This window comes from Dendrobates tinctorius, unplaced genomic scaffold, assembly GCF_039654945.1.
Source record: "Dendrobates tinctorius isolate UK_male_01 unplaced genomic scaffold, ASM3965494v1 ptg000544l, whole genome shotgun sequence".
Taxonomy (NCBI): domain Eukaryota; kingdom Metazoa; phylum Chordata; class Amphibia; order Anura; family Dendrobatidae; genus Dendrobates; species Dendrobates tinctorius.
In genome coordinates, this window is record NW_027362202.1 from 130,322 (window position 1) to 375,000 (window position 244,679).

Below are 244,679 nucleotides of genomic sequence, written 5' to 3' on the forward strand. Positions count from 1 at the left end.
GATATAACAGTGGGATTCCCTGACTGCTGTGGCCTTGCAACGACACCTCAACATTTGCTGCTGTGCTAACCGGTGGGCTTACAGTGGGGGAAACAATGTAGCGTTGCTGACTACCTTCTTTGTGATCAGTTGCACATGTGGTACTTGAGGTTTGGTGTTGTGTCCACGCTTGCAAGTGCATGCTGGTTAAATGTCTAAGCATGCAACTGGTATTCAAATTTTTCAGATTTTTCCCTCGGCTAAAGGTCTTTGCGCACTTCTTACAGATAACCTTGGCCTGATCATGAGGATTTTGTTCAAAAAAGTGCCACACTGCACTCTTCCTACTTTGGCAGACATTTTGCAGCCTAGCACGCTGTGATATTTTGACCCTCTGGACAAGCTGTCCAGCAACTCTTTTGATTTTTGGAACCTGTCTTTGGAGTGCTCCGGGCCTGCCAGATAACAGCTGTTGCGATGTCGATGTCTGCTGTGGATGCTCCTCCTCCTCATCTGAGCTATTGGAAGCAGCACCCTCTTCCCCCAATGGATGCCAATCTGGGTCAACAACTGGGTCATCCATCACCTCCTCTTCAATGTCATGTGCACCTTCCTCTGTGTCACCGTGTATGGTGGTATAGTGTGCGGGAAGGTGCACCTGAGTCTCATCAGGGTCAGAATCTGGCTCTGTACACTGCGAGGACAATGTAGTGCTCTGAGTGAATGTACCAGCAGAATCATCTATCAGTGGCTGTGCATCAGTGCACTCCATGTCAGATTCATCTTGGCCTGGGTAATTCACCATTTCACTTGATAATCCAGGCATGGTATGTGAAAACAGCTCCATGGAGTAATCAGTAGTATGGCCTGCGTCATCCTTCAATCTTGGTTGGGGTGAAGGACACAAGGAAAGGTGTGGTTCATAAACATGAGCCTCCAATGACGACTCAGTGCTTTTTTTTTTTACAGCTTCAGAAGAGGAGGCGATAGAGCTGGAGGCTGAGTCAGCAATGTAAGACAAAACTTTTTCCTGAAGCTCTGGCTTTAATAGCGGTTTGCCAACTCCTAGAAAACTAAGCCTTCGAGGCCTTGTGGAGCCAGACGATGACGCAGGCTCAACACCTCCTGCATTTGGTCCTATTTTGCTTTTGCCACTACCATCAGATCCACCACCAACACCATCATTACCAGCTGCCAACCCCCGCCCAATTCCACGGCCTCTTCCACCAGCTTTCCTCATTTTTGGTAGAAATGTAGTCAAAATCCAACAAACTATATAGTAATGTAAAACAAGGTACAAGGTGTCTATAGGACAAGGGAGATTTTGAATTTCTGCACACACTTGTGGACACTGGACACTTTTGGATTGTGTGAGGCCCACTGAATATCACAGCGCTATGTCCGGTGTACGTAAAATTGTCAAGCTCCGTGTTTTTTAAGTATACGGACTGACACACGCTGTCTCTCTATAGTTTTGAATGTGATCAAACATCAAATATATTTAACTGTTTGAAAGCTAGACAAAACTAGAAGGTGCAGGTCTGTAAGAACGGAACATGTCCTCGACTTATTCTTACAGAGTGACACACAGATAGCTTCACTGTGGCTGTGATAACAGCCGTAACACGGTACTGTGTGAGGAGTGTGCACCGCTGTATGGTGTGAAAAAATGCACGCTCAGTACCTCACCAGGACAAAAAAAAAAATTGGGATTGCTTTTAAAAAAGCAGTTTGCAGAGCAGTGGGTAAACAGCAATGCAGCCATTTGGAAGCCTGCCTTAGAAGGCAGCCTAACTACCAACACCGCTGATCCAGCAAAATATAGCCTCCCCTTGCACTGCACACACAGTGACTGGTGTGTTGTACAGGCAAAATCGCTAGCAGCAGAAGCAGTTTTTGGTGTCTTCTTCCCTGCCTAACGCTCTCCCTACAAAATCATCATCAGCAGCAGCTCTCCCTATTCTGAGATCAGCATGAGTAACATGGCAGTCGGCGTGCATGACCTTTTATACCCCCCCTGTGACGCCCACCAAAGCAAGCCAATCACTTGCATGCCCTTCTGAAAGATGGTGGTGACCCCTGCCTATGTCATCACGTTGCCCACAGTGTCCGTGGATCCGGATTGGCTGAAAAAGAGCCAAAACAAACTTTTGAAACGTGACTTCGGCGCTTAAGTCGCCGACCTCGTGGCCGACCTCATCCTAGGGTCGGGTTTCATTTCATGAAACCCGACTTTGCCAAAAGTCGGCGACTTTTGAAATTTTTCGACCCGTTTCACTCAACTCTAACTGTGAGGTCTTATATAGACAGGTGTGTGCCTTTACAAAATCAAGTCCTATCAGTTTAATTAAATACAGCTGGACTTCAATGAAGGAGTAGAACAATCTCAAGGAGGATCACAAGGAAATGGACAGCATGTGACTTAAATACGAGTGTCTGAGCAAAGGGTCTGAATACTTATGGCCATGTGATATTTCAGTTTTTCTTTTTTAATAAATGTGCAAAAATTTCTACATTTCTTGCTTTTTTTTTCAGTCAAGATGGGGTGCAGAGTGTACATTAATGAGAAAAAAATGAACCTTTTTGAATTTACCAAGTGGCTGCAATGAAACAAAGACTGAAAATTTTAAAGGGGTCTGAATACTTTCTATACCCACTGTATAGTGAATGTTTTGCAACTATAATATATTTCCTGCTATAAGAGCAGTTCAGATATCAAGTACAATGTACATTTTTCCATGAGTTAAAATATATAGAAACCTTTGAAACTTTTTTTAACGTTTGGGTTATAAATCAGCTTTGTGATATGAGTTGATTAGAAGTCTTTGCAATGAAGGGCTTCATGCTTCATTTTCCATAGCTGGCTGCAGAATGAGGTAGCTGAGAAATTATCAGTAAGTTCATTCTGTTTGTAGAGTTTATAACTCTTATATTCCAAAATGCCTCTGTACTGTCAAGAAGAGGTCCAAGAAATTTTATTCCTGGCGATCCTAATTCCTCATTTTTGACATAGCGCATCTACTACTATAGGAAGATCCCTGGGATTCAATCTCAGAGAACAAAGTTATACTAATATAATTTAATGCCGCGCTGAACTTGCCAGCTGCCCTCTTGGGCAGATCTCAAGTTGCCTGTACGTTTGGAATTCACGCTGGGCCGCCTGCTCCTGTTCCCACCTTTCCCGGCCCTTTTACATGCCTCAAGCAATGCACCAAAAGCTCTGCTAAGGAGTCTGACTTCTGGCCGGCAGGATGTACGGTGGAGGCAGATTTAGCCAACTATGCCTTGGGCCTCTGGTGTCATCATTGCAGTCAGAGCACCTGGCCATTTTTACTACCGTCGCTCAGCCTTTGCAGTAAATGGGGGGCCCAAAGAGCACTACTAAAATACATTTTAAGAAGAAACATTAAGTATGCTGAATGGGAGTGGACTTATCAGTGTCAGTAGGTGGATCTTAATAATTGGGAAGACACTTTCTACTTCCAAGATTAGTCTCGTTGGAGAGGAGCATTGGATGTGGTAATAATCATAAAATATGACTGACGCTTTACTGACCTATTGATAATGTGCCTTGTGCTGTAATAATTATGTGACGTGCGCTGTGAGACGTTTCTGATGTGTAATGCACGCGCTGAGATGTGCACACCGTGAGACGTGTGTGCTGTGTAATGTTTTCTGCATGACACGCGCACTGTTGGAAGTGTGAATTGTGCACTGAGAGCTGTGTGCATGCGAGATGTATCCCCCGTACTTGTGTGCACTATGCTTGTGTGCCGTGTGTGCTGTGATTTTCAGAATTTTCAGAAGCATGTACAGTGTTGTTCTTTTGTCTGATCTGTTGTTAAAGGGAAGGTGGTCCATACACTAACTGTGCACAGGGGCCCTTTGATCTCAGTGCCGCCCCTAATTCAGTCACTCTGTATACAATATGCATATTTGTAGGGGATTGAAGTGGAATATCCCTTTAATGCCACCTCCCTTTAAGAGGTTCTAATATTAATATATTGTAAATGTTGTGTAGATATGATTATGCCACGGTACAGCTACACTATTGTGTATTACCGCCGTTCTCATTGGTACTGCCACATTATATGTGTTACCATGCTGTATAAATTATATTGTATTATGTTTTTGCATATTGATGTATAGGTTTAGGGTAAGCCAGTGCTTCCTTCGGGTTCAATAGTGGAGGGCACTATTAGTATAGAGTTCATAGAAATGAGTAAGTGTAGTTCTGTTGCGGGCCACTAGATGGGGTATACTAGTGGGCCTAGTTAGGTACAGCTGATAGGAAGTTCACATAGGGGTTAACTGTAGGAGGAGCTGCCAAGGGTTAAGTAAGTGTAGGCTATAGGAATAAGTCAGAATGGGGAGGACGCCCGACGAGTCCACAAGGGCTCTAAGCCCAGGACGCCATAGCAGCTATGCAACGTTGTTGGAAGAAGAAAAGCACGGTCACAGTTAAACGGGTGCTGGGTAAGACCGGAGATCCCGGGGAAATTTCAGTTTATGACAGCAGCAGGAATGGAAAGGAATACGTGGTCCAAAAGTTGTGCAGGGCGCAGAATGTTCACCATGTGGCAGATCTTTAATAGGGCTGAAGCTTGCAAATCCGGGACGAAACGGATGAATGGGATCCCCTATGTCTTGAGGTCCTAAAGAAGTGATGCTGCGGTACCGCCAAGGGCACTACTACCCCGTAATGCACGTGAGGATTTCAAGAAAGGGAAAGTGCAGGAGGAATGCTGTGTGGACTGTAATGTAACTGATCTGTCCAGGACCGTTGAAGAGAAAAGTAAAATCGTTGAGTTGGCTTCTGAACCCAAATCTGTGTTCGTTATTTCAACCCTAAGCATTGAATCCAAGTGTACAGGAGCTGGGTCGCACCACAGTGGAATCCCTGTCCGTGGACCAGCACCCCAAACAGGTACACCGGCAGAAGCTGAAAGTTTTCCTGTGGGAGGAGGCCAGGACACCAGGGGCCCGATGTCCTCGGCTACGAGTCTGACTACCATACTGGCCGTCTCTTACATTTTCACAATCCCTAATGTTAAAGGGGTTTTCTCAGATGCAAGTGGTAAATTTCTGAGAAAATTTTCCTCTTATGTGACTGCAGATTGATGATGCCTGACTGTGTGCATTATGCACACTGTCAGGATTTTCCTCAGTTGCCAGAGCTAGTGAGTGGTCATCGTGATCTGCTCATTTGCAGTCACATGCTTAGGTTCTCATCTGCTACTTCCAATAGAACAGAGAGACAGAACGTTGAGAGAAGCGGATGAGAACCTAGTCAGTACATCACAACCGACTCCCTCTGCAATTGAGGGGATTCTTGACAGTGGGAATAATGCACACAGTTGGGGTTCACCAATCTACAGTATCTGAAGAACTTTACCTCAAACCAGGAAAATGCTTTTAATCCTGTTTTATATGATACAGCCTATATTAATCTAAAACCCACAGGACAGGACCAACATGTGGGATGTAATATGGATAGTTTCTAGCTCAGTGTAGGAGTGTTGTGTTGCAATGGTAGAATGAATATAAATTTCCATTTCTTGCCATGAGTCACTCATAGTAACATGCTGTCTATAATTTGTATCACAGTGTTTATAGTGCATGGAGGTACTTAATATTGGGCTGGGGCTACACGGCCAAAGGTCACATTGTACTGCTGGTAGAAGTGGAAGAGAAAAGCCATTAGGATTTCTTACAATCTAAGTCAGGGGTCACAAACTCGGCTGGGTATATGGGCCGCATATAGAAAAAAATGTAATTTGGGGGGCCGCTGTCATGATCCATGCTGGATCAGGACTGATATAAAGCACAGGTAACCTTTTTTTTTTCCTAAGCTGTGCTTAGGTTTGGTTTTTGCTCCCGGTGGTGGTGAGCGTCATTGCACTCTTGTTTCTTTAGTTAAGTGCACATGATTATAATGCAGGTGTGTTTGCTGGCTCTGCTATAAAAGAGTCACAGGTGTTGCAATCAGAGTTGGTGATAGTGTTCATTTCAACCATCCTTGGTGGAGGAAGGAGCTAGAGAGAGGTCCTGGCAACTCAGTCAGAGCCCTGGTGTGAAAGGAGTCATAGGGGATTTCCTGGTAGCTCTGACAGAGCTTGGTGACAGCGATTCAGGAGGAGTGCTGCATGTTGGTGGTGGACTCTGTTGCCAGGAGAAAGTGCAACAGAGTAAAGCTAAGTTGTGTTTCCCCGTTTGTGTTTTCTTCTTAGTGTTTATTAGTACAGCGGTGGGGCCAGTGCCTGCGCCACCCAGCTCCCTAGCAAGAGATAGGCGTAGGGTGTGCTAGGGCGATAGGTTCCTGATCAGCGCCCGATGCGGATCCGGCATAGGGAATGTTAGGAGCGTTAGGGACACTGACTCAGGGGAGTGCAGGAGGTCTCCACGTCCCCTTTCCCTATCGCAGGGCCCACCGTTGCAACTGTTTCCCTATCCCTTGTCTTGTTGTTTTAGTTACCGGCCTGCGGGCCGTGTCACACAGGACAGTATCACGTGCCACGTCCTGTTGTTTTAGTTACCGGCCTGCGAGCCGTGTCACACAGGACGGGTCCACGTGACATTATCACCAACCATAACTTTTTTTTTTTGCTGAGCCATGGACCCAGTTCAGACCTTTGCCCAAATGCTGCAGACCCTTACTGATGAGATTAGGAGGCTGTGCGGTGAGTTGGTGCAGCAACTGCAGCAGTTGGTGGGCTTTGGGGGCTTGGTTCAGAGACAGGCTCAGCCAGAACCCAAGATATCCCTCCCTGACAGATTTTCTGGAGGGAGAGATCAATTCTTGGTGTTTCAACAAGCCTATAAATTGTATTTCAGGCTGCGCCCTTGTTCATCAGGGATTGAAGAGCAATGGGTGGGAATCATTATATCCCTTCTTAAAGGGGATCCCCAATCCTGGGTCTTCTCCCTACCGGACGATTCTCCATCTTTAGAGTCCGTGGATGAGTTCTTTGTGGCTTTGGCGCTTGTGTATGGGGATCCTGATGGCGTCGCCCTGGCGGAATCTCGAATCTGTAGGTGTAAACAGGGAGCCCGGGTCGCTGAGGAGTACTCCTCAGAGTTTAGGAGATGGGCCACTAATACTCAGTGGAATGACCCTGCACTTAGGAATCAATTTGTGCAGGGTTTGTCTCCAAAGTTGCAGGATACTCTGGTGCAGTACGCCGCTCCCAGGTACCTGGAGGCCACCATGTCCCTTGCCATCCGGGTGGATAGATGCCTTAGGGAAAGACATATACAAAAAGTACCCCCTGATGTCCTCACTGTTAGGAGTGGCGGAAGGCACTAAAAAAAAAAAAAATAATTAAAGTGTCTTCGCCACTCGGGGTCCACCGTGCGGCAGGTGATATGACCGCTGCTGGAGAGGCAGAGAACTGTAGTGCTAATGTGCACGGGGTTAACTGCACCCAGAGTGCACTGAAGCAGACTCTGTTAAAGACACAGAGCTGCAAACTTAAAGCACAAATACCCCTGAGTCTGTATAGCGTCACCGACTTCAGCGATGTGGACACGGTATTAAAGGTCACAGAAATAGCCTTAAACCCCAGGACTATCCCTTCTAGACCTACCGTAAAAAATGAGGTACGAGGTGTCGCAACTGTTAGGAGTGGCGGAAGGCACTAAAAAAAAAAAATAATTAAAGTGTCTTCGCCACTCGGGGTCCACCGTGCGGCAGGTGATATGACCGCTGCTGGAGAGGCAGAGCACTGTAGTGCTAATGTGCACGGGGTTAACTGCACCCAGAGTGCACTGAAGCAGACTCTGTTAAAGACACAGAACTGCAAACTTAAAGCAAAAATACCGCTGAGTCTGTATAGCGTCACCGACTTCAGCGATGTGGACACGGTATTAAAGGTCACAGAAATAGCATTAAACCCCAGGACTATCCCCTCTAGACCTACCGTAAAAATGAGGTACGAGGTGTCGCAACTGCGAACACCCAGGAGGCTGCAAAGACGCTGGCGCAATGCAGGACGCTTAGCTGCTGCAAAAGGTATGGCTGGTGCGCGCTGGCGCTAGCGCTGCTACTGGAGGCTGCCCAATCACTCACACAATCGTAATATCAGAGGGAAGGGGTTTCATAATAAGTCATCCACCAGTCCAAGCATCCAATACCAAACATACAGCAGCAGTATGAAAATACTAGCGCATGGCATAGCGGCCATGCGCACTTTTTATAGCGTACGGGACCTGCCAGAAATCTCCAGAGCCCTGAGCCGAGCCAATGGAATCAGGAGCAGGACCTGAGCACATGACTCCTGAACTCCAATGGGAGCTCGTCCCATGGGCATGCTCAGAAGTTGGAAAAAAGGACTTAGCCTCTGGAGACAAATGTGAGAATCTGGATTCCCGCATAGGCAGCATAGAACCCAGATTCCTAACACTCACTAGGGAGGAGGACCCACCAGTGCGGACGGAGGAACCCAGACAGCCCGGTGTTGTTGATACAAAAAAGGGGGTGTCTGCGGCTCGTCGTGGTGGGGGGCATGCTTTAACTGTGGAAAGCCTGGCCATTTTATGAGAGCCTGCCCAGTTCATGCCAAGTCTCCTGATGAACCCATGCAAGTAGGAGGAGCTAGTTTGTTTTCGGAGCTGCCTACGGTTCGGGGAGTGGTGTCGGCATGTTTGTACTGTGGGCAGACTGGTCATGTCCTGAAGGCTTGCCCATTGTGCGCCAAATTATCTGTGCCATCTGAGAATCCGCATTCCCCTGGTCGCTTGGAGGGAGGCAACCAGGGAGTATACATTTCCTCCATTTTGCCCTCCCAAAGTACCATGTCAGCAGAGGTCTTGGCTGGCGGTGTACTGGAGGTAAAAGATTGGCGGGCGAGGGAAGTAGCCAGCTGGGGGCAGTCGTGTGAGGGCTGTTGCCTAGGGACTACGGTCTCTGCCGTCTCTCTTCAATGAACCCCTTCCTCTCCAGTGAGGGCAGCAGATGTGCTGCAGGAGAGTAGGGGCAAGTCTCAACCCTCACCATTGGCCAACCCTGGGAGGCGCAGACCTCGTGGTGGAAGGGGTTGGAGGGTGGTGTACCCCTTGGTGAGGTGCGGGGGTGTGAGTGTGGTGACACAGGGGGACACCTCTGTTGTCAATCCCAGAAAGAGTTCTCCAAGTGGTGACAAACGAACGAGTGGCAATAAACGTTCAGGTCCGGACCTGTGTGTGAACGAGCGTGTATGGGTGGCCACTAGAGTTGAGCGACTTTTGTTTTTTTATGGTCGAGTTTCGTTTCGTGAAACCCGACTTTTCCAAAAGTCAGGTCGAGCAAGATCGGCCGATTATAGGGAAAAGTCGGGGTCGTCCCGAAACACGAAACCCAATGTAAGTCAATGGGGAATAAAAGTCGGCAGTGAGAGGAGGACAGGAAACACACCTACAGTGCTCATTTGAATGCCAAAAGCATCAATTCTTCTTACTTAAGCTGGTCAACCTTAATTAACTTCATAATACAAGTTACGCACTGAAAAATGGGGGTTATTTGGCTAAAGTTGTGGGGGGGTAGGGCTGGCTCCAGGTTTTCATGTGCCCTGGGCGAAAGAGCGCCCCTTTAACACATAATACCACAACTCATCATGCTCCGATACGGCAGAGAAATAGCGGTATAGTACAATGAAAAATACTTCACTTTTTACATCTCATGACGAGGCCCATCTATTTCTCCATACAGAATCATTGGTCCCATATAATGTTTGAAACAGTATATGATGAGCTCCACATAATGCTACAGTATATGTTGGTCCCCATGGATGAAGCTCCACTGTCTTATGGGCCCAAATAATGCTCCAAACATAATGGGCCCCATTTCTAATGCTCTAGTGTATAATGGGCCCTGTAAATGCTGCTCCAGTGTCTGATGTCCACCTTTGGAATGTTCCAGTGTATGGTGGGCCCCATCTATCATTCTCCAGAGTATAGTGCTCCCCAAAAATTGCTGTCCCAACATTGAAAACAATGAAATAAGTCTCCTCGCTAGGGAATCCCTGTACTAGTCTGGACTCCTCGTCGTCCCCATCTTCCATCTCACTGCACAGTATTTCAACCTTGCAAGTGCTGTGATCCTGAGCAAGCAGGGGGGCCCACTCGTTGGCGACGGCACTGGCACAGGGCCCCTGATAGTACGGTGGTGTGTCTGATGGCGGGTGGGCCGAACCTGCACTTTCATCTGCAGCTTCCTCTTTGTCACCGTGTAAGATGGAACTGTATATGGGAAGGGTAACCTGAGTTTCATCAGGGTCAGATTCAGGTCGTGTAGCGTGCGAGGGGAATGTAGTGGTCTGGGTCAATGTACCAGCAGATTCATCGAGCAGTGGCTGGGCATCAGTGCACTTGTGTCGCCCCCAGGAGTACGGTCGCCACAGTGGCATTACCTTCCTCCTAGGGAGTGTGATGTCATGCTTGGGAGCAACGAAGGATCTCTCTAGCAGGTTAACTGATTGGGCGGCGTTGTTCCCACGAGTCATGACCCTCCAAACAGCGTTCATGAAGGCAAAGTGTTTGTTTTACGTGGGCAGTATGGTTACAAAGCTGAACCTTAAAGGAATGTCCAGAAGGGCACCACCAGGAGTGGAGCCTACGGCGTAATTTAACTCAACACGGGCAACCTCAACCATGCCAGCTACAGAACAGATGCACACATTGCAAGCTTAATTCCGTTAACGAATGAGACTCCGTCATGCCCCGCGGTCCGAGTCCGGCTTACTAGAGGGACACGTGAGGCTCTGGCACATGAGATTGGCCAATAACTGGTGTGTCATGCCCTTACATGTCAGTGGCTGCATGTGCGCTACACTGAAAAGGCCAGCGTTTGTCGCTAACAGGTGCAGATAACCCGCTGAACAACGTTAGTGATGGGGATCACTGATTACAATTATTACTCGCGAACTATGATTTCCCAGTAAGTGCAGGTCAACCGCAGTTCCGGAATTAGGCCTAACCGTCATTCCTGAAAAAAATGAAAAACTTACGTGTGCAAACCACAGGTGCTGAAGCTTGCTTAACAGCTCGCCAGCCGTTCTCACGCCCAGTATGGGTTACACGTGATTGCACAAAGGTGAGAAAGGGTACCGTATCCCCGGATAACATGTATGGATAGCGTACAGATTCAAAAGATATGTCTATACATCAGGAGGCAGGCTCAGACGGTGTAAGGCCCAGTATGGCTTGCAAGTGATTGCACAAAGGTGAGAAAGGGTACCGTATCCCCGGATAACATGTATGGATAGTGTACACATTCAAAAGATATGTCTATACATCAGGAGGCAGGCTCAGACGGTGTTAGGCCCAGTATGGCTTGCACGTGATTGCACAAAGGTGAGAAAGGGTACCGTATCCCCGGATAACATGTATGGATAGCGTACACATTCAAAAGATATGTCTATACATCAGGAGGCAGGCAGTATGGATTTGACGGCCCAGACTACACAGCGGAGGAGCGGGGAGAGGTAAACATTGCAAATGCTGGGGCCCTGCCCAAGCAAGGGGGGCCCACTCGTGGGCGTCGGTACTGGCACTGGGCCCCTCATAGTACGGCGGTGTATCTGACGGCGGGTGTGCACCACCACCGTCAGAGACACTTGATTGCACTATGAGGGACCCTGTGCCAGTGCCTGCGCCCAAGAGTCGGCCTACCCACCTGTCCAGGGCAACGGCACTCGCACGGTGTCGTGCGCTAGGTGGTGACCCCGGCCATGGGGGGGGGAGGCAGCACAGTTAGGGAGTTTTAGAAAGTGGCATATGTTGATGTTGGACATTCAGCTGATGCAAAAGGCGAAATAGGTCAAGTCCCAGGAAGAGGTGGACCAAAGCAAGCCATTTTTCTGTCACCCTATGTATCATCAGGGGAAGGTGGGACAAAATCCTTGGAAACCCATGCATGGTTCATTTTAATGAAGGTTAGATCATCCACATTTTGGGTTGACAGACGGGTCCTTTTTTCTGTCAGGATTGATCCAGCAGCACTGAAGACTCTTTCCGATAGCACACTTGCAGCTGGGCACGCGAGCTCCTGTAAGGCATATTGTGCCAATTCAGGCCAGGTGTCCAGTTTAGCAGCCCAATAGTCAAAGGGGAATGACCTGTGTGGGAGAACATCGATATGGGAGGAAAAGTAGTTTGTAACCATAGTTGACAACTGCTGTCTCCTGTCACTTTCCATCGATGCTGTATTACCAGTTGTGTGAGCGGTACTTGAAAAATCAGTCCACAACATTGTCATGAAACCCCTGTCTCCAACACCACTTCTGCTGTGTGCACCATGAACACCTCTGCCAAGCTGCCCCCGGCCCGTACGGCTCGTGTGAGAACCATCACCGCTGCTGTGTGCTGGGAATGCCTCAAGCAACCGATTTACCAGAGTTGCTTGTTTATTAGCCAATATTAGGTCAAGGTTCTCCTGTGGCATGATGTTTTGTAATTTGCCTTTATAGTGTGGATCCAGGATGCTGGCCAACCAGTAGTCGTCATCGTTCATCATTTTGGCAATGCGGGGGTCCCTTTTTAGGATCCGCAAGGCATAATCTGACATGTGGGCCAATGTTCCCGGTGTCAATGATGCACTGCGAGTGCTGGTTGGAGGAGCACTTTCTGGCAAGTCCACATCCCTCCAGTCACGCACAAACCCTGTACCAGACCTTGCCACGCCAACATTTTCACTTGCCCCACGAGATGCATCCTCCTCCCCAAAGTAATCATCCCCATCATCATCCTCCTCCTCTTCTTCCTCCAACTCGTCCAGGAGAGGTCCCTGAGCAGACAATGGCTGAATGTCATCAAGGATTCCCTCCACCTCTTCCTCCTCGTCAACATTGGCTGCAGACGCCTGCTCCTTAAGGTGCGTCAAAGTTTGCATGAGCAGACGCATAAGTGGGATGCTCATGCTTAGGATGGCGTCGTCTGCGCTTACCAGCCGTGTGCATTCCTCAAAACACTGAAGGACTTTACAGAGGTCTTTCAGCTTCGACCACTGCACACCTGTCAACTCCATGTCTGCTCTCAAAGTGCCAGGCCGTGTATCCTCCCACAAATGCATTATGGCCTGCCTCTGCTCGCACAGCCGCTCCACATGTGCAGGTTGGAGTTCCACCTTGTTGCAATGTCGATAATGAGGCGGTGGTTGGGAAGGAGGAGCAATCGCTTCTGCATACGAACGGAGTGTACAGGCGACCGGCGGATGTGCGCGCAGTCTTCGCACCTTCTGGAGCAGGGCTGTTAACTCCGGATAATTTTTGAGGAAGCACTGCACCACCAGGTTCAAGGTGTGAGCCAAGCAAGGTATGTGGCTGAGTTTTGAAAGGGCTATGGCTGCCACAAAATTACGGCCGTTATCACTAACTACCTTGCCTGCCTCAAGATGTACACTGCCCAGCCATGACTCAGTTTGTCGCTGAAAGTACTCGGCCAGCACCTCGGCGGTGTGTCTGTCGCCCAAACACATCATCTGCAACACAGCCTGCTGACGCTTTCCACTAGCTGCTCGATAGGGGGACACCTCGTGTGCAACAGTGGCAGCTGCAGATGGAGTGCTCGTACGACTGCGCTCTGTGGACGAGCTTTCGCTTCTGGAGGAGGAGGAGGAGGGTCGAACGCCTACAGACAACTGTTTCCTATACCGTGGGCTAGGCAGCACTATCCCACCACCGCTGTCCCCTGTGGACCCTGCATCCACCACATTAACCCAGTGCGCAGTGATGGACACGTAACGGCCCTGGCCATGCCGACTGGACCATGCATCAGTTGTGAGGTGCACCTTTCCACTCACTGACTGCTTGAGTGCATGGACAATGCGGTCTTTCACATGATGGTGGAGGGCTGGGATGGCTTTGCGAGAGAAGAAGTGGCGACTGGGTAGGTCATAGCGTGGTACTGCATAGGCCATGAGTTCGCGGAAAGCTGCGCTTTCCACCAACCGATAGGGCATCATCTCAAACGAGATTAGTTTGGCAATGTGGGCGTTCAAACCCAGTGTACGCGGATGAGAGACTGAGTACTTTCTTGACCTACTCATAGTGTCTGGGAGGGTGAGCTGGACTTGAGAGCTGCATATGGTGGAAGTAGCGGTGGACAGGGCGGACTGAGAGAGGGTTGATGATGGTGATGGAGTTGGTGTTCTTTCTGATGGCCTAGATTCAGTATTTCGTTGATATAACAGTGGGATTCCCTGACTGCTGTGGCCTTGCAACGACACCTCAACATTTGCTGCTGTGCTAACCGGTGGGCTTACAGTGGGGGAAACAATGTAGCGTTGCTGACTACCTTCTTTGTGATCAGTTGCACATGTGGCACTTGAGGTTTGGTGTTGTGTCCATGCTTGCAAGTGCATGCTGGTTAAATGTCTAAGCATGCAACTGGTATACAAATTTTTCAGATTTTTCCCTCGGCTAAAGGTCTTTGCGCACTTCTTACAGATAACCTTGGCCTGATCATGAGGATTTTGTTCAAAAAAGTGCCACACTGCACTCTTCCTACTTTGGCAGACATTTTGCGGCCTAGCACGCTGTGATGTTTTGACCCTCTGGACAAGCTGTCCAGAAACTCTTTTGATTTTTGGAACCTGTCTTTGGAGTGCTCGGGGCCTGCCAGATAACAGCTGTTGTGATGTTGATGTCTGCTGTGGATGCTCCTCATCTGAGCTATTGGAAGCAGCACCCACTTCCCCCAATGGATGCCAATCTGGGTCAACAACTGGGTCATCCATCACCTCCTCTTCAATGTCATGTGCACCTTCCTCTGTGTCACCGTGTATGGTGGTATAGTGTGTGGGAAGGGGCACCTGAGTCTCATCAGGGTCAGAATCTGGCTCTGTACACTGCGAGGACAATGTAGTGCTCTGAGTGAATGTACCAGCAGAATCATCTATCAGTGGCTGTGCATCAGTGCACTCCATGTCAGATTCATCTTGGCCTGGGTAATTCACCATTTCACTTGATAATCCAGGCATGGTATGTGAAAACAGCTCCATGGAGTAATCAGTAGTATGGCCTGCGTCATCCTTCAATCTTGGTTGTGGTGAAGGACACAAGGAAAGGTGTGGTTCATGAACATGAGCCTCCAATGACGACTCAGTGCTTTTACTTTTTACAACTTCAGAAGAGGAGGCGATAGAGCTGGAGGCTGAGTCAGCAATGTAAGACAAAACTTTTTCCTGATGCTCTGGCGTTAAAAGCGGTTTGCCAACTCCTAGAAAACTAAGCCTTCGAAGCCTTATGGAGCCAGACGATGACGCAGGCTCAACACCTCCTGCATTCGGTCCTATTTTGCTTTTGCCACTACCATCAGATCCACCACCAACACCATCATTACCAGCTGCCAACCCCCGCCCAATTCCACGGCCTCTTCCACCAGCCTTCCTTATTTTTGGTAGAAATGTAGACAAATTCCTACAAACTATATAGTAATGTAAAACAAGGTACAAGGTGTCTATAGGACAGGGGAGATTTAGATTTTCTGCAGACACTTGTGGACACTGGACACTTGGATTGTGTGAGGCCCACTGAATATCACAGCGCTATGTCACAGGCTCGATGCAGCAGGTGTGAAAAAAGTGACTACAGGATAAGGGAGATTTTGAATTTCTGCAGACACTGGACACTTTTGGATTGTGTGAGGCCCAATGAATATCAGAGCGCTATGTCACAGGCTCGATGCAGCAGGTGTGAAAAATGTGACTAAAGGATAAGGGAGATTTTGAATTTCTGCAGACACTTGTGGACACTGGACACTTGGATTGTGTGTGGCCCACTGAATATCACAGTGCTATGTCACAGGCTCGATGGCACAGGTGTGAAAAAGGTGACTACAGGATAAGGGAGATTTTGAATTTCTGGGAGATTTTGAATTTCTGCAGACACTTGTGGACACTGGACACTTGGATTGTGTGAGGCCCACTGAATATCACAGCGCTATGTCACAGGCTCGATGGCACAGGTGTGAAAAAAGTGACTACAGGATAAGGGAGATTTTGAATTTCTGCAGACACTTGTGGACACTGGACACTTGGATTGTGTGAGGCCCACTGAATATCACAGCGCTATGTCACAGGCTCGATGGCACAGGTGTGAAAAAAGTGACTACAGGATAAGGGAGATTTTGAATTTCTGCAGACACTTGTGGACACTGGACACTTTTGGATTGTGTGAGGCCTAATGAATATCAGAGCGCTATGTCACAGGCTCGATTCAGCAGGTGTGAAAAAAGTGACTACAGGATAAGGGAGATTTTGAATTTCTGCAGACACTTGTGGACACTGGTCACTTGGATTGTGTGAGGCCCACTGAATATCACAGTGCTATGTCACAGGCTCGATGGCACAGGTGTGAAAAAAGTGACTAAAGGATAAGGGAGATTTTGAATTTCTGCAGACACTTGTGGACACTGGACACTTGGATTGTGTGAGGCCCACTGAATATCACAGCGCTATGTCACAGGCTCGATGGCACAGGTGTGAAAAAAGTGACTACAGGATAAGGGAGATTTTAAATTTCTGCAGACACTTGTGGACACTGGACACTTGGATTGTGTGAGGCCCACTGAATATCACAGCACTATGTCACAGGCTCGATGGCACAGGTGTGAAAAAAGTGACTACAGGATAAGGGAGATTTTGAATTTCTGGGAGATTTTGAATTTCTGCAGACACTTGTGGACACTGGACACTTGGATTGTCTGAGGCCCACTGAATATCATAGCGCTATGTCACAGGCTCGATGGCACAGGTGTGAAAAAAGTGACTACAGGATAAGGGAGATTTTGAATTTCTGGGAGATTTTGAATTTCTGCAGACACTTGTGGACACTGGACACTTGGATGGTGTGAGGCCCACTGAATATCACAGTGCTATGTCACAGGCTCGATGGCACAGGTGTGAAAAAAGTGACTACAGGATAAGGGAGATTTTGAATTTCTGCAGACACTTGTGGACACTGGACACTTTTGGATTGTGTGAGGCCCAATGAATATCAGAGCGCTATGTCACTGGCTCGATGCAGCAGGTGTGAAAAAAGTGACTACAGGATAAGGGAGATTTTGAATTTCTGCAGACACTGGACACTTTTGGATTGTGTGAGGCCCAATGAATATCAGAGCGCTATGTCACAGGCTCGATGCAGCAGGTGTGAAAAAAGTGACTACAGGATAAGGGAGATTTTGAATTTCTGCAGACACTTGTGGACACTGGACACTTTTGGATTGTGTGAGGCCCACTGAATATCAGAGCGCTATGTCACAGGCTCGATGGCACAGGTGTGAAAAAAGTGAATTGTAGAATTGGGCAGAATAGGAATCTCCCTAGAGTGTAGGTCTGTAAGAACGGAACAAGTCCTCCACTTATCCTTCCACAGTGACACACAGATAGCTTCACTGTGGCTGTGATAACAGCCGTTACATGGTACTGTGTGAGGAGCGTACACCGCTGTATGGTGTGAATAAATGCACGCTCAGTACCTTAGCAGGACATAAAAAAAATTGGGATTGCTTTTAAAAAAGCAGTTTGCAGAGCTGTGGGGAAACAGCAATGCAGCTGTCAGGAAGCCTTAGAAGGCAGCCTAACAACCAACACCGCTGATCCACCACAATATAGGCTCCCCTTGCACTGCACACACAGTGACTGGTATGTTGCACAGGCAAAATCGCTAGCAGCAGAAGCAGTTTTTTGTCTTCTTCCCTGCTTAATGCTCTCCCTACAGAATCAGCAACCTCTCCCTATGCTAAGATCAGCAGAAGTAAGATGGCGGTCGGCGTGCACGCCCTTTTATAACCCCTGTGACGCCCACCAAAGCAAGCCAATCACTTGCATGCCCTTCTGAAAGATGGTGGCGACCCCTGCCTATGTCATCACGTTGCCCACAGTGTCCGTGGATCCTGATTGGCTGAAAAAGAGCGCTAAACAAACTTTTGAAACGCGACTTTGGCGCGTAAGTCGCCGACCTCGTGGCCGACCTCATCCTAGGGTCGGGTTTCGTTTCATGAAACCCGACTTTGCCAAAAGTCGGCGACTTTTGAAATTGTTCGACCCGTTTCGCTCAACTCTAGTGGCCACCAAAAAACATCCAGTGGAAGTGTGTTGTGGAGTGTTACCAGCTCATACCAAACATACACATACACAACCCGTTCCCCAGGTCAGAGCTTCGGAGATGTGTGTTGCCTCCAGAACATACGTTGCCAATACCAGCGGGCTCGTTTCTCATCAACCTGACATGCAGGTAGTTGCTGGGGTGAACTCTGGGTCTGGGTGTCCCCGCTGTAGGTCGTTCCCTGATGGGGAGCAGTCTTGAGGGTCCAGAGACCCCTCATTAAGGGGAGGGTACTGTCATGATCCATGCAGGATCAGGACTGATATAAAGCATAGGTAACCTTTTTTTTTCCTAAGCTGTGCTTAGGTTTGACTTTTGCCCCGGTGGTGGTGAGCGTCATTGCACTCTTGTTTCTTTAGTTAAGTGCACATGATTATAATGCAGGTGTGATTGCTGGCTCTGCTATAAAAGAGTCACAGGTGTTGCAATCAGAGTTGGTGATAGTGTTCATTTCAACCATCCTTGGTGGAGGAAGGATCTAGAGAGAGGTCCTGGCAGCTCAGTCAGAGCCCTGGTGTGAAAAGAGTCATAGGGGATTTCCTGGTAGCTCTGACAGAGCTTGGTGGCAGCGATTCAGGAGGAGAGCTGCATGCTGGTGGTAGACTCTGTTGCCAAGAGCAAGTGCAACAGAGTAAAGCTAAGTTGTGTTTCCCCGTTTGTGATTTCTCCTTAGTGTGTATTAGTACAGTGGTGGGGCCAATGCCTGCGCCACCCAGCTCCCTAGCAAGGGATAGGTGTAGGGTGTGCTAGGGCGACAGGTTCCTGATCGGCGCCCGGTGAGGAACTGGCATAGGGAACGTTAGGAGCGTTAGGGACACTGACTCAGGGGAGTGCAGGAGGTCTCCACGTCCCCTTTCCCTATCGCAGGGCCCACCGTTGTAACTGTTTCCCTATCCCTTGTCTTGTTGTTTTAGTTACCGGCCTGCGAGCCATGTCACACAGGACTGGTCCACGTGACAGCCGCATTCATTGAAGGACAAAGTGACATTTTTACTCCAACAGCACTTTATTTCAGTTCAATGTCTGCCCTTGGATAATACTAATGCAAGCCTAATATATATACTAATAGATCACAGACTGAATATGAGTCAACAGTGTGATGCAGCAGCAAAAAAGGCAAATGCAATTCTAGGATGTATTAACAGAAGCATACAGTCTAGATCACGTGAAGTCATTATTTCCCTCTACTCCTCTTTGGTCAGACCTCATCTGGAATATTGTGTCCAGTTTTGGGCACCACATTTTAAAAAAGACATCAACAAACTGGAGCAAGTTCAGAAAAGAGCGACCAGAATGGTGACTGGTCTGCAAACCCTGTCTTATGAGGAAAGGTTGCAGGATTTGGGAATGTTTAGTTTGCAAAAGAGAAGACTGAGAGGAGACTTAATAGCTGTCTACAAATATCTAAAGGGCTGTCACATTGTAGAAGGATCAACTTTATTCTCATTTGCACAAGGAAAGACTAGAAGCAATGGGATGAAACTGAATGGGAAGAGACATAGATTAGATATTAGAAAAAACTTTTTGACAGTTAGAGTGATCAATGAGTGGAACAGGCTGCCACGAGAAGTGGTGAGTTCTCCTTCAATGGAAGTCTTCAAACAGAGGCTGGACAGACATCTGACTGGGATGATTTAGCGAATCCTGCTTTGAGCAGGGGGTTGGACCAGAAGGCCCAGGAGGTCCCTTCCAACTCTACGATTCTATGATTCTATGATTCTATGATTCTAAGCCGACGGCCAATCAGAGGCCAGCAGCTGACTTCGGCATGCTGGCACATGACAGCAGAGGTGTATCCAGTTTTCTGGCACCCGGGGCAAGGACTCAGTTCGGCGAAACCCCCCCACCCAAGAACATATGGGATGTGTACACTTAGTCACGTGTTGACGAGCTGCTCTTCCTAATTTAACGTTCAGTGAAAAACAGAAACCGGAAGAGAGGCCATGTGATGACTGCTGGAACCTGCAGAACTGAATCTTTACAGTGAGAATATTACTCGCTATTAGGACTGTGACATGCTAAAGGCCTTCATTTTATAATTAAAAGGGTTCGTCCAGGTTGGAGATGAAAGTCGTCAGTAGCTATAGGTGACTGGAGCTTCTAAATTCTCACAGCGCACGCACTGCACACTTTTAGGATTCTCCCTTGCACAAGTATGTGATTTCTATACTTCTGGCCACATCCCATCTAGACGAGTCCGGCTTCGCTCAATTCATTTTCAGTCGGCACTTGACTATATGTAAGCAAATTGCCTGCACAAGAGAATCCTGACAGCGTGCAGTGCGCACTGTGAGAATTCTGAAGTCTGTAGTCACGTAGAATGACTGCAGACTCAGCACAAACTTGGACAACCCCTTTAATGCTCCTAAGAAATAAAAATATGAGAATTAGTCGGTATCACAAAAAAAAATTTTACATTCAGGTACCTTATAGATGATGTTGTCTCTGGAGTTGTTCTCTTTCCTTTCTTCTTCATGTTGTCCAGATGCCATGATGAGTTTTCTCATCCACAGCTGTCTCTGCAGACTTCCATCTTCTCCGATCTCCTGCAGCACATCCTCTCACAAAGCCCCTGAATAAATAATTGGCCGGTACACTAAATACCCCCATCACAGTAAATCTTCCCCAGGTCGGCTCCAGTAAGTCTCCCACACACAGTAAACATCCCCCCAGGCAGTAAATACCCTCCATGCAGTAAATACCTCCCCCCACAGTAAGGGTATGTGCACACGGAGCGGATTCTGGTGCGGTTCCGCAGTGCATTTGACCCTGCGGATCCGCAGCAGATTCTCCTGTGGTGTACAGTACCATTACATTCAATGTAAAATCAAAAACGCTGTGCACATACTGCGGATAAATCCGCGCTGAAGCGCAGCGTATTGAAATCCGCAGCATGTCAATTCTTTGTGCGGATTCCGCAGCATTTTTACACCTACTCCGTTATAGGAATCCGCAGGTGTAAAAACGCAGGTGAAATTCTCACAAAATCTGCAGAAAAGCTGCAGGAAATCTGCTCTAAATGTGCAGGTAAAACGCAGGTCATTTTACCTGCAGATTTAGCAAAATGTGTGCGGAAAAATCCGCAGCAGAATCCACAGCATGTGCACATACCCTAAATGCTTCACACAGAGTAAATTCTTCCCCCACACACAGTAAATACCTCCCCCAAACACAAACACAGCAAATACCTCACCCACACAGTAAATACCTCCCCCACACAATAAATACACCCACACAGTAATTACACCCACACAGTAAATACCTCACCCGCATAGTAAATACCTCATCCACACAACAAATACACCCACACAATAAATACCTTACCTACACATTAAATTCCACACCACACAATAAATACACCCACACAGTAAATTCCACACCCACACAGTAAATACCTCACCCACACAGTAAATACCTCACCCACACATTACACCCACACAGTAAATTCCACACCCACACAGTAAATACCTCACCCACACATTACACCCACACAGTAAATACCTCACCCACACAGTAAATTCCACACCCACACAGTAAATACCTCACCCATTAAATACCTCACCCACACAGTAAATACCTCATCCACACAATAAATACACCCACACAGTAAATTCCACACCCACACAATAAATACACCCACACAGTAAATTCCACACCCACACAACTAATACACCCACACAGTAAATTCCACACCCACACAATAAATACCTCCCCCACACAATAAATACACCCACACAGTAATTACACCCACACAGTAAATACCTCACCCACACAGTAAATACCTCATCCACACAACAAATACACCCACACAATAAATACCTTACCTACACATTAAATTCCACACCACACAATAAATACACCCACACAGTAAATTCCACACCCACACAGTAAATACCTCACCCACACAGTAAATACCTCACCCACACATTACACCCACACAGTAAATTCCACACCCACACAGTAAATACCTCACCCACACATTACACCCACACAGTAAATACCTCACCCACACAGTAAATTCCACACCCACACAGTAAATACCTCACCCATTAAATACCTCACCCACACAGTAAATACCTCATCCACACAATAAATACACCCACACAGTAAATTCCACACCCACACAATAAATACACCCACACAGTAAATTCCACACCACACCCACACAACTAATACACCCACACAGTAAATTCCACACCCACACAATAAATACCTCACCCACACAGTAAATACCACACCCACACAGTAAATACCTCACCCAGTGATTACACCCACACAGTAAATACCTCACCCACACAGTAAATACACCCACACATTAAATACCTCACCCATACAGTAAATACCTCCCTCCCATGACAGTAAATGCCCTCACACACACAATAAATATACCCCACACCCACAGTAATCACGCCCACACAGTAAATGCCACACACAGTAATCACACCCACCCCCTAATTTTACGTGTCTTCAGCTCTACTAACATGGAGTACTTACAACCAATGTGCGCCGGCAAGTGACGTCGGCAGTAGAGATGAGCGACTCTGCCTTTTTCGGGTCGAGTCGGGTTTCATGAAACCCGAATTTCGCAAAAGTCGGGTCGAACGCAATCAGCCGATTACCGTGAAAAGTCGAAGGCTGACTGAAACACGAAACTCAATGCAAGTTAATGGGGAAGAAAAGTCGGCAGTGAGTGGAGGACAGGAAACACACCTACAGTGCCCATTTTAATGCCAAAAACATCAATTCTTATTACTTAAGCTTGTCAACCTGAATTTACTTTATAATAATAGTTAGGCAATGAAAACTGGGTGTTATTTGGCTAAAGTTGTGGGGGGGTAGGGCTGGCTCCAGATTTTCGTGGGCCCAGGGCCAAAGAGTGTCACTGGGCTTCTTTAACACATGCCACAATTCATGATCCTCTGATATGGCATAGAAATAGCATTATAGTACAATGAAAAATACTTCACTTCTTACATCACATGACTGATATCCATTTTAAATTCTCCAATAGCTCCAAAAACGGACAGTATATTACTCCATACAGTATTATGGCCACCGCATAGTGCGCCATACAGAGTAATGAGGCCCATATATTTCTCCATACAGAATCATTGGTCCCATATAATGATCGATACAGTATATGATGAGCTCCACATAATGCTACAGTATGTGTTGGTCCCCATGGATGAAGCTCCACTGTGTTATGGGCCCAAATAATGCTCCATATATAATGGGCCCCATTTCTAATGCTCCAGTGTATAATGGGCCCTGTAAATGCTGCTCCAGTGTCTGATGTCCCCCATTTGGAAAGCTCCAGCATATGATGGGCCTCACGGATGATGCTCTAGTGTACGATTGGTCCAAATAATGCTCCATATATAATCTGCCCAATTTACAATGCTCCATTGTATGATGGGCCCCATGGATGATGCTCCAGTGTCTTATGGGCCCAAATAATGCTCCACATATAATGGGCCCCATTTCTAATGCTCCAGTGTATGGTGGGCCCCATATATCATTCTCCAGAGTATAGTGCTCCCCAAAAATTGCTCCCCACCTTTAAAACAATTAAATAAGTCTCCTCGCTAGGGAATCCCAGTACTCTGGACTCCTCGTCATCCCCATCTTCCTTCTCTCTGCACTTGGACTGTTTAGGCAGAGGGCGTACAGACATGATGTCATCGTGCTCTCTGACCAGAATGTCACTGTCAGGAAACGCGGAAGACGTCTTGGCGGTGGAGCAGGGAGAGGTAAGTATTTCAACTTTGCAAGTGCTGTGATCCTGAGCAAGCAGGGGGGGCCCACTCGTTGGCGACGGCACTGGCACAGGGCCCCTCATAGTACGGTGGTGTGTTTGACGGCGGTGTGTCTCCCCTCCCACCAGCAAAGACACTTTTGCGTACTATGAGGGGCCCTGTGCCAGTGCCGTCGCCCATGAGTATGCCCCCCCCACCTGCTCAAGGAACCTGCACTTTCATCTGCACCTTCCTCTTTGTCACCGTGTATGGTGGTATAGTATGCGAGAAGGGGCACCTGAGTTTCATCAGGGTCAGATTCTGGTTCAGTACACTGCGAGGACAATGTAGTGCTCTGAGTGAATGTACCAGCAGAAAAATCTAGCAGTGGCTGTGCATCAGTGCACTCCATGTCAGATTCATCTTGGACTGGGGAATTCACGATTTGACTTGATAACCCAGGCATGGTATGTGAAAAGAGCTCCATGGAGTAATCTGTAGTGTGGCCTGCTGCATCCTTTACTTTTGGTAGGGGTGAAGGACACAAGGAAAGGTGTTGTTCCTGACCAGGAGCCTCCACTGACGACTCAGTGCTTTTATTTTTTGAAACTTCAGAAGAGGAGGCTGTGTCAGCAATGTAAGCCAAAACTTGTTCCTGAAGCTCTGACTTTAAAAGCGGTTTACCTACTCCCATAAAAGGGAGCCTTCGAGGCCTTGTGGAGCCAGACGATGACGCAGGCTCAACACCTCCTGCCTTAGGTGCTATTGTGCTTTTGCCACTACCAGCAGATGCACCACCACCACCATCAGTACCAGCTGGCAACCCCCGCCCACTTCCACGGCCTCTTCCACCATACTTCCTCATTTTTGGAAAAATGTGCCCAAAATACCACCAGCTATATGGTAATGTAAAACAAGGTACAAGGTGTATATAGTATTGGGGAGAATTTGAATCTCCCTAGAGATTTTAGGAGGCTGACAATGACGCTCTCAGTCCAAGTATGGCAGCAGGCAGCCTAATAAGCAGGACTGCTGCACACAAAAGTGTGGAAAAATGAACGCTTGGTAACTGTGCTGTGCAGAAAAGAGGAAGAAAAGTATTTCTGCTTTTAAAAAAGAAGTTTGCACAGCAGTGTGCAAACAGCAATGCAGCTATCAGGGAGCCTTATAAGGCAGCCTAATAACCAACAGAGCTGATGCACAAAAATATATCCTCCCCTGGTCACTGCACACAAACTGATGTGTTGTACAGTGAAAATCGCTACCAGAAGAAGCAGTTTTTTTTTTCTTCTTCCCTGCCTAATGCTCTCCCTTATTCAGAATCAGCAGCAGCAACCTCTCCCTATGCTAAGATCGGCAGAAGTAAGATGGCGGTCGGCGTGCACGCCCTTTTATAGCCCCTGTGACGCCACACAAAGCAAGCCAATCACTTGCATGCCCTTCTCAAAGATGGTGGTGACCGCTGCCCATGTCATCGCGTTGCCCACAGTGTGCGTCTTCCATCATTGGCTGAAAAAGGGCGCTGTAAGCATCATTTGAACACAACTTTGGCGCTCTCTGGTCGCCGACCTCACGCTATGGTCGGGTTTCATTTCATGAAACCAGACTTTAGCGAACGTCGGCGACTTATGAATTTGACCGACCCGTTTCACTCAACTCTAGTCGTCAGCGTGAACACATGACCTGATCACGTTGCTGTTGTCATCTGAAAGATGCGAGTACAATTGAATACTGGTTGCCGGCTGTCAGCTTGAGAGCTGGCACAGAGAACTGCCGACTCCCAGTCCAGGGGGCGGCAGTTCATTCGATATCAAACGCTGTTGTCGGTGGCCTCCTGGACCAGGCAGGGATAGCCATGGGGTCTACAGTGCCTGCATGAAGCAGCCTCAGGGGCCACATGGGGACCGTGTGTTTGAGACCCTTGATCTAAGTTATAGCATCACTTCTATTATAGTACAATGGAGCAGCAGCAGAACGTGATATTTGGATGTGCTCCAAGGACAAAGTGGTCATGTAGTCTGTGTAAGTGCTAGTGGCTTGCATCTACTTAAAAATACACAGTGTTTTTCACAGTATTTTATTCATGGCCTTTTTACAGTGTTTTTTGCTCTGTCAAATATGCTGCAGTCTGTAAATGGATTTTCCAGATTTAAAATGCAAGGTTGTGAGTGCATTGGCAAAAACAAATACGCCTATATTCATCCACCTTCACTCCAGCGCCGACTCTCCACATCTGCAGTAGTTTTTGTTGGCAGGCTCAATATTCACATAGTGATAACTACTGTGCATGTGAACTTCTGTATTACTGAGATCAGTGGTCTTGTGTGGTCTACAGGCTCCCATACAAAAATTGACCAAACCTGTCAATTTTGGCAGGATTGGCCAAAAGTTTAAAGTTTATGGGACCTCCCAAATCTCAAATGAAATTTGATAGAGAGATGAATCCGGCCTGTTGAATTTCTAATGGCCATTTTTTTTTCATTGGGAGAAGCTGTAACGGATGAGGAGGCCGTAGATTAGATGAGAAAAATGGGGATCCTGGCTAGGTGTGTGCATTATTACCTTAGCGATACACCTCTGCAGACCGCATGCTCCTGCTTGACATAGGTACTGATGAAGTAATGAAAAGATGAAAAAGCAGCACAAACAAAATAAGAAAAAAGTGGGTGCGTGCTTCCAGGCATATACCAAACCTTCAAACTATCCATCAAAAATTGAAAGCAGCACGCCTTGGAAAATTCAGCATGATGATGTTTATTCAGCCCATCAGGCTTTGTGCCCATACAGTGCGACGTTTCGGTCCAGGAAGGGTGCGGACCTTTCTCAAGCACTGATGAAGTAGAGATGAATGAGGGAGACAAGAGTGCATAAATAAACTTTTCTTCTCATATATATGAAACGTATGCATTTTAGATAACAGGTATGACACTTTAAGAATACATCTTCTGCACAATGCAGAGGCAAGAACTTAATGGTTACATGTGGCAGCACATTTCTTCCATTACATGTTAGGGTACCGTTACACTTAGCGATGCACCAGCGATCCCGACAACGATATGGATCGCTGGTGCATCGCTAAGTGGTCGCTAGTGAGCTGCCACACAGGCAGATCTCACCAGCGACATCACAGGGGTCGGGGGTCGCTACTTACCTGTCAGACGAGGCGATCCTGACGTCCTCCCGCCCGCGTCCACACGTCGCTCGTCGGCGCCACGGGAGGCCCAGCAGGAAGCTAACGACGAGAAATGATCCAGGACCTTCTCGCGCGACCAGCGATGAGCAGCGGGGGAGCCGGTCGGAGGTAAGTATCAGACACAGCGATATCGCTAGCGATATCGCTGTAACGTCACAAAATCGGTGACGTTACAGCGATATTGCTAGCAATATCGCTATATGTAACGGAGGCTTTATAGTCAACAAACAAATCACAATGAGAACATCCATCTTCCCTTGAGTAGGCTGCACGCTCTGGGGTTTGTAACTGCAATCATTCTCAATTATAAGTTGATCTGGGCCATACACCCTACAGCTATATGCAAATATCTGTAAACCATTATCACAGTTATAATGGAGAGTCGAATGTAAAACACAGGCAGCTCCTGTACATCTACTGTGCTCCACCATAACTGGGATGTACAATTTTGGTAGTTTACTTTAAAGGGGTTCTTTGGTTAAAACAAGTTATCACCAATCCATGGGCTCTATAGGATAGGTGATCGCTTAGGTTCATCCATTAGAAACTGCACCGGATAGTTCAGCAGGGACACCTAGCAGCTTCAGACTGGGGGTAGCAGAGCACCCTTCGTGGAACCCTGCTTCGTAACACGAGATGTGCTGGGAGGTGGGTGGAGTTAGTATAAAAAGAATGGGAAAGATAGAATTACAGGTCAGTCTCCCAGAGGGGAGTCGAGGTCAGTCCCTTAGGGGGCCGTCGGAGAGAGTTAGGACAGGCTGACAGAAGGTCAGTCGGGACGGAAGCCACTCAGACAGGAGTGAGGGTCCCTGGAAGAAAGAAGGAGAGAGAGACGTAGAACTGTAACCTGCATTTCCATAAGAGAGAGAAAGACAAGTACGGAACAAAGTGGAAGGAGAACAGAGAGGAGGAGTGGGTTGGATAGGAACCCTGCCTATAGGTTCTCAGCGCACGGCCGGGGCCCGGTCCCCGAGGTTGTATGGACACTTATGGTTCTGCAGCAGACACCGGTGGAGGAGTTGGCTGTAAATGCACTACTCCCATCCAAGACTTGGGACACAACAGCGAAACGGATAGAGAGCCGGGATTCAGGAGAAGGGAGTCCCCGAAGCAGGCTACAGCTGTCTGTCATACAAGTGAGAGAGTTGTTAGGAACATCTGACAGGAGGAACTTCAGAGAACTACGGTGCTAGAGCTCTTCACACCAATAGGCGCTATAGAGGAGTCGTTCAGCAAAGGCACATGTTGGAGGGGTGCTGGCGGGGAGAGCCCTATCTTGCCTGGAGGTTGGCTGGGCCTCTGTCCCGGAGGACACGGTACCGAAGCGGGCACTTGTGTGCACTACGAACTGTGAGTAAAGCTTTGAAACTGCAAGCCCTGGTGTCCTCCATTCATTCCCGCATCAGCACCGCTACATTGGGGTATCAACATCTACACCATTCTGTGCCCCTACTCCTGCATCACACCTATACACTGCCCTGGGACTACAGCTCCACCTGTGGGGAGCTACACCATCTTAGTTGCATCACACCATCAGTCCCAGTGGATCTGCAAGCAGCGTTGGCTTACCATCTTACTTGCCAAATACCACGGGTGGCGTCACGAACTTTATATTACATCCAAACACCACCACCATTGATATTGGGGCCCAGGGCCACCGACCGGGTCACCGCTGCTGTGACACATCATCCCCCTGACACCGGCCCGGTAGGGAGTACCCCACAGCCCTGGGTGAAGCCAGCGGGCGCGACCCATCTCCTCTATAGCGCCTTTAAGTGTGAAGTACTCCTAGTACTGAGTTACACTGGAGTGCCTCCTGACAGACGTTCCCAAGAACTCTACTTGTACGGCAGACAGCTGTAGCCTGCTTCGGGGACTCCTTACTCCTGAGTCCCGGCTCTCTATCCAAGTTGCTGTTGTGCCCCCAAGTTTTAGATGGGAGTAGTGCATTTACAGCCCACTACTCCACTGGTGTCTGCTGCAGAACCATTAGTGTCCGTACAACCTCGGGGACCGGGCCCCGGCCTTGCGCTTAGAACTTCTAGGCAGGGTTCTTCCTCTAACCCACATCCTCTGTGTTCCCTTTTACTCCTACGTTCCGTACTTGTCTTTCTTTCTTATGGAAGATCAGGTTTCAGTTCAATGTCTTTCTCTTTCTTTCCTTTCCCGTGCCAGCAGATCCAGGTCACTGAGGTCTGCTGCACCACCTCCTTCCTCGATCCCTCTCTCAGGGATCTTTTTTCCTCACTCCTTTCTGAGTGGCTTCCTCTCTCAGACTGACCTCCTGACTGACTGACTGAAATTCTAAACATTCCCGCTCTTTTATGTATTCTCAACTCCACCCGCCTCCCAGCACGTTTCGTGTTCCAAGCAGATAGCCACCATAGGTGCTCTGCTACACTCCAAGCCGCAATGTGACTTTGCTTAACTACTCTGTTGTGTGGGGTGCGAGTGTTGGAGCGTGGTCAGGAGCCTCCAACTTACCTGGATGGTGGGGAACCACATCACAACTGCACCACACCATCAGTCCCAGAGGATCTGCATGCAGCGTCGGCTTAACATCTCCCTTGCTGAACACCACAGGTGGCGTCACGAATCATCAATAGACTTTAATCCCCTTTTACAATGGAGCCCCAGAGCCATGGACCGGGTCACAGCTGCCGTGACATCTCCCATTGAAGCCCACGGGCCTGGCTCCAAGTACCCCACGGCCCTGGCGGGCGCTCCACTCGTCTCCACAGCAGGAAGCCCAGCAGGAAGCTGACGACAAGAAATGGTTCAGGATGTTCTCGAGCGATCAGCGACAGACAGCGGGGGAGCCGGTCTGAGGTATCACACATAGCGATATCGCTAGCAATATCGCTGCTGCATCACAAAACCAGTGACGTTTTAGCGATATTGCTAGCGATATCGCTCAGTGTGACCGGGCCTTTACACAGTGAAATCACTATATAAGGCCAGAGAAACATGACTAAGATAGAAGACGAAATTGTGTACCTATACTTATACGTGTAGTGTTGTAATACCTGCATAAGTGGAGATGCCCATGCAGCGTTGTGAATTTTCCAGGAGTGCTGTGTCTTTGTGCGAGCGGACCAGGTGAAGACCACCCCATATACAGGAAGTGTTAGGGGCAGGCCCAAGGGAGATGGAACCACAACGGCCGGAGCCAAAGGGGCGACTTAGGGCAAGATAGGAGAGATAAGGTAGAAGGCTGAGGTGAGGACGGAGTGTAGATCAGAGCCAGAAGGTACCAAAAGGAGAGGGCTACGGGAGGCTAGACAGACCGGGAGAGCGAGGGCTGGCAGGAACCTGATGCTGAACGAGAGGAAGGACACAATGAGAATGGAGGGCACAGGACTGGCAGACCAGACACGGCAGGGTCACAGGGCTGACAGACAAGGCAGAGATGCTGGACAGGCACGGCAGAGACACAGGGCTGACTGATAATGGCAGGGATGCCGGACAGACAGACAGGGCAAAGACACAGGACAGACTGGCAAAGGCTGAGATGCCAGATGGACAGACAGGGCAGCGGCACAGGGCAGCGGCACAGGGCAGGCTGGCAATGGCAGAGATGCCGGGGGGGGCCGGCAGAGCAGGGACACAGGACAGGCTGACAATGACTGGGATGCCCGGGCAGACAGACAGGGCAGAGAGACAGGGCAGGCTGGCAATGGCAGAGATAAGGGACCTGAGGGCAAGGAGTGACGCTGAGCAAAGAATGCCAGTGCCACCACGAAGACAACAGGCATCTTACCTGCGGAGATGCCAGACAGAAATACCCAGTGGGCGCCGCCATGATGGGGCAGGACCACCGAATCACGGCCCCCCCAGGATGCCCAGCGGCGGGGAAAGTGCAAGCGCGCATGCGCGAAGCACCAACGTGCCGTGACCCCCAGAAGGCAGACGGGGAGCGTCAAGGGATCGGGTCGGGGATGCGCCAGGGGGTGGAGCCAGACTGGTAAGAGCCTGCGGCTGTGACAAATAACACATATTACCATCATACAGCAACCAAATAATACCACATACAAGGAAACATACTGCCACACCATAACTAGATGACATATTCCAACACATAGTGACCCAATAATACCAAATAGAAGGGACAAATAGTGCCACACCATGAGCAGACCACAAATTACTACCACAGTTACCGAATACTACAATACTGATCATGAATACAAACCACAAAACTAACAACACTGTTATTATCACCAGTGACATTATACACAAGAGCTCTGTATATAGCATCAGTGTACAGGTAATACAGTGATCACCAGTGGCATTATACAGAGGAGCTCTGTATATAATGTATAGTGTACAGATAATGCAGTGATCACCAGTGACATTATACACAGGAGTGCTGTATATAGTGTCAGTGTAAAGGTAATACAGTGATCATCAGTGATATTATACACAGGAGCTCTGTACACAGTATATAGTGTATACTGTGCATGTACATGTAAAATACTGACACACCAGTGACATCTGTAGCTCAAGTCCTTCATCTTCTCTTTTCTTCTTTGTCCAGCACAGACCACCATCAATTCTTCCATCCAGGACTTGTTTCTGCAAAAAATAACATAGTCATCAATAGCTGATCATTTCCAGAGCACATTACCCACTTTTTCCCTGACTTCTACACTATGTCAGATGAAGAAAGAAAGCGACGTAGTACCTCCCTGCACAGTAATAGGACCTCCCTTTTGTTCCCTCCATGGAAAACAGTTTCCTAAAATGTAAATTATATTACAGTAGTAATAATGTCCCTAATTGGACCCTAAAGAAATTATGTTTCCCACTTGTGTCACAGGTTTGTCAGGTCTTTGCGTCTAGCTCAAGCACCTTCTTTATTTTTTGCATCTCTGTTATGGAGCGATATCCTTTTCCTTATAGGACCCATTAGTTACCTCCACCTTCTGCTGCTAATCACACACCTGTGCTGAAGGTTTAAATACATTCAATTGCTGCAGCATGGTGCGGGTGTTAGCTCATACTTGCCTCAGTCTTGTTGGAAATCCTTGGAGGGTTGCTGGTGTGACATTGCGGTGGTCTTTTCAAGCTAAATGTTTTCCCACATCCGTCTACCCTCTCTGTCTTTAGTTTTAGTGGGAACTGACTATTGTCTTCAGCGGGCACGTCACATCGACGCACGGGGACGCATCCGCATACAACGCATGTCCCTGCATTCACAATTTTAAATATAGGTACTCAAGACGCATGCGGATCTTAAGGAAAGACTAATGTGAAGCCGGCCTAAGGGACCTTTTTAAATGCTTAAGAAGCCTTTGCAGGTGTTCTTTGTTAATTATTCTAATTTACTGAGATAATGACTTTTGGATTTTCATTGGCTGAAAGCCACAAACATTAAGGGTATGTGCACACGTAGTGAAATCTGCTGCGTTTCTGCAGCGGTTTTGGCTCTGCAGAAACGCAGCAGATTCTGCTGCATTGTACAGTACCTTTATTTCCAATGGAAAAAAAAAAGCTGTGCACATGCTGCGTTTTTTTCCGCGCGGTTTTCAAAACGCAGCATGTCAATTGTTTGGTGCAGAAACGCTGCAGTTTTACACCTCATCTTTTACACCTCATCAGTTTTACACCTCACTTTTACACCTCACCCCTTCATCCATTATGAGGTGTAAAACCGCAGGGCAAAACCGCAGGCAAAACCGCAGATAAACCGCAGGACTTTGTCCTGCGGATTTACCTGCGGTTTTCTCTACAAAATCCGCAGAGCCAAAAAACTATGTGTGCACATACCCTAACAGAAATAAACACTTGAAATAGATCACTGTTTGTACTATATATACTGTATATAGAGTTTCACTTTTTGCATTGAAGAGCTGAAATAAATTAACTTTTTGATGATATTCTAATTTAGTGAGAAGCACTTGTATATATCCATCCTGCCCCCCCTTTCCTGGTATGCATGGTCCCCTCGCTCCCGTTTCCTGGTATGCATGGTCCTCTCACCCCCCTTTACTGGTATGCATGGTCCTCTCACCCCCCCATCCTGATACACCCTATCCTGGTATGCATGGTCCCCTCACCCCCCTATCCTGGCATGCATGGTCTTCTCACCCCACCATCCTGGTATGCATGGTCCCCGTACCCCCCTATCCTGGTATGCATGGTCCCCTCACCACCCTATCCTGGTATGCATGGTCCCCTCGCCTCCCTATCCTGGTATGCATGGTCCTCTCATCTTGCCATTGTGGTATGCATGGTCCACGTACCCCCCTATCCTGGTATGCATGAACCCCTCACTCCCCTTTCCTGGTATGCATGGTCCTCTCACCCCCCTATCCTGGTATGCATGGTCCTCTCGCCCCCCCCCCTATCCTGGTATGCATGGTCCTCTCGCCCCCCCCTATCCTGGTATGCATGGTCCTCTCACCCCCCTTTCCTGATACACCCTATCCTGGTATGCATGGTCCCCTCACCCCCCTATCCTGGTATGCATGGTCCTCTCACCCCACCATCCTGGTATGCATGGTCCCCGTACCCCCCTATCCTGGTATGCATGGTCCTCTCATCTTGCCATTGTGGTATGCATGGTCCACGTACCCCCCTATCCTGGTATGCATGAACCCCTCACCCCCCTTTCCTGGTATGCATGGTCCTCTCACCCCCCTATCCTGGTATGCATGGTCCTCTCGCCCCCCCCCCTATCCTGGTATGCATGGTCCTCTCGCCCCCCCTATCCTGGTATGCATGGTCCTCTCACCCCCCCATCCTGATACACCCTATCCTGGTATGCATGGTCCCCTCACCCCCCTATCCTGGTATGCATGGTCCTCTCACCCCACCATCCTGGTATGCATGGTCCCCGTACCCCCCTATCCTGGTATGCATGGTCCCCTCACCACCCTATCCTGGTATGCATGGTCCCCTCGCCTCCCTATCCTGGTATGCATGGTCCTCTCATCTTGCCATTGTGGTATGCATGGTCCACGTACCCCCCTATCCTGGTATGCATGAACCCCTCACCCCCCTTTCCTGGTATGCATGGTCCTCTCACCCCCCTATCCTGGTATGCATGGTCCTCTCGCCCCCCCCTATCCTGGTATGCATGGTCCTCTCGCCCCCCCCTATCCTGGTATGCATGGTCCTCTCACCCCCCTTTCCTGGTATGTATGGTCCTCTAGCCCCCCTATCCTGGTATGTATGGTCCTCTCACCCCCCTATCCTGGTATGCATGGTACCCCTCATCTCCTAATCCTGGTATGAATGGTCCCCTCACCTCCCAATCCTGGTACACATGGTCCCCTCACCCCCCAATCCTAGAATGCATGGTCCTTTCGCCCAATATCCTGTTATGTATGGTCCTCTCACCCCCCCTATCCTGGTATGCATGGTCCCCCTCACCCCCCCCATCCTGGTATGCATGGTCCCCCTCACACCCCCTATCCTGGTATGCATGGTCCCCTCACCCCTATCCTGGTATGCATGGTCCCCCTCACCCCCCCTTTCCTGGTATGCATGGTCCCCTCACCCCCCCACTCTTTCCTGTTATGCATGGTCCCCTCATCCCCCTTTCATGGTATGCATGGTCCTTTCACCCCCTCTCCTGGTATGCATGGTTCCCTCGCCCCCCTTTCCTGGTATGCACGGTCCCCCTCACCCCTATTAACAGCACACATGCAAAAAAAATTATACTCACCTTTCTTCCCTGTGTCCAGCGCTGTCACATTCTGCTGGAGGTTGGGGGAGGAGTGCGGCGCTGGGGTACGCGCATGCCCATACCGCGCGGTCCGGCACCATATTGCTGAAGACACACTACAAATGTGTCTTCAGTAAAATGGCGCCGGATAGCGCTATGCGCATGCGCGATACGTGCACTCCAGCCCCGTTCTCCGGCTGAAGAGAAGCGCCGAGGCAATGCTCCTCCCAGTCAGGTAAGTATGCAAGTATGGCACCGAAAATCGCGGTATGCAGTGTGTACGGTACTGCCATCTCCGGCGCCATACACACTCCTCACCGCTTGATGCCTCATTCTGTCTTGAGCCAGACTGCGCAGGCGCATCACACTTGCGCAGTCCATAAAGGCAGAGTGACGCTCCCACTGTTATATTATAGATTATTTATATACTAGCTGAAGAGCCCAGCGTTGCCTGGGCATAGTAACCAAGTGTGGTTAGTTATAACAAATTATAATGATTATATTGCACATAAAAACATTTCACATCATATAGTCAACACTACAGATTTGCAACACAAATTAACTAAACAATTACCTAAGTATTAATAGTATTTTATTTTCAACTCATTCAAGAGCCTTTTAATAAACAACATTTTTGGTTTTTGGTTTTTCCTTTCGGTGCAAAGATGAACAGATTTTTGGCAGTTCCAACTCTTGAACAGATCACGTAAATTTGAACATGAGAAAAGCATAGAGATTGCAAATCGATCCCTACTACTTTCAAGGACTGTCCCTGAGCATTGTTAATGGACATTGCAAATAGCAGTTGAACTGGAAACTGGAGGCGTTTAAAATCAAAAAAACAAATCAGATGGAATGAGTGGAATTCTTGGAATGAAAACGTTCTCTCCTTTGGCACATCCTGTTTCTGAGCTGTGTATCTAACCCTATCCTGTGTGATAATGTCTGCTGAGCTGTGTACCTAATCCTCTCCTGTGTGATACTTTCTGCTGAACTGTGTATCTAATCCTATCGTGTGTTACTGACTACTCAGCCATGTATCTAATCCTATCCTGTGTGATACTGACTGCTGAGCAGTGTATCTAATCCTATCCTGTGTGATACCGTATGCTGAGCTGTATATCTAACCCTATCCTGTGTGATACTGACTGCTGAGCTGTGCATCTAATCCTATCCTGTGTGATACCATCTGCTGAGCCCTGTATCTAACCCTATCCTGTGTGATACTGACTGCTGAGCCGTGTATCTAATCCTATCATGTGTGTTACTGACTGCTGAGCTGTTTATCTAATCCTATCCTGTGTGATACTGACTGCTGAGCCGTGCATCTAATCCTATTCTGTGTGATACTGTCTGCTGAGCCATGTATCTAATACTATTCTGTGTGATACTGTGTGCTGAGCTGTGTATCTAATCCTATCCTGTGTGATACTGTCTGCTGAGCTGTGTATCTAATCCTATCCTGTGTGATAATGACTGCTGAACTGTGTATCTAATCCTATCCTGTGTGATACTAACTGCTGAGCTATGTGTCTAATCCTCTCCTGTGTGATACTGGACTGCTGAGCCATGTATCTAATCCTATCCTGTGTGATACTAGGTTCCCCCTGCGGTCTGTGTCAGAGGGTGGTCTGTGTTGGAACGGTAATAAATTGCGTTATTTCCAGCTTTACAGAAGGACGATAACGCCATAGAAATGATAAGAATAATAGGCCTCAGTTACCACAACTGTCTAAAAAGAAAACTGTTGCTGATAGCAACCAATCACAGCTCAGCTTTCATCTTTTAAACAGCTCTGGGACAGTGTGGCGAGTTTTGAGTGGCAACTTTTGTGTTTCGACTTTTATGTGGCGAGGTTGGTGTATGTGTGGTGAAATGTGTGCTGAGGGTGATATATGTGTTGAAGCACGTGGTAGTGTGTGGCGCATTTTGTGTGTGTTCATATCTCCATGTGTGGTGAGTATCCCATGTCAGGGCCCCACCTTAGCAACTGTACGGTATATACTCTTTGGCGCCATCGCTCTCATTCTTTAAGTCCCCCTTGTTCACATCTGGCAGCTGTCAATTTGCCTCCAACACTTTTCACTTTTTCCCCATTATTTAGATAGGGGCAAAATTGTTTGGTGAATTGGAACGCGCAGGGTTAAAATTTCGCCTAACAACCTAGCCTATGACGCTCTCGGGGTCCAGACGTGTGTAGCTGGACCCCGAGCTGTAGCTGCGACGGTGCAGATGCCAATCCCAGACATACACACATACATTCAAACATACACACACACACATTGAGCTTTATACGTATATTAGATACACACACACACATTTAATACACGTGCACATATACACATATCTATATATACACACATACAGTACTTAAAGATATATACACACACACTATATTTATACATACACACATTATATTTATATATACACACACGCACACACATTTAATACACATGCACATATTTATATATACACATACAGTACTTAAATATATACACACACACTATATTTATATATACACACACACATACATTATATTTATATATACACACATTTATATATATATATACACACACACTATATTTATATATACACACACACATATTTATATATACACACACATACATTATATTTATATATACACACACATTTATATATATATACACGCACTGCTCAAAAAATAAAGGGGATAACTTAAACAACAGAATATAACTCCAAGTAAATCAAACTTCTTTGAAATCAAACTGTCCACTTAGGAAGCAACACTGATTGACAATCAATTTTGCATGCTGTTGTGCATGCTGTGAGCACAACCCCCCATCTGTGGACATCGGGCACTCAGACCATCCTCATGGAGTCGGTTTCTAACCGTTTGTGCAGACACATGCACATTTGTGGCCTGCTGGAGGTCATTTTGCAGGGCTCTGGCAGTGCTCCTCCTGTTCCTCCTTGCACAAAGGCTGAGGTAGCGGTCCTTGCTGCTGGGTTGTTGCCCTCCTACGGCCCCCTCCACATCTACTCGTGTAGTGGCCTGTCTCCTGGTAGCGCATCCAGCCTCTGGATACTACACTGATAGACACAGCAAACCTTCTTGCCACAACTCGCATTGATGTGCCATCCTGGATGAGCTGCACTACCTGAGCCATTTGAGTGGGTTGTAGAGTCCGTCTCATGCTACCACGAGTGTGAAAGCACAACCAACATTTAAAAGTGACCAAACCATTAGCCAAAAAGCATTGGTACTGAGATGTGGTCTATGGTCCCCACCTGCAGAACCACTCCTTTATCGAGGGTGTCTTGATAATTGCCAATAATTTCCATCTGTTGTCTATTCCATTTGCAAAACAGCATGTGAAATTGATTGTCAATCAGTGTTGCTTCCTAATTTTTTTGAGCAGTGTATATATGTGTATATATACACATACACACAAACATCCTGGCTCCTCCATATATGCATCCTGGCTGCTTGTCCTGCCTCCCCATATATCCATCCTGGCCCCTGCACCATGCCAGAGGGAGGTTGGGGGAGATTCCTCTTACCTGCCTGCGCTCCCGGCAGTGTCCTCCTTCTCTGCATTTCCGGCAAACACATGTTAAAATTGCCACCAACCTAGCAGAGGCCGGCGGCTGAAGGTACGTGTCCGTCATATGCAGCACATATAGGGCCGGCGTTAGCGGCAGGCATACCAGACAGCTGCCTAGGGCCCCCGCTCCCCCAGGGGCCCTCAGCCAGTTGCATGCCACCAGTGCCAACTCCCCCCACCCGCACTGACTGCCCCCCCACCAGCGCAGACGCATTCAACTATACAGGCGTCTATGATGCCGGTACAGTTCAAAGCAATGATGGAGGAGAGAGCGTCAGCTGACGCTACCTCTCCCATCAGTCCCCTCTGCCTCTGACACTGTGGGTGCGAGATGACGTCACTTCATCACGTACCCACTGAGGGCCGGGCAGACTGCAGCCGCTGAGACCAGAGCAGAGTCGGGAGCAGTGCGGGGCACGAGGAGAGGTGAGGATTGTGTTTTTGTTTTTTTTTAAATATATCATTGAGTACTGGACTATGGGGACATTCTCGCATTCTCGGGGGGTGGGGGCTACATTATTTTCTATTGAGGGGTGGGCTGTATTATATTCTATGGGGGGTACATTATATTCTATGTTGAGGTGGGCTGTAATATATTCTATGGGGGGCTACATTATATTTTATGGGGGGCTGTATTAAATTTATTATATTCTATGAGGGGTGATTGCATCATACTCTATGAGGGGGCTACATTATACTATATGAGGGGGCTATGAACACTAAATGCCACTAAAGGAATAAACAACTGGCACAGAGAATGTAGAATACAAAATGTAAACAATGTTATTCATATTAGAATTCATATACCATACAGTCACATATAGATGCCTCAAATTATCAAAAAAGCCGCTGGATACATGGACAAAATGAACCACTACAGTATTAAAGTAAAACCAAATAATGGTGCTGCGCTATGGTATACAATGCCTGCATAACTATAAGTGAAACCGCTACGGACCAGATTAAAATAAGTGCCCCAACTGACACATTACTCCTACATTTAGTACCTGGACCAAACAGAAGCGGATCACATTCATTGGTAATTCAGGATAAACCATAACAACCGCTACCCAAAGCAAAATAGTGATACCTGTATGTAATGTCCACACTATCACCGCGGTCTACCCCGACGCGCGTTTCACCTCTTCTTCCTCTGGGGGCATGACCACAGGGAGGCTCGGAGTCCCTATAAATCCCCGATGACCAATCAAAAGGGCCATAAGAAACCACTGCTAACTAGCGGGAAATGTGTAGACAGAAAGCCGCACACCCATTGGTTGACTACATGTGTGTGGGCAGTAGGCGTGGAGTACAGCGGCGCATCCGGCGCCGAGACCGCACCTCACAGAGCCACCCACTTCCAGACAATGGGCCGCTGACAACCGGGCGGAAGTTCAGCGACTCCATTTTGGAGCCGGGAGCAGGAAGCTCAGGGCGATCAAGGCAGCGCATGCGCACAAAACACCTGCCATAAAAGGGTCCAAACGGAAAAGTGTCCAAAATACAAAGTGCATATCCAGAGTCACACAAAAAAAGTGTACAGTGGTTAAAGACAATCCCGGCAGCACATGCGCGTATATAACTGCCATGAAAGAAGTGTTTGAATACTAAGGTGTCTAAAGTGCTACGTGCATAGCTAAGCAGCATTAATCTAATTAAATAGACACAAACTTTGTGAAAATAAAATCCTATTATAAACAATTATTTTTGGACAGTGAAGATATGTAAATAGCATAACACACATACCAACTGTGAATGCAACAACAAATACATAAAGATAACCATAAAATAGTGACATTGTATCAGATAAATCAATACAATATATGTATGACAGGAGGAAATTGGTAGTAAAATACAATAAAATACACCTACAACGCCATTAACAAAGGTGCTGACCCAAGCCCAAGCTAATAACCCCATCAGGCCAATAGGCCGCAATCATGTATCAAAAATGACCAATAGGCTATAATACACAAATCCTGTTACACCCAGAAATAATGTAAAACATACTGAAACAATTCCAATCTGAATCACACAATTATTCTTGACTCTTCAACTTTTCGAAGACTATTGCCAGACGTGGCCCTTCATAGGACATCATCATCCAGAAATACAACGTCGCTACGGAACATCCAGAAAAGATGAAACACCGGAAAGAAACAGGGACTTTCCTATATGGAAAATAATAATACATATATGAATACAAAATATAAACAATACAGATAAAATCAAACCCCCCTAAAACTCCCTCAGGACAAAGAGAAAATGTACTAAATTAAAGAAAGGCCCCAAACCCAAAGCTTTCATTAAGCCCCTGTGGTGCGAGTGTACCCAACCGGTAAATCCACCTACTCTCTATTTGTGCCAGTTTTTTACCAATATTGCCACCTCTAACCCCCAGTGTCACCAAATCAATACCTTTGATCCTCAAACCATTAGGGTTACACTGGTGGTATCTCCTAAAATGCTTGGGTAGTGTCTTTAACGTCGACTCTTCTTCAGCAGTCTTGGCATTAATGATATCACGATAATGCTCACATGTACGAATTTTTAGTTCACGTGTCGTTAACCCAATGTAGATCATATTACAGGGACAGGTTGCATGGTAAATCACACCACGGGATGCACAAGTTACTGTATATGTTTCCTGATGTTATAGATCCTAGTATTGTCAGAGTTGCAAAACGTTTTAGTCTTAATGTGATTAAGACAGGCCTTGCATAGGCCACAAGGATAGAAACCAAGATCAATATTATCTCTAGGAGTCTTATCTCCTGATGGATTATACAGACTATGCACTAGCAAGTCACGTAGGTTTTTCGATCTTCTGGCCACAATAAGGGGTTTTTCTGGTAAAATCCTTTTCAAAACAGGATCAGTATGGAGAACTTTCCAATGTCTCTGGAAAATACCTTTAAATTGGTACCATTTATTGTGATATGGAGTGATCATACGAACCTGATTAGTTTTCTCCATGGTGCGTACACACGTATCTTTTGTGTATAAGAGGTCATTCCTAGATTTATCCTGGGCTCTCTGATAACCTCTACGTATGCTTCTTCTACTATAACCTCTTTCATAAAACCTCTGTGTCAGTTCAGCTGCTTGGACCTCAAAGTCTTCTGTCTTTGTGCATATTCTTTTAGCACGTAAAAATTGTCCTATGGGGATCCCTCTAAGAGTTGCTGGAGGATGCGACGATGTTGCATGTAGAAAAGAGTTGGTTGACGTGGATTTCCAAAACAAATCCGTAGACAAGACACCTCTCTCGTCGGCCTTGATTAAAAGATTCAAAAATTCAATGGTCCTACCTATCTTAAAAGTGAGTTTAATGTTAAGATCGATATCATTTAGGGATTCCATAAATCTAGATAATTCAAGCATGGATCCCTCCCAGGTGAACCAAATGTCATCAATGTATCTCATCCAGCCTGCAACTAGGCCGGAATGAGATACAGGATCAGTAACAAAAATCTTTCGTTCCCAAAGGCCGAGAAACAAATTGGCATATGAGGGGGCGCAACACGCCCCCATTGCTGTGCCTTGACATTGCCGATATACAACATTCTTAAAAATGAAAATGTTGTGAGTAAGTGCATACTCAAACAACTGTAGTACCAATAATACGAGATCCTTGTCCAAACTGGTTGCATTCAAATACCATGATGCAGCTTCCAATCCATCCTCATGACGTATCGAGGTATATAGGGCCTCCACGTCAGCCGTCACCATGATGGCACCATCAATCAATGAAATGCCATCAAGTCTACGTAACGCAGAATTTGTATCCATGATATAAGACGGTAAGTCCTTCACCAGGGGTTTAAGATAATAATCAACCACCATGGTAACCACTTCACATAGGCCCCCATTGCCCGACACTATGGGCCTACCAGGTGGGTCCAACGCATTTTTGTGTATTTTTGGAACCAAATATAGGGCAGGGAGTCGGGGATGCAGCTCCTTAACGTAATCCAACATTTTTTTCGGAATCACACCCCTAGTGAAGGCCTCCTCCAATATTCCAATTAATTTCTTGTGAAACAATTGCAATGGACTCATTGATGGTTTCTCGTAACAATCTCTATTATTCAATAGTTTGAATGCCTGCTTTTCATACATTTCAGTAGGCCAAATTACCAGGTTCCCCCCTTTATCTGATGGTTTAAAAACAACATCAGTAAGTTTTTGTTAGCTGATAATAGCCTCATGTTCTAACCTGCTGCAGTTGGTAACACCATACCCACTATGGCAAAGTTGTTCAATTTCCTCAGTTACCAGTCTGGTGAACACATCAACAGCAGGGCAAATACTTAATGGAGGAAATTTTTTTGATTTATTGAAAAGAGAAAGGGGGAAACTCTGGCTCACCGGCATAGGCCGCTGAGACCAGAGCAGAGTCGGGAGCAGTGCGGGGCACGAGGAGAGGTGAGGATTGTGTTTTTGTTTTTTTTTTAAATATATCATTGAGTACTGGACTATGGAGACATTCTCGGGGGGTGGGGGCTACATTATTTTCTATTGAGGGGTGGGCTGTATTATATTCTATGGGGGGTACATTATATTCTATGTTGAGGTGGGCTGTAATATATTCTATGGGGGGCTACATTATATTTTATGGGAGGCTGTATTAAATTTATTATATTCTATGAGGGGTGATTGCATCATACTCTAAGAGGGGGCAGCATCATATTCTATGGGGGCTGCATTATACTCTATGAGGGGGATACCATATATTCTATGGAGGAGCTGCATTATACTATATGAAGGGGGCTGCATTATATTCTATGGGGGGTTACATTATATTGTATGGCGGGGCTGCATTATACTCAGGGGGCTTTATTATATTCTGTGGAGTGGCTGCATTATACTCTGTTGGGTGGCAGCATTATACTGTACAATATGTGGGCTACATTATACTGTATCGAGGACTATGGGGAATGCATTATACTATATGAAGAACTATGGGGTGCATTATAATATGGGAAGTGAATTGTACTACATGGATGACTATGGCGGTGCATTATACTATATGGAGCACTATGAGGAGTGTACTATACTATATGGAGGAATGAGCAGTGTATTATAATATATGGAAGACTATGAGGAGTGTATAAAAATACATAGAGCACTATGAGGCATGTATTATATGTATTATACTATATGGAAGACTGAGCAGTGTATTTTAATATGTGGAAGACTATGAGGAGTGTTTTATACTATACAGATGACTATGGGTAGTGTATAATACTATATGGAGGACTATAGGGAGTGTATTATACTATATGGAGGACTAAGGGAAGTGTATTATACTTTATGGAGGACTGTGGTGCACATTAGACTATGTGGAGGATTATGGATTATATGTGCATTATACTAAACAAGCAAAATGCTGCATATCATCGAGTGATTCGATTGTTTATGCCGGAACAAAAATCATTGTTCTCAGCAGTACATCTCCGGTATATATAAACTGTATATATGCTGCTGATAACATGATACTGTTCCCATTGTGGCGCCCCCAGGAGTATGGTCGCCACATTGGCATTGCCTTCCTCCAGGGACGGTGATGTCATGCTTGGAAGCAATGAAGGGTCTCTCTAACAGTTAATCATTTACATGCAACACGTTCTCACTCCAGGACTCCAGGCCAGCAGAGGGAGCTCTGAACCAGGATTGGGGGAGGAGTGCTCTCTGAGGGCCAGGAAGGGAAATCAGGAGTTAGTGTGAGGAGGGCAGCGAGTGTAGACGTGTGGAGAGAAGCTGGAAGTTGAGCTGATGACAGAGAGCTCCCTCCCAGTGATAGCGCATGATCTGGAACCTGGTCTCCACGGTTGTATGGATACTGAAGGTCCTGCAACAGAAACCAGAGGAGTAGGAAGCTGTAAATGCTCTATTCCCACCTAAGACTCGGAGGCACAACAGCGACCGGTGAGCCAAGAGAGATAGAGGGCTACAGCTGTCTGCCATACGAGGTAGTTCTAAGAGAAGATAAGAAGGAGGAACTTCAGTGTAACACTGTACTGCATATACAGTGGGGCAAAAAAGTATTTAGTCAGTCAGCAATAGTGCAAGTTCCACCACTTAAAAAGATGAGAGGCGTCTGTAATTTACATCATAGGTAGACCTCAACTATGGGAGACAAACTGAGAAAAATAAATCCAGAAAATCACATTGTCTGTTTTTTTTTCCTTTTATTTGCATATTATGGTGGAAAATAAGTATTTGGTCAGAAACAAGCAATCAAGATTTCTGGCTCTCACAGACCTGTAACTTCTTCTTTAAGAGTCTCCTCTTTCCTCCACTCATTACCTGTAGTAATGGCACCTGTTTAAACTTGTTATCAGTATAAAAAGACACCTGTGCACACCCTCAAACAGTCTGACTCCAAACTCCACTATGGTGAAGACCAAAGAGCTGTCAAAGAAACCAGAAACAAAATTGTAGCCCTGCACCAGGCTGGGAAGACTGAATCTGCAATAGCCAACCAGTTTGGAGTGAAGAAATCAACTGTGGGAGCAATAATTATGGTCCTGAGGCATGAGAACCAAGCCCTCCTGGGCCAAAACGGAGCGATCACTATAACTTTCGCTCTGTCTCTCCTGATTTTCCTCACCACTAGAGGTAATAGCAATAGGGGAGGGAAGGCATAGGATAGCCCGAAATCCCACTTTATCAGCAAGGAGTCTACCGCCAGGGGGTCTTCTCTGGGATTTAGTGAGCAAAACTGCCTTACTTTCCTGTTTTCTTTGGTGGCGAAGAGATCTATCTCTGGCAGTCCCCACTTCTGTACAATCAGGTCAAAGATAGAGTTTTTTAGGGACCATTCTCCTTGCCTTAAGAGATTGCGGCTCAGAAAATCTGCCGTGGTGTTTTCTTTCCCCTTTATATGTAGAGCTGTTAATGATAGGAAATGCTGCTCTGCTAGCTGGAACAGCCGTTCTGCTACATTCATCAGGGATTTGGAACGGGTCCCGCCTTGGTGGTTGATATACGCTACGGTGACCAGATTGTCGGAGAACACTCGCACATGATCTAAGTAGGGAACTACTAAAATGTCTGATTCACGTAGATGGGCCATAACTTCCGCTACTACTTTAGTAAACACACGGGGAGCGACTGCTACCCCAAAGGGGAGGGCCGCATACTGGAAATGTTGAACTGACCCATCTAACTGCACTGCCACTCTGAGAAAACTCTGATGATCGGCATGAATGGGTATATGGTAGTAGGCATCTTTCAAATCTAACACCACCATGAAGCAGTTTTGAAACAGTAATTTTATTGTTGAATTAATTGTTTCCATCTTAAATGGACGTGTGACCAGGAATTCATTGAGGGATTTAAGATTTATTATGGTCCTAAAGGAACTGTCTGGCTTGCGGACCAGGAACAAAGGGGAGTAGAAACCTTTCCCCCTTTCTTCCTCTGGAACTTTAGTTAGGACCTTTTTATGGCAAAGATCCCGAACTTCAGCTTCCAGGGCAGACTGTTCTGATGAGGATGACCTAAGAGGAGTGACCTTAAAACGATCTTGGGGAACCCGGGAGAATTCTAGTCGTAGGCCCGCAGTTACCACCCCCAGTATCCAGTTGCTATTAGAGATTAATGCCCAGGCCGGGTAGAAGGCAGCTAGTCTCCCCCCTACCGGAGCAACTAGTCATTGGGGCGGCTTTTTAGTGTCCCGTGCTGGACCTTCCTGGCGCCCCCCTCCTCCAAACATGAATCCAGTACCTCTCCTTCTTTTGTCGTCCCATCTGCCCTGATCCCTGGACGGCCTCCTACGGAAATATCCTTTCCTGGTAAAGGGGCGTCTAAAAGAGGGGTTCGGCAGGCTGGGGAACTTCTTTTTATCGTCCCCGGCCTTCTCTAAAGGTTCATCCAGGACGGGCCCAAACAGGTATTCGCCCTCACAAGGAATGGAACAGAGTCGAGATCTGGCCTGGATGTCTCCTGGCCAGCATTTTAACCAGAGAGCCCTTCGAGCTGCGTTGGATAAACCTGCGGTCCTAGCCGCCATCCTCGCAGAATCTGCTGACGCATCAGCCAGAAAAGCAGCAGCACTTTGGATAACTGGTAAGGCTTTTCGAATGTATGCTCTTGAGGTTCCATCCTTCAATTGGGAATCCAGCTGATCCAGCCAGACCATCAAGGATCTGGCCGTACATGTGGCCGCTACCGCTGGTCTCAATGCACCCGCTGACATCTCCCATGTTCCTTTCAGAAAAGAATCCGCTTTTTTATCTAGCGGGTCTTTTAAGGAGGCCATGTCATCGAAAGGTATGGAGGACTTTTTGGAGGCTTTGGCCACTGCCGCGTCCAGCTTAGGGGCCTTGTCCCATTTGGTTACCACTGGGTCATCAAACGGGTACCTTCGTTTGAAGGCAGGTGGCAAAGAACCTCTTTTTTCAGGCTTTTTCCATTCTCTATTTATTAGGTTCTGGACTTTATCATTCAACGGGAAGGATCTGCGCTTTCTGGGATCTAGGCCTCCGAACATCACGTCCTGTGCCGAAAGTTCCGGTTTTGTGTCTGCTACCCCCATAGTGGACCTTACTGCTTTAACTAACTTATCCATCTGGTCTAAGGGAAAGCAGAAACGGCTCAAGTCTTCCTCTGAAGATGATGAAGTGGAGGCCGGGGAATCTGAGGAGATATCGATTCCAGGTGCGGCCGAGGACTCTGAACCAGAGAGGTTAACATCTCTTCCCTTAGAGGAGTCTTTTTTAGATAGGGCCTTCATTTCTGTCCTGATTATCTCCCTCAGGCTTGTGGTGAAGTCCGGTGTTTCTTCCGCCACCTGTATGGACGGGGAAGAGTGTAAGGGCCTGTCAATCTACCCCTAGGGTACCCCTATCCAACCCCTACCGTTTGTTGCACGCATGGCTGACACAACTTTTTAGGGTGGCCGTCTGGCAAAGGGCAATTACAGAGGGCACATTCCCTGTGCTTCTGCTTCCCCGTAGCTTTCCTTGCCGGGTCACGGAGGGAGGCAGGAGGGTCCTTTAGCCTGGAGGAACTTCTGTGGCTTTGTTCGCCCGTCCGTTTCTTCTTCTGCTGGCCACTCGCCTGTGAATTCACTGTGGCCTGTTTCTCTGGGTGCTCCTGCGCCTTGTCCTGCTGCTCTGTGGGGGCTTCTGTCGAATCCATTGCTGGGCCTTCAGAAGCACCCCAGCAGCGTCACCTCCTGTCTTTTAATGCCTCCCACAGTGTCCGGGTCAGCAGGGCTCTGGCGCGGCACCTCCCCCCGGGTCCTCCCCCCGCGACTCCCCCCCCACATGCTCCGACCCCCCCCTCCCCGGGTACCGCGCGCTGCCCCAGACTGCCGAGCACCGGCGGCGCATCCCGGAAAGCCGGCCGGCACCCGACTTCCGGTTTCGGCGTTCCCGGCCCCGCCCCTTCTGCTGCGTCACTTCCGCCGCGCGATCAAGACCGCGGGAGCGCGCGGAAAGGAGCCGGCACGGCGCCCCCGGCTCCGGAATGCCTGCCGCCCTCACATTCGCCGACCTGCGCCCGCCGCACAGGCGCGACCGCCAGCCCCCGGAGAGAGAGAGAGAGAGAGAGGAGCAAGCGGAGACCGGGTGGATGCAACAGGAGGGGTCCCAGGGGTCATACATACCTTGTGCCGGCCCTATGGAGACGGCTGTCCACCGGACCCTCTGCTCCGCCTGCTCCAACCACTGTCGTGGTGACCTACCCGGCCCCACCGTGGCACATCCAGGGACCCGAGCTTGACCGAGGTAGGAGACCCCCCCGCTACCTGGGTCGGTCAGCCGGCCTGGGAATCCCTCGACGACTCCATGATGGACCATCTGTAGGAAGTCCCGTCCTATAGGAACAGGAAACCAACTGATGCGTGGGAGAGGTGCCGCCCTTTTGTATCTGTAGGTTTCCTGTTCCTGAAGGGCGGATCCCCTCTCTCAGGTGGTGCTGTCATGGACGACCGAATAAACAGCATTTACCACCCCCAATGGATCTCTGTGAGTTCAACTATATGCCATTCGGGCTCTGCACCACCCCAGGAACATTTCAACGGCTGATGGAGTGCTGCCTGGGACACATGAACTTTGAGACAGTCCTGTTGTACCTTGATGATGTCATTGTTTTCTCCAAGACTTATGAAGACCATCTGGAACACCTGGCTGAGGTGTTTGAAGCCTTGTCCAACTTTGGCCTGAAGGTGAAGCCTTCCAAATGCCACCTCCTGAAGCCCAAGGTACAGTACCTCGGACATGTGGTGAGAGCAGAAGGTGTGGCACCAGATCCGGACAAAGTCACAGTCATCCGGGACTGGCCGAAGCCCGGTAACCTCCATGAAGTACGCCAATTTCTTGGATTGGTAGGCTACTACCGAAGATTCATCAAAGGCTTCACTGAGATAGCCACCCCTATGCAAAACCTTCTGGTGGGACAGTCCAAGAAAGCCAAACAGAAGAGTTCCACATTTGAATGGAATGAAGAACTGGAGAGATCCTTCACTCGACTGAAGATGGCTCTTACAGGAGATGAAGTTCTGGCTTACCCAGATTATGACAAACCCTTTGTGTTGTATACTGATGCCAGCAACGTGGGACTGGGAGCAGTACTGTCACAGGTACAGAATGGCAAAGAAAGAGTGATCTCCTACGCCAGCAGGAAGCTGCGTCCCACTGAAAGGAACTCCGACAACTACAGTTCCTTCAAGCTGGAGTTCCTGGCCATAGTCTGGGCTGTGACGGAGAGATTCAAGCATTACCTAGCCTCAGCCAAGTTTACCATCTTCATGGACAACAACCCGTTGACTCACTTGGAAACTGCAAAACTAGGTGCACTGGAGCAGCAATGGATGGCTCGGCTGTCTAACTATGAATTCACCATCAAGTACCGAGCAAGGCACAAGAATGCCAATGCTGATGCGCTGTCCAGAATGCCTAATCTGCCAGATGCAGGAGAAGACCCTGAGGCTCTGGAAGAAATAGAGCTACCTCCCTTCCACCGGCCAATTGCGGTGCAACGTGCTCAAGGAGTGAGAAACAGACGGTCTGGCTTGAAAGAGGTCACCCTAAATCCATTGCCCCATCATGACTGGGCAGAAACTCAGGATAATGACCCCGCAGTCCGCCTGGTGAAGGAGCTACCGTCACAAGCTGACTCACGCCCAGAGTCGGATGCTCCTGAAGAAACCCAGCAGTTGTGGAAGGAAAGAGGTCGGCTGTTCATCTATGAAGGAAAGCTATGTCGGAGGAGTATCAATGCCCGCAATCATGAGCTGGTCTGGCAGGTGGTAGTCCCAAAGAGAGAGGCATCAATAGTCTTGGAAGCATACCACAATGGAGCTGGACACTTCGGATGGAAGAAGTTGGAAGCATTGCTCTGGGAGAGATTCTACTGGGCTGGTATGAGGAAAGCCATTGAAAAGTGGTGCCAGTAGTGTGGACAATGTAACCTGCGCAGAAAGGATCGAAACAGCCAGAGAGCTCCTCTGCAGCCAATAGTAACCAAACAGCCACTCGAGTTGGTCACCCTGGACCATGTGAAGCTGGTCCCAAGCCGGTCAGGCTACGTCTATGCTCTTATCATTGTGGACCACTGCTCAAGATTCCTGGTAGTTGTGCCTGTCAAAGATCAAACAGCCAGGACAGCAGCCAGAGCATTCCAACAACACTTCTGTAGACCACATGGATATCCCGAAAGAGTGCTTACAGATCAAGGTCCAGCTTTTGAGGCAGAAGTGTTCCAGGAGTTCTGTAACTTGTACGGTTGTAAGAAGATCCGAACAACACCATACCATCCACAGACCAATGGCATGTGTGAAAAGATGAACCAGGTGGTGATCGATCTACTGAAAACCTTGCCTTTGGAGGAGAGGAATCTGTGGCCAGAAAAGTTGCCAGATCTTGTAGACCTCTACAATCACATCCCTGTGAATTCCACCAATTGTACTCCAGCCTACCTAAAGAGAGCGAGGCCTGGCAAGTTGCCTATTGATTTGGACATGGGAGTCATTACACCTGAGGTGACAGCCCCAGATGCTGACTGGGATACAGAAAGACAACAGCAGTACCGTAGAGTACAAGAGTGTGTGGAGAAGAGTCTAGCTCAAGCAAGACAAAAACAAGAAAGGCACTACAATCAGCATGCACCTGCAGTTCCCTTGTCACCAGGAGAACAAGTCCTAAAGAGGAAAAGAAGACTGCAGAAATTGGATGACCAATGGGAAGCTGAACCCTACACCATTCTACCCTCAAACTTTGACAATACCAAGGTGTGCCTTATTAGTAAAGATGGAGGAGGAACCTCAGCAGCAATATCAAGGGATCATCTGAAACTGTGCCCTGACCAGTTAAAAGAAAGAATGGAAGAACAAAATAACATCCAACCCATAGAAGAAGAAGAAGAAAAGGTCAGCACTATACTTGGAGAATTCCCTGCAATTTGGACTAAAGTAAATGATGCCATAGTGGTGCCAGTGTTGACATTTCCCCAACTGATAGTACAAGAAGAAGTGACTCATGAGAACTCTGAAAATCAGGAAGTTCAGGTAGTAGATGCCATACCCGCAGTGGAGCCGGAGAATCCTCGCCCTGCCAGTGGTGAATCTGTCATACCCATGGTGAGTCTAAGAGTTCGCAGACAGCTACTAGCTAGTTTACCTACAGTGAGCAGAAGTGGACCTAGAAAATTAGTATCCCTGTGCTATGTAGAAACATCAGTATTGTAGCCAGTTCCACACCAGTGGTTAGTACCAGACAACCAGTGAGGTCCCCAATCACACCAGTATTACGTAGATCTACCCGTACCATCCAAGGTATACCACCTATTAGATTCCGCATATAAATGAGTTAAAGTAATGTTAACCTGTACATGTATATATGTAACTGTTTAAGTTGTGTGCCTACAGATAATCTGTAAGAGTTTCCTTAGAATTTTCCAGTTTTGTTTTTATGGACATTTTGACCACAGGACTGTGTGTGGTCACTAACCTTGTAAATAGTTCACCATTTGCCCAGGAATGGACCATGGACGTTGATGCTTGGACTTATCATCACAGGACTATTTTTGGAGCTTTTGGGTTTTGTATTTTTCGTAAATCTTGTAACCTTCATAATTGTCATTTGTTATATGTTTTCTGTTGTTTTTCATCAGCCCAGGAGTGCTGACTTGCACTAGGGGGGAATGTGGCACCCCCAGGAGTATGGTCGCCACAATGGCATTGCCTTCCTCCAGGGAGGGTGATGTCATGCTTGGAAGCAATGAAGGATCTCTCTACCAGTTAATCATTTACATGCAACACGTTCCCATTCCAGGCCAGCAGAGGGAGCCCTGAACCAGGATTGGGGGAGGAGTGCTCTCTGAGGGCCAGGAAGGGAAATCAGGAGTTAGTGTGAGGAGGGCAACAAGTGTAGACAGAAGCTGGAGGTTGAGCTGAGGACAGAGAGCTCCCTCCCAGTGTGTTAGGCGTCGGGTTCCTGCCACTGCACAGCAGGAATCCAGAGCCTTGCACCCAGCGGTCTCCCATTCTTCTTCAGCCGCAGTGGAACCTGCTCAGCAGATTCGTCGGCCCTGGTGCTCTGCCCAGGCCAACTCCGTGGGTTTGCTTGCTGCTGCCACCTCTGGCACAGCTATGACAATGCATGCTGCTCAGCAGCGAGATTCTCCAGGGACTAAGTCCTCATGTCGGGCCACTGAGCATGCCCGTGGAGTGATCTCCCATTGGAGATCGAGGGTCACGTGCTCAGGTCCTGCTCGTGTTCTGATTGGCCCATCCGAGAAGCCAGGAAGGTCCCGGACGCCCGTGGCTATAAAAGGTTTGCATGGCCGCTCGCCCATGCACTAGGATAAACTGTATTTACAGACTATGTGGAGTGAGTGATGTAAGCACGTTTGAATGTCTCTGGTGAATGACTCATTAAGAAACCCCTACCATTGGTACGCATGTGTTGTGCAGCCTAGCCTGCTAGCGCCCAGGCTTAAGCGTAGGTAGGTCTGAGGTTGAGTCAGGCATCAGGCCTCACCAGGGACTCAGCTCGCCTCAGAGCACGTGCACCATAGCCGGCGTCTATAGCGGCGCTCGCGGCAGCGACGCCGCACATTCAGTGGGCCTAGAAGGACTCTAACCCCGTGTCCTTGGGGTAGAGTTCTGTGGCCGTACACTGTGCGCTCTTTTAGCCGAGCTCTGTGAGCACAAACAGGCTCCGGCGTTTATGTTCAGCGGTAGTGCGGCTCTGTGAAGCAACAGAGTCCGCCCCTGTACACACCGGGTGACGTTAACCCGCATGTGTTCTTATAGTATACCGCCATATAGCATCCGCCATTACTGAGCAGCAGGTTGCCACCCCTGCACGGTGGACCCCGGGCTGCGAACGCACCTTATTACCATCTTTATTATTTGGTGTGTTCCGCCAGCCCTAACATTATCCTAGCACCAGGGTCTGGCTAGTAATGGCGGACGAACAGCAACTGCTGCAGTACATCCGGCAGCTGCAGGGCAAGTTGGCGGCTCTCGAGCGTTCAGCCTCAGCTGCGGATGTTACTGCGGTCGCTGTTAAGGCAGCCACAGAGGCTGTCTCCCATGTGACCACGCCATCCCTGCCCCGACTTTGTCCCGCCTCCCGCTGCCCGAGAAGTTCTCGGGTGATAGTGCTTCTTGTAGGGGTTTCGTAAGCCAGTGCTCTATACAGCTGGAGCTGCTGGCCGCACGATTCCCCTCTGAGCGGGCTAAAGTGGGATTTATTATTTCCCTCTTGTCGGGCAGGGCTTTGGAGTGGGCCACACCGCTGTGGGAGCGCGGTGATCATGTGGTGCAGAGTGTCTTGCGGTTCTTGGACACTCTGAAGCAGGTCTTCCTGGGACCACGAGTCACCCATGACACCGCGCTCCGGCTGCTGGCATTGTCACAGGGCTCGTCCATGGTCAGCCACTTTGCCATCCAGTTCCGGACGCTGGCCTCTGAGTTAGAGTGGCCAGATAAGGTCCTCATTCCGGCATTCTGGAGAGGTTTGGCTTGCCATGTGAAGGACGCTCTGGCAACCAGGGAGATTCCCGCTACACTGGAGGAGCTTATCACTGTCTCCACCCATATAGATCTTCGCTTTGCCGAGCGAAGGTTGGAGCGGGACCAGTGTAGGCAGAGGTTTAGGTTGGCACCTAGTTTTGCTAAACCTCTGGAATCTTCCGATCGGGCGTCCGAGCATCAGGGGGCTTCCCGTGAGGCCCTGGAGGAGTCCTTGGACAGATGGGCCGCAGCCCCCGGATAGGGGCAAGCAGCGGCGATGCGGGGTGGCGGCTGGCAGGCCACCTGAGCAGCCAGCAACTGCAACGGAGGACCCGCGGCGAGCAACGGCCCGGCCCTTGCCGCAGACTGGAGCGGGACAGTAGTGGCTGCCGATGGCACAGAACTAGCCGCAGCCTCGGTCTGAAGTGAGGCGGCAGCGGCTGCTGGTGTCCGCGGGCAGGCCGCAGCCTCGGGCAGGAGCGAGGCGGCAACGGCCACGAGTGACTGCTGGCAGGCCTCGGCCGTGGGCTGGAGTGAGGCGGCAACAGCCACAAGTGACCGTGGGCAGGCCGGAGCGAGGCAGCAGCGGCCGCTGGTCAACGCGGGGCAGCGGTTCTCGGATGGTCGTCTCGGCGCCATTCCACTGCTGTCCAGGGGGAGTATCTCTCCTGTCTCTGGCCTCCTTCCTGGCTCTGGTGAGTTGCTTTGGCTCTCAGTCGCTCCCACGGTCTCCTGCTCCTTGTATCTCATTCACTCACAGTGTCTCGCGTGCCCCGCCCCTTTTATATTGGCTCCTCCTTAAGCCCACCTGTCAGTTTCCACGGTCCATCCCTGAACTCTTTCCCCAGGAAACAGTTTCCCCCGGAACCCAGGTGACGGTCCCCTTGGTTTCCGACCCGGACACTCGGCGGGGACCCTCTCTCCCACACAACTTCCATATTGACACCCCCTGCTTCAGTCTGAGTCCCACAAGTTTTGCCTCCAGTCCAGCAAGCGTATAGCTTGGAGGTCATTATACCACCAACCCTCCCACTCCACAAATTCAAAATCCAGTGCATTTGTTTTCTGACCCCCCCCTTCATTTCATCTGCAGCGCCCTCAGTGTGTCATCTTCCCCAACCATGGCATCAGTTTCCGACACCAGTAACTTTGTGGAAGCAGGGTCCCTGGTCCAGATTAATCACTGTTATGGGCACGGTAACCGCACCGCTGACTCTTCATCTCCATCAATTTTCTTTAGTTCCGTTCGATCCATTAAGTCCCGTAACAGACGCAGCACACATTCATCAGGCTGTTTCACACCTTCCAGAAGGGACTACCAATCTAGATCTTCTCACTGGCGTTCTCCATCATCTACGGAAGAGTCCTCCGGTGTCTCGGCGAGTCAGCATATACGGTCTCGTCATCGGGCTAAACGTCATCCGAGATCACTAGCAGTCTCTTCAACCCATTCTCGTCTTGAAGCTGTCGTCGATCCTGCTCAGGAGGTTTCTGTTCCTTTTGGTTCAACAAGGTAGCGCTGAGTCCCAATATTTGAGTTCTTGAAGTGGGGGTGCAAGGGTAGTAGCAGTGCCCATTTCTAACAGAAAAATCTTGGTTACCCTTCTTCAGTTGGCTAGAAGCTCCTTATTCAAAGGGATCCCCTCTGGCCAGTATACACAAGGATGTGTTCTTTGGCGGGATTACCCCGCTTGAAGCTCAGTTAGACACAACACTGAATTCATCAGGAGGCGGTGTTACTGTTTGAGATTGACTGCCTGAACACTGGGTGTATGTCACGCTGTCATGTGCATGACAGCGCGGCAAACACCTCTTCTGTTCGGTGGTGGAATTATCCCCATTGTCTAGTTCCCATCATACGACACCTGCTGTCACTAATAACCACGAGAGCAGGAGCGGCTGATGGATGCATTTATTAGCCGGCTCCTGCGCTGTAAATAATTAAAAAAAAAAAAAATGGCGTGGGTTCCCCTGCATTTTTTGATAACCAGTCAAGAAAAACTCACAGCTGTGGGCTACGTCCTTCAGCTTTCAGCTTCAATAAGGCTGGTTGTCAAAAATAGCAGCCCACAGCTGCCCAAAAAGGCACATCTATCTATTTGCCTGGCTCTTCCCAGTTGCACTGTAGCGGTGGCAATTGGGGTTAATATTTTTGGGGTTGATGTCACCTTTGCATTGTCAGGTGACATCAAGCCCACAGATTAGTAATGGAGAGGCGTCTATAAGACACCCATCCATTACTAATAATATAGTTGTATGGTAAATAAAGAGAATGCCTGAATAAAGTATTTTATTAGAAATAAAACAAAACACACTTTTCCATATTTATTTAAAAACAACAAACAGTTTATACTCGCCTAATTCCACCGAATCCCTCGTCTTCTGTAAGAAAACAATAAAAAAAAAATCACAATATCCCTCACCTATCCATCGTTCTGTCTCATGCTGTAATCCATGACTGGAGGAAAAAGTTTTCAACCTGGACGGTGCCAAAATGTGACCGTCCAGGCTGAGAAACACTGGTGAAAGAGCTGCTGCGAGTGTACCCTCAGTGATGGGCGGTGATATCATCGAGGTTAACACCGGTCACTGAGGCTGCATTCCCAGCTAGGCTGAACTGCTGTGACTTTGGTGAGATCCCCGCTAACACCCGTGCTACAGGGCATGTGGGAAGAGCCGGGCAAAGCACCAGAATTGGCGCCTCTAATAGATGTGCCTTTTCTGGGCAGCTGCGGGCTGCTATTTTTAGGCTGGGGGGCCAATATCCATGGCCCCTTACCAACCTGAGAATACCAGCCCCCAGCTGTCTGCTTTAGCAAGGCTGGTTGTCAAAAAATGCGAGGACTCTACGCCTTTTTTTTTTTTTGTTTAAATAACACTGGTCAACAGCATTTTTGGTGCCAAAGATATTTCATCGAATTTAGGGTATTTTTGGGGTGCTGATTCTGAATATGTCATCAGTTTTGCCAGATTGGCTCAAGTTTTTGAGATTTTTGGTATCTTATTTATAGCACTTGTTGGTAAATGCGACGCATCATCTCATTAATTTCTTTGGATTAGTACTTGAACTGAGCAGTTCTCAATATAGGTTTGTGTTAATTAGTGTTCTAAAAGTTTGTTCATAGCTTGATTTTTGCACTAACTTTATGTTGTTGTCTGTTTTCCAGTGAAAAGCATGAACTCATCAAGAAGAAGTTGTCTTAACGATCCAGACTCATTCTGTTACATTTGTGGTGAATACACACTGCCAAAACATAGAAGAAACATAACAGACTTCGTAAAAAAAGTGTATTTTGCCTATTTTGGGGTTATGCTTGGGGACCAAGACAAGTTTTGGGCACCACACATAGTGTGCAAAGCATGTATCGAATTATTACGAAAATGGAGCAAAGGACAAAGAAAAAGCTTCAAATTTGGTGTTCCAATGGTGTGGAGAGAGCCAAAAAATCATCATGATGACTGTTATTTATGGTAAACACAGGTACAGGCACATCTTCACAATGAGGGACAGGCCTTCTTGCAGATTCCATGTTACTCCCATTTTCGTTTCTTATGCTTATTGAATCCTTGCACTTGCACTGCACAGAAATAACAGTCATCATGATGATTTTTTGGCTCTCTCCACACCATTGGAACACCAAATTTGAAGCTTTTTCTTTGTCCTTTGCTCCATTTTCGTAATAATTCGATACATGCTTTGCACACTATGTGTGGTGCCCAAAACTTGTCTTGGTCCCCAAGCCTAACCCCAAAATAGGCAAAATACACTTTTTTTACGAAGTGTGTTATGTTTCTTCTATGTTTTGGCAGTGTATATTCACCACAAATGTAACAGAATGAGTCTGGATCGTTAAGACAACTTCTTCATGATGAGTTCATGCTTTTCACTGGAAAACAGACAACAACATAAAGTTAGTGCAAAAATCAAGCTATGAACAAACTTTTAGAACACTAATTAACACAAAACTATATTGAGAACTGCTCAGTTCAAGTACTAATCCAAAGAAATTAATGAGATGATGCGTCGCATTTACCAACAAGTGCTATAAATAAGATACCAAAAATCTCAAAAACTTGAGCCAATCTGGCAAAACTGATGACATATTCAGAATCAGCACCCCAAAAATACCCCAAATTCATTAAAATATTTTGGACACCAGAAAAAAAAATTTTTTTCGTTGACCTGTGTAATTAAAAAATACGGAGTGGGGACCCCTCTCTTCTTGATAACCAGCCTTGTTGAAGCTGACAGATGTGGGTTGCAACCCCTAGCTGTGAGTTATGTCTGTCTGGTTATCACAAATACAGGGGAACTCACGCCGTTTTTTTTTAAATTTATTTACAGCGCAGGAGTCGGCTAATGAATACACCCATCAGCTGCTCCTGCTGTCTGTAATTAGCAGATGAGAGCTGTAGTCTGATCCGCTGACCGGAAGTCAACTTTATACCTCTGATCTCAACTGAGCGCTCATGCTGTGTTTTGACGTGGGAATTGCGGCTCTCTGACTGACAGGGATGATTTCACCATCGATCAGAAGCGGTATTTGCCGCGCTGTCATGCACATGACAGCATTGCAAACATTGAATGTTTGGCCTCCCCATTCAAGTGAATGGGGTCCGTGTACTGTTCTGGTACAAAAAGTTTGGGTAACTGTTCGACCGGACCCAAACATCCAGGTGTCTGCCCATCTTTACTCGGATGTCTCGTTTCATATGTTTCAAGGGTGGCTTTGTCATCGCCCGCTTGAAGGGGACAATTCCCGGCTCGTGATTCCAGACGGCGTGCACCTCACCGACATCGGCTTGGACGTTTTCCTGTCCGACCTCCAGTATGGTATTGAGCAGGCTTTGTTAATGGGTGGGGTCAGAGCGCAGTTTAGTTACTACACCCCTCCTTGGTGGTCTTTTTGGAATTCTTACATTTTTTTTCCCTGTAAGAAGGACTGATGAGCGCCAGGAGTCTGGCTGTTAGCAAATGATTTGCATTAATACATGTTATACCAGGCCAAGATGTGCCTTACGTTTTATACTGTATACCTCTCATACTGTGATCGACCTCCATCCATTAAATGGATAATAATTTAAAGGTTATTGATGTGTGCTTTTTATTTATCTATGGGAATGTTATTTGTTTTGGTATGTTCAGGTCATCTCAGTCTGCAAGGTTCAGCAAATTTTGCCTTGTCACGCTCTGCACCACTCCCTCAACCACTCTACCCCTGAGGGTGGTTTGCACTTTAATGGCCAATTTTTACAATTCTGACCACTGTCCCTTTATGAGGTAAGAACTCTGGAACGCTTCAATGGATCCCATTGATTCTGAGACTGTTTTCTCGTGACATATTGTACTTCATGATAGTGGTAAACTTTCTTTGATATGACTTGTTTTATTTGTGCAAAAAATGGAAATTTGGCGCAAATTTAAAAAAATTTGCAGTTTTTCAACTTTGAATTTTCATGCCCTTATCTCTGTGATTTATGTCACACAAAATAATTAACATTTGCTACATGTCTACTTTACATCAGCACAATTTTGGAACCAACTTTATTTTGTTAGGAAGTTTAAGGGTTAAAAGTTGAACAGCGATTTTTCTTTTTTTTTTTTTTTTTTTTTGGGACCACATCACATTTGAAGTAACTTTGAGGGGGTCTAAATGATAGAACATTCCCAAAAGTGGCACCATTATAAAAACTGCACCCCTCAAGGTGTTCAAAACCACATTCAATAATTTTTTTAACCCTTCAGGTGCTTCACAGGAATTTTTGGAATGTTTTTTAAAAAAATTAACATTTAACTTTTTCACAAAAAATTTACTTCAGATCCAATTTTTTTATTTTCCCAAGGGTAACAGGAGAAATTGGACTCCAAAAGCTGCTGTGCAAATTGTCCTGAGTATGCCGATACCTCATATGTGTGGGTAAATCACTATTTGGGGGCATGGCAGAGCTCGGAAGGGAAGGAGTGCCATTTGACTTTTTAAATGCAAAATTGGCTGGAATTGAGATCGGACGCCATGTCGTGTTTGGAGAGCCCCTGATGTGCCTAAATAGTGGGAACCACCCACAAGTTACCCCATTTTGGAAACTAGGCCCCCCAAGGAACATATAGATGTGTGGTGAGCACTTTGAACCCCCAAGTGCTTCACAGACGTTTATAACATAGAGCGGTTATACTCGCCTAACGCCTATTCCACCAAAACCCTCTTTCTCCTGTAATAAAACAAAAATATTGTTTTTTATTTTGTTGCAGGAGAACGAGGGCTTTGGTGGAATAGGCGTTAGGTGAGTATAACTGTGTTGGTTAGGTGACTGGGTATGCGACAGAGCAGGAAGAGACACCAGGCCGATAAATAATACAACGAGATTTACTGGAACAGGGGCAACACAAATGGAGGTAATTCTGCAGCATCCGTAATGAGTCCACAATTAATCCACAATGAATTTACACAAAAGAGAGCAGATTCAGGGGTGCCACGTGGTAACCCGACACCAGGGAAATATCAAAGTAGTCCTTGGATGAGTTCAATGGATCGAGCAGATGAGCGATACAACACAGTCCTACGTGGCAGTGGAGTGCCCGCCAGGGCCGGGGGGTACTCGGTACTGGACCGGTTCTTAAGGGGATGTGTCACAGCAGCAGTTATCCGGTCTGTGGCCCTGGGCGTCCAATTAAAATGATAAAAGGGGAAAACTGTATAAACTTTAAGATATAGTATGTGACACCACCTGTGGTATTCGGCAAGTGATGACAGATGCTGCTTAAAGAGACTGCTGGGGCTGATGGTGATGCAGCAGAGTTGGTACAGTTCTCCACAGGTAGAGCTAAGTCCCAGGGCACTTATGATGTGAAAGATAGTGGTGATGGTTGTAGTGCACAGTGGAGGGTGCCGTAAATAACTCTGAGGACACAGCAGGGTGCAGTTTTCACACTTTTACTCACGGTTTGTGGTGCAGGCCAGGGCACTGATTACAGATGGTAATAGAGATCCGGGCAGCCTGGAAGCAATTCAGGATCCCCTGAGCCAGAATGGGGTTAGAGGCCTTCACACTGCGCTGGTCTCTGAGGTACTTGCTGCCTAAAGCTAAGCTCAGTCCTCTGTTTCATTGTCAATAGTACTTGCCCGTATGGCAGGCAGCTTGAGCCTATTACAGGAGTCGCTCCTTGTTGGCAGCTCCGGGCTCTGGGATACTGCTGTGCCTTCAGGTATATGATGGGGCCAGGAGGCCTGCAGTCACCTGCCCTCCGGATTTGTCTGTTGGGACTGTTCTACCCCTGCAGCCATGGACTCCGGCATCCGATATTAAGCACTCTGCCTGGGGTGAGCTTGACCACAGCTCCACTCCCAAGGTTTTTCCTAAACTTCTCTCCTTTCCTCTCTCTTTACTCTGCTCTTGTCTGGGGATGAGCTCCACAGACTCTCACAGACTGACTAACCCCGCCTCCAGGCCAGAACTTACAGGGAAGCTTTCCTGAAACCAGGTGTTAGAGCTCCCCCTTCTGGTCTGAAGTCAGGAAAAGTGTTGGATGCTGGTGTTACCTGGTAAGGGGAACCCTCCTTGCTTCCAGGCATGACATTACCCCCCCCCCCCGTGAGGGAGGCAATGCCACTGTGGCTACCAGACTCCTGGGGTGCCACAGCAGCTTCTAACAATACACACGGTCACTAGGATCTTTCCTCAGCATAAGATCCCAGTCCTTCACAGGTCACAACCAACAACATCAAAACACTATATAGTGTCCTTAAAGTAATATATAGGCACTTCTACCACAATAATACACACTCAAGGGCAACAAGATGTAACTGATAAACAAAAAAGATATTATGTAATAAAATCACACAATTTTATTAGATGCAAAAAAGTTAAAAATACTACATAACATTACATACATATCATACCCCAAGGGGGAATAGTACACACAAATAACAATATCTCTATTATAGTACACCAAATTAGTCAAAAAAAGAATGTACATTAGATAACACAATATATTCTGGAATACCAATGTAGTACCCCCACACCCTTGCTGGAGCCCAGCTACTACATTATCATCGCTAAAAAATTCAACTATCAAGAGTTCACAATACTAGGTTGTAAGGTGTCAGTGCTTTAATGACCTGCAGAAGGTCTATTTTTCAGTACCTACAAACACAATTGCTACCCAAAGATAATAGCAGTATATCTCATAATGACCCAAGCCAGAGTATATTGCAAAGGTGCCAATGTCTAAATGACCTACAAAGGTCTATTACTCTATACCTATAACAACAATAACTGCCAAAAGTTAGTAGTGGTGTAGCTCATAATTACCTTAGCCAAAGTATGGAGGTGATCGTGGTCCTGTGCAGAGACCCCCGTGCCCCGACGCGCGTTTCGCCCTCTTGCTTCTGTCTGCTACTCACTGACTAACCCTGCCTCCAGGTCAGAACTTACAGGGAAGCTTTCCTGAAACCAGGTGTTAGAGCTCCCCCTTCTGGTCTGAAGTCAGGAAAAGTGTTGGATGCTGGTATTACCTAGTAAGAGGAACCCTCCATGCTTCTAGGCATGACATTACCCCCCTGTGAGGCTACCGGACTCCTGGGGTGCCACAGCAGCTTCTTACAATACACACGGTCACCAGGATCTTTCCTCAGCATAAGATCCCAGTCCTTCGCTGGTCACCACCAAAAACATTAGAGTCAGTCCTCAAATCCAGCATGGTGGTGAGACATCACAATTCTATGTGGCAAATTATCTCCAAGCTCCATACAAGGCACAGGACCTGGCTGCAGCTGCAGATCCTTGCCCTTCAAGGCACACAGCATCAACTAACTGAACATGTGGCTTATTGTCCTACCACTCTTGGGATCAGTCCCCCTTGAACAAAGCACCAAGGATTAAGAATGTTCCAGAAATCCTGTCTGCAGTCTGTCTACAAGTTTGTGTATTAGAGATGCCCCCTGCAGAGGGGAACAAAGACAAGCATGCCCCCACCAGATACAGGGCAAGGAATGCTAATGTAAGACTGATTACAGTATGGTCCATGTGTACAGGCTGGGGATGACTCTCTGTTACAGGTTATTTTTAAATAAGAATGGAAAAATGTGTTTTTTTTATTTCTAATGAAAGACTTTATTCTGGTTGTGTCTTTATTTATCATACAACTATAGAAGTAGTAATGGATAGGTGTCTTATAGATGCTTCTCCATTACTAAGCCGTGGGCTTGATGTCACCTGACAATAAAAAGGTGACATCAACCATACAAATATGAACCCCACTTGCCACCGCTACAGGGCAAATTGGAAGAGCCGGGCAAAGCACCAGAAATGGCGCATCTAACAGATGTGCCTTTTCTGTGCAGCTGCGGGTTGATATTTTTAGGCTGAGGGGTCAATATCCATGGACCCTTACCTGCCTGAGAATACCAGTCCCCTGCTGGGAGCTTTAGCAAGGCTGGTTGTCAAAAATGGTGGGAGCCCATGCAGTTTTAGTCATTTATTTATAGCGCAGGCTGATGAATACCCCTATCAGCAGCACCTGATGTCACTGTTATTAGCAGCAGCAGGGGTAGGATAATGGGAGTAAAAGTCCCATCAGCCGCTGCCTGCTGTCTCTTTCATTACTTAAATATAACTCCTCACTATTCGGTCGTCCATGACAGCACCACGTGAGAGAGGGGATCTGCCCTTCAGGAACAGGAAACCTACAGATACAAAAGGGCGGCACCTCTCCCACGCATCAGTTGGTTTCCTGTTCCTAGAGGACGGGACTTCCTTCAGATGGTCAGTCATGGAGTCGTCAAGGGATTCCCAGGCCGGCTAACCGACCCAGGTAGTGGGGGGATCTCCTACCTCGGTCAGTTCGAGGTCCCTGGAAGCGCCACGGTGGGGCTGGGTAGGTCGGCACGGCAGTGGTTGGAGCAGGTGGAGTAGAGGGTCCAGTGGACAGCCGCCTCCAAAGTACCAGCACCAGGAGGCATGTATGCCCCGGGCCCCTCCTGGTGCGTTCCCCCCGGGGTCCGGTCTCTCTTCTGTCCGGGCCGGCGGTTGCGCCCGGTCGGCGGGCGCAGGTCAGCGCACGTGGGGCTGCAGGCATGCCTGAGCTGGGGGCGCCGTGCCGGCTCCTTTCCACGCGCTCCCGCGGTCTCAGACGAGCGGCGGAAGTGATGCAGCGGAAGGGGTGGGGCCGGGAACGCCGAAACCGGACCTCGGGTGCCGGCTGGCTTTCCGGTGTGCGCGGCTGTCCGGGGTGGCGCGCGGTGCCCGGGGCGGGGGGGGGTGCCGCGCCAGAACCCTGCTGAATCGGACACTGGGAGGCCTTAAAAGGCAGGAGGTGACGCTGCTGGGGTGCTTCTGAAGGCCCAGCAATGGATACGACAGAAGTCCCCATAGAGCAGCAGGACGAGGTGCAGGAGCGCCCACAGAAGCAGGCCACGGTAAAGCCTCATGCCAGCAGAAGAAAAACGAACGAGCGAACAGAGAGGTCGCCACCCGGGAAGCTGAGGGCGCATTCCACCAGAGCCATGGCGACCTCGTGGGCCGAGAGATCAGAAGTCTCCATTGACCAGATATGTAAAGCGGCTACTTGGTCCTCTCCGAGCACCTTTTATAGTCATTATAGGCTAGACTTGGGTGCTTCCACAGACCTCTCTTTTGGTATAAGGGTGCTGCAGGCTGTAGTCCCTCCCTAAATAGTTATTACTCTCTGTAATTCTCTCAGGTGGTGCTGTCATGGACGACCGAATAAAGTCTTAGTTACTCACCGGTTAACGGTATTTTTCGGAGTCCATGACAGCACCCATATATTCCCTCCCTTTAGTTTAAATTTGGGTGTGCACTTCTTCCTCTTACAGTATATGTACACGGGTAATTTAAAAAGTCGTGTAAAGTATTGTATATAAATTATGCTATTAACCATTGTGGTCCTCTTGTGCTCTGTAATCCAACTGATGCGTGGGAGAGGTGCCGCCCTTTTGTATCTGTAGGTTTCCTGTTCCTGAAGGACGGATCCCCTCTCTCAGGTGGTGCTGTCATGGACTCCGAAAAATACCATTAACCGGTGAGTAACTAAAACTTTCTCCCCTGCTCGCGCCTATCGCCAGCAGAGCAGGGGAGAATGATGAGAGCCGTGTTCAGCACCCAGTGCTGGGGAACAGCGCTTACTGTAATACGTCTTCCCTGGCGTCCGTCTGTGTGGTACTGATATGACACGCATGCCACATGTGTGCTACAAGTACCGCATTTTTCTGACCATAAGACGCACTTTTTCCCCCCAAAATTGGAAAAGTGGGGGGTGCGTCTTATGGTCGCAATATACTCACTCCTGTGCTGGTGGCGTGTGCGGCGGGGCTCTGTAGTGTGGTGGTGGTGGCGGGTTGTGCTCCGCTGCAGGGGCAGAGGCTCTCTGTGCTCCTTGGGGGGGCCCCGCTGGTATTTCCTCACAGCCCGGGATCTCGGGAGAAGAGATCTGAATCTGAGCATGCGCCGTCCCCGGACCAGTGGCCATCTTCCCGGCGTCCATGTTCCCAGAGGCCACCGCAACATGGCAGCAACGGATGTGCAGGGGCCTCCGGGCTTTGAGGAAATGCTGGCAGAGCCGGCGCTCCTGCACCAGAGCACAGTGCCCCAGCACAGCCCACCTGCCCCAGCACAGACCAGCTCACCCCACCTGCCCCAGCACAGCCCATCTGCCCCAGCACAGCACACCTGCCCAGCACAGCCCACCTCACCTGCCCCAGCCCACCCCATCTGCCCCAGCACAGCCCACCTGCCCCAGCACAGCACAGCCAACCCCACCTGCCCCAGCACAGCCCACCCCACTTGCCCCAGCCCAGCCCACCCCACCTGTCCCAGCACAGACCTTTTGCCCAGCACAGCCCACCCCACCTGCCCCAGCACAACACACCAGCTCCATCACAGCACAGCCAACTCCACCTGCCCCAGCACAGCTGCACCAGCACAGCACACCTACACCTGCCCCAGCACAGCACACCCCACCTGCCCCAGCACAGACCTTTTGCCCCAACACAGCACACCTGCCCCAGCACAGACCACCTGCCCCAGCACAGCCCACCCCACCTGCCCCAGCACAGACCTTTTGCCCCAGCACAGCACACCTGCCCCAGCACAACCAACCTGTTGTGCCCCTGCTTCACCGGAGCATTGGAACGCTCGAAGACTACGAAAGATCTTCAGCGGCTGGGCCCAGCGGCTGCTACACCGAAGAACCATCGTCGGGACGCCGAGGGACGTCGAGCCGGTTAAGTGACACTATATAGTTAAGGACCCGTAGTCTGCCATACCGCGGCCCTATAGTGACCGGCTTTGCCGGACTTAGTTGTGTTCTTTGTTTTCCGTGTTGGCTTGTATTGAGTCCCCTGCGTGGACAATTCCTGTTATTTTGGTCAGTTGCTTAGACTATACCTGCGGATAGTTACCTGTAAACCTATAAAAGTTGTTACCAAAAGTACAAAACCGTCTCGACACGGCATCCTGTGTACCTGCTAGTACCACATATGGCGTAGTCGGCAGGATGCAGTCTCCGAGCACGGACAACGAGGGCCACTGGCCCAGCATTTCTTTGGGGGCTATGCCAAGCAATCTACCCTGGTTCGCCAGCAGCAGTGCTATGCTGTAGGGCTGGACGGAGCGAATGCGTGGGTTATTTAGGATGCATCCGCTTACCCCTGACCTAGAGGCAGAAGTGGCCCTGATGGCGTTGGACGGGGAAGCCCGGGATTCCGTAATGTTGAGGCCCCGGGGGCAGCGAAACACCTTCGTCAGGGTGTTACAGATCTTAGAAGAGACCTATGGGGACCCGACCGATGTGGGGTAACCCGGATGTTTACTCGCATGCAGAAAGAGGTGGAAACAGTGACCCAGTATATGAATGCTTTGCAGGAACTGTTTCTAGCCATTGAAAGGATGGATGGAGTCGGCGTGAGGACCGTGGACGTAACATTACGTGACCTTTTAGTGACCGGGTTACGAGACACCATGACGAGACAGGCTTTGCGAGAGCGGGTGCGAGTGGACCCACATCTGACCTTTTCAGAGATTGTGAAGGAGGCAGGTGTTTGGGAACAGGAGCAAGAGGTGATGGTCCCTGTGGGGATGGCACGGCGTATCGAAGTATCCGTAAGCACCCTGGGTGAACCCCACTGGGTACAAGAGGTGAAGCAAGAGATACAGAGTATTAAAGGCGAATTGGCCGAAGCCAAGAAAGAGGCCACAAGAAGTCGGCCAGGGCCGGGTAAAGGAGGCATGAACCATCGCAGCCCTCACCCAAGTCGGTCCCCACGACCATTCGCCTGTTACAATTGTGGGGAATTGGGACACTCCGCCTGAGTGCCCACGTTCCAGGAGAAACCCGCCCCGCTGGCCAAGAAGGGCAGAGGACCCTGAGCGGTGGAGACGCCACCCGGAGCCTACCACACGGGGTGGTGGAAGTCACGAAGACCTGGTCGCGCGGTGTCCAGTGGTATGGGCAGAGGTCGAAGGCCGTGCTGTACGATGCCTAGTAGATATGGGATCGCAAGTAACGACCTTGCCAGAGACTTATTTTCGGCAGCATTTTCCCGAAGCAGTGAGACCTCAGTGGGGGTCCGTGATAAAGTTGGTAGCCGCCAACCAGCTACCAGTTCCTGTCGTTGGAGTAGCCTGGATGCAGATTTCGATAAGCGGCAAAGCACTTGGCCGCCGGGGAGTGGTCCTGACCTAGGGAGACACAAACAGCAGCAGTTGAAACGCGTTGATCCTCCTCACTGGTGTGCTTGGTGTTTGCTATAAGAAATTTTTAAAGAACCAACATATTTTTAAGTTGTCCAATAAAGCTTTGTAAATTGCAGCCGCCTCCGTCTCCAGCTGGATCACTTTTCTTTTTTCTCTTCCTCTTGATCCGGTTACTCTGGGTATGAACATCCTACGAGAGTTCGGCAACCTCCTCCTCAATGAGCCCACACAAGAGACTCAACTGCTGGGGTTCTCGCAAGGCCCAAGGGCAGGTCTTCGAGCAGTTGGTGCGGGAGGCGCGAGTGCTCCAGGAGTGCCAGGAGGGTGAGGCGCTGGGCAAAGTCATCGTGCCGGCGGCTCCCCCGCTCGTGCTTCCTCCAGGGCAGACTGTGATGGCCCTGCCGATCCATGCCCCGATGCCACTGGAGGGCGTGGAGGTGCAGGTGGAACCATGCTACTCAGAGCGCCTGCACCCTGGCATACTGGTAGCCTGCTCCCTGGCCACCGTGCGGGAAGGGACCGTCCTGGTGCGTTGTGTCAACCTGGAAGACCAAGAAATCACCTTGAAGCCCCAGGCCGAAATGGCCAAACTAGTAAGGCCTTTGAGGAGATGCTGCCGGACCCCGCGGTCCAGTTGAAGGTGCAGCCCGAAGATCCTTTGGCAGTAACGATACAGACCCTACAGACTGCTGTATCCTCGACCCAGGAGAAAGGTCAAGCCATCCTGGAACGTGGGCCGAACTTTCCTGCCTAGCACCAGCCCAACTTCTCCAGGTAGAGACACTTCTCAGACAATATTAGAGTGTCTTCGCCAGTCATGAGGAAGACTTTGGATGTACCACGGCCATCACGCATGGGATCCCGACGGCAGGAGTGGCCCCCATCCGGGAGCGATATCGGCAAATTCCACCGTAGCTATACCAGGAAGTGAAAACCCTATTAGCTCAAATGTTTCGGAAGGGGGTCATATGAGAAAGCCAGATGATGCTCTCAGTCCAAGTATGGACGCAGGCAGCCTAATAAGCAGGACTGCTGCACACACAAAAGGGTGGAAAAATGAACGCTTGGTAACTGTGCAGAAAAGCCGAATTACTTACCAGTAATGCTCTTTTAATGAGTCCACGACAGCACCCACTGGAGGTATCGGAGCCGCCCCATTTGGAACAGGAAACCCTTCAGGAAAATCAAAGGGGCGGTCCGTCTTTCCTCCTCAGTTTTGCATTTCAGAGTACCAGGAGGACCGCCAAGGATTAGGCAATGTCTTTGCATCACTAAACTTCGCTTATTCATTTTTAGCAGATATACTTTATTATCGATATCTTTAGCAGGGAGGGAAGTGAGCGGGTGCTGTCGTGGACTCATTAAAAGAGCAGCATTACCGGTAAGTAATCCGGCTTTTTACCCTTCGCCACGACAGCACCCACTGGAGAGATTCCAGAGACCATCACCTGGGTGGGACCACCGTGCCAAGGACAGAACTGCCAAAGTTTAGGTCAGAAGTAGATGAAAGGTCAAGTCTATAGTGATTATAGAAGGTAGAAGGTGTTGACCAAATTGCTGCCTTACTTATGGTTTCAATTGGAACGTCTCCCCTCTCGGCCCAGGAGGTTGCCATTGCTCTAGTGGAATGTGCTCTGATGCTCTCTGGAAGATCTTCATTTTTCGTGGAGTAGGCTAAGCGAATAGCATCCCTGATCCATCGAGAAATGGTGCTCTTCATGACTCCGTACCCTTTTTTACATCCCTGAAAAGATATGAACAGAGCCCTACACTGCCTCCAGCTCCTGGACCTCTCAATATACTTTAGGACAGTTCTTCTAACATCCAAAGTGTGGAATTTCCGCTCCTCTGGAGTGGAGGGATCTTCAAAGAAGGTTGGGAGAAGTATCTCTTGAGATCTATGGAATTTTGTTGATACCTTAGGCAGGTATGAGGGGTCTGGTTTTAATATCAACATATCTTGGTATACCTGAAAAAAGGGTGGATCTATGGATAGGGCCTGGATATCACCCATTCTCCTAGCAGATGTCAGTGCTACTAAGAGGGCCGTCCTGAGTGACAAGTATTTGAGGGATATCGTGTCTATTGGCTCAAAGGGTTCTTCTGTCAGGGCGTCTAAGACCAGATTTAAGTCCCATGCAAGGATTGTAGGTATGTGAACTGGAGCTATCCGTTCGCAATCTGTAATAAATCGTGAAATCCACTTATTTCCTGCTATATTATGGCCGTACAGTGCCCCTAATGCGGACACCTGGACTTTGTGTGTTTAGTGCCAGGCCCAAGTCCTTCCCTCTCTTTAGAAATTCTAAGATAGGAACTATCGGGTATGAGGCGCTGTATGAAACTGCAGGAATTTTTTCAATATTCTTGTATAAATCTGGGTAGTGGACTGCTTCCTGCTCTGTAGGAGTGTAGCAATTAGTGTTTCAGAAAACCCTCTTGATCTTAGTAGCTGCCTTTCAAATTCCACGCCGTCAAGTGTAAGCTGTCCTCTTGGGGGGTGGAAAAAAGGGCCTTGGGAGAGTAGGTTGGGAATCGAAGGGAGGACCCAAGGATCTGTCACAGACATAATTCGCAGCCATGAGAACCACAGTCTCTTGGGCCAGAATGGTGCTATCAAAATAATTCTCTCCTTGTCCTCTCTGATCTTCCGAATGATCTGTGGCAGGAGAATTATCGGAGGGAAGGCATATGCCAGGTTGAACTTCCATGAGGCCTGGAGGGCATACAGTAAGTCTGGGTGATCTGACGGAGACAGGGAAGCAAACACCTTTATCGGTCTGTTCTCTTTTGTGGCAAAGAGGTCCACCTGAGGTTGCCCCCATAAAACTACTATGTCCTTGAAGACTCGGCGATTGAGGCACCACTCCCCTTGCCGAAGTGTGTGTCGGCTTAAGAAATCTGCCTCTTGGTTGTTCTCTCCCCTGATATGAAGTGCCAAGAGGGACAACAAATAACTTTCGTCTATGTTTAAGATTCTTGCCGCAGAAGACATCAGAGTCTCTGATCGAGTACCTCCCTGTCTGTTTATGTAGGCCACTGTAGTGGTGTTGTCCGACAAGTTCCTGACATGTTTCTGTTGGAGCTGCGGAAGTAAATGGTGTAGAGCATAATATACCGGCATCAGTTCTTTCAAATTTGACGAGTATCCCCATTCATCTCTATCCCACCTTCCTTGACAAAAGCTACTCCCCATATGGGCTCCCCAGCCATGGGGGCTAGCATCGGTGGTTAGGATACATGATGGTACTATAACACATGGGACTCCTGAGGATAGATGGTTATCATCTAGCCACCATTCTAGAGAAGTCAAGACCTCCTGTGATAAGGTTACCTTGCTCTCGAGATGCCCACCATGTCGCCTGTCCTCTCGGAGGATCTGATGCTGAAGTGTGCAGATATGATAATGGGCCCACCGGACTGCCGGGGCACAAGAACTGAGCGACCCCAATAGCGACATTGCCCCTCTCAGAGACATACGTGGTCTACTTATGGCTGCCTCTCTCTCTTTTGTGAGTGCAACCTTTACCTGAGGTAGTAGACATCTCTGGGTTGTGGAGTCTAACTGGGACCCTAAGAACATGTGAAGGGAATGCGGAACGAGTCTGGACATTGATGATCCAGCCTAGAGCCTGCAAAGATGAGATCGCGTCAGCGACACCTCTGGTACACTGGGTGACCGAGTTCCCGACAATTAGGAAGTCATCTAGGTAAGGCACGATTAGAGTGTCTTTTTGAGGAAGATAGGCCATCACCTCTGCCATCACCTTGGTGAAGATTCTTGGTGCTGTAGAGAGGCCGAAAATGATGGATCTTGCCTTCGAATACCGCCGCGACCCTTAGGTACTTTTGGTATCTATCATGAATAGGAAGATGATAGTAAGCATCCCTCAAATCAATCCCCGCCATTACACAGTTTGGAAAGAGAAGCTTTATGGTGGATCTGATTGATTCCATCTTAAACATTTTTTATAAACGTAGTAAGCTTCCTTAAATTTATAATTGTCCCAAACTTACCATCTGGTTTGGAAATTAAAAATAAAGGAGAGTAGAATCCTCTACCTTCCTGTCCCTCTGGGACCTCTACTAAAACCCCTTTGGATAGTAGGCTCCGAATTTCTTCTTTGAGGGCCTTTTGTTGAACTATAGAGTTTAGGCAGGTTATGATAAAGAAATAAGGGATTTGAAGGAATTCTATTTTCATTCCTTCTTTAATAATGCTTAGAATCCATGGGCTCTAAGTTATTTGTTCCCATTTTGAATAAAAAAATTTTAATCTACCCCTTACTGGTGGGTCTAATTCTTTAATATTTATTTTCCTTCTGGAATGTTGAACCCCTGAACATGCTATCCTTTTGCTTTTCCTCCTTTGTGGGCCATCTATTTGATCTATCCGCTTGTCTCCTCCTTCCAAACGGTCGCCTTTTAAAGGTTCTCCTGTAGAAAGGGATAGAAGAATCAGGGAAGGCCTTCTTCCTTTCTTTTGCTTTGGCGAGTGTCATCTAGGGCTTTCCCAAAGAGAAACTCACCCTCGCACGGGGTTGCGCAAATCTTAGATTTTGATTGCGCGTCCCCCTTCCAGCTCTTCATCCACAGTGCCCGCCTGGCGTTGTTTACAAGAGCCGCCGATCTCGCTGCCAGCCGCAGAGTGTCTGCCGATGCATCGGCCATGAAGGCTGCTGCCCCTCTGATTAATAGAATAGCGGCCCGCAGTTTTTCTCTTGACACTTTCTGCTCGATTTGTTGATCCAATTGGTCCAACCATACGAGCATAGATCTGGCGGTGCATGTGCTGGCTACTGCTGGCTTAAAAATTCCCGTGGTAGACTTCCAAGACCTTTTCAATAACGACTCCGCCTTACGTTCTAGCGGGTCTGCCAACAAGCCTGCGTCCTCTACCGGAATAGTAGACTGTTTCGAGGTAGAGGCTACAACGGCACTTTGGTCCATTTTAATAGCTTGTCATTGCTAAATGGATATTTTCTCTTTGAGTCCGATGGGAGAAAACTTCTTTGATCATGTTTTTCCCTCTCTCTCTTTATTAGGGCCTTAATTGCCGGTATTACTGGGAACGCTCTCCTTTTCTTTTCTGCCAACCCCGCAAACATTATTTCTTGTGCAGCTTGGGCACCCCTTGCTTCCTCACACCCCATAGTGTTCCTCATGGATTTGACCAGGTTATCCACACTATCCAGGGGAAAACATGACCGTCCGTCCATGTCTGATGATGACGAGGATGTGAGTGAGGAATCGGAGATTAACCCCTGTTCTTCCTCTGACTCTGAGCTGAGGGTCACCTGTTTTTTGCTCCTAGTCTCTGAGGGAGTACTGGCACGGGTGATAGCCTGTATTTCCTCCCTAATTATAGCTCGAATGTCCTTTGATGACACTGCCGACCCTTGCCTAGTCTCTCTGGTGCACTGTTTACAGAGCTTTTTGGGGTAGGAGTCAGGGAGAGGTTCAGCGCATAAAGCGCATTCTTTATGCTTGGATTTTTGTTTTTTCTTTGCATGGAGAGGGGAGACATGGCAAAAGGAGAGAGGGGGGGTGGAGAGGTCAGCTTATTAGGCAGAGTATATACATTGCACACTCACCCAGTGAAGCTTTATATTACCGGATCAGATGGCTGAGATCCCGTCCTAGGTCTTGACTCTCCCACCTCGCTCCTGCGGGCGGTGTCTGTCCTGGTGGTGTGGTCCCTGGAGGAGCTGCCCCCCGCAGAGTCTCCTGCTGGAGCGTGCACTTCTGTTGGGGACGAGATGGTTCCTGCCACTCAGCTGCGGCGCTTGTTTAAATAGATTGCTCCCGCTTTTTTTTTTTTTTCTTCTGCCCCCGGAAGTCGCTCCTCCCCGGGTTCCCGCACATGCGCCGTCGCGCTCCTCAGACATCCTGCCCCGGAAGTTCACTCATTACTTCCGGGGCTCAGGAGCCTCTGCGCCGGCAGGCTACCGCGCCACAGCTCCTGTATGCGGCCCGCGCTTCTCCCCACGCTGCAGCCACAGCTGCTCTCTCTTTTTTTTTCCTCTGTGCCACTGGCGCACTTACTGCTCCCTGCAGCGGCGGCTCCTGCGTTTGGTGCCCCTGGCACGCTCCTAGGTGAGATAGGGCGGCCCCTCCCGGACCCGGTCATCACCTCTCAGCCATCAGATGAGGGGGGAGCCGTCTAACGGGGTCTCCCCCGACGCTGCTTCCATATCGCAGCCCCTGTCGTTCTCATGGACACTGCACAGGCGGCGTGCAAATCCAGGTACGTCTTCCTGAAGGATTAGTCAGTGGCGTAGCGTGGGGGGGGCGGGGGGGCGGTCCGCCCCAGGCGGCACGTGTGTGGGGGCGGCGCGGCAGCAGAAGCAATTCCTCTCCTCTGTGGGAGAAGCGCGGAGCCTGGACTCACTGACTGTACATTTCGGCCTGCGGGGCTGTGCAGTGAGGGGGTAATGTAATGCAGCCTCTTCCCACCCTTCCTCCATCCTTCTCCTCCGCCTATCGGGAGTCTCTGTACCCCTGCTACCTAGCAGCTTCTCCCTCCTCTCCGCCTGGACCCTCAGTGAGCAGCGCTGCGCTGGGCAGAGGCAGTGCTGACGTCAGCCCCGCTGCACTGGAGGACTGTCATGGTGGGATGGTCGCGACTGCCAGGAATGTGATGCACACAAGGAGCCATGTTAGGAAGAGCCAAGCAGTGAGCTGGTGAGTGCGGGGCTGGGGTAAGGTGGTCTGCGGCTGCCCCCGGCGGCCCTGTGTGCAGGCAGCTGTCATCCTCATCACAGGCTGCGCTGGGTGTGTGTCTGCCTCCATTGTGTGCAGTTATGTGCCACCAACACCGCTGCCTGTGTCTCACCATGTGCAGCAGCGAAAGGATCTGTGCATGCAGCCACACTGTGTGTGTGTGTGTATGTACACGTGTGTGTGTGTGTACACCTGTGTGTGTGTGTGTGTGTGTGTACACGTGTGTGTGTGTGTGTACACGTGTGTGTGTACACGTGTGTGTGTACACGTGTGTGTGTGTGTGTACACGTGTGTGTGTGTGTCTGTGTGTGTATGTATACACCTGTGTGTGTGTGTGTACACCTGTTTGTGTGTATCCACCTATGTGTGTGTATGTACACCTATGTGTGTGTGTGTACACCTGTTTGTGTGTATGTACACCTATGTGTGTGTGTGTACACCTGTGTGTGTGTATCCACCTATGTGTGTGTATGTATACACCTGTGTGTGTGTGTACGCCTGTGTGTGTATCCACCTATGTGTGTGTACACCTGTGTTTGTGTATGCCTGTGTGTGTGTGTCTGTGTGTGTGTATACACCTGTGTGTGTGTGTGTCTGTGTGTGTGTATATACACCTATGTGTGTCTGTACGCCTGTGTGTGTGTCTGTGTCTGTGTGTGTGTGTGTGTGTATACACCTGTGTGTGTGTACGCCTGTGTGTGTGTGTCTGTGTATATACACCTATGTGTGTGTGTATGCCTGTGTGTGTGTGTCTGTGTGTGTGTGTATACACCTGTGTGTGTGTACGCCTGTGTGTGTGTGTCTGTGTATATACACATATGTGTGTGTGTATGCCTGTGTTTGTGTATGCCTGTGTGTGTGTATACACCTGTGTGTGTATATACACCTATGAGTGTGTGTATGCCTGTGTTTGTGTATGCCTGTGTGTGTGTGTATACATGTGTGTGTGTGTATATACACCTATGTGTGTGTGTATGCCTGTGTGTGTGTGTCTGTGTGTGTGTATACACCTGTGTGTGTACACTCTGCGCATGTGTCAGCACAGCAGCAGCTCTGCTTTCCTAGGTTTTCTGTCCCGTCCTGGCACCGTAGCAGCTGCAGAGGCTCCGCCCTATTGATGCTCCCGGGAGGAGGAAAGAATATGGCGGTGCTGCTGCCCCGGCTGGGAGCGAGAGGAAAAGGGTAGGACAGTACTGCACGGGGTGAGGTGGGATACTGGGGAGCATGGTATGGGGGCGATTTGTGGGAGAGGCTGCTGGGTGCACCGCGGCCATTACCGGAGAATGCACCACCAACATCTGTACGGGAGAAGCCACAGACAGCTGTCACATGCCACATAGACATCACACCACAGGTGTCCTAATACAATAATCATCCCCCATATAAGTGTTCTCGTACATCCCCCCATATATACGTGTCCTCGTACATCCCCCTATACGTGTCCTCGTACATCCCCCCCATATATACGTGTCCTCGTACATCCCCCATATCCATATATACGTGTCCTCGTACATCTCCCCCTATACGTGTCCTCGTACATCCCCCCATATACGTGTCCTCGTACATCTCCTCCCCATATATTTTCTGTTTTTTTCTGTCACATTATTAAAAATTATTATTAAAAAAAGCCATTAGGTCTTCATCCAGCATCATCAAGCTAATACATACATATATATATATATATAGAGAGAGAACTGCAAGAAGATTAAAGTCTAGAAATGTAGAAATAATAACAGCAGAGTTAGTAGCAGACTAAAAATTAGATCTTTGAGTGTAGTGTGGGCTCTCCTGATGCTTCCGGATTATCATCGACCAAAGGGGCGGCAAATTTTTCGACCGCCCCGGGCGCCACAAACAGTTGCTACGCCACTGGGATTAGTCCTGAGGTTCCCTGGGAACAGGAAACCAAAACAGAGGAGGAAAGGCGGACCGCCCCTTTTATCTTCCTGTAGGGTTTCCTGTTCCAAATCGGGCGGATCCGATACCTCCAGTGGGTACTGTTGTGGCGAAGGGTAAAAAGATAAGTATTTTTGCTTTTAAAAAAAGCAGTTTGCACAGCAGTGTGCAAACAGCAATGCAGCCATCAGGGAGCCTTATAAGGCAGCCTAATAACCAACAGAGCTGATGCACAAAAATAGAGCCTCCCCTGTCACTGCACACAAAGTGTTGTGTTGTAAGTGGAAATCGCTAACAGCAGAAGCAGTTTTTTGGTTCTTCTTCCCTGCCTAACGCTCTCCCTTATTCTGAATTAGCAGCAGCAACCTCTCCCTAATGCTAAGATCGGCAGAAGTAAGATGGCGGTCGGCGTGCACGCCCTTTTATAGCCCCTGTGACGCCACACAAAGCCAGCCAATCACTTGCATGCCCTTCTCAAAGATGGTGGTGACCGATGCCTATGTCATCGCGTTGCCTACAGTGTGCGTCCTCCATCATTGGCTGAAAAAGGGTGCTGGAAGCATCTTTTGAAACGCGACTTTGGCTGAAAAAGGGTGCTGGAAGCATCTTTTGAAACGCGACTTTGGCGCTCTGGTCGCCCATCTCGTGGCCGACCTCACTCTATGGTCGTTTTTTTTTTTTCATGAAACCCGATTTCAGCGAAAGTCGCTGACTTTAGGATATGACCGACCCGTTTCGCTCAACTCTAATGACACTATATGGTTAAGGACCCGTAGTCTGCCATACCGCAGCCCTATAGTGACCTGCTTTGCCGGACTTAGTCGTGTTCTTAGTTTTCCGTGTTGGCTTGTATTAAGTCCCTGTGAGGACAATTCCTGTTATTTTGGTCGGTTGCTTAGACTATCCCTGCGGATAGTTACCTATAAAAGTTGTTACCAAAAACACAAAGCCGTATCGCATCTCGACACTGCATCCTGCGTACCTGCTAGTACCACAGCTGCATCAGGGGACTATGAGACAAGCTGCAACAGGGGTTTGTGTAACATTAGCAGCTTCCTCAGCTGAGGAAGAGCTGCAGCTTGCTTTATCACCCATGACTAGATTGATAGGCTAGGAATGAAATATGGGAGGGGAATGGTGCACTGTATGCAGGCTCTGAAATGCTTTAACAGCGTGCAGCAGCATCAGAAAATGAGCGTTGGTGGGTGGGCGTGGCTAATCATGTGTAAGGAGTGGGAATAGTGGAGCAAAATGGCAACCATGCAAGACTTATTATGAGCACAACTGGCAGCAGCCGAAGCAGGTGATCTCTGGCGGGAGGTAAAGCATCAGGCTCACCAAGGATGCAGGTGAGCCACGCGTTACCCACCCGTCTAATCATGTCTCAAACAGCTTCAGCTAGGCTGTCAGTCATGTGCCAGTGAGCAAAAACCCTGCTGTAAGTAAAAAGCAAAAGTGCATTTAAATGACACAGGGTTAGCATAAAACCCAATCCCACAATCGACAAGATGACCCTGATCGCGACAGTCCTACGCTAATATTAAAAACCTTACCATGTGTCAGAGTTGACCTGTGTGTGTCAATAAGGGCAGACAAAAAGACCTGGTCCCGACCAGTGGACCCCAGTCTATGGAAGCCTTTAAATGTAATTTCCAGCTCAGGAGGGCGGCCACACCCCGGCTTGCACAGAATGCAAAAATACAAAGAAAAAGCACAAAAATTGAGCTTGGTTTAAGTTGGTATACATGCAGCACGTAAACGCATGTTCACATTGGCCATAAAGCATGCAACCCTATTTTTCCTCGATGTGGGGGTGAGGAGGCGTTATAGTATGTTGGTTGGTGGGGGTTTGTGTGGCAGGGCAGTTTTTTTGTCTCAGTCCAGCCCTGTATAATGCATTCCCAAATAATTTCCAAAATGCCTTTTGGCTGTCACGAACACTTGTTTTCCGAGGCCAATTCCTCATTTTCCAAGTAATCTCCATAACATCACACCTGCAAACTACAAAGGAAAAACAATTAAAGAGGGATAATCGTGGAGCGCCCACCAGGGCCGTGGGGTTACTCTGTACCGGTCCGGTTCTTAAGGGGATGTGTCACGGCAGCAGTAACCCGGTCCGTTGCCCTGGGCGCCCAATGAAAAATGATGATTAAGGGGAAATATAGTTTATAAGAGATTATTTGTTGCACCACCTGTGATACTCAGCCAAGGGTGGCCAGCGCTGCTTAAAGAGACCGCTGGGGCTGATGGTGATGCAGCACAGTTGACAGCTCTCCACAGGTAGAGCTTAGTCCCAAGGCAATTATACGTGTTAGAGGTGATGGTGGTTGTGGTGCAAGGCAGGTGACGCTGTAAATAAGTCAGAGCATACAGTAGAGTGCAGTCTTCACGCTTTTACTCTCAGTTCTTCCAGTACAGTCCCCAGCCGGGGTGCTGTGTCCTTTGGGTTGGTGGTCCAGCCAGCTCTCAGGTAATTTGGGGTACACAGTGTCAGAACCCCTTCATATATTTCTTCCCTGGCTGTCTCACTGCGCTGGCTCCCTCCTCTTCTGCGCTACATCTTCACACATAGTGTCCCTGGCCCCGGATCTTGTCGGACAACATGCTCTAAGTCCCCTTGATCCTATCCGGCTGCCTTTTCAGCGAATGTGTTGGATGTGACTGCAGCACGTGCAGATACTGCAACCCTCCGGTTAGCTAGCTGAGTCCTTAGCTTCTCCACTAGTCTGGGGCCGGTCCCCTACTGCGACCTGGTCCCTCCACCAGACTATGGTCGGCGTGGGTGCGGGCCCCATGGGTGTATTCCTCACATCCGTGCCCCTAAGACCCCTTTCTCTCTTTCACTGAAGCTTATCTTTCTGTTCTCCCATTTTTCCTTTCTCTCCTTCTACTGTCTTCTGGTCTAGGGATGAGCTCCTCACTGCTCAAGTCCCCAGCTCCAACTGACTCACCCTTTCACTGTCACTTTCTTCAGCTCTCCCTTCCTGCTTTCTCCACCCACACCCTCTGCCTAGTCCCTCCCTTGCATGTAGAGGTCTGATGTTGGATGCAAGTTTCTGGGTTCTAGGTAGTGCTTCCCTCCTTACCTGAGAGCGGAATACCACACCTCTGGCTGAGGTGCAATACCTCTGTAGCGAGTGAACCCTCAGGGGCACCACAATGGCATTAAAGACTTGCCACAAACCATGTCTCCAGAAACTAGATATGTCTGATATGGTTAGAAGAAGAAAACAGTATCTGAAAGCTCATGTTTTATAGAAGAGCAAGCCAGCATCTTTTGAGGCAGTAGGGACCACCAGCACCAAGGTATATGCATATGACATCTTTTCAGCCCAATTTCGAGGGGGAATTGAGGACAGAGGAGACCCATGACCTGCAGAGAGAGTGTGTGGCGAGTCAGGAGCGTATAAGGAGACTTGCACGGGAGAGAGAGAGAGAGAGGCATCCCAACAGAGTGCTGAGAGAGAGGACCAGCACCGCGAGCAGCAATAGTCAGCACAGCAACAATAAGGGTCTGTTTCAGTAAGGACCCGGGAAGCATCGCCGAGCATGCAGAGCGAGAGTTTGTTGGGAAAGGCTCCCAGCCACAGAGCACAAATCCAGGACTGGCACAGTAAAGACTAGCAGGCGTGCAGGGAGATGTACGCCGTGCAGAGCATTACATTGCGGCTATGCAGATGACGGCAGCTGCTCAGAGGCACAAACGCCGATTGGAAAGTTGCAGAGAGCTTCACTCTTCAGCTCAAAAGTTAGATGGACTAGGGGCTCAGCAGGCAAAACTGGTGACTGCCCTCTGCCGCCAGAAGTGAGACCGTGTTTTGGGTGAAGATGCCTGAAGATGCTGCACTGGCCTCCGCCGGTATCTCATCACCTGTTAGACCTCCAGAGAGTAACGGACAGCGGCGCTATGATATGTAAAACTTCCTGTAGGGAGATAACAGGGAAAAAGGGGAAAAGACTGTATAGTTGAATAGCAGTTATATTGTTTACCCTGCATCCCCTTTTTCCCTGTTATCTCCCTACAGGAAGTTTTACTGTTAATTAAATAGTTAACCCCTACTCTGCGCCTCTGTCACTGCATCCAAGTACCTGCTTTACATAGTCATCAAAACTCTTCCTGTAGGCGTTTTAGGCTCCCAATAATAGGTTCCTACTACTGTCATTTTCAATCACTTGGTGGGATTCACCTGCAAGCACTCAGCTAGATGCCAACTTCAACTGTATTCCCTCTAGTGTGTTTTTTTTTGTTTTAAAACACATGCGCTACATGAGTGGGTATAAAAGAGGGGGGTTGGTCATGCTATATGTGAGGGCAGGGAAAAAACAAAAATGGAGCTTGGTTTGAGTTGATACACATGCATGTTGACATTGGCCATAAAACATAAAACCTGCAAAAGACAAAGTGAGCAAAAGCCCTGCTGTAACTAAATAAGTAAAAGCAAAAGTGCAGCTAAATAATAAACAATTACTTACCGGTAATGCTCTTTTAATGAGTCCACGACAGCACCCACTGGAGGTAGCGGGATCTGCCCCAAAGGAACAGGAAACCTAGAGAGACATAAAAGGGGGCGGTCCGCCTCTCCTCAGTTGTATTTCAGAGTATCAGGAGGACCGCCAATAGTTAGGCAAAGTTATTGCACTTTAAGTTTAACCTATTTACTTCATATTTAGGGAATACACTATTAATACATGGTGTATCTATCGCTATTATCTTTATAGGGAGGGTAGTGAGCGGGTGCTGTCGTGGACTCATTAAAAGAGCATTACCGGTAAGTAATTCGTCTTTTTACCCTTCACCACGACAGCACCCACTGGAGAGATTCCAGAGACCATCACCTGGGTGGGACCACCGTGCCAAGGACAGTCCTGCCAAAGCTTAGGTCGGACAGCTTGATGAGAGGTCACGTCTATAGTGATTATAGAAAGTAGAAGGGGTTGACCAAATTGCCGCCTTACACATAGCTTCGATTGGAACATCTCCCCTCTCGGCCCAAGATATATTGACTGTATAGTTGAATAGCAGTTATATTGTTTACCCTGCATCCCCTTTTTCCCTGTTATCTCCCTACAGGAAGTTTACTGCTAATTAAGTAAATAGTTAACCCTTACTCTGCACCTCTGTCACTGCATCCAAGTACCTGCTTTACATAGTCAAAACTCTTCCTGTAGGAGTTTTAGGCTCCCAATAATAGGTTCCTACTACTGTAATTTTCTATCACTTGGTGGTATTCACCTGCAAGCACTCAACTAGATATCAACTTCAACTGTATTCCCTCTAGTGTGTGTTTTTTATTTTAAAGCACACGCGCTACATGAGTGGGTATAAAAGAGGGGGGGTTGGTCATGCTATATGTGAGGGCAGGAAAAAAAAAAAATTGAACTTGGTTTGAGTTGATACACATGTATTGTGAGTTCATTTTCCGATCCACCAGTTGTGAGTTCTCCTTCCAGGCTCCCTCTGGTGGTAACTGGAGGTAGTGAGGCTGATTTAATCAGTAGAAATCTGCCACCTGATAATGAGGATGACGATTGGACCTCAGGAATCTCAGACTGGATTTAAGACAGCCGACACCCTAGTCTGGTGCTGGTGATTCCTTCTGTCAGGTCTTGGTTTTCAGCTCTGTTCCAGTCATCTAAAGCTAAGTTTTTTCTGCTAATGTTCACACTTGATTTTGTTGGTCTATTCAGTTTTTTGTGTGGTCAGCCAGTCCCGGCTGGGGCTGCGCTAAATTTCCAACCTTATTTATCTGTATTTGCCAATTTGCTTTTTATCCCTTATTAGATTGAAATATTCTGAGACAGAGCAAAAAGGCCAGAGTGCTGATATAGTGGGAGAAATCTAGTGACTTCAGGGTTAAATTTTGCTATCAGAAGTGTTGGACTTTATTTTTGTAGGGTTTTTTGCAGATTGCAGACAGTGTCTTTCCTTTCCTATCCTTTCTAGTTAGTTTGGGCCCCATCGTTTGCTCAGCCTATTTTCCTGCCTGTGTTTGTGCTTTCATCTTGTTTCACTGTCAATAATGTGTGGGGGCTGTCTTTCCTTTGGGGTCTGCTCTGGGGCAGTTAGTTTTCCCCTTTTCTTGCTTTAGGCTTATTTAGTCCTCCGGCTGTGATGAAGCGTCTAGGACCATCGTAGGTATGCTCCACGGCTGCTGCTAGTTGTGTGGTTAGGATCAGGGATCTGTAATCTGCATAGTTACCAACCTCTTTGGTTTTCTGTGACTTAGCTTGTTTTGTTTTTTTTTTCTCCTCGGTGACCCATTCATAACAGAATCACCAGCCATACCGCAGATTCTAGGGTACTCAAAAGCAGGAAGGAGTTGTTAAAGAAAAAAAAAAAATGTGTCAGGTTTTTTTTTATTTATTTTTTCCTCTTTTTTTTCTGGGGCCGTAGGAGGATTTTTTTTTTCCTAATGGAGATTAAGCAATTGTCTGATCGTGTGGAGCAACTTGCTGCTGAAGTGCAGGGAATTTTCACCTACCTCATTCAGTCACATGCTGCTGAACCTAAGATCCCTACTCCTGATGTGTTTTTTGGGGATCGGTCTAAATTTCTGAATTTTAAGAATAATTGTAAATTTTTGGTGCTGCATAATTTGCATGATACTATTGTTCTGGGTTTTCCCTGGTTGCAAACTCAATCCAGTTTTGGATTGGAAGTCTGGGTCTGTGGTGAGTTGGGGTTGTCAGTGTGTTCTTAGGGACGCGCCTGTTTTCTCCACCTCTCCTCAGTCTCATGATATTCCTGATTATCTAGCCGATTTTTCTGATGTATTTAGTGAGAGCAAGTCTGCGTCTTTGCCTCCTCATAGGAGTTATGACTGTGCAATTGAGTTGATGCCTGGGTGTAAATTTCCCAAGGGTCGGCTTTTCAACTTATCAGTACCCGAGCATGATGCTATGCGGTCCTATATTAAGGAGTCATTGGAGAAGGGTCATATTAGACCATTCTCGTCACCTTTTGAGGCCTGGTTTTTTTTTGTGGCCAAGAAAGATGGTTCATTAAGACCGTGTATTGATTATCATTCCCTTAACAAGATGACTGTTAAATATCCGTTACCTCTGATGTCTGATTTATTCTCCAGAGTTGAGTGCCTGCTGGTTTACTAAGCTTGACCTCAGGGGGGCGTATAATCTTATTCGCATCAAGCACGGGGATGAATGGAAGATGGCGTTTAATACTCCGGAGGGACATTTTGAGTACCTGGTCATGCCTTTTGGGCTCACTAATGCCCCTTCTGTCTTCCAGTCCTTTATGAATATTTTCCGTGACTTTGTGGATAAGTTTTTAATCATCTATCTGGATGATATTTTGATCTTTTCTAGTGATTGGGATTCTCATGTGGAACACGTCCGGACTGTGTTTCGGATTTTGAGGGAGAATTCCCTGTTTGTTAAGGGATCGAAATGCCTCATTGGTGTACAGAGGATTTCATTTTTGGGATTTATCTTGTCTCCAAATATTGAAATGGACCCGGCCAAGTTACAGGCCATTTTTGATTGGGTTCAGCCTATTTCTTTGAAGGCCCACCAGAAGTTTTTGGGTTTTGCCAATTTCTATCGTAAATTTATTGATAATTTTTCTGGTATTGTCAAACCACTGACTGATCTGACCAAGAAGGGCGCTGATGTGCTGAATTGGTCTCCTGAGACTGTCTCAGCATTTCAGGAGCTTACGCAGAGATTTATTTCAGCTCCAGTTTTACGGCAACCTGATGTCTCACTTCCATTTCAGGTGGAGGCAGATGCTTCTGAGATTGGTGCAGGAGCCGTTTTGTCCCCAAAAGACCCTGCGACTTCTAAGATGAATCCCTGTGCCTTCTTTTCTCGAAAGTTCTCCCCATCTGAACGTATCTATGACGTGGGGAATAGGGAATTGTTGGCCATGAAATGGGCATTTGAGTAGTGGAGACATTGGTTGGAGGGAGCTACACATCAAGTTGTGGTCCTCACCAATCACAAAAATTTGATTTATCTGGAGTCGGCCAAACGCTTGAATCCTAGACAGGCTAGATGGGCCTTGTTTTTCATGCGTTTTAATTTTGTGGTCTCTTTTCTTCCGGGCACTAAGAATGTTAAGGCAGACGCCCTTTCCAGGAGTTTCTTTGCCGATTCTCTTAATGTGACCGAGCCTACTGCCATCCTAGGTCAGAGGGTAGTTCTTTCTGCCATTTCACCCGATTTGAGATGCGCCCTGGAGGAATTTCAGGAGGATAAACCGGAGCGCTGCCCTATGGAAAAATTGTATGTTCCTGACCAGTGGAGAAAGAGTGATGTCTGAAATTCATTGCTCCGCATTGGCTGGTCATCCAAGTATTTTTGATACCAGAGATTTGGTGAGTCGGTCTTTTTGGTGGCCTGCCTTATCTCGTGACGTTAGGAATTTTGTACAGTCCTATGGGACTTGTTCTCGGTCTAAACCCTGTTCTCGTTCTAGTGGGTTGCTGATGCCCCTGCCGGTGCCCAAGAGGCCATGGACCCATATCTCAATGGATTTTATTTCTGATCTTCCTGTCTCTCAGAGAATGACTGTTATCTGGGTGATTTGTGATAGATTTTCGAAGATGGTCCATCTTGTACCACTCCCAAAATTGCCATCTTCCGCTGAGTTGGTGCGCTTGTTTTTACAACAGGTGGTTCGGTTACATGGGATTCCTGAGAACATTGTGTCCGACAGAGGAGTCCAGTTTGTTTCCAGATTCTGGAAAGCCTTTTGTTCCAATCTGGGAATTCAGTTATCCTTCTCCTCCGCGTTTCATCCCTAGACCAATGGACAGACAGAGAACAAAGCAGACCTTGGAGTCTTATTTAAGATGTTTTATATCTGCTGATCAGGATGATTGGGTCTCATTTTTGCCCTTTGCCTAATTCGCACTGAACAATAGAGATAGTTCTGCCACTTTGATGTCACCCTTTTTCTGTAATTTTGGGTTTCATCCTCGATTCTCTTCAGGGCAAGTGGAATCTTCGTCTTGCCCAGGTGTGGACACTGTGGTTGAGAGAATGCAGCAGATATGGGACCAAGTGGTGGATAAGTGGTCACTCTCTGGAAAAGGCCCAGCGATTTTCTAACCGGCATAGGACCATTGGTCCCCGGTTTAAAGTGGGTGATATGGTTTGGTTGTCGTCTAAGAATATTCCTATGAAGGTTGCATCTCCAAAATTTAAGCCAAGATTTATTGGACCTTATAAGATTTTGGAGATTCTTAATCCTGTTTCTTTTCGATTGGCTCTTCCAGTTACGTTCAAGATCCATAACGTATTTCACAAGTCTCTGTTGAAGAGGTTTGTTGAGCCAGTGGTTCCTATGGCAGCACCTCCTGACCCTGTGTTGGTTGAAGGCAATATGGAATATGAGGTAGAGAAAATATTGGATTCTCGCTTGGTTAGACGGAGACTCCAGTACTTGGTCAAATGGAAGGGTTATGGCCAGGAGGATAATTCTTGGGTCTCTGCCTCTGATATTCATGCCAATAGATTGGTTCGTGCTCTTCACCGGGCCGATCCTGATCAGCCTGGTGGCGTGGATGAGGGTTCGGTGACCCCTCCTCAAGGGGGGGGGTACTGTTGTGAGCTCATTTTCTGGTCCACCAGCTGTGAGTTCTCCTTCCAGGCTCCCTCTGGTGGTAACTGGAGGTAGTGAGGCTGATTTAATCAGTAGAAATCTGCCACTTGATAATGAGGATGACGATTGGACCTCAGGAATCTCAGACTGGATTTAAGACCGCCGACGCACTAGTTTGGTGCTGGTGATTCCTTCTGGCTTGTCAGGTCTTGGTTTTCAGCTTTGTTCCAGTCATCTAAAGCTAAGTTTTTTCTGCTAATGTTCACACTTGATTTTGTTGGTCTATTCAGTTTTTTGTGTGGTCAGCCAGTCCCAGCTGGGGCTGTGCTAAATTTCCACTCTTATTTATCTGTATTTGCCAATTTGCTTTTTGTCCCATATTAGATTGGCCTCTTTTTGCTCTCTCTCAGAATATTTTAGAGTGCTGATATAGTGGGAGAAGTCTAGTGACTTCAGGGTTAAATTTTGCTATCAGAAGTGTTCAACTTTATTTTTGTAGGTTTTTTTTGCAGATTGCAGACAGTGTCTTTCCTTTCCTATCCTTTCTAGTTAGTTTGGGCCCCATCGTTTGCTCAGCCTATTTTCCTGCCTGTGTTTGTGCTTTCATCTTGTTTCACCGTCAATACATGGGTGGGGGCTGTCTTTCCTTTGGGGTCTGCTCTGGGGCAGTTAGTTTTCCCCTTTCTTGCTTCAGGCTTATTTAGTCCTCCGGCTGTGATGAAGCATCTAGGACCATCGTAGGTATGCTCCATGGCTGCTGCTAGGTGTGTGGTTAGGATCAAGGATCTGCAATCTGCATAGTTACGAACTTCTCTGGTTTTCTGTGACTTAGTTTGTTTTGTTTTTTTTCTCCTCGGTGACCCATTCATAACACACATGCATGTTGACATTGACCATAAAACCTGCAAAAGACAAAGTGAGCAAAAACCCTGCTGTAACTAAATAAGTAAAAGCAAAAGTGCATCTAAATAATAAGCTGGATTACTTACCGGTAATGCTCTTTTAATGAGTCCACGACAGCACCCACTGGAGGTAGCGGGATCCGCCCCAAAGGAACAGGAAACCTACAGAGACATAAAAAGGGGGCGGTCCGCCTCGCCTCAGTTTTGGTTTCCTGTTCCCAGGGGAACCTCAGGAAGAATCCTTCAGAAGACATACCTGGGCAGAGTTACATACATACAGAGTTTTTAGTAACACTGTTCGGGATAGTCCTACACTGTCTAATATTAAAAACCTTGCCTTGTGTCAAAGTTGACCTCAATGTGTGAACAAGGGCAGGCAAAAGAACTGGGTCCCAAACAGTAGACACCAGTCTGGGGAAGCCTTATATACAATTTCCAGCTCAGGAGAGGGAGGCCACACCCCAGCTTGCACAGAATGCAAAAATACAGAGGAAAAAAAAAAAAAAATTGAGCTTGGTTTGAGTTGATACACATGCAGCATATAAATGCATGTTGACATTTGCAGGTTTTATGGCCAAAGACAAAGTGAGCAAAAACCCTGCTGTAACTAAATAAATAAAAACAAAGGTGCATCTAAATAACAGTTTTTAGTAATACTGTTTTTGATCAAGAGTAGCATGAAAGCTATCCCACCATGACACGGTAACATGTTAAACCTGATATAAAGACTGTATAGTTGAATAGCAGTTATATTGTTTACCCTGCATCCCCTTTTTCCCTGTTATCTCCCTACAGGAAGTTTTACTGTTAAGTAAATAGTTAACCCCTACTCTGCACCTCTGTCACTGCATCCAAGTACCTGCTTTACACAGTCGTCAAAACTCCTCCTGTAGGAGTTTTAGGCTCCCAATAATAGAAAATTACGGTAGTAGGAACCCATCACTTGGCGGTATTCACCTGCAAGCACTCAGCTAGATATCAACTTCAACTGTATTCCCTCTAGTGTGTTTTTTTTTTTAGTTTTAAAACACACGCGCTGCATGAGTGGGTATAAAAGGGGGGGGGGGGGTCGGTCATGCTATATGTGAGGGCAGGGGCAGACTGACAGCTTTAGGCCCTTGCGCAAGAATTGTGTATGGGCCCCCCTCCTTTTATAGTATACAATTTTATGATATATTACGTATTTTACACACCTCTATTATATAGTCTCCTCATAATGTATATTGCCATCCCTTATTACACAGTGCCTTCTCTCGTGTACAGCCCCGTCGCCTACATATCGGATGTAAAGGACGGTGCTATATATAACGAGAATGCTATGCAATAATGAGACAGTGCTGTACATAAACAGAGGACACTACATAAAACATGACCACCCCATACATAACTAGAGAGGATGGTACGCAATAAGGGAGACCCTCTCAGTAATAATATCCCCCATTCTGGGCCCCTTCCTGGGATAATGTCTCCCAACCTGACCTTAGTATAATGTGTCCCATCCTAGTATAATGAGCCCCTATCTGGTACATACGCCCCTTATCCTTGGTCACAACCTTATGTATATGTCCCCAACCATCTGTAATATACTCCATCCTACGTGGTCCTTTTTGTAATGCATCAATAACAAACTATACTACCTACCTTCCCCCACACCGTGCAAGATCCTCTTCTATTCCCGGTGTGGGAGCCAGCAGCTTGACTTCGGCATCCCCTCAGTGGCACATGAGATCACTGCTGTGCACCTCCAGTCATGCCATCAACCACCTGCCTCCGATTGGCCAGTGTCATGTATTGCAGCGCAAGGTGGTGACCGATTCCCTTCGCTGCAATACATTTTAGCTTAAAAAGGAATCTGTCACCAGCTTTGGCTAATATGAGTGACGGTCACTACTTTGAGGCGTAGGAGGTCCCCAGATGGAGCACTCCTCTCTGACAACTGCAGCACCCGACTTGGCTCTGCATGACCCTGTTCTGCATGGCTCTGCTCTACACAGCCCTCTACAGGCAATAGGCTCTCTCAGCGGCCTGTCGCAGTGCCGGTACTCTGAGGGAAGGGGGAAGCAGAGCGCGCTGCTCTCCGCTCACGCAAAACTGTCCTGCAGTGCATGCTTTCTGCTCTTATACCTCTGCTGCACATGCTTTTCCCTACTCACTCTCCGCCCTCCTTTTTCAGCAGGAAGCTCCATCTCACTAATGCTTCCCTCATGCAGCAGGGGAAGGTCCACCTCTCAGGCTTCCCCCTGGAAGCAGAGGATGCAGCCCTTTCAGTTCCAGACCCGGTATTCAGGTATCCGCAGTCCGGTCTATTGTTAATTCCAAAAAGAGGGAAAAATACGAAGCATTTAAAGGAAACCAGGATGGATGAACACAGAACTTAAACACATGCTATAAAAAGGAAGAAAGAAATGTTTATCAAATGGAAAGAGGGAGGCATTTCTAATGAAGAATATAATGCTGTCTGCAGAACACAAATCAGATTAGCTAAAGCTGACAATGAATTAAGGCTTTCAAGAGACATCAAAAGCAATAAAAAAGGATTTTGGGGATATGTCAAAAGTTAAAGAAAAGTCAAAGATCCTATAGGATTTTTACAGGATGAAAATGATGACATGGTAAGAAAGGATGTTGAGAAGGCCAAACTTTTAAATTCCTATTTTGCATCTGTTTTCTCTCAGAAAGGAACTGTAACATCAGCCGATCTTCACTGTCCTATTAAAGGAATAGAAGAATCCAGGATATCTATAAACAGAAATATAGTAAGGAAACACTTAGCTAAGGCTAGTTTCACATTAGCGCTTACGGCCGCAGCATCGGGCTGCGCACGGCCGCCGCTAAGCCCCGCCCCCTATCTTTAGCACTGGGGACGCAGGCCATGCGCAATATGCATTTGGCGGCGCATGCATCCTTCTGACGCTGCGCGGCGCGCACCAAATTGCAACCTGTTGCGTTTGGCGCTTGTCGGCGCAGCGTCAAAAGGACGCATGCGCCGCCAAAAGCATACTGCGCACGGCCTGCATCCCCAGTGCTAAAGATAGGGGACGCAGGACGCATGCAGCGTCATGCGTCCGTAGGCAGAGCTACCAGCGGAGGCGCAGCAGGGGGCGGGGTTTAGCGGCAGCCGTGCGCAGCCCGACGCTGCGGCCGTAAACGCTAATGTGAAACTAACCTAACATAAATGAATTAAAGTCTCCAGATCCAAATGAATTAAACCCTAGAGTACTGAAGGAAATAGCAGAAGAACGTTTTGAACCACTCTCCATAACCTTTGAAAATTCTTGGAGAACAGAAGTCAGAGAAAACTGAAGAGCTGCAAATGTTCCCATCTTCAAAAAAAAAAAAAAAAAATGGGGAAGGTGGACCCAGGGAACTGTAGGACGGTGAGTGACTTCTATACCAGGAGAGAACTTTGAACAAATTATTAAACATGCATGTACGTACCTTGATAAAAATGAAGTGATTAACCAGAGTCAGCCTGGGTTTATAACTAATAAGTTATGTCAGACTAACTTAATTTCCTTCTATGGCAGAACCACTGACTGAGTGGATCAGGGAAATGCTGTAGATATAATATATCTTTACTTCAGCATAGCATTTGACAAAGTATCTCACACCATCCTTATTGAAAAAATAAGTATGGAATGGACAAGGCAACTATTAGGTGAACTCATAACTGGCTTAGTGATCTGACTCAAAGGGTGGTCGTAAATGGCTGCATATCCAGTTGGAAGAAGGTCTCAAGTGGGGTACCACAGGGTTCTGTCCTGGGCCCTGTATTGTTCAACATCTTTATCAATGATTTAGATGAAGGAATTGAGGGTACACTGATTACGTTTGCTGATGACACAAAGCTAGGAGGGATAGCCAATACTAGAGAAGAGAGAGGGAGGATTCAAAAAGATATGAATAAACTGGGGAAAGTGGGCAGCAACTAACAGAATGGTTTTTAATGGAAAATTGCAAAGTACTACATCTGGGCAATAAAAATGAAAAAAAGCATGTACAGAATGAGAGGAATAGGGCTAAGCTACAGCACATGTGAAAAACACTTGGGTATACTAATAGATCACAGACTAAACATGAGTCAGTGTGATGCAGCAGCAAAAAAGGCAAATACAATTCTGGGATGTATTAACAGAAACATACAGTCTAGATCATGTGAAGTCATTATCCCCCTATACTCCTCTTTGGTCAGACCTCATCTAGAATACCGTGTCCTGTTTTGGGCACAAAAAAAAAAAAAAAAAAAAAAAAAAAAAAACACACCCCACACACACCACATCAAACTTGAGCAAGTTCAGAGAAAAGTGACCAGAATGGTGACCGGTCTGCCAACCATGTCCTATGAGGAACGGTTACAGGATTTGGGAAGGTTTAGCTTGGGAAAAAAAAAAAAAAAAAAAAAAAACAAGACTGAGATGGGGACTTAATAGCTGTCTACAAATCTCAAAGGGCTGTCACATTGTAGAAGGAGCATCTTTATTCTCATTTGCACAAGCAAAGACTAGAAGCAATGGGATGAAACTGAATGGGAGGAGAGAGATTAGATATTAGACAACTTTTTGACAGTTAGGGTGATCAATGAGTGGAACAGGCTGCCACGAGAGGTGGCAAGTTCTCCTTCCATGGAAGTCTTCAAACAGAGGCTGGACAGACATCTGTCTGGGATGAATTAGCGAATCCTGCTTTGAGCAGGGGGTTGGACCAGATGGCCCAGGAGGTCCCACCCAACTCTACCATTCTATGAATCTATGATAAGTTTGGAAATATTGCACTGGAATTTATCAAAATCTGAATCTCCTGAAAGATTAAAGACCAGTAAATACCCCAAACATGGAGTCCATTTAAAAGCATAAGAATATTTCAATGTATTGAATCTGTTTGCCAAAAAGTTATGTAAAAACAAAGAGTCAAAAGTGGCAGCAAATAAATGTTTATTTAGTTAAATTTCACTCTCGCCCCTCACAAAGCAGCAGCACAGATTCAGCAGACGTGTTTGCCTCGTCCAACAGCTGGAAAATCTTCTTCCGAGTCTATGGGAAAAACAAAAATGTATATCAGTTTTTGTAGACTAGAGCATGCAAAATAAAAAAAAATACCACTTAGGTGGGAATTCATTAAGAGCCCGGTTTCATACACCAGTGTTAATAACGTTAGTGCATCTTTGGGCACCACAAACTGAAGTCTTCACCAAGCACAAGCTAAAAAAATAGATTATTACCAGCTTCTGAAGTAAATTATAGGGAATTGTTCAGGGCTATGCAATTATCTGCAATTTTTATGCCAGAAAACTAATGTAAATACCTTGATGTGCTCCCTACATCGTATGTACCCGAGGGAACATTCTGGAGACAACGTCACTGTGCACAATGAGCAACAGCTTTGAGTTACTGTTACTATTCCATATTGAGGTTCAAAATTCTTTGCTGATCAATTTCAAAACACTTAATGCAGCAGGACTTAATGCTTGAACACATTAGAAGCTGTAGAAGTCTGTATGCATTGAGCTCCCGTAGCGTCAGGGCAGGCTCGCAAACCACCAGAAAGTTTAATAATTGCATCGTGTCTTTCTGGTAGATGCTCCACTGATAATTTTTATGAAGTCATCTCGGATTGAAGGATACATTTTAATCACTCTGCTTCAAATTCCTACATCAGACAGTGAAGCATTTCAAACAAAGCAGTATATAAAAAAAAAAAAAAAAATGCAAGGCTGAAAGAAACTAGTACCAACTAATCTGCACAAAGGATAGCGCGCTAAAAGAAGTAGTACGTGTTTTGTTACCAACTGAAAATGTATTATATCAATACCAAACAGGTAAAAACTGACCCACACCAGGTCAAGCATATAATGCAGTCAGATACAGCCAGGTTATGTATATATACACACACATCCATCTATGGTAGTGCAAGACAATTCACTTAATGTCTATAGTACCAAAAGGCTGCAATTCCTACTGTGTTTGACAAAGTATTTATAAAGTAGTGATGAGCGAGTATACTCGTTGCTCGGGTGACCTCCGAGTATTTTGGCGTGCTCGGAGATTTAGTTTGTCGAAGTAGCTGCATGATTTGTGGCTGCTAGACAGCCTGAATACATGTGGAGATTCCCTAACAAACAGGCATTCCTCACATGTACTCAGGCTGTCTAGCAGCCACAAATCATGCAGCTGTGTTGACACAAACTAAATCACCGAGCACACCAAAATACTCACAGGACACCCGAGCATGCTCGGGAAAGCCCGAACAACGACGCTACTCGCTCATCACTATTTATAAGCACTGCTTTAAGAGGCAATGGTACATTCTCTGTGTATAGACTGTATAACCTGTTTGGCATGAATCATGCATAGATGGTGTCCAAGTAACTGGATTTGCTCATGAGTAGCACAAGTCCAAAACATGTAAATAAGTCTGTGGTAACCAGTCGTTTTGTTGCCACTGAGCGTAAAATACTTGAACCAATATGTAGGTCTGATTAGTACCTCAAAGTGCAATATAGTGGTCCGCGCCACATAACCTCGGTAGGCAGAAAAGTCCAGGAATCAGTCGCAACAAACTAAATTCAGGGAGTCTTCACCCGAAGTAGTGAAGAGCTGTGCGCGAGAGCAGTCGGCGTGCAATGTCAACATGTTGCTCGTGTACGGAGACTTGGAGGGGCCATACTATCCTTTATTTACCAAGTTGTGCTCTATGTGAACTAATCACACCACCAATGGTGTGTATTGCCTCTTGCAGCTTTTAACATTTTCCATTGAAGTTTGGACAAGCACCGGTATCCATATTTTCTCTGTTGTCCAGTTTATGCGGCTCTGATCTCCTTGCTTAAGGAAAGCGTCATTAACAAGCAGACAGCACTTCATTGAGACTGCATAAAACTACGGTTCTCAAAATGGTAATTAATGAAGGAACACGTAACCAGATCGGCCCATCAGCCTCATTCAAAATAACCAGCTCTCCCATGTCTAGAGTTCTTCCAACTAGAGGAGGCTTATTGGCAAGTCTGGTCACTCGGCCCCCTATTTAAGATTCCTCACACAGCTATGCGCTCGTTCAGTCGTTTTAAAAACTTGCATGGCATTGAATAGAGAAAGTCGAACATGTGCAGCCACCTCTCCGGTCATTAATCTAATGACAGCTTCCCTTTAAGCTGGGTTGTTTTATTTTAGGGGCTACAATGCATATTTATTGTTCCGTATCTTCTTGGTGCAACGTGGAGCGGGCAGTAGCCACGGGCTAGGTACTGGACTTCTGTGACTGCCCAGGGCACTACTTGAAAGAGTGGGTCCTGCCTGGGTGTTGGTGCTGTGAGGGCTTTGCACCCGTGCAGGCTCTCTGTAGCCGATTGTGTTGGCCAGCGAGGAACATAGGCTCCAGAGTTCAGTAATTTAGACCAGGGTTCCCCCAACTCCAGTCCTCAAGGCCCACCAACAGATCATGTTTTCAGGATTTCCTTAGGGTCCTGTCACACAATCTCGCTAGTGAGATCGCTGATTTTGTGGGGGGGGGGGGGGGAGGGTAATCAGTGACCGGCCCACCTGACGGTTATCGCTGATTGTGCTCGAGCGGCCTGGGCCGTTTTTTGATCGCTGGTCTCCCGCTGCCTAGCATGCATCGCTGCGTGTGGCAGCGAGAAACCAGCGATCAGCGACGCTGGTTTCTAATGTAAACGTCGGGTATCCAAGAGCCGCGCTGCTCCTGTATATCCGACGTTTACATTAGAAACCAGAGTCGCTGGTCCTGATCGCTGGAGGGGCTGTCTATGTGACAGCTCACCAGTGATCAGCCTAACGATGTCCCAGCGATCCCATCATGTCGGATCGTTGGTGGGATCGCTGGGACATGGTTTAGTTTAACGGGGGCTTTAGTATTGCTCAGGTGATAATTGCTTCACCTGTGCAATATAAAGGGAATCCTGTAAACATGATCTGTTGGTGGGCCTTGAGGACTGGAGTTGGGGAAACCTGATTTAGACTCCCGTTCAAAATCTCAGTCTTTACTGAACAGTAGCTTGGATAGGGTTATGGGTACAGTGTCTTATGAACATTTCCTTCACAGTGAAAATCATTTTCACACAGTGTTCTACGGTAATCAATTCCAGGGCCTGTGAAGGTTTCACCCTACTTCACAGCCTAGCTTATCACTACAGCCCTGATCTGCAAGTCTCTCTACCTGCTCAATGGTCCCACGTACTATTTCTTCCACTACTGGTGCCCTGGATCTGGCTCAGGACCACCCACTAGTCCCACAAACTTAAACCTGTTTGGGTCAGTTAATTTTGGCATTTAGCAAGCTTAGGATTTATGATAAGTCGTCCTGTCCAGAGACCCCCTTAGAGGTGGGAGGACGTTGTCTCGTCTTCAGTCACTTGCAGGTCGCACTACTCCCTAGTCTCCTTTTCTTAGTTCACCCAACAGCACTGCTCAGTCATTTCCTACTCAAACTTGTCGCCATCTGCATAACTACAGGAAGCAATCACTTCCCCCAACACCAATCCTCTCCCACTATGGGTTAGTCCCAAACATTAACTCCAGTCACTATCTATGCTACTTGCCTTAACCTAAGCCTTATCCTATACACTACCAACATGACACATTACATTAAAAAAAAAAAAAAATAAAAATAATGATGACACAATATGTGCAAAAGACACATTACACTATACAGACACACTGGAATTGGCGTCTTCAGGGGTATGAACCCGACAGCCCAGTCGACACCCCCTATATTGGTATACTATATGTATGTAGCTTGATTGGGTTGTATATTGCGCAAATTTTTAATTAGCTTTTGAGTCATCTGAACTATTCCACTAAGCCATTTTCTATGAATCCACACATTATTGCATCTGAATTTTTATAAGCCAAATGCTACACTAATGGGCAATAATTCACAAAAAAAATAATGGGATCCAGTAGTGCCTCAAAATTATGCCCAAACAAATTTGGTGGAAGAAAATGATAGTTTTAATTACCTGACTTTTAAATTCATCATCCTCGATTTCTCGGAGGTTAATGAGAACATTGAAATAAGCTCCAAAGACTCCAGCCTCTAAAGCTTTAGCTGCCACCTAATTAAAGAGAATAAATCCAGTCACAGATGTACCAAAATAAAAGATGAAAATGCAATAAAAAATTAAAAGCACAAAAAAACAAACAAAAAAAAAAAACAACGTGTGGAATATTCTAATAACGTCTCCTCTTCTTGACACAAGAACTAAGGTTTTTATCAGCATTAGCCCAATGCATTGTATGATACTTACACAAAAGTGGAAACTACTACATTTCATGTCAGTACCTGCAAGTCAGATATACATGATATATTGCCGCATTTTGACAGCTCCAACAGTGGCTTCCACAAGGTGCTTATTTTCTCAGCAAGACTTAGGGGCACACCAACGGCCTCCTTAAGGCCATTCTGAAGAGCCTGGAAACGTCTGGAGAAAAAGAATGGATGAGCTTGAGGCCTTTGTTAAATATCCATATTAAAACTCACAGGCACGGAAGCCGGATATGAATAGCTGAAGTACATATAAAACGTTGTTGGCTAGAAAAATCTCTCTCCTACACTAGCCTTATCCCCCCCAATGGCTTTTATTTTATGGTTTACCACTATCCAAATGAAATGCTTAGCTACTTACCAGTAGCGGTGTTTTTCAGGAGCACACGACAGCACCACGAGAGAGGGGGATCCACCCTTCGGGGACAGGAAACCTATAGGCACAAAAAGGGCAGCCCTCTCCCCCGCTTCAGTTGGATTACAGAGCATAAGAGGACCTCCCTGGTTAGTAGCAATATAATATATATATATATATATTTTACACAAACGATGATTAAATACTTTTTACACCCGTGACTAAGATCTAACTTCCGAGGGAAAAATAGGTATTAGACCTACCGCTAATGATGTTTCCAGGAGTCCATCCTGACAGCACCATGGAGGATGTCCTCCTCCTCCTCCTTACAGGGACAGGAAAAGCACACGAGAGGTTAAAAGGTCATGTCCCACCCCCTTTCCCTCAGTGATTTAACAAGTACCACAAGGTGGATGATGCTAGTAACAGTTTAATGAAACAATCATATTACAGCATATGACGACATATAATACAACGTAGTATAACATAACAGGGAGGGAACTACCCGTGCTGTCAGGATGGACTCCTGGAAACATCATTACCGGTAGGTCTAATACCTATTTTCCAGGACGTCCACCTGACAGCACCATGGAGAGTACCAAAGCACCTCCTCAGGGTGGGATTACCGCCTGGAGAACTTTTCTCCCAAATGCGGTCTGCTGACCAGCTAACACATCAAGCTTGTAGTGCTTGCAGAATGTATTAAGGTTGGCCCAGGTTGCTGCTCTACAGATCTGATCAACCGAGGCCCCCACCCGTTCCGCCCATGAGGCCGATACCGCCCTCGTAGAGTGGGCCTTTATGGAATCTGGCAGGCTGGCGCCTTCGGCTTGGTAGGCGTCAGAGATTACTGAGGTAATCCAGCACGCGATGGAGGCCTTAGAGGCCTTTTTCCCCCCTTTATTTTTGCCTCCAAAAAGAATGAACAGGTTTGGGTCGATGCGCCAGCTATTGGTGGCCTCTAGATAGTCTAGAACTGCGCGCCTCACATCCAGCGAGTGAAGACGCCGTTCCTTTTTATTACGGGGATTGTCACAGAACGATGGTAACACTATCTCTTGGTTTAGATTCTTTGCGGAGGCTACCTTTGGGGTAAATGCCGGGTCTAACCTTAGGATTATACGGTCATCTCTTATCTGAAGATATGGGTCCTTAGTGGACAGGGCCTGGATCGCCCCTATTCTTTTGGCCGTGGTAATGGCTACTAAGGCGGCCGTTTTACGAGTGAGAACAGGGATGGTTATTTTCTCGCTGAGGGCGTAGGGTTCCGTACAGAGAAACCTGAGTACCAGGCCCAGGTCCCAAGGCGGGGTGAGCTGCCTAATCGTGGGGCGCAGGCGCTGCGTGGCTCTTATAAATCTGATTATCCAGGGATGTGAGGCTAGCCGGTAGTCGAAGAAGGCGCTCAAGGCTGAAATCTGTACTTTGAGTGCTGTGCTTAAAGCCTTTATTAAAACCTGCCTGCAAAAAATTTAGTATACTAGGGAGGTCGGGGGTGCCCGCCCCGAGATCGGACCTGCCACCTTCCAGACAGAATCTTTTCCATATCTTTTGGTAGATTGCAGATGTCACTGGTTTCCTACTGGCCTGTAGGGTGGATATGACCTGATCCGACAATCCCTTTGCCTTCAGGATGTCCCTCTCAGGATCCAAGCCGATAGGTGGAGTCTTGCTGGGTTTGGGTGGTAGATCGGGCCCTGGTGGATGATGTCCTTCCGCAGGGGTAGCTCGACTGGGTTTCCTACTGCCATGGCCCCTAGAAGAGGGAACCAGCTTCTCTTTGGCCAGTATGGAACGATCAACATCACTCTTGCGTGGTCCTCGCGTATCTTCCTGAGCACTGCCGGTATGAGAGCCAGTGGTGGGAATGCATAAGCGAGGGATTCTCCCCAAGTCTGGCTCAGGGCATCTACACCTTCCGGGTGGTCCGTCGGATTCAGGGAATAGAATCTGGGGACCTTCGAGTTCTTTCGGCTTGCGAAAAGATCTATACTGGGGGTCCCCCAACCCTGACAGAGATGGTCGAAGATCTCTTCGTTCAGTTCCCACTCTGTCGGGTGGATCCGTTGTCTGCTCAAGTAATCTGCTACTTCGTTCTGAGATCCTTCTAGGTGTACTGCGGTCACAGATCGGACTGTTCGCTCCGCCCACGCGAATATCTTTCCCGCTAGGGCCTGTAGTGGTTGATGTCTGGGCCCTCCCTGGTGCTTCAGGAATGCCACTGTCATATTGTCGGATAGTATGCGGACGTGACGATTCTTTACTACCGACTGGTTTCTTCACAACGCTTCCCAGACCGCGAAGAGCTCTCTGAAGTTGGAGGATCTGGTCCTGATGTCTACTGGCCATCTCCCCTGGAAGATCTTCTCTTCTATGTGGGCTCCCCAACCCCACGCGCTGGCGTCTGTGGCGACTACCACATATGGAGAGGGTGTCCATAGTACGCCCACCTGAAGGTTTCTGGACTATGTCCACCACCGAAGGGATTCCCTTACTCTTTCTGGCAGCCTTAAGGGTCTGTCTAGCAATGCCTGACTTCTGTCCCACCTCGCGAGGATCTCTTTCTGTAATGATCTCGAGTGGAATTGGGCCCATCGGACACACTGGATGCAGGCCGTCATGAGGCCCAAGACCTCCATTGCCTCTCTTATGGAGCATTGACGCCTCAACAGGTCTCTGGTTCTGGCTTGAATGGTCCTCTGCTTCTGCTCGGGTAGCCAAGATATTCTGTCGGCTGAGTCTAGAAGGACTCCAAGAAATACTTTCCTGGTCTCTGGCCTGAGGTCCGACTTCTCCCAATTGATCACCCAGCCAAGGAACTCCATTACGGTAATTGCTCAGTTTGTGTCGCGAATGAGCTCTTCTTTGGATCTTGCCACCAGTAGGAAGTCGTCTAGATATGGAATGATCACGATACCCTGATCTCTCAGGTAGGCCACCACTTCTAACACCAGCTTTGTAAAGATTCTGGGAGCTGAGGCCAACCCAAATGGAAGACACTGGAACTGGAAGTGGCAGGTCCAGGCCGGTAAACTAACCGCGAACCTTAGTAGCCTCTGAGATGAGGGATGGATAGGGACCTGGTAGTAAGCCTTTTTTAGGTCTAGGGTACACATGACGGCGTCCCTGTCTATTAAGAGGATTGCGGAACGGATCGATTCCATCCGAAATCTCTTGTACCTGACCCAGGCATTTAGCGGTTTCAGGTTTATGATGGTACGAGCCTCGCCCGATGGCTTTGTGATCGAAAACAGGGAAGAGTAGTGCCCTCTTCCTCTTTCTGTCGGGGGAACTGGTACTATGACCTTTGAGTCTACCATGTCCTGTAGATCTTTCCACATTGCGGAGTTCTCCAGGACAACAGTGGGGGCAATATATCTCTGGGGGGGGGGGGGAGGAGAATAAAGCTCTATGCTGTAGCCTTCCGCGATGGTTCTGAGGACCCATTGATTGTGGGCGACTCGGGACCAGTTTGTTGCGAAGTGGCGAAGTCTCCCCCCAATACCTATGGCGTCATTGCCTCCTTGATCTAGATGTTGACGTGAATGGGGGACCCTTGTTCCTCCGACCTTGGCTGAAGGAGCTCCTATTGGACCTTGCCCGACCCCTGAATTCAGTCTGTCTCCTAGAAAAGGAGCCTCTCCGAAACCCTTATTTTTATCGGACACCAGCTCTAGAATGTTATCTAAGGCTGGCCCGAATACCCTCAGGCCCGAGAAAGGGATGGAGCATAGCTTAGTTTTAGAAGCGTTGTCCCCCGACCAGGATTTAAGCCAGACTGCTCTTCGGGCCGCATTAGAGAGGGAGCCGTTTCTGGCTGCAAACCTTACTGATTCGGCCGACGTATCCGATAGGAACGCCGTGGCCGATTTCATGAGAGGAAGAGACGCTAGGATCTCTGATCTAGGGGTCCTGTTGGTTAGGCGTTCCTCCAACTGCCCCATCCACAAAAACATAGACCTGGCCACCGAGGTGGCTGCTATGTTGGCTCTAATAAGAGCCGCCGACGTCTCCCATGCTCTCTTTAACAAGACGTCCGCCTTCCTATCCATCGGGTCTTGAAGACCTGATGAGTCCTCGAATGGGATGGCCGTTTTTTTGGTAACCTTGGCGACTGGGACATTTTAGGGACTTCCCATGCCCGGGTTTCCTCGGGATCAAAAGGCAGTCTATTTTTAAAGTCTCGGGAGAGTATCAACCGACGTTCTGCCTCCTTCCACTCCTCCTGGACCATCGTTTTGATGTGTTCACTTACGGGGAACACCACCTGTTTCCTGGCCACTAGTCCTCCAAACATCAAGTCCTGTCTGGACTGTGGTTTAGGGACTTCTATTTGCATAGTGTTCCTGACTGCCTGGACCAACTCGTCCGTGTCCTCCAGTCTGAACAGGTACTTCCTGCTCTGATCCTGTCTGTCCCCCAGTATCTCGCCTTCTTCCTCCTGATCTGAGTCCCGGAAGTCAGACTCCTCACTAGGGCTTGCTTCCAACTCTGGGTCTGCCTCCCACCTTGGACGTTTGCGACTCGGCCCTGGGCTGGGGGACTGACGACGTGCGCAGCTGGCTGTAGAGACCCGGACTTCCTCCCTTATCAGCGATCTCATTTCGGCAAGGAGGGATGGCTGTTCCTCGCCTATGACCCTTGAGGTACAGGGTCCGCATAGGGTCTTGTTATAGGTGTCTGGCAGCTTTACCCTGCATACGGGGCAGCGGACTGATTTGGAGGGGGCCTTTGCCGGGTCCTCCACCCCCAAGGGGGATTCTGCCGGGGTTACCTTCTCCTAATACAGAAGGGGCTCTACTTAGATCTGAGTTGTGGGGATGGATGGGGGAGGGTGGTCTGCGCTATGCGCACTTAACACTCCACCTGCTGGAGCGTTTCCTTCCATCCTGGCGCAGTCTGTAGAGCGCTATGGATCTCCGAAGTGTGCGCTGTGGCAGTAGCGCGCTCTGTGGACCTCAGGAGCACGCGCTGAGATTCAAGGCCGGCGTGTGACGTCACCGGATGTGATGCGCGACCTCTCGCGATAGGCCGCCCACTTCCTGCCCGGGCTGACCGCGCGGCTTCTGCCTGCTATGGCGGCCTGTTGGAGCAGTCGCTCCCCTCCCGGCGCCGACATCTTGTCGGCCGCCTGGCCTGCCGCCGCGGGGAGCTGACCCCCGCCTGCTGCAGCAGTCTGCTGTGTCTTTCTGCCACGGGGGCCCGGCCTTCGCCTGATATGGCGGACTGCTGGAGGCCTCGCTCCTGCCTCCCAGGGCCGCCCGCACCATCCTGTCGTCGGTGCCCGTTCGGCCAGCCGCCTACGGGGAGCCGACCATCGCCTCTATGGTGGTCCGTCCTGGAGCCTCCCATAGGGAGGAACGGCTCCCTCCAGGAGCGTCGTCCTGCTCCTGGCCTTTGGGGCAGAGGGACTCCCCCCTCGGAGAGTTTCGGCCCCGGGACCTCTTGACAGGGGAAGGCTTGGACTGGCCGTACGATCCCCTGAACCCCTCCAGTAAGTCTCTCGTGTGTCCCTCCATGCAGGGACAGGAAAAACACTGAGGGAAAGGGGGTGGGACATGACCTTTTAACCTCTCGTGTACTTTTCCTGTCCCTGTAAGGAGGAGGAGGACGTCCTCCATGGTGCTGTCAGGTGGACGTCCTGGAAAATATGTTTTCCTCTTGTGACAGCAGAAAGCCGCAATGACTGAGACCAGGTCGGAGGCAGACTGCTGCAACTCTATCCTGCCTGGAAGGACATTTCAAATAGCTACTGGATCCTTAGCGTCATTAAACCGGGGCTTAAATTTGAGTTCCGAGAAACGACTATCGATCGATTTTGTTCGGACTCCTGTTCGTTCTTCCCTTGTGGAACAACGGGCGTTAGAGTCCGGGAACTTCAGCAGAAGGGTGTCCTGGTGAAAGTTCCAGAGGTTCAGAGAGGTAAAGGTTTTTACTCCCCCCTCTTCTTGGTCAAGAAACCTGATGGTTCCTTCCATACCATCATAAACCTTAAAGGCCTCAATAAATTTATTTTCATACGCACCTTCAAAATGGAATCTGTTAAATCTGCCATAAAGTTACTATTTAACAGATGCTTCATGGTGGTGATAGACCTTAAAGACGCCTATTATCATGTCCCGATACATACAGATCATCAGCGTTTCCTAAGAGTAGCAGTTTCGTTGGGGGGGGGGGGGGGACTTTAAACATCTTCCAATTCAGAGTACTCCCCTTCGGGGTGGCGGTCGCACCATGAGTTTTCACTAAGATAATGGTGAAGGTTATGGCCCATTTACACGAACAGGATATTCTCATGATCCCCCATTTAGATGACCTGTTGATTGTGGGAGACTCAGAGCTAGGCCCTGTGCGGATACTGCCGCGGATCTGCAGCAGAACTGCAGGTGATGTACAGTACCATTAAACACTATGGAAAAAAAGAAAACCCGCTGTGCACATGCTGCGGATTTTTCCGCACGATTTTCGTGCGGAAAAAAGCAACATGTGACTTTGGTGCGGTTTTCCACCTACTCCACTATAGGAATCTGCAGGTGGAAAACCGCACGAAAACCGCAAAAAAACAGGAAGAAATCCGCAGGAGAAATGCAGGTCATTTGACCTGCGGATTTCGTGAATTCTGCACAAAAAAAATGCATGCACAGAATACGCACCGTGTGCACATAGCCTTACATTGCACCGCACAATTACAGAAAGTAGTAGCCAGCCTCCAACACTTGGGATGGATCATTAATTTAAAAAAAATCATGATTGAAACCCATGGAGACGCAGCAGTTCCTTGGTCCGCTAATAGATTCCAGGTTGCAAGAGTGTCGCTTACCGGAAACAAAGGTGGGCAGTATTCAGCGGCAAACACTCAGGGCAATACAGAACCCTTCGGTCACTCTAAGGGGTGCAATGTCATTATTGGGCTCACTCACTTCATGTATACCAGCGGTTCTTTGGGCCTAATACCACACCAGGTCCCTGCAGTGGGATGTATTACACAATACTTGCCAGTTAGGTCACTTAGAGGAAATTTTACTCTGTCCCAAGAGGCGATTCATTCCCTAAGGTGGTGGACTCACAGACCAAACCTGTGTAGAGGGGTCCCTTGGATAAATCAGATCTCCCGAATCATATCCACAGATGCTAGCCCCAGGGGTTGGGGGGCATATATGGGGAGATGTGGATCCAAGGGGTATGGTCACCATAGGAGCAGGACTACACATCTAATATAAAGGAGTTGTTAGCAGTAGAATGGGCCTTAAGTGGCTTCCTTATGTCCCTACAGGGCCGGCATGCCAGGGTTCTCTCAGACAATCAGGTAACTGTGGCTTACGTTAGTCATTAAGGGGGAACGTGCTCCAGGGCTTTAATGGAGGTGGCAAATCATATCTTTCAGATAGCCGAAGTTCTTCTGCTATCCCTTACAGCCCTCCATCTAAAAGGGGAAAAAACAATATTACAACCGACTTCTTAAGCCGCAACAGACTCAGGTAAGGAGAGTGGGTTCTAAACAGGGCCGTCTTCGAACAGATCGTGCACATGTGGGGGTCTCCAGAAATAGACCTGTTCGCCAACAGGAAAGACAGGCAATTGCATCAGTTTTGTTTGCTGGACCCCAGAGAAGACCCGCTTGCAGTAGACTCTCTCCTAATCCCGTGGAACTTTGGTCTGGCTTACGCCTCCCCCCCCCCACCCACTGAATTTAATTCCAATAGTGCTAAGGAAGATCCGGGAAGACAAGGCACTCACGATCCTGATAGTCCCATTCTGGCCCAGGAGGCCATGGTTTAAATTGGCCGAGGAAGATGTCAGTGACCCAGCCATGGATTCTCCCAGATCTCCTGTCCTAGGGTCCAGTATTCCACCCGCACGTATCCAATCTACATTTAGCGGCGTGGAATTTGAGGGGGCACTACTGAGTAGAAAAGGCTTCCCTCAGGAGTTGGTCAACACCCTATTAAAGAGTAGGAAACCTTCCACGACAAATATCTACGTAAAAATTTGGAAAAGATTCTTGTCAGCCTCTGGGGCGGAGATCGAATCCGTATTGGTCAAGTTTTAGAGTTCCTGCAGAAGGGTTTAGAGATGGGTCTGGCTACAAGCACGCTTAGAGTCCAGGTCTCGGCCCTACGGGCATTGTATAACTGTAACCTAGCGAGCAACTACTGGGTATCCAGATTCATAAAGGCAGCGTCTAGATCTAGGCCCATCATTAAAAGGAAACTAGTCCCATGGGATCTGAACTTAGTGTTATCAGCTCTAACAGAAGCCCCGTTTGATCCTATTGATTCTGCCCCTATTAAGGTCCTATCCTTCAAAACTGACCTACTGGTCGCATTGACATCAGCCAGGAGAGTTAGCGATTTGCAGGCTCTCTAGACTCTCCCCGTATACCCAGTTTAAGGAAGATAGTCATTCTAAGACCAGACCCCTTGTATTTGCCTAAGGTCGCCTCAAAGTTCCACAGGCTGCAGGAATAGTCCTTCCCTCCTTCTGCCCAGACCCTACTAGCCAGTCAGAGAGAACTTCACTCTTTAGACATAAATAGATGTCTCCTTGCTTACATTAGGGCCACAGACCCCTGGAAGAAGGACAAATCCCTATTAGTTTCCTTTCAGGGCGTTAGGAAAGGGCTTAGGGTATCCAAAAACACTTTAGCCAGGTGGATTAGGGAGGCAATTTCTCTAGCTTATACGGCAGGTGGTGCAGAAGCTCCGGAAGGCGTAAGAGCACACTCCACTTGGGCTGTGGCGACATCATGGGCGGAGTGCTCAGAAGTATCCATTGAGGACATTTGTAAGGCAGCTAACTGGTCATCTACATTCACGTTCTTTAAACACTATAGATTGGATTTAGTCGACTCCTCCGATCTCACACTTGGGAGAAAGGTGCTTGAGGCTGCTATCCCTCCCTAGGCTCTTTACATCTCTGTAATTCTCTCGTGGTGCTTTCGTGGCGACTAAATAAATGCTTAGCTACTAACCGGTAGCGGTGTTTTTCAGGAGCACACGACAGCACCTTTCTAATCCCTCCCTTTCTCAGTTTTCTTTCTCAAGTATGGATCAGCACCTATCCTCTACCTTTCCTCCTGCCGGTATTGTCCCTCGATCTCTGTTTGACCTTCTCCTGTCAAACCACCTTCTTCTATAATCTCACCTGTAAAAGGGTCTTCCTAAGTAGGGGAACCGTTTTTTTGTTTTTTTTTACAGTCGCCCACCTTCTCCAAGAGCTCGTCTAGTACCGAGCCAAACAGGTGTTCCCTTCACAAGGGATGTTGCACAATTTCGACCTGGCCTGCATATTCCCTGGCCAACACTTCAGCCATAAGGCCCTGCGGGCGACATTAGGCAAAGTTGCTGATCTGGCAGCAAGCCTTACAGAGTCTGCTGATGCATCCGAGAGGAATGATGCCACCTCCTGAATCATAGGGATAGAGGATAGAATTTCTTCCCTAGGGGCCTTGTCCCTGAGCTGTTCCTCTAGGCGGTCTAGCCACACCATCATAGACCGGGCTGTACATGTGGCTACAATAGCTGGCCTAAGATCTTGCTGAAGTTTCCCACGACCCTTTTAGGAACACGTCAGCCCTTCTGTCTAGTGGATCTTTCAGACTCCCCAAATCCTCGATTGGCAGAGTGGTTTTTTTGCAGGCCTTGGCTACCGCCGCATCCAGCTTTGGTGCTTTATCCCATGCGGCTGATGCTGACTCCTCAAATGGGTATTTCCACTTAAATGCTGACGGCAAGGAACCCTTCCTTTCTGTTTTCTTCCACTCCCAAGAAATCAGGAAATTTATTTTGTCAATAACTGGGAAGGACCTACGCGATTTCCTATCCAGTCCTTTAAACATAAGATCCTGAATGGAACTTTCTGCCTGGGGCTCCTCGAGCCCCATAGTGGTGTTGACTGCTTTTACTAGCCAGTTAATCTGGTCCGGCGGAAAACAAGGACGACCAGCTCGTCTCTGAGGATGACGAGAATGAAGGGCATGAATCCGATAACAGCTCTCCTGAATCGCTCCCTGAGTCTGAACACTGGAGCCCGGGTCCCACTTCTCTAACCCGTCCTTCCCGTGGTCAGGCTCTGACTGAACCCTTAATCTCCTGTCTAACCAACTCTCTCAGGGTGGTGGACAGGTCTGGGGTTTCTTCTGCTATTAGGTTCTGGATGCAGGGTCTGCAAAGTTTCTTCCCATGGCCATCAGGGAGAGGAACGCCACACTCCCTGTGTTTGGTTTTAGCAGAACTTTTGTCCCTGCTTAATTTGGAGAGGGGGAACATAAGGGGAAGTGTGTGTGTGTGTTGATGTGTCTCTGTGGCCTGAGGACCTGCCGGACTTATCCTTCTCCTTGTGGGCACTTTTAGCTTCTGCAGGGCGGCTACTGCCACTAGACCACTGCTGAGAAGCTGAGGCCGATCCAATGATGCCGCTGATGCATGCTCTGAGGAATCCATTTTGCGTAATGGCATTGAAGCCTCTAGGCGCCTACGCAGCCTCCTTACATAGGCCGGCCTCACCCAATGGTACCTGCCCCCAGTGGGGCCAGTAGGCGGATCCGGGTGGCCTGCCCGGTACTATGCGCATAGGGGATTTAACCATATCCCCCGCCCCCCCCACGGCGCCCATCCGTGGGTTTCAGTGCCTCCCCCTGTCCACTGACACTATGCAGCACGGCATCCCGGAGGCCTGCGTCGCCGGCCCCACCACACGTGCCCGGCCGCGTCATCAGGGACTGCCTTTTCCGACATGTCACGGCCGCCGCGCGACGGTGACACGCCGAGGCCGCCGGCTCCCAGACGGAGAAGCATCGCCCCGGACGCCGCCTGGAGGCCCCACCAGGAGAAGGGAGGCTCCCACGCGTGTACTTACCTGTACACATGGCGATGGGCCCCCTAAAGACAACTTTCCCCCAGGAGGGCGCCTTCGTGCTGCTGCCTCACGGACAGTCCCCCTGTCGTGGGCACTTCCAGAAGACCGGGGAGCCGTCACAGGGGCCCTCCCGCTGCTAGACCCGACCCCACGGCCCTGGGATCCTTACATAAAGTGACGAGGTATATGCCGAGGTTCAGGAAACCAACTGAAGCGGGGGGAGAGGGCAGCCTTTTTGTGCCTATAGGTTTCCTGTCCCCGAAGGGCAGATCCCCTCTCGTGGTGGTGTTGTGGCGACTGAATAAAATAAAGTAACAAAAAACGCTAATGAGAGCCGCCAACTTTTTTTTTTTTATAAAAAACACACAGTTGTTCAGTCTGGGGCTACACAGTGAAAGTTGCTGCCATACAATCCATGTCAAAGAAAAAATTTGCAGCTTGAAAGCAAAATTGTTACCATGATTCTGTCTCAGAGCTGAAAAAAAAAAAAAAAAAAAAACCTAATTGCAAAGCATGAGACGATATGAGAACGCAACTCGATTGACTGACGATCACTGTGTAGTTCTAGACATGTCAAATACCACATTGCTTTTTTTATTTTACAGCCTGGAAGAACAGGTCACAAAAACTGAAATTTCTGCAAATGAATGTCCAAAAATGCACCGAAGAGGTAGTTTGGGCCAAAATCTGAAAATACAAAGCTTAACACACCCAAGAAAGGACCCAACACAGGAGATAATGGGTCTCAAAAGTATATATGTTACTATTTTGTGCACCCCCGGTTATTAACCCTATACTATGAGGTCAATACAGAGACAGGTTGTGCGCTACAGTAGTAATCATTTATACTTACTTCTGTTGTTGTTCTTCCGTGTCTTTGGGAAGCTTTAGTGCAGCCTGCAGAGGGGGGACACCAAATGGAAATTAGAGTGTAAGAGAAGATCAGACTTAATGGCGTTAGGAATTGGAGTTCAAACAGAGCTAGAGTCAAAATACATTTAAAAATAAATTACCATATAGCTTCCAAATGCATTGGAGTCTGAGTCTACGAGAGCCAGCAACTGATCGACTGCATGATGAAAAGAGGGAATCAACTCTCTCATCGCTCCATCCAAAGATTCAAATTGACGTTTTCCGTAAGTCATCTGCCCCACCATACATCCTAGTGCCGCTCCCTACAATGAGAATGTGACCCAAACTGCAATATTGCAATCATCCAGCAAACTGGAAAGTGTGATTTCATTAAAAAGGGGTGATCGCCTCTCAAACATGTTGCAATTGGTTATTGTTATTATCAAGCAACTTTGCAATTTACCCCTTAGTTAAACGCCTCAAAAAGGAAGCACTTTAATTCTATTGTGTAGAAGACATTGCCACAGAGGTGCAAACCCCCCGAGAAGACGTGCCAGATTCATTACGTTACGTATGCCACTTAATGATTTTGGCGCATTGTACACCTGCAGTTTCTGCTGTGGTGTACAGTACCATTATTCCCTATGGGTATTAAAAACCGCTGTGCAGACACTGCAGAATTTTCCACATGGATTTTGCTGCGGTTTCAAATCCGCAGAAAGAGTTGCATGTCAATTCTTTCTGCGGATTCCGCAGCGGTTTACCATCTCCTCCATTGTGGAGATCATAAACCGCAGGGCAAAACTGCAGGTTAATCAGAAGGTCTTTTGACCTGTGGATTTTGCAGAATCCGCAGCAGATTCCACAGCATGTGCACACAGCCCAAGAGTGGGATCATGCAGTACATAGCGATGGCCACTACACCGTTGATGGAACCGAGCTATTCAGCTACAATACTGCCAACATCCGGCTGCCACTGACACCTAGAAAAGCTGAACAGTGGGGGGGGGGGGGGGGGTCCAGCCCATCACCGGTCGGATATCGATCACTTATCCAGGAGGGCCACATGCACACGTTCAGCATTTTACATCCGGGTTTGTAAACCAAAAATCAGGAGTGGGGCAATCAGAGAAAAGTCTAATAGAAAAACATCACCACTTCTGCATTTATCACCTACTCTCCAAATACTGAATGTGGCCTTAGGATAGGTCATCAATATAAAAAGTGGTGGAGTAGGCTTTTAAACAAAGTTTGTAAAATTGGAATTGGTGTTTATGTTGTATTTGGAAAAATTTCAATAAGAAGATTACCTAATTAAAAAAAAATAAGTTTGTAAAGTGCCTAACCGACACACTGGTTGTGTGTTTCGCTTTAGGCCTACACAATAATTGAGTTCAAACAAATTGCATAATCCAAAATGTTCCTACCCCTGCTCACTGTTCTTACCATAGCCGACACAGCAGCAGACACAGAGCCACCTCCGGGGGTGGCCGTCCGCGCCCCCACACTGTGCACAAACCCTTTCAATGTCTGTGTGATAAGTGATCCAGACAAGTCATCTTGAACAAAATACCTGCAATACATAATGTGTATTCATTATCAATTACAGGCAAGAAGTTTGAGGGAAAAGAGGCAGAATAACAGTGAGTAGAAGAGAAGAGCAAGGTCGACTTACTCTATTATTCTTTTCTGAGGTTCAAAAGGAGCCAATGAGTCAAGTCCAAGTCTGTTAATAACCTTGAAAAGCAGGAAACTTATAAAAAACACAGTTCAGTATATAATACAAATCTGTTGGGTTTTCATTCTAAAATATTCAATACATTTTCCACTATTTTATAGGGAATCTGTCGACAGGTATTCGCTACCCCATTTGAAAGCATGATGCAGGGAGAGAGACCCCGATTCCAGCGATTAGTCACTTTACGGAGTACAGCCGTTGTGATAAAAGTTCTCTCTGTTGTAGATGTACCACCACACATCTTCGTGACATCACTGAAAAATCAGGCAAAACACAAGCCGCGGAGACACCATCACATGTTTCTCAACACAAGCAATGACTAGCCAGGTCTTTCCCCGGGAAGGAACAACCACGGGAAGGGCAGTCTCCAATGAAGGAAACCACCTATGCCAAAACATGGTCTCCGCGGCTTGTGTTTTGCATGTTTTTGCATAATTCCCATAAGGGATGGGGGCATTGCTCTAGAATCACTGCGTTGAGAAACATGTGATGGTGTCTCCGCAGTGTTGGATATTGATCTCCATGAGTTTATTCATCCTCGTTTTTCACAGTCTTTTACTAGGCATTGCTCCTACTAGTCAGTTTCCTACTCCACACTGATGAGGGGCAATACCCAGAAACAGCTGTCTGTGGATGGATACCATGTTTTGGCATAGGTGGTTTCCTTCATTGGAGACTGCCCTTCCCGTGGTTGTTCCTTCCCAGGGAAAGACCTGGCTAGTCATTGCTTGCGTTGAGAAACATGTGATGGTGTCTCCGCAGCTTGTGTTTTGCATGTTTTTGCATAATTCCCATAAGGGATGGGGGCATTGCTCTAGAATCACTGCGTTGAGAAACATGTGATGGCGTCTCTGCAGTGTTGGATGTTGATCTCCATGAGTTCATTCATCCTCATTTTTTCACCTCACTGAAATCAGGGTCTCAGCACCTTCCTGCTGACAGATTCCATTTAAATTATGCATAAAATCAAGATGTACAACAAAATGAAATGTATGATTAGCGCATTGTATAATCTGTCCTAGAAAAGCCACAATACGGGAATGATAGTTGTCGGAACAGCAGCTTATGAATAACTGGTTCTACATTGAAGGAAGGCAAAAGATTACCAGTCGGATTTTGTGTTGTTCTTCTAATATAAACAAGTTCTCTTCTTTGATATAATATTCTGCAGACGTCAACAAGGCTTGAAGGGGCACTAAACCCACCAACTGCGAGCCGAGAATCGGAAGACTTAGCGCCTAAAACAAGGCAAAAGTAGTTTAGCTACACAAAAAAAAAAAAAAAAAAAAAAAAAAAGACGGATTACTTACCGGTAATACTCTTTTGTAGAGTCCACGACAGCACCCACAGAGAGGGGATCCACCCCCGGAACAGGAAACCTACAGAGATAAATGGGGCGGTCCCCCTCGCTCCCTCAGTTTGTGTTACCGAGAACAACGGAGGAACCGCCATACATGTTTTAGTCAATTTGTTTGGGCGATTCATCTATCTTACCCCTACATCGTTTATGTTCGCCAAGCTTAACCACGTATTAAATTCTAATTACAGTCTCCGCCACCAAGGAGACCCATGTGAAACAAAAATTTTACGGGAGGGAAGTGAGCGGGTGCTGTCGTGGACTCTACAAAAGAGTATTACCGGTAAGTAATCCGGTTTTTCCTCTTCGCCACGACAGCACCCACTGAGAGATTTCCAGAGATCATCACCTGGGAGGGCACACCGTGTTAAGGACTGATCTACCGAAAGACAAATCCTCGGTAGAGGATAAATCTAGTCTATAGTGACTATAAAAGGTAGATGGAGAAGACCAGGTTGCAGCCTTACATATTTGTTCAATTGGGACGTTTGCCCTCTCGGCCCAGGAGGACGATATGGCTCTAGTAGAGTGCGCCTTAATCCCCAGCGGAGGTTCTAACCTTTAGCCAAATATGCCATTGTGATCGCATCTCTAATCCACCTGGATAGTGTGCCTGTTGTAACTCCAGACCCCTTTCTGTTGCCCTGGAAGGAGACAAAAAGAGACCTACTCTGCCTCCAGGGACTGGTCCTATCAAGGTAGGCTAGCACAGCTCTTCTCACATCTAAGGTGTGATATTTCACCTCGTCCTGGTTTGACGGGTTTTCGTAGAAGGAAGGTAGGCATATCTCCTGAGACCTAAGAAATTTAGTTACCCGTTTGGGAAGGTAGGACGGATCTGTCTGTCTCGTGTTATTGACAAGAACGGAGGGTCTATTGAGAGAGCATGAAGATCACCTACTCTTCTAGCTGATACTAAAGCCACTAGTGTAGCAGTTTTCAATGAAAGGCACTTCACTGATGCTGAATCTATGGGTTCAAACGGGGCCTGAGTAAAGGCATCCAAGACCAGAGTAAGGTCCCATGCAGGAAGCCGAGGAATATGCACCGGTTCTGATCGTTGACAGGCTGAAACAAAACGGGTCACCCATCTATTTGCTGCCACGTTATAGTTAAATAGGGCTCCTAAGGCCGATATATGGACTTTAAGAGTATTTACTGAGAGGCCCAATTCTCGGCCTCTTTGAAGAAACTCTAAGATGGCCGTAATGGGTGGTTCACCGGCTAGCTCTGCTGGGTGAAAGGTCAGGAATTTCCTCCACACCTTAGCGTATATTCTTGTTGTAGATTCTTTTCTACTTTGTAGCAGGGTATTAATCAGGTTTTTCGAAAAGCCTTTCTGCTTTAATAGTTCCCTTTCAAATTCCAGGCCGCTAGGTGTAGGGCTTTGACCTGTGGATGGTAGCAGGGTCCTTGCGAGAGAAAATCCTGGTGCAGCGGCAGGATCCACGGGTCGGTTATTGACATGGCTCTCAGCCATGAAAACTACGGCCTTTTGGGCCAAAACGGGGCTATCAAGATGTCTGGGTTGTCTGACCTGTAGAGCGAAGCAACCCTTCTTACACGTCTGTTGGCTCTGGTCGCGAACAGGTCTATCTCTGTCTGCCCCATTCTTTCGCTATCGTCTCGAAGACGTGCCTGCTGAGGACCCACTCGCCCTGATATAGGACCTGGCGACTGAGATAGTCTGCTTGAGAGTTGTCCACTCCTCTTATGTGGAGCGCCGACAAGGAGTGAAGATGTACCTCGGCTACTTGTAGGATCTTTTCCGCGATAGACATCAACGGTCCCGATCGCGTACCTCCTTGTCAGTTTATATAGGCCACTGCGGTGGTATTGTCTGTCTGGACCCTCACGTGGGTTCCTCTTAACTGCGGGAGAAATTGAGACATCGCATAGTAAATTGCTTTTAGCTCCTTTACATTAGAGGAGGTTTCTATTTCATGTTTACGCCACCAGCCTAGCATCATGTGCTCCTCCAGGTGGGCCCCCCAACCCAAGGGGCTAGCATCCGTGGTGAGCACCTTGGAGGGAGTTACCCACCATTGCACTCCCTTTGACAAATTGGTAGGATTCAACCACTTTAGGGAATTAACCACTTCCGGCGATAGGGACATCCTCCCTTCCAACCGTCCCTGCAGTCTGTTTCCTGCAGAATAGCCCACTGTAGCTTTCTGGAGTGGAACTGAGCCCATTGCACCGCCGGGATGCACAATATCAGGACCCCAGCAAGGACATACCCTGTCTCAATGATATTACGGGTCTTCCTATAGTATTTTGTATCTTATTGATTATGGCCACCGCTTTAGCGTCTGGTAGAAAGCATTTCTGACTTACGGAATCTACTTGCAGGCCTAGGAACCTCTGACAGGTCACTGGTTCTAGCCTGGACTTCTCCCAGTTGATTAGCCAGCCTAGTGTTTGTAAGGATGAGATAATCTTAGCCATTCTTGTTTCGCACTGAGAAACAGAATTCCCCACTACGAGCAGGTCGTCCAAGTAAGGGATCACTAGGGTGTCATTCAGTCTTACATACGACATCACCTCCAGCATCAATTTGGTAAATACCCGAGGAGCCATGGATAGCCCGAATGGCATTGCCGCAAACTGGAAATGCTGAATCCGACCCTTGAACCAGACCGCTACCCGCAGGAACTTCTGGTGCTCTCGGAATATGGGGAGATGGTAATAGGCATCCTTTAGGTCCAAGACTGCCATATAACACCTGGGAAACAAAAGTTTTATTGCAGAATTTATTGACTCCATCTTAAATGGCCTCAGCCTCAAGAAGGTATTAAGCTTCTTTAAATTTATTATAGTCCTGAAAGAGCCATCTGGTTTTGGGATTAAAAATAGAGGAGACTAAAAGCCCATTCCTCTTTCGTCCCTTGGGACCTCTATCAGGACCTGTTTAGTTAGTAGTACTGCAATCTCCATCTCTAGTGCTTCCTGCTGTATCTGGGATTTCATGGAAGTCAATAGGAAGAGGTTCGGTGGATGCCGAACGAATTCTAGTTTTAGGCCCGATGAGACGATATCAATGGCCCATGGGTTGGATGTTACCTTCCCCCATTGGTGGCTCAATTTCAGTAGTCTGCCACCTACCGGTGTACTGGTATTAGCGGAACCTGTCTCCTCTGAAGGGACGTTTTCCGAATAGATTGCTCCTTATTTCCCCAGCGATCCTGGGGTTTAAAGTCTTTTTGCCAAACGGCGGTTTTCTGTAGGCCCTGCTATTAAAGGGAATATACGGGTTAGGAAAACCTCTCTTTCTCTCCCCCGCTTTTGTTAAGATCTCGTCCAGTTCCGTGCCAAATAGGTACTTACCCTGGCAGGGTATAGCACACAGTTTAGTTTTTGTTTGCGTGTCTCCTTTCCACCCCTTCAACCATAAGGCCCGCCGGCCTGCATTGGTTAGTCCTGCTGCTCTAGCGGATAAACGGAGAGAGTCCGCTGAGGAATCGGAGAGGAAGGCAGCTGCTCCTTTAATGAGGGGCATAGAGGACAGGAGTTTATTCCTGGCCACTCCATTTTTAATATTGTCCTCTAGGTCATTCAGCCACACCAACATTGACCTTGCCGTACACGTGGCTGCTATTGTGGGCTTAAAAGCTGCCGTACATGCTTCCCAGGATTGTTTAAGGAGTGTATCGGTCTTACGATCCAATGAGTCATCCAAAGTTCCTGAATCCTCTACCGGCAGGGAGGATCTACGAGAGGTAGAGGCCACTGCCGCATCCACCTTGGGGGCTCTCGACCAAGCCGTCAATTCCTCGTCGTCAAAAGGGTATTCACGCTTTGACGTTAAGGGGAGGAAGGTTCTCTGCCCCTGTTTCTCCCACTCCCTTTTTACTAGCTCTTTTATAGCTGGGACCACTGGGAACGCTCGGACCTTTCTACGGGAAATGCCTGCAAACATTATGTCTTGCGGAGTCTTGGGGTCCCTACTCTCTGGTAGCCCCATGGTATTCCGGACAGACTTAACCAAGTTACTGACGCCATCTGTAGGGAAGCACGTCTGTTCCTCATCCTCTGAGCAAGGGTATTCCTGGGATATATCAGTCTAGATCCCCGGTTTCTGACGGTGAGTTTGACGCCGGCGAAGCTCCCCCTCTCGGTGAACCTATTTCTCTCACGGAGGCGTGACCTCCCAGACTACTGGAGTTGCCTAAGGCCCGTAGCTCTTCTCTAATTATCGCTCGGATATCCTCTTTCTTCCGCGAGGATTCGTCCTGTAAGGCCTCCTCAATACACGACTGACATAATTTCTTAGGGTGGCCGTCTGGGAGGGGCTGAGAACATAAGGCACACTCTCTATTTTTCGCCTTCTCCGTTCTTTTGGCCTAAAAAAAGGGGGGTGTGGACCAGAAAAAACGAACATCAGTTATTTATTCTGACTAAAAACACTCACCCGTGAGTTTCGTCAGTAAACTACCGGCTGCGGGGTCCGTGACTCAGGCCTAGGCGAGGCGTGGGACGGTTTTTTCTCTTTACGTTTTTTCTCTAAGGGCTCGTCTTGTCTGGAAGGTCCGCTAGATTCCTTCCTGGAGCTGCCACTTCTTCTGGTGCTACTTCTCCTCCTTGTAGTACCGCTTTGTCTGCTGCCATGTGGGGATTTCACTGGCTGATTTAACGGGAGCGAAGCTGGGTCATCTATGGATGACATGACTGCGCATTGGCGCTGTGCTCGTGGCTTCTTTTTATAGGTTTTATTATTGATGCTCCACCATTTTTTTTTTTTTTTTTTTTTCTCTTTCTGCCCCATCTGCGCATGCGCGGGCGTTTCCCCGCGATCGCCGCCTCCTGTGTTGACCCCGGAAGTTGTCATACCACTTCCGGGTCGCCTCTGCCTGGGAGCGCCGCTGGAAGTCTGATGCAGCAGCCGCCGGACAGTGACACCCACGCACCCGGCCGCACCCCTTGCCACAGGTATGATCCCCAGTAGCGCTGCCTGGCACAACGCTCAGGCTCTTCTGCTTTCTCCCGGGGGGGGGGGGGGCGCACGGCCACCATCCCGGATATGCCCTCATGGCCTCTGTAATGCGCTCGCCCCTTCCTGGGGGGGGGGGTAATATTCTTACCTCCGGCCTCACCTGCATTACCAGCTCTGGGGGGGGGGGGGGGAAAAAAAAAATAAATAAATAATATCGCCTCTCCGCCCGACGCCGCTTCCAGTCCTGGGGCCCCTGCTGCTCATATTATGCACGCAGGCGGCTACCAGACCAGGTATCCTCTTCTGCGGGTTCCTTTCCAGGAACAGGAAACCAAACTGAGGGAGCGAGGGGGACCGCCCCATTTATCTCTCTGTAGGTTTCCTGTTCCGGGGGCGGAGCCCCTCTCTCAGTGGGTGCTGTCGTGGCGAAGAGGAAAAAAAAAAAAAAAAATAAAAAAAAACACACCTACACAGCTTACAGGCACAAGAAGGAATATCAAGCACCTTGGCATCTTTGCGCGTTTCTTCATACACCATGTGAAGAGGAGTAATTTCATAATCTAATATGTTTGCAGACACTTGAGCCAGATTCTCTTCTTGCAGATACCAGCCAATCGCCTGCACTTTTTTGAGACGTCCAGACTGAAATAAAACAGGGAGAAAAATAAATGCACATTGCAGAGCTTTTCCTATGCAAATATATGTCAAGAACAGCTTTTTTGAAAGTGGTCTGATCATGACAAGTATCAGAGTAACCACCGGTGTTACCAATCAAATGACCGTGTCAATGAAAGAAACCTCTTAGCCGCAAGTCTCACATGAGTTAAATAAAATCTGGCACAAGATTTAGGCAGCCTTATTTGAGAGACTCCAATTTTAGCATTCTGTCGCCTGTAATCAAGAGCAGCAGATATAGAAAAGTGCTACAAAAACATCCTATTAGGTGACAGACCATCAGGGTTTCGCTCACTATATATTAACCTGTAGTGCAAGCCTGGCTACAGATCCTCCAAAATTGAAGTCAATGTGAATAAGTATGCAGAAGTACGTGCAAGACATACCGTTGGGGTCCGAATACGGGTATAGTTATCCCGACCGGCCGGTGGTCTCCTTAGCCAAACTCAACAGCCTCATATCCGAGTGGTCAGGAAACCCATGGCTGGTCCCATTATCACCATCAGAGATCTCAAAACTGTCTTATAGTGAACATTTTGTATCTCATTTCTAAAGCCAGGCCCTCTATTCAGATTGCAAAAAATTCCATTACATTTTGTCATACTTTAGCACATAAAGACCCATTTCTGCTCACCTGACCTTTCCCGCGACCACCTTCTCTGATGTTAAGCGCTATACGATGAGCAAGTTCCTTTGTAGTTAATAGATTTATATTGTACGCTATGAGAAATTTCCGTGCTCCCGTCACAGTTGCCCCCCAACTTGGAACAAAAACTGGCTCTCCATAATCTGGTTTCCATTCTGAGTTTTGCAACTAGAGGGGAAAAAAAACAAAAAAACAAAAGATTAAAGTAAACTAGAGTTCAGTCTGAATTACACAGGGATATTTTTATAGTGATGTTCTGCTCTTAGGAAAGGCTATCAATATTAGATTGATGGAGTCTAATTCCCAGCAATCAGCTGTTTTAAAGGAATTGTGAAGCTTGGATGAGCACCATTGCCCATTAATCATACTCATCACTTGCGGCCCCCCTTCATATTGCGCGCTCCACCACCACCACACACATTCAGTGGCATCATCGGAGCTTACATCTGCACCACTCAACAAAAGGATTCTGGCGCATGCACCAGCGAGGTCATGGACTAATGAAGCAGATGGAGTCACCGTGGGCTCTGTCGTGCATCATTTGCAGCCGTGTATGCCTATTGGAGGCTGACAGCAAAACGTAGTAAACTTAGAGATTTCATCCATAACACTGAGATTTGATTCATTAGTTCTGTGGAATAGAGATCTCTACCATCTCCATTTATACTGTGAATTTTCCAGACAGATTTAGCCATTTGCATTGTTCCATTTTTCAGTCTGCTGCAACCTATGTGTGCTTATATTCTGTGGCTATAGAATGGGGAAAACCATTCAAAAAAAAAAAAAAAAAAAGTTCTGTAATAGGAGTGGTGGAACCACTGTCCTGTGGTCTGAGAAGAGCCTGGAGGGGAGGAACTAGGTAAGCACCCGACTTCACTAGAGCCTCTACTTGGCTCCCAATGGACACCAGGTGCTAATCTATAACAGACCTCAGACACAAGAGTTGACCCCCAAGGGACAGGAAGCTGAGTACAGGCAGGCAAGATAGGAACACAGATGTAGATGAGCATGGCTGGTATACAGGCTGACAAAGGCAGGTGCTGGCACGGATGTTAGGGATGGACAGACACTAGCCAAACTAGGCAGGAACCTAGGAAGTAGCAAGTGTGTTCATAACGAACTAACAAGGTTGCACAGGCACCTCCATGCAGGAGGAGGTGCCTTAAATAAGTGTCTCCTAGCCATTGGCTGGGGACACTTTAGGACAGTGTGAGCAGCCCCTTAACAAGGGGGAGCGCGCACCCCAAGCACAGTGCCCGGGAATCACATCATTCTGTGATAACAGGATCTGCGCTGTACTACTCTCCCCTGCCATCTTGTGGTCATTTCACGGTACTGCACTCCCTTTTCTGTCTTTCCCTGCTGTTACCTTTCTAACCTGTCAATCTCTGTCCCTAGTGCACAAACCGTCCCCGCCTTCTACCAGTCACGTCTGTCCGTCAAGTCACCTTCCCCACAACTACAGCAAGCAGCCCAGTAAGTGACACATTGCTGGAATCAGAGGTGACAGATTACCCATTGCTGTAAAGGGCCCCACTAAAATTGATCCGCAGTTTAAGATACAAGATTGGTAAAACATTTGTCATGACCTATTGTAGTGACCATATTTATCTAAAATAACTTCCTATTGTACATATACAGCTACCTAAATAAATGACAAATATGTTACAGGGTAAAAAAAAAAGTTTGAAAATTAACAATAATATTTGTAAAAAGTAATCTAAATTACCTTGGTGGGAAGAGCTTCATACTCTCCAGCTCTCACAGTGGGGAGAGTTCTTCGATTTTCAGTGCGTGCGGCCTCAGCATAAAGATACACTAGAATAAGAGAAAAAAAAAAGTTTGATAGTTTAGTAGACAAGTGCTACAGGATATTAATGAGTAATTTCAATGCAACAGGCTGCCGACATAGGGGGAAGAAATACAACGACAACATCTGCGAGGAGTTTGGAAAGAAACACATAGTGATAGGGATTGTGGGCCCCAATGGGGACAGTGATAATGTCTGCAAATGTAAAAGATGTGGAATTAATGAAGCTATGAATAAAATATAGTGAAGGTAAAAGATCACTAGTAAATTACAGCAAAGATCAATATCCCATTAACATTATCTTGCGAGTTAAGATGCCGTCACACGTAGCCCTCACTTGCCCTCATCCAGACGTCTCCAGTTTCTGCCTTTTCGGTTATACAGTTTGCCATTCTTACCCCTCTATTAGGCATCAGCTCCCATCTCCCAACAGGATTCTTATATGGCTCAATGGTCGCCTCAACTGCTGGGCTTGCCACTCTTGGCTGACATTTCAGCCATATTCCTACCTACATTTTCACTGTTAATGTCGTATTTCTGCTGGTAAATATGGGTTATACCTGGCAAATAATCATGGTAATTTTTAAGTGAGGCCAAAATTAAGACTTGATTTGTGGATTACGTTAACAAGATTGTATCTACAACTCGGCATTCTGTCAAAGAGCCTAGCTCCTTCTAGAAATTGGACTAAGAAGTTGCAATTTGGCACCAAGATTTTATATGGTTTTATAATTTTCTGTATTTAGCACGGAGCCTTATTTCCCCAAGTTGGCCTCATGAATTAGGCTTCACTTAACTTCGTATGATTCTTTGACTAGCAATCAAATGTCACCAGAATAAGGGCTATAAATGCACATTTCTTACCTGGGACATGCAGCTCAGTCGCTAGTCTTTCAGCGAAGTTGTTTGCGCAGGAAACACATTCAGCCATGGTCACGTTTCGGACAGGAATAAATGGACACACATCCAGAGCGCCCATACGAGGATGCTCACCTGAAGGGCAAGGATATAACTGTGTGGAATATGTAGTCAGCTATACATTAATTACCGTCCTACAAATCTGCTAACTAGTCATGCGTGAACGTGCTGAGATAAGGTGTTATCTGAGCATGCTTGTGTGCGAACATAGCGACTTTGGTGAGCTCTAAAAATACGTTCCTTGTCCCAACGGCTGCCTGTCACGCAGCCGTTTGACAGCCGCCACACATGCAAGGATTACCTGTTTGTTAGCACATCGCTAACAAATACCAATGAATCAGGGATGGAAAATGTATCTAAACATCCTCCAAGAGCAACTTATCCCAATAATCGAGGAGCAACTTGGTTATGAACAGTGTTTTTTCCAGCATGATGAAGCACCGTGTTACAAGGCAAAGGTGACACAGTGACTCGGTGAGCAAAATATTTTCGGGCCAAGGACAGGAAACTTACCAGATCTCAATCCAGTTGAGAACCAGTGGTCAATTCTCGAGGGAAAAAAAAAAACAAAAAAAAAAAAAAAAAAAAAACACACCATCAGCCCAAACCCTGATCAAAATTATTATTGAAACCAGGAACCACTTTCTCATCCAGGACTGCTGCTACCTCTGATTTTCAGGCTATATTATAGACTGTGCTGCATTTCCAATGAGGTCAGGTTAATACGAGAGAGGCAGACGCTTACCTTTGTGTTTGCTCATATCGATCATCTTAAAAGCAATGCGTGCCGCATTCAGCGCCCCTTCAACGACTGCCTCGGGGGAACCCACAAAGGTGTACACCGTTCTGTTGGTGGACGCGCCGGGGTCCACATCCAACAATCGACATCCCTCAGTCTGAAATATAGCTGCTGCCAGCGCATCAACAGTCTGGATAATGGAAGAGTGGATTATGTAAAACTTATCTTGGATACAATTGCAAACAGATACCAACAAATTATGATTTAATTAATTCAAAATCGGTCAGTTTTTCCTTTGGAGGTTTTTTTGCTTTTCTTATGTATAACAGCAAGAAAAAGCTTAATAATCTCGATATTCTTTCCCCATGGAACAAAAGCAAGGGCTCATTCATACGTCTGTTCCCCCCCCTTGACATACAAGAAAACTGGTCTCAGATGGGTGTGCCTTTCATAGATGGGAAAAAAAACAAGGTATCTAGCAGCCCATGAAAAATGGGTTGCACTCAGATGGCATCCAAATGTAGTCAATTTTTTTTTTCATAGAGCCATGGATCAAAATCATCAGTGCAAATCTTAACACCCAGATCAATATTGAGCAAATCCACATGTATCAGTCTGTAAAAACATATAAAGTATGTATGCACACAGCCCCATAGACTATACTAGGTAAGAGTTCAAACTGAAAAAAACAAAACAAAACACATAGCTCTCATGTGCGAACAACAGACGCCTAACTGAGCCCCAACCCACATGTGAGCAGAGCCTTTTATTTTTAGAGACATTTGTTGCACAAATTTGTTAATAGGGTAGTCTTGTTACATCCTCTTTCAAAAGTTAATATCAAGCATACAGCACCAGAATTACATCCAATTCCAGCAAAAGATAAAAAAAAAAAAAATATAAGAGAACATCTTTTGTCTGTCCACTTTATGAAAAGGCACACTGACTACTAGGATAAAAACCTAGTTTCCCAGATGACCCAAGTAGTAATAGCATATAGAAAAATCAGATGTGCAAAGCGTCACAAACATTGCTGGAAAAGTAACACATTTCCGGTACCTCTTTCTTTGTCCCTTCTGAGAAATTCGGGACACATTCCACAAGTTTGGACATATTTCCGCTCACGTTCACCTGCTCTTCTACTGAAAGCTGTCAGTCTGTCTGCGGAGCGATTCAGGGAGCTGTTTGTTGTCCTACACGCAGCAGTTACAAATTAACTAATCAATTGGAGTCACATGATGAGAAAGAAAACTCCAGACGCCTCACAGAGGTCTATGTTATTGTTTAATGAATATTTTGTAATCAATATAATGTAATAGTGTTGGTATGCCAAAAAAACTATTTTTGCAACATTTATGTTATTGCCAAAATTCAACTTTAATTTATTAAAATTTATTTAAATGATTTGATCAGAACCAAGCTCGCAAAAGACTAGAAGCTGTCCTGCAGGACTTGGCGGCAGCCACTACATATTAGGCTGCGTTTCGACGTACGTGAACATAATGGTACCGGTGTCATCAGTGTATTTTTACCATCAGTATTTTTCATGGATGGATATATAAATAAATGCCACAACTTCTCCTATGCTTTGTAATGTTATACAGGGACAGCACACAGACTGCACGCTGATGCCATCCCTGTGCTGTACGTATTTGTCACGGACCCATAGACTTATATCGGCCCTTTTCATCCATGATACCGGAAAAAAACGGAAATGTGTCTCAGTGTATTTTATACGGAAACACAATCCGTTAAAAAACATGGACCTGTGAATAGCAGCACCAATTATAATTATAATGGGTACATGTATCTGTGACAGAAAAAGATACAATGCGAACGTCTGAACGAGGCCTTAGGGTGTGTGCACACGTTGTGGATTCTGCTGCGGATCTGCAGCAGATTCTCCTGCGTTGTACAGTACCATTCTATTCTATGTAAATCAAAAAACGCTGTGCACACGCTGCGGCGTTTTCCACTTAGATTTGATGCGGATTTGAATCAGCAGCATGTCGATTCTTTGTGCGGAATCTGCAGCGGTTTTACACCCGCTCCATTATAGAAATCCGCAGGAAATCTGCAGAAAATCCTCAGGAAATCTGCACTAAATCCGAAAGTAAAACGCAGGTCATTTTACCTGCGGATTTAGCAAAATCTGCACCAGAATCCGCAACGTGTGCACATACCCTTACATAGCGCTGGTTTCTGCTGCTCAGGTCCATGTGTACATCTCCAGCCGCAGTTAGAGCAATTGATCAAGGGGGTGCAAGGTTTCGGACCCCCACAGATCTGATACTGATGACCTATGCTGTGGATCGTGCATCAGTATTTTGTTCCTGGACGACCCTTTTAATATTGCAACTCTCAATATGACCTGACAAGATGTAGTTCAGAGAGCGGCGTATTCCAGATCACTGCTGTGGTCTGAGAACACTTTCTACAAAACAGTCATATTTGGGAGTCACAGTCCTGTACAGACAGACAAAGGTAACTGGTCCCATTTAATATTTAACCAGGTGTTGTGCAAGAACTCTAAGCAAATAAGGCTAATGGGTAATACCTACATCCAGGCTTATATAGTGAGAAAGGACAAAAACCTCTATCGGAGAAGCAATTCCCTCCAAGAAGGACCGAATATAAGGGCTAGTTCACATGACCATATAGCAGACGTATTTCTTGTCCATAATCAATGCGCCTCCTGAGTCCTGACCTGAACCAGCAGCATCATTATAGCTTAAAGGGGTTTTCTAGTTTGGGACAAATTTTCAGCAAGTACTATCCTAATCCTAATGGCAGGCGCAGACAAGCATATATTTTGCCATCAGCGAAAATTGGATCAATTATACTAATCACACTCTGCTCAGACTCTAATCATAGTTTGATCAAAGTGTAATCTGATTCTCTCAGAGGAGAAGATAGAGAAATAAAGTCTCCATCTTCTCCATTCTGTCAGTGTACGGAAATCGGACTGCACTCAGATGTCATCCAAGTGCAGTCTGATGTTTTCCATGCACTCATTGACTTGCATGGCCGAGTGCAATCTGAATATTGGATCAATCTCCGCCATAATGATTTTTTTTCCACATAGTCTAAATTGGACATATGCACGCTCCCTAAGCAAAACATTGGTCCAAGTGTGATGTAATGTGTTGTCGTATCGCACTCGGACTGAAAGTACACTCGTCTGAACCTGCCCTAAAAGCGTGTAATATACGCACTGTAAAGATTTGGCTCTGCTTGTGTGAATGGTTGTCACGTTGCCATATGTTTGTGAATCCAATGTTACAGATTCGGCATGCTACGGTGCTTGCCAAAACTTGGCCTGGCCCGGCAAACCCCTTTAAGATATTAATGAATCCAGGGGATATTTCTCATGCACCAATGGCTGCTCTGTGAAGACTCGGGGTGACCCCCCCCCCACAAGTTCCGAGGCACCAGAGAATTTTCATAGGGCTAAAACGTAGCTTTTAGGCTATGTGCACACGCTGCGGATTCTGTTGCAGATCTGCTGCGGATTTCGCCTCTGCGGATCCGCAGCAGTTCTGCAGACAGTGTACAGTACCATGTAAGTCTATGTGATTTACATTCTGCTGTGCACACGCTGCGGTTTTTCAACTGCGGAAAAGCTGCGGTTTTGAATCCGCAGAAAGAATTGACATGTCAATTCTTTCTGCGGATTCCGCTGCGGTTTTCCACCTATTCCATTGTCCAGGTGTCAAACCGCAGGGGAAACCGCTGGCCAATCCGCAGGTAAAACCGCAGGGGAAAACCGCTGGCCAATCCGCAGGTAAAACCGCAGGGGAAAACCGCTGGCCAATCCGCAGGTAAAACCGCAGGTCATTTTAGCTGCGGATCCGCAGATACAAATCCGCGGGTGAATCCGCAGCGTGTGCACATAGCCTTAATCCATTTTTAAAAACATGTGGCAAAAGTAAAATAATGAGGTAGATGATGCAACGTTTCGACCATAAAAGGCCTTTTTCAAGCCAGACAATGCCTGAAAGAGGCCAATTATGGCCGAAACGTCACATCATCTACTTTATTTTTAACTTTCGCCGTATTGTTTTAAAAATGGACCAAAGGCTACATTTTATCCCTATGAAAATTCTTTGGTGCCGTGGATCTTTCTGAAATCGTAACCACTTTAAGATATTGTTAGTTTGCATGCAAGTCCTAGTGCTTTTCACCATCAAAAAAGCTATAAAAAAAAAACAACAGGCCTGATTCATTACTGTATTTGTGCCTTTTTTTCCTATCATTTTTGGTGTCTTTAGCCTTCTTCCTTGTAATTTGTGCCTTTTTGGAAGTCTTTATATACGTCTTTGCTTGTTTTTTATGTTTGTGGATGGAGTTTTGGGCTTTCCAGATACTTTCGGCTGAATATTAAAGTACGGCTTTTTAAAAAGTAGTAACATTTTTCCACAAATGTGCAATTCTTTGGAGAGATTTTATGCCACCTATAATTTTTGTGCAGCTTTGTGACATTTTAGTGTTAACAGGTGACTTTTTGTGCAAAGAAGTGGTAAAACAGGCTCAAGACAAAAATTAAGAGAATTTTTAATTTTGCACAAAATTCATGAATCGGGAGGGCTATTTTGAAGAACTTGGCTAAAAAAAAAAAAATTAACGAAGACCACAAGACAAAAAAAGAAAAGTGACTTTAAAAAATTAAAATGATGAATCAGACCCCATGTGTCAAGGAGGCCTATTGTGTATTTTTGTGTAGTGGAAAAAGAGAAAGATACAAAAAAACTGTCAACATTCCACAACAAAATCTATATTAAAAAATGATTTCAATCTGCTTGCAACAAGTTACCGATCTAATATATAAAGCTCAAAGTGTGTATGTATGTATGTATGTATGTGTGTTTGTATGTCCGGGATAGGCATCCGCACCGTCGCAGCTACAGCCATAAAATTTGGCAGTCACACGTCTGGACCCCAAGAGCGTCCTAAGCTATGTTGTGAGGTGAAATTTTAACCCCGCGCGTTCCAATTCACCAAACAATTTTTCCCCTGTCTACATAATGGGGAAACAGTGTGTGCACGTCAAGCCCCGCCCCTCATTATGATGTCACAATGGTTGCCATCGCGACGCTGATGTCATCAAGCCCCGCCGCTCATTATGATGTCATAATGGTTGACTATGGGATGGAGGATATGTATGACGGGTATATGGGCACTGGACTATGGGATGGAGGATATGTATGATGGGTATATGGGCACGGGCCTATGGGATGGAGGATGTGTGATGGGTATATGGGCACTCGACTATGGGATGGAGGATATGTATGATGGGTATATGGGCACGGGCCTATGGGATGGAGAATATGTATGATGGATATATGGGCACGGGACTATGGGATGGAGGATATGTATGACGGGTATATGGGCACGGAACTATGGGATGGCGGATATGTATGATGGTATATGGGCACGGGACTATGGGATGGAGGATACGTATGAAGGGTATATGGGCATGGGACTATGGGATGGGGAATATGTATGATGGGTATATGGGCACGGGCCTATGGGATGGAGAATATGTATGATGGGTATATGGGCACTGGACTATGGGATGGATGTGTGATGGGTATATGGGCACTCGACTATGGGATGGAGGATATGTATGATGGGTATATGGGCACGGGCCTATGGGATGGAGGATGTGTGATGGGTATATGGGCACTCGACTATGGGATGGAGGATATGCATGATGGGTATATGGGCACGGGCCTATGGGATGGAGGATGTGTGATGGGTATATGGGCACTCGACTATGGGATGGAGGATATGTATGATGGGTATATGGGCACTGGACTATGGGATGGAGGATATGTATGATGGGTATATGGGCACGCTACTATGGGATGGAGGATATGTATGATGGGTATATGGGCATGGGACTATGAGATGAAGGATGTGTGATGGGTATATGGGCACTTGACTATGGGATGGAGGATATGTGTGATGGGTATATGGGCATGGGACTATGGGATGGAGGATATGTATGATGGGCATATGGGCACGGGACTATGGGATGGAGAATATGTATGATGGATATATGGGCACGGAACTATGGGATGGCGGATATGTATGATGGGTATATGGGCACGGAACTATGGGATGGCGGATATGTATGACGGGTATATGGGCACGGGACTATGGGATGGAGGATATGTATGACGGGTATATGGGCACGGAACTATGGGATGGCGGATATGTATGATGGGTATATGGGCATGGGACTATGGGATGGGGAATATGTATGATGGGTATATGGGCACGGGCCTATGGGATGGAGAATATGTATGATGGGTATATGGGCACTGGACTATGGGATGGATGTGTGATGGGTATATGGGCACTCGACTATGGGATGGAGGATATGTATGATGGGTATATGGGCACGGGCCTATGGGATGGAGGATGTGTGATGGGTATATGGGCACTCGACTATGGGATGGAGGATATGTATGATGGGTATATGGGCACGGGCCTATGGGATGGAGAATATGTATGATGGATATATGGGCACGGGACTATGGGATGGAGGATATGTATGACGGGTATATGGGTACGGAACTATGGGATGGCGGATATGTATGATGGTATATGGGCACGGGACTATGGGATGGAGGATACGTATGAAGGGTATATGGGCATGGGACTATGGGATGGGGAATATGTATGATGGGTATATGGGCACGGGCCTATGGGATGGAGAATATGTATGATGGGTATATGGGCACTGGACTATGGGATGGATGTGTGATGGGTATATGGGCACTCGACTATGGGATGGAGGATATGTATGATGGGTATATGGGCACGGGCCTATGGGATGGAGGATGTGTGATGGGTATATGGGCACTCGACTATGGGATGGAGGATATGCATGATGGGTATATGGGCACGGGCCTATGGGATGGAGGATGTGTGATGGGTATATGGGCACTCGACTATGGGATGGAGGATATGTATGATGGGTATATGGGCACTGGACTATGGGATGGAGGATGTGTGATGGGTATATGGGCACTCGACTATGGGATGGAGAATATGTATGATGGGTATATGGGCACGGGCCTATGGGATGGAGGATGTGTGATGGGTATATGGGCACTCGACTATGGGATGGAGGATATGTATGATGGGTATATGGGCACGGGCCTATGGGATCGTGGATATGTATGATGGGTATATAGGCACTGGACTATGGGATGGAGGATAATTATAATTTGCTATAACTAACCACAGTTAGATACTATGCCGAGGCAGCGCCGGGCTCTTCAGCTAGTTTATTATAAAGAGAAAAGCTGCCTAGTGCACGTTTTTTTTTCCATTTTTTTGGGCACATTTTCTCTACATCGACTCTTATGTCCTTGCTTTTAGCCAATTAATTAATTTAACTTCCTGTCTCATCTGTTATTGCACTGATACAAATAAATTGTGTTTTTGGCTACACTATAAATTACATACATGGGGTCCGATGGTGTTGTATACTCCAGGCTTAATAAAAGGTCGCTTTGGAGTCAGATGCGGCAGATTCATTGAGAGGTGAACGCCACGTAATATGGTGCAGCTTCTCAGTGGCGTGTGCCTCCTTGCGCCTCTATGAAATGCTACTCTACTGGCGTAACATTTCTGGGGTAAAACATGCTGTCACTCTTGATGAATTTGCACCATCACAGCTCCTTCCATTTTAGCCAAAATACATAAAACTTTTTGCACAACTCTGCAATGTGCAAAAAAAAAAAAAATTGCAACTTTTTAAAGTGTTTTATACCAGTTTTCTGGCATAAATAAATAATTTGATGACTTGGGACCATACTATTCAATACAGCATGAAGTCGCTCTCTGGTTCCCTTTATGGAAGAGTTTGTATTTCTTTATATTTTGTATCCATTCGGTGTTTGAAATTCTGTAACCAATAATGGTAGAATTTGCATGAGGACATATTTGGACCATGTGTTTATACTTTGCATTTGCGTAAGTGTTGTGTCCATTCTTATACAATGCTTATCTATCGTTATGCAGGGACTGTTTTATTCACCATCATTCCTAAATCTGCAACTATGAGCCGCAGAATCTCTGGCAAGAAAACGTCTGATCCCTCAACGTGTGAAATATACCAGATGCTCAGGTTTCTATTATTTACTTATCTTATTGATCAAACAAGTTTCTACAGAAATTATTTTTAAAAGCAGCTTATAACCTCGTGTATAACCTCATGTTCACATAGAGATGGGGGATGGTTATTTGTACAGGCCGCTCATTTTGTATAAAGGCTCATTCAGACGACGGTTTTTAGCGTTTGAGTTCTGAGTTTTTAATGGATAGACCTTGTATATATTCTACGGAGCTGTTTGTATGTCCAATCTTTTTTTTATAGACCTGGTGCTCAGCGCAAAATCACAGACATGTCCGATATTCATCCAAGACAAATCGGCAATATAACTTATGGGTCTGTGAAAAAATCAAACACTAAGAAGCCAAACGTTCTTCAGGGACTGTTAGATACAAGGTAGAATAACTTTTTTTGTGAAAAATACAGATGTCTGAATGAATGAGCGCTACGGGTTCATCTACTATAAATGGATATAGAGTGGTGCGGAGCAGCCTCCTTGTACTGCCACGAAGCTCCCGTTGGGTAGCATATACTCACTCGAGGACGTGTCAATGTGCAGTTGCCAACCCTTTTCTGTGGACCACCAGCCAGGTCCATGCAACTTGCACATTGACATGCACCAAAAAGTTCAAACAATATGGCTGGTATCCGGTGTCACTACACCAAGCGACCAGAAAACATGCTGTATTCACAGCCAGATCAGCTTCACATTACAGCTGTAGAGCAGTAGGTGCACAACACATTACAAATCTGATTGTGATGGGGAAAGCTACCTATTAAAGAGCTATATCTATCACTTATTGTCAATGAGAAAATCCTTATTCTTAGAGTTAATGCACATTGAGAAAAGGCATGTCTGCAAGACTCCCAATGCCAGCTGTATCTACAATATCCCCTAGAGGTACAGTGCCTTGTGAAAGTATTCAGCCCTCTGGAACTTTTCAACCTTTTCCCACATATCATTCTTCAAACATAAAGATACCAAATGTAAATTTTTGGTGAAGAATCAACAAGCAGTGGGACACAATTGTGAAGTTGAACGAAATTTATTGGTTATTTTAAATTTTTGTGGAAATTCAAAAACTTAAAAGTGGGGCGTGCAATATTATTCGGCCCCTTTACTTTCAGTGCAGCAAACTCACTCCAGAAGTTCATTGTGGATCTCTGAATGATCCAATGTTGTCCTAAATGACTAATGATGATAAATGTAATCCACCTGTGTGTAATCAAGTCTCCGTATAAATGCACCTGCTCTGTGATAGTCTCAGGGTTCTGTTTGAAGCACAGAGAGCATCATGAAGACCAAGGAACACAACAGGCAGGTCCGTGATACTGTTGTGGAGAAGTTTAAAGCCGGATTTGGATACAAAATGATTTCCAAAACTTTAAACATCCCAAGGAGCACTGTGCAAGCGAACATATTGAAATGGAAGGAGTATCATACCACTGCAAATCTACCAAGACCTGGCCGTCCCTCTAAACTGTCATCTCAAACAAGGAGAAGACTGATCATATATGGCAGCCAAGAGGCCCATGATCACTCTGGATGAACCGCAGAGATCTACAGCTGAGGTGGGACAGTCTGTCCATAGGACAACAATCAGCCGTACACTGCACATATCTGGCCTTTATGGAAGAGTAGCAAGAAGAAAGCCATTTCTCAAAGATATCCATAAAAAGTGTCGTTTAAAGTTTGCAACAAGCCACCTGGGAGACACACCAAACATGTGGAAGAAGGTGGATGAAGCCAAAATTGAACTTTTTGGCAATAATGCCAAACGATATGTCTGGTGTAAAGGCAACACAGCTCATCACCCTGAACACACCATCCCCCCTGTCAAACATGGTGGTGGCAACATCATGGTTTGGGTCTGCTTTTCTTCAGCAGGGACAGGGAAGATGGTTAAAATTGATGGAGCCAAATACAGGACCATTCTTGAAGAAAACCTGTTGGAGTCTGCAAAAGACGTGAGACTGGGACGTAGATTTGTCTTCCAACAAGACAATGATCCCAAACATAAAGCAAAATCTACAATGGAATGGTTCACAAATAAACGTATCCAGGTGTTAGAATGGCCAAGTCAAAGTCCAGATCTCAATCCAATCGAGAATCTGTGGAAAGAGCTGAAAACTGCTGTTCTCAAACGATCTCCTTCAAACCTCACTAAGCTCGAGCTGTTTGCCAAGGAAGAATGGGCAAAAATTTCAGTCTCCCGATGTACAAAACTGATAGAGACATACCCCAAGCGACTTGCAGCTGTAATCACAGCAAAAAGTGGCGCAACAGGGTATTAAGTTAAAGGGGCCGAATAATATTGCACGCCCCACTTTTCAGTTTTTGAATTTCCACAACAATTTAAAATAACCAATAAATTTTGCTCAACTTCACAATTGTGCCCCACTTGATGTTGATTCTTCATCAAAAATTTACATTTGGTATCTTTATGTTTGAAGCATGATATGTGGGAAAAGGTTGAAAAGTTCCAGGGGGCCGAATACGTTCGCAAGGCACTGTACATCTGTAGGCCTCTCACCCAGCCTAGCTGCACTACATCTATGGTAATTAGGGACAGGTACCCTGACACAGCCATTTACAAGTGGAAACACCTCTAATTCAACTAGAATCCCTAGTCATGCTTCTAGACTTCCTTATCTGTCAGACACTGAATAACCGGAAAGCTACTTATTCAATCAACATTGAAATTGCAACAGAGATGGAGAAGTTGTGAAATTATGGAAATCACAGGATGGATAGATATTTAGTCTTATGCAAAAGGAAGAAATGGAAACAAAATTTTCCAAACATCTCAGTTTATTCAGTATTGAATATGAGAGTAACATGCAGAAATCCCAACACTTACACGCCTTGGCTGCCATCAATGAATGTATTAATGGTTGTCTGAGGAACGTTCTACCACAATGAATGCACTTAGGCAAATCATCAATGATGTCCTTGATGAGAGACAAGACTGGAGACGCTGCAGGCCATGGTAGCATGTTTAGGCCATGCAGGCAGCTCACAGTATCATAAGCAACATGTGGCCTGGTGTTGCTGGTTTGAAAAAGGGTTCCTTTGGAGAAATGGACATATCATGGGAATCACCACCAAATCACTAGAATACCAAGATGTTAGTATAGCTAGACTGAAGAACAGTCTGATTACCATATATTGTCACCCTACATTAAAATTCTGGAAGTAGGACTGGTGCGAGGTTTCCTTGTGAAAGTTTCTGAATGGCGTGTACAGAGTCTCCAAACCAATTTCCGGCTATCATTCTGTCCAAGACAAATGCTGGACTATTGTCTTAGTCTGGTTTCAGATTTGCGGATCTCAGAGCTGCGGAGTTCTTCCATGAAGCTCCGCCTACGTCTGCATGCAGCCTGCGTACCTATCTTTAACATTGGGTACGCAGGCGTCGTTTTGACGCTGCGGCGACCTGCGTCGAACGCAACATGTTGCATTTTGTTGCGGTTGCCGCAGCGTCAAAACAACGCAAGCGTTGACATCCGCATACATCCACATGGCCTGTGTACCCAATGTTAAAGATAGGTACACAGGCCGCATGCAGACATAGACGGAGCTGAACGGAGGAGGTGCGACAGTGGGCGGAGCTTCACGGAAGTACACAGCCCTCCGAAGTGCTGACATCCGCAAATCTGAACCTAGCCTTGCAGCATAGACTTCCATTTCACTCACTATTGCCCTCTTCCTCTGCACCATGATGGTCTTTGTGGGCGGTGGTAAGAGGTCAACAGGCACCTGAAGCTGGACATCAGGTTCATACCCCAATGTCATGCCTTCAAATGGTTTGGCCAGTGTTTAACGCCTTAGGCTTTGTATGTGACATCCAACATCACTTGCAAAGAATTGATGTATGATGAAAGTAGTGGTATGGCCATCTCTCCAGTATCCCAGTTGTTTTTCTACACGACAATGGCAGGTTGCATGTTGCTTGTGCTACTGTATGCAACCCGCCTGACCTAAATGAGTTACCATGGCCTACAAAGTCTCTAGGTTGGAAAACCATCGAGCACATCCGGGACGTCACTGGCGGCAATTGCACAGGGAGCTGCCAGCAGCGGATCTTAATCATTTGCTCAAATGCATCCAGTGTAGCAGAACATTTTCAGATAACCAATAACCTCACTGATATCGTGCCAAGTGTGCAGATTTCTGCACCTATCACTCGCACAAAATACAGAATTATTTAAAAAATGTTGTTTCAATTTTTTTTTTTATCATTTGCTTATCATAAACATGTCTATCCATACTGCAATTTCCACAATCCTACATTTTTTCCTGCTTGGCTTTACAATTAAAATGTTGTGGAGTGTGCATGGCATCAAGACAAGTTACTCCATTAGGCAGGGGGCACACGGCTGTCAATTCTCTAATGCAAGAGAATCGGGCCGATTATGTTAATCACAATCATCTCAAACTCTGTCGGAGTGCGATTTCAGCGTTATCTTACTGTGATCCGATTATTTTGCATGACAGCATTGTATCACAGGTGTGGAGAACATAGAGAACTTAATTTCTTCTACTTCTCCATTCTCTCTGTTTGCGTACATAGGACTGTTCTAGGATGATATCAGAGTGCAGTCAGATGTTTCACCCATGGATTTGTATGGGTGCACATGGCCCAATTATCGGATGCACGCGGCGACTGTTGACTCATGCTGAATTGTCAAGAGGGAAAAAACAAATCACTGATCTGCACTGCCCCATAGTATAACAATGAGCTGAGTGCTAGCTGATAAAACATTGGACAGCACTCGGCCATGTTATACGCCAGTATGAGCGAGCCCTTAGAAGATGGCTATTCTACAGACTTTTCAGGCAAATCAACACACAAATTTCATCATGGTTTTCCAGCCGATTCTACCCTATGCATTACAACCTGCAGAAATAACTGACACATTGCGGATTTAATGAGAATCTGTCACCAGATTTTGCTACCCCATCTGAGAACAGCATGACATAGGGGCAGAGGACAGGAATCCAGCGATGTATCACTTACTTTAGTGGTTGCTGTAGTTTTGATTAAAAACTTTTCTCTGTTGCAGATCTAGTAGTTCTCTGAAGGCTGAGCTCTGTATAACCCCGTCCACACTACCGATTGGCAGCTTTTGTGTACACTGTGCATAGGCATAAAGCTGCCAAACAGTGGTGGGGCACAAGGTTGAACTACATAGCAGCAGGTTAAAAGGGGTTGTCCACTACTAGACCAACTTCTGGATCTAAATATTTGACCCCCGATAAAATAAAAAAGCCTATACGCACCTCCTTGTCGGCGTCATTCCAGCACTCACATTCCCGGGGCTCCCGTGTGGTTGTACGGCATGGAGTGCCTGGTGCCCAATCGGCGCTGGCTTCACTGGCCCCACCTTCCTACAAATTGAGCATGAAGAGGAAGTCGGAGATCAGCTCTAGCCCGGGCTTCCTCTTCGTGTTCAATTCAACAGAAGGCGGAGACAGTGACGCCAGCGCTGACTGGGTGCCAGGTTCATGTGTCACAACAACCGCATGAGAGCCCCAGGACCGCGACTGCCAACACAGCAAGAAAGGCGAAGGGAGGCAAGTATAAGCTTTTTTTAATTTTATCAGGGCCAAACATTTAGATCAAGAAGGGGTTGTCCTAGCAGTGGACAACCCCTTTAAGTAGTCCTCTAGTGATAATCTTCTACTGATAAAACAGCGATTTAAAAAAAAAGAAAAAAACGCCAGTAACTAACGTAGTGAGTGATATATCGGAGTCAGGGTCTCTACCCCTCCATTGTGCTGCTCTCAAATTAGGTAGCAATAACCTGGCAACAGCTTCCCTTTAAGAACTACATTGCATGTCAATTTCTAAATAGACATTTCTCTGCTTCATGTGGATAAGAGATATTAAAACGAATTCATTTTGTTTTACTTCACAGTAACACCAAAACACATCCATATGTGCCGTGCTATTACAAATGCTCTCAGGGCTCATACGACATTGTTTCACTAGCACCCATAGATTTGTATGGGTGTACGTGATCAGATTATCCGATTATGTCAGCTCCATAGAACACACTTCCGGCTACGATTAGTTCAAATTCTTAATAAAAAAAAAACAAAACACACAAATAAAAGACATGTATCCAGCTTTCAGATATTGCAACCTCAATAAGAATTATACAGACTTGAAATTTATTGTGATTCACAATTTCATAAAATAAAATACACACAGCAAATATAGTCATAATATGCTGAAAACTATACATTTTTTACTCCATTTTATATGTACAAATTGCTGGCTAAATAATTTGGCAAATATTTTCCATTTCATTTTTCAAATCTAACACAGCTCTGCAAACTGAACCTTTTTCACTTAATGTTCTAAAAGAAAAGAAATATCAGAAGATATATTTATTGGATCTTGTAACAAGCCAAATGAAAGAACTGATCACTTTAATACCATTGTAATGGTGTAATAATCGCTGATAGACTATAGCAGATGTGGATCATTTCCTTAGACTTCTAGATATTAATAAGCCAAGACCAGCACCACTGGATGTAAATAGGGTCTTATTTATTTGAAGAACTGCTCTCTTCATCAATTTCTGCCATAGAAAGCAGGTTGCTAAGGTGTAAGCTGAACGCAATATCCTCTTGCTGATTCCTTCTCAAATTCACACATAACTCATTTATTCTGTCTTTCATGGATGGTTTTAGTGCGGAGAAGTGCACAGTAAGATCTGTCTTGGCTGGAGAATATTTAGCGCCTCGTGTTGAGGACTTCTGCAAAGCTGGAACTATAATTGAATTTTCTAGAGAATCTGACAGTGAAGGGATGGGTAGGTATAAAGGTAGGCAAAGGGATGCATCATCAAGAGGTTCTTCCGCCAGTAGCTGCTGCAGTTTTTCATTGAATCTGTAATTATAAATCCACATTATAATTAAAATGATAATTATACAAAGTATTTTATCAGTAATTTAATCAATATCAGTAATTTATCAGTAAATTATTTTTGCTGATTGTTTTGACCTCCCCAAAAGCTGATATTAAGAGGAATCGCCATTAGAAGAAGACTGCCATTACCTTTCATCCTCCTCTTTCTCGGCTAAGAGGGAGCGGTTTAGCTGTGACGAAAGAGACTCGAGATCAGACAGCTCTGGATTTCTCATGATGTTCTCAGTATCATTTTTACTGGATACAAGGCCCGTGTGTAGAGTCCGAGGTGTCTGTACGGAAGGCTTCCTGTTACTTTGGGGGCTGCAATGTAAGGAAACACAATGGTTCACTTGAAGCACTAGAATAATGAAACAGAATACACCATTTCTCTTGGGTTCAGGCTATTCCAGATTTTAAAAACGCAAATAAAAAAAAACGATTACATGTTTGACGTTTCTAGTCCGTTCTGATGAGTGGAGAGACGAGCATTTTCCCATGTATCCGGATATGTGTAGTCTCTCAAATCTTCCTCAAAGAAATACACATAAAAATCTTCTTGGGAAACTGTCAAGAAATAAACAGCAATGGCCTATTTAATACCAATACGATATGCACATTTGGAGTTAAAGCGAGCCCGGCAGTAGGTTTACACCTCAAATTATCATCATCGCAGTACAGTCCCTGTCATGTTAATAACGTCCATACTTTTGTTTTATAGGCCCTCTGCACTTACAGTTCTCAGGCATCTCCTCTGCCCACCTGTGTCCTCCTGTCAGTGACTGACAAGTCACTATTCTCTAAGACCCGGACCTCCATCTGAGATCTTGCAAAGACACAATCATTCTCAGAAGGTGGCACATGGGTAGTTAGGTCCTGTTGACATTGCAAGATGCTCGCCCAGGACTGCTACCCCCTGGAATGACAGCGCCTGTGCAAGATCTTGGACAGGAGAGTAAGTCACAGTGAAAAGTGCCAAATCCCCATACTGGTGGCTCATCTGCATACAAATTAGCCAAAGGATTTCTGGAACACAGAGGCACAAGACTTCTAAAACAAAGGTACGGACATCATCCACATTTACAGGTACTTTACATCGAGGACATTAGTTTGAGGTCTAAAAAAAATCTGCTGACAGCGTCCCTCTAAATGCAGCCTGCCATGTAAAATATCCTAGTTAAAGGAGTTTTGCAATATTATAATATACAGCCCCCATTGCATAATTCAAATGGCACCCATGATAGTCATGTATCGGGACACTCTGAAATCTGAAGAAGCAGAGCTCCGAGACTGAGATGCCGTGTCTCAACTAACAGAAGACCAGTATTATAAGCACACATACCTCCATGGTCCAATGAGTAAGTCCCCCTTCACATGTCCTTATATTTCCGGTACTGGAAAAACCAGTAAAGGAGCTATCCATGTGTTACATATGTGTGGCATCCGTGTGACGCATACCAGTGTGACACGTACCAGTACAGTTCGCACTGGGTACTTAAAGCAGCTCTCATCATTGTTGCCTGGTTTCCCTGAGATCAGCGCAACCAGGCGAAAATGATGAGAGCTGCCTTCAGCACCCAGCACCTGGAAACAGCGCGAACTATACTGCTTTTTCCCAGGCACCGGTACGTGTGACACTGATAAGCATCACACGGATTGTAGCCCAGCATACAAATGACATGTTATTGGCCACATCCTGCATGATTCTTCTTTGTCGTCACACATCAGCAGACCTGGGACAGTAAGCTGGTTTTCATATATATTATTAATAAAAGGAAAGGGGGTTGTGCCTCTGTTGTTCCATCTCTTCCTACCATATTAACCCTATGTTTGCAAAAATCCATATAAAAAAGTATAATTGAAAGAAATTTAAGTTTATTAAATGTTTTACATAATGCAAAAAAGAAAATTCTCTTATGTAGAACATAAGTTTACCTTTGGATTCAGGAATTAAAGGCGGGTCCCAGGCTCTTAGTTTGTGGTTGATGCAAAGAGCAATAATCTCATCCCATGGAACATCTTGTACCGATGGTGTGATGCCGGCAGTGCATTCCTGTGCAAACGGTTTCTTTATGCGACCCAGGAGGAGCTCAACTTCAGAGAACAACAAGGGAAGACCTGCTGGTGACCGCGTGATCTGTGACACGTAGTCCATAATCATGGAGCAAACTGGGACCCAAGGAGCTGCCAGGAAGAGATGACCGTAATATTTCAGATAAACTCAATTGCACAAAATGATTACAGAAGCAAAGCCAAGCTGAAACTGTTACACTAAATTAGAGCCTCGTTGCAATGCTTGTTTGTTTCAACATCAGCAACCCCATTTCTATAGCTATACTATTTGTATATCTACTTGCTCACCTCCATGTGGAGGCTTGTCCATTTGTGGAAGCTGGAAAGAAAGTACAGCCTTCTTTAGCCAGGAAAGATGGCTGGGACTGTTCCAGTCTGTAGGCGGCATTAGAGAGCTGCCATCAGGAGATGAAAACTCCGTTACTGGCCAGGACAGTTCGGTGAGTCGCTCTGAAGAAACTGCCTGTGCTAGAAACGCAATGGCATAATTGTACAAGTCAATGATGGCAGCAGGATCTTGTGAGGGAAGCCCAGATTTCTTCCTTTCCATCTGATCGTGATAGAAGGTATTGCTGAACGCACTGCAAACGCCGTCCTCTATGTACTGTCGGAAAGGGAGGCTGCGAAGTTCCAAGGAGTGGTGCCAGTGGGTCAGCAAAAACTCTACAGCAGAGAAGACCTGAGAGAAGGAAATATAAAGCCAAGAAAATAGTCGATCGTTTAATACAGAATGGCTTTCAAGTTTGTAATTATTTTCTAAAGCTTTCCATAAAAATATTTTCTCTTAAAGGGGTTGCCCAGGCCATGTATGACCCTAGAGAATGAGTGTAACGCACTTTTTCATAATCTCTGCAATCATCACATTGTAAATATAAAAATATTGTTTTTTACAGCTTTTATTTTTTTGAGGTGATATGTCGTTTTTATTGGTATCACTAGCTGAAGAGTCCGGCATTGCCTGGGCATGGTAACTAACTATTGTTAGTTATAACAAGTTATACACACACATATATATATACACACACACACACAGGGATTTTTGTGTACTCACCATAAAATCCTTTTCTCCGAGCCATTCATTGGGGGACACAGAGACCGTGGGTGTTATGCTTTCCTGCCACTAGGAGGACACTAAGTAAACTAGAAAAAGTTACCTCCTCCCCTGCAGCATACACCCTCTCGCTGGACGAGATCTCATCAGTTCGGTGAAAAAGCAGTAGGAGCTTAATCAGTTGTACTATAACTATGTCACAACATAAAGATGCTAAACACCGGGTGGGTGCTGTGTCCCCCAATGAATGGCTCGGAGAAAACTATTTTACGGTGAATACACAAAAATCCCTATTTATCCTACGCCTCATTGGGGGACACAGAGACCGTGGGACGTCCTAAAGCAGTCCCTGGGTGGGGAGCATACATGTGCTAAAACCCCATGTACCACTGATTGAACTCTGAGGTACTGCCGCTTGCAGGATGCGTCTGCCGAGCGCTGCATCCGCAGAGGCCTGAGAATGAATCAGGTAATGCTTTGTAAAGGTATGCAGACTGGACCAAGTCGCAGCTTTGCAGACCTGTACTGCCGAGGCCAGGTGCCGAATGGCCGAAGAGGCGCCCACTGAGCGGGTAGAATGTGCCGTAATCCCTGCTGGGACAGGCGTGTTCCTGACACGATAAGATTCTTGAATCGCGATGCGGATCCACCTGGCTAGCCTCTTCTTATGCCCGTCTGGAAGTATGAACAGGGCATTTGACTTGCGGAAGGGAGCCGTCCGCGAGATGTCCTATCTCAGAGCCCTAACCACATCCAGAGTGTGGAGGGCTTCCTCAATACGATGGACTGGTGCCGGACAAAAAGAAGGCAAAACAATTTCCTCAGTGAGGTGGAAAGAGGATACGACCTTGGGCAGGAAGGACAGAGCAGTCTTGAGGACTTCCTTGCACTGATGAAAATTCAGGAACAGAGGGCGGCAAGATAGAGCCGCCGATTCTGAAAGACGTCGGATTGACGCAATTGTCACTAAAAAGACCACCTTCCAAGACAGAACAGTCAGCGGAACGTCGTTGAGGGGTTCAAAGGGAGCCTACTGTAGGGCCCCAAGAACCAGGATAAGGTCCCCAGGTTCCAATGGTCGTCTATAAGGAGCCGCCACATGGGCAAGTCCCTGAAGGAATGTCCTGACTTGAGGTTTGGTGGCAAGTCTGCGTTGGAATAACACTGACAAGGCTGGGATCTGGCCGTTGAGGGAACTAAGTGCGAGGCCCGACGTTAGTCCGGATTGAAGGAATTCCAAGATAGTAGGAATGGAGAACGTCACAGGGAATCGGCCACGATCCTTGCACCACAAGAAAAAAGGTTTTCCAGGTGTGGTGATAGATGCGCATGGACACAGGCTTCCTAGCACTTATCATTGTGGAAATCACGTTGTGAGAAAACCCAGCCTTTGTTAAAATCCAGAATTCAACGGCCACGCCGTTAAGGACAAGGCCCCGGAGTTCTGGTGGTCAAACGGACCCTGAGAGAGCAGATCTGGACGATCTGGAAGATGCCAGGGAACATCGGCGACTAGTTGAATCAGTTCTGCGTACCAAGCGCGGCCAATCTGGCACGACAAGAATCACTGGTAGTCTTTCCGATCTGATCTTCTTGATGACCCTCGGAAGCAAGGGAAGAGAGGAAAGATGTACGGGAGCCGGAACTGGTGCCACGACAGAACTAGGGCGTCCACACCGATGGCGCGTGGATCGCGTGATCGGGCGATGGATTGAAGAACCTTGTTGTTTAATCTCGAAGCCATGAGATCCACATCCGGAGTCCCCGAAAGATGGCAAATCTGCTTAAAACCTCCGGATGAAGAGACCACTCTCCCGAGGCCAGGCCCTTGCGGCTGAGAAAATCTGCTGCCCAATTTTCTACGCCCGGGATGTCGACTGCCGAGATGGGCGAATGATTGGTTTCGGCCCAATGGAGAATGTGACTCACTTCGTGCATGGCCATCCTGCTTCGAGTTCTCCCCTGGCGGTTGATATACGCCACAAACGTGGCATGGTCGGATTGGATCCTGATGAAGTGGCCTGCAAGGAGATGGTGAAAACTCTGTAGGGTTAATCTGATCGCTCGAATCTCTAGGATGTTGGTGGAGAGCCGAGACTCTCGAGGAGACCACCGACCCAGTGCCGTGTGGCGACAAAAACCCGCACCCCAGCCCAGAAGACTTGCGTCAGTAGTTACTACCAAGCAACCATTGTACTGGGAGAAAAGACTTCTCTTGATTCAGGGAGGATTTCAGAGTCCACCACTTGAGGGCTTGTCTGACCCGCAGAGACAGGAGGAACCGATGGTCCAGAGAGAACGGGTTCTTGTCCCAGGCTAACAGACTCACATGTTGCAAGGGACGGAGATGGAACTGGGCGAACGGGACAGCCTCCATCGCTGCTACCATCTGTTCGAGAATTCTTATGGTGAAACGAATGGAGAGAGAAACTGGTTGAGAGAGAGACCGCGCTGCTTGTTGTAAGGCTCGGGTCTTCTCTGGAGGGAGAATGACCAACCACGGGAAGTATCAAATATCATTCCCAAAAAGGAAAACTGTTGAGCCGGCTTTGGGAAGGACTCTTCGAAGTTTATTTTCCAGCCCAGGCGAGAAAGTGCATTAACTGTTATATTTACGGATTCTCGGATGCTGGAAAGGACGGGCTCTTGATGAGCAGGACGTCCAGATACGGTAACACTACCACTCCCAGAGAGTGAAGAATGGCCGTGACAGCCGCCATGACCTTGGCAAAGACCCTGGGGGCGGTGGCGAGTCCGAAGGGCAAGGCAACGAACTGGAAGTGTTTCTCGTGAATTGCAAAACGTAGGAACTGCTGGCGGGACGCGCATATCGGAATGTGAAGGTAAGAGTCCTTGATGTGGGTGGATGCTAGGAACTCTCCTTTTTCCAAGGAAGTGACAACTGATCGGAGAGATTCCATTCGGAACCGTCGTACCTTGACAAACTGATTTAACAGTTTGAGGTCCAGTATGGGCCGCATCGTCCCGTCCCTCTTTGGAACCACAAAAAGGTTTGAATAAAAACCTCTGAACCGTTCGTCCTGAAGGACTGGAATGACAACTCCGTCCTTTTGCAGCGCCTACACAGCCCGAAGGAGGCTGTTGTCTACTTTTTGGGGAGGAAGGATGGGAAGAAACGTGTTGACGGAGAATTTTATCTTGTATCCGGAGGACACCAGTTCCCTGACCCACTTGTCGTGGACGACTGCGAGCCAGGTGTGACTGGATGAAATTAGACGATCTTGTACTCTGCCATCGTCCGCCGGATACCGCAACAACTCATTGCGTAGAAGATTTGTGGGATCAGGGTCCTCGAGAACCGGATGCCCTGGGTCTGGGTTTCCAAGAGCGATTAGGTCTGTATGAGACCTGGGTGCCTCCGTCTCCGCATGGGGGCCGACTAGAGTCGGAAGAGAAGGTAGAGGAGGACCAACCGAGTTATTGCGAAAAGAAATCGCGTCGGCTGTTGGTTCCGAAACGGCCGAACAGCCTTTTGCTGAGGAGGGAAATTACTTTTTTCCCCCGGTAGAATCAGAGGTGAGCTGGTCCAGCTTCTCCCAAAGAGGCGACCAGACTGATAAGGTAGAGAAGTCAGCGAACTTTTAGACATGGCGTCCGCTCGCCAGTCACGGAGCCAAAGAGCTCTTCTAATGGAGATTGCATTAGCAGCAATTTGAGCAGCCCCATTGGCGGCATCAAAACAGGCATCAACTACAAAATCTCCTGCGTGAACTATCAGCCTGGCGACCTTGGTAGCTCCCGGAGGGAGATTGCTTCCCTAAAGAGCAGTGATTAAGACCTCTGTCCAAGCGGCCATAGCCTTAGTGACCCAAATCGCTGCAAACGATGGAAAACACTGCTCCTGAAACCTCAAAAACTGAGCGGGCGAGATAATCAGTTTGACAATCGTAGAGGTTTCTCACCGAGGAACCTTCCGAAACGGATAGGAGCGTCTTAGAAGCCAACCTCAATACAGCAGGGTCCACAGATGGGGACTCCAACCAATCTTTCATTAGGCCTGGGTGAAAAGGGTATTCAGCCTGAATAGACTTATGCCCTGAGAATCTCTTATGTGGTCGATTCCTATGTCTCTGGACAATGTCCTTAAAATCAGGGTGGCTGGTAAATAATTTGCGTACACGCTTGGTCCTCTTAAACGACAAAGCGTGTGCTGGAGGAGGAGTATTTTCCTCCTTTAACTCCAGAATCCTGATGACGGATTCTATAAGTGAATCAAGCGACTCTTGGCCAGTTGGAGGATTGGGGAGCTGAAGCGTCAGATTCCAATTCAGAGTTGTACTCGCTGTCACCATTAGGAGAGGGAGAGCGAGAAACAGAACTTGCTGGTGCTGAAGCACGAGCGTGACTGGGGGACGTGTCATGGGTCCGCTCTCTCGCTTGACTGTCCCTTGAACAAGTACGGTCCCTGCTGGTGGACGGTTCCCCGCGAAGATGCCCTCCGATTTAAAGAGGCTTCCCGGAGAGAGTCTATAGCCTGTAGTCCGTGACTCCACCGGCCGTGACAGGGGCGCAGCCCACTCAGGGGGACTAAACGCAGGAAGACTCGCAGCAGCGGCGACGAGAGGCGTTTGGGCGCAGGCCGCGTTGCAGTCTGTGCATAACGGATTAATCTGGCGCAGGGCAGAGTAGATTTGCAAGTGGTACACACGGCATAGAACATAGTGTGCTTCTTAGCAGCCTGCTTAGCGCTCCGGAAAGGGTTAACGGCAAAGTCTAACTGCAGCAGCAGAGAATGTGCCGGGAAAGGGTTAAGCCTTAGTCTGAAGGCAGATGCAGCTTACCCGATCCTGTACTGCGTCCCCCTGGAGGAATAGCTGTTGTAGTGTCACCCGGTTTCCGCCTGAAAGGTCACCTCACAGCTCTGAGGTAAAAGGAGATGGCCCCCGAGATTACAATTGCGCGTCTCGCCAGTAATGAGAGGCGCCAAGAGGAGGGGGCGGGGTTAATAGTGCGGGCGGCGCTATGCAAACTGCGGCCTAGTAGGCCTGAAAAGCCGGGGGCTCAGTTTCTGGCCTACCCGCGGTAGGCGCCGGGGCGGCGCTATGGAGATTGCGGCCTAGCAGGCCGGAAAAAGCCGAGGACAACATTTCTCGGGCCACCCGAGAACGCTGAACGCGGGGGCCGCGAGGGCGCCGGTGTGCCGCCGCTGACGCTAAGTCAGCGCTTCTCCCGGGGTCAGGACCCGACCCCATACCTCCACTCCAGTGCTCACTCAGCGCCGAGTCCATTCTTCTCATCCTGGACTGATGTAGCAGAGCTGGAGTTCTTGAAGGGGGATGGTCGATCGGTCCTCCCTCTGGGCAGGGGGACGGAGAGCTTAAAGAAGTATGCTCAATCGGTCCTCCCTATGAGCAGGGGGATGGAGAGCTTAAAGAGGCATGCTCAATCGGGGACGGAGAGCTATGGGGCTGACTCAGGGCTGAAGAAAGCGCTGTACGATCTTCTCCAAAACGGGTCTTCTGCGCTCGCCCTTGAATCCGTGATCGGTAAAGAATCAGTCCCTATTTGTCGCAGAAAAGTGTACGTGAAGGGTTACTCCACGTGCTTGCCTGTTGTTGATTCGGGGGAGCGCGGGCCGTAGAAAGGAACCGTCGCCCCCTTCACTCCGTTAATTAAAAAATAAAAATTTACAGAAAAATTCAAAAATAAAATAAAAAAGATGGGGTCTGAAACCAGACCCAAGTGCCTCCTACAGACACTAAGCAAGAACTGATGAGATCTCATCCAGCGAGAGGGTGTATGCTGCAGGGGAGGAGTTAACTTTTCCTAGTTTACTTAGTGTCCTCCTAGTGGCAGGAATCAGATATCAAAGAAATAATTTTCGGATTAACCGTGCGCTGCTAGACAAAACGACTCCTTTCCAGATTGTGTACTTGTATACTTTTATTTTCCCAACGCGTTTCGAAGTTTCAAACTTCTTCCACAGGGGATGATATGTACAAACAGACAGAGTAGCTCCCAGTTTTATACATACAAATTTCAAATATTGGGGCCAAAGGTCACATGTTACAGGGAAAGAATGTCAAAGGTCATCAGTACCAAAAAAATGTACAAAAAAATGTTTAAAACTGCATTGTTTCTACCTTAATACATTCTCTTAAAATATTTATTTGCAGGTCATAAAAAGAAAAAGAATAAACGAAAAAAGCAATGAAATAAATATATAAAAATATAAAATGATAGACCTGTGCTAGAACTTATAAAAAAAAAAAGCAAGAAGGAGCAGTAAATCACAGCTCAAACCATCATCCTAAATGGGCAGACGAAAGAGAACGAGAAAAAGAAGAAAATGATGGATAATGAATATACATATATATATATTAAAAAGATTCTTTTATTCAATATAATAAAAAATTATTTTATTATTTTATTATATTGAATAAAAGAATCTTTTTAATATATATATATATATATATATATATATATATATATATTCATTATCCATCATTTTCTTCTTTTCTTCTTTTTCTCGTTCTCTTTCGTCTGCCCATTTAGGATGATGGTTTGAGCTGTGATTTACTGCTCCTTGCTTTTTTTTATAAGTTCTAGCACAGGTCTATCATTTTATATTTTTATATATTTATTTCATTGCTTTTTTCATTTATTCTTCTTTTTCTTTTTATGACCTGCAAATAAATATTTTAAGAGAATGTATTAAGGTAGAAACAATGCAGTTTTAAACATTTTTTTGTACATTTTTTTGGTACTGATGACCTTTGACATTCTTTCCCTGTAACATGTGACCTTTGGCGCCAATATTTGAAATTTGTATGTATAAAACTGGGAGCTACTCTGTCTGTTTGTACATATCATCCCCTGAGGAAGAAGTTTGAAACTTCGAAACGCGTTGGGAAAATAAAAGCATACAAGTACACAATCTGGAAAGGAGTCGTTTTGTCTAGCAGCGCACGGTTAATCCGAAAATTATTTCTTTGATATCTGATGATTTATGGTCACGGAGTGGCCATTTGGATGTGCAGCAGCTTTGACTTCTATTCCTTTATGCCTCCAACTCTCCTGCTATTGGTGAGTATAATAGCTTGAACTATATCCCTTTTACCTGGGTAAGACCCTATTGCGCTCTTTCTCTTTTAGTTTTAACCACCTAGTGGCAGGAAAGCATAACACCCACGGTCTCTGTGTCCCCCAATGAGGCGTAGGAGAAATAAATATATTATATATATATACACATATACATATATACACACACACACACAGTACAGACCAAAAGTTTGGACACACCTTCTCATTCAAAGAGTTTTCTTTATTTTCATGACTATGAAAATTGTACATTCACTCGGAAGGCATCAAAACTATGAATTAACACATGTTGAATTATATAATTAACAAAAAAGTGTGAAACAACTGAAAATATGTCTTATATTCTAGGTTCTTCAAAGTAGCCACCTTTTGCTTCGATTACTGCTTTGCACACTCTTGGCATACTCTTGATGAGCTTCAAGAGGTTGTCACCGGAAGTGGTTTTCACTTCACAGGTGTGCACTGTCAGGTTTAATAAGTGGGTTTTCATGCCTTATAAATGGGGTTGGACCATCAGTTGTGTTGTGCAGAAGTCTGGTGGATACACAGCTGATAGTTCTACTGAATAGACTGTTAGTTGTATTATGGCAAGAAAAAAGCAGCTAAGTAAAGAAAAACAAGTGGCCATCATTACTTTAAGAAAGGAAGGTCAGTCAGTCCGAAAAATTGGGAAAACTTTGAAAGTGTCCCCAAGTGCAGTGGCAAAAACCATCATGCGCTACAAAGAAACTGGCTCACATGAGGACCGCCCCAGGAAAGGAAGACCAAGAGTCACCTCTGCTCCAGAGGATAAGTTCATCCGAGTCACCAGCCTCAGAAATCACAGGTTAACAGCAGCTCAGATTAGAGAACAGGTCAATGCCACACAGAGTTCCAGCAGCAGACAAATCTCTACAACAAATGTTAAGAGGAGACTTTGTGCAGCAGGCCTTCATGGTAAAATAGCTGCTAGGAAACCACTGCTAAGGACAGGCAACAAGCAGAAGAGATTTGTTTGGGCTAAAGAACACAAGGAATGGACATTAGACCAGTGGAAATCTGTGCTTTGGTCTTGTTACGTGTTACAGAACCAATTAGCACCCAGAATATGTTGTGCAGTTATATGTATGGATAATAGGTTCTATGTGAGATGCATGTCCCTAATGCATCAGCAATCCCCTTTTGTCCGCCCTGCCCCCACCTTTGTAATTTCCACAGTAAAAATCGGCAGGCTCCGGCCACCTGCGGCTTTTGTAATGCATGTCTGGCCTGCCGCTTTTCTATTGGCCTGCCCTCTGTATCTGTGTGATATATTCTGTGTCCTGTGAGTAAAGTGTTATCAGACTGGAAATACATGGAGAAGCAGTGATCTTTTATATGCGCCCATGTAAACAAGGGATTCCAGCCAGCGTCATTCATTCAGACTCCAGCCAACGCAGAGCGGACCTCCGAAAACACGGGGTGGTACTGAAAGAGGTACCCCAGCTTGGTAGACCCCGTTACTGGTCTGATGAGTCCAAATTTGAGATCTTTGGTTCCAACCACCGTGTCTTTGTGTGACGCAGAAAAGGTGAACGGATGGACTCTACATGCCTGCTTCCCACCGTGAAGCATGGAGGAGGTGTGATGGTGTGGGGGTGCTTTGCTGGTGACACTGTTGGGGATTTATTCAAAATTGAAGGCATACTGAACCAGCATGGCTACCACCGCATCTTGCAGCGGCATACTATTCAATCCGGTTTGCGTTTAGGTGGATCATCATTTATTTTTCAACAGGACAATGACCACAAACACACCTCCAGGCTTTGTAAGGGCTATTTGACCAAGAAGGAGAGTGATGGGGTGCTACGCCAGATGACCTGGCCTCCACAGTCACCAGACCTGAACCCAATCGAGATGGTTTGGGGTGACCTGGACCGCAGAGTGAAGGCAAAAGGGCCAACAAGTGCAAAGCATCTCTGGGAACTCCTTCAAGACCATTTCCGGTGACTACCTCTTGAAGCTCATCAAGAGAATGCCAAGAGTGTGCAAAGTAATAATCAAAGCAAAAGGTGGCTACTTTGAAGAACCTAGAATATAAGACATATTTTCAGTTGTTTCACACTTTTTTGTTAATTATATAATTCCACACGTGTTAATTCATAGTTTTGATGCCTTCCGAGTGAATCTACAATTTTCATAGTCATGAAAATAAAGAAAACTTTTTGAATGAGAAGGTGTCTCCAAACTTTTGGTCTGTACCGTACTACCCCTAATATCCCACATCATCCTGTCAGCCTGGGGACAGGACCAGAGCGCTGAGTGGAACGGTCCTAACTTCCATACCGGGTATTCCTTTAAGAGAGGCCTGGGGTCAAAACCAAAGCGCTGGATGGATTTGCCCTGACTTCCATACCAATGATCCTTTTAATAGAAACCTGGGGTCAGAATCATAGCGCTGAGGGATTTGCCCTAACTTTCATACCGGAGATTCCTTTTTCAGAGGGAAGATGTACCTATGGGATGGAGGATGTGTGATGGGTATATGGGCACGGGAGGGGGCGATTCATTTCTGTCATGTGCTATATGCTCCTTTCTGGGGGGCAGACAATGGCTGGGAGCTTATGTTTCCGGGGATGCTAGATTTCTCCCACCCGGTCAGCGTCTGCTGAGGAGTTGTGGAGTGGGAAAACTGTTGCTCATAGCAACCAATCACAGCACAGCTTTCATCTATTAAATAGCTTTGGTGAAATGAAAGATGCTTAGTGATTGGCTGCAAGGAAAACTGTTGCTCATAGCAACCAATCACAGCTCAGCTTCTTTTAAACAGCTCTGGTGAAATGAAAGATGCTTCGTGATTGGTGGGTGATACACACATACTTTCAATTTTATATATACTGTATATAGATTTTGGGGTACATTATTTTTTTTTTAATGAAATAAAAACAAAAGTTTCTGGTGGACTTGAACCTGCATTCACAGGTACATTTTAGCAACTGCTTAAAGAGGTTACAAAAACTGACGCAAAGGTAACTAATATTTGAAAATAACAAAAATGAACATTTCTCATCCTCTAAAGATACGGTCACTCCAGCGCTGCCCTGGAGTTTATTCATTAACATGGCTGCAGCAATGACATTTCGTCAACAATATGTGACCACTGCAGCCAATCATTAGCCTCAGCAGTTTTATATCATCATCCAAGGCATGACCAGTGAAGGCATCGATTTAGAGAGGGTCTGTGGCAGATGTAGAGGCCGGCAGTGGGCCCTGGAAACCACGATAACCCAGTGGCCACCTTACGATTGTGTCACTACATGTCTGATAAGCTATAAATGAAACATATTGATACAATTCTCTAATACTACATATCTTACCATCTTGGTTCCATTCATGTCATTCACATCATCGGGTATGGAGAAAACTTTATAATCGGATATTAGTCCACATGACACCAAATCTGAAATATTAAGTTCTGAAATAAAACAAAAGACATGAATATATAACTGTGATTAAAAAAAAAAGTCCTACAAGTCTCTATTTATGAACAATGAAGTAGCAAACCAGTTCCACATTACTCATAAGAATAAGCTGTCATGTTGGGTGCATTACAGTTTTTTAGCTTTATGTCCGGGCTCTCGCTAATTTTCAGTTGCCTCTTAGCTAGTGAAGAGAGACTAGCAGCTATGTCTCCCATATATTCAGCACATAAAGACATGAGCAGTTACTGCTTTCCTTTTCTCTCTGATGCACGCAGACAAAGTAGCAGAAGTATGGAGGACCATATAATGCAGTATCGAGCAGTGTGTAATTCTAGGTTTGATGCAACAATCACTTATCAGAAAGTAGCAACACTGTCTGTGCCTCTCTCTGCCTGTTCTCCGATTATGCCCTCCTCTCCGAAGACTTCCATAGGTGTATTACATAGCTGTAATCTGACACTTTTCGCGCCAGAGCCTGTTTTTGCCTTCGTAACCGGACCAATTTTTTCAATTCTGACCAGTGTCCCTTTACGAGGTAATAACTCTAGAATGTTTAAACGGATGCTGGTGATTCGGAGAATGTTTTCTCGTGACATATTGTACTTCATGATATTGGTAACATTTCTTAGATATGACTTGCGTTTATTTGTTTAAAAAAATGGAAATTTGGTAAAAAAATTTAAAATTTCATAATTTCCAAACATTTAGTTTTTATGCCCTTAAATCAGAGAGTCATATCACACAAAATAGTTAATAAATAACATTTCTTTATCGCCTTATTGGGGGACACAGATTAACATGGGTGTATGCTGCTGCTGCTAGGAGGCTGACACTATGCAAAACAATAAAAATTAGCTCCTCCCCGGCAGTATACACCCACCGACAGGCACCAAACACCTCAGTTTGTGCTTAGTGTCTGTAGGAGGCGGACCGGGATCTACCCAGATCCGCAGTTATTAATCCATTTTTTCCTTTAGGGTTTAGATCGAACCTTTTAATCTTTTCTCTTTTATCTTTGAGGTTTTTTCCGTCGGAAAACAGGGTATAGTTATCACCCTGATTTCCCATATCGTGCGGCTGAGCGAGCAGTGTGGTGTCACCCACATCGCAACTCTCAGTACCGCAGGCAGGACTTTTTCCCTATCACCTTCTGGTGATAAGGGTTGTGGACAGGTGGCTGGTCCTTGCCAAATCCCCCTCCTCACCCCTTTCTCGGGACAGGGCTGAGAGGAAGACGGCGATCGCAGGAGGTTCAGGCTGTCTTCTGCAGGATGCGGGTACAGAGGACCCCCCCAGCAGCCTGCCGATTCTCCGTGGGCCCCTGTGGTCATCCTCTTCAGGGACGTCAGGTAAGTGCCTGTACGTTCCCTCCGGCCCCGCATAAGCTCCGTGAATGGGAGAAGTTGGACCTTGGTGATTACTGGTCCACAATTATTTGAATTTCCTCTCTGCCTGCCGCGCGCTCACGCCGCTTGCTTCTCACTCCCAGGGAGACACTGGGGATTCCTCCACTCACCACACAGCGTCACAAGCAGGGGAGGCAGACTTCCCAGGGCCACTGTCAGATAGGAGAGATCTGCTCAACAGCTCCGTTATGTCGGCGTAGGCATGGGGTTGCGGCGTCTTCCTTTCACTTTCCCTCAGCGTTCTCTCTCCTCCCTCCCTGAGCGCGCTCTTTTCAGCGCGCCTTTTCTAGCCCATCACAGGGCTCCTTTTCTTTTGATATGCCAGCCTCCTCCTTCGGCCATGCCCTCTCCTTCGCTGTTAGCCAGTCACGGCGCAGCCGCTAAGCTCCGCCCCCAGCCTCCAGCACAAGGATTTCCTGGATTTTCACTCCTTCCTGCGCTGCTTGGGGGACACTTCAGCGTTTTCTGCTGCTCGCCAGAATCTCGGTAGGCTCTGCTCTGAGGCAAAGATTAGCTCTCCTCAGCAGTTATTCCCTAAATTCCTGCGGCCATTTAGTGCAGTTTACCTATGCCCAACCCTTCAGGGGATCTCTGCTTCAGGCCCACCACTATCTATTACGCCTGTGCGCGCTGTAAAAAGAAGTGGGCATCGGGTAAGTCGTCTCTTTTCTGCCCCCCCTGCAGTCCTTCAAATATGTCAGCATCTCAGGAGCGCACGGAGTCCCGGGCTGAGGGCACTCTCCCCTCCTCCCTCCCCCCGGAGTGGGCCGTTGTAATGTCACAGTCTGTATCTGACTTGACAAAAGTATCACAGTCGCTGGTCCAGGTCTTAGAACGATTACCTCAGCTATCTACAGCCACCTGTGCCCCGACCGCCTCTCAGGGTGAGTCGTCCGCACCTGACCGCGACCTTCAGAGAGACAGACAGGGCAGGAGTTCTAGGAAGCGGGCTCTGTCTACTTCGTCCTCTAGCTCGCAGGGCCCTTCTGCTTCCCCCAGACCTTCCTCGGATGACGACCTTCAGTCGGGCGATGACTCTCAATCGGATGCTAGTTCGGAAGGGAACAGCGTTTCTAAAACACGGGACATGGTCGATAGCCTTATTTCAGCTATCTTCCAAACGCTAAAGATTAGGCAGGATAAGACTCCACCTCAGGAATGCTCTGTTCTCCTTAAACGAGCAAGACCTCCATCTCGAACCTTTCCCAATCACAAAGATTTCGATACTACCTTATCCAAACACTGGGAGCGCCCTGAGCAACGTTTCTCGGGCCGCAAGTACTTAGACTTACTGTACCCCTTTGACGCAGACCTGCTCACAAAGTGGTCCAATGCTCCCGAGGTGGATCCTCCAGTTTCCCGGATAGCCTCAAAAACGGTGCTCTCTCTGCCAGATGGGGCATCGCTTAAAGATCCTACTGACAGGCAGATTGAATCTCTGGCTAAGTCTATCTTTGAGGCATCTGGCGCCTCTCTCTGTCCTATCTTCGCATCCGCCTGGGTGGCGAAAGTCATTTCCGCTTGGGCTAAAATTCTTTGCAGGGGCATCTTAGCATCAGCTCCTCAAGATGAGTTGGCGGATCTTGCAGATCTGGTTAACCATGCAGGAAAATACCTTTTGGCCGCCTCCTTGGACGCGGCCGGCTGCGTAGCAAGGGCTAACAGCAACATAGTAGCTGTACGCCGAGTCCTCTGGCTAAAGTCATGGAATGCGGACACTACTTCAAAAAAGTCGCTTACCAATCTGCCATTCCATGGCTCTAGACTCTTTGGTGCAAAGCTGGATCAGATAATTTCCGATGCCACTGGTGGTAAAAGCACTTCGCTTCCCCAGTCTCGACCAAAACGTTTTTTCAACAGAAAAGGTTTTCGTCCATTCAGGCCCTTTCGTCCCTTCTCTGCCACGGAGAGATCTGCTCAACAAGATCGGCCGCCCTCCACCAGGGAGCGGGATCAGAGGAAACCTTCCTACAAACCCGCTCCTCGCTGGAGATCTAGAGGACAATATTCCAGATCTTCAGGCGCCAATTCCGGCAGATTTTCTTCTAAGTGACGGGTCACCCCCACCTGGAATTTCTTCCAGGGTGGGAGGCAGACTTTCCTTTTTCGTGGATGCTTGGCTGTCCGTTGTCGACGACGCTTGGGTCAGAGAAATTGTCGCATCCGGATACAAGATCGAATTTGCTTCACCCCCGAACAGACGTTTTTTCCGGTCTCGGCCTCCGCGACAGCGGTCCCAGACTCCGGGTTTTCTGCAGGCCATTTCCTCCCTTCTTTCCGCCGGAGTCATTGTTCCCGTTCCCTCAAACGAACGGTTTTCCGGGTTCTACTCCAATCTCTTTGTAGTCCCGAAGAAAGACGGCTCTCTTCGTCCAATTCTGGACCTCAAATTGCTCAATCACCACGTGAAGATTCTTCATTTCAAAATGGAGTCTCTTCGGTCGGTGATTGCTTCCATGGAACCGGGGAATTCCTCTGCTCGGTGGACATTCGGGATGACTATCTGCACATTCCAGTTTGTGTGCAGCATCAGAAGTATCTTCGATTTGCGATTCAGGGAGACCACTTTCAGTTCACGGCCCTTCCTTTCGGCCTAGCTTCAGCGCCCCGTGTTTTCACGAAGGTGATGGCGACCGTCATGGCCATCCTTTGCTCCAGAGGGATCCTCATCATCCCTTATCTAGACGATCTTTTGATCAAGGGTTCGTCTCGCCAGGACTGTCTCCGGAGTCTGCAGATAACCCTGGACACTCTCGGCCGCCTCGGTTGGCTAGTCAACAAGGAGAAGTCCATTATGACCCCCACCCAGCGTCTGACCTTTCTGGGCATGGAATTCGACACGAATCTAGCCCGTGTTTTTCTTCCAAGGGAAAAATTTGCGACTCTTTCCAAGGGCATCAGAACTCTCAAGAGGCCTACTCCCATTCCCATTCGGTCCTGCATGAAGGTCCTGGGGATGATGGTGGCTTCCATGGAAGCAGTACCCTTTGCGCAGTTTCATCTTCACAGGAGTCTCTCCTCCCAATCAATCTTCTGTAGATCAGAGCAATCTTCATGGCCCTTCTTCATTGGCAGCCTCTCCTCTCCGGCAAGCCGGTCCGTATTCAGTCGGACAACGCCACGGCCGTGGCGTACATAAACCATCAGGGGGGCACGCGCAGCAAGCAATGTCAGAAGTGGCCAAGATATTCCGCTGGGCAGAACGTTACGTTCCGGCAATCTCCGCCGTCCATATTCCAGGGGTGGAAAATTGGGCAGCCGACTTTCTGAGTCGCCAGGGCCTAGCGTCCGGCGAATGGTCCCTGCACCCCACAGTCTTCAATCAGATATGCCACCGTTGGGGCACCCCGGATGTCGACCTCATGGCATCTCGGATGAACCACAAGGTGCCGCAGTTAGTAGCCAGGTGAAGGGACCCTCTAGCCGTCGCATGCGACGCGCTGGTGACTCCGTGGTCCCAGTTTCAACTTCCTTATCTGTTCCCTCCTCTGGCCTTGATTCCACGAGTGGTCAAAAAGATAAAATCGGAAGGCGTACCAGTGATTCTAGTCGCTCCAGATTGGCCAAGACGGCCTTGGTACGCGAAACTAGTCAACATGCTCGCGGACGTCCCCTGGAGGTTTCCAGACCGTCCAGACCTTCTCTCGCAAGGCCCCCTTTACCACGAGAATTCTCGGTCTCTGAGTTTGACGGCATGGCTGTTGAGACCGCAGTCTTGAAGGAATCAGGTCTGTCCAGTCAGGTTATTCAAACTATGATCAGAGCCAGGAAACCAGCCTCTTCCCGCATTTACCATAGGTACTGGAAGGCTTTTTTCTGTTGGTGCGATGATAAAAAAGTCTTCCCAATGTCCTTTTCTATCCCATCTATCCTTGGGTTTCTTCAGTCCGGATTAGAAGCGGGTCTGTCCCTCAGTACGCTCAAGGGCCAGGTTTCCGCTCTCTCTATCCTCTTCCAAAGAGAGCTAGCTTCTCTACCGCAGGTAAAAACCTTTCTCCAAGGGGTTTCCCATGTGGTTCCTCCTCATCATTCGCCAATAGACCCGTGGGATCTCAACCTCGTTCTTAGCGCTCTCCAGAAGGCGCCGTTCGAGCCTCTCCAGGACATTCCTTTGTCTCTTCTCTCGTGGAAGGTCACATTTTTGATCGCCATTTCATCCATCAGAAGAGTTTCTGAATTGGCGGCCTTGTCATGTCGTTCCCCTTACCTGATTCTCCATCAGGACAAAGCCGTCCTCAGGCCCGTTCCTTCCTTTCTTCCAAAGGTGGTTTCCTCCTTCCATATCAATGAGGATATCGTTCTTCCTTCTTTTTGTCCGGCTCCCTCTCATCCGCTTGAGAAGTCTCTCCACAAACTGGACTTAGTTAGAGCCCTGCGTGTCTATCTCGCCAGGACTTCTTCCTTTCGTCTGTCCGATTCCTTGCTGGTCATCTCTGAAGGTCGCCAGAAGGGCCTTCCGGCTTCCAAATCCACGATCGCTCGCTGGATTCGTTCTACCATTCTGGAAGCGTATCATCTTCAGGAAAAACGACCCCCTCCGGGAGTAAGAGCTTATTCCACCCGGGCTGTGGCGGCTTCGTGGGCTGTTCGTCACCAGGCTTCGGCCATGCAAATTTGCAAGGCCGCAACCTGATCGTCTTTGCATACCTTTACGAGGTTCTACAGGGTTCATACCCAGGCCTCGTCTGATGCTGTTGTTGGTAGGAAGGTTCTGCAGGCGGCGGTGGCTCACCGGCCGACTTAAGCCCTTCCGTTAATTTTGATGTGCCCCTGATGTGCCTAAACAGTAGAAACCCCCCACAAGTGACACCAATTTGGAAACTAGACCACTCAAAGAACTTATCTAGATGTGTGGCGAGCACTTTGAACCCCCAAGTTTTTCCACAAAAATGATCTTTTAGCCCCTATTTTTTAATTTTCACAAGGTTAACAAAAGAAATTGGACCCCAAAAGTAGTTGTCCAATTTGTCATGAGTATGCTGGTACCCCATACGTGGGAGAAAACTACTGTCTGGGCACACGGTGGGGCTCGAAAGGGAAATAGTAACGTTTTGGAATGCAGGCATTGATGGAATGGTCTGCGGGCGTCATGATGCGTTTGCAGAGCTCCTGACGTGCCTAAACAGTGAAAACCCCCCCCAATTCTAATTCCAACCCTAACCCCAACACACATCTAACCCTAATCCCAACCCTAACCATAACTCTAACCACAACCCCAACACCAACACAAACCTAATCCCAACCATAACCCCAACACACCCCTAACCCTAATCCCAACCCTAGCCTCAAACTCTAACGCTAAACTCTAATGTTTATCTACCATTGGCGGTCGGGAAGCCGTTAAACCATTATTGAAGTCCAGAGGGAGGAGGAGGAGGAAGAAAAGTGGCTTATAAGTGGAGAAACAGGATTTTTGGTTGCTTACCGTAAAATCTGTTTCTCGGAGCCTTCATTGGGGGACACAGGAACCATGGGTGTATGCTGCTGCCACCAAGAGGCGCTGACACTATGCACATAAAAAAGTTAGCTCCTCCTCCGCAGTATACACCCCACCGACTGCAGTAAATTAATCAGTTAGTGAGAAAGCAGTAGGAGAAGCAACAGAATAGAGAACAGACAGACAACTCAACTGTAACCGTAACACAAATAACAGGAGTTGTAAAACATGGGAGGGTGCTGTGTCCCCCCAATGAAGGCTCCGAGAAACAGATTTTACGGTAAGCAACCAAAAATCCTGTTTTCTCCATCGCTTCATTGGGGGACACAGGAACCATGGGATGTCCCAAAGCGGTCCCTGGGGAGGGAAAATCAAACTTCCACTAGGTCAGAGAACTCACCACCGCCCCCTGCAATATGCTTCTGCCTAGGCTGGTGTCCGCCAAAGCGCAAGTGTGGACCTAACAAAATTTTGCGAATAGAAGACCAGGTTGCAGCCTTGCAAAAGCTGCAGCGCGGAACCCTTGTGGTGCACCGCCCAGGAGGTGCCCACTGCCCGAGTAGAGTGAGCCTTAACCCCAGGAGGGGGCACTCTAATCATGACTCGGTAAGTCTCCAAAATTGCCGATCTGATCCAGCGAGCAATAGCCGCCTTGGAGGCCGCGCACCATACAGAATGACGAAAAGAGAGTCTGTCTTCCGGAAAGAAGCCGTTCTACCCAAATAGACCTCCATTGTCCTGAATAGGTCTAGCTTGTTCAAGGAGAAGTCCAGAGGATGAATTGGACCGGGACAAAAGGAAGGTAAAACGATGTCCTCATTTAGGAAAGCAGATACCACCTTTGGACGGAAGGATGGCGGAGGCCGCAGAACCACCTTATCCAAGACGCGCCGGATGGAGGTGATGGCCACGAGAAAGGCCACTTTCCAGGAGAGAAAGGACAGGGAAACTTCCTTGAGAGGTTTAAAGGGCGAGCCCTGTAAGGCCCCTAAGACTAGATTGAGATTCCAGGGATCCACGGGAGCCCGACACGGGGGTGCTGCATGAGCTACCCCACTGAAGAAAAGTCTTGACCTGCGGTCGCGAGGATAACGTCTTCTGGAAAAGAATGGAAAGCGCAGATACTTGACACTTTAGAGAACTAAGGGCAAGACCCGTGTCCAGGCCCGCCTGGAGGAATGCTAGAATAGAAGGGAATGAAAAGGACATTATTATTATTATTATGCATTTATATAGCGCCATTTATTCCATGGCGCTTTACATGTGAAAAGGGGAAATATAGACAAGTATAATAAACATGTGTAAGACAAAGGACACACAAGTACATAAGGAGAGGGGATCCTGCCCGCGAGGGCTCACAGTCTACAGGGATGGGTGAGGATACAGTAGGAGAGGGTAGAGCAGGTCGTGCGGTGGTTCAGTAGACCGAGGATCATTGCAGGCTGTAGCCTTGTCTTCAGGTTCTTCTTGAAGGTTTCCGTTGATGGTGAGAGTCTGATGTGTTGCGGCAGAGAGTTCCAGAGTATGCGGGAAGCACGGGAGAAGTCTTGTATGCGGTTGTGGGAAGAAGAGATAAGGGGGGAGTAGAGAAGGAGATCTTGAGATGATCGAAGGTTGCGTGCGGGCAGGTACCTAGAGACCATGTCACAGATGTATGGAGGAGACAGGTTATGGATGGCTTTGTATGCCATGGTTAGGGTTTTGAATTGGAGCCTCTGGGTAATAGGAAGCCAGTGAAGGGTCTAGCATAGTGGGGAGGCTGGGGAATAGCGGGGAGAGAGGTGGATTAATCGGGCAGCAGAGTGAGTGTAGGATGGACTGGAGCGGAGCAAGAGTGCTAGAGGGGAGGCCAGAGAGTAGGAGGTTGCAGTAGTCGAGGCGGGAGATGATAAGAGCATGCACTAGTGTTTTTGTGGTTTCGTGGTTGAGGAATGAGCGGATCCGGGAAATATTTTTGAGTTTGACGCGGCAGGAGGAGGCGAGGGCTTGGATATGTGGTTTGAAAGAGAGCGCAGAGTCGAGGATCACCCCAAGGCACCGAGCGTGCGGGACTGGGGAAAGAAAGCAGCCATTGACATTGATGGATAGGTCTGGTGGAGGGGTAAAGTGAGATGGGGGGAAAGATGATGAATTCTGTTTTGTCCATGTTCAGTTTGAGAAAGGAAGCAGAGAAGAAGGCTGAGATAGCAGACAGACATTGTGGGATTTCAGTCAGTAAGGAGGCGAGGTTGGGTCTAGATAGGCGGGATGTGACTGGACTCGCACCAACTGAAATAGGCCTTCCACGTGCGATAGTATATTCTGGAAGACAAGGGCTTCCTAGCCCGGATCATTGTGTGAATTACCCGATCTGGAAAACCTGACTCTTTCAGAACCACGGTTTCAACTGCCACGCCGTCCAATTAAGCGACCGAGAATTGGGGTGGCGGATCGGACCCAGAGGCAGCAGATCTGATCTGTCTGGCAGCTTCCAGGGAGCGTCCGCGAGAAGGTTGACGAAGTCCGCGAACCAAGACCTGCTGGGCCGAACAGGTGCGATGAGAATGACTGGTACCCCTTCCGCCTTGATCTTCTTCAACAGCTTGGGAAGAAGAGGAGGAGGGAACAGATAGGGAAGCACAAACTGAGACCAAGGAATGGTCAGAGCATCGGCGTCCACCTCGAGAGAATCTCAGGTCCTGGAAACAAACCGTGGGACTTTCCTGTTCAGACAGGACGCCATAAGGTCCACATCTGGGGTCCCCCAACGAAGGAAAATTTGGCTTTCTCTTGCGGATCACCTAAACACGTATCTGTGTTAGGGATTTTGGGGTCCTGTCGAACAGACATATAAGGATACGGGGTGGCAGTACACGCTGTACTCGTCTCTGCGTGGGAGTACAGTTGTGACCGTTCACACTGTATCCCTCCAGTACCTGAAAAGGAACAACGCACATTAGGTAGATATGGGTCTCAAGAGAGACCCGTGTCCACCTCCTACCTGACACTAAGCTAAACTGATTAATTTACTGCAGTCGGTGGGGTGAATACTGCGGAGGAGGAGCTAACTAGCTAACTTTTTTATGTGCATAGTGTCAGCGCCTCCTAGTGGCAGCAGCATACACCCATGGTTCCTGTGTCCCCCAATGAAGCGATGGAGAAAGCATATTTTTTTTGCGAAAGTATTTAAAAAAAAATATATAGAGTTGCCCAAAAACATTAACACAATCCTGGTCCAGTGATCATGTCAATAGTCCATTGCTGGCAGACTAAAGAATCGTGAACTTTCTATTACCTGCAAGATCTCTGATGCCTGTTCTGATTAGTAAACTGCCATGATGTCGCGTGTGACAATGAAATGATGTTGCAAAAGCCAGAAAATCAAAAAAGGCCCCAGGAACGTCGCAAGAAGTAGATTTGCAGTACTCTGGTCTAGGGGCTACAAACTACACGTGGCCACTGTAGCAAGCTTCTGCAAATTTATTTGTTCAACTCTAATTACAAAGGTTTCTTAAATTTGTCTATACTTTTGATATATGCAAAGTTAGCTGAATGTGACTATTCAAACTCATCAATAAAATTCATACTAGTCTAGACCCACCTTTTTCTATAACTGTGTCTGGATCTGAGTAAGTTGAAGGTACCAGAACTGCAAGAGCCGGGGAAGGCTTAAAAGGTTTAGCTTGAACTAGCTGCTTCAGCTGCAGCAGAGCTGCGATCCGATCTACATCTGCATCTGACTGCACTGGTAACAGGAGAACAATACCACTTGTTCCCAGAAACTGCTTTTGAATTTCAACTTGTTCCAATTCATTCTCAGTCAGAGGGCCAAGTACCGCCTTCAGAAGAAAAACATATCAAGATATGCACGTATTAAAAACTAAAGCCATGAAAAATTACTTGAGAAACTATGGTGAAGAGTTTATATTTCTTAACAAGGTTTTCTGGAATGAGATCACTGATAAATTCCTAAGTACTGTACACATAATTAGCAAATCAAACTTGGATTGTCATTATAGTACATTATATTGACTTGTCTAGTTAAATTTACAAGAAACCTGTCCTACAATATAAATAGTACAAGGTGACTGACCACGTGCTACCGCTTCACTTGATGTGTAGAGATATGTACTCTGAGCACATCTGATGACCATCTGACGACCTCACCTTTACGCAAATATTCACTCGAACTGGGCATCCTCCTTGAGACTCTAAGGAGCTGTGCAGTGCAAGTGTCTGAACTTGCTGCCTGCATTCAACCTCAGGCCTGACACCTGCACAACTGAACTTGTACTTTAACCACTCTGACAGAGCACTGAAATACAGAGAAAAAACTATTAATATGAGTGTTCCATCAATTGTGTTATAAAGCTAATAGTAGCTATTTACTTACTTTGTAGGATAATCATGATCATTAATTTCAGGGAGGGCAAGAACAACTTTCCAAAAGATGTATGTAAACTGCCACGGTCCGGTCCGCTGGGCGGGGCTTATTCAACTGCTCCCTCCTCCCTGTCTTTGCTCTACGCATTTCTTCTTGTGTAGAGCAAGACAGGGAGGGGGGAGCAGGTGAATAAGCCCCGCCCATCGGACCAGACCGTGGCAGTTTACATACATCTGAACCGATATAAACAAGGTATTTATGCATGAAAGTTGAGTGTTCCACCAATTGTGTTATAAAGCTAATAGCTATTTACTTACTTTGTAGGATAATCATGATCATTAATTTCAGGGAGGGCAAGAACAACTTTCCAAAAGATGCATTGCTTCCATGTGGGAAGGTGCTTAGCAACCAGAGATGGAAGTTCCAGGGGTTTCCATGCAGCCTCACTGTATGGCAAGAACAGATCCATTTTGTAAATTTAAAATTTTTTATACAGTTTAATAATTTCATAAAGAAGCTGTTTCCGCTGACTACAGAATATGCACTGACATGTGAGGTAACTGTTTCCAATAGCCAAAATATACCCTTTATACCCATTCTAGCCCATTTTTGTAGTCAGCTATTTACAAATAAAACTTTGCTTTTATTAGTGACTTTAAAACAGTTATTAGAAATGTAATTAAAGGGAATCTGTCACCCCTTTTTTGAGATATCATATAATGATATCATTCAATTGTGTGTCACATAAGGATTCTCTTAGTACTTTTGCTTCCCTCTGACCCCGCACCTTTCAGGCATAAATACCTTTTTTATATCGGTTCAGATGTATGTAAACTGCCACGGTCCGGTCCGCTGGGCGGGGCTTATTCACCTGCTCCCCCCTCCCTGTCTTGCTCTACACAAGAAGAGATGGATAGAGCAAGACAGGGAGGGGGGGGGGGGAGCAGTTGAATAAGCCCCGCCCAGCGGACCGGACAGCGACAGTTTACATACATCTGAACCGATATAAAAAAGGTATTTATGCCTGAAAGGTGCGGGGTCAGGGGGAAGCAAAAGTACTAAGAGAATCCTTATGTGACACACAATTGAATGATATCATTACATGTTAACTCAAAAAAGGGGGACAGATTCCCTTTAATGGCACATGCACACTATCCAAAGTGGAAGCACGCAGACATTTAACATCTGTTTAAGTCAAAACTTTGCTTCCCTGAAATGTTTGGCCTGAACTAACAATCTCAAGGGGGTAGGGGCAGAGACACTGATTGCTACCACTAGAATTACATTACTTCATTCCCAACATCACCGAGAGGCTTACACATCGCTTTCCCACCATATGCCTTTGTTTTTGACAAGCCTCCTCTAAGACATCCTGTGGGTCGCACCGTTATAAACTACGTCAGAGCACCAACTCGCCTTTCTCTCCGTAAGACATGTTTGCACTTACAAGACTAAGGAGCTCTAATTTTATGCTGGAACAGTATTTTGCATCCTACAGATTATATTATACATTATTATATTATGTACTACTATGAGATGAAGCATTATTTACCAGTTCAGGAGAGAGCCAATTGCTCATACCAGACAGATTTTCAGTTTTTTGTTTTTTTTTTTACTCTTTTCTTGTTTTTGTGCTTTTAACGGCTCTAAAATGTTTCCCTTTTTTATGCAATTCATGGAGTGTTGCTTAATTTTTATGTTATTTTTATATTCATTTACTTTTCTTTTGTACATATCAAGGGGAAAATATAAAGAGAAATACAAAATACATGTCTAATTTATTTTTCTCCTTCGTCTCATTGGGGGACACAGAGACTGTGGGTGTGTGCTTCTGCCGTCTGGAGGCTGACACTAAGTATACAAAAAAAGAGTTAGCTCCTCCTCCGCCGCATACACCCTCGCCCCCAGACCGGGCGTAACTCAGTTTTTTGCTTAGTGTCTGATGGAGGCACACGCAGTCTGGAGCTCCAGACTAAATTTTTTTTTTTTTTTCTCTTTCTATGAAGATAAGATAGGGGCGACGGATCCTATAGAGAGGGTCCGATCTCCCCAAATCATCAACGGGCGACCACGTGTGAGTAGCCCTCCACGTGTTTCCTCTCCCGCACCGAGGGACACATCTGGGACTTTTCCCCAGACAACCATTTTTCTTTGTTATTTTTTAAAGAGGCGGCAACGCATCCTGATAAGAGGATTCGGTTTCCCCATAAACCCCAACGGGCGAGCACGTGTGAGCGATCCTCCACGTTGTTCCTCTCCTGCAGGGAATTCATTAATGCCCCTACCACCCCTAGGTAGTGAGACCAGGGGTGGAGTTGGAGGCGCAGGTGAGCCAAGGGATCGAAGCGTCCCGGTACCAGTAGCCTCCCCCTCCCTGCCAGGGATGGGGTTGAGAGCACCTCAAGAGAGCCCCCACGGCGGCCCGGCTCACCTTTGTTAATAGGAAGACCGGGACCAGGTAGTCCGCCTCTCACTAGGGGCTGCCCGCCGGCGGGTAACGCCGCACGCGGAGTGCGGCCAGAAGCCCCGCGGGCGGCTGCGGCCCCCGCTGTATGGGGAGGTCCGTGAGTTCCGCGCGAGGCCCCGCCCGCCGACTTCCGGGGGTAGCCGGAAGCCCCGCCCACTAACTTCCGGTACGGGGGGCGGAGAACGGCGGGCGCGCACAGTTACCGGAGAGCTCCCGCCCCCCTCCCCCTCCTTGCATTTCCTCGCTGGAGTGCGGCCGGAAGCCCCGCCGCCTCTCTCCCAGAGTGCACCGCAAGTGTCCCCGGCGAGTAACGCCGCACGCCCCGTGGAAGAGACGCAAGGTGGGACGTTACCGGTGGGTGAGTGCAACCCCGTTTCGAGTGCCGCACTGGTAGTCAAGGAAGGGGTTACCCTCCTCCTCCTACCCTACCTTGCAATATGTCTGGCAAAGGGAAAGCTCACTCTTTCCTATACGCTGTTTGCGTTTCCTGTGGGGTCAGGCTGCCTAAGGCGCAGCCGGGTAAATTTTGTGAAGCCTGCGAGTCGGAGCGAGCCCAGGAGCCCCCCATTGTTGCAGAGCCCAGGGGTCAGGACCCCCCAGAATGGGCGGTGTCTTTATCACACTCTATGATGTCCCTTACAAGGGCAATTGAGTCTCTTCGAGGCCCGGGCAGGGACAAGGATGGTGGTCTGCCAGCGGAAGACAGCTCGTCCACGTCTCAGGACCCTCCGTCCGTTAGGGGCCGCTCCAGCACCAGACAAGCTCATGGCAAGAGAGCTCGTTCCCCGTCGGCCGGGCCCTCTGGGGCTTCGGCGGCCGGTATTAGGGTATCTCGTTCCCCGTCGCCGAGCTCAGGAAGTGAGCAGGATGAGGGCGAGGAGGAGGAGGAGGCCTGGAATCCAGAAAGCCTGGGATATCAAGACTCGGTTGACAGCCTCATTGAGGCAGTCAACCAGACATTAGAGATCGAGGACGATGTGTCCACGGCCTCAGGTCACAAGGTCTCCTTCAAGAAGACCAGGCGACCGCATAGAAAGTTTGCCACGCATCCGAAGTTCGAGGATCTAGTCCAGAAACATAGGGAACACCCGGATAAGCGTTTTGCAATGCAAAAAGCGCTGCAAGCAAAGTATCCGTTTCCTCCTAAACTCCATAAAGGATGGGTGGAGTCGCCAGTAGTGGACCCACCGGTATCACGTTTAGCATCAAGATCGCTATTGTCGATACCCAGCGGTTCTTCTATCAAGGACCCAACTGATCGCCTCATAGAGGGGCTTGCCCGCTCGGTGTATGAGGCAGCAGGGTCGGCTCTGGCCCCCTCCTTTGCGGCTACTTGGGTGGCTAAGGCCATGGTTTCATGGGCAGACGCTCTGCATAAGGCCCTCCAAGACAGGGATCTGCCCGCGGAGGTCTTGGAGGTGACAAATCAGATATCAGGGGCAAGTGATTATCTCATCAGCGCCTCTCTGGACGCGGCCGAGTGTTCTGCTGTGGCAGCAGCAAATGCGATCGCCGTCAGGCGAGCATTATGGCTGAGATTGTGGAAAGCGGATTCTATCTCTAAAAAATCCTTGACCTCATTGCCTTTTCAAGGCAATCGGTTGTTCGGTGAGAAGCTTGATAAGCTTATCTCAGAAGCCACAGGGGGGAGGAGTAGTTTCCTCCCGCAGCAGAGGACTTGGCCGGCATTCAGGCAGACGCAGAGGCGTTTTCGGCCCTTTCGTAGCCCCTGGAGGGGGACTTCGGCCAGGGCATCCACCTCCGCGAACGATGGTCAGATTAAGGAAAGGCAATCTTCTTACAGGGCCAATCCGCTGGGTAGAGGCCGAGGCCGTTTGCCCAGAACGAGGGGGGCCAGATCCCAAAAGCCTCCAGCAAAATGACTCGAGGCGCTTCGTACCTACGGACGACAGAGTGGGCGGACGCCTACTAAGGTTCAGCCACGTTTGGGTCGCAGTGGCACGCGACGCTTGGGTGGCAGAATTGATATCGTCCGGGTACAAGATAGAGTTTGTCGGACTCCCGCCACGACGATTCTTCCGTTCCCGGCTTTCCGGAACAGAATCGCAGGCGGAAGGTTTGTTACAGGCCATAATGGCGCTACAGCGCAACGGGGTCATTGTCCCAGTGCCGGAAAGCGAAGAGACGCAAGGTTTTTACTCCAACCTGTTTTCGGTCCCCAAAAAGGACGGGACAGTAAGGCCAGTTCTGGATCTAAAGATCCTGAACAAATTCATCAGGGTCAGACGGTTCCGGATGGAATCCCTCCGCTCGGTCATTGCAGCCATGGATCCAGGGGAGTTCCTAGCCTCGATCGATGTGCAGGATGCATATCTACACATTCCGATTTTTCCTCCACACCAGAGGTTCCTGCGTTTTGCGATCGGAGGGCGACATTTCCAATTTGTTGCTCTGCCCTTCGGTCTGGCCACTGCCCCCAGAGTATTTACAAAGATAATAGCGGTGGTTATGGCCATCCTGCATGCTCGGGGCATAACGGTACTACCTTACCTGGACGACCTTTTGGTAAAGGGGCCGTCGTTTCAGGCGTGCCAGGAGAATGTCAGTATCACGCTGGATACCCTGGCTCGTCTAGGCTGGTTGATCAATCGGAACAAGTCGTCCTTGGTTCCAGCCCAGAGAATCGTATTCCTAGGCATGGTTTTCAACACCTCCCAGGGGCTGGTGATCCTCCCTCAGGACAAGGCGCGAAGGATCAAACAGGGGGTACGGAACCTTCTACAGCCGGGCTCCAGATCCATCCGGTACGGCATGAGTGTGTTGGGCAGAATGGTGGCGGCGATGGAGGCAATCCCGTTTGCCCAGTTCCATCTCCGTCCGCTTCAGCATGCGCTCTTGTCAGCATGGGACCGAAGGCTGCTCTCAGTCATCGGTGCAATTTGTCTCCGCCGGTCCGACGATCACTCCGATGGTGGACTCGCGACTCGTCTCTGGTCCAGGGGAAACCCTTTCCCCCGGAACAGTGGTTGGTGGTGACGACCGATGCAAGCCTGCAGGGTTGGGGAGCAGTTTTCCAGAGTCACACAGCCCAGGGGCGGTGGTCCATTCGGGAGGTAATTCTCCCGATCAACATTCTGGAGATACGAGCGATACAATTGGCCCTGCAACATTTTCAGCGTTTGCTGAGACACCGGCCGGTGCGCATTCAGTCGGACAATGCTACAGCAGTAGCGTATGTGAACCATCAAGGTGGCACGCGCAGCCAAGCAGCCATGCGCGAGGTTGGGCTGATACTGCGTTGGGCCGAGAAAAACCACGTGGTAATTTCAGCGGTGCACATTCCGGGAGTCGAAAACTGGGCGGCAGATTTTCTCAGCCGACAGGGGGTCGCGGCAGGGGAATGGTCCCTGCACCCCGAGGTTTTTCAACAGATCTGCCAACGGTGGGGGACACCAGACGTGGACCTTATGGCATCCAGAGAGAACGCGAAAGTACAAAGGTTCGTCGCTCGATCCCTCGACCCGCAGGCAATCGCAGCAGACGCTCTGGTGCTCCCGTGGAGCCAGTTTCGTCTCCCGTACTTGTTCCCCCCGCTACCTCTGCTTCCAAGAGTCATCAGAAAGATAAGGAGAGAGAAGGTTCCAGCAATTCTGCTGGCCCCAGACTGGCCTCGGCGGGCCTGGTATGCAGATCTGGTTCAACTAGTGGTGGACGTACCCTGGCGTCTCCCAGATCGGCCGGACTTGCTGTCCCAGGGGCCGATCTACCATCCGAATTTAGGGGCCCTGTGTTTGACGGCGTGGCCATTGAATCTTGGCTGTTAACACAGGCAGGATTCAGGCGCGATGTGGTGGCCACGATGGTGAGTGCCCGAAAGCCTTCCTCGGCGAGAGTATATCATCGGACTTGGGAAGTGTTTTTCCGTTGGTGTAGGGATCGCGGAGTGGCTCCTCTGGTTTTTTCGATCCCCAACGTACTGGCTTTTCTGCAGGCAGGGCTGGACGCAGGATTGGCTCCGGGTTCGCTCAGAACGCAAATCTCGGCCCTGTCGGTGCTGTTCCAACGAAAGGTCGCTTCGGTCTGGCAGGTTAGGACGTTTATGCAGGGGGTCGCACATTTAGTACCCCCCTATAAGGCGCCGACGGAATCATGGGACCTGAACTTGGTGCTCAGGGCCCTTCAGGAGCCTCCTTTCGAACCGTTACAAGAAGTCTCCTTACCTTACCTGTCCAGGAAGGTCGTTTTTCTGGTAGCTATAACGTCTATTAGGCGGGTTTCGGAATTGGCAGCTCTATCTTGTAAACCACCGTTCCTGACTTTTTATAAGGATAAGGTAGTTTTAAGGCCAGCTCCTCCCTTCTTGCCGAAGGTTGTCTCGGCATTCCATATCAACGAAGACACTGTCTTACCCTCGTTTTGCCCGGCACCGGTGCACAGGGTAGAAAAGGCATTGCACACCCTGGATCTGGTAAGAGCCCTTAGGAGGTATGTGACAAGGACAGCGCCTTTCCGCCAGACAGACTCTCTATTCGTGATTCCAGAAGGGCGGCGGAAGGGGCTCGCTGCCTCCAGAGCGACTTTGGCCAGATGGGTTCGCCTGACGGTCCAAGAATCTTATCAAATCAGTGGCACGCCGGTTCCGGCAGGGATCAAGGCACACTCGGCTCGAGCAGTGGGTGCCTCATGGGCACTGCGACACCAGGCTTCAGCGGAGCAGGTGTGCAAAGCAGCTACCTGGTCCAGTTTGCATACGTTTGTCAAACATTATAACGTACATACCCAGGCATCCGCGGATGCAAGCCTGGGAAGAAAGATTCTCCAGGCAGCAGTTGCGCACCTCTAATCAGGGGCGCAAAATAGCATGGATTGGGTGAGCTAAGATCCCGCCCAGGGACTGCTTTAGAACGTCCCACAGTCTCTGTGTCCCCCAATGAGACGAAGGAGAAACATGGATTTTTGTGAGTACTCACCGTAAAATCCTTTTCTCCGAGACGCTCATTGGGGGACACAGCACCCACCCTACTAGCCAGTTGGCTTTTGCTTATTTTTGAGTTATACAAATCCTTATGTAAGGATCAGGGTGGTCCCTTTTCCAGACGTATAATTTCTTGCCTGAGTTTAAGGCGCGTTCTCCTACTGCTTATGCACTAAACTGAGTTACGCCCGGTCTGGGGGCGAGGGTGTATGCGGCGGAGGAGGAGCTAACTCTTTTTTTGTATACTTAGTGTCAGCCTCCAGACGGCAGAAGCACACACCCACAGTCTCTGTGTCCCCCAATGAACGTCTCGGAGAAAAGGATTTTACGGTGAGTACTCACAAAAATCCATGTTTTTTTACAACCATAAAGGACCGCTACAAAATGGTTGAAACTAAATTTCCTTTGTCGAAGAAATTATTTTTAGATATTGGACATCATTCGTTTCTGACAGAAACGAGCGAGCTAGAAACAGGAATTTTTTTTCTTTTGTATACTTTGGCTGTGTTCACACACAGCGTTTTTTTAGCGGTTTTTACCGCGGTTTTCGCTATAAAACCGCTAAAAATAAGCTGCACAGTCATTTCTGTGCATTTTGCACTTTTTGTGCACATTGATGCGTTTTTTACCGCAAAAAAAACGCATCGCGGTAAAAAACGCAGCATGCTCATTAATTTTGCGGATTTTCCCCGTTTTAGGCCTCTTCCATGCGGTTTTAAACTGCTGCGGAAAAAAACGCATCAAAAACGCATCAAAACCGCGCAAAAAACGCAAGCGGAAAAATAGGTGCGGTTTCTGGGAAGGGATTCAGGTTTTTGAGCAGAAAATTTCTGCAACGTGTGCACTTAGCCTTACTGTTTTTATTTATTTATTTTTTTCCGTTATTTCACACACACCACAGTCCTCAAAAGGTCTTAACCCACTTAACGCTTTATGACATACTATTTATATCATGGAGCGGAGTCTGCGTCACCCAATGCAGGTGCCAGATATATATTACATGGCTGGCATCTGTCTGATAGCAGCAATCATCACTACCGCTGATCACAACTATTAACTTCTTAAATGACTCTGTCAATCACATGGTGCACAATTATTTTAAGAGTAACTATCGTTTCAATTAGATTGTTGAAGTAATATACCAACCATTGTAGCTCTCGTAAATAGTGCTGGACCGTCATCTGGTGAAATATCTGTTCTCTGACTTGTTGACACCTGGAGTGAGGAATATAATTCAAAAGTTTTTATATATATATATATACATATATATATATATATATATATATATATATATATATATATATAAAAATGAGTATATGTATGTGTGTGTGTGTGTGTGTGTGTGTGTGTGTGTGTGTGTGTGTGTGTGTATGTTTCAAGCCACGCCCACTCCACATACCAACCAATCACTAAGCATCTTTCATTTCACCAGAGCGGTTTAAAAGATGAAAGCTGAGCTGTGATTGGTTGTTATGAGCAACAGTATTCCTTGTAGACAGCTGTGGTGACTGAGGCCTATTATTCTTATCATTTCTATGGTGTTATCGTCCTTCTGTAAAGCTGGAAATAACACAATTACCGTGCCGACACAGACCACCCTCTGACACAGACTGCAGGGGGAGCCCAGTATCACAGGATTAGATACTTGGCTCAGCAGACTGCATCACACAGGATAGGATTAGATACATGGCTCAGCAGACCGTATCACACAGGATAGGATTAGATACACGGCTCAGTAGACAGTATCACACAGGAGAGGATTAGATACACAGCTCAGCAGACAGTATAACAAAGGATAGGCTTAGACACACGGCTCAGCAGACAGTATCACACAGGATAGGATTAGATACATGGCTCAGCAGACAGTATCACACAGGATAGGATTAGATACATGGCTCAGCAGACAGTATCACACAGGATAGGATTAGATACACTGCTCATCAGACAGTATCACATAGGATGAGATTAGATACACAGCTCAGTAGACAGTATCACAAAGGATAGGATTAGATACACGGCTCAGCATTGGGTACGCAGGCCATGCGCTGATGTGCCCTTTTGACGGTGCGCCGAGAGCACCAAAATGCAACACGGTGCGCATGGCGCGCCGTCAAAAAGGCGCATGCGCCGTCAAAATCATACCAGCGTACGGCCTGCGTACCCAATGCTAACGATGGGGTACGCAGGTCGCATGAAGCGTTATGCGCCCATAGGAGGAGCTGACCGGAGGGGCGCGCGGCAGGGGACGGAGCTGCACGGCGGCCGTGCGCTGCGCCTCCTAACTCTAGTGTGAAACTAGCCTAATTTGTGTTGCAAATCTGTAGTGCTGAATATATGATGTGAAATGTTTTTATGTGCAATATAATCATTATAATTTGTTATAACTAACAGTTACTATGCAACGCCAGGCTCTTCAACTAGAAAATTTATAAAATGTAAAATAAAAGAGCTATAAAATAAATAAACCATCTGTATATACTGTAATCGAATCTGTAACTAGAAGGAGTTTTCTACATTTTCGCTAATTATGAACAAAGACTAATGGTTATGTCAAAGTGTGTGTGTGTGTGTGTGTATGTATGTGTATATATATATATATATATATATATATATATATATGTGTGTGTGTATGTGTGTGTCACTAAAAGACCAATGAGCCCACCTTGTAAAGGAAACGCTTAATCTTCCAGCACGACCCAAGTTAATAATTCCTTTAGACAAACTCTGTACATCATGGATATCCGCACTGGGAAGTAAAGCTTTCAGTTTACCATCACGGCCCACAGACCCAGGTGCTGCTGGAAAAGCACGCATTTGTCGCCTTAACTTCTTGCGTGCAGCTAAAACTTCCCGCCATCTGAAAATAAGGACGACATTACTAGCGAGATATTACAGGAAAAGGTTGCAAATTAACTTTGCAAATGAAAAACACCCGACCTACCTCTGAATATATTTGCTGCAACATTGCATTTCATAAAGGGTTTCTCCGGCAGTGTGGAAGATCTCCTCATCCACAAATCGCCTAACATGCTGGTCACAGACAAGCTGAGAGCAGCGTAAAATGCGCTCGTTGTGATCGAGTTGCACGGCTTTCCTGAAACAAATAATTCAAGGAGAGAAGCTTCAGACTGTCCGATCCTGCTGATAATGGTTAGCTTGGCTAATAATATTATTAGTAATAATACAAGTTTATAGGGCCTTAAAAGGGTTGTCTAAAAAACTTTCAGGATTGCATCGCTCCTGTTTTGCCGGGAGCAGCACGCTCCTGAAGATTAGTAGTTTGGACAAACGACATGGTCACTCTGCTGGTCTGATTTATGCTGTCATCAAGGCTGTAATTAGAGGCAGCTTTGCCTCTGGAGCATAGAAGAAGCGAAGGGGCACAGAGCCTGGTTAGATCCACAGACCTCAACAACTTCAGAAAAGATCTTGCAAGCTGTAAAGAATACACCTAGCTTTTGCCATCCGCTCCTTGCCTGGGTAACCAGCCACTCTAAAACTGCAAGGTGACCGGTAACCTATGCAACCAGCTGTATACTATATAATTAAAAATCTCTTGGTTCTTTAGAAAGGACTGGATTTTTAATGAAGGGTAAACTGCAGAGTTGTTTGGTTTTTTTTTTACAAGCAATTATACCCATTTATGTGCGTAATGTAAACTAAAGGCAGAAATAAAGGATCATAAAAACAGAAAAAAAAATTCCACAAAATAAGCTTAAATGCAGGATAAAAAGTGTTTTTTTCTCTTGACAATTTCTGAAAGCACTTACTGGAGCTCTCTTTTGCATATTTTCTGGACATTCTCTCTGACAACATCATTTATGAGGTGAGCACATTGAGACTGGGTCTCCAAAGAAAGGAGTCGCTCTCTTTCTTGAATCCTCCTGTAGAAAAATTTGTAAGAACAGATATTGTAATTTCTTAAATGATCAAATATTGTCACATGATATAAAGACAATGTGAAAAAAAAAAAAAAAAAAAAAAAACACGTTACCTGGCTTCCTCTGCCTTCTTTCGTTTTTCCTCTTTCACTCTTTCAATCTCAGCCTTTATCTCTTCTTCTGCAATATTTCTAGAAAAATTCAGGATGAGATCTGCCAGCAGCTGATCAGAAACTATAGACGACTCACTTAAGAAAAAAGAGATTTTTTTTTTTATGAGAATAATAATTATTCAAATAATTAGAAGTAACCATGCCAATGAAAAGGAATTGAATATATTCATTATAGTGCCATCTGAAATTAAACAGGACCTATCACTTAGAATACAGACACTGTCTGTTTTGAGATATGGTCCCCTTATCTGTATGTAAATCTATTCTTGTTAGTCAAGTGGGGGTGGTCATTAACTTTTCTGTCTGAAAGTCTAATGAGAACCATGCCCAGTTGGCTAAGCAGGGAAACAAGAGGCCATATCTCAGGAACAGAAGGGTATAGGAAAGAAAAAAAAAATAGCTAAGATTCATGAATAGCAGCATTTACACCAGGTAATAAAAAATAAATTAAAAAAATCAGATATTTATGGCAAGTGACCTATCCTCTAAGGAATGCGTGAAAACAACTTTACTCATGAATAAAATCTTATGACATTCCTTTAAAATAGAGATTCTGCATTATGCATGAGGGTAAGCTAGTGACAGCAGATGCACAGTTTTACCAGCGTAAAGTACAGGTAGTAAAGGACATGCTAAACCAATAAGGATACTTTCAAGCCTTAGGGTCCCGTTACATTTAGCGATGCACCAGCGATCCCGACCATGATATGACCCGGTCAGGATCACTGGTGCATCGCTAAGTGCTTGCTAGTGAGCTGCCACACAGGCAGATCTCACCAGCGACGCAGCAGCCCATCAGTGGTCGTTACTTACCTGTGACACGCAGCGATGATGACGATTTCCGCCTGCGTCGCTAGTCGGCGCCAGCAGAATGCCAGCGGGAAGAAAATGGCCCAGGACGTTCGCGCGCGATCAGCGATATCCAGCGGGGGGGCGGGTCGCAGGTACGTGTCACATGTAGCGATATCGCTGTTGCGTCACAATCAGTGACGCTTTAGCGAGATGTGAAGGGGCGCCTTTATTCTTTATCGCTTCATTGGGGGACACAGATGACCATGGGTGTATGCTGCTGTCACTAGGAGGTAACAGAGTGTTAAGTCTCACCCCCATTTCTCACCCCCATTTCTCACCCAAGTAGCTGAGAGAAAAGTGATGCCATCCACGTCATACCTCTATGGTATGCAACGCAGCACCTAATCCCCAGACACTTCAAGAGTGTCTCAGGGCAGTTCATGGTGGAAGGTCCTTGCCTGTTCCTCACTCCAGCGCACTCCTCGGAGTGGTGCTGGGAAGACGACTGTTGTCACTCTTCAGTGACCCCCTGCCCCTCCGGATCAACAGTCTTCCGCACCATCTGGGACCATGACAGTGCAGGAAGGAGGACTCCTATTCCAGTGACCCCCCTCCTCACCTGGGGGCTCCTGATGCTGTCCTAGGATTGAGACGAGTTAGTCAAGACCCCAGCCCTCTTTTCTCTGCGGTCCCTCTTCAAGTTGGCGGGGGTCATTAATAAAAGCCCAGTTCTCCGAATGTCTCCAAAATGTACTTTTTGGCACTAGCGTCTAGATTAAATTTAGTTCTCAAGCTTGTTGAGCATCCACTGCACAGGAACAGGCCTCTCTCGTGTGCGCCGCCATCCAATCAGCACGCATGGGCTCCCATGTGCGCTTTCATTCCTAAGGGAGCACTTGTTCCTTTTTTCACTGAGTGGGCTTTCAGTGAACCTACATCTATAGCCCTGCCCCCTTCTCCCTCCCACATGAAAGCACAACCCCCTTCCCGAGTGGGCTGTTGCCATTTTTCAGCCGGTATCTGAACTAACCAGGGTATCCCAGTCCCTGGTACAGGTCCTAGAGCATTTACCCAACATTCCAGTCGCCAGCAGTACTCCAACTGTTTCTCAGGACAACTCGCGGGCTTCCACCCGCCACCCTCAGCATGGCAAATCAAGGAAAAGGTTCAAGAAGCAGGCTCATTCCAGCTCCTTGTCCGATTCCCTTTCCACATCATCCAGGATGCCCTTAGTATCCCACTCTTCCTCTCCTGAGGTGGTCTTAGGGTCCAACCTTGCTTCCAAGTCAGACTCAGATCCTGACATGGACCAAGGCTTCAAGCTCCATGACAAGGTCAACAGTCACATCTCTGCTGTCAATCAGACCCTCAATATTAAGTTGGAAGAGTATTCCCCCTGTGAATCCCTCCGTCTCATTTAAAAAGGCAAAAGACCTCCCAGGATGTTTTCCATCCACAAGGAATTTGAGGGAATCTTTACAAAACAGTAGAGCAGAAAAGCGCTTCCCACGTAGAAAACAGTTGGATATCTTATATTCTTTCTGGTTCAATCTCCTCAGCAAATGGTCAGATTCACCAGCTGTGGATTCGTCAGTCTCTTGTCTATCAGCCAACACCGTTCTGTTTCTCCCTGATGGTTCTTCTCTCAAAGACTCCATGGACAGATCAAAGCCCTAGCCAAGTCCTACTAAACCAGCAGGTGTGCCTCCGTCATTTCAGGATGGAGTCCCTCTGCTCAGTCATTGCCTCTATGGAACACGAGGCATTCCTCTGCGCTACAGAACTTCCAGGATGCCCATCTCCACATTATGATTTGCGTGGGGCATCAGACGTTTCACTGATTTGCTGTCCAGGGGGGCCCACGATCATTTTACAGCTCTCACTTTTGGACTGGCCTCTCCTTCCATCAAGGGCCTGTCTTTAGAGACTGTTGTGAAAGTGTTCAGATCACCCTAAACACTTATAGGCTGGGTAGTCAACATGATAAAACCAGACAGGCCTAAATACATCTGCACTCACCAGGGTGCAGAGGACCCAAGTAAAATGGCAACTGCACAGGTGCAATAATACCAAATGAAATAGCCAATCCCTGATTGTAGGCTGGCTATGTCGTACACCAGTGCAGAAAAATAATCCGCATGTGGCAGTGTTCACACAGGGAATGCAAAGCTTCTGGTTCACAGCCTCTTAGTAACACCATATAGGGGGGCTGCCCAGTGCTAACTAGAATGCATCCCGTGTGAACAGAGGCCACAGTAAGCAGAACCATTTGGGCCCAACTGCACCCTGAAAAAAAATATACAGTGCACAAAAACATATCAATATATGTAAGGTATTGGTTGATATTATGGCCATAATACGGAAGCTGGCAAACTGCGTCAAAGTTCCTTACACTTGCCAATCCTACTCTAACATGAAAACCTGAGAAAGAGGACAAAATCCTCCAAAAAAATCAAGATAAAACCAGACAGGCCTAAATACATCTGAGGTTTTCATATTTGGGTAGTCAACACGGCAAAGTCGTCTATGATCCAGGCCCAGCGGCTAGTTTTCCTAGGCATGCTGTTTGATACCACCTGCACCAGAGTCCTTCTCCTAGAAGAGATCTTGCAACTTTGTCTAGGAATATGTTCATCAAGATGCCCATCACCACAATTTCTTTGACTTTGCATGAGAATAGTAGGAAAGATAATTGCCGCAATGGAAGCTGTCCCTTTGCACAGTTCCATACAAGTTCCCTCTAATTGGCCCTCCTGTCTGCTTAGAACAAAAGGATGTCTTCCCTGGATTGTCTCATACTTCTGCCTCTCTGAGCAAGGCAGTCATTGGCATGGTGGAGTATCTCCCCCTCTATTCGGCACGGGAGATTATTCCTCCCTCTCCACTAACAGGTTGTCACAACGAACACCAGTCTCCTCGGATGGGGGGGCGATCTTCCTAAAACACAGTCCAGGGTCGTTGGAGCTCTCGGAAAACCTCTTTTCCCATTAATCTCCTGGAGATCAGAGCCATCTACCTCTAACTTCTCCACTGGCAGGACCTTCAAATGGGCCAACCAGCTTGCATTCAATCCGACAATACCGTGACATACATAAACCATAAGGGCGGGACATGCAGCGAGGTCTTAATGATAGAGGTCTCATGGATTCATGTCAGCGGTGCACATTCAAGGTGTGGACAACTGGGCCATCAACTTCCTAAGTCGTCAGAGCCTCTCATCCGGCGAGTGGTCCCTCAACCACTTTGTGTTCAAACAGATCTGTCAGAGGTGGGGCACTTATGACGTCGATCTGATGAAATCTCGGATGAATCACAAGGTCCCTCATTTTGTGGCCAGGTCTCGCGACCCCGAGAGTTGGTTACGATGCACTGATCATTCCATGGTTTCAGTTTTAACTTTCGCACCTTTTTCCACCTCCTCCTCTGATCCCCAGACACGTCAAGAATATCACGGCAGAAGGAGTTTAAGTCATCCTAGTAGCTCCAGACTGGACCAGGAGAGCATGATAAGCAAGTTTAGTAAACCTACTCGCAAATGTACCCAGGAAACTCCCAGACAGACCAGACCTACTCTCTCAGGGTTCCATCTTCCACCAGAATTCTCGGTCACTCAATTTAATGGCATGGGTGTCGAAGCTGCAGTCCTGAGAGAGTAAAAAACTGGAGTCTGAACTGAGAAAGTTAACTAATGTGTATGCACAATGTAAGTGCATATTAACACATGACCATTAACCAGAGAAAACAAAAAGCAAAGAACACAAATATCCTGAAATAAAAAGTAAAAAATAAACAGCAAATAACGCATAAAAGTAATAATAATAAGGGTATTTAGTAAACATAATTTTGATCAATTTGACTGACCCACTAGTAAAAGCATAGGCCATGTTTTTACTAGTGGGTCAGTTCCTCGATCCTTGTTCACATTCACGTCACTTGGCAAGTGAAAAGGTTTTAAATACTAGAGTAGGACTGTCCCACAAGGGTTGCCGTGATGTGGCGGGTAGAGTTGAGCGATACCGTCCGATACTTCAAAGTATCGTATCGGATGGTATCGGCCGATCTTTAAAAAAAGTATCGGTATCGCCGATTCCGATACCGGAAGTCCCATTCAAGTCTATGGGACTTCCGGTATCGGAATAAGAAAAACCCTTTCCTGCCCTTGTACAGCCTCTCTGGGGTCTGTACGGGCCTTTCGGGGGGCTGTGCCGGCCTGCCAAGGGGTCTGTGCAGGCTCCGGTGGTCTGTGCCGGCCTGCCGGTGGTCTGTGCAGGCTCCGGGGGGCTGTGCCGGCCTGCCGGGGGGCTGTGCCGGCCTGCCGGGGGGCTGTGCAGGCTCCGGGGGGCTGTGCCGGCCTGCCGGGGGGCTGTGCCGGCCTGCCGGGGGGCTGTGCCGGCCTGCCGGTGGTCTGTGCAGGCTCCGGGGGTCTGTGCAGGCATCGTCCGATGGGACTACAAGTCCCATCGGGCGATGCCTGCTACCATGACAGTGATTGACACATTAGCCAATGATGGGACAGTAGTAGTCCCATCATCCGGCTAATGTGTTAAATGTAAAAAAAAAAAAAAAAAAAAAAAAATTACATGCTACATACATACAACATGCATACTACATACATGCTACATTCATACTACATAAATACTACATGCAACATACATACTACATATATACTACATGCATGCTACATACATACTACATGCTACATACTACATGCATGCTACATACATACTACATGCTACATACTACATATATACTACATGCATGCTACATACATACTACATGCTACATACATACTACATATATACTACATTCATACTACATACTACATATATACTACATACATATTACATACATACTACATACATACTACATGCATGCTACATACATACTACATGCATGCTACATACATACTACATGCTACATATATACTACATGCATGCTACATACATACTACATGCTACATACATACTACATGCTACATATATACTACATGCATGCTACATACATACTACATGCTACATACATACTACATATATACTACATGCATGCTACATACTACATGCTACATACATACTACATATATACTACATGCATGCTACATACATACTACATATATACTACATTCATACTACATACTACATTCATACTACATACTACATATATACTACATACATACTACATACATACTACATACATACTACATGCATGCTACATACATACTACATGCATGCTACATACATACTACATGCTACATATATACTACATGCATGCTACATACATACTACATGCTACATACATACTACATATATACTACATGCATGCTACATACTACATGCTACATACATACTACATATATACTACATTCATACTACATACTACATATATACTACATACATACTACATACATACTACATACATACTACATACATACTACATGCATGCTACATACATACTACATGCATGCTACATACATACCACATACATACTACATGCTACATACATACCACATATATACTACATACATACAATACATTCATACAATACATACATAGACATACAGTACATATAACATAGAGTAACATACTTACCAATACTTGTCACATTGTTCCCCGAAGCCATTGTCTATTCCGGGATAAATATTAACATAACAAACCACAAAAATACTCACCCACGATCCGAAGCAGTCCACGAGTGTGTCCCACGACGATCTTGGGTAGAGAACTGCAGCATCAGATGATGCTGCCGTTCTCTACGGGCTGCAGGAATCCAATGACGGAAGGTAGGTATCCTTCCGCACTGTATTCCTCCGCCACTTTAAAAAAAAAAAGTCCCTAGTCTCACTTTATGCCATTGCTGTGTGGGAAATTCCCACACAGCAATGGCATAAAGTGAGACTAGGGACTTTTTTTTTTTAAGTGGCGGAGGAATACAGTGCGGAAGGATACCTACCTTCCGTCATTGGATTCCTGCAGCCCGTAGAGAACGGCAGCATCATCTGATGCTGCAGTTCTCTACCCAAGATCGTCGTGGGACACACTCGTGGACTGCTTCGGATCGTGGGTGAGTATTTTTGTGGTTTGTTATGTTAATATTTATCCCGGAATAGACAATGGCTTCGGGGAACAATGTGACAAGTATTGGTAAGTATGTTACTCTATGTTATATGTACTGTATGTCTATGTATGTATTGTATGAATGTATTGTATGTATGTAGTATATATGTGGTATGTATGTAGCATGTAGTATGTATGTGGTATGTATGTAGCATGCATGTAGCATGTATGTAGCATGCATGTAGCATGCATGTAGCATGCATGTAGTATGTATGTAGTATGTATGTAGTATGTATGTAGCATGTATGTAGCATGCAGTATGTATGTAGCATGTATGTAGTATGTATGTAGTATATATGTAGTATGTAGTATGTATGTAGCATGCATGTAGTATATATGTAGTATGCATGTAGCATGTATGTAGTATGTATGTAGTATGTATGTAGCATGCAGCATGTATGTAGTATGTATGTAGTATATATGTAGTATGTATGTAGCATGCATGTAGTATGTATGTAGTATGTATGTAGTATATATGTAGTATGTATGTAGCATGCATGTAGTATGTATGTAGTATGTATGTAGCATGCAGTATGTATGTAGCATGTATGTAGTATGTATGTAGTATATATGTAGTATGTATGTAGTATGTATGTAGTATGTATGTATGTAGTATGTATGTAGCATGCAGTATGTATGTAGCATGTATGTAGTATGTATGTAGTATATATGTAGTATGTATGTAGTATGTATGTAGCATGCATGTAGTATGTATGTAGTATGTATGTAGTATATATGTAGCATGCATGTTGTATGTATGTAGCATGCATGTAGTATTTTTTTTTTTTTTTTTTTTTTTTTTAACATTTAACACATTAGCCGGATGATGGGACTACTACTGTCCCATCATTGGCTAATGTGTCAATCACTGTCATGGTAGCAGGCATCGCCCGATGGGACTTGTAGTCCCATCGGACGATGCTTGCACAGACCCCCGGACATCAGCACAGCCCCCCGGCAGGCCGGCACAGCCCCCCGGCAGGCCGGTACAGACCCCCACAGGGTGCACAGACCACCGGCAGGCCGGCACAGCCCCCCGGCAGGCCGGTACAGACCCCGGGCAGGCCGGCACAGCCCCCCGGCAGGCCGGCACAGCCCCCCGGCAGGCCGGCAGAGACCCCCGGAAGGCCCGAAATGACGGCGCATCATGATGCGCACACACCGCGCATCATGATGACGTCAGGCCGTCAATCAACTGAACTTCCGATTCCGATGCCGAATTCCGATATTGAAAAAATATCGGAAGTCGGTATCGGAATTCCGATACAGCAAGTATCGGCCGATACCCGATACTTGCGGTATCGGAATGCTCAACACTAGTGGCGGGATGGCTTGTACATTATTTTGATCAAAATTATGTTTACTAAATATCCTTATTATTATTACTTTTATGCATTATTTGCAGTTTATTTTTTACTTTTTATTTCAGGATATTTGTGTTTTTTGCTTTTTGTTCTCTCTGGTTAATGGTCATGTGTTAATATGCACTTACATTGTGCATACACATTAATTTACTTTCTCAGTTCAGACTCCAGTTTTTTATTCATTTCATTGTGCATTCAGTGCATATAAGGGCGCGACCGCCCTCGTTCTGAGATGGCAAAGCCATCCAGTCTGGCCTATGCTTTTACTAGTGGGTCAGTCCCTCGATCCTTGTTCACATTCACGTCACTTGGCAAGTGAAAAGGTTTTAAATACTAGAGTAGGACTGTCCCACAAGGGTTGCCATGACGTGGCGGGATGGCTTGTACTTTATTTTGATCAAAATTATGTTGGGGGCGTGGCTATGGAGTGAACAGGAGAGGACGCTTACCGAGAAAGCTCCTCATGATCCTGCAATATCCTGCGATTCAGACCCTTTCTGCCTGGCATACTTGGAGCAGCACGGACCCCTGTGGACAGCGGGACCCCTCTGGACTGTCATAGGAGGACGGGAGCGGTCTTCTAACATCGGGAGACCGGGGAGACGGAGCGGGCGGCTGCTTCCCCACGAGGCCGCGGCCATCTTGGGCGAGCGGCTCTAACACAGAGAGCTGCGGCGTCGCTAGCACCACTGCACTGCTGCTTGGGCAGCGAAGATAACGACTCACAGAACAGGGAGGACGCGCGGAGAGTGCCCTGAAAAATCGGGCCCTGCGTGCTCTTTCCCCTCAGCCATTTTACCGCTGCACCGGCCGGCGTTAGTATTGTGGGAGGCCTTGCACACTCTCCCCCCGCGGCTGCTGTCTCTGTGGGGTCCCCTCTCCCTCCCCTGGCCGCAAGGAACATTAACTATTCAATGTGAATGCTGCCCTCTTAATTTCACGTGCCCCCCCCCCTCATCTCCCTCTTGGAACCTGAAAACCCACCTCTTCAAGAAAGCCTACAGCCTGCAATGACCCCGCTACCTCCTCCTCTCTCACCACTACCGGGATATCACCTCAACCAACACCGGAACTGCTGCAACCCACCAACCTACTGTCTCCTTCCGCACCATCCTGTAGCATGCAAGTCCGAAAGGGCAGGGTCCTCTCTCCCCTCTGTATCAGTCTGTCATTGTTAGTTTGTTTACTGTAAGTGATATCTGTAATTTGTATGTAACCCCTTCTCATGTACGGCACCATGGAATCAATGGTGCTATATAAATAAATAATAATAAAAATCTCTGTGGCCTGAGCCATAATTATTTATTAATAATCCTGCTGTGCGTACTGCCTGCGGTGGATATTTTTAGAGAACATATCTCCAGCTTTCTTACTGGGTCAGACTGCAGCAGCCATGAGCAGATTTAAAGGGTTGGGAGCGGTAGCAGAAAAACTAAAGGAGTATGCAAGACCCAATCCCTCTGAAGGTGCACGACTCCTGAGGAATATCTCCTGCCAAGTTCAACGTAAGAATCGATTTTCGGGAGGTGAGGAGGAGGCTGCGCAAGAGGAATTGACCCTTAAACAGGCGTCGGAGCAATTGATGCAGGCTATTTCCCTCACCAGAACATCCCTGATGGAAAAAATTGAGGATGTTTACACGGAGGTGGGGAGACTTCGTCACGATATACAGGCCATGAAGGGGCGCATTACAGAGGTGGAGACGAGGGTGTCCAAGGTGGAGGATTCCGTCACACCTATGGAGGCCAAGTTAACAAAAGTGGCGGGCTCCGTGAATGCTTGGAAGCAAAAGGTGGATGACTTGGAGAACAGGATGCGTCAGAATAATATTTGCATCACTGGTCTGCCTGAACGCTCGGAAGGTCAGCATCCTGAGCAGTTTCTGGAAGATTGGCTTAAGACCTCCCTGGGAGATGATTTCTTGTCAGTGTTCGCTGTTGAAAGGGCTCATAGGGTCCCTACAAAACCTCTGCCTCCAGGGGCCCCACTTCGACCCTTCCTGGCACGCCTCCTCAATTGTAAAGACAGAGATACCATTCTGCGTCTTGCAAGGCAAAAAAGTCCCATTAAGTTCAATAATGCTGTGATCTCCATCTTCCCGGACTTTTCCATGGAACTGCAGAAGCAGCGGGCACAATTCATCGAGGTCAAGAAACGGCTCAGGGAAAGAAGTTTACCCCAGATCATGAATTTGGCCTTAACCATCTCCAGCAATGGATGTATATTAAGTTGCAGATCGAATTTACTGTCTCGGGAAATATGGACACCCAAATACTTGAAACTGGTTACAATGGGCAGTGGTGAGAGAGTTTCAAGTCGTGGCATTGGAGCGTGGGAAAGAGGCATCAAAGCAGATTTCTCCCAATTTATATATAGGCCAGAATATTTACCGAATTTATTTACAGTGGTGATCACTCTCACCAGGGTTTCCTCCGCTTTGTCCATAAATATTACCATATCATCCGCATAAAGGCCTATGGTATCAATTTGACCAGCTATTTCTATCCCAGCAATATTAGGGGTTGATCTAATACGAATTGCCAGTGCTTCAATTGCCAGAGCAAAAAGGGACGGAGAAAGGGGGCACCCCTGGCGAGTTGCCCTAAGCAATGAAAAGGATTCAGATATGGAGCTATTTACAATGACTCTGGCCCTAGGCTTCATGTATAATGTACTAACCCATTTTTAAATTTATCACCAAATCCATATCTCTGCAAACATGCATGAAGAAAAGGCCACTCAAGAGAGTCAAAGACCTTGGCTGTATCAAGCGATGCCAATGCCCATTCATTATCCGACACCAGAGAGCTATATTGGACCACCGACTGGACTCGTCTAATGTTGATGGAAGTGCTCTTACCAGGCACAAAGCCAGTTTGGTCAGAGTGTATGAGGTCTAATATGACTGAATTCAACCTGCTGGCCAAAATTTTCGTAAAGATCTTATAATCTACATTTACTAATGATATAGGTCTGTAAGATCCACAATCCAAAGGGTCCTTTCCCTCCTTTTTCAGAACTATTATATTGGCCTCATAAAAGGATTCCGGCATGCATCCCCCCTCCCAAATCTCACGAAACACTTTCAGCAGAAGAGGCGCCAGTATCTCCCGATACCTCCTACACAGTTCGACAGGAAATCCATCCGGCCCAGGAACCTACCCAGAGGCCATATCCTTCAAGGCATCCTCTACCTCCTCCAGAGTAAACTCAGCATCTATAAAGGCCCGTTGGGAAGGATTTAATGTGGGAAACTCTGTATCAGATAGGTAGTCTAAACACCCTGGGCCGTCAACATCAGACTTAGAATTGTACAGTGAACTATAATAATCATAAAAGCACTTCAATATTTCCTCAGTTGTAGAGGCCAGAGTTGTCTGTGGCTGGACGTATTAATTTAATTAAGATATTACTCCCCAAGCTTAGTTACTTTCTCCAGCATAGTGCTGTAGTGGTGCCCAGATCCTTTTCCGCTAATCTGAATTCCCAGATCACATCCTTCATATGGGGGAAGACCAGGCCCAAACTCAAACTATCCACTTTGCAGAGACCTAAGAGGGGAGGGGGGGCAGCGTTACCCGATTTCTGTCTTATTTGGCCGGACAGGCCAAAGCCATAAGCACGTGGATGCCCGGTGGTCACCTTCCTAATTCTGAAGGTCATCTTCTTCATACTGCATAGGTTGGTTGCCCGTTAGGTTTTTGAAAATGAGGAAAATAAATGTCCCACGGTTGTGACCCTGCTTCGTCTGGCACGGTCGGTGTGGAAGCAGATTTAAAGGGTGGTTGGATTTGAGGATATCATAGCTGAGATGCCTCTGTGGAATAATGGTTACCTTCCAGCGTTACTCGAACATCCGTCTGCTGAGTTTTGGGTTCAATATAATGTTTACATGATAGGCGATCTGTATGATCGTGGAACTCTGGTATCTTCTGAACAATTGCAAGTTAATCGCAATGTCCTGAGATCCCAGTTTTTTCGGTATCTACAACTGAGGTCAGCTATTCAATCGCATATAAGATCTGTAGGTACAGACACTTATTTCGTCTCTACCCTTGATAGGGATCCTTAAATCCCAGGGACCCCAAGGTTTCATCTCCTCTCTATACACATATATGCTGTCGGTGGGGACAGGACCTGCTATAGACTCTCTGTTAAGAAAAAATGGGAGAGGCTCATCCCGAATGCGCAAGGAAAGGAGTGGGAAGAAATATTAGAGTCCTCAATTAAGGTGTCTCCATCTGTTAATAAGATGATACAATTATATATTATAAATCAATCATATTTAACTCCAACTCGACTCTTTAAGATGGGCCGATACCAGTCGTCGGAATGTTTGAGATGCCATTCAATAGATGCAGACTTTATCCATATGATCTGGTGCTGTCCTGTCGTTGTACAATATTGGAAGGAGGTGACATCATTATTAACATCCTTGGTACAAATTCCTGTTCCCCTTGAACCACTGATCTGTTTGTTTGGGGTCTGGGATGAGGAGACATGGGATCAATATGTTGGGATTTTTCTTCGGGAGACATTGTTTATGGCACGAAAGGTACTGGCATTGCGGTGGATGGGAGGTTCTTCCCCGTCTCTTGGGTCCTGGGTAAATTTAGTGAACTCGATCATCCCATATGAACGCACACTATATCAAAATAGAGGGTGCCCGGGTAAATTTGAAAAGATCTGGGAGAGGTGGAATTCCTCTCACCTTACTTTGCAGAGGGGAGATGTCACATAATAAAGGATTAATGGTGTGGAAGTAGGCTGCGGAATAGTTTAGTTTAGGTTTATCTTTTTTGTAGATGCGGCTTAAAAGTCAAGCAGATCTCATTATTCAAGTAATAATACAAGACCAATGTGATTTAAATGACATTATATTTTGTTTTATTCTGTATACAACTGGTACGCACATTTTGCTTTATATTTTCATATCGTATGAACATATATATATATTTTGCATTATGTTTAACATTATTTACCAGTATGTGTATTGTACAGCAGTTTATGACTTAACGAATTAAAAAAAAAAAAAAAAATTATGTTTACTAAATACCCTTATTATTATTATTACTTTTATGCATTATTTGCAGTTTATTTTTTACTTTTTATTTCAGGATATTTGTGTTTTTTGCTTTTTGTTTTCTCTGGTTAATGGTCATGTGTTAATATGCACTTACATTGTGCATACATATTAATTTACTTTCTCAGTTCAGACTCCAGTTTTTTATTCATTTCATTGTGCATTCAGTGCATATAAGGGTGTGACCGCCCTCTTTCTGAGCTGGGAAAGCCATCCAGTCTGGCCTATGCTTTTACTAGTGGGTCAGTCCCTCGATCCTTGTTCACATTCACGTCACTTGGCAAGTGAAAAGGTTTTAAATACTAGAGTAGGACTGTCCCACAAGGGTTGCCGTGACGTGGCGGGATGGCTTGTACATTATTTTGATCAAAATCATGTTTACTAAATACCCTTATTATTATTATTACTTTTATGCATTATTTGCAGTTTATTTTTTACTTTTTATTTCAGGATATTTGTGTTTTTTGCTTTTTGTTTAGTCCTAAGGGAGGCAGGCTTCTCATCTCAGGTCACGCAGACCACGATTAAGGCGAGGAAATCCTTGTCCTCATGCATTTATCATCAGACCTAGAAGGCCTTCTTTCACTGGTGTGAAGACAGCAATACAGCTCCCATGTCTTTTTCCCTTCCATTCATCCTGGCGTTCTTACAATCAGGGATAGAGTCTGGTTTGTATATTAGTACCATAATTGGTCAAGTCTCCACTTGCTCAATTGTTTCAACGGTATTTGGCCTCTCGTTCCCAGACCTTCCTTCAGGGCGTTCCTTGCCTAGTGCCACCATATCGTCCTCCTGTGTACCAGTGGGTCCTTAAGCTAGTTTTGAACTTTCTTTGGGGACCCCCCTTCAAACATACATACATTTCTCTCCTCGAAAGTTGCCGTCTTGGTTGCGATCACTTCCATCAGGCGGTTCTCAGAATTAGCAGCTCTTTCTTGCCCCTCTCCTTTCCTCGTCCTCCACCAGGACAAGGTGGTCCTGCAACCAGTTCCTTCATTCCTTACTAAAGTAGTCTCTATGTTCCATATCAACGAGGATATTGTCCTTGCTTTCTTCTGCCCATCCTTTGAAAAGGTCTTTCCAACAAGCTGGACCTACTTAGAGCTTTATGTTTCTCCCTCTCAAGGACCTCATCCTTCAGACGTTCGGAGGCCTTGTTTGCGATTCCTGAGAGTTGTCATTAGGGACTCCTTGCCTCCAAGTCTATCATCTGCTGGATCCGCTCGGCTACAATGGAGGCTTATCATATTAAGGATAGACGTCCACAACCGGGAATGAGAGCTCACTCCATCCAAACGATGGGGACCTCAGGGGCCGTTCGTCACCAGGTCTCTGCAACCCAGACTTGCAAGGCCGCTACCGTGTCATCCTCGGCTGATGCTGGCCTAGGTATAAAGGTACTGCAAGCGGCGGTAGTCCGTTGCCCAACCTGATGTGAGCACCATATTCTGTTCTCTCCCTTGGGACTGCTTTAGAATGTCCCATGGTTACCTGTGCCCCACAAGGAAGTGATAAAGAAATAGGGATTTTTGTGTACTCAACGTAAAATCCATTTCTCCGAGCCAATCATTGGGGGACACAGAGACCGTGGGTGTTATGCTGCTGGCCACTAGGAGGACACTAAGTAAACCAGAAAAAAAAGTTAGCTCCTCCCCTGCAGTATACACCCTCTCGCTGGCTGAGATTTCTCCAGTTCGGTGATAAAAGCAGTAGGAGCATAAACAGTCAATAATAACCATAACTATGTCAATGCCTAAGAATGCTACAGTGAGCCAATAGGCTAAACAGGGTGGGTGCTGTGTCCCCCAATGATTGGCTCGGAGAAAAGGATTTTACGGTGAGTACACAAAAATCCCTGTTTCTCCTACGCCTCATTGGGGAACACAGAGACCATGGGACATCCTAAAGCAGTCCCTGGGTGGGGAGCATACATCTGCCAATACCCCATGTACCACTGAGTCAACACCGTGGTACTGCCGATTGCAGGCTGCGTCTGCTGAGAGCTTCATCCGCAGAAGCCTGACAATGAATTAGGCAATGTTTGTAAAAAGTGTGCAGATTTTACCAAGTTGCAGCCCTGCAGACCAGTTCTGCCGAGGTTTGGTGCCGAATGGCCGAAGAGGTGCCCAGCGACCGGGTAGAGTGCGCCTTAAACCCCGCTGGGACAGTCGCGATCCCGACACGGTAGGATTGCTGAATCTCCAAGCGAATCCACCTGGCTAGCGTTGCTTTAGACGCGGCTAGACACTTCCTATGCCCCTCTGGAAGCATGAACGGGGCACCTGACTTGTGGAAGGGAGCCGTCCGCGAGATGTACCGTTTCAGCGCTCTAACCACATCCAGGGTGTGGAGGGTCTTCTCAATGCGATGGACTGGCGCCAGACAAAAGGAAGGCGAAAAAATTTCCTCGTTGAGATGTAAAGAGGAGACGAACTTGGGCAGGAAGGACGGGGACGTCCTGAGAACTACCTTTTCCTGATGAAAATTCAGTAACAGAGAATGGCAGGACAGGGCTGTCAATTCCGAAACTCGTCTGATTGACGTAATTGCCACTAGAAAGACCACCTTTCAACAGAGGATGGACAGTGACACGTCCTGCAGCGGTTCGAAAGGAGCCTCCTGTAAGGCCCCGAGAACCAGGTTAAGGTCCCACGATTCCAATGGCCTATATAAGGAGGCGCCACATGGGAAACTTCCTGAATGAACATCTTGACCTGAAGTGTGGTGGCAATTTTGCGTTGGAAAAGCACTGACAAGGCCGAAATTTGGCCCTTGAGCGAGCTAAGAGCGAGGCCTGATTTTAATCCAGATTGAAGGAACTCCAATATGGCCAGAATGGAAAATACCAGAGGTGATCGACCATGATCCTTGCACCACGAAAAAGAAGACTTTCCAGGTGCGGCAACAGATGCACATGGACACAGGCTTCCTAGCACTAATCATGGTGGAAATCACGTCGTGAGAGAACCCAGCCTGTGCTAAAATTCAGGATTCAATGGCCAAGCCGTCAAAGACAGAGCCCCGGAGTTCTGGTGGTAAATCGGGCCCTGCGAGAGTAGATCCATGCGAAGTCGCCTGAGGACGTCGGCGACTAGTTGTATTAGTTCTGCATACCATGCTCGGCGAATCTGGTGCGACTAGGATCCCTGGTACTCCTTCCGCTCTGAACTTCTTGATGACCGTTGGAAGCAAAGGAAGAGGGGGGGAAGATGTACGGGAGCCGGACCCGGTGCCATGGCAGAACTAGGGCGTCTGCTCCGAAGGAGCATGGATCGCGCAATCGGGAAATGAACTGAGGAACCTTGTTGCTTAGTTTTGAGCCAGAAAAAGTCACTAATTCATGGAGATTAGAAAAAGACTTTGTGTACATACAAATCCCCTTAAAAAACAATTTATTAATGATAGTAAAAAACACCTTCCCAGTGAAATTTGAAAAATATCAAAAATGAAAAAAGACCTATTCTAAGGTGCTGCATAGCCCTACATTAAGGCCTAACTGATACCTTCCTAGCCGTGGAGGTTGGCACCCTAATAGTACGATATTGGCGCCCCCACTCAACGAGGACTATCCCTCGCTTCCCTAGTGATCCCTAATATCACAGAGGGGAAAACAATTTTCAAATAGAACAGTGGTGAAATAATCAGAATGCCCTAGGACTCATGCAGACCAGACAAATAAATTTGAAGAATACAACGATAAAAACATTTCAACCATATCATGATATCATGTGACCTATAAAATAGAATGACCTCAATAAGGCCAAATCAGCAGCTATTCTCACTCGGAGAGATAAACATCCTCAGATACAATCACCAGATAATAAAAGGTCACTTATCATGTCTTATGGGGGAACCCTCAATGCGTTTCCCCGCCGCAGCGGTTCATCAGGAGGGATAATCCTTTCAGAGATATCGTTGCTGCTTCATGCCTGATACCACAATAATGATGGCACCAGGGGTCAAAGAAAACGGATTTAAATAACCGGCATAATTATATTGCATACCACCCACTATCTGGCGGTCCAATCGGTGTGAAGGTGTAAATACCTGAAACCCAGGTGTGCACCAAAAAGATATACTATGTACCTGAAAGCCCGCCGCTATATTCAATGTTCAGAGCGGAAGGAGGTCATTAGCGTGCGTTCCACGGAGGGGCGTATCAAACATGGCGCCCATACTTCCGGTCGCGCAACCCCCTCATCGGGCTGTAGCTGAGCACCCATTCCTCCGGAACTGTCTTGTGTGGGCAGAGCGGAGGGGAATCAAAGATGGCGCCGAGACTTCCGGTCACATGCTTCCCCTTTGCTCCAGGATGTGCCCATGGAAACAACCAAAGAGCGCATCGCACGAGGGGAATCAAAGATGGCGCCGGGACTTCCGGTCACATGCTTCCCCTTTGCTCCAGGATGTAACCATGGAAACAAACCGGAGAGCGCATCGCACAAGGTGAATCAAAAAATAAATAAAAACAAACACCCCTGCCCCCAACAAGATGTCCCAGAAGTCAATAGCCAGAGGACCTATTAAATCATCAATTAACGTATTACTGTGACATAAGAAAAATATACCAATATGGTTACTAAAGATTTTGTAAATTTTCGCTATGGCACAGTAAATATAACCCCTACAGTATTCGCAGATAAATGGTAGGTCTAGCAGTTACATTACCCTAATTTTTGGCATAACTACACACACATAATGTTGCACATTCCAGGCTCAAAAATATTAAAGAATAACTATAAAACAACAGCAATGCATATTGCTGTATGATAAACCAAATCCGCCATACAATGTGGTCCATGCCATACAGGCATCATCCAATATGGCAGAAATATATAGAACCCCTCATCATCACCCCCTCAAAAAGAACAGAGGGCAAATTCAACCAACCAAAGAATCATAAAAAACAGGCATATGAAATATATTCATTCATCCCATTCGGAGAGACAGATTGTAATCTGAACATCCATTCACATTCCCGTCTCAGAATTAAATTGTCTAGATTACCTCCCCTTGCCCTTGGTTTAATTAGTTCAATCATATTAAAGGTGATGTCACCCATTCGGCCCTGATGTATCGCATTAATGTGCCTGGCGACAGGGGTATCACGTTTGTTTCTGATATCCCCCAGGTGTTCACCCACCCTCACCCTTAATTCTCTAGTGGTTTTTCCCACATAATCCAATGGGCAGGTACACGTGGCCTTATAGACCAGACCTGTTGATCTACAGTTTCCAAAATCCCTCACATAAAAGGTCTTACCATTGTATGAGCTGTATGAGCTCACGGTCATGTTGCTTAAAGAAAAGTTTCTCTCCTCCTTTCAAAAAAAGAAGATGCATCTATGGATACTGCTGTCAGACTTATTGGCACTTATGATGGCCAGTCAGACAGGGTATACCATGTTCTTAAAAAACATTGGGGGATACTGTTAGCTGACCCGAATTTGAAGGGGCTGATACCATCTAAACCCTCCATTACATACAGAAAAGGGAGATTTATAGGGGATCGGCTTGTGCACAGCCTCTATCAAAGACCTAAGGGGGCGGGCACATGGTTGGACAGGAAACCTTTGGGCTTTTTTAAGTGTGGAGACTGTACTAGATGCAAATATATGCTTCAATGCAAAACCTTTACGAGCTCATACAATGGTAAGACCTTTTATGTGAGGGATTTTGGAAACTGTAGATCAACAGGTCTGGTCTATAAGGCCACGTGTACCTGCCCATTGGATTATGTGGGAAAAACCACTAGAGAATTAAGGGTGAGGGTGGGTGAACACCTGGGGGATATCAGAAACAAACGTGATACCCCTGTCGCCAGGCACATTAATGCGATACATCAGGGCCGAATGGGTGACATCACCTTTAATATGATTGAACTAATTAAACCAAGGGCAAGGGGAGGTAATCTAGACAATTTAATTCTGAGACGGGAATGTGAATGGATGTTCAGATTACAATCTGTCTCTCCGAATGGGATGAATGAATATATTTCATATGCCTGTTTTTTATGATTCTTTGGTTGGTTGAATTTGCCCTCTGTTCTTTTTGAGGGGGTGATGATGAGGGGTTCTATATATTTCTGCCATATTGGATGATGCCTGTATGGCATGGACCACATTGTATGGCGGATTTGGTTTATCATACAGCAATATGCATTGCTGTTGTTTTATAGTTATTCTTTAATATTTTTGAGCCTGGAATGTGCAACATTATGTGTGTGTAGTTATGCCAAAAATTAGGGTAATGTAACTGCTAGACCTACCATTTATCTGCGAATACTGTAGGGGTTATATTTACTGTGCCATAGCGAAAATTTACGAAATCTTTAGTAACCATATTGGTATATTTTTCTTATGTCACAGTAATACTTTAATTGATGATTTAATAGGTCCTCTGGCTATTGACTTCTGGGACATCTTGTTGGGGGCAGGGGTGTTTGTTTTTATTTATTTTTTGATTCACCTTGTGCGATGCGCTCTCCGGTTTGTTTCCATGGTTACATCCTGGAGCAAAGGGGAAGCATGTGACCGGAAGTCCCGGCGCCATCTTTGATTCCCCTCGTGCGATGCGCTCTTTGGTTGTTTCCATGGGCACATCCTGGAGCAAAGGGGAAGCATGTGACCGGAAGTCTCGGCGCCATCTTTGATTCCCCTCCGCTCTGCCCACACAAGACAATTCCGGAGGAATGGGTGCTCAGCTACAGCCCGATGAGGGGGTTGCGCGACCGGAAGAATGGGCGCCATGTTTGATACGCCCCTCCGTGGAACGCACGCTAATGACCTCCTTCCGCTCTGAACATTGAATATAGCGGCGGGCTTTCAGGTACATAGTATATCTTTTTGGTGCACACCTGGGTTTCAGGTACTTACACCTTCACACCGATTGGACCGCCAGAGAGTGGGTGGTATGCAATATAATTATGCCGGTTATTTAAATCCATTTTCTTTGACCCCTGGTGCCATCATTATTGTGGTATCAGGCATGAAGCAGCAACGATATCTCTGAAAGGATTATTCCTCCTGATGAACCGCTGCGGCGGGGAAACGCGTTGAGGGTTCCCCCATAAGACATGATAAGTGACCTTTTATTATCTGGTGATTGTATCTGAGGATGTTTATCTCTCCGAGTGAGAATAGCTGCTGATTTGGCCTTATTGAGGTCATTCTATTTTATAGGTCACATGATATCATGATATGGTTGAAATGTTTTTATCGTTGTATTCTTCAAATTTATTTGTCTGGTCTGCATGAGTCCTAGGGCATTCTGATTATTTCACCACTGTTCTATTTGAAAATTGTTTTCCCCTCTGTGATATTAGGGATCACTAGGGAAGCGAGGGATAGTCCTCGTTGAGTGGGGGCGCCAATATCGTACTATTAGGGTGCCAACCTCCACGGCTAGGAAGGTATCAGTTAGGCCTTAATGTAGGGCTATGCAGCACCTCAGAATAGGTCTTTTTTCATTTTTGATATTTTTCAAATTTCACTGGGAAGGTGTTTTTTACTATCATTAATAAATTGTTTTTTAAGGGGATTTGTATGTACACAAAGTCTTTTTCTAATCTCCATGAATTAGTGACTTTTTCTGGTTTAAGTTTTTTCTGATATGGCCAGTTTCCTATCAGCCCCTATCAATACTGAGCTTTGGGCACAGGATGCCAACCAGGTGTTTTCTATAAATCCATCACTTGAGAATTCTGATAATCCCTCTCTTAAGACCTTATTTAAAGACCTCTATCATGCCTATAAGGAAAATATCAAATCCTGGTGGGAGATAAGAGGGTTGGAAAGTTACATTAAAAATAAAATTGTACCCAAGGGCTTACGTATAAATATACAGCCCTCTCCCAGAACGGCCAATCCTCAGTTTCTTGATGAGGGACCGGAACGATGACTTTGTCCCTTAGCAGAGCCTGAACAGCCCGAAGGAAGGCTCTTGTCTTTTTCTTGGTGGGAGAGGAAAGGAAAAACCGAGTTGGAGGGGGAGAAGAAGATTCTATCTTGTTCGTCATTGGGTAGATCTATGAGATCTGGCTCCCTTAGATCCAGAAGCCCTAGGCCTGGGTTTCCAAGAGCGGGTAGGTCTGTATGAGACCTGGGAGCCTCTGACTCCGTGCGGGAACCGACCTGATCCGGAAGAGAAGGTAGAGGAGGACCAACCGGAATTGTTGCGAGAAGATCGAAAAACACGTCGGCTGTTGGTTGCGAAACAGCCGAACAGCCCTTTGTTGAGGAAGGAATTTACTTTTTCCCCCCCGGTAGTATCAGAAATGAGCTGGTCCAGTTTCTTTCCAAAAAGACGACCAGTTTGAAAGGGGAGAGAAGTCCACGATCTTTTAGATGTGGCATCTGCCCGCCAGGCGCGGAGCCATAGGGCTGTCTAATGGAGATCGCATTAGCGGCAGAGTTTGAAACGTCTACTACAAAGTTCGCTACATGCATTATCTTGCTGGCGACAGTGGTTGCCTCCGGAGGAAGATTGGTGCTGTGGAAGGAAGTAATCAAGAGTTCTGCCTAAGTGGCCAATACCTTAGTGACCCAAATTGCCACGAAGGATGGAAAAAGCGCTGCTCCTGAAGCCTCAAAAAACTGAACGGGCAAGGTAGTGAATTTGACGATCGGAGAGGTTTCTGACTGAGGAACTCTCAGAAACAGATAGGAGCGTTTTAGAAGCAAGACGCGATACAGGAGCGTCCACCAGAGGGGACTGTAACCAGTCCTGCATTAGGTCTGGATGAAAAGGGAATTTAGCCTGAGTAAACTTTTGCCCTGTGAACCGCTTATGCGGTTGATCCCTATGTTTCTGGACGGCTGGTAAATAACCTGCGCACAGACTAGGATTTCTTAAATGAGATAGGGAGTGCTGGAGCGGGAATATTTTCCTCATCCAACTTCAGAATCCTGTTGACTGATTCTATAAGAGAATCAAGTGACTGTTTATCAGTTATGGGATTCTGAGGGGCTGACGTGTCAGATTTGAATTCAGAGTCGTGCTCGTTGTGAACCTTAGGAGAGGGCGAGCGAGAGACAGGAGTCGCCAATGCTGAGGCTCGAACGTGACTAGGGGACACGTCATGGGTCCGCTTCTAGAGACCTGACCATCCTTTGAACGAGTATGGCCCCTGCTGGTGGACGGTTGCCGGCAGACGCCAGAGCCCTCCTCGGGAGGTAAGGGCGCTTTCTGACTTAAAGAGTCCTTCCGGAAGGAGAATATAGCCTGGGTCAGAGACTCCACCAACCGTGACAGGGGCGCAGCCCACTCAGGGGTACCAGACGCAGGAGGCCTGTCAGCAGCGGCTGCGAGGGACGTTGGAGCGCAGGTCGGGGCGCAGTTCGGGCGCAGGCCGGGTCGCAGTCCGTGCATAACAGATTAGTTTGTGCACTGGGTAAGGCCGACTTGCAAGTGGTACACACGGTAGAAAAAAACGCAGTGTGCTTCTTAGCAGCCCGTTTAGCCTCCTTAGAGTGAGGCATAGCTCTCCAGAAAGGGTTAACGGCAGAGTCTGACTGCAGCTGCAGGGAATGTGTCGGGAAGGGGTTAAGCTTTAATCCGAGGGCAGATGTAGCTTACCCACGGTCCTGTGTTATGTCCCCAGGGAGGATAACGGTGGGCCTGTGGCGTCATCCGGTATTCGGCTGCTCCTGAAAGGGTTAACTGCAGCAGTGTTAACAGACATGGCCCGAGATTAAAATTGCGTGTCTCGTTAGGAATGAGAGGCGCTAAGAGGAGGGGGCGGTGACGTTAGCGCGGGCGGCGCTATTCAAATTGCGGCCTAGTAGGCCGGAAAAACCAGGGACTCAATTTTTGGCCTACCCACGGTAGGCGCTGGGAGCGGCTTTATCAAGGGCGGCGCCATTTAAATTGCGGCCTAGCAGGCCGAAAAATCTGGGGGCTAAATTTCTGGCCTCCTCGCGGTAAGCGCCGGCGGGAGGGGGGCCGCGACCGGGCGTCAGTGTACCACCGCTGACACTAAGTCAGCGCTTCTCCCGGGGACAAGGACCCGACCCCATACCTCTACTCCTGTGCTCAGTCTGGTCGTCACTGTCCGGGGTCTTCCAGTCTCATCCTCTAGGCGATGTAGCAGAGCTGGAGGAGGTTTTACAGGGGGGTATTGCTCAATCGATCCTCCCTCTGGGCAGGGGGATGGAGAGCTCTGGGACTGATACAGGGCATCCGAAAAAGCGCTGTTCAGGTCTTTCTCCATGCACTCCTGTGCTATGTCCTGATGCGCTTGCACTTGTATCCGTGGAACCATCGTCAGAGGAATACAGCCTCATTCGTCGCAGGAAAGTGCACGTGAAGGGTTACTCCACGTGCTTGCCTGTTGCTGATTCGGGGGAGAGCGGGCTGTAGAAAGGAACCGTCGCCCCCTTCACGCCGTTAATTAAAAAATAAACATTTACAGAAAATTCAAAAATAAAATAAAAACGATGGGGTCTGAAACCAGACCCAAGTGCCTCCTATAGACACTAAGAAAGAACTGGAGAAATCTCAGCCAGCGAGAGGGTGTATACTGCAGGGGAGGAGCTAACTTTCTTTCTGGTTTACTTAGTGTCATCCTAGTGGCCAGCAGCATAACACCCACGGTCTCTGTGTCCCCCAATGAGGCGTAGGAGAAATAAGGATTTAATGTACCCATGGTTAAATGTGTCCCACAATGAAGTGATAAAGAAATAAGGATTTAATGTACCCATGGTTACCTGTGTCCCACAATGCAGTGATAAAGAAATAAGGATTTAATGTACTCACCATAAAATCTCTTTCTTGGAGCTTTCACTGGGGGACACAGCACCCTCCTTGGTTTGTGCCTATATTGGGTCTGTATATAGTTTTTTGTTGTTGCTTCTCCTACTGCATTTTCACTAACTGATCAGCTTTATGCCAGTCAGTGGGTGTACCCTGCTGAGGAGGAGCTACCTTTTTTTTGCCTAGTGTCAGCCTCCTAGTGACAGCAGCCTACACCCATGGTTACCTGTGCCCTCAACGAAGGTTCCAAGAAATAGATTTTATGGTGAATACCAAAAATCCTTCTTTTTGCATTTCGGCTACTGCTGGAATATAACTCATTGCATGGAATAAGAATGCAAGAAAATAGTTTTAAGACTGCAGAATGCTCCTAACAGTCATTTATTACAGTTTTCCTCAAGGGTTTCAATGTGGCAAAACAGTAAGATTCTTTATGTAGACAAAATTTAAAAAAAAGTATTAAAAAGAATTTCCAGTAATAATTTGCTAAAACAATTTCTGTAATAAAATACTACAGAAAAATAAAATGCTTGCACGTTGTTCTCTCTGTTCAACACTAATCTATCTTAAGAGTGCAGGTTCAGAGGAAGCTGAACCTCAACATTACTAAAGATGAATAGGACCTGAACAGGTCACTTTAGCAGTAGAACACTGCACACTAGGTCTAAAGGACCTTACAAGAATATCAGGCATGTGATAAGTCTTTTGGAAACTGGAAAGTATGGGGAATAAAAAAAAAAAAAAAAAAAAACTTTATACCTGGCAATACAATACTAATTAAAATCTGTTTAGGATGCCTACAGCAGAGGTGTCTGTATGCAGCAGAGCGGTGTGTGCATTTCTAGAGAGCTAATAAGGTGCATCCTATAACCTGAAAATAAAAGTTACACACTTACTCATCGTACTTTGTCATTTAGACATTTAGCCATTTTATATTCTATTTAGAATGTATTTTAAGAATTTCATCAACTAAATAAATTTGCTAATTTTTCTATATTTGCAACTCTTAGATATCATATTCCGCATTAAAGAGAAAATAAAATTATACCTAAGTGCATTTGAGATGTATTCAGACACACTTTGGATGACAGGAGCACTCAATTCTTTCAAAGCATCATCCAAAATCTCTTCCAGGACATGAGCCACATCCTGTATAAAACATTAAATGACAATGCTATAAACATTTCTGTTAAATTACCTATACACATTAGCCAAAGTTGATGAAATGTATTATGACCAAAATTCATTGGTTGCAAGTGCATGGAGTTTAACACGGATGCAGTGATGTATGCAAATAGTGGCTATGAGAGGCCCCAAGAAATCTCAGGTTTGTGTGAACTTGGTCTTAAATGTATGTTTGAAGCAAGCAGATTTGTTCTGAAAACAGGGATGTGTATGCAAGACCAAATTTTCTGTCTGATCTGCAATGGACAAATGTGAAATGGTTTTAAAGGGAAGGTGACATCCCCAAAAAAATTTTTCAGCAACTGAAAAAATGTAAATAATTAATGTGTACATTTTCTTAAAAAATATTATCATTTGTTTTTAATTTTGTAAAATACGAAAAATAATTTTAAAAAGTTTGGCATTTCCACTTGTTAACACTAGGGGGAGCAGCTACTGAAGTTTGGCACAAAAACCTAGTGCAACTAGCTCACATTACTGCACTGGAGTAAATATGGGCGGAGTCTGCTGACATGGGTGTGATGTCACTCCTCTCCTCCCCTTCTGGGTGTTTGCTAAGGGAAAAGAGAGGATGACATCTAGGAACACAGTGAGCAGCCATTTTGATGGGGCCTGCAAAGTTACTGACTGTCTTTGCATGTAAAGTCTGGATCAGAACAGGCCATCAATCAGCAGAAATGTTTCCTGGATTTCTGTGGAGCAGACAAGCAGACGGTCCATCCATGTGTATAAAACACAGCGCTCTATGTACAATCCCTGGCACCGAACAGGGCGCCCCCCATAGACCAGCACACTGCTCTCCTGAAATATTCTGTGCTGCTGTCACCCTGCTCCTTCCACCATACATCAGGCCCGTGTCGCCTTGCTTTCAAACATCGCCAGGACAGGATCTGAGGAGAGGAATGGTGTCTTCGGTCACTGAGGATGGCAGGCAGCAAGGATTCTGGGAGCAGGGTGACAGCAGCACAGAGTATTTCAGGAGAGCAGTGTGCTGATCTATGGGGGGGCACAGAGGGAGGTATATGGGGGAGGAGCAGGGTGACAGCAGCACAGCGTATTTCAGGAGAGCAGTATCACACGGGATAGGATTAGATACACGGCTCAGCAGTCAGTATCACACAGGATAGGATTAGATACACAGCTCAGTCAGTATCACACAGGAGAGGATTAGATACACGGCTCAGCAGACAGTATCACACAGGATAGGATTAGATACGCAGCTCAGCACACAATATCAAACAGGATAGGATTAGATACACGGCTCAGCAGACAGTATCACACGAGAGGATTAGATACACGGCTCAGCAGACAGTATCACACGAGAGGATTAGATACACGGCTCAGCACACAGTATCACACAGGATAGGATTAGATACACGGCTCAGCAGACAGTATCACAGGATAGGATTAGATACACGGCTCAGCAGACAGTATCACACAGGATAGGATTAGATACACGGCGCAGCACATAGTATCACACAGGATAGGATTAGATACATGGCTCAGCACACAGTATCACACAGGATAGGATTAGATACACGGCTCAGCAGACAGTATCACACAGGAGAGGATTAGATACACGGCTCAGCAGACAGTATCACACAGGATAGGATTAGATACACGGCTCAGCAGTCAGTATCACACAGGAAAGGATTAGATACACAGCTCAGCAGTCAGTATCGCACAGGAGAGGATTAGATACACGGCTCAGCAGTCAGTATCACACAGGAGAGGATTAGATACACGGCTCAGCACACAGTATCACACAAGCCCTGTTATGCTGGAACAGTACAGCATCCAGGGCTATTGCTAAAAGGAACGCACTGGGCTCTAATAAGATGGCGCCTGGCCACACCTACAGCTGTGAATTGAGCTGCCCACAGAGGCGTGCCCAGTTCACTCCTGATGCTGCTGCAATGAAAGAGATAGGGTCGGCAGCCGACTATTATCTCTTATGCCCAGGGACTGCCGCAAATGAGCATGGAAAGTGTCGTTCACTGCCGTTCAGCAGCCAGAGAGGTAAGATGGCAGCCCCCAGTGGCTGCATTACCACAGAAAAAAAAAAATCCATACACACCACTGAGTCAAGCTTAGGGGACAATATCTTTTTATACTATTTTCTTTTTTACATTAAATTATGAAAAAACACGGCACCTTCCCTTTAAACACCAGTATAGGATGGCATTGTCATTTTTTAGTACCTCATCGCTGAATTTTGGCTTGGGAGGAGATGGTGGTGGCTCAGGTGGCAAGATGGGCTGTAACACTGCCTGAGCAGGCACAGAACTAGGCTCCTTAGCATCAGACAAAGGAAGTACAGGAGTATGTTCAACTTCTTCAAGAGCAGGTTGTTCTGTTGATATACAAAAATAGTTACAGAAAATCTAAACTAAAATCTACAGATCACGGAAAATCTAGATCTAATAACATAAATAATTAAATTTTTGCATGTACCATGAAACCTAATGGTATAGGAGCTGCCACTAGTAGTCTATCAATAATGTAGGTAGAAAAACATGGATTTTTGTGATAACTCACCGTAAAATCCTTTTCTCCGAGACGCTCATTGGGGGACACAGATACTGTGGGTGTATGCTTCTGCTGCTAGGAGGCTGACACTAAGTGAAAAAAAGAGGTTAGCTCCTCCTCCGCCGTATACACCCTCGCACCTATTGCAGGCGGAAAACAGTTTGGTGCCAAAGCAGTAGGAGAACAAAATCAGCCTTAATACAGGTACAACATGTCCAAAAACACCACTCTTATAACAAATTAGTAAATGCATATAAATTTAAACAAAACAAAAGCCAACTTGCTAATAGGGTAGGTGGTGTGACCCCCAATGAGCGTCTCGGAGAAAAGGATTTTACTGTGAGTTATCACAAAAATCCATGTTTCTCCTTTACCTCATTGGGGGACACAGATACTGTGGGACGTCCTAAAGCAGTCCCTGGGTGGGAGATTGACTCACCGATCCAAGCTACATGCACCTCTTTTTTAAAGGTGCACCACCGCTGCTTGGAGATTCTTTCTACCCAGGCTCGCATCCACCGAGGCCTGAGCATGGATATTATAATGTTTGGCAAATGTATGCAGGCTGGACCAGGTTGCTGCCTTGCAAACCTGTTCCATCGAAGCCTGATGCCGAAGCGCCCAAGAAGCGCCCACTGCCCGGGTAGAGTGCCCTCTGATCCCTGCTGGAATCGGCGTGCCTCTAATGCGGTAGGACTCCTGAATAGTCAAACAAATCCATCTGGCTATGGTCGATTTTGAGGCAGCGAGTCCCTTCCTGCGCCCTTCGGGGAGCACGAACCGCGTGTCCGTCTGACGAAAGTGTGCCGTCCGCAACACGTACCTCCGGAGGGCTCTTACCAGGTCTAACGTGTGAAGAGCCTTTTCCACACGATGCACCGGTGCTGGACAAAATTAAGGCAAAGCAACATCTTCCTTAATGTGAAAAGAGGACATGACTTTCGGCAGAAAAAGAGGGGCTGGTCTGAGGACCACCTTATCCTTATGGAAAGTGAGGAACGGAGCTCGGCAGGATAGAACCGCCAGCTCTGAAACCCGCCTGATGGAAGTGATGGCCACTAGGAACACCACTTTCCAAGAAAAGGTACCTCAAAGAGATATCCTGAAGCGGTTCAAATGGAGCTTCCTTCAGAACACTTAGGACCATGTTAAGGTCCCAGGCATCCATAGGTGCCTTATATGGAGGTACCAAGTGGGAGACTCCCTGAATGAAAAGTCTTCACCTGCAAATTGGTAGCAATTCTGCACTGGAACAGGACGGATAAGGCGGATATTTGTCTCCTGAGAGAAGTTGGGGCAAAGCCCGAGTCTAAGCCCGACTGGAGAAAAGCCAAGATGTTGGGGATCGAGAATCTCAGCGGAGAAACACCGCGGCCTCGACACCAAGCAAAGAACACCTTCCAGGTGTGGTGGTAAATTCGTGCTGAAGCAGGCTTCCGGGCGCTAATTATTGTAGCGACCACCTCGCTCCCGAACCCTGCTTAGGTTAGAATCCAAGATTCAACGGCCATGCCGTCAAACACAGGATCCCTGAGTTCGGGTGGCAAATCAGCCCTTGAGACAGTAGATCTGGGCGCTCTGGCAGGCGCCAAGGAACGTCGGTGAGCAGCTGCATTAGATCTGCGTACCACGCTTGACAGGGCCAGTCTGGGGCCAGCAGAATTGCCGGCACCTCTTCCGTCTTGATCTTTTTGATGACTCTCGGAAGTAGTGGCAGTGGGGGTAATAGATATGGGAAGCGAAACTGGTTCCATGGCAGAACCAACGCGTCCACCGCGAATGACTGCGGGTCCCTGGCTCGAGTGACATATGTGGGAACCTTGGCATTCACTCTGGAAGCCATCAGGTCCACATCCGGAGCTCCCCACAGTTGACAAATCTGCTGAAAAACTTCGGGATGAAGAGACCACTCTCCGGATGCAAGGCCCTGCCGGCTGAGAAAGTCTGCCGCCCAATTTTCCACGCCCTGGATGTGGACAGCCGAAATCACCGAGTGGTTTGCTTCGGCCCACTAAAGAACGTGCCCCACCTCGCGCATGGTTGCTCTGCTGCGGGTGCCCCCTTGATGATTTATGTAACCCACCGCCGTTGTGTTGTCCAATTGAATCCGGACGGGGCGGCCTGCTAGAAAGTGATGAAACTTCTGCAGAGCCAGCCGAATTTCTTGTATCTCCAATAAGTTGAACGGGAGGCGTGCCTTTTGTGGCGACCACCGTTCCTGGGGGACACAGAACCATGGGTGTTATGCTGCTGTCCACTAGGAGGCGACACTATGCATAATCTGAAAAAGATGAACTGTGGCTCTTCCTCTGCAGTATACACCCCTGGACAGCGTTAGCCTTCTCCAGTTTTGTGCAAAAGCATTAGGAGGAACATAACAGAAAAAAACCATAACCATGTCTGTAAAAAAGGCCACTATGTACGAGCTCAAAGAACAATATGAGAACTCAACCGAAACAACGCCTGTAAGGGCAACAGGGTGGGAGCTGTGTCCCCCAATTAGAGGCTAAGAGAAAGAGATTTTACGGTGAGTACACAAAAATCTCCTTTACTCTGTCGCCTCATTGGGGGACAGAGAACCATGGGACGTCCCAAAGCAGTCCCTGAGTGGGAAGCAATGGACGAATATTGTGCTGACAGGTCCCTAAACTTGGGGCACCGCCGCCTGCAGAACCAGTCTACCCGGGCTCGCGTCCGCTGAGGACTGGGTATGAACTCTGCAGTGTTTCGTAAACGTGTGTAGGCTACTCGAAGTGGCTGCCTTACACACCTGTTGTGCCGAAGCCTGGTGCCGAATGGCCCAGGAGGCCCCTACCGCCCGTGTAGAGTGTGCCGTAATACCGGCCGGAAGAGGAGAATTTTTTAGGCGGTAAGCCTCTTGTATGGTGGATTTGATCCACCTGGCAAGGGTAGCCTTGGAAGCCGGCAGACCCTGGCGGACGCCTTCTGGAAGAAGGAAAAGTGAATGAAACTTCCGGAAGGGCGCAGTCCTAGATGCGTATATACGCAAAGCCCTGACGAGGTCAAGCATATGCAGAGCCTTCTCCACCCTATGAACCGGAACCAGGCAAAGGGATGGCATTGAGGTGGAAGTTGGACACAATCTTTGGAAGGAATGATGGGACCGTACGGAGAACTACCTTGTCCTTGTGAAAAGCCAGGAAGGGCCGTCAGCAGGAGAGTGCTGACCGTTCAGACACCCTACGTAGCAAGGTGATTGCCACCAGAAAGACCACCTTCTGGGATAGAAGGCGGAGTGGGACTTCCCTAAGGGGTTCGATGGGAGGTCCCTGCAATGCAGTCAGGACCAGGTTGAGGTCCCACGTTTCTAGTGGCCGTCTGTAGGGGGGAACCAATTGGGAAACCCCCTGAAGAAAAGTCCTTACTTGCGGCTTGTTAGCAATGCATCTTTGAAAAAGAACTGAGAGCGCTGACACCTGGCTCTTAAGGGAGCCCACGGACAGTCTGGCCTCCAGACCCGATTGGAGAAAACCAAGCACTTTGAGGAGAGAATAAGGGAGTGGGATCTGGTCGCGAGATTCGCACCAGGTAAAGAATGCTCTCCAGGTACGGTAATAAATCTTGGCAGAGGCTGGCTTCCGTGCCCTGATCATGGTTCCAATGACGTCCGGTGAGAGCCCTGCCTGGGTTAGAACCCAGGTTTCAAGGGCCACGCCGTCAAATTGAGAGCCCCTGGAAGAATGGGCCTTGTGACAGAAGATCGGGACTGTCGGGGAGACGCCAGGGGGCGTCTGCTGTAAGTTGTGCGATGTCGGCGTACCATGTACGTCTGGGCCAGTCTGGTGCGATTAGGATGGTTGGAACTCCTTGTTTGATCTTCCTCACCACTCTGGATATCAGGGGGGAGAGGTGGAAAAATGTACAGAAGCTGGAACTGAGTCCCGTCCTGAACCAGGGCATCCGCTCCGAGCGAACGCGGATCGTGTGTTCTGGCCATGAAGTTGGGAGACCTTGGCATTGCATTGAAATGGGATGCCATTAGGTCCACGTCCGGGGTCCCCCAGCAATGGCTGAACTGGCGAAAAATTTTGTGATGGAGAGACCACTCTCCCGAGTCCACTCGTTGTCTGCTGAGGAAGTCGGCTTCCCAGTTGTCCACACCCGGAATGTGGACCGCAGAGAGTACCGACCCCGTGTCTTCCATCCAGTGGAGGTGGTGTGTCACTTCTCATCGCCTGGGTACTGCGTGTCCCGCCTTGGTGGTTCACATATGCCACAGCCGTGGCATTGTCCGATTGTACTCTGATATGCGAGGCTGCCAGTAAGTGACGAAAGGCTCTCAACGCCAGGAGGATGGCACGAATTTTCAGGATGTTGATGGGCATGTTCGCCTCCACTGGTGACCACTTGCCCGGTGCCCTGTGATGTAAGTGCACCGCACCCCAACCCGTCAGACTCGCGTCAGTGGTCAGGACCTTCCATTGACCTGTGAGGAAGGATTTCCCCTTCGCGAGTGAGGTTGGCTTGAGCCACCAGAGCAGGGACCTCCTGGTTGACGATGTTAGCTGAACCTACCTGTCGAGGGAAAAAGGATTCCTGTCCCAGGACTTGAGAATGGCTAGTTGAAGAGGCCTGAGGTGAAACTGGGCAAATGGGACCGCTTCCATTGCTGCCGCCATCCTGCCGAGGACTCTCATGGCAAACCGGAGAGATCGGGGGGGCTGTGGAGGAGGATGCGAACTCCTAGACGGAGAGCCAGTGCCTTGTCCCTGGGAAGGAGCACCAGACCCCTGGAGGTGTCGAATAGCATCCCCAGGAAGGTCAGAGACTGACTCGGGGTAGTCGCTGACTTTTGTAGGTTGACTAACCAGCCCAGGCGACTCAGAGTGTCGATTGTGATTGAGACGCTGATCTCGCAGTCCTTGAAGGTGGAAGCCTTGATGAGGAGATCGTCCAGGTATGGAACGACTACTATGCCTCTGGAGTGTAGAACGTCCATTGTGGCTGCCATGATCTTGGTTAACGTTCTGGGAACTGTGGCGAGTCCGAAGGGGAGAGCCACGAACTGGTAGTGGTCCTGGTTGATTGCGAACCAGAGAAATCTCTGACGGGCGGGAGCAATCGGTATATGCAGGTATGCGTCTTGTATGTCTATGGAGGCGAGATATTCTCCCTGCTCCATGGACGCAATGATGGACCGAAGGGACTCCATGCGAAAATGACAAACCCGTACATATTTGTTGAGTTGTTTTAGGTCTAATATGGGCCGTACGCTGCCTCCTTTCTTGGGGACTACACTGTGTTCCAAATTATTATGCAAAAAATATTTCCTCATATTTTCTCTAAATTACCTATATGAATTGCAGTCATTGTTATTTTCCAGTCATCTAATATTCTAGTATAATTGCAATGTTTTTGAACAAACTGCCTATGAAAACAGTATATTTTTAAAAATAAGAAACACTCAAAATGCATGTTCCAAATTATTATGCACAGCAGAGTTTTCAACCTTTTTATTTTGACCAAAAAATGGTCAATTGTGAAATTATAAGCATTATCAGCTTATTACAAAATGAAATCAAACAGTTTTCAAGTCAAAACTTTATTCTAGGTGATGTTACATTTGCACATAGGACCCCTTGTTCGAAAGAAGCTTCTGAGCTCTCTCGTCCATTGAATTTGTCAGTTTTTGGATGGTTTGTGCTTCAATTGTTTTGCATGTGGACAGAATACCCTCCCAGAGCTGTTGCTTAGATGTGAACTACCTCCCGCCATCATAGACACTCCTTTTGATGATGCTCCAGAGGTTCTCAATGGGGTTGAGGTCAGGGGAAGATGGTGGCCACACCAGAAGTTTGTCCTCCCATAGCAGCCAGAGATGCAGATGTGTTATTTGCAGCATGAGATTGTGCATTATCATGCATGAAAATGATCTTGCTGCGGAAAGCACGGTTCTTCCTCTTGAACCATGGCAGGAAGTGCTGTTTTAGAAACTCCACATAGATTATGGAGTTCATCTTTACCCCTTCAGGGATCCTAAAGGGGCCGACAATCTCCCCATGATTCCAGCCCAAAACATTACTCCACCTCCTCCTTGTTGGCGCCTTAGCCGTGTTTTCATGGGGTGTCCATCAACTAGCAATCCTCCACTCCATCCATCTGGACCATCGAGCGTTGCACGGCACTCATCGGTGAACAAAACAGTTTCGAAGTCAGTCTTCATGTATCGTTTGGCCCACTGGAGCCGTTTCTGCTTGTGTGCAGTGGATAGAGGTGGTCGACAGGATGGCTTGCGCACAGATGCAAACCTCTGAAGGACCCTGCATCTTGTTGTTCGGGGGACGTTTGAGGCATCAGCAGCTTCAAAAACTTGTCTGCTGCTATGACAAGGCATTTTTGCAGCTGCTCTTTTAACCTGACGCAATTGCCTGTTGGAAAGAGTCCTCAATTTTTCCTTATCAGGACGCACACGTGTGTGCTGGGAATCAGCTACATACTTCTTGATTGTGCGATGATCACGATGAAGTGTCTTGGCAATGTTGATTGTAGTCATGCCTTGACCTAAATACTCCACAATTTGTTGCTTCTCAGCAGCCGACACATCCTTTTTCTTTCCCATTTTGGCAAAAAATGTAGGCTGCTTAATAATGTGGAACAGCCTTCTTAAGTAGTCTTGCCTTTATTTGGACACACCTGCCAAACTAATTTGCACAGGTATCTGCAATTGCTTTCAGTGATATAAAGAGCCCTGACACACATCACCATCAATGAGTTTAAATGACAAACAAAAAAATTCTAACCTTATCACTCCTAAACGCTTTTTGCATAATAATTTGGAACACAGTTTACAAATAGATTGGAGTAGAACCCTCGGAAGCGCTGGGCCGCGGGAACCGGTACTATGACTCCTGCTTGAAGAAGGGAGGAAACCGCTTGGTGGAAGGCGCGAGCCTTGGCTGGCGGTTTTGGGGGGACAGAGAGGAAGAACCGGTTCGGTGGGTTGGAAGTGAACTCTAATCTTGTATCCGGAAGACACTATTTCCCTGACCCACCTGTCTTCTGTAATAGGCAGCCAGACTTGCTGAAAGAGCAAAAGTCGTCCGTCTACGGGTGGGGTGTCTTCCGGAGTTCGCGAGTCATGATGAGGAGAAAGTCTGTGGTTTTCCTTCTTTGGGCTTCGGCTGGCCTGCTTTTGACTGCCAGGTCTTGTCTGGCCTTTGCGTCGCCCGTGAGTTGTCCCTGCGTGGGGAACGGTTACGATTTTGTGCTGGACGAGAGACGGACCAGTCCGAAGAATTCCGAAAGGATCGGAATCGTGTTTGGTTACGTCTTTTGTAAGTGCGTTTAGGCTGCAGCTGAGGGAGAGAGGTAACTCTTACCCCCGGTGGCGTTGGATATCATTGTGTCCAACTTTTCACCAAAAAGTCGCCCACTGAGGTACGGGAGGTGCGTGAGGGACTTCTTCGAAGCCACGTCCGCTTTCCATTCCCGCAGCCAGAGGATACGCCGAATCGTGATGGCGTTTGATGCTATCCACGCTACACTCCTTGCGGAATCCAGAGCTGCATGAAGCATGTAATCTGCTACAACTGCTATTTGAACCGCTTGGTCCGACAGCTCAGGAGTTGATGCTTGGAGGCCCGCTTGTAATTTTTTGGCCCAAGCCATAATGGTCTTGGCAGCCCTGACTGAAGTGAACGTGGGAGCCAGGGAGGCCCCTGCAGCCTCAAAAATTGAACGAGCCATGCGTTCTACCTGCCGGTCTGCTGCGTCCCAGAGGGTTGAGCTATCTGGCAGTGAGAGGAGGGTTTGCGCGGCTAGCCTAGAGACTGGGGGGTACACTTCGGGTGGATCTGTCCATTCCTTGGTGTCCTTCTGCGAGAAGGGTTACCTTGCCTCCAAATATTTGCGATTGGCGAATTTCTTCTCAGGATGTGAAAACTGCTTGTTAAGGATTGCCTTAAATTCTGGGTGATTAGAGAAGACCTTAGGCGGTTTTAGAACACCTTCAAAGGAAATCTTGTGTTCTGGGGCCTCCGGGGGCGGATCAGAAATATCCAGCACCCGATGGATGGAAGAGATTACATCCTCAACTAGCGCTGTATTGCTAGGGGGAATTGGGATCAGGGACCCCTCCGTTTCGTTGTCTGAGTCGGAGTCACAGATGCCTTACGAATCTTGTGTATCACTGAGGCGTCCCCTGGTGGGTGAACTGGGGTGGGGGTCTTCTGTGGTCGGAGATGGCTGTGGAGATCTGCGTTGTCTGTCCCTGGTAGGGGATGTCTAGGTGACCTGGAGCTATGGTGTCTTTCCCTAGAGGGGGATGACCGTGTGCTATAGGATGACGCAGGTGAACGCGACCTGTGGGTCCGCTTACATCAGGATGTGCCCTGAACGGCCCGACTCTGATTTAAGCTCTCCCTTTGCTGGGTAACGTTCATAGCCGCGGCATGACCCTGCAGAGCCTGAAGCAATGTGGAGGTTAGGTTATCTATAGACTGCGTCATAGATTGTGACATCCGAGTAGCCCATTCCAGCGTGGTATCAGACACCGAAGCAATGGTAGGGGCTTCTTGGGGTTCTGACCCAGTAGCCTGCATACAGTCCCGGCAGTGCGGGTAGGTGCTGCCACTGGGGAGAGAGGTTTTGCAGGCTGTGCAGAATGCATAAAAGCAGTTCTGCCTGGTTCTCTTGGACTTTGAGCCCGGCATAGTGCACAGGGTGCAGAAGAGCCTATGCGGAGGACCCTACAGGGGCGGCTATGCAGAGGACCTATAGGGGAGCCTTGTAGGGAATATGGATTCACAGCCTGAGTAAAAAAACCCAGCTGTGATCTTACCCCACCAGTTTGCCCCTAGGTCCAGCGACGAAAATCCACAGTCCTGTGCCCCCCGGAGACTGGCTGGCCTGGTCCTGCTGATGTCTCTGCTGCAGCAGAAATGGCCGCCGAGAAGAAGAGGAAGGAGAAGAAGGGGGCGGAGAGCAGAAAAAAAACGCGGCAGAGCTGAATGAAAACGTGCCCTGTCTCGATCCGCCCCCTCTATGACGCTGTAGAGCGTCATATTTGTCATCCGGGGGGCGGCGGCTTCAGCTAGGCCGAAGCCGCGGCCTAAATTAGCTGCCTCATGCCTGGAAGGGCTCCAGGCCGGGGTGGAAGTCCTGGAGGGGGTCGGATCTGAACCGGACCCCCCGGGTTTAGAGGCAGGATAGCGGTGGGGCTATAAGTGGAAGGGGGGCCCTGTGAGGGGTGCCTTTCAGTCGCTTACAGCTGGTGCTGCCGCAGAGACAGGGACGCAGGAAGCCCTGTGTCTGTATTGTGCACTGCCTGCCTGCACTACCCCCGGCCCCGACAGGAGCCCGCAGCAGGGCTGGGGTTCCTGGATGCGGTGCAGAGTGCTGCTTGTACAGACCCTACCTGAGGCGTCTCAACCTAATGCCCCCAGAGGGGGATTAGGGAGGGTGCTGCTGTCACCATGAGGGGTCTTTATCTCCACCTCGACCTCAACCCAAAGACCAAAAGGAATTGGGGAAGGAGGGGGGTCTCGACTTCGAACCAGTACCCAAGGAACTGGGGAAGAAGCGGCATGAGGAATAGCCATCTCGACTTCATCCGGGCACCCCGTAATAGGGGACCGAGGAAGGAGCCATGCCGGGAGTCTCACAGGAGACCCACTTTTCTTCATCTGTAATCCTCAGGAAAAAAAACGAGTAAAGAAAAAAAAATTTAGGTGTGCCTCCTTGCGACACTAAGCAAAAACTGGAGAAGGCCAACGCCGTCCAGAGGTGTATACTGCAGAGGAGGAGCCATAGTTAATCTTTTTCAGATTATGCATAGTGTCGCCTCCTAGTGGACAGCAGCATAACACCCATGGTTCTGTGTCCCCCAATAAGGCGACAGAGTAAAACAATCGACCCATGCAGGTGCGAAGGTGATTATGTAGGAAATGCGAGCTGAAAAGGTTAAAATCGCTCTTGAAGTAGACTTAAAGGAGTGTTCTCATCTCCAAGATCCTATCCCACTATGTAGCAGGTGCAATAATAATATTAGCAAATACCACCTATTAGAAACTTAGTTTATATAAGATCTTGGAAATGGGAATACCTCTTTGACCAGTATATCATTCAGATTTATACACAGAAGTGGCAAGCAGGGGGCGAAGAACATCAAATCTGACACAAAGAGAAGTAGTAGAGGAAAGGGAGAGTAGGTGTGATCAAGCAAAGAGAGTGTGAAAGTACATGTAATGGGTGACCCAAGGGAAAATAAGGTCTCCTTGTTCTAGCAATTACTATAATCTACATGAAAGCATTGCAAAAAAAGGCTAGAGTTGGGGAAAAAACTCATGTTGAGGAGGCGAATAGCTTAGCTGTCTAGGAGAAATCAAACAATGAGTCCACCAAGCTAGGAGAAATCGAAAGACTGTCATTCCCAGAGAAGAGGAATATTAACAAGATTAAAAAACTCTGGGAACATCTAAACGGCTGTGAACATTTGTGGTACTGAGGGGAAAAAGAGCACACTTTCCATGAGAAATCAGTAGATTTTGTCCACTCACCAGCCAAAGAAAAAAAGTTACCGTACCTCCTATGAGAGGTTAAAAAAAGGTCTTCTTGGATTTTTGGTTCAAGACATGAGAGAAACGTATCAGCGAAAAACAATCTAGTTATTTTTCTGGCCATCAGGCATGTAGACTTGAGGGAACCCTCAGAGACATATTTAGGTGAGAAGTCAGTGAATGGAGAGGTACAGAATATCCTACTGAATGGAGCTGCAGTAGTCAGGCCATGGTGCTTCTGACTAGACTGGACCGTAGAAACCTTGCTGAACCAAGTAGAAGTAAAAAAAGAAATCCCTCACCATATACATCATATTGGAGAAAGCATCAAAACAACTTATACAGTGTGTCACTGAGAGACCCAACTTCAGATAGAGGCAAGATGGTGGCTCTAGAGGACTACTGAGGTAACAACTCCTAAGAAAGAAGCTATCAAACCCTTTGGGGGACTGAATGTGCCTAATTGATTTACCAGCTCTGGTAGAAGCCAACTTAATGTTTGTTTGTTTTTTTTTTACAGAATACTCATCAGCTCTGTATGGGCAGAGACTCATTCCAGTATGGAATAATGCTGGTACTTGAGGCTTGAGCCATAGACACACGACCAAATCAGTGAGGCTCAATTCTCGAGAAGGGCTATAGAGGCTCTGAAAAGGGCTAGGATAAAGGCACCACAACAAGAGTTGGCTTGGCTAACCACAATGTAAATGATTTTCACTATGAGAGCAAACAAAATAGGTTGCTTGCAGAGGGGCAAGGGCAAGAGGGATCACATAGAACAAATTGGGGGAGGATGGTTCAGAAGGGTGCCAAACAAAATCCAGGGAAGACCAGACAAGAGACATTCAAGGCAGTGTTCCACCAATGAAGTCCAGCAGCACAAATGGAGCAAACTGTACCCAAGGCATCTTTGCAAAATGATTGAAAGAAGAACTGATGGACTAATGATAGTCACCTGTCTGACATCTTCGGCTGCCCACAGGGTCACTCCTTCACTGACCACAAAAATTTAGTGGGGTCATGTCAACTCCACAGAAGCTGCTATGGGAGATTGGTATCAAGCAAAAACCAGCACCCTCTAGTTCATGCCGTGGACTCCCTGCACGTTAGAAAATTGTGGGCGTCATTCATACCACTTGCAAAGAAGAAAAAAAATAGAAAGTTAAAAAAAAAAAAAAAAACATGCAGCAAGCACAATAAAGGCCATGTCTGCCACCTACAGACACTAGGCTAAAATGGAGGTGCTTAGTTTTATAGCACACCTGTCAGAGCCAACACTTTTTTGTTCTGCCTAGTGTCAGCCTTCTAGTGGTATGTTCGGTGTCCCCAATGCTAGTAATGGGGATACACCAACTTGTTAACGCAGACTGAGAAGCAGGAAACAAAGTTTCATTTATTGTTAAGTTCTTTTTTACTTACCTGTTGGTATTCCTGGTTCATAAATACTACAACTTCCAGTATATTTATTCTGGGCATCAAAGCTGCAAACAGGCATATGCAGTGAAAACTGTGGGAGCGGAGCTCCATTCACAACTTCCCCTATAGACTTTTGCCGCTTAGAACTGATATATGAGCTCCTCTTTGGCAGAAAAGGAATCAACGGCTCAACAAATGCAGCACGATTCAGCTCTACAAAACTTTCAGGTGGAAAAAAAAAAAAAAAAAACACACTAAGTATTAAGGACAATTAAGACTGTAAATTCCCAAGATTGCCACTCTAAGGTACACTTACCCTTCACTAACACTTAAACCATAAGATGTAAGAAAATCTGTAGCTTCCTCGATATCATGGAAAAAGAGAAAACGAACCATGTTTTCTAAAGGAAATAAGGTGGGTCTCTGATAGCTCATGGTGTACGCTACATTCAAGGCACGCAAACCATCTCTTCGTACCTGCGAGAGATGTAGGGTAAGGCATTAAACTGCACCAAGAAATAACAAAAATAGAAAGCCTTGATCAAATCCAGAAAACATCTATTACCTGGGGGAAATAGCAATGTAGTATGCAACTGTTTAGGTAAGATGCAGAACGGACAAGCTTGAAGAATCGGACAAAGTTGGAGCTATTTAGTGCAGCAAACACTTGGACAGCATACTTCACTTCTTCTGTATTACGAACAGACTCCGGAAACTGTTGTACTTCTCTGAAGAAAAAAAATAAATGTATTCACTTTAGGCATCGTCACAGTATTTCTAAATAGGATGTGTTCCATAAGTAAAAATAGTAAAAAAAAATAAGTAAATAAAAAATTAAAGGTAAAACAAAGTAATCATTTTTGGAACATGATTTCCAATGAGCTTTACCTTTCACTCCACCATGTTATTCTAAGGACCACCACCGTGGCTCCAGCCAGCGCTTTCCTGCAGGCCACAGCTATGGCGCCCCCATCCAGTGCATTGTAATAGGCAACAGATATTTTTCAGTTTTGCACAGTGAAATGAGCCTTAGCACCGCTTTGTGTGGCCTCAGGACCTATTGCTCTACCCATTGTATTCCTAGAGATTATAGCTATCGGCATTACCACAGCCAACGCTGGCAAATCCGCAATCCCCATACATTAGGCTAGTGGAGATTTTTCCCTATTCTAGCAGTCGAGCCCGGATTGTGATCCAAACATGGTCCGTGTTTGGCGGAAATGTTAACCCTTACAGTGACAACTGAAAACATTTGGAAATCCGACCAAATGCCATTGTAACTCCCCCATAATAACAGGGACTGCTGCACACCCTTACAACCCCTATGCCTCCTATAAACAAACAATTGTATAACGTGGCACAGCTGTGTCGATGCACAAAAGAAGGTTCTCACACCAGTATAGAATAATCAAAACATTTTTGGCACTCAACTCGTTGCAAAGATGAAGAATTTTTATTTGCAGTCACAAATATAGACGTTTCGGCTGTATCAACTAGCCTTCATCAGTAAACTGCAAAGTCGACAAAAGTATATACAATATACAATCAGATACTACAGATAATCAATCCATGAAGATATCAATAACAGAAGAAACAAGTATTGATATGTGCACAAGTGGTAGGGAGGACGGAAGAAGGTATATAGGAAATGTGGCTCATGGAAGGAAAAGAAACAGAAATACACATAAAAGTAAAAGAAAAGACATCAAACCTACCAAGACTGCTCCTATCTCTATAATTTTCTGGACATCTATGGTGAGACAAGATTTAAATCAATAAAATTATCCTGTTAAGTAATCAATGTTGTCTATAACTGTAGAATATATATATATATATATATATATATATATATATATATATTCACTATATTGTATGACCAATAGTAAATTAGGTGCTATTGGAGGTGATACCATCCACCATGTAAGAGCTGGTATATAAACCTGGTTCAAAAAAAAATATACGTGTCTGTGAGCAAACATTACAGTTGTGTGGGAATATTACAATGTATGACAATACTGGAACTAACCTGTAGATTTCAAAGAGAAGGGGTAGTAGAGAAATATTCCAAACGAGATCATATACAGGATCTAACATGGACACAGTATACCATTAGAATTTATATAACCTTAGGCGTTATAATGTATATCATTTTCCTTTATGCTAGATCCCACAAGTAATCCCCTCTGGGACAATTCCCTTCAGGCATAGCCATAGGATGTTTATGCCAACTTCTGGTTGGAGAAACCTTTGGAGCTTTTCAAAGTCAGAGATCTAATAGTGAGTAAACTCAACATGATATACATTATAACGCCTAAGGTTATATAAATTCTAATGGTATACTGTGTCCATGTTAGATCCTGTATATGTTCTCGTTTGGAATATTTCTCTACTACCCCTTCTCTTTGAAATCTACAGGTTAGTTCCAGTATCGTCATACATTGTAATATTCCCACACAACTGTAATGTTTGCTCACAGACACGTATATATTTTTTTTGAACCAGGTTTATATACCAGTTCTTACATGGTGGATGGTATCACCTCCAATAGCACCTAATTTACTATTGGTCGTACAATATAGTGAGTATATATATATATATATATATATATATATATATATATTCTACAGTTATATAGACAACATTGATTACTTCTTAACAGGATAATTTTATTGATTTAAATCTTGTCTTACCATAGATGTCCAGAAAATTATAGAGATAGGAGCAGTCTTGGTAGGTTTGATGTTTTTTCTTTTACTTTTATGAGTATTTCTGTTTCTTTTCCTTCCATGAGCCACATTTCCTATATACCTTGTTCCGTCCTCCCTACCACTTGTGCACATATCAATACTTATTTCTTCTGTTATTGATATCTTCATGGATTGATTATCTGTAGTATCTGATTGTATATTGTATATACTTTTGTCGACTTTGCAGTTTACTGATGAAGGCTAGTTGATACAGCTGAAACGTCTATATTTGTGACTGCAAATAAAAATTCTTCATCTTTGCAACGAGTTGAGTGCCAAAAATCCTATAAACAAAGACAGCTGCAGACCCATGAAAACAACCTCCTTCGCACTATCTTCATAGTGGCAGTGACACCGGTTCACTGTATAAGCAGTAAAGGTTTTCCTCTTGCATAAATAGGGGCTAGCCAAATTACTTTCCATTTCAAAATTCAGTCAGAAGGCTAGTTCACAGGCTGGGTGGTATTACAAAATAAGGCAAAAAAATCAAGAAAAATATCTCACCCATAATAACGCGTGTTGGGGCAGTCACTTTCTGCATATCCACATACAGGTTATTATGGGTGAGATATTTTTCTGGATTATGTACGCTTCATTTTTCTCAGAATAATCTTACAGGCTGCATTGTCTTTGAAAATGTTTATACCACTGGTATTGTTGTTATATTTTTGCAAACATCACGGTATACCCATATATTTAAATATTGGGTAGCCCCCCATTATAAACTTTTGGCATCTTCCTATATGTGATTTTAGGACCCATATACTTTCATGGTCTACTCTTGACTTTTATCTAGTAATTCCTAGGGAAATGCCATCATTGTTGGCTCCAACTGTTATTATCTATTTATCTTGATTCTCATACCTGCTACTAATTTTATGGATATGTAGTTCTCTGACACCATGTGCCATCGCCTTTAACTGCTTGCTTTTTATGTGTTCATTGTGCTAGTTATGTTATGTAATAAATAAAATATCTTTTCTCTATCGCTTCATTGGGGGACACAGAAACCATGGGGGTGTAATGCTGCTGCTACTAGGAGGCTGACACTATGCAGAAAAAAGTTAGCTCCTTCTCCTCAGTGTACACCCCACCGACAGGAAGTAGGATGTTTAGTTTAGCTTAGTGTCAGTAGGAGTTGGACACGGGTCTTTCACTAGACCCTTATCTACCTAATGTGCGTCGTTTCTTTTCAGGTTTACGGAGGGATACAGTGTGAATGCTCACTACTGTACTCCCATACAGCGACTGAGTACGGCGTGTACTGCCACCCCGTATCCTCATATGTCTGGAAGGCAGGAACCCAAAATCCCTAACACAGACGTGTGTTTAGGTGATTCGCAAGAGAAAGAATACCTGGTCCTGCCTACGTCACCCACCCACTCGCCCACCAGAGCCTGTCGGTCAAGGAGACACGGACGTCCCACAACATGGATTCCGGACGTCCGATTTTCGTGACTGAGGAGGTACTTTCCCTCTTCCCCCCCCCCCCCCAGGTGCTGAAGAGGAGAAGAAAACGGGAAAGGAAGAAGAAGGCGAAAAAAAAAAAAAAAACCTTTATTCAAAGAGAGGGTGGTTTGGGCGGCTAGCGCAGTTCATACCTTCCGGCTGGTTCCGGGGGGCCTCAGCACTGCCTTGCAGATCCTTTGCGGAAGAGAGTGGTTTTGGCACACAGAGGCTTCCTATTCTTTGCCTTGCAGCCTGTCTAAGCGGCGTCATGGCGCTTTGTTTGCGCCACTTCTAGCACCTTGGCGCCACTGTGGGGACCTGTTAGGCGCTATTTTAGGACCTCTGCGGGGCCCCCCTCCGGCGCCACCGGCCGTAATCTAGGTCCCGGCTTCATCTTGGGCCTAGTTACAGCGCTGACTCCGCCCCCCTTCCTCTCGGCTCCGTGCGGGCTTTTTTCCCGCCTGTGTCTCTTTCTCTCCTCTTCCTGTGTGGCGTCAGGCTCCGCCCACTACCCTCAGCCTCCACTGTGGGCTGGAGCCGCCACTATATTGCTCCACCGGGCCCCGCATTTAGCTGGGAGCGGGCTTCCCGGTGTTCTGGCCGCCCTCACAGCGTGTGCGTTCTGCCCTGCGTCTTCTAACAGACGCCATTTTCCGGCTGGGGTACAGAGGAGCCGCATCCATTTATGGGACCTGCCTGTCTCTCTCTACAGCCAGGATGTCCTACAGGACATCTGCCATAAGTAGCTGCACTGCAGACTGACTCCCTCCTCTGCTCTCCTGTCCCCTAACCTTCTGGCAGCGCTTAGTGGGATTGTTCTCATGTCTAATTCTAAGTCACTCCATCTCCTCCTCTTCCTCTACTGTGGTCCTCTTCCTCCGTCCAGGAGCCCCCAGTTGACCCAGTCATACAGTCTCTGGAGCCGTACAGTCACTAACGTAATGTTTTTTCTAGAGCCGTACGGTCTCCGAAGTAATTGTACTCTAGAGCTGTACAGTCACTGACGTAATAGTACTCTAGAGTTGTGTATTTTATTGGCGTAATTGTAATCTTCTGCCGCGCAGTCTCTAGTGCATCAGAATGTCTTGCGAAGATCTGATTTTTCACACGATTGTTGTGTTTTCGGCCATTACAGATAGGTGCCTGGATTTTCCGCAGAGCAGGTCTCACCCATTGCTTCACATAAAGACGTTGGGGTCCTGGCATAGCAACTGCTCCCATATCTATGGCTCACAGGCACTCGCCCTTCATTTTTCTGCAGGCCCCTCCGGACACTGGATTAATACTGTTATAAGCAGAATAAGGAGCTGCTTCTGTCTCTTCACGTCCCAAGGGTTGGGCCGGACTTCTAGCTAGATAGAAGTCCGTGTAACCTGGCAAATGTCTGCTGTGGCTCAGCGGATAAAGAAGCTGACCACAACTCGCAGGTCCAGAAGTTGGAACCATGGCGCACAACAGAGAGTAGTGTTTAGTCTCTTTCTGATCCAAGGCCTACTGTTCTACCGTCAGAATTGACTGGTCAGAATCTACTTCACTACAGACTTCGTGGCACGGCTTACTAAACGTGAAGCCATTATTCTGACGTCGTTAGGTATTCAGACCTAGACCGCAACACAGAAGCCATTATTCTGCCTAATGCCGTCAGGTACCCAGACCTAGACCGCAGCACAGAAGCCGTTATTCTGCCTAATGCCGTCAGGTACCCAGACCTAGACCGCAATACAGAGGCCGTTATTCTTCCTAATGCCGTCAGGTACTCAGACCTAGACCGCAGTACAGAACCCGTTATTCGGCCTAATGCAGTCAGGTATTCAGACCTAGACCGCAACATACAAGCCTTTATTCTGCCTAATGTCGTCAGGTATCCAGGCCTAGACCGCTCCGCAACTCAGAATTGGCGGTCTCCTATACCCTTCTCCGGGTTCTCTCCACGCTGATTTGTACACAGGATACTGAGAGACGATTGCAGCTGGGCTATATCCGCTATCCAGGCTGCAAACGCATCACCTACCAGGTACAGTAGCTCAAACAGCCGTATTACTGTGGAGACGTGTCTGGGGTTGACTGCTTCAGTGGTACTGGTGTTCTGTACCGTATTCAGGCGAGTCAGACGCTCTAGCCTTCAGGTTCCTCGCGTTATATTACAGCAGTACTCTATCCCTTATCAAGCACTTGAATAGTCCTCTACCAGACATGTTTAGTCAATACATGCCGTCTTCCTGGTAACTCAAACGTATCCGAGGCCATCAACTACACCGATCCGGCTATACTGTACAGTTTTCAGGTGAGTCAGGAGCGTCCTCTTTCGCGTCCCTCACAGTCTTTTGCAGCCTTTGCCTAAGATCCCGTCTAATCGCCACTCGAGGTGAGGTCCCGGCATTTATTGCTCATGGCAGGCTACAGCTGCGGTTACAAGCCGCTTTCAGGTGAGTCAAAGACACCTCTCAGCTACATATTTCATTGTCAATAACATCTGTGGCTTGTTAACAGTTAAACGTAAGCACTACCATGTCCAAACAGAACGGATCTCTGTCCCACAGAGTGGATCTTGGTAGCAACATAACTGGATACTCAACCTTCAGGTGGGTCAGACTCTCGTGTCAGGTACGGATGGTTTCGGTTTTACTGCGGCATGCTCTGTACCCTAAGTGTGAGTTGCCCCACAGGAGTTTTTTTTTTTTTTTGCCATCTTCTGATCAGTTTACTGTACTGTCCAGAAGCTATCTTTACTGCCGATGTGTTCCGCCTATCTTTAATGTTTGGCTAACAGTAGTTTATAAGTTCTAGCCTGCCCTAAGGGCCTTCGAGCTACCACAATACCTAAGCTCCTCATCTGTCGGAACTTACCTATTCTTTCTTACAGACGCCGAGTAAAGCCTCCAGCAGCTCAGACATGTGACTTCTGACCGTGACCAGGAAAAGTATCCCACCCCAGACAGGAGTGGGATCTAACTCTGCGCAAGCATCGACCGGAGTAGAAAGCTGCTCCAGTCTTGGATCCAAGGATGAGTCTGGTGATAACGCGTTTCTTCCTTCGGCTAGTATTTTATCTTTTCACTGTTATCCTCGGGCGCGTGTTGTATTAGACTTAGGGTAGCGGGTCAACACACCGTAATCTCCTCCCTGCTCCAGAGGGTCCAGGATGGATTCGGTCGTTTACATCGTCATACAGATTGACCTGCCTTTCGTCAGCCTAGTTGTCTTCTGGTGTCTATTTGATCTACCTAGACCCAACTTTCCTTACAGTTGACATAATCCATGTTTTGCATGGACTTTCCTTGCTCGACTAATCACTTTTCTAAGTCCAGCTACACTATTTTTTTCCATATCCACCCTCATCCCGGTATGCTGGGTTTATCTTCCTTTTGATCTCAAAGTCATCCAGTATAGTCTTCATTCTACCTCCTTAGTCGAGCAATCAGTTGTCTTTTCATAGCCATCCAGAGCCTACATCGCGGCGATGAGATCCAGATTATCCCCTGGTTCCATTCAGTACGTTTTCAGTGTTCGGCTCTTTCGCAGGTTCTCAGTGGCCTGTTCTCAGGTCTTGTCATTTTCTCACAGAACAGCCTTCAGCCGTTTCCAAAGAAGAGGGCGCCTTATAGTATATCTCTTTCCTCCCGAGCCCTTCGCAAATTAGACTACTTCTGCAACTACGAACCCTCCGGTTCCAAGTCTCCCGCTTCTACGGTCCTTCCTCTCCCAGAAGTGCATCCCTCAGAGATTCCAACGGCAAATTCACACAGTAGTTGGCAAGGTCAACCTTGAACCCATCCGCCACTATATCGTGTCCTGCCTTAGTCTCCACCCGTGCTACAAAGTTCTATAGATAAGTGGTCTAGCTTGCTCATCAGAGCATTCTTGCTGTGGACCGGTCGGAAAATTTGACCGTCCTCACTGTCCAAAAATTTTCTCTTGCAGGAAACATGAGTTTTTGCCTCATCGTTCCCATCTAGGGGTTCATTTGGTTTTCTGTTTCACAAGCTAAATTCTCTCCAAAGAAGTCCCTCACCAGCTTCCCGTTCCTTCCGTGTGGCTCCAATACGATAAAATATTGGAGGTCACAGGAAGGACAAGCGCTCTCCTTCCTCAGGCTGAACCTCGTCATTCTTCAGCGCATTTTCCTCAGAGTGCCTTTTCGGGATCTAGGATTGAGTCCATCCTTGTTCTCAGGAAGAAATTCTTCTTCATTCAGCATTTGCCTCCTGTGAATCGCATGATTTTTCCATGGAGCTCTTATTCAGGTCCTGATTTCTTCAGGACTTTGCCGATATCTGCTTTTGCAACAGACGGGTTAATTTCCTTTTCAGTTGGTAGCCTTCCCTTTCAGGCTCTCCACCACTTCTAGGGCCTCACAGACTCTATAGCAGCTGTGGTACACCTCCTGTGGATCAAGGGTCCACTCTACATCACCTTAAATTCCCTTTCTTTCGTCCGCCTCTAACTTTTCCTTCGTGGTGCTCTCTCATCAGGCTATCTGGCCACAGCAACGGTACTTATCAAGCTCCGGCTTGAAGTACAGAGGTCCTCTGGCCTCCAGGTCAGCGTCTGCTCGTGGAATCTGGTCGACATTAGTAAGGTTGACGGCTCAGGAACGACTGCGCTCCTTTCAGTACGACGCACACTGCCCGGGCAGTGTGTGTCCTCCTGGTGGTACTCTTTGGGCCTTCTTCTGGCACCTCTGCAGTGCGATCATATGTCCTCCACAGGTCCATGAGGTTTTTCAGAGCCCATGCCTAGCTTCGGCAAGCGCCGGTCGGGGTGAAAAGACCTCGCAGGTGACCTTGCAGGTGATGAGGGTGACTTCCTCGTCCCGATTGGAGTTGTTTGCTGTTTCCTCCCCGTGGGGACTGCTTTGAGACGTCCCATGGTTTCTGTGTCCCCCAATGAAGCGATAGAAAAACCAGGATTTTTAGTTGCTTACCGTAAAATCTGTTTCTCTGTGTCTTCATTGGGGGACACAGCACCCTCCCAAGTTGAACAGCACGGTTTACTGTATAATATTGTTACAGTATGGATTTGTGTTTTCTGTGGTTTTTATCTCATTTACAGATTGCTTCTCCTACTGCTTTCTCACTAACTGAACATCCTACTTCCTGTCGGTGGGGTGTACACTGCGGAGGAGTAGCTAACTTTTTTCTGCATAGTGTCAGCATACACCCCCATGGTTTCTGTGTCCCCCAATGAAGGCTCAGAGAAACAGATTTTACGGTAAGCAACTAAAAATCTTGTTGTTTCTTACATTATACTCTGGATTCCGTAATCGTCTCTTTTGGGATATATACTTTGGTGGAGTGTCAAGTAATCACTCATTTTGGTCAGTTATTGACATATAGTTATGAGATACTTTTGTATCGCTATATAAGGTCTTCAGTTTGGATGATATTGATAGCAACCCCTTTAAAGAAGTAAAAATTCTAGCCCAGAAACTAATGACGCCTATATAGGGAGCCCATGAGCCTTTTGCTTACATTACTGTCTATTTGATTTGTCGTGATGCCAACAGAAGTTTTAATATGACATCTAAGAAAGGTAGAAAAACGAATTTATAAAAAACCAAAAAAACACAAACACACCAGTAAAGCCGTCTTTTTCATTATCCACACTGGTTTTGTGCTGGCAATAATTCTATGGCATCTTTTATATTCATTGTAAAGAAACAATCCAAAATGGACTCTGTTCCATCATTAAAAGGGGAATAAGAATGTACCTGAGAATATCTCCCTTGTTGAGACTGAGTAGAACACTGTAGCCTCTAAACTCGGGCTCACAAGGACAGGTCTCGCCACGATTTTGTAGGTCCTGGTACATTTGGTTTAGGCTCTGCAAACACTTTGTCAAATTCTCATTATTAATTTTTGGATCAAATGAGGACATTGGCTCCTCACAAAGCTGATACGCACAGTGAATGTGAAAACGAGCGCACTTCTCCATCAAAGACACAGTAAATCTATCGCACAAGTCCTGCTGTGTAATATCCTAAGAAAAAAAAAGAAGAGAAAAAAAACGCTATAAACTTATAAAACATAAGGCATTAGTAAACTTCATTACCCTGCATTTCAATCCCCAACCCTCCCCTTTTATGCTGGAGGGAAAAAAAAAACGAAACAAAAATGGAGCTCTCTTTGTGATCGGGGAGGAAATGGCAACAGCGCTCTTCTCCGTCACAGGAAGATGCCTCAGGAATAAAAGACGCAGACTTTTTCACAAGAGTTTTTGTGATTAAAAAAAAGCCTCTTAGAATTCAAAAAATACGGTAAGTTTATGGTGTCATTTTCTGACACGCATAAAATTTCTATCTTTATGTTACTGGAGATTTATAAAGAGCTTTTTTATGCCAAGCTGCAGTCTTTGCTTTTGGAGTACATAGACAACATTTTGATCACTTTTTGTGCTTTTTATTAGTAGATTAAAAATTATTTAACCAAAGAACAGACTTTTTTTTGCAAAGGGAAGGATGAGAATGATTTAAACTTTTTTTCTTTTATACAAGAGAACCTGCAACTGATTGACCACTTATACTATACATTACACACAATACATTGTCAATCAAATTAGAAAACCCTTTCAAGTCTACAATACAAACATGGAAGTGCAAGGGGTCTTTAGAAAAGGGGCGAGAAATGAGTTAATGCACCCTTCCCCCACCAGACTGAGCCACTTAAATGCCGCTGTCAGTGATTGACAGCAGCGTGTAAGAGGCTAGACGGTAGCAATTGGTATATAGAACACACGGGAGGCTCAACTGTTTATGCACATGTATGGCAGATGTAGGGCAGGGGTTAAAAATAATGCTGCAGACAATCACTCCCTCCTTCAGCAGTGATATTAAGGCACATGGCAACAACAGTACCTTTAACAATCACCTAGTTTAGACAGGATGTCACCGCTGCAGCTGTGCAAACAAGCAGCGGAAGGGAGCAGTGGAGAGGTGGCGTTAAGGGCCAGTCACACTAAGAGATATCGCTAGCAATATCGCTATAACTAGTGACGTTATAGCGATATTGCTAGCGATATCGCTGTGTCTGATACTTACCTCCGACCGCTCCCCCGCTGGTTATCGCTGATCACGCGAGAACGTCCTGGACCGTTTCTCGTCGTCAGCTTCCTGCTGTGACGACGAGCGACGTGTGGACGCGGGCGGGAGGACGCAGGATCGCCGTGTCTGACAGGTAAGTAGCGACCCCCGTCCCCAGCGATGTCGCTAGTGAGATTTGCCTGAGTGGCAGCTCACTAGCGACCACTTAGCGATGTACCAGCGATCCTGACAGCGTCATATCGCTGGTCGGGATCGCTGGTACATCGCTAAGTGTGACAGTACCTTTAGAGAGACAAAATCATCAACAGGTAAGAAATGTTCATTTTATGGTATCAACTACACTTGGACCGATTTCTTACAATCCCTGTAATTTCAACCACAAATCATTTCAGCCCAAACATTTTTATTAGTGATGAGCGAACGTGCTCTGATAAGGTATTATCCGCCATGCCCATGTACTATCCAAGTATCGTCGGCGTGTTCGAATAATATGTTCGAGTCCTTGTGGCTGCATGTCTCGCGGATTTTCGATAGCCGCAACACATGCAGGGATTACCTATTTGTTAAGCAATCCCTGCATGTGTTACAGCTGTCGAACAGCCTTGAGATTTGCAGCTGCAGGGACTCGAACATATTATTCGAACACGCCAAAGACACTCGGTTAGTACAAGAGCATGGCGGATAACACCTTATTTGAGCATGTTAGCTCATTAATTCTAACATAATGTTTTTCTGGAGGCATAACAAAAGTTTCTTGAATTCTATAAACTGAAGAAAAAAACTATTTGATGTTTCAATATAGACATATCTTTCAGTAGATCAGCTCAGGCAGATCTCACCTTCCGAATTCCACGTGTTCGGTTCCAAACAAAGTCATACCATTCTCTGTAATTTTCCTCTCCCTGATCCATGATGTTGGTCACCATGTAATCCATAGTCATACACAGCACTGGTAACGGGCGCAATTCGTGCGGCAGGGGCTCATCTTGATCTGCTGAAGAGCGACTGTACTCTTTTATTGCAGCTGCATGGTCCAACTTTGAAAAAAAAGGGATTGTGCAAGTCATGTTCGGACCAAAATGTAGACATATCAAGGCAAACTGAACACAAAAAATGCTACAAACGCCAAAGGTTTTTGAGGAGATATACATGACTTTCTCAAAATATTTGGAGGAAGGACGGTAATAGATTCAATTACCTTGTCTGTTCCTGGAAGGAACTCATAAAGGCTAAGTTGATTGCGAGTATCCCTCATGTATCTCTCCTTTTCAGGGCACATGTCAGGACAGTTTCCTACAAAAACTTTGGCTTGATCTAACCCTGTTCGTTTAATTCGAGCTACAAAAAAATTTAAAAAAAAGGAAGGCGATTGGAAAATATATTATGAGACTTATCCGTTTCTTTTTTGGTTAGGTTTTCCAAAATGACAAATTTACTTTTCTAGCTACACCTAAATAATTGTAAAACTTCAACAGATTCTTTGAATACCTTGTCTCATTATCTTGTCCCTCTGGTCTAGGAGACGATATTTCTCCTCTGAGGTCTCAGCTACTGTTCCCACAAGATGCGACAGTGAAGGAGGCAAAGACATTGAAATGTCAGGAGGAGGTAATGAGCTATCAGTATTTTGCACACTAAACTGAAGATTCTTGGGAAATGTGGTCTTTTTAAGAGAAGATCTGAAACAGAGAAGAAATAAATAAATTTTTGGTGCTTAAAAAAAAAAAGTTAATTCTAAACTACCATGAGTGTTTTACAATTACCCCTTTAGTCCTCGGAGAAGAGGTTTGCATACAGGCGCGATGGTCGAAATGCCTTTCTGCTCATTTTGTCGGACTTTTCTCTCCGTCATTTGAGCCTCTGTCTTCTTTGCAGGACCTGAAAAATAGGGATTTTTGTGTACTCACCGTAAAATCCTTTTCTCCGAGCCAATCATTGGTGGACACAGACAGTGGGTGTTATGCTGGTTGCCACTAAGAGGACACTAAGTGAACACAGAAAAAAGTAAACTCCTCCCCTGCAGTATACACCCTCTCACTGGCTGAGATTTCTCAGTTCGGTGAAAAAGCAGTAGGAGCATTAAACAAATAACAATAACCATAACCATGTCAAAACCTAAGAATGCTACAGTGAGCCAATAGGCTAAACAGGGTGGGTGCTGTGTCCCTCCAATGATTGGATCGGAGTGCAGGATTTTACAGTGAGTACACAAAAATCCCTATTTCTCCTACGCCTCATTGGGGGACACAGACAGTGGGACGTCCTAAAGCAGTCCCTGGGTGGGGAGCATACAACTGCTAATACCCATGTACCACTGACTCAACACTCTGGTACTGCCGATTGCAGGATGCGTCTGCCAAGAGATGCATCTGCAGAGGCCTGAGAATGAACTTGGTAATGTTTTGTAAAGGCATGCATACTGGACCAAGTCGCAGCCTTGCAGACCTGTTCTGCCGAGGCATGGTGCCGAATGGCCCAAGAGGCGCCCACTGAGCGGGTAGAGTGCGCCTTAATCCCTGCTGGGACAGGCGCGTTCCTGACATGGTAGGATTCCTGAATAGCCAAGCGAATCCACCTGGCTAGCGTTGCTTTTGAAGCGGCTAGACCCTTCCTATGCCCCTCTGGAAGTATGAACAGGGCATCTGACTTGCGGAAGGGAGCCATCCGCGAGATGTACCATCTCAGAGCCCTAACCACATCCAGGGTGTGGAGGGCCTTCTCAATGCAGTGGACAGGTGCCGGACAAAAGGAAGGCAAAACAATTTCCTCATTGAGATGGAAAGAGAATACGACTTTGGGCAGGAAGGATGGGGACGTCCTGAGAACTGCCTTGTCCTGATGAAAATTCAGGAACGGAGGACGACAGGACAGGACCGCCAATTCCGGAACTCGTCTGATTGACGTAATTGCCACTAGAAAGACCACCTTCCCAGAGAGGACGGACAGTGATACGTCCTGCAGCAGTTCGAAAGGAGCCTCCTGTAAGGCCCCGAGAACCAAGCTAAGGTCCCATGATTCCAATGGCCTTTTATAGGGAGGCGCTAAATGAGAAACTATCTGAATGAACGTCTTGACCTGAAGTTTGGTGGCAATTTTGCATTGGAATGGTACTGACAAGGCTGAAATTTGGCCCTTGAGCGAGCTAAGCGCGAGGCCTGACTTTAATCCTGACTAAAGGAATTCCAATATGGTAAGAATGGAAAACACTAGGAGGGGATCGACCATGATCCTTGCACCACGAAAAGGTTTTCCAGGTGCGGTGATAAATGCGCATGGACGCGGGCGTCCTAGCACTAATCATGGTGGAAATCACGTCGTGAGAAAACTCAGCCTGTGCTAGAATCCAGGATTCAACAGCCACACCGTCAAAGACAGGGCCCCGGAGTTCTGGTGGTAAATCGGGCCCTGAGAGAGTAGATCCATGCGATCTGGAAGTCGTCAAAGAACGTCGGCGACTAGTTGTACTAGTTCTGCGTACCATGCCTGACGCGGCCAAACTGGCGCAACTAGGATCACTGGTACTCACTCTGCTCTGATATTCTTGATGACCCTCGGGAGCAAGGGAAGAGGGGGAAAAAAATGTACGGGAGTCGGAACCGGTGCCACGGCAGGACTAGGGCGTCCGCTCCGATGACGCATGGATCGCGCGATCGGGCAATGAACCGAGGAACCTTGTTGTTTACCCTTGAGGCCATGAGGTCCACATCCGGAGTGCCCCAACGACGGCAAATCTGCTGAAAGACTCCCGGATGAAGAGACCACTCTCCCGCGGCAAGGCCTTGGCGACAGAGAAAATCTGCCACCCAGTTCTCTATGCCCGGGATGTGGATCGCTGAGATGGGCAAACGGTTGGTCTCGGCCCACTGGAGGATGTGACTCACTTCGTGCATGGCCATCCTGCTCCGAGTACCCCCTGACGGTTCATATACGCTACAGCCGTGGCGTTGTCGGATTGGATCCTGATGGGGTGACCTGCGAGGAGATGGTGGAAACTCAGTAGGGCTAATCTGATCGCTCGTATCTCCAAGATGTTGATGGGGAGACGTGACTCCCGAATTAACCAACGACCCTGTGCCGTGTGATCACAAAACACTGCAACCCCAGCCCAGAAGACTTGTGTCGGTGGACACCACCAACCGTCGTACTGGGAGAAAAGACCTCCCTTGAGTCAGGGAGGATTTCAGTGTCCACCACTTCAGGGCTTGTCTGACCCACAGGGACAGAAGGCACCGACGGTCCAGGGAGGACGGGTTATTGTCCCAAGTCAACAGCAAGGCTTGTTGCAAAGGGCGGAGATGGAACTGTGCGAATGGCACCGCTTCCATTGCTGCCACCATTTTTCCGAGAACTCTCATGCTGAAACGAATAGAACGAGAAACCGGACGGGAAAGAGTCCGTGCTGCCTGTTGCAAAGCTCGGGCCTTTTCTGGAGGGAGAATGACCAACCCGCGGGAAGTGTCCAAGACCATTCCTAAAAAGGAAATCTGCTGGACCGGTGTCGGGGATGACTTTTCGAAGTTTATCTTTCAACTCAGGCGAGAAAGAGTATTTACTGTGATATCCACGGATTCCTGGCAGGCTGGAAGGGACGGACCCTTGATCAGCAGATCGTCCAGATATGGGAGCACCACCACTACCCGAGCGTGAAGAATGGCCATGACCTTGGTAAAGACCCTGGGGACGGTGGCGAGTCCGAAGGGCAAGGCAACGAACTGGAAGTGTTCCTCGTGAATTGCAAAGCGCAGGAACTGCTGGTGGGACGGGCAAATCGGGATGTGAAGGTAAGCATCTTTGATGTCGATGGACGCTAGGAACTCTCCTTTTTCCATGGAGGCGACAACTGAGCGGAGGGATTCCATTCGAAATAGCCGTACACTGACAAACTGATTTAACAGCTTGAGGTCAAGTATGGGCCGCATCGTTCCGTCCTTCTTTGGAACCACAAAAAGGTTTGAATAAAAACCCTTGAAACTTTCGTCTTGAGGGGCCGGAATGATGACTCCGTCCCTTTGCAGCGCATGAACGGCCCGAAGGAAGGCTGCTGTCTTTTCCTTGGGAGGAGAGGACCGGAAGAAACGTGTCGGAGGGAGAGAAACAATTTCTATTCTGTATCCGGAGGACACCAGCTAACTGACCCACTCATCGTGAACGACCACGAGACAGGTCTGACTGAATGAAAGTAGACGACTGCCTACTTTGTCGGTGTCTGCCAGATACCGCAACAAGTCATTGTGTAGAGGATCTATGGGATCTGGCTCCTCTAGATCCAGATGCCCTTGGCCTGGGCTTCCAAGATTGGTTAGGTCTGTAGGAGACCTGGTGATCTCTGTCTCCACGCGGGGCCCGACTTGGTCCAAAAGAGAAGGTTGAGGAGGACCAACTGGAATTGTTGCGAAAAGGTCGAAAACGAGTCGGCTGATTCCGAAACGGCCGAACAGCCTTTTGTTGGGGAAGGAATTTACTTTTTAGAGTCTGAAATAAGCTAATCCAGTTTCTCTCCAAATAGGCGACCCGCTTGATAGGGCAGGGAAGTAAATGATTTTTTGGAAGTGGAGTCTGCCCGCCAGTCGCGGAGCCATAAGGCTCTTCTAATGGAGACCGCATTAGCGGCTGCCTGAGCAGCGCAATTGGCGGCATCTAAAGAAGCGTCCACTACAAAGTCACCTGTGTGAATTATCTGCCTGGCGACACTGGTTGCCTCCGGAGGACAACTGCTACCCTGGAAGGCAGTAATTAAGACTTCTGCCCAAGCGACCATTGCCTTAGCCACCCAAGTCGCCGCGAAGGATGGAAAAAGTGCCGCTCCTGAAGCTTCAAAAACTGAACGAGCAAGGTAGTCAATTTGACGATCGGAGGGGTTTCTGACAGAAGAGCCCTCAGAAAGGGATAGCAGCGTTTTAGAAGCAAGACGCGAAACAAGAGGGTCCACCGAAGGGGACTGTAACCAATCCTTCATTAGGTCTGGAGCAAAAGGGTATTTAGCCTCGGTAGGCTTTTGCCCTGTAAACCTCTTATGTGGTCGGTCCCTACGTCTTTGGACAACGTCCTTAAACTCCGGATGGTTGGCAAATAACCTGCGCACACATTTAGTCCTCTTAAAGGAGATAGCGTGTTCCGGAGCGGGAATATTCTCCTCATCCAACTTCAGAATCCTGTTGACGTGGGAAGGGAAGCAAAAGACCAGAAACAGCCATACACCTGACAAATGCTATTGAGAACTCTGCTATTAGAAGTGGAAAGGAAGAACAAAGACAAAAGAATCTAAATAATAAAAATATTGGTGAAAGAGAAAACAATCACAAACTAAAATGTTTCTATACTAATGCACAAAGCATGGGCAACAAACAAGGAGAATTGGAACTACTAACGCAGGAAAAGAAATATGATGTCATTGGAATCACTGAAACTCGGTGAGACAATACACATGATTGGAATACAAGACTAGAAGGATACAACTTATTTGCAAGAAACAGACTTGATAAACGAGGAGGGGGTGTTGCATTGTATGTTAGAAACGCGTGTATCTGCACAGAGATTGAAGCTTCAGAGACTGGGAGTTCTGTGGAAACTGTTTGGGTAAGAATACAAGGACAGAACAATGGAAAGGACACCATTGTAGGCATTTACTACAGGCCGCCTGTGCAAGCTGAAGATATGGATGAACTCTTTATGCATCAAATGGCCAAGTTCTCCAAAAAATATGACATAGTTGTCATGGGAGATTTCAACTATCCAGACATTTGTTGGGAATCTCTCTCAGGCAAAACTAACAGGTCAAGGAAATTCTTATCCTCTCTTGCTGACAACTTTATCTTCCAAATGGTAGGGGGGAAAACAAGGGGAACTGCTACCTTGGATCTAATCCTTATAAACAGGGAGGAAATGGCTGAGGAGGTAAAAGTGGCTGGGACCCTAGGAGGTAGCGACCATGCTATTTTAGAATTTTGGATAACTAGAGGAGGAAGACCTGTGAGGACTCAGACGTCAAGGTTAGATTTCAGAAAGGCAGATTTTAAGGGATTCAGAAAGAGAATTGGAGGGATCCAATGGCTGGATATCCTTAAAGACAAAAATGTCCAGGAAGGATGGGAAATCTTGAAAAATGAAATTCTCAAAGCACAATTAACAATTCCGAAAAGAGGGAAGAATAGGAAGCATTTAAGGAAACCAGGATGGATGAACACAGAACTGAAGCACATGCTAAAAAGGAAGAAAGAAATGTTTATAAAATGGAAAGAGGGAGGCATATCTAAAGAAGAATATAATGATGTCTGCAGAACCTGCAGGGCACAAATCAGATTATCTAAAGCTGACAATGAATTGAGGCTTGCAAGAGGTGTCAAAAGCAATAATAAAGTATTTTGGGGATATGTCAAAAGTAAAAGAAAAGTCAAAGATGCTATAGGATTTCTACACGATGAAAATGATGAAGTGGTAAGACAGGATGTTGAGAAGGCCGAACTTTTAAATTTCTATTTTGCATCTGTTTTCTCTCAGAAAGGAAATGTAACATCAACTGTTCTTCACTGTCCTATTAAGGGAATAGAAGAATCCAGGAAATCTATAAACAGAAAGATAGTGAGGAAACACTTAGCTAACCTAAATGAATTCAAGTCTCCAGGTCCAGATGAATTACACCCCAGAGTACTGAAGGAGATAGCAGAAGAAATTTTTGAACCCCTCTCCATAATCTTTGAAAATTTTTGGAGAACAGGAGAAGTCCCAGAAGACTGGAGAAGAGCAAATGTTGTTACTATCTTCAAAAAGGGGAAGAAGGTGGACCCAGGCAACTATAGGCCGGTGAGTCTGACTTCTATACCAGGAAAGATCTTTGAATAAATTATTTAACAACATGTATGTCAGTACCTGGATAAGAATGAAGTGATTAAACAGAGTCAGCATGGGTTTGTAACTAATAAGTCATGTCAGACTAACTTAATTTCCTTCTATGACGGTATCACTGATTGGGTGGATCAAGGAAATGCTGTAGATATAGTATATCTTGACTTCAGCAAAGCATTTGACAAAGTATCTCATATCTCAATCCTTATTGAAAAAATGACTAAGTATGGAATGGACAAGGCAACTGTTAGGTGGATTCATAACTGGCTTAGTGATCGGACCCAAAGAGTGGTCGTAAATGGCTGCACATCCAGTTGGAAGAATGTCTCAAGTGGGGTACCACAGGGCTCTGTCCTGGGCCCTGTATTGTTCAACATCTTTATCAACTATTTAGATGAAGGAATTGATGGTAAACTGATTAAATTTGCTGATGACACAAAGCTAGGAGGGATAGCTAATACTAGAGAAGAGAGAGAGAGGATTCAAAAAGATGTAAATAAACTGGAGCAGTGGGCAGCAACTAACAGAATGGTTTTTAACAGGGAAAAATGCAAAGTACTACATCTGGGCAATAAAAATAGCATATACAGAATGGGAGGAATAGGGCTAAGCAACAGCACATGTGAAAAAGACTTGGGTATACTAATAGATCACAGACTGAATATGAGTCAACAGTGTGATGCAGCAGCAAAAAAGGCAAATGCAATTCTAGGATGTATTAACAGAAGCATACAGTCTATATCACGTGAAGTCATTATTGCCCTCTACTCCTCTTTGGTCAGACCTCATCTGGAATATTGTGTCCAGTTTTGGGCACCACATTTTAAAAAAGACATCAACAAACTGGAGCAAGTTCAGAAAAGAGCGACCAGAATGGTGACCTGTCTGCAAACCCTGTCTTATGAGGAAAGGTTGCAGGATTTGGGAATGTTTAGTTTGCAAAAGAGAAGACTGAGAGGAGACTTAATAGCTGTCTACAAATATCTAAAGGGCTGTCACATTGTAGAAGGATCATCTTTATTCTCATTTGCACAAGGAAAGACTAGAAGCAATGGGATGAAACTGAATGGGAGGAGACACAGATTAGATATTAGAAAAAACTTTTTGACAGTTAGAGTGATCAATGAGTGGAACAGGCTGCCACGAGAAGTGGCGAGTTCTCCTTCAATGGAAGTCTTCAAACAGAGGCTGGACAGACATCTGACTGGGATGATTTAGCGAATCCTGCTTTGAGCAGGGGGTTGGACCAGATGGCCCAGGAGGTCCCTTCCAACTCTACGATTCTATGATTCTATGACTGATTCATAAGGGAATCAAGCGACTCTTGATCAGTTGGGGGATTATAAGGGACCGACGTGTCAGACTCGAATTCAGAGTCATGTTCGCTGCGAACGCTAGGAGAGGGAGAGCGAGACAAAGAACTCGCCGATGCTGAAGCACGAGCGTGAATAGGGGATGCGTCATGGGTCCACTTTCTAGAGACCTGAGGCTCCCTTGAACGAGTACGGCCATCGCCAGAGCCCTGCTCGGGCGGTAAAGACGTGTTCTGACTTAAAGAGGATTCCCGGAGGGAGTCTATAGCCTTGGTCAGCGAATCCTCAGACCGACAGGGACGCAAGTCTACTCGGGGGGACTAAATGCAGGGAGCTCTGTCGCAGCAGCGGCGGGTGGCGTTTCAGCACGAGCCGGGTCAAAATCCGTGCAAAACGGATTCGTCTGGGCACAGGGTAAGGCAGCCTTGCAAGTGGTACAGGTGGTAAAGAACGCAGTGTACTTCTTAGTAGCCCTTTTAACTTCCTTAGACTGAGAAATAGCGCCCCTGAAAGGGTTAAAGGCAGAGCCTAGGCTGCAGCTGCAGGGAATGTGCAGAGAAGGGGATAAGCTTTAATCTGAGGGCAGATGCAGCTTACCCACGGTTCTGTGCTGTGTCCCCGGGAGGAATAACGGTGGCCCTGTGTGACACCAGGTTCTGTCCGTCAGTGTGCACGCTTTGCGGCAGTCCCAGATCAGGCTGAGGTAAAAATACATGGCCACCGAGACTAGCAGGCTGCCTCTCGCACAGAACGAAGAGCTCGAAGGACGTGGGCGGCGGCGCTAACAGTGGGCGGCGCTATGCAAATTCCGGCCTAGTAGGTCTAAAAGCCGGGGACTAAATTTCTGGCCTCCCCGCGGTAAGCTCCGGGGGGGCCGCGATCGGGCGCCAGTGTACCGCCGCTAACGATAAGTCAGCGCTTCTCCCGGGGACAAGGACCCGACCCCATACCTCCACTCCAGTGCTCAGGCAGGTCGCGGTGTCCGGGGCCTTCAAGCTGCAGGTCTCTCATCCTCCGGGCGATGAAGAAGAGCTGGAGGAGTTCTTAAAGGGGTATTGCTCAATCGATCCTCCCTATGGCAGGGGGATGGAGAGCTCTGGGGCTGATACAGGGCATCCAAAGAGCGCTTCTGAAACTTCTCTTTGCGTCCGTGCGCTCGCCCTCATATCCGTGTGGGGAGACTGGGACCGTAAAGGAACCGTCGCCCAGAAGAATCAGGTATGCCCCAGTAGTCGCAGGAAAGTGTACGGGGAGATAAACTCTGCATGCTTGCCTGTTGTTGGTTCGGGGGAGAGCGGTCCGTTGAAAGGAACCATCACCCCCTTCCCTCCGTTAATTAAAAAATAAAAATTTACAGAAAATTCAAAATGAAAATAAAAAAGGTGGGGTCTGAAGCCAGACCCAAGTGCTTCCTACAGACACTAAGCAAGAACTGGAGAAATCTCAGCCAGTGAGAGGGTGTATACTGCAGGGGAGGAGTTTACTTTTTTTCTGTGTTGACTTAGTGTCCTCCTAGTGGCAAGCAGCATAACACCCACTGTCTGTGTCCCCCAATGAGGCGTAGGAGAAATGATAGTTATTACTGTGATTAAGAGCCCATGCACACAGGTGTATCATGGCTCTGACAACACTGGAGCTAAAATATGGCACCCATGTGTATGTTTCCAATATCATATGTCATGATCCCAGTGCAGGTTTTTGAGCTGCACACCGGGGGTTAATGTCTGGAGCTCTGTGCAGGTTTTGACCTGCACACTTGGGGTTAATGATTGTGGCCTCTTTCTGGTTCTGGGAGAGCTTCATAAACCCCTGGGTAGCTTCAATCCCTGCCAGTTATACTTTTGCCTTTGGTGTAGTGTGCTGACCCCTGTGTGCCTGTTTGTTGCTATAGCTTGTTTATATGGTTCTGACCCGATTCTGTTTCCCGTTGTGAGTTTGCCTGTTGATTTTGTACTGCGTTATTATCTGTGTATGACTCATTGCCTGTGACCTGACTACTCTCTGCTCGCCCCTCTTGTACCTTGCAGCTATCTGTGTATGACTCATTGCCTGTGACCTGACTACTCTCTGCTCGCCCCTCTTGTACCTTGCAACTATCTGTGTATGACTCATTGGCTACGTCCTGACTATTCTCACTGTCTATGCCCCTTGGTAACTTTGTCTCGCAGTTACTCTGCTAGGAATTGTCTTGCAGCTCCTAGCTCTGTGGAGTTTAGGCCACGCCTCTAGCAGTCACGTGCTTCAGGTCCTGCGGGTGTGAAGTACACATCTACTCGGTTGCTGCCCGCTCCACAGGTAGCTTTGAGCACTGTTCGCTTTACTCAGGACACGCGCACTGGCTCAGTGAGCAAGTTCAGTGCGGTGTCTCTGACATTATACAATCAAATCTGCTCAATCGGATGCCGTTTTATTTTAGAGATTCTCCAATGCAAGCATTGCTTATCTAAGAGAACATCTTAATAATGTGGTTCTGTAAAGAGGCGCCACCTGGTGGTACTACTTTTTTTCTACATAGTGTCAGCCTCCTAGTGGCAGCATAGCGTACACCCATGGGGTTTCCTATGTCCCCCAATGAAGCGATAGAGAAATGAGACATAAATCACTCACTTGTTTTTTTCCGCTGCCAAAAAGCAACCATGTCTTTGTGTAGTCTTTTTACTGCTCTCTTTGCTGCTGCCGCAGAGTTCTGTAAAAGCAAAAACAGTATCCTAATTGTGAGTCTATTTTTCCCAAATCAATACAGTAGGGGTATCGTCATACATTTGTTTCAAGAGTGCGAGAACAACAAGATTTTCTAGTAAATAACATGTCAAGAGAAAAAAAAATTGATTTTTTTTAATCTTGAAGAGTTTTTGTTACCATTTTATTTAATATTTTTGAAGCAGATTTTAACTTTTTATAACATCTATTAAAGAATGAATAAACCACTCCGAATTTTTTAAGAAAAAAAAAACACCCTGGCTTCTTCCGAGTGTTATTAAGCCTTCCTATTGACAAGTATGGAGTGACTATCTAGTAGAAAACACCTGAAGAATGGTCAAGCTCACTTATTTTAACCACTAAGCGTTTTTAGAAGACGTTCAAAACTCTGGACACATGAAAAGTTTGTCGTTTTTACCTAGAAATTAATAGAAGATTCTTTAGAGCACTTTTCAAGCATTTTTTTGGAAAGACTTTGCTCAAAACCCACGTTAAAAAAAAAAAACATGGTGTGAACATACCCTTATTTATAAAGATGTACAAATACCGTACATATATTTTACCTGCCGAAGATGAATAAACCTCCATAGTTTGGTTAGTAAATGTACTCATAGGAGCCAATCAAATCACAATTCTGAACGAATATCATGGTATTCTGCACCTGTCCTATACCAAATGAATAAAAAGGCACGCAATGCCCGTCTCTCACTCTCGCAAGCTGGGAGATCTGTAGAAGTGACGTCACCAGCTTCACCAACATCCCAAATTGAAACCAGATTACCCCCCTTTTACCAATGATCGAGCAATCAAAATTATAAGCACATTTTTTTCACTCACATTGTCATTAAATTGAATAGAGGCAATTTTTTGCTTCATCCTGCAATTTATACGCAGAATTTTGCCACACTTCTTAAAATAATCTTCCAGGATGTTTTTTTTGTTCAATTTAATAGGCACATTCCTTATTACAATAGTCGTCAGATCACTGGGGGAGACCGGGACCGAGTGTTCAGCACCCTCTGAACGTTCTCCTTTATTTAATGCAGAGTTTGAGGACGGAGCTGGATAAAAAAAAAAAAAAAAGCGACAAGTTAGAAAACAAGAAAAGGATTTATAAAGGTTTTCTGTTATAAAAAATGTTATATGTATAGGCATGCCCTAGGAAAAAATAAGATCAAAATTAGTAACCCTCTACAAGTCCAGCCATTCCCCTCTGTCCTCAATCTACAACCGTGAGATCATGACAACACCATACATGACCGCTGCTGCCAATCACAGCGCTCAGCAGTGATGCTAATGAACACATAAAAAGCTGATGAGCCCAGTGATTGGCTGTAGCCATCATATTCGCTGTAGTTATGACATCAGCACTGCAGCCTATCAACAAAGATCATCTGGACTGGTGGACAGTGAGCAATAAATTTTATTTTTTACTAATGCATGCCTATGGACATAAAAAATGTTTTATCAGGGATTTCTGTTTCACCACTAACATATATGTGTAGGCGGTGTACAGTCTCAGAGAATATACAGCCTTATCAGACAAATCTACAGATCAGCTTTTTTTTTTTTTTTTAAAGAAAACATTGCTTTTTGGACATTAAAAACAAATTTAGGAAAAAAAATGCACTTACTTTGAATATCAGGCAGTAGCTCTCCTTCTTCCAGCAAGGGTCGAATTCTTCCAGATATTGATTCACTAGGTCCAGCTGAAGAATGGTCTCTAGGAGATCCTTGCTGGTTTGGCACCAGAAAGGAAACCATTCTGGTAGGTGGTGCATGACCTATACCTGTCATTTGGGACTTATTAAAATGTACTTGACTTGATGAGCTGGGCGCGATAGTTTTAACAGATTCAGTTTGATTGGGACCTAAAAGGGGTCTGATAACTGGTTGATTTTTGGATGGAGAATCAGCATTTGTCACTTTGGGCTGTGAAGAAACGTTACCACCTTTTTTAATTTCTCTTCCACGATGCGTTTTCATTTGACTTTTTACAACATCAAACAAGCTCCTAACATAGATGTTAGCACCTCCTTTTAAATCCCGGCCCAACCGACCAGACCTCTTAATGGGTTGATGTTCGCTATGGGGATCTGAAGAAGCTTCACCTAAGATGGCAGCATCATTTCTGCGTGGTGAACGATCATGCTCTTCTTTTCTTTTTAGTCCTTTTTGTCCTTCTTCTCTTCTTGGCTCATCAGCAAAATTAGTGAAACTACTATTCGCACTTGCAAACGAAGGTCTTGGTGTTCCTGCTTCACTTTTGCTTTTCTTATCTGAAGACATAGGGAAGAAGTTGAGGTTCCCAGATGTAGAGGACGACGTAGGAGCTCCAAAGAGGGGTTGATCTTTTGGTTCGTTTTTACTTGACATGCTAAAAGAAGGTGCGGAAGATTCATCCGATTTATTTGCTCCTGCTAGGATCGGCTTGAAAGTTGTATGAGCAGGAGGTTTGAAACGGTGCTCAGAATTAGCTGCCACCTGTGTAAATGTGGAATCCGAAGCACTAGAACTGGTACTTATCTGTGTGGTGGCACCAAACACACTTCCAGTCTGCCCAGTCGAAATATTTGCTGACTGACCAAAAACTGACATTTTCTCAGTTGCTGCTGCCGCCTTGTGTGTTGATTGTGCGATTCCAAATGCAGAAGATGGTTGCGCAGGTTGTGCACTGACAGAACCAGGTTCCTGCTTACTAAATGAAGGCTGTAAACCAGGTGACTGACCAAAAATATTACTTTGCCCACTGTTTACCGGTCCAAATGCAGAAATTTGGCTATTACCATTTGGCCCAGATAGGGTGGAGCTTGTATGACTAAAACCTTGCGCAGTCACGTTCTGCGCAAACATAGCTGTCTGGCTTGGGGGTGTCTGGCCAAACAAAAATCTACTGCTAGGAGATTGCTGTCCAAATTGTGGACCCTGATTTGAGCCATCTTCAGACGGTCTGGATGCTTGAGATGACTCAGATGTTGCCTGGGCAAATATCGAAGTATTGCTTCCAAAGACTGGGGCTGACTGGCTAGCTGTTGGCTGTGTAAAGAAAGATGCAGATTGGTTGGTAATCGCCTGGGCAAAGAGAGATGTAGATTGAGTAGATGGAACTTGAGCAAAAGTAGATGCATTTTTACTGGGAGTAGTCTGTCCAAACAAAGAGGATTGACTGGTACCGCTTTGTCCGAATGTTGGACCAGTTTGCCCAGTAGAAGTCTGTCCAAATGCAGGTACTGATTGTGTATTGGTTGTATTACCAAAAAGGGAAGAGGACTGCCCAGTAGTTGCCAGTCTAAAGGCAGGACCAGTTTGTCCCAAAGATTGTTGTGCAAAAGCAGTTGAAGACTGATTATTAGCAGCCTGTCCAAAGGTAAAGCCAGGCTGCCCTGTTGTAACCTGTCCAAAGGCTGGCGCAGACGGAGCAGAAGAAACCTGTCCAAACGCAGGAGCAGACGTGGTCTGTCCAAATACGGATGTAGACTGACTAGAAGTGCCCTGTCCAAATACTGGAGTAAACTGCGAAGTAGTGCCCTGTCCAAAAGCAGGTGCTGATTGACCAGTGGACTGTCCAAAGGAAGGCGCAGACTGACCTGAATTGGACTGTCCAAACAGTGGAGCAGTCTGTCCAGATGTGGCTTGTCCAAACACTGAGGTAGGAGCTGACTGTCCAGAGGTGGCTTGTGCAAATATAGAATTGGACTGTCCAGAAAGAGCTTGACCAAAGAGTGGCCCTGATGAAGAATGCTGTCCAAATGTAGGTAACAGTCCACCACTTGTCTGGCCAAATGCTGGAGTGGTTTGTGTTGAATTTGTCTGTCCAAAGACAGAAGATTGGCTTAAAGTATTCTGCCCAAAAACCGCAGAAGATTGGTTGTTACCGAGTTGTCCAAACACAGGGGCTGACTGGCTACTAGATTGCTGTCCAAATGCAGGGGCAGGCTGTACAGTTGCATTTTGGCCAAATAATGTCTGCCCAAACATAACTGCATTCTGATTTTGTGAATTTGGGTTTGAGGTTTGCTGTGCACCCAAAAAATTGTTATTGTTCATTGTCTGGTAGCGTCATAAAACCAGTGCCTTCAAAACCTATTGAAAGACATCGAAATGCAAGATTAAAATCACAAAAATAGGGATTTTTGTGTACTCACCGTAAAATCCTTTTCTCCGAGCCAATCATTAGGGGACACAGACCATGGGTGTTATGCTGCTGCCACTAGGAGGCGGACACTAAGTTGAGAAAAAAAATAGTTAGCTCCTCCCCAACAGTATACACCCTCATGCTGGCTCTAAGTGAATCAGTTCAGTGCAAAAGCAGGAGATCATCAATATCATATCAGAGTACAACACATCAAACGAAAGAAAAGAGCAAACCGAAAGGCTAACAGGGTGGGTGCTGTGTCCCCCAATGATTGGCTTGGAGAAAAGGATTTTACGGTAAGTACACAAAAATCCCTATTTCTCCTTCACCTCATTGGGGGACACAGACCATGGGACGTCCCAAAGCAGTCCCTGGATGGGGAACAACATAATAGATCGAGCCCCATGTACTAACCGATTAAAGAGGAACCACCACAGCTTGCAGAATAGGTCTGCCAAGGGGCGCAGGAGTCTGAGTGTGAATACTGTAGTGCTTTAAGAATGTGTGCAGACTGGACCAAGTTGCAGCATTGCAGACCTGATCTGCTGACGCCTGATGACAAAGGCTCAAGATGCGACCACCGATCGAGAAAAGTGTGCCTTAATCCCTGCTGGGATAAGCTTACCTCTGATGTGGTATGACTCCTGAATAGCCCAGCGAATCCCTCTGACTATTGTGGCCCTGAAGATACTTACGGAATGAGCGCCGTCCTAGAGACGTACTTTGAGAGCCCTCACCACATGCAGGGCGTGAAGAGCTGTTTGCACCCGATGTACCGGTGCTGAACCAAAAGAGGGAAGGACAAGGTCTTCCTTAAGGTGGAAAAACGAGCTCACGTTGGGCAAAAAAGATGGAAACGGTCTGAGGACCACCTTGTCCTGGTGGAAAATCTGGAAATAAACTCAACAGGACAGAGAGGTCAGCTCCAAGACTCGCCCGATAAACAACACTTCGAGAAGGCGACTTCCCAAGACATAACTGTCAGCGAGACATCCTGCAACGGTTTGAAAGGCGCCTCCTGAAGAGCACCCAGGACCAAAATAAGGTCTCAGGCCTCCAACGACATTCTATAGGGGGCTACCACCTGGAAGACCCCCTGAATGAAAATCCTCAATTGTAGTTTGGAAACAATCCTGGGGTGGAATAAAAACAGATACAGCCAAGATCTGGCCCCTGAGGAAGCTAAGTGCCAAACCAGAGTTCAGGCCAGTCTGGAGAAATTAAAAAAATGGAGGGAACAAGGAAGACACGAGGAAAACGTCTGCGGTCCCTGCACCATGCAAAAAAGGATTTCAGGTGCGGGGAAAGATGCGAGCTGACGCAGGCTTCCGAGCGCTAATCATAGTGGGAACCACCTGTTGCGAGAACCTAGCTTGAGCTAGAGCTGAGGTTTCAACGGCCAAGCCGTTCAATACAGGGCCCCTGAGTTCTGGTGGCAAATCGGACTTTGGTAGAGCAGATCTGTACAATCTGGCAGTTGCTAGGAGACATCGACGTCGATCTGCTCTAACTCTGCATACCATGCCAGGCGTGACCATCAAGGGCGACTAGGACTACTGGAAATTACCTCTGCCTTGATCTTACTGATGACCCACGGGAATAAACAAAACGGGGGACCCACGTATGGAAAACAAACTTATGCCATGGAGTAACCAGTGCGTCCACCCCGAGACCTTTGGATCACAAGACCGAGCTATGAAGTTTGATGCCTTGGCATTCATTCTTGAAGCCAGCAGATCCACATCCGGAGTCCCACGGAAATTACCGAGTGGACCCTCTCTGCCCGTCGGAGAATATGAGCAACCTCGCGCATGGCCGCACAGCTGCGGTAACCCCTTTGATGATTGATATATACCACAGCTGTGGCGTTGTCCGATTGATTTCGGATGAGGTGACCAGCCCGAAGATAAGGAACTGCTGAAGGGCCAGCCGGATCGCTTGTATTTCCAGGACATCGATCGGGAGGCTCGACTCCCGAGTTGACCAGCGTCCCTATACGGTGTGTTGACGAAAGACCGCTCCCCAGCCAAAGAGACTGGCGTCGGTAGACACCACTAGCCATTGAGCCGGGAGAAAGGATTTTCACCTGGTTGAGAGATGACCTCAACGTCCATCACCTGAGGGGCTGCCTGATCCGCATGAGCAAGTGGGACCGGCGGTTGAAGGAGAACGGATTCCTGTCCCAAGCCGCTAGAAGAGCATGCTGCAGAGGACGGAGATGCAGCTGAGCTAAAGGGACCACTTCCATTGCTGCCACCATTTTTCCCAGTACACTCATGACAAACCAGATGGAATGAGAGGATGAGTGGCCAAGAGCACGGGATCTTTGTTGAAGGGCTAGGACCTTGTCTCTAGGGAGAATCACCTACCCTCCTCGGGAGTTGTCCATCCCTAAAAGGGATATCTGCTAGGCAGGAACAGGGGAAGACTTGCTTAAAGGGGTTGTCCGGGCTTTTCACATAATCTCAGTGCATATCTGGGCTGCAGAATGTTGACAATAAGTAATTTACCTTCTGTGGCCAGTTTCCAGCGTTTGCTAGATATCATCTCTTGCTTGTAAGAAAAACGTCCGGGGGGGGGGGGGGGGGGGGTGTTCTGGCATTGAAATGAGAACTGGTCGTTTCCTCCTCAATAGTTTCACTTTCTATAGATCAGTGGTCAGCGTGTGTCTGGGGGAGGAGCAGCGGGGTGGTCCTGCTCTCTGCACTGAGGCTGCTAAAGGGGGAGGATTTGTTACTGTGTGAGGAGGGATAGGCTTGTTCATGTGTTCGGGGAGTGCCTTTTGCTATGGAGGGCATGTTTTTAGTAGAGTAGGAGGAAACGACCAGTTCTCATTTCAATGCCAGAACACACCCCCCCGGATGTTTTTCTTACAAGCAAGAGCTGATATCTAGCAAACCCTGCAAACTGGCGACAGAAGGTAAATTACTTATTGTCAGCATTCTGCAGCCCAGATATGCACTGAGATTATGTGAAAAGCCCGAACAACCCCTTTAAGTTTATAAGCTAGCCCAGATGAGAAAGAGTATTACAAGTGACACGAACGCACAATGTGCAGTCCTGGAAGGACAGAGCCGTGATTAGAAAATCGTCCAAGCAGGGCAGGGCAGAACGACCACGCCCCAAGAGTGCAAGATGGACATGACAGCCTCCATGGCCTTTGAGAACACTCTGGGAGCGGTAGCGAGACCGAAGGGCAAGGCTGTGGCTTGAAAATGCTGTTCGAGAATGGCGAAGCAACCATCAGAAAATGGAGGTAAGCATCCCAAATGTCAATGAATGCTAGAAACTCCTTTTTTTTTTTTCCAAGACCACAAACAGGTCCAGTAAGGGTTGTACCGTTTCATCTTTCTTCGTGCTGGAGGTAGAGAAGAAAAACTTATATCCGGAAGACACCTAGTCTCTGGCCCATGCTAAGAATGACGTAGAGTCAGATAAGACGAAAATAGGAGTAGACATCTGCCTACCCTACTGGAGTAGACTGGATAAGACAGTTCTTTGGCCAAAAATCTGTGGGACTTGTATCCCCTAGATCTAGTTTGCCTGGATCCGACCTACTAAGCTTAGTCTGTTTTAAACAAGACCTGTGTTACTCCTGTCCCACGAGAGGAATGCCCCGAGCTGGAAGAAATGATGCAGTGGCTCGGCCGGAATTTCCACAAGAACCCGGAAACGTGCCTAATGATGACTACAAAAAGACATCTAGTCCTTTGCTGTGGAAGGAATTTACTCTTTACCTCTTGTGGCATCAAAGAGAAGCTGAACCAGCTTTTCTCTGAATAAAGGCCCGCTCTGATAAGACAGTTATGTCATGGACCTTTTAGACTCAGAGGCCGCTCGCCATTCTCTGAATAAAAGTACCCATTGATGGCATAACGTAGTAAGCGCAGCACAGGTAGCCGCATGCAGCAAATATTCTCTGTCTCAGGAGAACTGATTGCTGCTTTTATAGGAAAGTGTCCATTCCTTCTGCAAAACGAAGGAGGTATCTCGCCTCTATAGTCTGCTGACCTTTTAAAAAGCGCCGCGTGACCCGAGCTAGGACTGGGGTCCTCGTCAACCTTTAACGAATGGTTAATGGCTTCAATAAGCCTATCCACCGTAGTGTATCCGGCGAGAATAGATGGGTTAGGCCTGATGGACTGGCGCAGGAAAACAAGAGCGGGATGGGTCTGGGAAAAGAAAGGGGGTAGGTGGAGGCAGCACTCCCGGTTACCATCTGTTGTTGGAGTGAGAAGAATGGTACCCTGTACCCTGGAACGCCGGCAAGGCCATAACACACAAGAAAGGTGCAGGAGGGGGAACGTGGAGGAGACGAGCCGCGTTCCCGCCTGTTGTGGGTTTGGGGAGAACGGAACTCTGAAGCCCCTGGGATTTGCATGGGCCGGAAGTCTCGCAGTGAGCGAGAAGCGCCAGTTTGGGAGGTGGGGCTCCTGGCAGGACATCATCCAGTGGGCTGAGCCTCGAGAATGATCAGTGAATAGGCCCAAGCCGGGGCCTAAATTTGCGGCCAGCCGGAGCGTTACCCAGGGCAGGTGGGGCCACAGGGAAGCCATGGCTGAAGTTGCTGTGCCTGTCGGCATGGGGCTGAAATAAGGAGGGTCACAGCCAGCATTTGGTTAGTCCTGAAGATCATGCTGCAGAGGTCCACCGCCGACTAGATCCACTCACCATCGGAGCATGGCCCGGCATGGAGCCACCGCGGATGACTGGGCTTCAGCGCCGTAGAAAGCGCACACTCTACAGGAGCCCTGCTGGTGATCCTGACCTGGACAGCTACACACTGGATCTTGAGGTTCGTAGAAAAAAATCGACTGTTCTGTTGCAGGTCAGGTGTTGCAGTGTGGACGGTGCAGGGAAAATCCTCCATCCACCATCCCTTTGATAGTGAGGTGGAGAGAGACCGTCCGCCTCCTTCCATCATCCGCTTTAACAGTGGCGATGCAGTGGGGGCTGCAGAGACGCTAAAAGGGGGGCCTCTGTACATCCTATGGGTTCAAGCCCTTAGGATCGGACAGGGCTGTTTGTCCGGCTTTAGGCCTGGCTGCAGAAGTGGGTACATGGAGGCGACACTCCATGTGCTCGTCTGTTAATGCTGCGGGAAGATCGGTGCCATTTAAGGGACCTGTCGCCCCTAAAATCAGCCCAGGCAATGGCGTCCCATGTTGCAGGAGAGGATACGTGCAGGCGACACTCCACGTGCTCGCCTGTTGTTGGTTCGGGGAGATCGGAGCCTCGAAAGGTTCCGTCACCCCTTCATGCAAAGAAAAAAGGAAAAAAATTGAAAATTAAAATAAAAAAGGATTTTTGGTCTGAAGACCAGACTCATGTGCCTCCTACGGACACTAAGGCCTGTTTCACACTTCGTTTTCATTGTCAGTTGGTAGCCGCCAAAAAGGTGGAGAACGGATCCGCGGGCGACGATACACCAACATGAGCTACTGGACCGTTGGTGCGCTGGGATCCGCCGATATGTGAATTTTAAATGAACCGCGCTGAAAAAAACATAATGGGAGAGAGAGAGAGAGAGAGAGAGGGAGAGAGAGAGGGGGAGAGGGAGGGGGAGAGGGAGAGAGAGGGGGAGAGGGAGGGGGAGAGGGAGGGGGAGAGGGAGGGGGAGAGGGAGGGGGAGAGGGAGGGGGAGAGGGAGGGGGAGAGGGAGGGGGAGAGGGAGGGGGAGAGGGAGGGGGAGAGGGAGGGGGAGAGGGAGGGGGAGAGAGAGAGAGAGAGCTGCTTTCCCCAACCGCGAGAGGCCTCCAAGATAGCTTGGCCGTGCTGGAAACATTCAGCACCACATGGGCGCTGCCCATCAACCAAAAGAAGACCAAAGTCATGGTGTTTCAAAAGAGGAGTTCTAAAGAAACCTCCACTTCCTCCCTCACACTAAATGGTGCCACGCTAGAGAAGACAAGCAGCTATACCTACCTCGGTCTGGAGCTAAGCCAAACCGGGAGCCTCAAGCAAGCAGCAGAGACCCTGAAAGGGAAAGCATGCAGAACCTTCTATGCCATCAGAAGACAAATGTACCACCTCAAACCACCGGTGAGAGTCTGGCTCAAGATATTCGACAGCGTCATCACACCTATACTGCTATATGGCAGCGAGGTATGGGGTCCAGCAACCTATCCAGACCAGAAAAAGTGGGATTCCAGCCCAACCGAAGTCTTCCATCTGGAGTTCTGCAAATATCTCCTCCAGGTA

General features: G+C 47.1%; 2 protein-coding genes across 2 annotated transcripts; both read right to left on the reverse strand.

Moving 5' to 3' along the window:
* Nucleotides 1-90,927: 90,927 nt before the first annotated feature.
* Nucleotides 90,928-121,381, reverse strand: LOC141078368 (formimidoyltransferase-cyclodeaminase-like). The gene is made up of 14 exons (XM_073565114.1): nucleotides 121,229-121,381; nucleotides 120,176-120,359; nucleotides 119,377-119,505; nucleotides 118,432-118,520; nucleotides 116,691-116,870; nucleotides 115,886-116,023; nucleotides 110,198-110,329; nucleotides 109,029-109,090; nucleotides 108,800-108,926; nucleotides 107,515-107,676; nucleotides 107,355-107,398; nucleotides 95,308-95,446; nucleotides 94,985-95,080; nucleotides 90,928-91,043 (listed from the first exon to the last, which is right to left on the reverse strand). The coding sequence occupies exons 1-14, from the start codon at nucleotides 121,280-121,282 to the stop codon at nucleotides 90,960-90,962; spliced, it is 1,620 nt and encodes a 539-aa protein (XP_073421215.1). The 5' UTR covers nucleotides 121,283-121,381; the 3' UTR covers nucleotides 90,928-90,959.
* Nucleotides 121,382-134,452: 13,071 nt separating this feature from the next.
* On the reverse strand, nucleotides 134,453-238,416 carry LOC141078365 (germinal-center associated nuclear protein-like). The gene is made up of 27 exons (XM_073565113.1): nucleotides 235,978-238,416; nucleotides 235,181-235,404; nucleotides 234,251-234,329; nucleotides 224,252-224,366; nucleotides 223,977-224,167; nucleotides 223,687-223,826; nucleotides 223,328-223,525; nucleotides 221,160-221,428; nucleotides 211,819-211,981; nucleotides 211,570-211,730; nucleotides 211,257-211,474; nucleotides 198,993-199,144; nucleotides 196,655-196,755; nucleotides 171,447-171,581; nucleotides 171,223-171,336; nucleotides 170,394-170,546; nucleotides 170,115-170,309; nucleotides 168,599-168,667; nucleotides 160,367-160,495; nucleotides 159,833-159,980; nucleotides 159,267-159,504; nucleotides 148,739-148,836; nucleotides 137,579-137,969; nucleotides 137,153-137,401; nucleotides 135,664-135,784; nucleotides 135,368-135,541; nucleotides 134,453-135,199 (listed from the first exon to the last, which is right to left on the reverse strand). The coding sequence occupies exons 1-27, from the start codon at nucleotides 238,388-238,390 to the stop codon at nucleotides 134,854-134,856; spliced, it is 6,984 nt and encodes a 2,327-aa protein (XP_073421214.1). The 5' UTR covers nucleotides 238,391-238,416; the 3' UTR covers nucleotides 134,453-134,853.
* Nucleotides 238,417-244,679: the final 6,263 nt, after the last annotated feature.

What these genes read in the sequence shown, in the direction of transcription:
- LOC141078368 (XM_073565114.1), bottom strand. Translation starts at nt 121,282, where the DNA reads ATGTCCAAACTTGTGGAATGTGTCCCGAATTTCTCAGAAGGGACAAAG. An exon ending in GTGGTCGCGGGAAAGGTCAG is followed by an intron (nt 116,024 to 116,690) that starts GTGAGCAGAAAT and finishes GTTTTATTTCAG; the next exon opens with TCTGGACGTCTCAAAAAAGT. An exon ending in CCTCAGAAAAGAATAATAGA is followed by an intron (nt 108,927 to 109,028) that starts GTAAGTCGACCT and finishes TATGTATTGCAG; the next exon opens with GTATTTTGTTCAAGATGACT.
- LOC141078365 (XM_073565113.1), bottom strand. Translation starts at nt 238,390, where the DNA reads ATGAACAATAACAATTTTTTGGGTGCACAGCAAACCTCAAACCCAAAT. An exon ending in TACATCTCAAATGCACTTAG is followed by an intron (nt 171,582 to 196,654) that starts GTATAATTTTAT and finishes TTTTTTCTTAAG; the next exon opens with TGAGTCGTCTATAGTTTCTG. An exon ending in AAGAAGGCAGAGGAAGCCAG is followed by an intron (nt 171,337 to 171,446) that starts GTAACGTGTTTT and finishes ATTTTTCTACAG; the next exon opens with GAGGATTCAAGAAAGAGAGC.